Source organism: Clytia hemisphaerica, unplaced genomic scaffold (assembly GCF_902728285.1).
Source record: "Clytia hemisphaerica strain Z4C2 unplaced genomic scaffold, Clytia hemisphaerica genome assembly, whole genome shotgun sequence".
Taxonomy (NCBI): Eukaryota; Metazoa; Cnidaria; class Hydrozoa; order Leptothecata; family Clytiidae; genus Clytia; species Clytia hemisphaerica.
The window spans coordinates 52,219-334,810 of NW_027104189.1; the positions used below are offsets into that span (position 1 = coordinate 52,219).

At 35.8% G+C, this 282,592-nt stretch overlaps 21 protein-coding genes and 1 long non-coding RNA gene across 29 annotated transcripts; 10 read left to right on the forward strand and 12 right to left on the reverse strand.

The window, feature by feature from the left end:
- Positions 1–5,852: 5,852 nt before the first annotated feature.
- LOC136814976 (uncharacterized) lies at positions 5,853–48,679 on the forward strand. Its single transcript, XM_067071400.1, has 11 exons — positions 5,853–6,190; positions 10,692–10,857; positions 11,179–11,414; positions 17,834–17,974; positions 18,412–18,553; positions 18,858–19,016; positions 20,263–20,475; positions 20,773–20,992; positions 45,799–45,930; positions 46,430–46,667; positions 47,063–48,679. Exons 1-11 carry the CDS (start codon positions 5,957–5,959, stop codon positions 48,551–48,553), a joined length of 3,372 nt encoding a protein of 1,123 aa, XP_066927501.1. The 5' UTR covers positions 5,853–5,956; the 3' UTR covers positions 48,554–48,679.
- On the reverse strand, positions 12,988–14,674 carry LOC136814958 (bile salt hydrolase/transferase-like). Its single transcript, XM_067071383.1, has 3 exons — positions 14,515–14,674; positions 13,772–14,188; positions 12,988–13,160 (listed from the first exon to the last, which is right to left on the reverse strand). The coding sequence occupies exons 1-3, from the start codon at positions 14,663–14,665 to the stop codon at positions 12,988–12,990; spliced, it is 741 nt and encodes a 246-aa protein (XP_066927484.1). The 5' UTR covers positions 14,666–14,674.
- LOC136814977 (leucine-rich repeat-containing protein 74A-like) lies at positions 24,378–129,827 on the forward strand. Of its 5 annotated transcripts, XM_067071402.1 has the most exons (15): positions 24,378–24,430; positions 52,167–52,275; positions 52,856–52,933; positions 53,166–53,313; positions 53,978–54,150; positions 54,413–54,520; positions 54,857–55,000; positions 55,281–55,362; positions 55,886–55,971; positions 56,164–56,279; positions 56,904–56,982; positions 57,342–57,437; positions 57,751–57,966; positions 59,007–59,092; positions 59,432–59,577. In XM_067071402.1, exons 3-15 carry the CDS (start codon positions 52,925–52,927, stop codon positions 59,496–59,498), a joined length of 1,410 nt encoding a protein of 469 aa, XP_066927503.1. In that variant the 5' UTR covers positions 24,378–24,430; positions 52,167–52,275; positions 52,856–52,924; the 3' UTR covers positions 59,499–59,577. The 5 variants fall into 5 exon arrangements, with proteins under 5 accessions (XP_066927503.1, XP_066927505.1, XP_066927504.1 ...); XM_067071404.1 differs by lacking the exon at positions 52,856–52,933; XM_067071403.1 differs by lacking the exon at positions 52,167–52,275.
- LOC136815005 (uncharacterized) lies at positions 48,855–49,397 on the reverse strand. Its single transcript, XM_067071440.1, has one exon. It carries the CDS (start codon positions 49,395–49,397, stop codon positions 48,855–48,857), a length of 543 nt encoding a protein of 180 aa, XP_066927541.1.
- Positions 61,167–63,079, forward strand: LOC136815006 (acid-sensing ion channel 2-like). The gene has a single exon (XM_067071441.1). It carries the CDS (start codon positions 61,226–61,228, stop codon positions 63,077–63,079), a length of 1,854 nt encoding a protein of 617 aa, XP_066927542.1. The 5' UTR covers positions 61,167–61,225.
- On the forward strand, positions 71,225–73,680 carry LOC136814983 (uncharacterized). The gene is made up of 3 exons (XM_067071416.1): positions 71,225–72,343; positions 72,533–72,643; positions 73,431–73,680. The coding sequence occupies exons 1-3, from the start codon at positions 71,293–71,295 to the stop codon at positions 73,541–73,543; spliced, it is 1,275 nt and encodes a 424-aa protein (XP_066927517.1). The 5' UTR covers positions 71,225–71,292; the 3' UTR covers positions 73,544–73,680.
- On the forward strand, positions 85,029–86,107 carry LOC136815007 (doublesex and mab-3 related transcription factor 1-like). The gene is made up of 3 exons (XM_067071442.1): positions 85,029–85,090; positions 85,607–85,950; positions 86,085–86,107. The coding sequence occupies exons 1-3, from the start codon at positions 85,029–85,031 to the stop codon at positions 86,105–86,107; spliced, it is 429 nt and encodes a 142-aa protein (XP_066927543.1).
- LOC136814986 (doublesex- and mab-3-related transcription factor A2-like) lies at positions 88,533–90,058 on the forward strand. The gene has a single exon (XM_067071420.1). It carries the CDS (start codon positions 88,802–88,804, stop codon positions 89,471–89,473), a length of 672 nt encoding a protein of 223 aa, XP_066927521.1. The 5' UTR covers positions 88,533–88,801; the 3' UTR covers positions 89,474–90,058.
- LOC136814989 (uncharacterized) lies at positions 88,553–123,856 on the reverse strand. The gene is made up of 5 exons (XR_010847665.1): positions 123,701–123,856; positions 115,750–115,813; positions 114,945–115,158; positions 111,580–111,647; positions 88,553–88,643 (listed from the first exon to the last, which is right to left on the reverse strand). It is a non-coding gene; the product is annotated as an uncharacterized lncRNA (long non-coding RNA).
- Positions 113,494–118,899, forward strand: LOC136814981 (peroxisomal N(1)-acetyl-spermine/spermidine oxidase-like). Its single transcript, XM_067071411.1, has 3 exons — positions 113,494–113,759; positions 114,970–115,110; positions 117,624–118,899. The coding sequence occupies exons 1-3, from the start codon at positions 113,624–113,626 to the stop codon at positions 118,784–118,786; spliced, it is 1,440 nt and encodes a 479-aa protein (XP_066927512.1). The 5' UTR covers positions 113,494–113,623; the 3' UTR covers positions 118,787–118,899.
- A 2,254-nt stretch (positions 129,828–132,081) lies between the features above and the next one.
- Positions 132,082–136,163, reverse strand: LOC136814984 (dynein regulatory complex protein 9-like). Its single transcript, XM_067071417.1, has 3 exons — positions 135,364–136,163; positions 133,994–134,146; positions 132,082–132,542 (listed from the first exon to the last, which is right to left on the reverse strand). Exons 1-3 carry the CDS (start codon positions 136,082–136,084, stop codon positions 132,289–132,291), a joined length of 1,128 nt encoding a protein of 375 aa, XP_066927518.1. The 5' UTR covers positions 136,085–136,163; the 3' UTR covers positions 132,082–132,288.
- A 9,522-nt stretch (positions 136,164–145,685) lies between these two features.
- On the reverse strand, positions 145,686–147,509 carry LOC136814957 (uncharacterized). The gene is made up of 4 exons (XM_067071382.1): positions 147,432–147,509; positions 146,520–146,549; positions 146,144–146,374; positions 145,686–145,995 (listed from the first exon to the last, which is right to left on the reverse strand). Exons 1-4 carry the CDS (start codon positions 147,463–147,465, stop codon positions 145,817–145,819), a joined length of 474 nt encoding a protein of 157 aa, XP_066927483.1. The 5' UTR covers positions 147,466–147,509; the 3' UTR covers positions 145,686–145,816.
- A 2,187-nt stretch (positions 147,510–149,696) lies between these two features.
- LOC136814988 (uncharacterized) lies at positions 149,697–151,411 on the forward strand. Its single transcript, XM_067071421.1, has 4 exons — positions 149,697–149,774; positions 149,959–149,988; positions 150,141–150,371; positions 151,165–151,411. The coding sequence occupies exons 1-4, from the start codon at positions 149,741–149,743 to the stop codon at positions 151,341–151,343; spliced, it is 474 nt and encodes a 157-aa protein (XP_066927522.1). The 5' UTR covers positions 149,697–149,740; the 3' UTR covers positions 151,344–151,411.
- A 3,520-nt stretch (positions 151,412–154,931) lies between these two features.
- On the reverse strand, positions 154,932–156,410 carry LOC136815009 (acid-sensing ion channel 1B-like). The gene has a single exon (XM_067071443.1). The coding sequence runs from the start codon at positions 156,408–156,410 to the stop codon at positions 154,932–154,934; it is 1,479 nt and encodes a 492-aa protein (XP_066927544.1).
- A 632-nt stretch (positions 156,411–157,042) lies between these two features.
- LOC136815010 (acid-sensing ion channel 4-like) lies at positions 157,043–158,524 on the reverse strand. The gene has a single exon (XM_067071444.1). It carries the CDS (start codon positions 158,522–158,524, stop codon positions 157,043–157,045), a length of 1,482 nt encoding a protein of 493 aa, XP_066927545.1.
- Positions 158,525–179,761: 21,237 nt separating this feature from the next.
- On the reverse strand, positions 179,762–181,387 carry LOC136814963 (uncharacterized). The gene is made up of 3 exons (XM_067071387.1): positions 180,979–181,387; positions 180,685–180,795; positions 179,762–180,027 (listed from the first exon to the last, which is right to left on the reverse strand). The coding sequence occupies exons 1-3, from the start codon at positions 181,355–181,357 to the stop codon at positions 179,915–179,917; spliced, it is 603 nt and encodes a 200-aa protein (XP_066927488.1). The 5' UTR covers positions 181,358–181,387; the 3' UTR covers positions 179,762–179,914.
- Positions 181,388–184,723: 3,336 nt separating this feature from the next.
- LOC136814960 (uncharacterized) lies at positions 184,724–187,780 on the reverse strand. The gene is made up of 3 exons (XM_067071385.1): positions 186,677–187,780; positions 186,383–186,493; positions 184,724–185,725 (listed from the first exon to the last, which is right to left on the reverse strand). Exons 1-3 carry the CDS (start codon positions 187,725–187,727, stop codon positions 185,613–185,615), a joined length of 1,275 nt encoding a protein of 424 aa, XP_066927486.1. The 5' UTR covers positions 187,728–187,780; the 3' UTR covers positions 184,724–185,612.
- A 1,023-nt stretch (positions 187,781–188,803) lies between these two features.
- On the reverse strand, positions 188,804–191,709 carry LOC136814962 (uncharacterized). The gene is made up of 3 exons (XM_067071386.1): positions 190,538–191,709; positions 189,882–189,992; positions 188,804–189,683 (listed from the first exon to the last, which is right to left on the reverse strand). The coding sequence occupies exons 1-3, from the start codon at positions 191,565–191,567 to the stop codon at positions 189,571–189,573; spliced, it is 1,254 nt and encodes a 417-aa protein (XP_066927487.1). The 5' UTR covers positions 191,568–191,709; the 3' UTR covers positions 188,804–189,570.
- Positions 191,710–206,069: 14,360 nt separating this feature from the next.
- On the reverse strand, positions 206,070–208,099 carry LOC136815011 (uncharacterized). The gene is made up of 3 exons (XM_067071445.1): positions 206,982–208,099; positions 206,379–206,489; positions 206,070–206,196 (listed from the first exon to the last, which is right to left on the reverse strand). The coding sequence occupies exons 1-3, from the start codon at positions 208,012–208,014 to the stop codon at positions 206,084–206,086; spliced, it is 1,257 nt and encodes a 418-aa protein (XP_066927546.1). The 5' UTR covers positions 208,015–208,099; the 3' UTR covers positions 206,070–206,083.
- A 5,588-nt stretch (positions 208,100–213,687) lies between these two features.
- Positions 213,688–221,884, forward strand: LOC136814979 (RUN and FYVE domain-containing protein 1-like). Of its 4 annotated transcripts, none has more exons than XM_067071408.1 (13): positions 213,688–213,976; positions 214,634–214,707; positions 215,848–215,889; positions 216,481–216,639; positions 216,825–217,058; positions 217,536–217,688; positions 218,501–218,614; positions 218,993–219,117; positions 219,502–219,634; positions 219,868–219,941; positions 220,452–220,559; positions 220,833–220,918; positions 221,323–221,884. In XM_067071408.1, exons 1-13 carry the CDS (start codon positions 213,916–213,918, stop codon positions 221,355–221,357), a joined length of 1,398 nt encoding a protein of 465 aa, XP_066927509.1. In that variant the 5' UTR covers positions 213,688–213,915; the 3' UTR covers positions 221,358–221,884. The 4 variants fall into 4 exon arrangements, with proteins under 4 accessions (XP_066927509.1, XP_066927508.1, XP_066927510.1 ...); XM_067071407.1 differs by having other exon boundaries at positions 213,913–214,169; positions 214,634–214,749; XM_067071409.1 differs by having other exon boundaries at positions 213,918–214,169.
- A 110-nt stretch (positions 221,885–221,994) lies between these two features.
- LOC136815012 (uncharacterized) lies at positions 221,995–223,843 on the reverse strand. The gene is made up of 2 exons (XM_067071447.1): positions 223,838–223,843; positions 221,995–223,271 (listed from the first exon to the last, which is right to left on the reverse strand). Exons 1-2 carry the CDS (start codon positions 223,841–223,843, stop codon positions 222,348–222,350), a joined length of 930 nt encoding a protein of 309 aa, XP_066927548.1. The 3' UTR covers positions 221,995–222,347.
- A 55,533-nt stretch (positions 223,844–279,376) lies between these two features.
- LOC136815013 (splicing regulatory glutamine/lysine-rich protein 1-like) lies at positions 279,377–280,030 on the forward strand. Its single transcript, XM_067071448.1, has one exon. The coding sequence runs from the start codon at positions 279,377–279,379 to the stop codon at positions 280,028–280,030; it is 654 nt and encodes a 217-aa protein (XP_066927549.1).
- Positions 280,031–282,592: the final 2,562 nt, after the last annotated feature.

Sequence of the window (282,592 nt, forward strand, 5' to 3'; positions counted from 1 at the left end):
GGGTCTGCTATTTCTGTCTCTGCGACCCTAATTTGCCCTAAAATTCAGTGAAAATTGTGTCCAAGACTTTGATATTGCAATCTAAGACATTTACCATGGTCTGGAACCACTAGGAAACAGTTTGGAAAATTTTGATAAAGCTGGATGCCTGGTTGCTAGGGAAAACAATGCGTTGCTAAGGGAAAAATTGGCTAAGTCTTGATGACTTAAAAAGATTTTCCAAGATAAATTGTGCAAAAATGGTATTAGACCACATGGGTTTGATTTTAGGATTGGGTAATATGGCCAAAACACTAACTAAAAATGGTTTGTTTCAGTGGTGGAACTTAGGGCCATGGCTTTAAAAGCTCATTGAAAATACTAAAAATTGAGCAAAAAGCTATGTTTAACCGCCATTTTAGGGCGTGGCATTAAGTGTCACATGAAAATTTTAATTGAAAGCTAAAGATGACCATAAAGACTTCAGAAATATACAAAAATATCAATGTGACACTTGTGGCCAAGCCAGCTAATTGCTCTCAAAATCTATTCAAAATTAGAAATGTTGTGATTTCAGGCAATGATTTCTAGCCATAGGGTCAAAAAATTTTTCTCGAAATGCCATTTTTTCAAAGAACCCATGGATTTCTTCCAGGAAAATATGTTTTGAAATGAATCTTAAGCTTGATCATGTCTAAAATTGCTCTTGAAGTCAAAGATTTATCAAAAGAGCACTTTTTTGGGCAAATTGGCCCAAATTTTAAAGGCCCATATCTTGGGAACGAAAAAAGATTTTTCAAAAAAATTTTCACAGGATGTTATTTTCAAGTATTTGAGCAAAATATCCAAAAATTGGCAAAATCTGAGGATATCACTTCCTCAACCTGCCTGATTTTGTCTGATTTTTACAGAAAATGGCTCTTAAGTTTCCATTATTAAAATTCTAGAAAATGGTTATATATTTCACAAAATAAACACTTACAAAAGCTATTACTTACTATTTTTACCCCCGCTTTCTAAACAGCGACTTCTGGGCGTGATATCAGGCGGAGACAAAACACCCTCATCGTAAGATTCTCGGGTCGTCTTATTGTTTGTTCCTTTTGTCGAGTCTGTCGGTCCTATTGTTCATGCTAAATCCATACACGATGACGTCAATGTTTGGCGGCATACCTGAAAATAAAAACAAAAGGATTATCATATTATTTTTGCATGAATTACACGCTACCTTATACGTCATTATAAAATTAAACAAAACGAAAGCGAGTCTAGGCCGCCCACCTAGAGCGCGGGCCCTAATATTTTTTCTCTCGCGGTCTTCAAGGCAAAACGAAAGTGATCGATATTCTTCGAAGGAAGAATTTGCCAAACAAACCCCTAGACAAAAAGATGTATTTTGAGGTTGGGAATGGATCCTGCGAAGATGAAAAAATTTTGACTAGGCGTTTTTTTGGCAAAGCCAAAAACTCTAATTTTCTTCTTCCCTCAAGCTAAAAAGGTTACGGGTTTTGGGCAATCGAGGCAAAAATCAGCAAAAAGCTGGTGTTTCCCGTAAATCTGAGAATCGCGATAATATCCTCACTGTTCAGGCCTCTTGATTAATACTATTAAAAATGGCCCGCACGTGGACCGCGTGGCCCCACGCAGTTTCGGACCATGTTCGGGCCAGATTTTCGAAAACTTGCTACGATCGCGTGTGTAGTTTCAGGACCCAATATTTCTATTTTAAATTCCTTATTGTAGCAAACAAATTTAAAACTCTTCAAATATATATTGTTCAAATATAAAAGTTAATCATCTATTTTCCAATTAGGTTAGGAAAATTATTAAAAAGAATGATTTGAATCTTACATAATATGGTCTTCTTTCAGTTAGTCACACTAGTGTCCCGCCAAAATGGGTAACAAAGATTAATGCTGCGAAAGCGCTATACCGTTTACTTGACTCTCAAGCAAAAAAATGCCGCGCAAAACTTCTAAAGGGATTCATGAAAAAATAACCCGGTGCTTTTTAATGAAATTAACATTTTCAAAAACTTTGAGAAATTGCCTAAAATTTGAGAAATTGCCTAAAATTTGAGCCATAGATGAAAAAATTTGAGCCAAGCCAACCTTGAAAACTAATTTGAAGATCAACTTCCCAAGAAAAAGATCTACGGGGGAGGCGGAACCCACCTAGATCTGCGCACCACCGGATAGGCTGTTTCCCGGAAATTTTGCCGGACCTCAAATAATGACCCATTTACATATGCGGAATTATTTTTCCTTTAGCTTATAAACCAGGCCTTAAAAGTTGAAGCGCTGTCTCGGGAATTGAATGACAAATTTTGGTTGGTTGATTTTGGCTGCTGCACGTTTTTATTTTGTTTCAAACTTTCAAGTTTTGATTAATTGTCTTGCGAACTTGATTCAGGTAACTCTCATCCTTGTTGTGCAAATACATCCTGTAGATGACTGATGTTGTTTTTTCTGAAAGCTAGATTTCCTAGTGTGACTAACTGTCTTTTTATTCTTTATCCCGTTCCCTTTTCTCGTGGTCTTCTCCTATTCGAAGCAGAATTTTTTTTTTTTGTACTGTTATACAACTTTGTGAATCAAACTGGTATTTGGAACTTTGAATTTGTCTAATGAAAATATTTAACAATGGATGATGATAAACCAGGAAAGGTAAATTATATATGGCCCGAACATGGCCCGAGCAAATCCGTATCAATTGTAAATACATGGCCCGAACATGGTCCAAACAAAATGTTCGGGCCGATTCAATAATACTTTTTTGTGGCCCGAGCATGGTCCGAACAGGCCCGAACATGTGTCCCTTCCTTTGGGTAAATATATGTTTTGAATTGAATTGAATCAAAGTACTTAAACGGTTACTGTCAACTGCTCTAATTTTTTTACAGTCAATTAAAGGCACAGTCTGCTTATACATACCATATTTGCTATATCAACTACCGTCAACTGCTCTTATCTGACAAAACATGGGACAGCAATTCGACTTTGGAGGTTCGGTAAATTGGTGGCCAAATCGCCATCCCATGTTTTGTCAGATAGTCCCAAGTTAGAGCAGTTGACAGTAGTTGATATAGCAAATATGGTATGTATAAGCAGACTGTGCCTTTTAATTGGCTGTAAAAAATTCTGCAACAGTATAGAATTTTTTCCAACTTTCAATAATGATACCGGGTGCGCTCCACAAAAAAGATTGAAAAGAATCGTTCCTATTTCATTGGAAGGAAGAAAGATAGACTTAAATTTTGATGGGTCATTTATTAAATTCGATTCATTACTGTAGATCAAAAGTTATGATCAATTGAATAAAAAAGTAGCTTTCGTTAAAAATCGACTGAAAAATTCATATAGAAGATGAGAAATGATAGACCTTTTTCCTACACTACTGTTAATTTCTGAAATCTGAGGCTTTGGATTACTCTTAACTTCTTCTTAGGGTTTGGCCAATTTTAAGTCTTGTTTTCTGATAAAATTAATCTTATAAAATACTTGTAATTTGCTGGATGCTTTCACACTTGTTTTACAGAACACCCGATTGATGGTACATTTGATTGATAAATTGTGAAAGTAGTTGAACAACAAGTAAGGTGATGGTGCCGTCTGTCAAGCTTTGTGTCACTTATCTGAACTATTTTTGGCGTGAACTTAGATTTAGCCCCTAAATGCAATATTAGATTCCCACAAATATATGCTTGGACCCAAATTCTTTCAAACTGGGACCCTCTAAAGCTGTTTAAAGTGTAACTTATGGCTTGTTCCAGAATGCTTCAATTTTGGGGGAAATATTCTCAACTTCAGTTGAGCTATAATCTGAGAATGTCTGTATGTATGTATGTATGTATGTATGTATGTATGTCTGTATGTATGTATGTATGTCCGTCCGAAAACTTTAGGGCAGGCTGGACACTTCAAAAAAGGTCGGATTTGGCTGAAATTTGGCACACTTGTTCCTTGGGTGAATCTCTGGGGGTGTTTTTTTCATTTTTTGAAAATTTTGATTTTTGGGGCCTGGGGACGAGTTTTTCGCCAAAACGAGGCTAAAACTTTGGGGCAGCCTGGACACTTCAAAAAAGGTCGGATTTGGCTGAAATTTGGCACACTTGTTCCTTGGGTGAATATCTGGGGGTGTTTTTTTCATTTTTTGAAAATTTTGATTTTTGGGGCCTGGGGACGAGTTTTTCACCAAAACGAGGCTGGCAGCCTGGACACTTCAAAAAAGGTCGGATTTGGCTGAAATTTGGCACACTTGTTCCTTGGGTGAATATCTGGGGGTGTTGTTTTCATTTTTTGAAAATTTTGATTTTTGGGGCCTGGGACCTTTTTATTAAGATAAAAACACCCCCAGGTATTCACCCAAGGAACAAGTGTACCAAATTTCAGCCAAAACGGACAAAGTATATTTGCTACCTAATACTAAATATTTGAAATGTTACAATTGGGCCTTCTAATAAAGGGAAAATCTGAAGTTGAGCCCAGTGCGGTGCGCACGTTCGACTATTATAAGAACCTTAGGCATAATCTTCCTTATTGCTGACCCAAAAAAATATCAGCGTTTTTATTGGTGGAGAGCATTGACATATTTGCAATATTTCATATTTCTCTAGTATGGAAATTATGACCGCGTTGACTTTTGGGGGACTGGGAAAGCGGTAGGAGAAAAATCAAAACAAAACAGCCGAAAAGAACTGACTTTCGGAGAAACTGACTTGGGAGTCAAAGGGGAGAATGCAACAAAAATATTTTCAGATTAACTTTTACTTTGGAGTTCTTCCATAAAAGACACTAAAATCAAATCGGATGAACTAAGAAATTATAAAACTACTTGAGACCACCCAAATATTTTCAGCTTTTGGTATAAAATTCGTCCGTGTGATAACCAAACAGTTTTTTATCAATGCATACAAAAAAAACTTGAGATTCTTGAATGTTTGCCAATAAGATTTCTCATAACAATAGCAAGGGAAGTGAAATGTCTTGTATTAAACCAAATGACGAGTGATTTTTATAAAAGTTCTCTCCTAATTCGTTCTCGACGAGGTACGTCATTGAATTTTTCAACTCAACAATCATTACATCTTCCTTCTAAAATTCGAAACATTTAAAGCTTGATGATAATCAAGAAAGTATCCAAATTGTTTTGCTCTTGAAAAAATGTTGTTCTTTAACCATTATTACAAGCATACATTTCCATCATGGGACTCCTTTCCTCTTATGCTATTCTTTTCCATGCATCGAAACAAAAACATAGAAAAGAACTGAATGTTATCGATCTATCATTCTGATTAATCCAATGAAAAAGGACTTTCTTCTCTATCGAAACAATACTGTACACCATCTGTATTTTGAATTATCAATCTAGAAACTTTCAAATACATCTCTGAAAAATCTGCAACTCTTCAAAACAAAACTTCTGGATCGAAAATGATCGAAAAATGCTTAACTGTTTTGTTTTTGTTTGAATATTTTCGGCGGGAACAAATCGAATGATTTTTGTTCGAATCTAACGTTCGAATTAGATTTTCGAATAAAAACATTTGAAACTACACAGAAGAAAGAAGCAAGGCGGAAGTAAGATTTAGAACAAAAACAAAAAGAAATTTATATATATCAGGACAATTTTTTTGAGTTGACAATAAATCAGTTATCTCATGACTTCTCGTGCAATACTCGATATTTTACTCGTTCCAAGATCTTACCGATATTTTTCCTCGCCTAAAGGCTTGGAAAAATATTACGGAAAAATCTCAGAACTCGTAAAATATTTCTCGTATTGCACTCGAAGTCATGCGATAACTAGTACATATCCCAAGAGAAGTGTTCCTTAAAATCACATTAACTTTTGTGCCCCTTTTATTTTTTTACAGAAATTGTGAAAAGAAGGATTAAAACTTTAAGATAAAGAGGAAACGATTATGTAAAAATAATTTTGAAAACAAAAAATTAGTTTCCAAAACAATAGAATAGGGATGGATGAGGAAGAAGAGATCAATTTCCAGGATGTGGAGCATGTTTTTCATACTTTCCTCAGACAACATTGTGAGAATGAAGTGATGGAAATCTTGAATGCGGAAAATGAATTGGAACATTATTCACTTCACGTTAATGCATTAGAACTCTTTGATATGAACATGCTGATTTCTACACAACTGCTGAAAGTACCTTTACAATTGTTACCGGTGTTTGAAAGAGCTGCATTCAAGGTAGGCTGTTTTTCTAAGGGTAGATTTTTGGAAAAGATATGGGTTGGTCAGTCCATATTTTCGAAATTTCGGGTTGGCAAAAGTGTTTTTCTCCTGAGACTTTACGCAAATTATGAATGATCTTCTCTTTATGTTTGTTTATTTCCATCTGTTTTCCAAATTGGATCTAAATTTTTCTTCTTTAGTATTTAAGCATGAAATGGAAATTGAACCTGTATTTTTTAAGGAAAATGGCTCAATCATTCTTGTATTTTGTAAGGAAAATTATCGAAAGTTTTTCAAAGCAAATATAATGCCTATATTACATTTTCTAAGGAAAACTCTTGTATTTTTGCAAAGGAGAATCCCCAATCTTACATTTTATTTGGAAGAAAAATTTTTAATTCAAGGAAAAATAGCATACTATCTTTTTTTTTCTAAGGAAAGTTACTCACTCCTTTGAAATTCTCTTCTAGCATGGATAATACTTTTTCCAAAAGAAATAAACCAGCTGAGGCTGGAAGGTCAGCCAATAGAGCTTAGCTAGATAGCTTTAATAAGTGGGTTAACAGATGTAAGAGATTTACTGAAACAGAGTAGACTAAAAATGTTGAATAATGTACAAAATGTGAAACATTTGATAACTTGATTTAAAATTATTTAAAACAAGCCTGAGAGCTCCTCCAACCCACCCCCCCCCCCCGCCACGAGAAGTTCAAAGTATACTTCTCTTTATAGCATTGTAGCACTGTTTCTATGACATCAAACAATTAAGCTATAGTTCATTACTGTAAAATAAAAGAGAAACATAGTGTAATTAAACTTTTTGTTAATTTCATTACCGTCAGTTATGATACATTTTTTCTGTTGGATGTAGACAATATCCATATCTGACCAAAGTGTTATGCTAGAAATAAATAAGAAAATTGCCAAAACGTCAGAACCAAAATAAAGATATCTACTTTGCACTTGAAGCAAAATCACAAAATCTTGAAAAACACAATTTGCATCCAGTCTGCGTAAATAAATTTTGTAGTTTAGTACCGTCAAGTTACACAACATGCACACAAACCATCTTGAAGACTTTGCTGGTCACAAATGATAATGGAAAGCAAAACTTAAAATTCATAACTTTGCGGGGAAGCTCATTTTTCCCCCGTTTTGCTTTAAACTCGCTTTTAATTGGTCTATGAATTTGGGCGATCGCTTTACTGCCTTGGCGGAATAAACACACGAGCATAATAAATAAATTCAACAGGGCAGCGGAGTAGCAATTAATTTCAACTGGGAGTCCTCTCTTCTGTGCCAAGCACTGGCAGTGTTTTTTAAACTTTAAAACAATGTTAAATGAAGACCAGATGGATCTGTTGTTGTGTAACTTGGCGATATAATTCATTAAATTCTAGAAACCATTTTTCATAACTTTCTGCAGTCCGCTTTCTGCAAGTCTGATAAGAGATATGTATAAACTGTTACAGTATCGCCATTCATTCCATTCCATTATTCGGTCAAAACGTGCGCCAAGGTTAGGAAAGGTTAGAAAAACACAATCTGCGTTCGGAACTGCATGAAAAATATTTTGATCAATTTCAATAAGAACTGTATATATTAATATTAACCTTTAGACACCGCTGTTTTTAAAAACAGCGCGCGCTGCTGCCGCTGTTTTTTTCATGAAAATGGAGGTTTCGCGGAAAATGTCATAAAATCTGAACCGCTAAAGCTTAAGTAAAAAGTAAACCCATTTTGAAAAGCTAAGGATCTATTTTTTCAGATAATACCAAAAAGACGCCTCTTCACCCTTTTAAACCTGACTACACAGCCTCAAATCAAAACAGTAAAAATTCCATGTTTACGATTTTTTCACTTTTTTTCTTTTTTTTGACAAATTGAATGAAAAAAGTGGGTACAAGGTAAAGATTGGTCCCAGAAAAATTATTTTGTTTTAGTTTATGTTATAAGCCACCATTGTGTGAAATTTCAGGGCTGAATAAGCTCATTTCATCTCAGAATCTAAGTTTCGGTGAAGCACACTTTTCCACCAAAATCGACACTCTGGCCACAACAGGTAAATTAAGTGGTCCCGTTGCTCTAAAATTGGCCCTGCACTTACCCTAAGCCTGTAAAATTACTACAATAATCATAACAGACTCTCTATCATGTAAATTCAAGCAATAAAACACCAGAATAGTGGAAAAACTGAGGCAAAACAGCCCTGAGTTGTTGGAGCTAGAGATAGGCATGTATGTCAGGAAATACCCCCTAAAACCCCTTCAAACCACATAGAAACTGCCAATAAAGGTTCTCTATCTCATATAATGATATTTATATGCTGAAACCAAGAAAAAACCAGACATAAACATGACTTTTCAGTCCAAAAATCCATCAAACACCCTCTGTCCACCACTAAAACGATGTTTTGTTGACATTTGAAAAATACACCGACATTGAGTTCCGATATCTCGAGATGTATAAAAGCAGGACCCGTAAAATTTTGAATGAATGAACCTTCACCCCTATCCTGTCTGCTAAATTTTACAGAATAGAAAAATTCAAACTGGTCTTTATTTTATTAAACTTTGAAAGGACCCCAGTATCAAAACGTACGTGGTACGTCTCTCGGCCTGTATATATGACGTACGTGGTACGTCTCTCGGCTGCTAAAGGTTAATATAATTGATCAAATTCCAAAGACCATTTGTCATAATTTTGCAAGTCCAATAATAGGAGATGGGATGTCATCATTTGGTTCCCGTCATCTGACCGACCCTGATTTACGGTCATCAGGTAGAGTTGGAGAGTCGGAAAGCTTTTCCGCTGCTTTGCTGGATTTCCACTGTCGACCTCTGCACGCTCTGTGTTTACAAGTTTTCAAATCGAAGTAGCGAGCCACATGCTAATGGAGAGTAAACCGAAAACCAGTTTATCCACGGTTTCTCAATTTCTTAATTCGTATCAGTCCACACGACGGATTCCCTTTCAACAAGATGTAGCTGCTTCTTAAAAGAAAAATATTTTCAACCGAATGACCGAACGACCCCCACTTTTTAAAGTAGAAATGACGGGAACCAAACAATTTTTTGCGATTCGCCTTAGTCCAAAAAAGCACAATTCCATCTAGACTAGTAAACTAGTCGTTGAAAACAGACCCATATACAAAAAATCAGGCTCCAAATAAAAAGAATCGAAGGGGTGAAGTTGCGTCTCTTTTTTGAATTTCAACGACTAGAAGCTACTTCCCTCAAAAAACGTTGTTTAATTTTACAACCTTTTTTAAGTTTTTGAGAATCCATCCAACTTTTTTGACTAAATGATATTTCATAGTAACATTGAACATGGGAACATATAAATAAATGAGCATTTAGAAAAACGCAATAAACAGAAAGAAAAATAAATGCAATTCCGCACGGGTCAGACATACAGAAATCTGTATGTCTCTCCTTACGATTTTAGGTGAAGAAAAAAAGGCGTTGGAAGTAGCTTCTAGTCGGTTATTTTCCTTTTCTCTCACGCGCGCTGAATATTTAATTAGTGTTTACATTATTTTATTGACAGTTTTATTATAAGGTTATAAGTAATAACCGACTAGTTTACTAGTCTAAATTCCATCCAGTCTTTCTTCTCCAGTCAGTCAAATTTAGACAGTAGCTGTACTTTTGTAAACTTTATCAAATTCCAACAACATTATAACACCATCAATCCCACCTAGAGGCAAACAAGAAAAATATGTTTTTATTGCAAAAACTAATAAAAAGCAGCAATAAAAAGTATCAGAAAATTCAACATAAACAAAAACTTGAGCAAACGGCTTTAAACCTTCAAAAGATGTAGAAAAAGAATCCCCTTGATGAAAATCATTTGTTTGATTTGCCGAGTTAAAAAAATAAATGACAGAAATTGAAGCTTGCAACAGATTTACACTGGAAATACTTTGGTACAGCACTGACTTATCACATCTGAATTATCGCTTGAGCCGCCATCTTGAAACACCACATTATGATCTGTAAAAACAACGCACGCTAAAAGTACCCAAAAAGTTAACCCGATCGGAAGAAAGTTTAGAAATCAAAGTGAGATCGGGAAATCGGATTTTTTTTTGTCGTCTTATCATGATGATGATGATGGAAGAACCGAATTTTACGGATTTGAATGCTCAGCTTAGGCTGACCAAATAGCTCTCAAAGTATTGTATTGTTTAAGAGATCACTCATAAATTGTATTTTTGAGGGGAGATGATTAATTTCTTGTATTTTCCATGAGGAAAACCATATCACCAATTTATGTTTTTTCAAAGAGAAGTGCCTCTCCTTTCTGTTTTGAATAAAAATGTTCTCAACTTCAGTTGAGCTAGAATCTGAAAATGTCTGTGTGTCTGTCTGTGTGTATTTCCCAAAACTTTGGGGCAGCCTGGAGACTTCAAAAATTGTCGGATTTGCTTTTTAAAATCTTAACCATAATGAAAACGTTGCCCTTTTCTTGAGAAGAATAATAAAAATTTGATTAGAGGTCATTATTATTACAGGTACAACGTGAATGTTTGAGAGATCTGGTTCCAAATGAGTCACAATATTCAATGAGTGTGAAAACCAATTGTCACGTTCGCCTTTCAAACCTTCCCATTTGTCCAGAATTGACAAGAAACAGGCTCCCTCAAAGCGAAGATGTCGGAACCTTTCTGGCCTTCTCAGGTAAGAAAAATATATTGACCAAGTATGTTGTTACATTTTAATCACTTGCGATCCAGGGGGCCAAATGCGAGAAGTCTACCGGTTCTTATTAAGGGTAAGTCTTCCAGGCTTTTCAAAGTGTAGTGTAAAGGGTCGATATGAGAAAACTGCACCTTAAGGGTGTAAAAAGTGAGATAAAGAACATCTGACCATCAATGCCCTGGAAGGCCGAGAATCATGATAAAAATCTACCATAAAGGTAGTTAGAATGTTTGAAAATTTTTCTTTTTACTTGTTCATCAAATTTCTAAAACTCAAAAAAACTTTTCTCTTTATCAATAGGAACAGTCATACGTTGTTCCATCGCAAAACTCTTGGAATACGAGCGTCAATTCATGTGTAATAAATGTCGCCACGTGTTCACAGTTGAAGTAGAGTTTGAGCAGAATTACAATCTACCAACGCCTACCTCATGTCCTTCTTCTGACGGTTGTAATTCCTACAAATTCACCGAAATGAAGGACGGCAAAGGTCCCTCCAAATGCAAAGATTACCAAGAACTGAAAGTACAAGAACAGGTACAATCTTTCTTCCCTTAAGTCAATTTTTTGAATCTTTTTTGCAGTTTAAGTTCAGAATTTATTCAGAGCTAGCCAACCTCTAAAAGCTCAATGTCTGTTTTCCAATTTTGACTCGAAATGGTAGAAGTAAAGGAAAAAGAAAGATTGCATTCAAAAATAGAACCCCAAAAAGTGAGGTTTTCAATCACAACCACTTTTTAGCCCACAGCGTTGACATTCTTGTGGCTGCTGTGTAGTACAAAATTCCATAAAATAAGGAAATTGATGAACTTTCCAAAAATGTGGCCCTCTTTGAAGTTGAGTGATTCAGTCTTGAAATATAAGATTGCAAAGTGAGGGCAGGTTTTGTGGCTGTATGTCATGTGGCTCACTCAACAGGTTGGCTTATATATGTGCTGTCCTGCTTTAAAACTTCAATATTTTTTAACCGTTTTTCTTGAAATTGGTAATTTAAGGTCTGATAAAGATACTTATGAGTTTAATTTGTGGCTGCAGGGTTTTCAATAGGCTTGAAATGTGGCTTCAATCATACTTCAATCACTAATTTACCAATTTACACATTCCAGGTTGGGTTTTGTTTTCGAAACATGAATATTTGCAAAGCCTAAAGCAAAACAAACACAATCTGACACAATACAGTGTTATTTTAAGAAAGAGTGTACATTTTGTGGCTGCAAATACCAATTTTTGTAACTATAACCTTCTGAGGTGTTACATTAGGTATTAGTTGCCATTTTTAGAGTTGGCTTATGTGCTGTCCTGCTTTAAGACTTGAATATTTTTAACCGTTTTTCTTGAAATTGGTAATTTAAGGTCTTAAGATACTTATGGGTTTAATGGGCTTGAAATGTGGCTTCAATCAAAGCATATATGAAAAAAATCGTCAACTTTGAGCCGCAATTCTAGCCCAATGACCCAATAATTTTGGTTCCATTTTTGATATTTTGTGGATAAACCCTTTTGCTACGAGTTTCATCTAATAAATTGGTGGCTGCTGTTTTATCAACATAGTGTTTTTCTTGATTTGTGCCGCAATTTTGGCCCATTTTACAAAAAAAAATTTTTCAACATACTTCAACCTACTTTAGAACCAATATTGTGAAGTTTCGTTTGAAAAGAGTAATTTTTAAAAAGGATATTCAAATTTCTTTTTTTTTGCTGTTTTTGAAAACCTAACACAATTTTTGAATGCCATCGAAACTCTTTCAAAATATTATACATTAACATGTTATCTTTTGAAATGTAATTTATCAACAAAAGTTATCTTTCAATCCATCAAACAAAACTAAAAGTTCTAAAATGATTACATAGAACTCAGAGTTTCATGTTTCAACATTTATCAAATGTACAACAAGAAATGACTGTAAAATTGAAAATTGACGTCAAGGTAAGGTGAAATGTAATGTAAAAGTATTTTCAAGGTACATGACTGCTAATTTCATACATCAAATGATAAAAAGTTTAAACAGTTAAAATGTTAATAGGTCTAGCTTTGACAATACTAGATAAAGTGCCTGTATAAAAATGTGAAATTTAAAAAGTAGATAAATAATGAAAGGTGACAAATTTTTCAAAGTTCATCTCTTGTTTCATCTGGTGCTTCTCCTGTGATGCTGCTATCATAAGATGTCATCTCTTTGGTAACATCCACTACATCAAATTTGCCAGTCAATGTGACATATTCATCTTCAGTGTTGGATGTTTCATCCAAATCGATTTTGCGGATACCAATGTAATTGACACCTCGAAATACATGATGTTGTTCTTAAGATCTTTGACCACCGACCAGTTGGTGAAGTCATCCACGGCGTGTTTTGGGATGTCTATGGAGTTGATGATATGCCAGGCTTTCAAAACAGCATCTGTCGTGTTTCAAGCTTTTCCTAAAAGAAGAAGAAAAGTTACCTTCAAGGTCGTTTGGTATAAATAGGTGTTTACTAGTAGGGTCATTCCGAGAAATTCTCAACCGCCATTAGAAATTGAACTGCTATAATTTGTGCTATCAAAATGGTGCACGGGTTTTTGTGCTCCTAGGTCCCTACTATCAGTATCCAGTCAAAAATGTAGATCTAGCTTGCAAAAAGCATCAAAAAGCAGTTAACAGACTGAATTAGCCTAGCTCGAAATCTTCACTGGGAGGCAGAGTCGACTCGTTAGTAGCGTTGATGGAACTCCCTTTATCGTCAAGGTAGGTTACAATTAAGACTCTATTGCATATCTTTGGTAATTATATTTTACATTTAACATACATCGACATGTTTTTTATCGACATGATGTTTTGCTCGCTGTTTTTGAGGCGGTATGTTTAAGCTTTCCATAGATGGATCAAGAGGGAATGATGTCGTTAGCTTTACCTGAGGATCTGAGCATTGCTGCGGTTCTGATGAATCTGCTTGGTGATGTGAAATCACCTGGTAATCCAAGGAATTCGCTACCGTGTCCGAATGATTTGATGGTATATTCACTGCCAGCTCGTTTCCATGTTTTGGATTCAAAAGAATCGCTTTGGACATTAATGTAACTGTTTAAGTTGGTTGTGTACCAGTCATACGTTGGGGTGTTGGTGAACACGCCTACTTGGTTCTCATGCACTCGGCGACCGTCTTTTGTGTATTCCAACACAATAGCATCACCCGAGTTGTCAACTATACTCCAATGGAATGGAACTAAGTAGTTTTCTGTTAATTCAATGCGAGTAACTTGTCTACAGATAGCCGGGAATGTTCCATTGTTTAAGGCTTGACGCACTTCATTGGTGCTACCGTAATTGTCTATAAAAAAAGAACGAAAAACAACATTTACTTAGAAATCAAACAGTATGCGCATTTTAAAAGACCAATGTGAAGAATTGTCTTTTTTGAAAAAATGATTAAAGTTTTGTCGTCTCAGCGAAGTATATAAAGAGGCTTTTTCTGTCTCAAAATTCTTCATAATTCACTAAAATTTCAAGAATATGCTAATTTGCTGTGTAAAATTCCTTTTTCCGTCCCAGACGAAAGGCCTTGCGTTGACCACTGTTTAAGATTACACTTTTGTAAATTAGAAGTGTCTCTTCTCATTACTTATTACTCATAGAAAAATAATACGTTTTACTCACTCAAGATATAGTTGACCATTTGAAGATGCGAAATTCCATTGGTGCATTCATGTACACTAAGTGCCGTAGGGTATTGTGCATATCCATCAAATTTTAACGCACCGATAGATAACCCGGCAGAATTTTGTCCATCCAACCAAACTTTATCCATATCTTTAATAAAGCGTTTCTTCTATTCAACAAGATAAGCAGATTTTGTATTTTCCAATCCATGAAAGCGGGATATGACTTTCACAGCCAGGAGAAACTTGTGTGATAGCAGCTTCAACATCTTTATAAAAAATAGAAATATTTTGTTTTGAAAGATCAGGTCGAATGAGATCTTCATTGGGTCTTTTTTGATGACACTTTAAGATTGAAGTTTTTTAAGTTTGTACAGAATACAGTTTAGCACATCCGAATTTCAGATCTATTATGCAAAATTCAATCCTTCATTTTAAGAATTGTTATACTTCGCCTTACCTTTGGTCTTTAAGCAAGAAGTTATTTGCAGTGAGAATCAAGTCAGAATGGTTGTCTATCTATACCAAAAAAGTAGGTGCTAGAAAGAAAGAAAGAAAAACATTCAAACCCCTCCAAACTTTCAAACCTTGTGGCCAAAGAATTTGTAGTTGCGAATTTTGAAGAAAGCAACAAAGACTTATCATAAAGACAAATTGACAGATTACCGCCAATGAAAACAAGTGCAACAGCTTTTTTAAATAAAATTTACTAGTTAAAATTTTAAACTGTCACTTTTCCGGATGTAAAATTTCGTTTACCGCTCGTTAGATAATCTAGAAGAGTCTTCTTCCGTTTAAGGAAGGGTGATCTAGCCGGGGTTTTGAAACGATTCTGTACGAATAGACTAGAGAATTTGATTTTTCTTATTCGCCCGTTCACGAAATCTGGGTAGCAGGAGAACCTAGCCCTACCAAATAAATCCGATTGAAATTATAAAATGATGTAACATTGACACGGAAGCTGTTACGGTAATTTCTGTTGGCAAAATGTTATACTCTTGTTGATCTTGAAAAGCCCAGCAAGGTTCATCCTGTGATACACTCAACACTCTCTAATTCGAACCACTATAATTCGAATCTTTCTGCAATTCGAGCTAGAACTTTGGTCCCTTCAGTGGACAAATGGTATGAAATATTCCCTGTAATTCGAATTTTTCTCTTATTCAAGGAAGTTTCTCTGTCCCTTGAAAATAAAATTAAAGAGAGTCAACTGTAAAAAAGAAGGTGTGAGAGATTGGAAAGGCTGGCTGTGGTGTCAATGTTGACGAGGAAGATTCGGGATTAGACGGAAAGCCTTGTTCGACAGACCATTGAGCGTTCTTTGACGTACTTACCAAGTTGACCTCTAAGCATAACCTAAAAATCACCTTTCGTCATGAAATGTTCTTTAAAACAATTTAAACAGTAATTTTGACACACCTTTTAGGTTGATTGAAGTGAAGAAAGTCAGGGTTTAGCCCTCTGTTTCATAAAAATCTGCCATTCGACATGAAATGTTCTTTAAAACAATTTAAACAGTAATTTTGACACACCTTTTTAGGTTGATTGAAGTGAAGAAAGTCAGGTTTTAACCCTCTGTTTCATAAAAATCTGCCTTTCGTCATGAAATGTTCTTTGAAACAATTTAAACAGTAAGTTTGGCACAACTTTTAGGTTGATTGAAGTGAAGAAGTCAGGTTTTAACCCTCTGTTTCATAAAAATCTACCTTTCGTCATGAAATGTTCTTTAAAACAATTTAAACAGTAAGTTTGACACACCTTTTAGTTTGATTGAAGTGAAGAAGTCAGGTTTTAACCCTCTTTTTCATAAAAATCTGCCTTTCGTCATGAAATGTTCTTTAAAACAATTTAAACAGTAAGTTTGACACACCTTTTAGGTTGATTGAAGTGTAGTGAAGAAAGTCGGGTTTTAACCCTCTATTTCATAAAAATCACCTTTCGTCATGAAATGTTCTTTAAAACAATTTAAACAGTAAGTTTGACACACCTTTTAGTTTGATTGAAGTGAAGAAGTTAGGTTTTAACCCTCTATTTCATAAAAATCTGCCTTTCGTCATGAAATGTTCTTTAAAACAATTTAAACAGTAAGTTTGACACACCTTTTAGTTTGATTGAAGTGAAGAAGTCAGGTTTTAACCCTTTATTTCATAAAAATCTGCCTTTCGTCATGAAATGTTCTTTAAAGCAATTTAAACAGTAAGTTTGACACACCTTTTAGTTTGATTGAAGTGAAGAAGTCAGGTTTTAACCCTCTGTTTCATAAAAATCTACCTTTCGTCATGAAATGTTCTTTAAAACAATTTAAACAGTAAGTTTGGCACACCTTTTAGGTTGATTGAAGTGTAGTGAAGAAAGTCAGGTTTTAACCCTCTGTTTCATAAAAATCTGCCTTTCGTCATGAAATGTTCTTTGAAACAATTTAAACAGTAAGTTTGACACACCTTTTAGGTTGATTGAAGTGAAGAAGTCAGGTTTTAACCCTCTGTTTCATAAAAATCACCTTTCGTCATGAAATGTTCTTTAAAACAATTTAAACAGTAAGTTTGACACACCTTTTAGGTTGATTGAAGTGAAGAAGTCAGGTTTTAACCCTCTGTTTCATAAAAATCTGCCTTTCGACATGAAATGTTCTTTAAAACAATTTAAACAGTAATTTTGACACACCTTTTTAGGTTGATTGAAGTGAAAAAAGTCAGGTTTTTAACCCTCTATTTCATAAAAATCTGCCTTTCGTCATGAAATGTTCTTTAAAGCAATTTAAACAGTAAGTTTGACACACCTTTTAGGTTGATTGAAGTGAAGAAGTCAGGTTTTAACCCTCTGTTTCATAAAAATCTGCCTTTCGACATGAAATGTTCTTTAAAACAATTTAAACAGTAAGTTTGACACACCTTTTAGGTTGAGTGAAGTGAAGAAAGTCAGGTTCTAACCCTCTGTTTCATAAAAATCACCTTTCGTCATGAAATGTTCTTTGAAACAATTTAAACAGTAATTTTGGCACAACTTTTAGGTTGAAGTGAAGTGAAGAAAGTCAGGTTTTTAGCCCTCTGTTTCATAAAAATTAATGAAAAATCTTGGATAAAAACAAAGAGAAGGTAATAAATCGCAACAGTTTTTCTCGCAAATTATTTGAAAAGATGAATTCGTGAAAGGTTATTCTCACGAAATTCAAAAGTTTCACGAATATTCCCGTTCGCGAAAGTTTCTTCCATTAAAGTAAAGAAAGTCTACTAAAAACCAATATCAATAATTTACTGGAATTTTCCATTGTGATGTGATTTACCATTCCAACAGTTTTTCTGTTTATCTTTCCCTAGGTTCAAAGACTGGATGTGGGTACAATTCCACGCTCAATAGTGGTCATCATGGAAGATGATTTAGTGGACAAGTGCAAGCCGGGTGATGACGTCACTGTGTCTGGTGTTGTGCTACGACGGTGGCAAAACGTTTACCAAGATGTGAGTTTTTTGAAGAGAAATGACCTCCTTAAATACTAAATTTCCATTCCTTTGAGCTTGAGTTATTTTTCAGCTTTTCAGTTATAAGACTTTTTAAAAGACAGTTGCCGTTCTTTAATTCGACGTTCTACTTTTCTACGTTTTACTGTTCCATACGCTCTACGCTCGATGATATTGAATGTCGCCATCAACAAAAAACTCTCGTAAACGACGCTCTACTATTTAATACGCTCCCTTATTCGATGAAAATTCAATTCTCCTTGAAAATCGAACGAGAGAGCGTCAACTGCTGTATAGGTTTAAATCAGAGACACTTTTGTTTTGTTCGAATTACTAAGCTACCAAATAAAACAAGGCTACTAGGCTACCACTAAGTTAAAATCATCTTTTAAATCATGGTATTTTCTCAGATTGATTCACTATTTCATCCTCTTTAGACTCGTTGTCAAATAGAGATAGTGATTAAGGCTAGTGACGTCATCATCAGCAACGACCAACGATCTTCCGTCACCATGACTGACCAACATCGACGCGAATTTGAATTTTTCTGGGAAGAGAATCGACATTCTCCACTCAAAGGTTAGAATTGATGAAACAAGAGAAAATAATTCAAAATCCTTTATATGCTGTTTATAGAAGACTAAATGATGCTGGCTGGTAATTTTGATTTCAAGGAAAACTAACAATGAAAATTTATATAATTTCAAAATAATGGACAATCCCAGAAATAAATTTCCCATTTCCCTGGATTTTTTACCCAATTTTAAAATTGATTTTCATTCATACAAGCTTTTTCCGGGTTTTTGAATGACACCAACCCCCTGAGGAGAAGATGGGAGACGGCGTGAATTATTTTCTCAATTTAAATATTTTTGCTTTCCAGGTCGCAACGAGATCTTATCAGGTTTTTGCCCTCAAGTTTACGGCTTGTACGTAGTAAAGCTTGCAGTGACGATTGCATTAATTGGAGGTGTTCAAAGAGTGAAAGAATCTGGCACTCGAATCCGTGGAGAATCTCATTTGCTGCTGGTTGGTGACCCTGGTAAGATTACAATCCGACTCATGATTCTTTTTTTTCAGAAACAGCTCTCTTTTTATGTCTGAAATATTTGCCCATCCCTAATATTATACAATAGCACGCTTATTTGGTCAAGGGCTATCGTCTGTCATGGTTAGACTATCTTAAAAGCTTTTATTCTACGAGAAAGTGAAAAATCGGCTGGTTGCTCATTATTCTTTCGGAAAAACTTTTATCTAAAATGGTGGTGAAAAACTTGAGATGTGAAGAGAAAGAGAGTCACGGAAGAGTTTTATTCTCTAAACAATCAAATTGCAAAATGATATCTCTCTCACGAAACTCGATCACCATAGCGAACCACAATGAGTTTAAATTCGTAGAGAGATAGATGAGAGAAAAAGCTCAAACGATCTTATATATCCCAATTTTTGTGATTAGTGTTTATGTGGTAATTTTTGTACGGGGCCTTTTGGTCCCAAAAAGTTGATAAAAGATGTAGAAGGAATTAGAATTTAAATGTTTAGTTCATGATATATCCATATGATAGAACTTTGAATGCTTGTAGGAGGGTTATTTGGAGAGCGTTTACCCCTTGGCTAAACTAATCTGTAGTAACACTCACACGAGAAGTGGTTGATCATATTCAAAAGAATTTCTTCCTTGTTGTCAGTTCAGAATCATCTAGCTCTATTTATTATTCTTACAAGAAATCCTGGATGGCTAGTTACGTACGTACGTCGATTTTTGACGGCTCGGTTTTGAAAATGCTCCAAACATACTCATTAAAGCATCAATTTAAGGACTGATTAATTTGAGTGCAAGGATGTGCAAGACCTAGATATGGTTTGATGTCTCCATTATAAGTTATCAATATAGGTATATTTTCAGCTCAAACTACGTTCGTTCAACATAAACATGAACTGTTTCAAGGATTTAAGGCTTAAAACGAAACTTTTCTATTTTTAGTTCTTATAACACGTTTTTTATAAGAACATTCCAAAATTTTTTGAGCCTTCGGATTTTTCTTAACTTTTGGAAAACCCTGAAAATAATTTTAAAATGTATTTTCATCAATTTGTGTGTTTTACTAAGAAATTGTTTTTTTAGTCCTTCACTTATACTTTAATATTTTGGACACAGCCTTATGTTCTTGTTTAGTTTGTTCTTAAAAAAACTTATAAAGCATGTTCGATATTGTCATTTTAATCACACTGAGCTGAATTTTATCTCTGTGTTAATCTATCTGTCTTTAATTTTTCTCTATCCTTAGGTACTGGAAAATCTCAATTTTTGAAGTACGCTGCGAAAGTAATGCCGCGCTCGGTTTTAACAACCGGCATTGGGTCGACCAGTGCTGGTCTTACAGTGACGGCTGTTAAAGATTCAGGCGAGTGGCAACTGGAAGCAGGTGCATTAGTGCTGGCTGACGGTGGAATATGTTGTATCGATGAATTTAATAGTATTCGTGAACATGATAGAACAAGTAAGACATTCTACTCTCCTGCCCAGTCCCTATTGTTTGGCATCACCTTCTCGTCATTCGAGAATTTTGAAACTATACACACTCACTTTCATGCTATATTTTCCTTCCATTTTACTGGAATGAGGTTAGCTTACTCAGCTTTCAAGTTTCCTTACGTGATGTTCAAACTGTTTTTACGTTCCCTACAACTAGAATGCCTTGTTAGATAAGAGAACAACTGATTATCTCTCTAAAGCTATCAAAGCTAATTCTTAAGGCTCAGCTCGCATCGCATTATTTCAAATCTACTATGTGTAGGTATCCATGAGGCAATGGAACAACAGACAATCAGTGTCGCAAAGGCTGGTCTGGTCTGTAAACTAAACACGCGGACTACCATCTTAGCTGCTACCAATCCCAAAGGAAAATATGATCGACATGAATCAGTCAGTGTGAATGTAGCCTTAGCAAGTCCACTGTTGAGTCGTTTTGATGTTGTGTTGGTGTTGATTGACAAACAGAACGAAGATTGGGACAGGTAAAAACCATTTTTTATTCTTTCCAAACAAATGTCTGAAATTTGGCAAAATTGACCCTTTTAAATTAAAGAGATATGAAGATACTCAACATTAGCGAATTTCAAATTAGAAAAAAATGGTATTAAAAAAGAGAAAACACAGACTTTGTTTACCCCGGTTAGCCGATTTTAAAGTTTTGATTCGATTTATGTTGGTTACAATGAATACATAAACGTTTGTCACATTAAACTTCTCGCACGTCATTTCTGAAGTTTACTAGTATCTGTAGTCCACAATTTTACTTTTTTGTGTGATAAATTTCCCGTCTCCCATTTACACAGCACTCGGACAGTTCTAATTGCTCACTATCATTCATTTCATTTTAAAAAAATGACCCAACCACCCAATCAAAGGTTCGAGAAATGTCGATGAAAAGTTCGAGTGTAGCATAAGCCTGATACATACCTTATACTCAGTGACTAAATGGAATGAGTATTTTTTTCTGTAAATTGGGTTGGCAAAAGTTAAAAAAAATCTGGTAAGTCTTGCTTAATAACGACGTGTTGTTGAAAGTTACGCATGCAGAATGAAAGCTTCCTATCTTTGACTCGATTATTGCAGAGGAGACCGTTGCAATTTCCTGTGGTTTTGTTTGAATGAGTGAGGAATCTGTTGATTCATGAATTATTGAAATATCTTTTTAAAGTACTGAGCACACTAAGAAATTTTTAGTTTTAATTCATTTCAGTATATTACATTTGTTTTATTCCCTTGATGTCCCTGTGATGGACAATTCTTTTTACAGATACACTTTTTTTTTTTAACATCGTTTTTACAAAATCAAAATTTTGAACACTTAAAACGCCTTTAAGCTTAAAGGCGTCCTGAAATCAGTCCCTCTCATGTAAACTAAGCCTTATTGAAATACGATAACAATCTAGACAATCTTATTCACCCGACTTTTTTAACATAACAACGCTTATGTTTAAGTTGGTAAAGCGAGTAAAGTCCGACGAGGATCTTAATGCGTAGGCCTGAGTAAACCACAATTGATTTTATAGCTTATAGTAATGAGTCGTTAGATTTTTCTCATTTAAGTTACAGAAAAAAATACTCATTCCATTTAGTCACTGAGTATAAGGTATGTATCAGGCTTATGCTACACTCGAACTTTTCATCGGCTTTTCTCGAAACTTTGGTTGGGGGACGGGAAATAATCACACAAAAAGAAATCATAGATTAACATACACTGTAAATAAACTTGTGGCTGGAAATGAGTCCAGATAAAGAAATTACTTGAGTTTTAGCTCGCGATTCTTAGAGTTGTATTAACAGAGATCGTATCATAAGTTCAGTTCAAGAAATCAATCGGCTTAAAGAGAGGTTTCTTGGCTAGTGGTTAACTTTTTCCTCAGCTAAAATCTTCCCATGTAAATCCTCTTTCGCACGATGAGTTTGATTTTTGTAAAGAATGACTTCTCTTTGCCACGAAGCTTGATATTGACTTAAGGGCTCTGACCATAGTGAATTTTTCATAATTGTCGTGTTTAAAATGTGTTTTCTGACTGATGTAATCAACAAAACTATGGCATGATATACATTTTCTGTTAGACAAACTATTCCTGAATCCTGAAATTCAAAAATTGCATTGAAAAAATTTGATGAAGAAGAAAATGAAGACTTTTGCGAGGAAGAGTATTTCAACTTTGAAGAGCTTAGTTTCGGCGAAGAAAAAACATTTTGAAAATTTTTTCGCAGTAGATGGTGTATCTTTTACCAAACAATAAAAATTTTTGCGGAAAATTTTTGTAAATGCTTCTTTGTCTTAAAATCTTCAAAATAGTGGTTTTTCATCAATTTTTCATCTGGATTTTGCTTAAAAAAACAGTCATAACTTTTGACACATCTTTTTAGAAAAATTTTCCGCAAAATTTAAAATAGTTGAATTCTTTGCGGACAGTGTAAAGAAATTTTGAAACAAAAAAGTTAATTACCCATTAAAACTAAGCACTTTTTGTAAAAGAGGGTGATGCAACATATTATTAACATCTTTTTAAAGTTCATAACGTCATTTTTGCAATTATATTCTTAATTACTCTTAAGGGATTCGATTAAAAAGCAAGTTATAAAGGCAATTCTTTGTTAACAGTGTTAAGGAACCTGAAACATAACTTTCATGTACAGATACCAAAATAAATTTTTGGACTATGGTCAGAGCCCTTAAGAAGAAATTATAAAAAATGCAAGTTCTGGATCCTAAGCCAAGTGTTAGCCTATTACACATGCTTCGTGCATCTGTTACATGCTATTTTCTATTCAACTTGTGAAGACAAGAAAAATGCACCAATATGTGCAGATTTCCCTTCAAGAAAGACGTTGAAAAAAATGATTTTTGTCATCATTCAATTGACTTGAGAACTCTTTCCCATTGTGCATGTGCCTTTATTGCTGCAGTTCCGTAGACAAATATCGTGTACAAAAACACGAATTCTATGAGGGTACTTGGAAGAATACGCCTAAAAGCAACGAAGAAATTCAAATAGCCCAAGTTTAAGGGTTTTACAAAACAAACCAAAAGTTCTAACAAGACCGATGAAAGCACAAAGATGAATATGAGGCATGTCGTGAAGATGGTTTAAGCGAGGAACTTTCATTTACACATCACTCGGACAGTTCTAATTTTTCACTATCTTTCATTTTATCTTAAAAGAAATGTCCCGTCCCCCAACCAAAGTTTCGAGAGAAAAGTCGATGAAAAGTTCGAGTGTAGCATAAGCCTGATACATACCTTATACTCAGTGACTAAATGGAATGAGTATTTTTTTCTGTAAATTTGGATGGGAAAAGTTTGAAAATAGATAAGTCTTGCTTAATAACGACGTGTTGTTGAAAGTTAGGCATGCGGAATGAAAGCTTCCTATCTTTGACTCGATTATTTCAGAGGAGACCGTTGCAAATTCCTGTGGTTTTGTTTGAATAAGCGAGAGAAGTTGACGATTCATGAATTATTGAAATATCTTTCTAAAGTACTGAGCACACTAAGAAACTTTTAGTTTTAATTCATTTCAGTATATTACATATGCTTTATTCCCTTAGTGTCCCTGTGATGGACAATTCTTTTTACAGAAAAACTATTTTTTTAAACATCGTTTTTACAAAATCAAAATTTTGAACACTTAAAACGCCTTTAAGCTTAAAGGCGTCCTGAAATCAGTCCCTCTCATGTAAACTGAGCCTTATTGAAATACGATAACAATCTGGACAATCTTACTTACCTTTTTTAACATAACAACGCTAATATTTAAGTTGGTAAAGCGAGTAAAGTCCGACGAGGATCTTAATGCGCAGGCCTGAGTAAACCACAATTGATTTTATAGCTTATAATAATAATTCGTTTGATTTTTTCTCTTTTAAATTACAGAAAAAAATACTCATTCCATTTAGTCACTGAGTATAAGGTATGTATCAGGCTTATGTTACACTCGAACTTTTCATCGGCTTTTCACGAACTTTTGGTTGGGGGACGGGAAATAATCACACACAAAAAAGTCATAGATTAGCATACACTATAAATAAACTTGTGGCTGGAAATGAGTCCGGATAAAAAAATTACCTGAGTTTTAGCTCGCGATTCTCAGAATTGTATTAACAGAAATCGTATCATAAGTTCAGTTCAAGAAATCAATCGGCTTAAAGAGAAGTTTCTTGGCTAGTGGTTAGCTTTTTCCTCAGCTAAAATCTTCCCATTGTAAATCCTTTTTCCACGATGAGTTAGATTTTTTGTAAAGAATGACTTCTCTTTGCCACGAAGCTTGATATTGACTTAAGAAGAAATTAGAAAAAATGCAAGTTCAGGATCCTAAGCCAAGTGTTAGCCTATTACACATGCTTCGTGCATCTGTTACATGCTATCTTCTATTCAACTTGTAAGACAAATGCACCAATATGTGCAGATTTTCCTTCAAGAAAGACGTTGAAAAACATGATTTTTGTTATCATTCAATTGACTTGGGAACTCTTTCCCATTGTCGTGCCTTTATTACTGCAGTTCCGTAGACAAATATCGTGTACAAAAACAAGAATTCTATGAGGGTACTTAGAAGAACACGTCTAAAAGCAACGAAGAAATTCAAATAGCCTAAGTTTAAGGGTTTTACAAAACAAACAAATAGTCTTAACAAGGGCAATGAAAGCACAAAGATGAATATGGAGCATGTCATAAAGATGGTTTCAGCAAGGAACTTTCATTTACACAGCACTCGGACAATTCTAATTGCTTACTATCGTTCATTTTATTTTTAAAAACTATCCCAACCACCCAACCAAAAGTTTCGAGAGAAAAGTCGATGAAAAGTTCGAGTGTAGCGTAAGCCTGATACATACCTTATACTCAGTAACTAAATGGAATGAGTATTTTTTCTGTAAATTTGGATGGGAAAAGTTTGAATTAGATAACTCCTGTTTAATAACGACGTGTTGTTGAAAGTTACGCATGCGGAATAAAAGCTTCCTATCTTTGACTCGATTATTGCAGAGCAGACCGTCGCAAATTCCTGTGGTTTTGTTTGAATAAGCGAGAGAAGTTGGCGATTCATGAATTATTGAAATATCTTTCTAAAGTACTGAGCACACTAAGCTAGAAAAAATTGTGATTTTTCAATATTATATTGTTCACCTTAGATTGACATTGTTGAATTTAAAAAAAGTTATAATTGAATTTTTCAACTAACATACTTTATAGTAACTTGTAACAAACCACATGGAAACTTTTATATAAACGTTATATATCCATTTTCTTCGTGTAAACCGTACCTTAATGAAATATGAGACAATCTCGCTCATCCAACCATCTTCTCTACAACAAATCCTCGTTTTTGACTTGAGTAAGCAAGAAAAATGTATAGAGGTTTTTTACTACGAATGTCAGAATCAATTTTTAAACACAATTGATTTTATAGCTTATAGTAATAACTCGTTAGACTTTCCTCTTCGAGAGTGATTCGCGTGTACCCCAGATGGATATATGAATCACAAGTTCCCTAGTAGGTTGGTTATGTTATGTTTTGTCTGAAATCGCCTTCACGGCTTTAGCACGTAAAAAAATATGGCACATGCTGTACATGTTGTGCGAGTCTTATAACAAGAAAGTTATACAACCATACGCGAACGACTTGCAACATAATCTGTCTGCTATGCTGAAATCTCAAAGACTGTGTCAGATATATATTTCCCTCGCTCATACTCTACTTCTGAAAATACACGTTTTTTTAAGAATACACTTTATAAGAATGTCTATGATGAAAATGGCCAAAAATTAAGAATAATGCTAAAAATATCACCATCATGCAATTTTTCTACTTAAGCTAAGAATGCCATTTTAAGAGCATTTTCAATTATAAATTGTCAATCACCCCTTTCACAAAATGTCATTTTATACTTGAGACGTATGTACTAAATGTTAAATCTAGACTGAATTAGGATCCTAACCTAAGAATGCTGTAACAATATTTTAGGATGATTTTCCCAAAAAAGTTAAGAATATTCATCATGAAATGGACTTACACTATTCTTATAAAAAAAGCGTGTATCATCGCAATTCGTTGAAACATGTTGCATCGCGCAAAGTTATCTTCTCCCTCATTAGTGCTCAGCTCTTGAAAATAAAAAGCGGTGTTAAGTTAAGGTATCAGAAAAGAAACGGTTTAATGCAAAACGTCGGCGAAATGCTAAGTATTGTTAATTAATAAGAGTGGCGAAAGAAAGCGGACTAAATGAATCAAACGATGTCAGAAAAGGATCATGTAATAAGAGTCCGAGGAAGTCCTGGTGTCAAGCTTTATTTTAAGAAAGTATTTTGTAAACGATCGGTTTAAGAGGCCCATGCGCGCCTGAAACCGTATTTCTTTATAATAATAATAAAAAAAAAATCGAACAGTATCGCGAAGAAAATGACCACGCTTTCTTGAGAGGCGATCCGCTACAAAAAAAATTTTCTTTGCACAGCTTTATTATCGATACATAGTAAATATCCTTGTAAATTTGCAAAACATCACACATATTGTGAAAATCGTGGTTCATCGGTAGCGCTACTAAACTAACTACTAGGATTTTGAATGTCAACACCATGTCATAAATTGAATCTCACGATACAGCAAGGTCTCTTTAACTCGATCCTTTATAACTCAGATGGCCCCTTAGCGTGAACCTAGCTCCTTTATTTAACAATGTACAATGATGCCATATAACTCGAATGGCTCCTTAGCGTGGACCTAGCTCCTTTAGTTAACAATGTACAACAATGTCATATAAACTCGAATGGCTCCTTAGCGTGAACCTAGCTCCTTAACAATGTACAATGATGCCATATAAACTCGAATGGCTCCTTAGCGTGGACCTAGCTCCTTCAGTTAACAATGTACAACAATGTCATTTAAACTCGAATGGCTCCTTAGCGTGGACCTAGCTCCTTTAGTTAACAATGTACAACAATGCCATATAAACTCGAATGGCTCCTTAGCGTGGACCTAGCTCCTTAACAATGTACAATGATGCCATATAAATTCGAATGGCTCCTTAGCGTGAACCTAGCTCCTTCAGTTAACAATGTACAACAATGTCATTTAAACTCGAATGGCTCCTTAGCGTGAACCTAGCTCCTTTAGTTAACAATGTACAACAATGCCATATAACTCGAATGGCTCCTTAGCGTGAACCAAGCTCCTTTAGTTAACAATGTACAACAATGCCATATAACTCGAATGGCTCCTTAGCGTGAACCTAGCTCCTTTAGTTAACAATGTACAACAATGCCATATGAACTCGAATGGCTCCTTAGCGTGAACCAAGCTCCTTTAGTTAACAATTTACAACAATGTCATTTAAACTCGAATGGCTCCTTAGCGTGAACCTAGCTCCTTTAGTTAACAATGTACAACAATGCCATATAAACTCGAATGGCTCCTTAGCGTGAACCAAGCTCCTTTAGTTAACAATGTACAACAATGCCATATAAACTCGAATGGCCCCTTAGCGTGAACCTAGCTCCTTTAGTTAACAATGTACAACAATGTCATATAAACTCGAATGGCTCCTTAGCGTGAACCTAGCTCCTTTAGTTAACAATGTACAACAATGCCATATAACTCGAATGGCTCCTTAGCGTGAACCTAGCTCCTTTAGTTAACAATGTACAACAATGCCATATAAACTCGAATGGCTCCTTAGCGTGAACCAAGCTCCTTTAGTTAACAATTTACAACAATGTCATTTAAACTCGAATGGCTCCTTAGCGTGAACCTAGCTCCTTTAGTTAACAATGTACAACAATGCCATATAAACTCGAATGGCTCCTTAGCGTGAACCAAGCTCCTTTAGTTAACAATGTACAACAATGCCATATAAACTCGAATGGCCCCTTAGCGTGAACCTAGCTCCTTTAGTTAACAATGTACAACAATGTCATATAAACTCGAATGGCTCCTTAGCGTGAACCTAGCTCTTTTAGTTAACAATGTACAACAATGCCATATAAACTCGAATGGCTCCTTAGCGTGAACCAAGCTCCTTTAGTTAACAATTTACAACAATGCCATTTAAACTCGAATGGCTCCTTAGCTTGAACCTAGCTCCTTTAGTTAACAATGTACAACAATGCCATATAAACTCGAATGGCTCCTTAGCGTGAACCAAGCTCCTTTAGTTAACAATGTACAACAATGCCATATAAACTCGAATGGCCCCTTAGCGTGAACCTAGCTCCTTTAGTTAACAATGTACAACAATGTCATATAAACTCGAATGGCTCCTTAGCGTGAACCTAGCTCCTTTAGTTAACAATGTACAACAATGCCATATAAACTCGAATGGCTCCTTAGCGTGAACCAAGCTCCTTTAGTTAACAATGTACAACAATGTCATATAAACTCGAATGGCTCCTTAGTGTGAACCTAGCTCCTTTAGTTAACAATGTACAACAATGCCATATAACTCGAATGGCTCCTTAGCGTGAACCTAGCTCCTTTAGTTAACAATGTACAACAATGCCATATAAACGCGAATGGCTCCTTAGCGTGAACCTAGCTCCTTTAGTTAACAATGTACAATGATGCCATATAAACTCGAATGGCTGTTTAGCGTGAACCTAGCTCCTTTAGTTAACAATATACAACAATGTCATTTAAACTCGAATGGCTCCTTAGCGTGAACCTAGCTCCTTTAGTTAACAATGTACAACAATGCCATATAAACTCGAATGGCTCCTTAGCGTGAACCAAGCTCCTTTAGTTAACAATGTACAACAATGTCATATAAACTCGAATGGCTCCTTAGCGTGAACCTAGCTCCTTTAGTTAACAATGTACAACAATGCCATATAAACTCGAATGGCTCCTTAGCGTGAACCTAGCTCCTTTAGTTAACAATGTACAACAATGCCATATAAACTCGAATGGCTCCTTAGCGTGAACCTAGCTCCTTTAGTTAACAATATACAACAATGTCATATAAACTCGAATGGCTCCTTAGCGTGAACCTAGCTCCTTTAGTTAACAATGTACAACAATGCCATATAAACTCGAATGGCTCCTTAGCGTGAACCAAGCTCCTTTAGTTAACAATGTACAACAATGTCATTTAAACTCGAATGGCTCCTTAGCGTGAACCTAGCTCCTTTAGTTAACAATGTACAACAATGCCATATAAACTCGAATGGCTCCTTAGCGTGAACCAAGCTCCTTTAGTTAACAATGTACAACAATGCCATATAAACTCGAATGGCCCTTAGCGTGAACCTAGCTCCTTTAGTTAACAATGTACAACAATGTCATATAAACTCGAATGGCTCCTTAGCGTGAACCTAGCTCCTTTAGTTAACAATGTACGACAATGCCATATAAACTCGAATGGCTCCTTAGCGTGAACCAAGCTCCTTTAGTTAACAATGTACAACAATGTCATATAAACTCGAATGGCTCCTTAGCGTGAACCTAGCTCCTTTAGTTAACAATGTACAACAATGCCATATAACTCGAATGGCTCCTTAGCGTGAACCTAGCTCCTTTAGTTAACAATGTACAACAATGTCATATAAACGCGAATGGCTCCTTAGCGTGAACCTAGCTCCTTTAGTTAACAATGTACAATGATGCCATATAAACTCGAATGGCTGTTTAGCGTGAACCTAGCTCCTTTAGTTAACAATATACAACAATGTCATTTAAACTCGAATGGCTCCTTAGCGTGAACCTAGCTCCTTTAGTTAACAATGTACAACAATGCCATATAAACTCGAATGGCTCCTTAGCGTGAACCAAGCTCCTTTAGTTAACAATGTACAACAATGTCATATAAACTCGAATGGCTCCTTAGCGTGAACCTAGCTCCTTTAGTTAACAATGTACAACAATGCCATATAAACTCGAATGGCTCTTTAGCGTGAACCTAGCTCCTTTAGTTAACAATGTACAACAATGCCATATAAACTCGAATGGCTCCTTAGCGTGAACCTAGCTCCTTTAGTTAACAATATACAACAATGTCATATAAACTCGAATGGCCCCTTAGCGTGAACCTAGCTCCTTTAGTTAACAATGTACAATGATGCCATATAACTCGAATGGCTCCTTAGGGTGAACCAAGCTCCTTTAGTTAACAATGTACAACAATGCCATATAACTCGAATGGCTCCTTAGCGTGAACCTAGCTCCTTTAGTTAACAATATACAACAATGTCATATAAACTCGAATGGCCCATTAGCGTGAACCTAGCTCCTTTAGTTAACAATGTACAATGATGCCATATAACTCGAATGGCTCCTTAGCGTGAACCAAGCTCCTTTAGTTAACAATGTACAACAATGTCATATAAACTCGAATGGCCCCTTAGCGTGAACCTAGCTCCTTTAGTTAACAATGTACAACAATGCCAGATAAACTCGAATGGGTCCTTAGCGTGAACCTAGCTCCTTTAGTTAACAATGTACAACAATACCATATAAACTCGAATGGCTCCTTAGCGTGAACCTAGCTCCTTTAGTTAACAATGTACAACAATGCCATATAAACTCGAATGGCTCCTTAGCGTGAACCTAGCTCCTTTAGTTAACAATGTACAACAATGCCATATAAACTCGAATGGCTCCTTAGCGTGAACCAAGCTCCTTTAGTTAACAATTTACAACAATGTCATTTAAACTCGAATGGCTCCTTAGCGTGAACCTAGCTCCTTTAGTTAACAATGTACAACAATGCCATATAACTCGAATGGCTCCTTAGCGTGAACCTAGCTCCTTTAGTTAACAATGTACAACAATGTCATATAAACTCGAATGGCTCCTTAGCGTGAACCTAGCTCCTTTAGTTAACAATGTACAACAATGCCATATAAACTCAAATGGCTCCTTAGCGTGAACCTAGCTCCTTTAGTTAACAATGTACAACAATGCCATATAAACTCGAATGGCTCCTTAGCGTGAACCAAGCTCCTTTAGTTAACAATGTACAACAATGCCAGATAAATTCGAATGGCTCCTTAGCGTGAACCTAGCTCCTTTAGTTAACAATGTACAATGATGCCATATAACTCGAATGGCTCCTTAGCGTGAACCTAGCTCTTTTAGTTAACAATGTACAATGATGCCATATAACTCGAATGGCTCCTTAGCGTGAACCAAGCTCCTTTAGTTAACAATGTACAACAATGCCATATAAACTCGAATGGCTCCTTAGCGTGAACCTAGCTCCTTTAGTTAACAATGTACAACAATGCCATATAAACTCGAATGGCTCCTTAGCGTGAACCAAGCTCCTTTAGTTAACAATTTACAACAATGTCATTTAAACTCGAATGGCTCCTTAGCGTGAACCTAGCTCCTTTAGTTAACAATGTACAACAATGCCATATAACTCGAATGGCTCCTTAGCGTGAACCTAGCTCCTTTAGTTAACAATGTACAACAATGTCATATAAACTCGAATGGCTCCTTAGCGTGAACCTAGCTCCTTTAGTTAACAATGTACAACAATGCCATATAAACTCGAATGGCTCCTTAGCGTGAACCTAGCTCCTTTTTTTAACAATGGACAACAATGCCATATAAACTCGAATGGCTCCTTAGCGTGAACCTAGCTCCTTTAGTTAACAATGTACAACAATGCCACAATCAAGGTCATAATATTTGAGAAAAAAGGGAAATCCACCGGGAAGTTTTTGAACCACAATCGATTTGTAAGTGCTCTAAAGTAGGTTGGAAGGGTAGAGTTTTAACTCTGAGTTTTAACATGAGACTTAAGACTTAGTACCTTAGGATCTCAGGATCCAAAAGTTCAAAAATAGTCCAATAAGACTCAGAATATAGCCTGGAAGTCTGCCAACCCCTCCCAAATTGAAATATTCGATTAAATAAAAAAGATAGCCAAAAATCGACTTTCTCGCCAGAACTTTAAATCTTGAAAAACGTTAAAATAGCAAAAATTCTCAATATATTATGACCTTGATTGTCTTTGGAAATCAAAAATGCCAAATTCTGCTCTGCTGGGGGTCTAATTTCAAACTTAAGTCATATTTCCCGGTTAAAAATATCCCTTTTTCGGTTTAACAGCCAAAAACTTTCAAAAAATTAAAAATTTTCTCAAATATTGGCATTTTTAGATTTCTGTAAACGGGACCTTATCAAAAAGTGAAATATTTCACCAAAAACTGATTTTGACCTATTGAAAATGCTTCAAAATGGTCGGAAAAGGGTTATTTTTCAAATTTTTGGGGTTTTCTCCTAATTTTAGACCCCCCGCAGAGCAGAAATCGGCATTTTTAATTTTCAAAGACAATCAAGGTCATAATATTTGAGAAAAAAGGGAAATCCACCGGGAAGTTTTTGAACCACAATCGATTTGTAAGTGCTCTAAAGTAGGTTGGAAGGGTAGAGTTTTAACTCTGAGTTTTAACATGAGACTTAAGACTTAGGACCTTAGGATCTCAGGATCCAAAAGTTCAAAAATAGTCCAATAAGACTCAGAATATAGCCTGGAAGTCTGCCAACCCCTCCCAAATTGAAATATTCGATTAAATAAAAAAGATAGCCAAAAATCGACTTTCTCGCCAGAACTTTAAATCTTGAAAAACGTTAAAATAGCAAAAATTCTCAATATATTATGACCTTGATTGCAGATAACTCGAATGGCTCCTTAGCGTGAACCTAGCTGTAAACTGAGAACCTCGTGAAATACAAAATTTCATGTTTGTGTTTTTCTTGGTTTTATTTTATTATATTCAAAATTTACAAAAATATACAAATTTAAGTTTTCCTTGTTTTTCAGTGTCTTTCTGTTTTTGTCACATGTGGACAGAGCTTTCTTTAAGGGTCTAGACACATTTTGGAAGTTTTCTTGCATGTCCACTTTGTTCTGGTCTTTGTCCTTTGTTTTGTTCTGCATTTTACATACAATTCAATTTAGAATAATTTATATAATTTATGCACAAAAAATAATTGATTTATTCATAATTTATTACATATCCACTTTGTTTTTTATAATTTTTGTCCACTTTGCTTTTTGACACAAAACCAGCACTTTGCTTTTTGTCTTCAGTTGTCAACTAGCTTTTGAGGAGTTAACATCACTCTCAACTTTCAACTGAAGTCAATTCAACTCAATTCAAGATGGCTTCCAGTTAACTCTTAAGCTAAGTTGGGAACATCAATCAGTATTCAATTCAAATCAAATCTCAATTCAAGCTCTCAAGCATACTTCATTCAAGCTCTTCATTTTGTCTAGGATTCTCACCACTACATTTCCTGGCATGCTGGTAAATAGACTTATATTTTACATTTTTCTTTCAACTTAGACTTATACTTTCATAGACTTATACTTTCAACTCAGACTTATACTTTCAACTTAGACTTAGACTTTCAATCAATATCAATTTTCTTTGTACATTGCTGCTAGAACTTAGATTTTCACAAAGTAGGCGTGTCAAATTTGACTTTATTTTTTTTGTTCAAGTTTTTTATTAGTTATTTATTTTTTCTTTTGTATTCTTTTTTCAGTTTTGAATTCTTAATGAATTACAAAGAGCTTGCAAAGAAATTGGTGCACACCTTTATAACATTCAAAACAGCCCACCAACAGCTACATGCGTCGAAGCACACGTGCAGCTGCAAACAAACCCATCAATTATAAATCGTTTGGCACTCAAGGCATACGATTGCCACCTGAAACAACCAGTCAAGCATTATCAAGCGATGAATCAGATGCTGATATATCAACATTAGAGCAAACGTTCAACTTATATCAAAGTTTATACGAGAGTGATACCTCTACACAATCAGTTGACGCAAATCTTTCACAACTTGTCCGAGGTTTAACAATCAAAGACCAAATTATGGAAAACGATATTAAAAACATTTCAATTGAACAGAATGTTCTCTCTAGTGAAATTGCTGATATCGGTACAGATTATGACATTGAGTTTATGACGTACAGTGAACTGGAACAACTCTTTAAGGAAGTAAAAACAATGCGCAACCGCCTGAAAGTACTACATAATGAAATACTTCAATCTGTCGGAACAGAAGAATACAAGAAAAACTTTCTTAAATCCTACAATGAAACTATCCATAATGCACAGACAGTCATTCAACGCGTCAATGCTCGTCGAAAAGAAGTCCGCCCTGATGAGAAGAACGCCCAACGCAACAAATCATTATCAGACTTTTTAATGAAAGAGGTAAAATCTACTATTACTTCACTTGAGGCAGTTTTTAAAAATGATCCAAGTGCATTTAGCTATGATGAACTTGTACTTGCTGAACGTAATCTTTCTTCACATCAACAAAGTATCAACAACCTGACAAAGCATATGGAGAAACTCCTTGTAAGTGAACATTTTCAAAAGGATGAAACTGATATTGTTACTAAGTCGTACGATGCACTCGCTAAACTGAAATCTACCTACATCACAAAGCTCGAATCAACACTCAAAGTTCAAGAGATAGCCAAGGAGCAGAAATTCCAATCTTCAAAGTTGAACATTAAGCTAACAAAATTCAAAGGGTATGATTCATCTTCGGATTTTTACTCCTTCAAAAGTGACTTTGAGAAATTGCATTCAAAATCAACACCTTCTGCTCATCTTCCTGACCTCATCAAAAACAATTACCTTGAGGGGCCAGCCCTGACTCTTGTTAAGGGTGTTGACAACATTGAAGAAATATGGCGTAGACTTACGTTATCGTACGGAGACCCAAAACTGCTTTTATCAAAGAAACTGTCTGATATTCAAAACACTACTCGTTTATGGCGTGTCAGAAGTGACCCTGAGAAACAAATTGAGTCACTTAGTAAAATGCTAAACTTCATGAGAGATACAATGAACTTAGCTCAGAAACACCAAATTGAGAACTTTCTTCTTTATGGAAAAACACTTGAGGATGTTTATCAACTTATGGATGACACCCGCCAAACCAAATGGTTTTCCTTTCTTGAAGGGAAAACACTTCATCAATCAACTATCTGGGAGGAATTCATCAAATTCCTAGAGAAAGAAATATCAATCCAACAACTCAAGATGCTACACTGTTCATCACCAACAACAATCAACCCTGGTAAACAAACACCAGGAAATGGAAAGACTTCAGGAAGTGGTAGACAAACATCACCAGGAGGTGGTGGAAGCTCATCACATCTTACAGACAACAAATCTCCAATCATCCAAACAAAGTGCTTCATCTGCGGTGAGAAGGGGCACGTCCAAACCAATGGTCCTAATAATTCCAAGTTGCTACAATACTTCTCCTGTCCAGAGTTTGTTCAAATGAAGCCATCTCAACGATTCAGCACCCTACGCCAAAAGGGTTACTGCACACAGTGTCTGTTTCCAGGCGCTCAACAATCAAAAGGTAAACATCAAGAAGGACGATGTCAACGCGAATTTACCTGTTCACATCCATCCCATGACGACTACGACATCAAAAAGCATGTTCTCATCTGTCAAGACCATGCTACAACTCCAGAATCCCACCAAGTCCTTCAAAACTTCAAAGAAAGATTTATTCTACGACAATCAAGACTTCAACAATTCTCTAAAGACATCAAACTTGCATTTCACATTGATACAAAATCTCTTTCCTTCAACTCTTCATCTAATTCCAAACAACCATCAGCATCAGATGCTGAGGAGGAGGATAATGATGCCATCTACATTCTTCAAACAATTAGAGCAAAGATGGAGTATGGCGGCAACATCCCAATAGGAGGTGTCGGCAATGTAAAAACAATCAGCTCTGGCTCCTACAAAATCAACATTCCACTACATGACGGTCATGACGCACAACTTAAAGGACTCTGTCTTCCAAAGATCACCTCAACCTTCCCTACTTACCAACTCAAACAAGTGGAGGAGGACATCATCAATGCATATCAGCAAACCGGATGCAACCCAGAAGATCTGCCATCACTCCCATCATCTGTTGGTGGGGAAATAGACATCATGCTTGGTATCAAATATCAACGCTATCATCCAAAAGAAGTATTCCAACTCAAGACCGGTTTAACAATCTTCCGCTCTTTGTTCAAGAACAGCGATGGCAGTCGTGGTGTTGTAGGGGGCCCTCATTGTGCCTTCAACGTCATCAACCAACATCACCTTGCAATAAATCAAATGAATGCGTTCCTTGCAACCCATCGTCAACTGTCAAGTCAGCAGCTTACAACCCTACCAGATATCGACCTGATTCACGTCAAGGTAGAGAAAGACCATCAACAAGACCTTATGCTAGAGATCGACCAACATCCAACAGCACATGTCACCAGAAATATCAAGATATTTGAAGAAGCCGAAAATTCTGGTAGTCAAATCACGTATCGTTGTGTTCATTGCAGAGACTGCAAAGAGTGCAAAATAAGTGAATCAATTGAATCAATCAGCTTGAAGGAAGAAGTGGAACAACACTTGATCAACCAATCCGTCTCAGTCGATTTGAAGAATTGCGTATCACATGCAAACTTACCACTCCTTCACAACCCAGAGACCAAGCTGGCCAACAACAAACATAAAGCACTGAAAGTCTACTTCCAACAATTGAGAAAGTTAGACAAAGAACCAACCGACAAAGCAGATGTCATCGCATCAGAAGCCAAACTCCAAGCAATGGGATACGTTGACTACGTAGAGAACCTCACACCACAACAACAACATATGCTATCCAACACTAAAGTACTCAATTTCATTCCGTGGAGAGCGGTATGGAAGCCAAACTCCATATCAACACCCTGCAGAATTGTATTTGATGCATCGCAACCAACTGATTCAGGATACAGTCTGAACGACATCCTTGCGAAGGGAACAAACAACATGAACCGACTGGTTGAGATTCTCATACGATGGTCGCTACATCATACAGCTTTCCACACCGACATTAGGAAGATGTATAATTCAGTCCGTCTTCGCGAACATCATTGGTGCTTACAACGTTATATATGGGGAGAAAACCTTGACCAGAAAAAGATCCCAAAAGAGAAGGTAATTAAAACACTTATTTATGGCGTCAAATCTTCAGGAAACCAATCCGAGCGAGCCCTGAGGGAAACCGGACAACTGTCCTCACAAGATTACCCAGAAGTTGCTTCAATCATCATGAAAGACATCTATGTGGACGACTGTCTATCAGGAGAAAAATCAATGCAAATGGCTACTCAACGTGCCGACGAGTTAGAAATAGTTGTCAATCGTGGTGGTTTCTCACTTAAAGGAATCACTTTCTCACACCAAAAACCCAAACCAGACCTGACATCAGATGGAGAAAGCATTGGTGTTGCAGGCATGAAATGGTACCCAGAGGAAGATGTTGTCTCTCTTGATGTCAGCGAGCTCAATTTTGCCAAGAAGGTCAGAGGCAAAAACCAGTCAAGATCAACAATGTACCAACCAAATTGACTCGAAGACATTGTGTCTCAAAAGTAGCTGAACTCTATGACATATCAGGAAAGATTACACCACTGACAGCCGCAATGAAACTTGATCTCCACCAACTTGTCGATCTTGGTATTGGATGGGACGATCGCATTCCAGACAATTTGAGACCAATATGGGATTCACATTTCAAAATGATGGAAGAAATCTCCTCAATTAAGTACAACCGTGCAATTGTACCAGAAGATGCTATTAACCTAGAAATCAATTCAATCGACACAGCAGATGCTTCAAAGAACATTGCTTGTGTAGCAATTTATGCACGTTTCAAGCGAAGATGTGGAAAGTTTTCATGCCAACTTGTTTTCGCACGTTCAAGACTCATTCCTGATGGAACCACTCAACCAAGAGGTGAACTCCTTGCAGCAACTCTTAACGCGCATACCGGAGAAGTTGTCAGACGAGCTTTTGGCACACACCTCAAATCCAGTTTAAAATTAACAGACAGTCAAATCACTCTCTTTTGGATCAACGGCATCGAAAAGCAACTCAAGCCATGGGTCCGAACTCGAGTTACTGAAATCCATCGATTCACAGAACTATCATCTTGGAAATTTGTCACATCAGAAAACATGATCGCAGACATAGGCACAAGACGTGGCACAACCATCTCTGACGTATCTGCAAACTCAACTTGGTTCAAAGGGTTTGAATGGATGTCCGATCCAGAAGATACCTTTCCAACGAAATCTGTCGATCAAGTCAAGCTCACAAATGAAGAACTCAAATCTGCAAAGAAAGAGCAGATACTCACAATCATCGATCCAATCAACATCCAACCATCCATTCACTTGTCATCAATCAGTCAACGGTCAGAATTTTCAGAATACCGTATCAATCCAATAAAGTATGGTTGGATGAGATCACTTAAAATCATGAGCACAGCCTATCAATTCATCTCTCACTTCAAATGTCGAAAGAAAAGATTGTCACGTTTCGCTTCACAGCCAATTGAAGAATCAGCACATAAATACTTCTTTACAAAGGCTACAGAAGAAGTACAAGCCTTCTCACCAAAAAGGAAGTATGAAAGAATTTCAACCATGAAGAATGGCATTCTATACTATACTGGCAGAATTCTACCCACAAACAATATAACAGCAACCGGAAAACTCACTAGCATTATGCTCGATCTCACCACAACTTCATTTGTTGTCCCATTGGTGGATAGGCACTCTCCAATAGCCTTCAGCATTATCAATCATATCCAATGGGAAACCGTCGCCAGCCAGCTGTCTAACACTATCAATGATGCACCATTGGCTCTCCGTGGACATACAGAATTTGAAGTATCTGACATCTTGACCCCTAATAGACTTTTGTTTGGACGCAACAATGACAGAAGTCCAACTTTTCCAGTCGAAGTCACGACTAAACCCGACAAATTTCTCAAGCAAAATCAGGAGCTTTTCAATGCCTGGTTTGAAGTATGGTTAACAGTTCACGTACCAAAACTCATGCATCAACCCAAATGGTTTGACAATTCATTCAATCTGAAAGTTGGTGATATCGTTTTATTCAAGAAACAAGAAAACCTGCTTTGCAATACCTACCAATACGGGAAAATAAAGAACGTTGAGACAAGCAAGGATGGTCGCATTCGCAGAGTTGAAGTCCAATACCGGAACGAAACCGAAAACTTCGATCGTACCACCTACAGAGCAGCGCGTGGCTTGGTAATGATTCATCCTGTAGATGAGTTGGATTTGTACAATGAGTTGATCTTAAATGATATTGACGACAATTGAAATTTTGCATATGCCGGCCGGGCAGTGTAAACTGAGAAACTCGTGAAATACAAAATTTCATGTTTGTGTTCTTCTTGGTTTATTTTATTATATTCAAAATTTACAAAAATATACAATTTAAGTTTTCCTTGTTTTTCAGTGTCTTTCTGTTTTTGTCACATGTGGACAGAGCTTTCTTTAAGGGTCTAGACACATTTTGGAAGTTTTCTTGCATGTCCACTTTGTTCTGGTCTTTGTCCTTTGTTTTGTTCTGCATTTTACATACAATTCAATTTTAGAATAATTTATATAATTTATGCACAAAAATAATTGATTTATTCATAATTTATTACATATCCACTTTGTTTTTTATAATTTTTGTCCACTTTGCTTTTTGACACAAACCAGCACTTGCTTTTTGTCTTCAGTTGTCAACTAGCTTTTTGAGGAGTTAACATCACTCTCAACTTTCAACTGAAGTCAATTCAACTCAATTCAAGATGGCTTCCAGTTAACTCTTAAGCTAAGTTGGGAACATCAATCAGTATTCAATTCAAATCAAATCTCAATTCAAGCTCTCAAGCATACTTCATTCAAGCTCTTCATTTTGTCTAGGATTCTCACCACTACATTTCCTGGCATGCTGGTAAATAGACTTATATTTTACATTTTTCTTTCAACTTAGACTTATACTTTCATAGACTTATACTTTCAACTCAGACTTATACTTTCAACTTAGACTTAGACTTTCAATCAATATCAATTTTCTTTGTACATTGCTGCTAGAACTTAGATTTTCACAAAGTAGGCGTGTCAAATTTGACTTTATTTTTTTTGTTCAAGTTATTTATTAGTTATTTATTTTTTCTTTTGTATTCTTTTTTCAGTTTTGAATTCTTAATGAATTACAAAGAGCTTGCAAAGAAATTGGTGCACACCTTTATAACGCTAGCTCCTTTAGTTAACAATGTACAACAATGCCATATAAACTCGAATGGGTCCTTAGCGTGAACCTAGCTCCTTTAGTTAACAATGTACAACAATGTCATTTAAACTCGAATGGCTCCTTAGCGTGAACCAAGCTTCTTTAGTTAACAATGTACAACAATGTCATATAAACTCGAATGGCCCCTTAGCGTGAACCTAGCTCCTTTAGTTAACAATGTACAACAATGCCAGATAAATTCGAATGGCTCCTTAGCGTGAACCTAGCTCCTTTAGTTAACAATGTACAACAATTCCATATAAACTCGAATGGCTCGATAGCGTGGACCTAGCTCCTTAACAATGTACAACAATGCCAGATAAATTCGAATGGCTCCTTAGCGTGAACCTAGCTCCTTTAGTTAACAATATACAACAATGTCATATAAACTCGAATGGCTCCTTAGCGTGAACCTAGCTCCTTTAGTTAACAATGTACAATGATGCCATATAACTCGAATGGCTCCTTAGCGTGAACCTAGCTCCTTTAGTTAACAATGTACAACAATGTCATATAAACTCGAATGGCTCCTTAGCGTGAACCTAGCTCCTTTAGTTAACAATATACAACAATGTCATATAAACTCGAATGGCTCCTTAGCGTGAACCTAGCTCCTTTAGTTAACAATGTACAATGATGCCATATAACTCGAATGGCTCCTTAGCGTGAACCAAGCTCCTTTAGTTAACAATGTACAACAATGCCATATAAACTCGAATGGCTCCTTAGCGTGAACCTAGCTCCTTTAGTTAACAATGTACAACAATGCCTGATAACTCGAATGGCTCCTTAGCGTGAACCTAGCTCCTTTAGTTAACAATGTACAACAATGCCATATAAACTCGAATGGGTCCTTAGCGTGAACCTAGCTCCTTTAGTTAACAATGTACAACAATGTCATTTAAACTCGAATGGCTCCTTAGCGTGAACCAAGCTTCTTTAGTTAACAATGTACAACAATGTCATATAACTCGAATGGCTCCTTAGAGTGAACCTAGCTCCTTTAGTTAACAATGTACAACAATGCCATATAAACTCGAATGGCTCCTTAGCGTGAACCAAGCTCCTTTAGTTAACAATGTACAACAATGCCATATAAACTCGAATGGCTCCTTAGCGTGAACCTAGCTCCTTTAGTTAACAATGTACAATGATGCCATATAAATTCGAATGGCTCCTTAGCGTGAACCAAGCTCCTTTAGTTAACAATGTACAACAATGCCATATAACTCGAATGGCTCCTTAGCGTGAACCTAGCTCCTTTAGTTAACAATGTACAATGATGCCATATAAACTCGAATGGCTCCTTAGCGTGAACCAAGCTCCTTTAGTTAACAATGTACAACAATGCCATATAAACTCGAATGGCTCCTTAGCGTGAACCTAGCTCCTTTAGTTAACAATGTACAACAATGCCATATAAACTCGAATGGCTCCTTAGCGTGAACCTAGCTCCTTTAGTTAACAATGTACAACAATGCCATATAACTCGAATGGCTCCTTAGCGTGAACCAAGCTCCTTTAGTTAACAATGTACAACAATGCCATATAAACTCGAATGGCTCCTTAGCGTGAACCTAGCTCCTTTAGTTAACAATGTACAACAATGCCATATAAACTCGAATGGCTGTTTAGCGTGAACCTAGCTCCTTTAGTTAACAATGTACAACAATGCCATATAAACTCGAATGGCTCCTTAGCGTGAACCTAGCTCCTTTAGTTAACAATGTACAACAATGCCATATAAACTCGAATGGCTCCTTAGCGTGAACCTAGCTCCTTTAGTTAACAATGTACAACAATGCCATATAAACTCGAATGGCTCCTTAGCGTGAACCTAGCTCCTTTAGTTAACAATGTACAATGATGCCATATAAACTCGAATGGCTGTTTAGCGTGAACCTAGCTCCTTTAGTTAACAATGTACAATGATGCCATATAAACTCGAATGGCTGTTTAGCGTGAACCTAGCTCCTTTAGTTAACAATGTACAACAATGTCATTTAAACTCGAATGACTCCTTAGAGTGAACCTAGCTCCTTTAGTTAACAATGTACAATGATGCCATATAAACTCGAATGGCTGTTTAGCGTGAACCTAGCTCCTTTAGTTAACAATGTACAACAATGCCATATAAACTCGAATGGCTCCTTAGCGTGAACCTAGCTCCTTTAGTTAACAATGTACAACAATGCCATATAAACTCGAATGGCTCCTTAGCGTGAACCTAGCTCCTTTAGTTAACAATGTACAATGATGCCATATAAACTCGAATGGCTGTTTAGCGTGAACCTAGCTCCTTTAGTTAACAATGTACAACAATGCCATATAAACTCGAATGGCTCCTTAGCGTGAACCTAGCTCCTTTAGTTAACAATGTACAACAATGCCATATAAACTCGAATGGCTCCTTAGCGTGAACCTAGCTCCTTTAGTTAACAATGTACAACAATGCGATATAAACTCGAATGGCTCCTTAGCGTGAACCTAGCTCCTTTAGTTAACAATGTACAACAATGCCATATAACTCGAATGGCTCTTTAGCGTGAACCAAGCTCCTTTAGTTAACAATGTACAACAATGCCATATAAACTCGAATGGCTCCTTAGCGTGAACCTAGCTCCTTTAGTTAACAATGTACAACAATGCCATATAAACTCGAATGGCTGTTTAGCGTGAACCTAGCTCCTTTAGTTAACAATGTACAACAATGCCATATAAACTCGAATGGCTCCTTAGCGTGAACCTAGCTCCTTTAGTTAACAATGTACAACAATGCCATATAAACTCGAATGGCTCCTTAGCGTGAACCTAGCTCCTTTAGTTAACAATGTACAACAATGCCATATAAACTCGAATGGCTCCTTAGCGTGAACCTAGCTCCTTTAGTTAACAATGTACAATGATGCCATATAAAATCGAATGGCTGTTTAGCGTGAACCTAGCTCCTTTAGTTAACAATGTACAACAATGCCATATAAACTCGAATGGCTCCTTAGCGTGAACCTAGCTCCTTTAGTTAACAATGTACAATGATGCCATATAAACTCGAATGGCTGTTTAGCGTGAACCTAGCTCCTTTAGTTAACAATGTACAATGATGCCATATAAACTCGAATGGCTGTTTAGCGTGAACCTAGCTCCTTTAGTTAACAATGTACAATGATGCCATATAAACTCGAATGGCTGTTTAGCGTGAACCTAGCTCCTTTAGTTAACAATGTACAACAATGCCATATAAACTCGAATGGCTCCTTAGCGTGAACCTAGCTCCTTTAGTTAACAATGTACAACAATGCCATATAAACTCGAATGGCTCCTTAGCGTGAACCTAGCTCCTTTAGTTAACAATGTACAACAATGCCATATAAACTCGAATGACTCCTTAGCGTGAACCTAGCTCCTTTAGTTAACAATGTACAACAATGCCATATAACTCGAATGGCTGTTTAGCGTGAACCTAGCTCCTTTAGTTAACAATGTACAACAATGCCATTTAAACTCGAATGACTCCTTAGAGTGAACCTAGCTCCTTTAGTTAACAATGTACAACAATGTCATATAAACTCGAATGGGTCCTTAGCGTGAACCTAGCTCCTTTAGTTAACAATGTACAATGATGCCATATAAACTCGAATGGCTGTTTAGCGTGAACCTAGCTCCTTTAGTTAACAATGTACAACAATGCCATATAAACTCGAATGGCTCCTTAGCGTGAACCTAGCTCCTTTAGTTAACAATGTACAACAATGTCATATAAACGCGAATGACTCCTTAGAGTGAACCTAGCTCCTTTAGTTAACAATGTACAACAATGTCATATAAACTCGAATGGCTGTTTATCGTGAACCTAGCTCCTTTAGTTAACAATGTACAATGATGCCATATAAACTCGAATGGCTGTTTAGCGTGAACCTAGCTCCTTTAGTTAACAATGTACAATGATGCCATATAAACTCGAATGGCTGTTTAGCGTGAACCTAGCTCCTTTAGTTAACAATTTACAATGATGCCATATAAACTCGAATGGCTGTTTAGCGTGAACCTAGCTCCTTTAGTTAACAATGTACAACAATGCCATATAAACTCGAATGACTCCTTAGAGTGAACCTAGCTCCTTTAGTTAACAATGTACAACAATGCCATATAACTCGAATGGCTCCTTAGCGTGAACCTAGCTCCTTTAGTTAACAATGTACAATGATGCCATATAAACTCGAATGGCTGTTTAGCGTGAACCTAGCTCCTTTAGTTAACAATGTACAATGATGCCATATAAACTCGAATGGCTGTTTAGCGTGAACCTAGCTCCTTTAGTTAACAATGTACAATGATGCCATATAAACTCGAATGGCTGTTTAGCGTGAACCTAGCTCCTTTAGTTAACAATGTACAACAATGCCATATAAACTCGAATGACTCCTTAGAGTGAACCTAGCTCCTTTAGTTAACAATGTACAACAATGCCATATAACTCGAATGGCTCCTTAGCGTGAACCTAGCTCCTTTAGTTAACAATGTACAATGATGCCATATAAACTCGAATGGCTGTTTAGCGTGAACCTAGCTCCTTTAGTTAACAATGTACAATGATGCCATATAAACTCGAATGGCTGTTTAGCGTGAACCTAGCTCCTTTAGTTAACAATGTACAACAATGCCATATAAACTCGAATGACTCCTTAGCGTGAACCTAGCTCCTTTAGTTAACAATGTACAACAATGCCATATAAACTCGAATGGCTCCTTAGCGTGAACCTAGCTCCTTTAGTTAACAATGTACAACAATGTCATTTAAACCACTCGAAGTTTGCTCAACTCGAACAACTTTGTGTTCCCTGTGCGGGCTACTAGCGAGTTTATGTATTTGCACTTTTGAGGACGGTAAAGTGACTGTATCGATTTGGAATAGCCCGCAGTTCTGCCCCGCAAAATCGAGGACGGTAAAAGTGCTGATTTACCGTCGTCCTCAGTTGGCCATGATCTAGTCAAATTAGAACCTTACCGTCTCCGTCGCTGAAAAACACACATACATAAACTCGGTAGTGTTATGGAGACTCCACTGTAATTATAGCTGTCCCGTTCACCATTATGATCATTTTAACGTCATTGGTTTTACCACGGATATTTTGCTTCTTCTTCTTTGACCAGGATTATATCAAACTTCATTTTGCGAAGACGTCGACCAAGTGCAAGCATCGATTTCTGGTCTTTGGATCGCATGCAAGCTTATTTCAGTTTCGTCAAAAGGAAAGCTCCAACACTAAGTGAGGATAGCATGAGGTAGAACTTTCATATGAACTTTACATTCTGAAAAACGCTCAAAAAATGCCAGTGTATTTAGACCATGATTGTAAACGTAATCTTTTGAACCATGAAAGAAGTGATATGTGCTGTTGGTTAGAAAGATTGCGTGCTTCCCTTCATTTCACGAATCATTTTCAAGTAGCAATTATTTTGCATATGGATTCCTTGTGTGGTCCTGAGAAAACCTTCTAACATTCCGGGATAACTTTTTTTTATAGTCGAGATAATAAGTTACAAATTTTTGACTTTTAGCAACAAAAAAAAAGAAAATCATTTTGACGTAAGAACCGTTTAAGAACCCAAGTTTTGATAACTTGACAATGCAAAAAAGCTATTCGAAAATATGTTGAGCTTTTTTCAGGATCACAGAAGCTTTCTACAGGCCAAATATCTCAAACCATCATCATATCTCATCAACCATGATTACTACCTCTTTCAATTTAACGAGTAACCTTCTTCGGTTTTATTTTTGAAGGATTTTGAGAGCATACTACCAAGGACAACGATCAGCTGATCTTCGTAACGCCGCACGGACGACCATCAGGCTGTTGGAAAGCATGATTCGTATTTCTGAAGCTCATGCACGCCTCATGTTCCGCGAAGAAGTCACCATACAGGATGCTGTGATGGCTGTTTGTATCATGGAGTGCTCCATGCAAAACACTGCTTTGTTGCAAGGATTGATGAACCCACTTCATACCTCATTTCCAAAGGTCCATGATATTTTATCTTGTTTCTCTGTTGTTTGTTGTTGTTTTTGCAACCTAAAAAGTTCTTACACTTCCCTTTTTTCATGTTCTTTTGACCTACTCGGAAACTATGTAAGACCGTTGGTGGAGTCTGCAGCTACGGTGTGCAAGGTTCAATCCCAAACCGGATCATACCAAAGATTTCAAAAATAGGACTTGGTGCGATCTGAAGAGATGGATCAAGAGGAGTAAGCAACGATAACGGATCTTATTTTGTGTATCGGAAACCTCCCTTAAACTCTCCGGGTTTTTATTGATCTGATTATTATGAAACGACTTCGCATATAGATTTCGAATAGGAAAGCGTATATTTTCAACCTAAAAATTCACTTTCGTTTCGTTTCGTTTCGTTTCCACAGGACGCAGATGCGGAATACATTGACCAAGCAACCGTTATTCTGAACAAACTCAAACTTAACGATATCCTCGAGAAAGTTTTGGAATACGAACGCGAACGAAAGATAGCTTTACTGCGCAGTCGCAGAAATAACTCTAGTGATCATGATGGTAGTCATAATAGTTCGACCAATGAATCGCATCAAAAGTCCTTCAGATCAGTATCGAATGACAGTCAAATTAAAACAAATAATCGGCCTCTTGGTTCTCAAAGAGGGAACTGTGATGGTGAAAGTATGGATACTGCAAATAATCAAAGACTCCATTCAACAGTTAACGCGTTCCAAAAGTCTTTCACAGCGGCCATTAGTGATTCCTTAACCCCATTGACAAATCAGGAGCAAGAACACGAAAGGATTACGACACCGCCAGCCAATCAGAAATCGTTGTTGGACATGTTTCAACTTGAGGAAGAAGACAAAGAGGATGATCCAATATGGCAGCATTTCATTAGTACCCAAACTTCCTCGTCTTCAACGAAAACAAAAGCGGACAAAAAGACAACTTCGGCTGAAAAAGGTGAATTAGTTGTACCGAAGAAAAAAAAACCATTCTTCAGGAATACTCAAAGTGCTTCTGCTTCTGGGAAATCAAAATCAGGCGATAATAACAACAATGAGAAACGTTTAATGGATGAACATGGTACAGATTCTTTAAAACAGAACACTTCATTCAAAATGACCAATCCAGCAAAGACTAAAAATGTACTCAAAACGAAAAACACTTTTTTCACAGGCGAGAATCTTGATGATGAAGCGATTGATGATTTTTTTAGGCTCGAAGAAGACATTTCGAAACAAACAAAAATGACTGAAACGAAAAATAGAAGCCACACAACGGAAAGTAGAAATCTTACCACTGAGGCTGGAAATCTTGGGAAAACTTCTTCGTTTGAAACAAATACTAAAATTCAAAAAACCTTTCGAGCACCTTTCCAAATAAGAGCACCGAACAAAAGACCTTCTGATAAATGTAACGATGATGAAATTGATGGAAACAACGATAAATCTGATCTACATCAAAGGCCTTCGAAAAGCAATGTAAAATGTGTTGAGAACAAAGCTAGCCCCATCGTTGATTCACCTCCTGATTTAGCGGATTTCGATAAAGATTCTCTATGGGACGATGATATTCTAAATAGCAGTTTATCAAGTACAAAGACCAACAAAAATAAAAATAATTTGAACTCGACTTCTCAGAAAGACGACGCGTACGCCGACACGCTTCTAATAACGACTCAGGAACGTATCACGCCTGACTTTACGGCATTCCCACCACGGAAACGCAATAAACCGTTTGAACTTAAAGAATTTGATATTGTGAATACAACCACGGAATCTCAGTTAGCGGCACGTGTTATGGACGTTCAAACACCGACAACTAGAAATAACAATGAACTCGAAAACACAGGGCCTAAAGGGAAACTGAAACGCTTCAAATTCCGTAAGAAATGAAAAAGGTATGAAGTTGCTACTTTTCATATTTTTAAACATATTGTTTTTTAGAGAAATTCTTGTCATTATTCTGTAAGAATGAAATATTCTGTTCTGGAATACTCCAGTTTGTCCAAACAAATCGAATTTCCAAAAGTTCTCTTTTCAGTTTGTTTATTGGTACAAAATATTTGTCAATAATCAAAAATCTACCTTTCGATATAATCCAGTCAGGCAATTGATCTGAAATTTTAATGTGTAGTTAACAAACCACCGTGTTTGAATGAATCTAATCTATCTTGTTTTGATATCCTCATGTCAATCAAAAAGCTTTGGAAGTTTGTTGACATCCATCACATTGCTCATCTTTAAACCAATGTAAATCAGGCATCGTGGGTTTCTTAATGTTCGTTAACCCACGCTCTATCTCCTCTTTCGTAAACACTCCAGCTACGTCCATTTGCGCAACGTAAAACGGTAGTCCTTTCACGTAACTGACACCGCACCCGATCTTTGAAGCGCCTGCCCATACTACTTGTTGAAAGCAACCAACTTTGTTATTACCAACCGCCTTATATTGTTCCCAGTCAAAGTTTCTCTCCTGGTCATGCCATGTTTTCACCACCGTTTTCCACGAGGGGAAGATATTTCCCCATGCCCAGCACTCCCCACCTTCGCCGGTCTTCCCCCATATTGAGGTATCGAGGACCCCATTATCGGCCCAATGTTGTGCTTGTACGGCCAACATGGGATCAAAGGTCAACATACTGACATTATGGTTCATTCGATATTTGTTGTGATAAATGAGGCATTCTTCCTGACATTCGAAATCACATTCGCATATAACGTTTCTTATTAACAACATCATTGATAACAATAAATAATACAAAACCTTGCTTTTGGTTATTCCTTCCATGTTTGAATGGTCAGTGCAACACCTTTGTGTTTGCTCGATGTTAAAGGTTTCGATGACCCACTGAAGTGTGTGATACGGTTCTGTGTAAATTGAGAGAAAATTATCGCAATAAAAGTTGACATTGAAAGAAGAATAACCGTACTTTTAACTTGAACATAAGATTAAGTCTTAAAAAGCTAAATTTGAATATTCTTTTAAGCTACGTAAGATAGGACCGATAATCGCTAGCGCCTTCTGAGAACTTGATACTCTTAACATGGCCCCCGGCATGCTAATCGAATTGAGGGGGCCAAAAAAATATGTCGCCCACCATGGTTGGGCGACGAAGAAAATTTTCAACTTTTCACCCTTATTTCACCCCTCTTAACGGTATATATATAAGATTTTTTAAAGTAAAAACATTACTTTGTAAAATATTGGGGGTCCATGGCCCCCTGGCCCCCCGGTGACGGGGGCCATGCTTAATTACACCAAAGAAATAGAAGTAGAGTCTACTTCTATTTCTTTGATTACACATAACGCGCCCTCTATTCGACTTTCAATAAGAGAGCCTCAACCGTAGCTATACATATCTACAATACTAAGCGGACTAGATAAAATATGAATTTCATGAACTTCCTACCTCTTGTTCTGAGTTGTTCCAGAACGTCAATTTTAAACCAGAACAAATGAATAAAAGTCTCCCACACAACGTGTTTCTTCTCTTGAAATCCGCTTTCGAATCTAGCAAATCTGTGCAGTCAAGAAAAATGAACTGATTTCAAATCTATTTTGATTGCAGCTGCAAAAATATGGTTTAACTTGCATCAACTTTTGTTCAGGTCTTTTGGAAACATTTTGCACGGCTCGCTGATTCACGAACAGTGTTTAGCCATCTAGTGCCCAGCCTCTTTGTTGGATCCTAAACAAATTTAATTTACAGAAAGAATGAGTACGAAATTTTTTGTCTGCTCATGTTGTGGATAACGAATGAACCGTGCAGAAATTCATTTCTTTTTTATTTGTTTTAATTTTTTGCATAATAGAGCTTGTGCATTCATGCGTGCAAATTTAAAAGCAATTCGAACTTGTGCATTTTTTGCATGTTCGAAAATCTAATATTTTTTGCAAACGTTAGCATTTTTTATGTGAACCTCCGGTTTTTTTCTACAGTTTTTTACGGCGGTGAATATTCACGATGTTGTATTTCCGCTCCGTTGCCGAAACCGTCATAAAAGAAAACAAATTTTTATTATTTTCCTAAGTTTTTTATAAGTTCGTCGTTAATATTCTTATAGAGTACATTGTTATAAAAAAGCTTGTTTAAGCGCCAATTTATTCAATATTTCCCAGAGCTGTGGGGTTATACACGAGCATTTGAGAGGTTTACTTTCAAACTCTAAACAGAGGATGAACAAAAGTTCATGATAAAAAAAAGGTCATTTTCACTACAATTTATAACAGTCTCCTCACAGGAACGAATCAGGGTTTAAACTACACCTTTTTTTATAAGAACAAACTTTAAAAGAACATTGGGCTTCGATGGCCACAATATTTAATTAAGAACAAGCTATTTGAACATTTTGAGGCTTCGCGGACTTAGGATATCGTGTACTCTTAGGTTCCAAATAAACGGGGGGGGGGGTTCGAAAATTTAAATTACAAAAAGTGTTTAACATATGTTTTTACTTGAAGGGTTATTTAAGATGATTATGTAATTCGAATTATAGAAAGTGGAGAATAATAGAAGTTCGAATTAGCGAGAGTCGACTGTAAGAACATTTTTGGAACAATTTTAGACTTAAAACTCAAAGTTAAGAACAAGGCTTCAAAAGTTTCAAAATTTTCTTATTAAAAACGTATATCTGAGGTCTACAGGCGAGTGGTAAATCACTTATGTTAAACATGATAATTTTTCATGTTTTTATATTCACATCAAGAGAAAAGTATTAAAATTTTCAATATTAAAAATCACAGGACTTGTAAAAAGGTCTCAAAATCATGAAACATTAATGAGAAAACCATTCTTAATTTTTTTCATAGTAAAGTTTTGTTATTTTGAACTAAAATGGAAGCGAGGCTGACGGAAGATAAATGAGGTGTCGTGGTGACCTTCTTTTCTATTTTTATACAACATTGGTGCAGATTTATTGTATCGTATTCAACCAGAATAGCTGATTTTGTTTTGTAGTAAAATTTAACCGTATAGTCATGCCTTGACCGTCATCAAAACCACTCCTTATTTTCAATACTTGGTGCTCCGATGAATATCTGGAGATGTTTTTTATCCCTTTTTCAAGTCTTCAAGGCCTTATTCAAGGTCTTTCTCGTTTGTTTTCTGAGGCTTTTAGCTGTCTGATTCCAGTGCTTTGCATACGTTCGATTATTTTGATTTTCTGGTAGTGACAACCTTTCAAGTTTCTCTTATTTAGGATAAATTTGAAACCGTGCAAATACAAACAGAAAGCGATTAAGAATTTTGCCAATGGGTCACTGGTCAATGGCTCCGACTTAAGGACCTATTTTTGTATAGTAAATGATGAGATGGGGTTGAAAGAGGGTTTTAATTTCATTATATCTTTACTCTTTCCTGGGTGGTGTTTCATGAATTGAATATTTCTAACATTTAACAGAGACGTGGTGAGAAGTTTCTCCTCCCACCTCTGAAGATCAAACTCTTTTGCTGTGAAGCCAGAATCGATCACTAAAGAAAGTGAGAACTTCTTCTTACGTTGAAAGTCTACTTAAATATTTTTGTATGTGGAAAAAGAAGAAGATGAAGAAGAAGCTGTCACGAAACGAAAATTGAAGTAAAAAGAATTATGGAAGTATAATAATCTGAATGATGGTAAGATCATTTTTTATAATTTCAGCCTCATTCTCCAATTGTCGTTAACTCTAGATTTAAACATTTTTTATTGAGTCTGACTGACTGTATCCACCAAGTTAATTTTGGTAAGGGACACCCTTTTATCTTTATTTTTGAATTTTCAACTTCTTCTTTCAAAGTAAATCTTTCTGTGATGTTAATTGGGCAGCCCTTTTATTCACAACCTTTTTACATAAAATATTATCATTATATAGCATACTTTATGTAATAGTTACTCTTGGATATGGTTCTCGTTTGCTTTTTCTATTTCTTTCTCTTGATTTTTAGCACCTTTTGTGATCAGCCCCTATATTTTCTTCATTTGAAAAAAACCGAAAATGAAAAAAAGAAGGGGAGAAATCAGACAACTTTGTAGGAAAGATTTGCAACATTGGTCTTTTCATGGTGATTTTTCCTGGTTTTTAAATAGGGAAATAAAACATGGAGGAATTTTAATAAGGTTTCTTTTCACGTCAAAATTGAATTTTCTACGTCGGTTTAGCAGGTTCAAAGGAGCACCAGATAGTTTTTTAACTGACGTCAAATATTTTATATTTAGGATAGAAATGTCAATTTTGAAGATTTGATGTTTTGTTTTTATTTGTGTTTGGGCTGAGTTCGTGTGAAGATGTCGACGGTAATTTTATATGTCATTTAACAGTTTTTTAATTTAAATACATAGTTAATTCTAACTCTAATACAATAAGTCATTAATCGGTTTGTAAGGGCTCTACTGAGAAATTGCCCGATGTGCATTGACCGAGATTCGCCCTATTCTTTTGTTTATTCTGCTTTGCGCTTCCTTCCTAAGCTCATGAACATTCCTATGAATAATTTCAAGTTTCACAATTTTTCTCTTCAATATTCAGGTCAGTATAATCCTTGAAGCGGATGACGAATTCAACGAAGAAGAAAGCAATGTGACCTTGGGTTCATCACAAAATAATCTGTCCGTACAAAATGCATTGAAAGTTGTCACCAGTGATGAGGAGTTTGATACGGACATCGAAATCGAAGGTGAGTGAGCTAAACCTCTTATAAAAGGATTTCTAGGTACATGAATCAAATGATGGAAATAGCTCAAAACAAATACTCGAATACTGCCACTATCCGTGCCTAGTGTAAAAACTGCCACTTAGTACACATCCATCGTCCCAATGCCACACACCTTGATAATTATTTCCATCCGACATACAAAGTGTGGAAGAGTAAACGCGAACCTGGCGCAAAGCTTTTTATCCAAAAGAGCAAATTCATCCGCGTTTATTCCAGTCTTTTATTCAGTAACCGCACCCCTATCCTTGGGAAAAGTTTTATTATTTCAGTGTGAAAAGTCCGTCCATTAAAACGCGACAAAAAATATCGAATGATACACGCTTGTTTTGTAATAACAATTTTATAAGAAATAAAGAACAAAGTGGAAAATTGGCCAAAACCAAGAACAAAAGAACAATCCTAAGCCTCAGATTTCAGAAATTACTTCGAAAGTGTAATAAAAAAATTGATTGTAACAGATTTTAAACCCATTTTCAGTTTTTAAGTAAAGAAACTAGACGTATTAAGAACATCGTAAGAACATCTAAGCCTGGAAATTAAGAGCAACCTAGCCTGAGTTAAAATTATTTATTCTTATAATAAAAAGTGTGTACCTTCAAATGATATCCTTTAACTCTTTTTTCAGACACGAAAGAAGAATATGATGCAACAGGAAAGAAAACATATTTCGAACTTTGTAAACGTCTCGATTCCACCCCTGTATCTTATTTCCTTAAACACATGAGTGATCCCGAAATTAATCTTGCTTACCACGGTATTGGCACCAAAGGGGCCAAAGCTGTCGCTGGAGCCCTTGTTGTGAGTTTTACTTTTACATGTTCGCCGATATTATTACAGTGATACCCTTTTTAATGGGATTCTAAGTAAGAATTATAAGTAGAATGAAATGTTTTAATAAACATCAGTGGTCAAAGTTGGACGGAGTTCTATATCAGGGAAGTATAATAAGAGACTTTTCCGCTAATATTACAGAATTTGCGCTGATTAGTTATTCATAATCTTTTTACCGTGTGAAGCGAGGATGTCCACTGAGTGAGCCGAACTGAAATTTCTTCCATAGGTTAATACGGTGACACTGACTGTAAACTTAACAGAAAATTCGATTGGATTTGAAGGTACAAGAGCTATCTCGGATATGTTGAGAGAGAATTGTTACATCACTGACCTTGTAAGTGTTCTCAATTCAAACTGTCTAAATGTAGTCAACTCGCTACTATAGTTATTGTATCTCACAACATTTAAAACTAATCTATACTCCCTTATATTAAGCTGCTTACTGATCTTGCAGAAGCAGTGCAAAATATTTACTTGATCCATCAAAAATGTAGTCCAGTCTTAATTTATATAACATTTTCAACGTCTAAATTGATGGTCTACATTATATAGCTTTAGAAAGAAGACATTCCATTAGCTTTAAGCACGTACCAAACTAAAAAACATAAATTCCGTCTTTTCGGACAAAAAAATCCATATTAAAATCATTTTTGTTTGTTCTTCATTATAGAACCTTTCATCGAATTACCTTGGTCCAGAAGGCTGCAACAATGTGTGTGATATGCTCCAACAAAATCTCAACCTCAGGAAATTGGATTTATCTAAAAATCGTTTCGGAGATTCTGTTGGAAATATTCTCGCTGAAGCATTCAAGGTACCTCTCTAATTCGAATATTTCTGTAATTGAACTGAAACATTGGTCTCCTCAGCTGAAAAGTGGTAAAAATTACTCTCCGTAATTCGAATCTTTCTTTAACTCGAGAAAAGTCTTTGGTTCCCAGAAGATCGAACTAGACACAGTCGGTTGATCAAGCTTGGTCCATGTATATAAAGATCAGTGATTCTGAACACCATTGATGGGCTATCTACGTCGATTTTTCTTATTATGGAAGAAAACGTTTGAGTTTTAAATGGTAATTCTCTTTCTTATTTAGAATAATTTCAAACTGTCTCATTTGGATTTGAGTTCAAATGACCTCGGAGAGAAAGCCGGTATTGCTCTTGGACCTGGAGTTAGTAAGTTCTATATCCTTTTGCAACACGAATGAATGAATCTACCTTTAAAGGAAGAAATTTTGGCGGAAAGAAAATAATGTTTTTTCGGTCATCTGCCAAATTAAATTTTCTCAGAATAAACTTTCGACCATCCACCAAATTAGATTCTCGCCAAGATTTCTGCCTCGAGTATTTGATATTCGTATACTTTAAGAGAGATTTAAAAGTCTACCTTTTGCTTTCTCAGTCCCTCGCTTGGTGTTTTAAAACACAACTGTGGGAAAAATCACAAGTAAAGCACTCCACAACATACGTATCAGTTGAAACAACTATTATTGACTATGTTTATCTATCGACCCTTGAAGCGTGGTTTTCCAAGTCAGATTGACGTCAAAGTCAATCTTAATCAACGTCACATCACATGTTTTTGACGTCATTGAGTTCATTCCTTCATGGTAAGCTCGACCCACGCCCTTTTGTGGGGTGGAGGGTTCACAGGTGTCTTATGTGCGAACACTTTCATTTTGAAACATTCTCATTACAGATGCGAACGATGCTATGGAATATTTGAATTTGAGTTGGAATCAATTGAACAGAAAAGCCACAGTTGAAATTGCACATGGTTTAAGAGTAAGAATATAATGACTTTCATTTTAGTATGATGTTAGAATCTTGCCCTATAAAAAGCTACGATTAATCGATCTTGCCCAGAGGGGAGGGAAGGGTCAAACACGAATTATCTCGTGAATATTTTTCTCTAGAAAGAATAGCGGATTTTTCTTATTCACAGTTTTTCTAATTATGACATTTTTCCGATTTCAGGCTAATTGTACGTTAAAAGTCTTGGATCTATCGTGGAACGGTTTTTCAGACTTCGGTGCCGTTGCTTTAGCAGATGCTTTAAAAGCAAACAACACATTAACCGAACTCAATATCTGGTAAGGTGATTACTAGTGATTACTAATCTAAAGCTCGTCTACATTAATGAACTTTGTTTTCAAATGAACCCAGCAGAGATTTTCATCACTTTGCTAAACAAGAAATATGGCGAATTTGTTGTGACTACGAGATTGTACATACTAGCATGTCTAAAGTCATATGATTTGTCGTGGAAATCAATTATTCTCAACTTCAGTTGAACTACAATCTGAGAATGTATGTGTCTGTGTGTCTGTGTGTATGTCCCAAAACTTTGGGGCAGCCTGGAGACTTCAAAAATTGATCGATTTGGCTGAAATTTTGCACACTTGTTCCTTGGGTGAATATCTGGGGGTGCTTTTTGCATTTTTCAAAAATTTTGATTTTTGTGGCCTGGGGACGAGTTTTTTGCCAAAACGAGGCTAAAGCTTTGGAGCAGCCTACAGGCCTCCAAAATGGTCGGATTTGATTGAAATTTGGCACACTTGTTCATGGGGTGAATATCAGGGGGTCTACAATTGGGCCTATGAATAATTTAAAGCCACTGAAGTTGAGCCCAGTGCGTTGCGCACGTTCGACTATTTGACATTCAAAATCATTTAAAACTCCATTGACATTTGTTTTTCATTATTATTCTTCCTTAGCAACAACCGTATCCATGACGACGGAGCAGTTGCGCTCGCCAAAGCTCTTGACTTCAATAATACTCTTGAGATATTGAAGGTACTTTCTAATAAAAGCTTTGTTAGAAATAGTTGGAGTCGTCGGATTCAGTACACTACATCGCCACCAATATAAAACATTTGAATCAGATAGCAACCATAATATATATTAGAAACACAAAATGGAAAGTCCGGGGGAGCCCGCGAAAAAAACTCTATTTCAAAAAGATCATTGTAAAAAGTACGAGCGGTTTATAGAGGCCCATGTGTCTTCACGGTGGCCTGCAAACCTGTAAAGCTTTATTATTATTATATTTGAATCCATTATATCCAACAGGCTTAGAAAATATCCTTTCTTTCAATATCAGAACCACTTCTATTCACATTAATACGTTTGTTACTTTACATTTTTTGTTGCAGCTGAACGGCAATCCACTGACGGAAAAAGGAGCTTTGTTGCTCCTGAACAGTATCAACAATAAGAGTGACAGTGCGATCCACGAACTCCATATCATGGTATGAAAAGTTGTTATCTTGGAGGAAGTGTAGATAAAGTTTCAAAGGTTTTTGATGAGTGGCACAAATATGGTCGATGATCATACTTTTCAAATCGTTATAAACTAGATTTTTTCTGGTTGCATTTGAGGTTGAAAAAGCGTCTGAAATTACAATAGTGAATGGATCTTTATTTGTGAATTATAGAACTGAATTGTATTACTTTTAGTCGAGCTTTTCTTTTGAGGAACCCTCACCTATGGACATTATTTTGTTAAAGACCTGCCAGAATTCACTTTATATTTTTGTCAACACAATATTCGTACGATTACAGGGTGTTTTCATTCAAGATGAGTTCTTGAAATTATACAAACAGCTTCGAGAAAACAAAGAAGTGATTGTATTGGCTGATTTCCGTGATTTGACGCCGCTTGAAAAAGTTCAGAGATTCATCAAAGAAAACAAGGATACATGGCTAGAAGGTTTCCATTCTATCGATGAGGGGCTAGTCTATCGTGTACCCATCCCAGATTTCTTTGATATCTTACAGGTAAGGAACCTCTTGTTGCTACAATCAGTACCATAGCATGTTGGCAATTTTGGCTATTTTACCATTTTTCGAAAATTGAAGTTCGAGCGAGAATGTCAATTTCGGGCCTTCAACTTGATTTCATCGAATGTTTCGATCTGGGAGGGATTTATTGGTTTCTAGGCTATATTTCAAGCCCTACCTGACCACTTTTGAACTTTTGGATCCTCAGATCCTAAGGTCCTCAGATTATAAGGTCCAAACATGCTTTTCGATTGAAATTGGTCCCCCAGCAGAGCAGAATTTAGCATTTTTCGAAATTTGGAGTTCGGGCGAGAAAGTCGCTTTTGGGCTAAATTGATAAATTCATTCGAGTATTTCAATTCGAGAGGAGTTTCTAGACTTCCAGGCTATATTCAGAGCCCTATTGGACCATTCTTGAACTTTTTGCTCCTCAGAAGTCCTAAGTCTAGCGTAAAAACTCAGAGTTAAAACTCTACCCCTCCGACCTGATTTAGAGCGCTTCCAAATTGTTTGTGGCTATAAGATTTTGTGGGGAATTTCTCTTTTGTGTTAAGTATTTTGGAATTGATTGTAGAATTTACAGGCCATTTCACAGTCGCAAAGCGGACCACTGTGCACTATTGAAGACTTACTATTGCTCCAAAGTTTGGAAATTTTTTGAAGATTTTTGCGTCTAGCCAACCAGAAGTCGTTACTAGAGCGCAACCAGTCTTGATTACCCATGATTCATTTCGACTTTGAAATGGCCTATTCAAAATAGAAACCAATGTTTTGGTGTTTTTTATTTCTTTAATGAACAATTATGATCTAGTTTGTACCTAATCTTTTCTTCGATTAGATTTTTTTAGTTAATGATCATGTCTCGACTGATGCCCTAGGCTTTGGCCTCATTTACAAATATTTTTATGAATGACATGGCTAGATAGTATCATTTATTTCAAAAGTTCATTTGATTGCATGAGATTTTCTCGGATGATTTATACCCCACTTATTTACTGTTTTCAATTCCAACATTCATCATTTTTTACATTCCATAGAATCTTGGTCTTGATTTTTCGTTCGAAGATCAGATCGCTTTGCTGGGAAAAATGAAGAAAGATTCACGAGGACGCATCAAATATCGGTATAAATTTATAGCCTGGTAAAGCCACTTAGGCCCGTCTCTTAGGCAGGCAGATCAATATCAACGATAGCTTTCTCAAATTTTGTGCTCGCTCAGCATCGCGAAGAGAGAAAGTCGTTCTTTCGTTTGTTTAAAAATGCTATATAAGAAAAAGGTTGAAAATACGTCAAATGATGTCCCTTTGTTTCTGGAGCAAGCTTTTGAATCATGAGGTGCTCTTTTTATTACGAGTTTGGTAAAGCTGGCTGTGAAACCCTCAGTTGCTTTCAAGCCGTCCCACAAAGCTAAAAAATTGGATAATTCATTTGAGATTTTAACTTTTAAATTTGCTATTTCTAGTGACCCACTTCTTGGATTTCAAAAGGAGCCACCAGCCGCACCACCAGCGGAGACCGTCAGCGCATAACTTCATCCACTTTATACATTTATCTATTTATCCATATTTTCCATGAAAAAAGAAACGTTTTATAAAGATACACCGAAAATTCAGACCGTGTGTTTTTCATTCAGTCCCTTTATTTCAGAGAAACACCAAGAAAAATAGATATAACTTAATCTTTTTCAGATTATTTTAGTATTTAAAGTCGCTTTGCCGAAATAATTGGATCTATTTATTCAATTTTACAGTATTTCAGTATAAAGCATACCCGGCATCATGTCAGTACCTTTCCATGCATATATAATTTCTTAGGATTCTAGGTATCGAAAAAATCACAAACATTCTTTCCGTTATTTTTGGTGAAATTCTGCGAAAACAATGTTTTTTAAATCCTTTTTTATTTCATTTTCGAAGAAAATTTATTCATCATCCTCCATAAGGATGCCGAAAGAAATTTGATTTGTTTGGAAACGGCCCCATTTCAGACTGATCTAGCCCTGGAAGTAGAAAAGGTGGTAAATTATTCAGTGTAGATACTATACACATAAATACATTTCTTTAAAGATCATCCACATTTTTCAAGCATTCGTATATTCTTAGCTTTTTGAAATTCAAGCCTGAAAATGTTCAAATGTTCTTATTTTCACCATTTTGTGAGACTCTTTGTTCGATTTCCTAAGAAACTTGGTATTTTAATATCTGCGAAGCATGAAAATGTTCTTAATATCTGGGCCATCGATGCCTTATGTACTTGCAGTAGATGCTATCTGATGCTATCCCTTATATTTTTATAAAATAGAGTCATTCTTCTATGGGTTGTAAATGAGTAAATGATGCCACTCTCGAAATTGACCAATAATTCCAAGTTTAACGTTATTTCACTGTTTTCAAATTATTTTAGGAAATCAAGTGAAAACTTTTTCAATCGTGACTTAATTCGGCAAAAGGACATCACCGCTTGAATTTTGACAGGTATGTTTTATTTTTCATTCATCGTGTCAATTATTATACTAACTGTGGTTTTGTAGAGGTCTGTCATTGAAACTAATTAATGACGTAATTTTTTGCTACTGAAACAACCAGGTTTTTGCCAGTAGTGGCAAATTTAAGAAACTTAAGCTAAAGAAAAATAGTTTAAAATTCGCCACTACTGCATAAATACCGGGAAGTTTCCGTAAAAAACATTACGTAATAAATATCATTAATTTTACTATTTTTCTACTTTATTTTCCTTATCACTAGTGGCAACTAAACAAAATGTTGACTTGTTTATCCGAAGATTTTATCAAATGTTCGTATCGTGACAGGAGTACTAAGAAATCATCTATGAACAATGAATTATTTATTTAGCTATTCCTAAAACTAAATCTAAAGAATGCTCAATACCATGACCGCTTACTACGACTCCGAGTTATTTTTGAGTCTGATTATTACTATTGAATATTCAAAACTTAATGGAAATTGAGATTTAAGTAGTCACGAGTCAGAGTGTTGTTTACTTCAAAGTGTAGCGAATTTGTTTGATTAAAACAATTTGTTTTTAATATCCTTAAAATCGTCAAGAGGAATCGCTTTTCATTAATCTATTCATTTCGTTATTCCCATCGCTACATTACAATTTATAATACTGTCAATAAATGAATGCTAAATAAGCAGGAAAAAAAATTTTGTATTTTTTTCAAAATAGTCTTATTTTCGTAAAACATTTTTCGTGTCATCCATATTCACTGAGCACCAGTAAGAAGCAACACACTATGGACGCTAAACTATTGGAAAAGAAATTAAATCACTTAGCCAAGAAATTGGCTGCCATCCAAGCAGATGTAAAAGAGAATAGAAAGAACATTCAAAAGCTGAACGAGACAAACCCAAAAGAATCGAAAACTGGTGAAGAAAAGAAGAAGTCTGGACCCAACAGCTCTGATAAACCAAACAAATCACCCAACAGCTCTGATAAACCAAACAAATCACACAACAGCTCTGATAAACCAATCAAATTACACAACAGCTCTGATAAACCAATCAAATCACACACTAACAAAGCTTTCACCGATAAACCGACCATCACCAAAGTTCTTCCTTTCAACGCTGACGAAGATGTCAAACCGCCTCCTCCCAAGCCGAAAGCCACTTTCAAGAAACTGGGCGCTAATGTGATCACTGATAACGCCAAAAAGAAGGATAATTCTGCTCCAACTCCAAGAATCATACAAGTGGCTTCGAAAGATTCCGATTCTGATGATACATCACCAAGACGCCGATCACATTCGCATGTTCAAATCGAGAGAGATTCACCAGACATCAATCAGAAGCTCTCCAAGATGACCGACGTTGTCGACAAAGCAATGAAAGATTCCAATGAAGAAATGGAGGAAAAGATTGCGGAGGAGCGTCAGAGTTATGCTGAAGGGCTCTCCATCCATGGGTTGAGTCGCATCGCTACCGGAGGGCCAGCCAGCCGCGTTCTCTGGATTATTCTGGTGGTTGGTTCTCTCACCACAGCTATTTTAATCACCAAGGAACATTGGGATGCGTACTTAAGTCACAACAGTGTGACCAACACGCGCATCGAAGCAGCTCATGATATTGAATTCCCTTCCATCACAATTTGCAACTACGCTGGTATTAACGTGGAGAGGCGACACTTCAGCGGTAATCCACCTACCTATATTCGACCTCGCGTCGTTGAGGAGAGCAGCATGCGAAATTGTGGTCACAACCTTACAAGTTGCAACTACCAGCAAGCCGCTTTATTGAAAGTTCAGAATTATTCCGCTGATTATGCACATTCAGCTTTACAAAACGATCTCGTGAAATTTGATGACACAACAAATTGTTTCACAGTCGGTGGTTACTTGCAAGCGGCCCCTTCCGACATCTTTTCCGTCCAACTCGTTGCTAACCGAACTGGTGACCTTTGGAGTGAACTTTATATTAACCCCACTTCAGAGACCTTCCACGAAGCTTCACCGACCATTTATTGGGCAAGTGAGGGTTTTTACCACGTCAATGTCGTAAAGAAAATCATCACTCGTCTTGGTCTTCCGTACACTGAATGCATCAAAGGTAGCGGAACTTACGCGCAAAACAAATTCACAGGAATCTACACTGTCACAAAATGTAAGAAAGGATGTTTCTGGGAGGTTGTGTTTGAAAAATGTGGAGCTATTCCGCCAATGTATAAGAAACATATGCGAGAACCATATCGTTTTGACAACACATCTTTCGTCAGTGATGCGGATGGGCAGGCTTGTTTAAGAGAGGTCGAAAACGATGACAGTGTCACAGAAAAATGTAATGGACAGTGCAAATTACAACCGTGTTACGAAGAAGACATTAAAATGTCGTTAGATTTTCATCGATCACCAAATCCAAACTTTCTCGAATTCGCTTTCACATTCAAATCGTTCCTCGTTGAAGTCGTCGAAGAAGCTCCAGCGTACACTTGGCAAGATTTGTTCGCCAATTTCGGTGGTTGTGTTGGCTTGATGACAGGAGCTTCCATTTTGTCTTTTGTGGAACTTTTCATTTTCTTGGGATTGATTTTAATGGATAAATTTGACCTTTATTCAAAAGTATCAACCAAGGTTGTGCCAACTTCAGATTGAACACTCGGGTTACTTATTAAAGACTTTGTCTTTGTAAATATGGAATCCAAGCTTATTTCGTATTGAAATTTTGTGAGATGTAAATAATGTAAATATTGTAAAATATATGAAGACGTTTTAAAATGCAAAAAAGTTTATTTTCTCAGCGTTACCTCGATAAAAATAGTTGAGGCTCTTACTTTCGAGAGGTTTAGAATTCAGCTCTGGTCATTGTTTTGTTTAATATAAAGTGCTTACCCTTTGATTCGGTGGGTAATGATGAGGTGCAATGAAAAAGGTTGATGTTCTTAACCATTTAAACTGCCCGTCGCTTTTTTTAGGTTTGATTTATTTGCCGAGGTAAAAAATAAAGGTTCGACCTATTTGCCGATGTCGGCAAACGCCAAGGACTATAATCTTGAGTTGAACATTGTAGAATAGTTATTTTTCAACATAGAAAAGTTTGTAATTATTCATTTTTTTCATTTCAAACGACCTAATACGAAAATCTTGTAAAAAATGATAAATTTCGGGCAAATAGGTCGAAATTTCGCATGTCAGCAAATCCCGACAATGGCAAGGAAATCAAAAATGCTCATGTCGGCATATGCCGACACATACCCTGAGTATCAGAAGTTAAGTTTTCATAGAATATATTAACCTCTGAAGACCAATAATAGAAATTTTATCGCGCATGTGTCAATCTAATCACTGTAGAAAGAATCAAAGATGAAGAGCAAATATTACCTTATTAACCTGGGGGGGGCACTCGATCTGAAAACGACCATACGTTCGGCCCAAAATTTGGCTTCAAAAATCGGACCCTTACAGTGCAGTGAATTACCATGAAAAATCATACCCTTACAGTGCACTTTTTCAAAATTTGTCGCCCGTAAGGGCGAAAATTTTTGCAATTTTCCAAGAAAATGTGGAATTTTTCCTCCAAAATTGACCAATTTTGTGCCAACTTTACCAAAAAATTGGCCTTTTATCACAATTTCCTACCCTTACAGTGCAGTTCAGTGCAGTTTTGTAATTTCCTACCCTTACAGTGCACTAGCTGAACTATGAAAAACTTACCCTTAAGGGCCGAACGTCTGGTAGGTCATTTACCTTGAGTGCCCCCCCCGGGTGCAATGATAACATCTTATTTCAGTTTGTTTGCTTTTTCTAGAAAAAGTTTTTCAGCGTCTTTGAAGAAAGAAAGGTGATAACGTAGTAAATAAGTACTTATGATATGTAATGGAAGCTAGACTTTCTAAGCAACCGAATAGAAATACTTTAAAGAAATAGAGTGTTGCTTGCGTTGAAACTATTGCATTTTATTGATAAGTAAAAACAAGATCCGCGTGCCAAGAGAATCACACTTTAGTTTTTACTTGAAATACAAGAAAAATTCGTCTAAAATGACTTCTATTTAAATTCTTAAAAGACAAAATATATTTTATACATTTCATGCACTTTGATACTCACATTACCTACATGGAATGTATTGCCACGATTTGTCGTCGAGTCGACCTCCATTCACTTGTTTAAACAAAACCTTAATGAAGCGTGGAAAAGACTAGGCTGCATGCATCCCCAAATTAGTTTTGATATAGGGGATGCGAATCAGGCTCTGATATCGCTTCCGAGAAAATTACCGAATAGCTATGTATTTTGCAGAATTTTGGCGACTTGTATTTTTGAAAAAACTCGATGTGTATTGTTTGAGTTATTTGATGACGTAAATAGAAATCAAATAAAGATTCAAATAAAAAGAACATATGGCTAGAAATCTCTTTCTCCTCTCTTTCTTTTTGTTTATCGAAATTAATTGAATTAGCAAACAAAACTCTCAAGATAACAAAAGACGACAAACTGTCAATCAAAGTTCTCTATCATTCAACTCTTTTTTTGGTTAGCAGATTTTTTGCTAAGTTCGGAACGGTTTTGTGAGCCTGATTCGCATCCCCTATATCAAAACTTATCAGAGGGGATGTGTGCAGCCTAGGAAAAGACACAAACTTAGATATTTAACAAATTAGAATTGTAATCAAACCGGTTCGTAGAGGCCCACCTCAGGCCTGTGAACTTGTATACTGTATAATAATAATAATTACCATCAGCGGGCAAACGCACCCGGCCTACTACGGTACAGGGTTGTGGGTAAGTAGAGAAATCGAGGGAAAAGAACGGCTTCCTTATCATCAAGAAGATTTAGGAAAAGGAAAACGTCAGGTCACCGTCAGGTTGACGGCGGTTGGAAGCTTATAAATTTACTGTAACTTTTATCTTTATAGAAAGACAGAAAACAATATTTACCGAAAAACTCAAAAAAAGCGTAAAAATGGATAGTTCAAAAGAGATATCGAATGACAGTCGGTATATTGATCTTGGATTGCCAGCGGATAAAAAATCAATGTCTTTGTTGGACTACAAAGCAGGCAAGAGATGGGGTTGGGTGAAGCAATGTAGAATGTTTGAAGTTGATTATGATATAGATATCAAGGAACGAGAAAGAGATATTGGGGATCAACCGGAAAACTGTCCCAAAAGTGCATCAAGCTGGATGGAAGAGTATGCAGCAATTGCTGAAAAGAAGGAATCCAACAAAGGACCATCGTTTGGTGCTAATCCAAAGAAAAGTGTTTTCGAAAAAGAGAAAAAGGAGCCAATTGTAGGGGATAAAACTGTCGCTTTGGGAACAAAAGATGAAGTATATGCGACTGGTGATGCAGGGTTGCTTGGAGCTGTTTTGGAAGCATATAATCATCATTGGAATCTCAAAATTTCTCCTGATGATTTTTGGATCCCTGTTGCAATTCGTGTTGGTAGGAAAATCAATGATAATGCTAAGGAGGACAAAGTTAGAGATTTCTTTGTTGATTTCGAAGGCAAAAAAGAAATTGTCATTGAATCAGGGGCAGAGACAATTTATCAAGTTGATTATATCTGGTTATTTGAAGAATTTTCACAAAACATAAAAAATCTTATCAAAAAGCCAGAGTACAACGACCTGATGACTGCTAGTTTTTCAACATCAACTCCGATCACAAAAATCGCCTCCCAAATCAATATAATGTCTTCACTTCAAGAATATTTTGAATTCACTTGTGTGCTGGGGTGCGGTATCAAAGGAGTGGAGATGACTGGCAATAAAGAGGACTGGAAATCCCTTATAACAAAAATTGACAAACTTACGGAATTGCTAAGCCCACTAGAAGACGTCTTGAAGCTTTCAGGTTGGTTGAAAGTTGTTCGTGGTGTGTATGAGAAGCTACTGGTAACTTTCGAAGGAACGCCAGACAAGAATTGGTGGAGCAAAATCATTTCCAAAGTTCCATTTGGATCAGGTAGTCAAAAGCAATATGAAGGTTGGATCGTACAGTTTCTAGAAGGTAATACAGAAGAAAAGGAGGGAAGATAAGATGTATGTATCCCCTTTTGGGATTTTGCTGGCCAGAGTATCAGGCGTGATACAAAAGCCTCTGTTTAACCTTGGTTAATGGCTCTAATGTGATATATTAACTCTTATACATTTCATTTAGATGAGGCACAGGATTTTATTTGTACATCTTTCTTTGCAGGTAAACCCAGTGTCCAAACATTATCAGCTATGCAAAGTTCCATAACAAGCGTACCGATGAAAATAACGTACGACCAAAATTGTGAAGGAGAACAAAGTGCTCTTGTTGCAGGTAAGTTTAGGAACAATGGCAGCCTAAATATGTATATCTGTAGAGTTAAGTGAATTTTCGCCATGTTAAGTTGTATGATAACTGATGATGGCGCAAGCCGAAAAGCTTTTTATCCAATTTTCAAATATATTTTATATTTCACAAATTATATCTGTAGACATTTTGATGTTTCTGGTTTAGCGTCTAAATCTTCCTAAAGCGATTTGCATTCCATTATAAGAAGGCAGCACATGTATAATTTGAATCTACTAACCCCGGGTTTACAAGAATGGCGAAGCTGTAAAAATACAATGTTCGAATTAACTCCAATAAATTTTTAGGTTTTTCATACGTTACTTCGTCAAAATAGCAAATTACAGATTGAATATCCGGTGTAGAGCAGTGGATATCAAAGTCTCACTCGATAAATTGCTGTTCGTAAATTTTGAAGCAAGATTTTCTCAGTATTAAATTACGTTATTTTGTTATTTTGACTGATTCTAATATTGTTTTAATCAGTTTTGGAATTTCGTGCAAACGAACTTCGATCGAAGGACGGATCTTAAAAATAATTTCCGCGGAAACTGAGCTTACATATCGGGCTAATGAAAAACTTGATAGAGTTTAACAAAAGATTTTTGTTAATATTATATTATTTAAATATTATCCAGCTTTCGATACAATAGGCCTCAGAAAACCCTTTTTGCTACCAACTACCCAAAGAAGTAATTCTGGCCAATATGTCCCTTAATCGCGGGATAAGTTGATGATAGAATTTTCTTGAAGAAAATATAAAAAGTGTTAATCTATTTCCAGGACCAGTTGGATTTACAATCGAAGAAGGGAATAAAGATTCGAAAAATGTTCCAACAATTCGACCGTACATTGGATGGGCTTTGTTGTTACCAAAGAATTCAGGATTTAGATGAAAAACTAACTGAATTAATTAGCTTGACAGTTTTTGAGCTAACAAACACATACAGAACTTTATTGGAAAACCTATTTTAGTGAGGCAAAGTGTAACCTTTTTATGATAACTCCAAATACAATATCTCCATTAAACCTGCACTTAAAGGAAAGAACAATGACTTTCTGCGAATAAAACCCTCTTTTTCTGTTGACAATTCGTTCAAATTTATTCTTTCTTCGCTTAACTGAGCCACAATGCCTCAATTACTTCAGAAAAGTCCATCTTAAAATGCTTCATATTGGGTTTTAGAATGAAAGTTAATTAAACTTGAGAAACTTAGGTAAGCCCGGAGCGAAGTAAACAGTGTGTTTAAGTTTGTTCGAAACTTTACGATATTTTCCGTTTACCGTCAATAATGGTTAAGCTCCGCGTATATATTTCCCCGTGTTTACGATGGCATTTTCTAGTTATTACTAATTATGTTTTTAAGTATTCAATATCTATATTCTTTTGTAAACATAAATTTTATATTGATATCCAAATAACCATCGGACTTTCTTTTCGAAAACTTATGCACTCTTCATCGTTTTTCTAGATTTGAGCACATTAATGCCTAAAATTCACAAAAGAAAATCAGCCTAGCCTTATTTACAATTTACTTTTTCTCATAAAAAGACGTGTTTACCCTATGCTTAAAGGTAGAGAGGCTAAAATTGTGGATAAATCATGGAAGTGTTAGTGTACGAGTGCAGGATGGAAATTGAGAGATGATATCTCCAAGAGTATTCTGAGCACGTGGTCACATTCCACAGGCACGTGGTATACTGTTTCTCCTCGCGTAATTATAGAAAGAAAGATAATGTTCCACGGTTTGCACACATGTTTCACTTCCTTGATAAGGCTACGTCGGTCACTCCTTCCTTCATTTTGAGCGTGAAACTAAAAGCCTGGAGCTGCCTATTACTGCTAGACTATTTTCTTGGTAATTCGTATGAACAATATCTCCGAGCAGATTGTATCAGAGAATCCCGTTTACATCGCATCTCTATTTATTTTTGACGGTATTTGATCACTTGACGGTGTGACGGTATCTATAAACCAGTCTCTTTTCAAAATTTAGATTGATTACCGTTTTCATAGCACAAAACGTTTTTCTCTATTCTCAAGAAATCAAAGTATCTTGAAATGGATCTACTTTGTGAAAATTTTAACGGCATGAAGAGATAAAAGTTAATTGACGTTAAAAAATATATAATGCAGAATCATTGCTTTCTCAATGCTTTTATTTACGCAAAAGATAAATATCTATCTCCATGCGTTTTCTCTAATGATGTGTTATTCATTTCATTTTGACATACTTCTAGGAAAATCTTCCAATCCGTTATAATTATCCAACCAAATAATAACACCAATTATATTTTAATTGGATAACAGCACGAAGCGAAACTAATTCTTTATTGCCACGTTTTAATATATTTTCTTTCTCCACGTTTTCTTTTTTTGGCATATCCACCCTCTATTGTTTCTGAGTTTCTAACCATGGGTATAAAAGGAATGATGTTTCAATTGAAAATATCATCAAACAACAAACAGTTGATTTGAAGAGTAAAAAAACAGAACAGAAGATAATCATTTGGCTGTTTTTATAAATCAAAAAACAAAGAAGAGAATTTTAACAGAATTTCAGATAACTAATTTAAAAAGTTTTATTTTCAATAAAAGGTGTCTACTGAAAATCTTGTATCGAATCATGCAATTAACACAAAACAAAAGCAATAATATTCTATAAAACTTTAATTTACTGTGGTGTTAAAGATAAGAGTTAAGTATTGAGAGAATTTATTAATGAGAAATTTTGATTTAGTGGAAATATATTAATCATATTTTCTAACCTTGAATGAACCTTCTAAAGAATGAAGTTACACCATTTATCATTAGTTTTGGTATTCGGTTGTTTATTACAAGTTGAATCACAAAGTAAGAATTTACAAAAAATTCATTATTTTGTCCAAGTAATGTCCATATATCTACTCAACAGGAATTTATTTTTACATCAAAAAAATCAATACAAGAATTGATATATTTGCATTTTGTTCTCTTCTAGGCCCCCCCCCAGCGGTTTGCGTGAATGCGTGAATGCGTGAATGGGCATTTTCACTTGCGTGATTGCGTGAAAATTGAAAAATAATTGCGTGAATGCGTGAATTGAAAAAACTTGCGTGAACGTGAAAATCCACTTTTTGATTGCGTGAATACGTGAATCTGGGCTATTTTGTGCGTGAATACGTGAATTTCCCCTTATTTCCACCAATAATGGGTACTTTTCCCGATTTTCCAATGTTTCCCCGATTTTTCCCAAAAATTTCCCGATTTTCTGAAAAATCGGATTATTGCGTGAAACTCGAGGAAAATTTGCGTGAATGCGTGAATTTTGAAAAAAAATTGCGTGATTGCGTGAATTGAGGGTCCACTGGGGGGGCCTCTTTTATGATTTGGTTTTAAGGAAAGATACAAAATTTGTTATTTATGATATTAAAGCTTTTGTATCTATAAATTAATCATGGTAGTTATTTGAGACAACACAATCTGGTCAAAAGTAGACTCGAACCAAAGACAACCGTAACCATACCTCGACCTTATTATTCACGCTAACGCTTTGCATGTTTTTTTTATGAGAACATTTATGACAAAAATTTTGAAGCCTACAGAAGTACTTAACTTTTCGAGTTGTTGTTTTCACCAATTTTTGAGTATTTTTGTCCATTTTCCTAAGAAATTGGATGTTCCAGGGTCTACAGAAGTGTTCTTAACTTGCTCTTAACAATTTGGTCCTCGAAGCCTTATGTTCTTATAAAAAAACGCGTTCTCATCATAAATAAATGCTGCCATCGGCTGTTTCTTAAAATAGAAATTCCCCTTCCAATGCTGATGATGCAATGATAACATTATAGAAAAGATTTTCAGCGTCTTTGAAGATAAAAATGTGATAACGTAGTAAGTACTTTTGAAATGTAATGGAAGCTAGACTTTCTAAGCAACCGAATATAAATACTTTAAAGAAATAGAGTGCTGCTTGCGTTGAAACTATTGCATTTTTTTGATAAGTAAAAACAAGATCCGTGTGCCATGAGAATCACACTTTAGTCTTTCTTTGAAATATAAGAAAAATTCGTCTAAAATGACTTCTATTTAAATTCTTAAAAGACAATATATATTTTATACATTTCATGCACTTTGATACTCACATTACCTACATGGAATGTATTGCCACGATTTGTCGTCGAGTCGACCTCCATTCACTTGTTTAAACAAAACCTTAATGAAGCGTGGAAAAGACACAAACTTAGATATTTAACAAATTAGAATTGTAATCAAACCGTTTCGTAGAGGCCCACCTCAGGCCTGTGAACTTGTATACTGTATAATAATAATAATTACCATCAGCGGGCAAACGCACCCGGCCTACTACGGTACATGGTTGTGGGTAAGTAGAGAAATCGAGGGAAAAGAACGGCTTCCTTATCATCAAGAAGATTTAGGAAAAGGAAAACGTCAGGTCACCGTCAGGTTGACGGCGGTTGGAAGCTTACAAATTTACTGTAACTTTTATCTTTATAGAAAGACAGAAAACAATATTTACCGAAAAACTCAAAAAAAGCGTAAAAATGGATAGTTCAAAAGAGATATCGAATGACAGTCGGTATATTGATCTTGGATTGCCAGCGGATAAAAAATCAATGTCTTTGTTGGACTACAAAGCAGGCAAGAGATGGGGTTGGGTGAAGCAATGTAGAATGTTTGAAGTTGATTATGATATAGATATCAAGGAACGAGAAAGAGATATTGGGGATCAACCGGAAAACTGTCCCAAAAGTGCATCAAGCTGGATGGAAGAGTATGCAGCAATTGCTGAAAAGAAGGAATCCAACAAAGGACCATCATTTGGTGCTAATCCAAAGAAAAGTGTTTTCGAAAAAGAGAAAAAGGAGCCAATTGTAGGGGATAAAACTGTCGCTTTGGGAACAAAAGATGAAGTATATGCGACTGGTGATGCAGGGTTGCTTGGAGCTGTTTTGGAAGCATATAATCATCATTGGAATCTCAAAATTTCTCCTGATGATTTTTGGATCCCTGTTGCAATTCGTGTTGGTAGGAAAATCAATGATAATGCTAAGGAGGACAAAGTTAGAGATTTCTTTGTTGATTTCGAAGGCAAAAAAGAAATTGTCATTGAATCAGGGGCCTCGACAATTTATCAAGTTGATTATATCTGGTTATTTGAAGAATTTTCACAAAACATAAAAAATCTTATCAAAAAGCCAGAGTACAACGACCTGATGACTGCTAGTTTTTCAACATCAACTCCGATCACAAAAATCGCCTCCCAAATCAATATAATGTCTTCACTTCAAGAATATTTTGAATTCACTTGTGTGCTGGGGTGCGGTATCAAAGGAGTGGAGATGACTGGCAATAAAGAGGACTGGAAATCCCTTATAACAAAAATTGACAAACTTACGGAATTGCTAAGCCCACTAGAAGACGTCTTGAAGCTTTCAGGTTGGTTGAAAGTTGTTCGTGGTGTGTATGAGAAGCTACTGGCAACTTTCGAAGGAACGCCAGACAAGAATTGGTGGAGCAAAATCATTTCCAAAGTTCCATTTGGATCAGGTAGTCAAAAGCAATATGAAGGTTGGATCGTACAGTTTCTAGAAGGTAAGACAGAACAAAAGGAGTGAAGATAAGATGTATGTATCCCCTTTTGGGATTTTGCTGGCCAGAGTATCAGGCGTGATACAAAAGCCTCTGTTTAACCTTGGTTAATGGCTCTAATGTGATATATTAACTCTTATACATTTCATTTAGATGAGGCACAGGATTTTATTTGTACATCTTTCTTTGCAGGTAAACCCAGTGTCCAAACATTATCAGCTATGCAAAGTTCCATAACAAGCGTACCGATGAAAATAACGTACGACCAAAATTGTGAAGGAGAACAAAGTGCTCTTGTTGCAGGTAAGTTTAGGAACAATGGCAGCCTAAATATGTATATCTGTAGAGTTAAGTGAATTTTCGCCATGTTAAGTTGTATGATAACTGATGATGGCACAAGCCGAAAAGCTTTTTATCCAATTTTCAAATATATTTTATATTTCACAAATTATATCTGTAGACATTTTGATGTTTCTGGTTTAGCGTCTAAATCTTCCTAAAGCGATTTGCATTCCATTATAAGAAGGCAGCATATGTATAATTTGAATCTACTAACCCCGGGTTTACAAGAATGGCGAAGCTGTAAAAATACAACGTTCGAATTAACTCCAATAAATTTTTAGGTTTTTCATATGTTAGTTCGTCAAAATAGCAAATTACAGATTGGATATCCGGTGTAGAGCAGTGGATATCAAAGTCTCACTCGATAAATTGCTGTTCGTAAATTTTGAAGCAAGATTTTCTCAGTATTAAATTACGTTATTTTGTTATTTTGACTGATTCTAATATTGTTTTAATCAGTTTTGGAATTTCGTGCAAACGAACTTCGATCGAAGGACGGATCTTAAAAATAATTTCCGCGGAAACTGAGCTTACATATCGGGCTAATGAAAAACTTGATAGAGTTTAACAAAAGATTTTTGTTAATATTATATTATTTAAATATTATCCAGCTTTCGATACAATAGGCCTCAGAAAACCCTTTTTGCTACCAGCTACCCAAAGAAGTAATTCTGGCCAATATGTCCCTTAATCGCGGGATAAGTTGATGATAGAATTTTCTTGAAGAAAATATAAAAAGTGTTTCCAGGACCAGTTGGATTTACAATCGAAGAAGGAAATGAAGATTCGAAAAATGTTCCAACAATTCGACCGTACATTGGATGGGCTTTGTTGTTACCAAAGAATTCAGGATTTAGATGAAACTAACTGAATTAATTAGCTTGACAGTTTTTGAGCTAACACTCACATACAGAACTTTATTGGAAAACCTATTTTAGTGAGGCAAAGTGTAACCTTTTTATGATAACTCCAAATACAATATCTCCATTAAACCTGCACTTAAAGGAAAGAACAATGACTTTCTGCGAATAAAACCCTCTTTTTCTGTTGACAATTCGTTCAAATTTATTCTTTCTTCGCTTAACTGAGCCACAATGCCTCAATTACTTCAGAAAAGTCCATCTTAAAATGCTTCATATTGGGTTTTAGAATGAAAGTTAATTAAACTTGAGAAACTTAGGTAAGCCCGGTGTAGCAGATTATTTTAACTCCCTGTAAATGTTGACCCCCCCAGTTAATATAAACTAGGAAATAATGACTCCCCTAGAGTAGAAATTTCCTAGGAAATATTGACTCCCTTAGTAAATAATGACTCCCCTTAAAAAAGCTGAAGGAGTCAAGATAAACTAGTTTATCATGACCCCCCCAAAGTAGTCATTGTTTGTTCACACTACTTTACTATATATATCCATACATAAGGGCCCTTTAGCATTCGTAATTGAATGTCTTTGCAAGATATTCTTCCTTTGCCTTTCTAATAGATCTTCCAAGTATCATTTTAAGGTCCTTAAAGAAAAACTTTTGTACGTTCCTTTGTTTTAAAGCCGTGTGATCTGTTTGTTACAGTTTTTACCAAAGTTGTCTTTTTATTTATACAGTACGTCCGGGAGAAATTAGTCCTCTGTTTTAAAAGTGCCATAGCCTTCGATAGAAAAATTAATTTTTCATAAATTTTATACCGTTGGAAAGGAAATCTTCCCCTCCATTCAAAAGTACAAAGACTTTGCTCAATAAAGATTTCTAAAACTTAAAAATCAAGTTCACTGCGACAAGCGCATTCTTGATTTCTATTGTCCCCTGATTTTCAGATTTTAAACCTTTTAAGAATTGCTTTAAGATGCTAAATTTTGCTAATTCGTTACTTTTCTCGTTCAAGGCTATGAAATAAGAATTTTTTGCAGAGCTGATTTTCGTCGTTGACACCCACCTTTTGTCGAAATTCTTTCATTTTTCAAGGGACTTTAAGAATTTTCAGAATGTATGGTATTCCGCAGAACAGATTTTTCACGTAATTGTCGGTAGACACGAAGTTTAAACGTTTATTCCTCATTCGGTTTCTCGCCAGTATTTTGTAACATGATCAGTATACAGTATACAAATTTTGAGCCAAATCTAAAAATTCTTGAAGGAAATGCTTCCCTCAGATGGAGTATTTCTCTTACGGGGGTCTGTAGAGTTAGCCCTGGATAGCCAAATGAATTTTTAAATAATTTTGTCATATCATAGATAATAGAGGGGAGTCATTTTAAACCAAAGGGGGTCAAGATTTCCTAGGAAATAGCAACTCTAGGGAGTCTTCATTTACTAGTTTATTTTGAGGTGTGGAGTCACTATTTACTAGTTTATTATGACTGGGGAGTCATTATTTAGGGGAGTTGATTTTTTTTGTCACACCGGAGCGAAGTAAACAGTGTGTTTAAGTTTGTTCGAAACTTTACGATATTTTCCGTTTACCGTCAATAATGGTTAAGCTCCGCGTATATATTTCCCCGTGTTTACGATGGCATTTTCTAGTTATTACTAATTATGTTTTTAAGTATTCAATATCTAAATTCTTTTGTAAACATAAATTTTATATTGATATCCAAATAACCATCGGACTTTCTTTTCGAAAACTTATGCACTCTTCATCGTTTTTCTAGATTTGAGCACATTAAAGCCTAAAATTCACAAAAGGAAATCAGCCTAGCTTTATTACAATTTACTTTTTCTCATAAAAAGACGTGCTTACCCTATATGCTTATAGGTAGAGAGGCTAATTGTGGATAAATCATGGAAGTGTTAGTGTACGAGTGCAGGATGGAAATTGAGAGATGATACCTCCAAGAGTATTCTGAGCACGTGGTCACATTCCACAGGCACGTGGTATACTGTTTCTCCTCGCGTAATTATAGAAAGAAAGATAATGTTCCACGGTCTGCACACATGTTTCACTTTCTTGATAAGGCTACGTCACTCCTTCCTTCGTTTTGAGCGTGAAACTAAAAGCCTGGAGCTGCCTATTACTGCTAGACTATTTTCTTGGTAATTTGTATGAACAATATCTCCAAGCAGATTCTGATACTCCGCGCATGACACGTATCAGAACGAACAACAACCATGTCTCCTGAAATCAGTTGATTGGTTCCTTTCTATATCAATCTTGTAAGGACCTCCTATCGATACGAGTGGACTTGAAAAGTTCAAAAAAGTTTGTTTTTTTGTAAAAGTCAACAAAGTTGCGATAATTCATGATGGTTATTTATTTAATCAGATGGTAAATTTTTAAGCGCCTTCAGAAGTTTAATACGTGCGCGCATAACAATTATGATCAGTATGAAGATGAGACTATTTAGATTAAGTCATTGAGATATCGAATCGTCAATTCCAAAAACTAAACTAGCCATAACTTTCATTAAGGTGCCACCGCAGCAAAACGAACACATAGAGTTGAATTTTCGTTCAAAAGGAATGATCTTAGCCCTACAAACTGTTCGAATACTTTGAGTAGAGTAAAATTTTCAACCTATGAAGAACGCTTAATAACTACTTGTGGTATAAAAAGGGAATTTCTCAGAAAAGGGAATTTCCTTAGATTCATTTAACTCTCCAGGGATAGGAAAAAGACAAACTGACATTTCAAAATGATTAATCAGATCAAAATAACTCCGGAAAAGTCTTTTTGACGATGATAAAACAATAGAGAGACCGTAAGATAAGAATGCTACCGTTAACCACAATTACAATTTTATAACGTAAAGAATACACCGTCTTACAGCCCCGGTGGAATTCTTTCTACCAGCGGGTATAATAGTTCTATTGTTTCAAAAAATCCAATGGGGATTATTTTGGAGTGCAAATGTTTTCATTGAATTTCGAATTGGGATAAAAGGTAGGAAGGTAAGAAGGTAACACGCTAATACAAAGGGGGTTGTCACTTTTCAGGGTGAAAATGGGAAAATTCTTCTTCTTACGGTTCCGGGTATGTGCGAGCCATAAGGATCCCGTTTTCATACCTTGAGTCTCTGTAAGGGTTCCTTAATTACGAGAATCAAAAATCGACTCTTTCAAAGGGTCATAAATTCTTGAAATTTGGACTAAAATTTTGGTTAAATTTTTGGTTAAAATTTTGGGAAAAAAGTCAAAAATATAAAATCACTCTAAGGGTCAATCTTCGAGCTTTGGCTCGGACATACTCGTCATCTCGCAAACTTAGTAACCCCCAGCCGGATAATTTTAATAAAATGTGACGGAAAAATGTACTGTTAAGTTAAAAATGATGAATAAATGAACAGGAAAAGTGTATGACGAGTTTTAAAATGCAATCTTTTGAATACCTTTTTAATGAGAATCAAACAGCATGATTTTAATGAAGTCATTTTGAAAGAAAAATGTCACAATCATAAGATAGGAACAGAAAGACACATAGATAAACAAGTAAAGCTAATTAAGGGTCAGGAGACAGAGTATTGGACTTATTGTTCTTACGGTAATCAGATAAAAACAATCCTTAGGATAGAAAGAATGTCTTTTTGATTAAAAAGCTGCGTATATCTACTGATATCTTTAATTCGATATACTTCTTATTCTATCATAAGCTACATGCATATCGCATTTGATAATTATAAAAAAACACAATCTCGATAAAAACAGAATGTTTAATTATGAAAAATGACGAACATTAAGTGAGCTATTCATCTGCGCTGCTTGACGCCTTTGGCAAGTGTATTAAATGATATGTTTACTAACCAGACTACGTTTCTACTTCATTTATCTCTCTTTTTATCAATACATTTATTAAATCTTTAATTCTTGCATCAAGACATCAAAAATGCGATTTTAAGTTTCCTACTTTCACATGATTTCGCATTATGGTCCTATTATTGTAAAAAGTTGTTGGATTAAATGGGGATTAAATGAGTGTTTTCAAGAAAATAGATTTCGTGCGAGATGTGGTGTGTGAAATGTATCTATCCATTTTTAACTTTAAAACTGAATGATCTAGCTTTTCCAACAGGTTATCTAAATTTAGAACAACTAAAAAAATTGTAAAAATTCGTATTTCTTGAAATCGCAAATATGTATTCTTAAAGTCTCATAAAATCAACAAAAAAGGGACCAAAAGGGACCAAAACCAGAATAATAACAATGAACCATATTTTTGAAATAAAAAAGAAATTATTTTTTCAAAAAAAATAAAACGATTCTAATGTTCCGATATAATCAAATTTTGTCACAATCTGTTTAAGTTTTTTTTTTCGAAATTCGTTTTTGTTGTAGTAAGAGGCGTCACCTTTGCAAAATCGAATCTGTTATCTTTCATCCTTCTATCTTCTTTACCTTAAAAACCTTTATCCCAATAAGAAATTGATAAATAAAAATAAATAAATAAAAATAATAGAAAGAAAAACTCTCTCTTTATCCCAAATGTTACTGAATATTCTCAAAAACTTATTCAAAAACTGAGTGATTTCAAAGATAATCTGTTTATCGTGCTCCAATTGGTCGTTCTGTTTTATGCAACTTCCCAGGAAAAGAAAACCCCATAACTTGCCCTCACTTTCCAGGAACCATTATGAAAAAATTACAAATTTTAAAAAGACTCAAAAATTTACACATGAGACAGGGGGGGACACGCAGTTACTACACGTTTTTTCTTTTATTAGAACCTAGTTTATAAGAACATATAGGCTGAAATTCGTCGAAAAATTAAGAACATTTTAAGAACATGCCCAGCCTCAGTTTGGAAAAAAATGACAAGAAACTACAATTTTTTCCTCTTTTTAAGCAGTTTTAACCGAATTTAGCGGTGGATCTTCAAAAGTCGAGAGTCAAATATTGTCCAAGTGCTCTTTATTTTGTATCATATTGTCGATTTAGAGTAATCTGAAAAATTAAGAACGCATTTAAGAACATTTTAGGCTGAAAATTGCTAAAAAAATAAGCACATCCAGGCTCAGCCAAATTTTAGGTGTTCTAATAAAAAAAAAACGTGTACAAGACATGATGTGTAGTAAGTGCTTTTTCAACACTTTTTTTCAGAACCACCACCCTTTGCAGTTACTACACCTTGGTAGTAACTGTTTTCAGAAAAGATTTCCAGGTACCACCCCTGTTTTTGAGTGATATAATGAAAAACATGCTCGAAATTACCCTAAATTGCGATTATTTTTCAACCTAGAGCCATTTTTGTGCTAGATTTTCTTTTAATTTACTTGGTTAACAGCTGTTGAGAACATTTTAATGATAATTAGGGAAAGCATAATTTCAAAGTTGGGTCTGAGACAAATTTTTTTTCGGCCATTTATAACAAATATATTTTTTTTAACAAAGAATTTTTTCACAAAAAAATTCATTTTTTGTGAAAATTTTTGAAAGTTCTTTAAATAGAATTAAAATATAAGCACTTACTACACCAAAAGTGCTAGTTTTAGTGTTTGGCACCACCCCCAAACAGCAGTTACTACACTGTGTAGTAACTGTTTTCATAACTTCTGAAGACAGTACCACCATGGTAGTAAGTGTCATACTGTCTTGTAGTAACTGCGTGCCCCCCCCCTGCATGAGATTGAAGAACAAGCCTTTTAGTAGCATTTGTACAAACATACACCCCTGTCTCAGTGCAGTGTTTCTCTGAGTGGGAATAAAAAATCCCTAAAATCCCAATGGGGGGGTAGAAACTCTATTGTTTCAGCTAATAAAAGCCAGTGGGGAGAGTTTTAGAGGGTAATTTTTCATCAGTGAATTTCTCTACAGTATTCAACTTCCGATGGGGATAAAATCACAAGGTATTCGATTGTTTGGCCAATTTTTTCCAGCGGGGAGGGGCTCCACTGAAACAAAACACGATATAATATGGTACACCCCTGTCTCACAGCCCATGTGAAACTCTTTTCCTCAGTTGGGATAAAAATTCCTATTGAAATCCCAATGGGAATAGAAATTCTATTGTTCCAATGTTAAAAAATCCAGTGGGGATGGTTTTGGAGATTGCAATTTTTAAACATTGAATTTCGATTGGGGGTGGAATCAAAGTCAAAATCCCAGTGGGGCTAAAATTCTAAGGTTTTTCCCCACCGGGGACAAAATTTTCCAGTGGGGCTGGGGTCTGTGACACAGGGGTGTTATGGTTATAATCTGTTAAAATGTGAGGTGCATCAACTACTTATTAAAGTTCCTTGCTTCACAGTGGTAACATGTCTATTGACGAGGTATTTTGACTTCCATAAAGCATTTATTTTATATTAAAAAAAGACTTGCTCTCTAAATTGAAATTAAAATTACTTGGGAGATAGTTAGACGTGTGTCAATATTTTCCAATTTCATTTTGATTTATTTTAAAATTTCCTTAAAAATGGCCATCTTGTAGAGATGTATTTTCAAATGAATCACAAGTTATAAAAAAATCACACATTAAAACTCTAATAAAAATAGATAAAAGAGCGTACAAATTCCTATAAAATTATAAGGAAAAAATTCAGCGGAATTTTCAAAAAGAAAATATGGAAAAAATAGGAATAAAATTGAATTGGTAAGATTTTATGATTATTTCATTCTATTTTATCGCGTCAATTATTTTTGGGAAATCAGTAAAAGAATTCTTCGATTCCCTACTGTGACAAAATATTGTACATTTCTTTCATTTTATTTACTTTACTTTCATTCCATTAACTTAGATGAAGAGAAAATTTATACGAGCACTTGATGGAGAACTTATGTCGTTTGTAATCATCATTTCAGACATGGACAATAAAATGACCTACGATGAACAATTTCAGAACAAAGACCTAGTCTCATAATATTAAATTTCCCGCAAACAACCCAATTTAAGCATACAGTGTATCCGGCAAAAATCGGGAATCAAAGATTCTAGGAATACGGTGATGAAGATGTTTAGACAAAACTCCAATACTTACGCACGTCTCAGTGTCAAAGACACCGCGACATTTTGCTCCATGACATCATTCCCATTTGAAATTGAATTGAAAACTTTCTCTCACAATGCTCAATGGCTGTTTCGGGCTGGTAACCCTATGCTAATTAGAATTCTTCCCTGGCACCGAGGTAAAAGGTTCCGCCGGGGCACTGAGACAGGGGTATAATTGAGGGACCATTTTTCAAATTTCATATAAGTGGATTGATTGGAAGGTCTTTCGTTATTCGAAATAGGCGAGAACACCCCTGTGTGAAGGATCCACTATGGACTATGGCACATCAGTTAAGCACTAAAAATCAAGGAAGATTAAGGCTCAAAAACGAAGAAATAAAGATTTTATTGAAAAATCACACATTAAACTTTGATCTTCGTTTTGGGTTTTGAATAGAAAATAACAAGGCTTGGCTTTTAAAAGCACTCATTGGTTTGTTTGGCAGAATCTAATCAATGAAGGAGTTGACAGTAAATTGCAAAAGCTTTTGGATTAGAAATGGGGTAATCGTTGAAAGTTGACATTTATTGATAAAAATCAGTCAGAATAATTAATGAAGATAAAAAATTAAGCAAATGTAATCAAACATTCCTTAACGAAACGGTCAACTTGTTTTGAAATAATAAAGTTAAGTTTAATAAGGACATTGACAATAGAAACTTCATCAAATGAGCAAACAGAAGTCAAGCTAATTTGCTCATTTATTCAAAAAATCGAGATTTTTGATGTTTTTTATATTGTATTAAAATCTCTCTTCGTCATTTTCTAGAGTCATTAATGACAATAGCTTTCTTTTGAATATATCCCAGGGGGACAAATAGAATTAATAACAAAGGCTGGCTGGTTAGTAATGATCTCCTTACAATTTTGAGATGTAGTTTTTTTTCTCTATTTCAATTGTCCTTGATAGAGATGGATTAGTACTAGGTTTTTATTTATTTATTTATTTATTTAGTTTAATTCGTTTGTGACATAATATGAAAGAAGGAAACATAAAGAAATATGTATAATTAATTAGAAAAAATCTCTTTTCTTTTGTACTTACAAAGATTTCTCATTACATAAATTACTTCTTTTCTTTAAGTTCTTATTGTGTTTAGGAGGGAGTTTTTTTTATAATTCTTAACAAAAAATTGTTGTTTTGTTTAACAAAATAGATAAGATAGCATCGACAAGAAGCGAAACAATCAAAAAGAATAGCTAGTTAATTTTTTTATCGCCTCTTTAAGCTCATCAAAAAATTATTTCACATTTCTACAGTGGCCAGCGAATGAGGTACACTTCAGACTTAATTAGAAAAATTACATTTGGCGTTTTATTCTAGTTCTGTGTGTTATCACAATGTTACATTTTGTAACATTCTATAATATAATAATATAATTATATGTTATGACACGGTACTGATAGTAGGATTCAATTATTGTTAAAACTTGTATCAGATTGTAATATATAATAGTCTCTATATTAATTTACTTAGTCTTTAAATGAGTGCCTCGGTACAAAATGAAAACATAAAAAAATTCATGTTACGATGTTATGCGAGCATTCTGATATTTTAATAACATTTAAACATTATACATTTATTTGAAATGTGGCAACGGTGCAGTAAGGTCAGAACGTCGAAACCAACGTTTTTTTTACAGTAAATAAGTAGAATGTGTATGTTACAAGTGTATTATGGTATTACGAGGAAGTTATATCATTATTTGAAGAAGAAGGCTTGTAGAATAGCGTGCTTAATTTCAAGCCAAACAACATCTGTGATGTAGAAGAGGACAAATGTAATAAAAATGAAAATATTTGCCAACTCGTTGAGTTTCTTATTCTTTTTCTTGGGTAAATGTTGTCTTAAACGGCAAGGTTGATAAAATGATGGTTGCCAAGATACCAGTTGAATTTTTTTGAGAGATTACTTTGGTAGCATCACCTCTGTAACTGTGTTGTATGTTTGCACAAAGAAAATAATATTTGTTGAAGTTGCATTATTAGTTCTTCTTCAATTTTAATGTGTTCTTTTGTTTTTTGAAACCTTGGAGCTAATTTCAATTTCATTGTCTACCTATTGTTCAAAGGTACATATGTATTGTTATTAATTAATAGCTTTGCAAATAGACTTGAACTGTTGAAACTTCTTTAATTCGCCCTTTTGACAAATTTTCAGCATTTTCATTTTAACCTTCATTCTTGAATGTGAAATTTTCGAAGAACACAAGATTTTAAAATCTTATTCTTAGTAAGTATACTTTTCCTGAACACTAAATAATGGTTCTTAACATACTTTTTTTATAAGAACCAGTATAATTTTGCTGAGGCTCGGCTGTTCTTATTATTTTGTCACTTTGAGCCTCAAATTGTTCTTATCCTGTTCTTATATATAGGATGTAATTTAGGTTTTTTAGACGTTATATCCAATTTTTATACTACTTTGACCCTATATACTAAATTGATTGAAATTGAGTAATTCAGACTCAGCATTGTTCTTAAACTGTTCTCATTATTTGGATATTCTGAGTCTCATTGTTCTTATAAAAAATGTATGCTAATAAACCCCGGGGGGGCAGTGGGTTTACCAACTGACGGTATGTGCAGCGAAAATATAGGCTTTTAGAATCGCACCCTTACAGTGCAGAAAAAAATCGGCGAAATTCATACCCTTACAGTGCATTTTTTCAAATTTTAAACTCTTTTAGAGCAAAAAAAATCAACATTTTCGAGCAAAAATTTGCAATTTTTCCCATATTTGCTGAAATTTCCACCCATACAGTGCATTTATCAAAAGTCCACCCTTACAGTGCATTTCTGATATTTTGAAAAACATACCCTTAACCGCCGCACATACCCGTCGGTCAATTTGACTGACTGCCCCCCCCCCCCGGGTAATAAACTTGAAAGACAGTGTTCTTGCATTTCTGAGCAGTGTTCTTTTAAAAACGCTTAGGGATCATAGGTGAAAAAAGGGATCTAATGCATATTGTATACACCCCTGTCTCACAGCCCCAGTGGAATTCTTCCCCCAACGGGGTCAAAATCCAAATAAGGATGGGAGGAAACTTTGACCTAATTTTCCGGTGGGTTGGGTGGGTCTGTGACACAGGGGTGTTTGTACGCGGTTAAGCACTTTGACATTAACTTTTCATTCGTGACAGAAGCCCTCGTCTTCTTTTTCTGATAAATACAAAAATATTTACTCACAGTTGGAAATTGGAAAAGGTTTCTTTTAAGGAGCGACCATCGTCTGTACTCCATGTTGCGTTTTTGATTTCTTTTTGGTTTGATTTATTTATTTCAAAATATTATATGTTTTATTGTTAAATTTTTTAGTTTTTCTTCGTGTATTTTATTTAGAACAAATCAAAAAACCTCCCTTGGTGAAAGTTAATATTTTTTGGTCCTCTTTTTAATGTTGGGTCAAAATTTAACAATTAATTTTCCTTAAAATTGTAATAAAAGAAGGAAAAAGAATGAGTTAGAGCCTATTTGGTCCATCTTTAAAAAGAACCATAGGCTACCTACTTTCCCATCTGTCACCAGTGATCTGAAATTATAATACTTTTCTCTTGTGTATTTTCATTTGCTTCAAAATTTCGTTATTCACAATGTAGCTTTTTCATTGGCTATTCAAAAAATCTCCAGTTAAAATAAATAGCGCATTGAAATAAATTGGGATTTTGAACTGATTTGAAAGCAAGATGGAATTAACAATAGTAGCAATTTTATGCGAAATCAATGGGAATCCCTACGTAAACACTAAGGAATCCTTTCTGCCATTTATTAAATTGCATATTTTCTTTCTTATACTTTTTTATATCCATCATAATAATAAAAAATCAGAACAATAGAATAAGAATTTGTTAAGAACCAATGAAAATGATTGTTTGTTTTGTACTTTTATTGTTCTCATTGATTTTTGTTCCTAAGCATTGTTTTTATTGATATTGATAATAAGGGGGGAATGTTTTTTGTGATACAATGTAGGACAAATTGAACAAAATTTCAAAAACATTCTTTAGTCACTCGGAGAAAGAGTTACATGATAGAAACATGTTTCTTCTGGGTCGGTCGAAGTTTTTATACAAACAGTATTATCGTCAACTTGTGAGGGATGAGGTCATTACTCATCAAAACATGCTGCAATTTTATGCAATAAAAACTATTTCAAGCTCCTTTGTGGCAACTGTATAAAGTTTTAGTATATTTTTAACAATTTATTATTTCAAAATCTATTTAGTTGGGTGATCAAAAATAGTTTAAGGGAGTTGAAACTTTGCCATTTCTGATGCATGTGATGGTTTGATCAGCAAATTAGGTGAGACCAGGGCCTAACATGGTTGATATAGGTCATAACTTTATTTTTGGATTCTTTTTTCAGCAAATAAAACAAAAAACACGCAAATACACCATTCACATACACCTTACAAAACATACACACGAAAATCATCATGAGCGTTACAGCAGTTAGCGGACATAGTAAAGTTCCTCCAAGGCTTCCAAAATGCGCCAGGTTAGTCCATCTTATACATACACAACACCATTGACCCCGTATTGACCCAGTTGTCACACAGTGTTGTTTCAACGTCTATTTTCTAACGCTATATGGACGTTGTGAACGTTCGATAAATGTTGAAACAACGTTGTATGCCAACTGCGGATCACATCAGTGCAAAAGTTACTTAGGAACTCCAGTTAGAATCTTATATAGACGGGTTCCAATCAAAAACATTTGATATGTTGCAGAAAATAGACTATCTCGTGTAATTGAGGAACAATCATCTAATTTCCGATGTCAAACACTTGACTTGTCAACCTTCTGCTTTTTTATAAGAACACTAACAGTTTATTTTGGAAGACGTCTGCAATCAGATTTTAACATTGTCTTGCCTAGTGCACTTTTCGCAATAGAGTTAGAGCAATTTTCGGTTACAGTGCTATCATCTTAAAATAATCCTCGTAAACTCTTTGATAGAGCAAAGAATACATTTACATTTCTTAAACTATAAAACCTTGTTTTACTTTCTAGATGTCGTAACCATGGAGTGGTATCCATTTTGAAAGGTCACAAACGGTTTTGCCGGTGGAGAGATTGTAATTGTCCTGACTGCAATCTCATCGCTGAACGTCAACGAGTGATGGCCGCACAAGTGGCTCTACGACGCCAACAAGATCAAGAAGAATATATGAAGGCCGTACAACTGACCCAAATACCGCCACCAACATCGATGGCCAAACCACCCAGTGATGAGCTTCCGAATTCCATGGCAACAGGGCCACAATCTCACACTATGATCCCAATTCAAACTTCATGGAGTAATGGACACCACCCATCTGACGCCCAGGCCGCCCCTCTTACGCCACCCGGCTCAGGTAAGAATCCAAAACATCCCTCATTTTTATTTCTTTGAATTTTTCGTCTTTAGGACCCTCTTTTTCGATATGGCAACATGTGTCTATTATGAAATTTTTAAATTATTTCTTTTTGGTCTTTACCATCTTTTTAGAAAAGATGGAGAATTTTCTGTAACATTTGTTCAGAGGGATTTGAAACTATTACAATAAAAAATGTGGTCTTTAGAAACAAATTTCGTATATAAAATAAATAGTGTTTTTCGAGTCGTGACATCTGAACCCAGAAGGAAATTGCTTTGTTTATATAACTGTCCATGAGGTTATTTTGATGACGAAATTTATAACAATCTCAGTGCTGCCTCTGTTCAAACAACAAAAAACCGTTTATCCCAAATAAAATTGGGACATGAAAAAAAAGAATTTTCTTTCTGGCTGATTTTCACTGTTAAAAGTTTCGTGAAATCGCATTAAACTGTTACAAAAGTAGATTTATTGAATAAATCGGTGAAAAAAGCAACACTTATAATTCAAGATGAAACGTGTTTCGGACCCATAATCATTTTGTGTGAACAATGACTGTGTACAAAATATTTCTAAAATCATAAGATAGAATACATCTACTGTAATCTTAAAAAATGTCAATGCTATTGTTACCTGTGCTAAGACGGACTTGGGTTTTTCTCGAAGCCACGATGGGAATAGGTTAAAGTTTTATTTTCGTGGCGTAAAAATCGCATAAAAGATATTTCTGGGGCTGATGCTTAGGGGCAATGTGTGCCGGGTGTGTTATAGCCATAAGAATCCCTTTTTCACACCCTGGGAAGTCCATCAATTTGGTATATAAACCGAGGAACCGACAATTTTGAAATCGAAAATTAAATTTTTCAAAGGGTCGTAATTTTTTTATGAATACATCATTGTGGACCATGCGCCGTAATGTCGTAAAATTTCATATGACACAAAATATAAAGGTTCAAATAATGATGTTCTTATAAAAACCTTGTCAAAAATTTAATCAGAAGATAAGCACAAGCATCATCCTTAGACTTCATGTTGCGCTATTTCGTTATTCAATTACTGAAATTACTCCTCCTGATCTGTAATTGAATTAATTAACATAATTATCTTTTGACATTTTTGCATCAAATATCAACAATAAGTGCGACAGAGAGATAATCAACAGATTTGTTGAAACGTTACTTTGCTTAAAATTACCTCATTAATTAAAAGAGGGTATTGTAATAGGATATTAGAGGAGGGGTCAACAAAATGTAACATCAATGTTTCACTTTATAACATCTGATTATATAATACCTATTACACTGTAGTGTACATAATTGGATATTACCTTACTATGAAAAGGATGTTATCTCATAATGAAATAAAGGGTGTAACTTCATGATTAGAATCGTAATGAAGTTTGAGTGCTACAAATTGAATTTTGTAACAAATTATACATCGCATTAACAAAGGAAATATGATAAAAATGTTTGATAACTTTTCTTTTGAAATTCACAAAGTAACTAATGAAAATTTTTCATTGAAAAAAATACATTGAATAAAACTTTTAGTTCCAAGATAACACATAGTTGTTACCTTATGAAAAATGAAATGTAACAAATGATTTTGTAACATACGTTTGAGATTCAGAAATGGGACTAATAACAAATCTTTTGCAATTTCTCTCCTTTGAAAGAATGAAAGTGTCGTATTTGCTAAAAACTTTTCATACATCTTAAGGACTTCAAAAGATAGTCGGCCTTTGTGTTGTCTAATAACCAATATGATGAATCCATCTGTACATAGGGGTTTTGGCAGCAATTAAAAAGGCTACAATTTGTAATAAACTCTACCTACACAAAAGGAACCTTTTCATAAATTTCATATTGAAGGTCTGTGTTTGTTTCAAATTTAGCAAGTTCACTGTATTATTTTCTAAAACATTATGACAAGTCTGTTTTTTTATTATTATTACTATTTCATCCTTTTGTTCCCCAGAAGCCTTTGCGCTTTTGAGTTCACGCAAAAAAATAAGCTGGTTAGGTTAGTGATATGGGAATTTTCCTTCTGGTCAAATTTTTTGAAACAATAAAAAAAATAGAAATTATGGACTTTTTGCTACTTAGATGCAAATTCTGACATGTTTCTGATTTTTAATACGTCTTTGTTTATGTTTGGGATACAGTGAATGAGGGTTCAGTTTAAAAAAATACAGTATTTCAAAGAAAATCCGATACGACAAACATTGAACAAGGAAAAGGTTGAAAAGTAACAGATGAGAAAATTCCATGAAAAACCAGTAAAAGTCGAATTCAAAAGGCGATTTCGAATGACCAAAAACATGAAAGCCTAAATACTAAGATTGACTTTAGTTTTCATCATTATATTTTACATGTGAAAACCATCAAATTTCAAATTGAACGCTAGTGGCTCATCTGAGAGTGTCGCAAATTAAAGGCATATAGTGCTTCAAGGTCAATCCAAAACTTTACAATCAGTTTCTTACACTCAAAGATTAAACGACCAAAAACAGATATTAATCGATAACCTATATATTCCTACCACTTGCACAACTCACGTGGCCACACATCTCACATCAAGAGCACCAACATCTGGATCATCAGTATTGGTCAAACAAGAACTGGAGGCTGGTGAAGATTTGTCTGATGAAGAGGCGGATCCAAACGCCGTCATCGATTCTCCAAAGAATACTGAAAATATCGAAAGAGAAGAAGAGATCATTAAAGTCAATCGCGCCCCATCTCCGCCCATTTCCCCTCACAATACATCAATCAATGGCGTTGAAAGTCACTCTAAAAAACGTAAATCTCCAAGTCCTGCTCGTCTTTTAACAACAGTCCCACCTAGTATGCCATCGCAATTAACACCACCACTCTCGGCTGAGGCGCCACCCACTAAAATGCCCCGTATGGAAGACTCAGCCATGCAACGCAAGCAATCCCATCATTCTTTGGAACTTTTATGTCGACTCTATCCTGAACAGAAACGTAGTGTACTGGAACTCATCTTGAAGGGTTGTAATTATGATTTAGTGCAAGCCATCGAATGTATTTTACCAAGTCACGAGCGAGCCATCCAACAATTATCCACAATGCCCAGTCAAAGTTTCTCCTTAGCTAACAGCAAACAAACACCCAGTGAACCATCAATCCGTACTTTCTCACAGATGCCACCGCACCACGGAAATGAAAATTCAAAACATCAGGTAAACAGTTCTGCTTTTGTTCCATTCCCGGGAGCAGTGGCTCCCCACTCATACGGTGCACCATGCGATTGTGCCGACTGCATCAAACATCCCGGATCAAAAAGTCTTCATATTTCACCTCGTTCACCCAAAGCTCATATGACTCATATGTTAGCATCAAAACCACCTCAACCATCACATCGTATGGTTCCGTACGTTCCCGTCTCTTCGCATACACCGCACGCAGAACCCGTCAAAATTTGCGCCGGATGCGGTGGAAAAATGAAGCTGGAAGACCACCGTTGCCCAACCTGCGAACCTGAAGCTAAACCATGAACAGATTTAAGAAACGATGTGATTGGGTAGTAGAAATTCGTAGGAGAATCAGTGTTTTGCTTGGACAATGAAGAAAATTTCAGAAAACAAATCTTACGTTTTGATAATGTTTAAAAGCAACCATTTTTGTTATTGTTCAAACACCGAAACTCTGAAAAACGAAATGTTTGGCTCATTAGCGAGACACCTTTTTTGTAAAAAAACATTGTACAGAATTTTCCGGCATAAACGGAACATGCATGGATAATACACACTTAGAAATATAAACATTCTTCTGATATCTTAAAAAAGTATTATTTCTGAAGCAATCTTTTGTATAATGACATGCATTTACATACACTTCATTGTAAATTTATTTCAATTGAACGAAGACTGACAAACGTATATAAAGGGCCTGGGACTTATCCAGTTGGCTGGTCAGTATTTTATCTAACTGTTTTTGAGAAGCACTTCACTATATATATTTCTTGTAACATACATGGATGCAATTATTTCTTACCGTTTATTTGAAAGTATATTAAAAAGTTTTTAAAGAGAAAAGTAAATACGGAAAATATGAAGCTCATTTTATCAATTACACGTTTTTTTATAAAAATGGTGTAAATCCATTTCGTCATGGATATTTTTAACTTTTTTGGGAAAATCATCCTAAAATATTCTTACGGGGTTCTTAAGTTAGGATCCTAATTCAGACTAGATTTAACATTTAGTACATACGTCTCAAGCATAAAATGGCATTTTTGTGAAAGGAATGAGCTTTACTTGGGGTAATTGCCAATTTATAATTGAGAAAGCTCTAAAAAGGGCATTCTTAGCTTGAGTAGCAAAAATTCCATGATGATGATATTCGTAGCATTATTCTTAATTTTTTAGCCATTTTCATCATGGACATTCTTATAAAGTGTATTCTTATAAAAAAAAGCGTGTATTATTCTTAATCAAAATTCACAGTATATTTCAAAAATATTTGAGAAAAACCACTTATCTTTACGGATGGGAGGAGAAAAACTCATTCAAGCTGAGAGAAAAGTGTGGGAAACTTCAAATCAGTTTACTAAACTTTTCACTTTGAAAGTGAAGAAGAAAAAAACGACGAGGAAAAAAAAGAATTAACTCCTGTATAAAAATAACTCTAAAAACCGTTTTTTTTTCTTTGAAAAATTTAATAAGATTCAGAAATAATTCAGCTCCTAAATATCAGTAAAGGTGGATGAAACGAGAGAAATATTGAACACTGAAAATCTTAGGTTCTCACAACATGTCACAGTGGTGTACAAACAACATTTATTTGGAGAAATCTGACAATGAAGAGGTCCTCCATAAAACCACAATGTATCAAGATGAAGATACCTAGAGTGTTCTGAAGAGATTTTGAAGTATCTTCTGAAGTGGACTACTGTATTAACTGTAAATTGAAAATATTTTTCTTAAAAAATATCATTTTGGCATTTGTTGTGTTGCGTCTGGTTAGGTTGTATGTTAAAGTATGTTGGAGAGAAAATTTAAATATAATAAACTAGTCACTCTTTTTTTATAAGAACTGCTAAACTTTTGTTAATTCTTACTTGTTCTAATAATTAATTACTTTTGTTGAGGCTTGGCTGTTCTAATATTTTAGGCCTCACCTAACGTTAAGCCTGAAATTGTTCTTATCCTGTTCAGGGTTGTTTTTAATTTTCGGTGCTGTTGAGCCTAATTATTCTCATAAAACTGTTCAAATAACAAACACACCCCTATCACAGACCCACTAAAAACAAAACCCCTCCAAATTGACAAAAATAGCCAAAATATCTTTCCCAGTGTAAAATTATGCTCTTATTTTGCCCCCCCCCCCACTGAAAATAATCAAATTAGTAAACTACAGAATTATCTGGCTCGAGAACGCAATGGAATTGAAATCCCCAGCCATAAAAACATTGGAATACCAATCCCCATCGACTTTTAACTCCGCTTGCTAAAAAACTCCTACCGGATCTGTGAGAAGGGGCTGTTAAAAAGAATGTATCTAGTATCCTGTGTCCATGATGATTTAGATGTTGATTTTGTATTGATTTAGTGAAAAGGAAAATTCTAGTTACCATTTGTCATTTTTTATTGAAGGAGATATGTAACTTTTGAAGAACAAAGAAGAAATTATGCTGATTCGAATATTAACAAGTAAAGAAATTATTCATTTGAGATTATCAAGATCTCGTAACAAAATGACTACTCCCGGTGATCTCACTCGTCAAGTTTTTCATTTTTTTCTACCACCAGATCCTTTTCCAACACCGCTTCTGATACTGAAATTTTGAAAGTTCTAAAAAATTATATTATATTAAAAAGAAATCGTTGAGTAATGTTTGAGGTAGCCCATCCCGTGACATACAACCCCCCATACAACCTTTGCAGATAAACATTCCCAAGAAATACCTTCAAATCTTCGTTTCCATTTCTCCCACCTACGCATCATACCCGAAGACGAATTTTACGACCCTTACCGGGACCAATTTGACCAATTTTGACCAAATTTCGATAATTCTGGGGGGGGGAGTTGAAATTTTCCCATTTCTTCTACCCTTAGTGGGACTGAAATTTGATTTTCTGATTTTTCCAACCCTTAGCGGGACTTTGGAAATCCAAAAAAGATAACCTTAAGAGCGGCACATACCGTACCCTCCATTTGCCTAAGTAACCCCCGGGACATCGTATTATATTTTCACATCATCATCCTTCTCGTATACCCCTGTCTCACAGCACCGGTCGGTTGAACCTCTTCCCACATCGAGGACGAGTGTATTTTTCTCTTTTTGAATCTTAATTGGGGATGAAATCAAAGTCAATTTTCCAGTGGGGATCAAAATATAGGGTATTTTTCCCACCGGGGACGAAATTCTAGTCAAATTCTTAAGTGGGGCTTGGTTCCTAGTTGGTTTGTGACACAGGGGTGCTCATACTGTATCTGATCGTGTTTCTTTTTTTGTATTCAAATCAGGCACAGAAGAACTGATCAATGTAGATTGTTGTATCATCCATATTCTTTCCAGTCTAAAGAAGAAATGTAGCCTCACTTCAGCAGGTACTGGTAAAATATGGTAGATCAGTTAATTTAAAAGTTCCGCCCAAAAGTTTTTTGACTTCACTTGATAAACTCCTGGCAACAAACATGTACATTTAAACATAGTTTTTATTTAGATGTAAATTTTTGGATGTAAGTATTATACCAAGTCTAATGGTAATAAAAGAGATTTAAATAAAAAAATAAGGTCAGCACTTTCCTCTAAAAGTTCTTGAAATGTAGTCAATCTATTGTAAATTGTAAAGCTCCTACAATAGGCTCTCTGAAATGATCCGAAAGTCCTCAAAACTGCCATTTTTGTTCCAATAATATGATAATCCAGTATCATCAGATAATGGGACCAGTATCAACCAAGTATTTGGTACCATCCACAAAAAAAATATATTTGGAGCCCTACAAACATCTCTCCAAAACAATAGATCCAAATCGCTAAAGCAGAATTTTTTATGATACTGCCTTTGGTATGAAAATGTTTGACCAATTCATAGAAATCATCGATTTATGCGAGGAGAACGGCACATTGATGGACGTGCGACAAAAACCACAAGAAAGAGGAACCCATCTTTTGACGGATAATTATTATGTCGTCGTCAAAATGCTAAGTAAGTGAATCAGTTGGCGAAAATCTAAGTTCTATACAAATTTCGTAGCAGAATTCAAAGCTTTAGCTGATGGTTGAATTAATTTTGATCTATCATTTGATGAAGTATCGATTTTTGTTTTGTTATCATGACATCCCCTTCTCACAGACCCGCCGGGATTTGTTCAGCCATTTGGGTACATTTGGGGGTTAAAGGATGAAAACTAGATTGGGATTGATATCCAATGTTTTTATCGTTGTTTGTTTTTGAGTCACAAAATTCAGTGGGGATAGGAAAAAATAGCACAAGCTTGTAAGTGAGGATTTGCTTATCTGGTTATTTTCAGCGGGGACAAAAATTAGAGTGTGATTTTCCCCTGGTGACAATATTTTGGCCAATTTTTCCAGTGAGACGGGGCCCCAGTGGGTCTGTAAGCAGGGGTGTATTATACGATAACCCGACCTATCTGATGAATCAACACATTTTCGATCTTTAGAGAACGACAGCCAATCCCTGAACTGGATTCCTATCAACCAAGAATACGCGAACGACGAAGAATTCATGACGTCTTTACGAGAATCCTCGGTAACGAACACTCGTCGAAAATCTTCGTGTAGATCACGTGATCGCTACATACGCCGAGCGCATGGCGAGTCGATGAATAAACAACGAAAGCAAGGTGTTCATCAATTTTCGTTGGCATGTGACAGTCTGGCTGTATCTAAAAATCAGTCAAGAGGCGGATCACGGAAATTGTCGTCAATAAGGTATTGAGAGTGATAACAAAACAGTTAAAGTAAGAAACAATGAGAAATCTTTCAAAGCAAAACGATACCATTTACTGACTATAGACAGAAATAGGCCATCGTCCCAGATGGGAAAACTACCGCGTGTGCAGCCAAAATTTTCGTCTTAAAACTGCATCACAGCATCAGTTAGACTGGCGTCGTTAATGATATAAGTATAAAACAATACACCTCACCGATACAGAGAGGCCATGAAAAAGAAAATGAAAACTGTATATTAAGGAAATCATCTTGCACAGATTGTCCGGAAATAAAAAATTCTCATATTCTTTTGGACCAGTTTGTTAATTTCAAGGTAATGCTTTTAGCATAATATGCTTACGTAAATTTTTGCCATATCTGAGCCCAGATATGCATATCTGAGCCCAGATATGCATATCTGAGACCAGATATGCTTACAAGTGCAATGCTTATAAAGAACATGTAATGCATTATGACAAAAATGCATAATTTTGTATTTGCTTTGATCTTCTCCTTTTTTACGGACACCCGATGTAATCGACATTACAACATCTTCAAGTCATTTTTTAAAACGTTATACACTATTTTTCAGGAGATAAATAATCTTGCAACCAATAAAATGAATTGCTACACTTAGGACATAAATTCTTAAATCCTCGTAATTTTAGGGTAATTTTCTTCATAAAAACAACATAACCTTTTGAAGCCTCTTTGAAGCCTTCGGGTGTTCTCAACTTATTACTTAAGATTTAAAGCTTTAAAATATTTTCTTTAAATTTTTATTTTTTAGGATTTTAAGAGTATTTTAGAGTATTTTTTATAATTGCACATTTAGAGCCTAAAAAAGCTTAAAATATTCTTAAGACTACAGCAGGGTACTTCAGTGTGAATGCAAGATGACGCGTTCTTTAGAAAAAGTACCGTCGGTTTGCATAACATTACACTTTCTGCACTAAGATTCCACTACCACTTTGCTATCGGAAAAAAATCAGGACTCAGAGGGCACTGCCATCCCCCCCCCCTTGCGACCTCGCTAATGTTCTTAATACTACTTGCATGTATTACGAGGGGGAATTAAAATTTGTTGCAGTTCCGTTTTTAGTTAGTCTTATTTATAACACATTGAGGTTGAAACTTTGCAAAAAACTAAGCATTATCCTTTAAACCTAACAATGTGTTCGTTAGCTCTCAAGAAACTTTCAACTTTTCTTCAAGAGGAATTTCCATAAAAATAACCAATTCGAAGTCTAGACACACAGATGTAGGTATTATTTTAATGCTAGAATGGGAAAACTGTTTTAGCTTTTTAGGTGGTCTTTAATATTCTTCCGTACGATAATAGAAAGGAGAGGTTTTCGAGCTCCAAAGCACTGAAGAATTTTGTCGTGGTTTCTGAAAGTCAGTATAAAATAGTTTTAGTTTCAAGACCATTTTTTCTTGTGTTTTTGAGCCAATTCCGAAATTCCCATGTTAAAATAGTAAATGTCGACAAAACCGTAATCTCGTACACCCTCTCCACGTTAGAAAAGAGAGTTAAGTATATCCCGCCAACACAAGCCATTGCACAATGCTTGAATCATGCATTTAAGAGGTGCTTTTTATTGTTCGTTCGTTTGTGTTTAAATGCGTTCACCTTTCATTTTGTAAGATAAACAATTCGCATTTTGTCAAACTCCACCCATTATGTGCAGACTCACACGAACGGAAGCATGGGCTGGAAAACGAAAACTTTGATTTTCCTGCTGCCAATAATATTGTATTATGTTTACAAATTTGTTAAAGAAAACTTCTTGATCTTTGTTTTAATCACGAGTCAGATTTACCCAAGACTTCCCATTGAGAATTTTGCAAATTTGAATCCTGACATTGCAGATTGAAAAAGTGAAAATAAAACATGGAAAATTCTTCTGTTAGAAGCTGTGCGGGGATGAGCTGGAAATATGGCGTCAGTAATCCCAGCTACAACGCACGAACCAAGTTGGTTTAGTGTTACTTCAACCAGCCAATGATGGAAAAACTATCAACTATTTTAACAAAAGGGCAAGTCGAGGACCCACGTGGTGCAGCCCTTGGAGGGTCACCATCAATATGATGGGTTACACACGTGGTAATAAACGAGATAATGATTTGTGAAAAGAGCAAGGTAACCCAGGATGGAGTTACCAGGATGGAGTTATAAAGATGTTTTAATGATTAAACGGAGTTCTTTACCTACCGTTTCTCTGCTTGGTTTCCTTATGAGAACTGGATTTTTACTTACCGTTTTTACGCTCTCCCCCGTACTTTCACGCGGTCGCTAAAATCAAAACAATGGAAATTGTTTGGATGTGTACGCAGTCAACACTACTAAACGGTGTATTGAACGGTATTCTTCGATCAAAGGATAAATTTTGATGGATTTTGATTTAGTTTCAAAATAGTACGTCTCTTTAAAAAATCGACAACATCACATATTGCTTTACGCCTTACAGGCAACAGATGCGTGATTCACACAGCAGTGTAGGATATTAAACCTAATACATGTGCATGGGATGACAGTGTAGGTCTTCGGTCGTTGAAGAAAAAAAATTTGCGGTAGCGACGAAGCTAGCAGTACTTTCTGCAAAAATACAAAGGAGATGGATTTCCAGTCGTTTATATGTTCATGGATTTGTCTCCAAGAGAAAGTGTTCATGTTCAATGTTTGGAATCTTGTGTACTGATAAGGAGAAAAAGTTAAGATGTAGATTATTAACCACATCCCCCCGGACACTTTATTTTGCTAATGTTACATAATTGATCAGCCCTGGTGACCCTTTAAATCCCTTCCGCGATTTTTTTTTCTCGCTTCAGACCTATCTTTTAATTCCGATCTTTTCTTGATTTGACTTTAAATCCCGAACGGGTTTCCAAAACCGAACATCGCTGATGGCTAGCCCTAAGCAGTATTATTTATTATCATTCCGATCGGAATACACTTGTGATTTCATATTCCATCATTATGTAGTAAGGCAAAGTTAGTACTCTTAGGTGCCAAATAAACGCCCCCCCCTGCTTGTTAATTTTTCGATTTTTTTCCAACCCTCCCGGACCTATTAGACCCCCCCCCCCCGTTTATTAATTTTTGAAAAAATTCCCATCTTCCAAAAGGAAAGTTTCTTGTTTTACTCTAAAAAGCCTAAATTTAGTCTATTTTGACCCTTTTTAGGGTTTTTAAAAGTCCATTTTCCACCCCCCCCGGTAATTAGGTCCCCCCCGTTTATTTGATTTGAAAAAACTTTCCAACCCTCCCGTTTATTCGAACCCCCCGTTTATTTGGCACCTAAGAGTACCCATAATGCCTCGCTTTTTAAAACGATTCATGAATGAGGATAAAGGGGAATGTTTTGAAGCTCTCAGCGTCCAAATAAGTTAAGCATCGTGTAAGCGCTCGCTTCTCTTTGAGCTGTTCTAAAGGTTTCCAGCTGGAAATCAGGGAGATGTTCTAACATAGAAAATAGATTATGTGATGAGAGGTCAAAAGGTGATCGTGATTTGAAAGATTTTTGAGCCATGATGCGTGATTTGGACTTTTTCAAAGAGATTGCATTTTTTTTGCTGATGTGCGTGATCGTGATTAAAGACAAAAGATTCCATGATATCGTGATCAGAGTTACCGCTGGAGGGGGGGCTCCTTTAAGCTGGATTGAGAAATCCGTTCCCTTTGCTCATTGATGAGACTCCCTTCAGAGCCAATGGTTGTTTTTCCTCGCAATACTTGACAAATTCTACATGTCTTTTCTCATACCCATGATTCGAATTTTGGTTTGACATTTGTCACTGGTCTTACAGTAAATTGAACATGAGAATATAAATCGTTGTTGCCAGACGTGGTTGAAAATCCCACCTCCAAAACGTAGCCAGAGAAATCTGAAAAAAAAAATAAATACCCTACTAAAGTTTGATAACTTTTTCTGAAAATTTTCACCGATAAAATCAGAATTTCTGTTTATCTTTTTTTTTTTCACTTTTTGGCTATTATTCTATCCTTGTTTTTCTCGTAATATAACCTACTCTCCTCTTTTCGGACTTTTTTCACAGTACTCTCTTTACACTTTTCTTTTTGCGATGCTTTATTTTTCACCTAATATTCCTTGCGTTTATTTTTCACTGAAGACATTTTGTAATAATATTTTCTGTTAAGGCTGATCTTTTTCTTTATTTTGAGCATAATATATTTTATTATGAATCTCCGTTTTATCCAATTTGCTTCTTAGTTGATAATCCTTGTAGGTCTCTCTTTCTTTAATTCTGTGGTTATCAAAAAAATCTCTATGTCATTATTACAATTCACCTGCAATACAGAAATTGTCACAGTGTTTTTTCCTGTACAAAAAAAACCGTTGTCTATCTCTTCAATTAGTTCATGAAGAGTGTCAAATGACAAAACGTGTTCGCATAAATCGTCAATGTAAAAATTTAGTTAAGACGTGTTTTGCAGGGCTCTTCAAAAAACGGTTGGCACTCAAGAAGAATCAAAATTCGCTAAAATATGAACAAAAATCGCGACAAAAACACCCAAGATCTACCGATTGAGGCAGCAAACACAACTGAAACATGCATCCTTGTTACGTGTATTGATGATGAACATCAAAATCGACTCAAATGCCGTAGCTGTCAACGTATGGTACATTACGAGTGCACACAATTGCCACTTTATGCAAATTTTCGTTAACACTTATAACTAGCCATAACTTTCATTAAGGTGCCACCGCAGCAAAACGAACATATAAAGTTGAATCAGCGTTCAAAAGAAATGATCTTAGCCCTACAGTAATTTTTGTTAAGAGTGACCTCTCATCTGAGACAAAATTCTTTCAAATGCTAACAAATGTGTCAAGGGAGTGATTTACAGTCTACTTAGAGTGACATCCGTGCCTTGTCTTACACGTTTTTATAAGAACAATTTCATAAGAATACATTTGGCCAAAACCTAAGAACAAATTAAGAAGAATCTGAACCTCAGATTTAAGAAATTACTGAGAAAGTAGGAGAAATTTGTAAAATCGCTCGATTTTTTTAGTCAAAGCACTTGTTATACATTTTTGGAAAGCTAAGGGGTAGGGGAATCAAAATAACTTGGGTGCCAATTTTTTTACGGACACTTTGGTGTGATTTTCGGACAAATACGACCGTCTCAGGCAAAAATCATCAGATGAGATGGAGTTTTTACAAGTCACTTTAACAATTGGTCATTTGAGGTAATAAAAATGACGCGTTCTTTAGAAAAAATAACAAAATTGTTTTATTATTGGTTAACGACCAACTAAATCAAATAAGAGCTTATAAAAACTCCATCTCGTCCCAAAATCATAGGATGAAAAATTAATGAAAATTTTAGCTTGAGAAAACGGAGACCTGTTGTGTATTTTTGAAAAGCTTTCAAAAAATTAAGATTAGTGATATATTGCGAGTATAGCTGATTTCAGTACCTAACTCGAGATATTGAGCTTCCGAAAACGCAAAAACTGGACAAAACAGCTGTTTCTGGCTGAAAAACACTGAAAAACACTGTTTTTAAGGATTGATATCTCGAGTTAGGTAAAGAAATCACCTATACTCGCAACATATCACTAATCTTAATTTTTCGAGAGCTTTCCAAAAATATACAACAGGTCTCCGTTTTCTCAAGCTAAAATGTTCATTAATTTTTCACCCTATGATTTTTGCCCGAGACCGTACAATTGTGTGCGAATAACGAGATCCTTAAAAACTAAAATCGGAGAAAGCACGTAACATAGGATGCAAAAGGAGATTGCTAAGAAAGATGACGAAACCAAAAAACTCAACAACTCAAAAATAGTATACTATAGTATAGTCTAGTGTGGTTGTGTTACAAAAGTACAGGCTGTTTGTAGGAAAAAATAAGATCTAGCTGAAACTTTCTCCAGACCTTCTCTATAGGATGATTTTACCTCAGGAAAAGATCCCCTAAAATACCACTGGTGGAACATCCCTTTTTTGGGCAATTTCTATTTTCCTTCTATAGAGAAGGTCTGGAGAAAGTTTCAGCTAGATCTTATTTTTTCCCGTAAATTATGCTAAACGCTTCGTTAGGACGCGGTTATTTTATACAAAAACAGTCTTTTTTTATAATTGGTCGGTTCCCGACTTATTCAATAAAACATAAAAAAATCAATTTTCTCTTTTTTTCTACTAAATCACAAATTAAACAATAATGTGGCTATTTGAAGGAAAATCCTAAGACGGCTTTTTAGACCAATTTTCTGGGAATACATTAAAAAAGAATGAAGATTTTCTTGAAAGTTGCTTGCTACGGGAATAAAGAATTTTACGATATAGATGGGTTTCACTTTGAAGAAAACATTGATCGAAAAATCTTGTCATTTGATGAAAGATTTAAATGATATTTTCTTTCACCAATCTAAGAAACAATGACAACAATAGATCTCGTCTCATCTAATTTCTAACACTTAAATGAGCCAATAAGATTTCACCAATGAACAAAAGAGCTCATTAAAAATTTATACAATATATGACATAATAAACATGCAAACCTCTTAACTTTTTTAATCGTGGGGCGAGGGTGGTTGCAATAACATACATCTCCTGTTTTTCTTATCTCCATGGTCCAACCTACGCCAAAGTAACAAAGGCAATTATAACTTTTGCTTGAACGTTTCACGTAAATAAGCAAGATAGCAGTACAGATTCTTTTCTTTTCTAGACTTTCATCCTTCTAATTATTTTTATCATTTAGACGCGTAGGTTGGAAGCAGCTTGAAATGTTGCATCAAGAAAACAATATTATCATTTAGACACGTTAAGGTCATTAGCTTGAAACTTTCAGTGTGAATACTTAAGTGTTTGGCAGGGGGGCTTTTTTGAAGGGGCGCTGAAGAGCAAGGGGCGCCTAAAGAGATTTTTTTTAACGCCCCAATCTTAAAAATTATACTTTATGCGCCTTAAATTGGGTCCCAGGACCAATTTTACTTTTTACTGAGTTTTAAATTACTTGCATTTTTGGATGGATAAAATATTGCGGAGACACTGGGAGACATTGATTTTAAAAAGATGCGAAAAGAAATAATTATGTTCCTCTATTTCAAAGAGAAAATTCTAACTTTATTAAAGCGAACAAATTAAACATTAGCAAAGCGAGGATTCGAGGATCTTTTCAAAGTGAAATTCCCATCTTTATCAAAGCGAGATATTCATCTTTATCAAAGCGAGATTTCCATTTTTATCAAAGCGAAATTTCTAATTCTAAGGGATTTTGAAAAGCGAAAGTATGCATAGTAGCTTTGCAACATAGCTTGCTAATTTCTCATTTCTCAAAGTACTGCATGCACGTATAGACAGCTGTTAACAACTTGAGCTCTGGTCAAAAATAAGATATGGTCAAAACCGTCAGGAATTAAAAAATCATCAAGAATTACACAATGAAGCGCCATATTTATGTGATAATATTTTGTTGAAATGAATAATACAGAAAGAATACCTTAAAAGTACGAAACACCTAAACCTATACCTAATTACGGTAAATAATATTTGATCAGGAAAATAAACAGATGTTGTCTAATAAATGTCAATGAAAACCTTTGCACAAAAAATACTTACAAATACCAATTACCTTACCTGAAATACAAGTTTTTCTTATAAGAATAGTGTACTTTGGATGAGGGTCAAGTATTCTTAAGAAATTGCCAAAATTGAGGGTGATAAATTCTTAGCGCATTCTTACTTTTTTAGACTTGACTTGATTTCTGCCTCAAATTAATTTGTTAAGCGTAAAATGGCTGTTTTCTTATCAAAATCTGTAAAACTCACCCTATAGGCTATTCTTAGGGCATTCTTACGATTTGTCCAATTGTCACCCTGATATTCTTATAGAAGATAATCCAAATACCACATTTAAGAAACTTTCTGTTCCTTGATTCTTTTCACAGTCAGAAAATTTTATTGTCTAATGGGAAATATTGCCGTCTGTCCCATTACTGATTACCATTCGCAAAGCCAACTCTTGTATTGAAGGGAGAAGTTAAGAATTGTTTGATCCTTTTAGCATAAATGCTGGCTGATGGGTTTATCATGACAAAGGTTATCGCATTGACCGATCCGAAGAGTGTTGGGAGCAGACCAATCACATTTTGGAGTATCAAATGCTGATTCTCGGTCAACTGGGTCCGATTAAGGACAATTTGATAAATGACAGTGAATCCGATTACAATGATGAAGAGATAGAGATAAACCAAGGTCACCTTTAAAGCTGCTTTGGTAGCATCCGATAAACTTTGGTTCATGCGTCGGTAATATCTTAACTTAACAATGGAAAGGATGTAGAAAACGATGACCAGAATGGTTACAATGACGTTTGCCGGCGTGGTATATTTCCCGGCGTATCCGATATAATTGTTGAAGTTGAGATGAGCACCAACACCAGCTTGAATGAACACCATTGCCACGTATGACACCATCAGAATGAAGAATCGAGACGTGGTGAATTTGTTGCTGTACTCTTCTAGATAAAAGACACGAAGGAAACGATCGAAGCCAGTCAACGCGAAGAGATAATTTGTACAATAGATGGATACCAAATATAAGAAATATGTCCATCCAAGAACATTGCATTCCACTTCTTTGCCAATGTAAACCAGGGCTAATCTAATAAAAGTAGCTATACTACTAAATAAATCAGCAAATGACAAAAACATCAATAACTTGATGGATTGATTTTGAACCTGATTGGTGACTTTGATGACAAAGATGACAAAAATGTTACAAATGGCGCCCGATACACCACACACGATGTACAAAGCCACAAAGATTCCTTTGATGGTTTCATCTTCAATTGAAATGTTTTTTCGTTCTTGCTGACAGAATTTAGATTCCATCTCTGCACCGCTGTCGATGACTTTTGCTGTTTTACTAAAGAGGGGAAAAGCTAAATCCCTTTTTATATCGTTATGTTCAAAATTCACCTGCGTCAGTATATGCAGGTATAAAGAAAAACAAAAAGAGGTATCTATTATATAAAAGGAGTGTAAAGAGATGAAACAACGCCCTCAGTAATCCATTATACTTTACTATCATTCATTCCATTCCATGTGGTAACATGTTTCAAAGCCCTGTGTGCAAAATAGTTTTCAACTTCACCTCATTGAGATGTACATCAAAGAAAACAAGCTAGATGCTAAATAGACCTACCTGATGATGAAAATTAGATAGCAACAAGGAGAAAAATGAAACCAATCAGCCAGAAAATATAGCGTTTACGGAAAATGCATAACGCATTAAATTTCATCATTGATCGTTGATGGGGGGGATGGGGAGTAGGGAAAAAAATAAATAGAAAGTTCCGGCATCAAAAATCAGTTTTATTGACAATTGAATCATGCTTGGTGGTGGGCATTGTTATCAATAATGTTTTTGTGTGAAAAAACAAAGAAATATTAGGAAAAAGTCCAATGAAATCTGCAAAAACGGCGATTTCAGGCATATTCCCGGCTGAAAAAAACTTTTTCTCAAACATCCAACTCGGCCATAATACGCATCTTTTCAATTTAATTATGTTGTTATCAATGAAACAAATTTTTTTGGAGGCCGAAAATGCCGAAAAATGCCGGAAATCGCCGTTTTTGCAGATTTTCATTGGACTTTTTCCTAGTATTTCTTTGTTTTCTTTTCGCACAAAAACATTTGATATTGCAATAATGTCAAAATTACATAAAATAAAATAATTACTAAAATCAGGCTCCGTCACATTTTAGGTATTGTCATTTTTCATCAGTGTTAAATTACTTGAAAAAATATAATTTAAGAGAAGCCGTTTTTCCGGCGATTTTTCTGATGATTCCTTGGTGTGGTTGACCCTTTTAAATGACTTCTTCGTAGGCAATCTAAGCCACTTATTAGCAATTAGAGTCCTTTAAGAGGGGACAACCAGTCAATGAGGTCATGTTATTAAGTCCGCTGCTCGTTGTGCTCTCGGATAAATTAACTGACGTGTCAAGGAAAAAGGGGCGTTTTGAATTTTATGGCTTAATATTTTGGCTGGCTAATATTCTTGTGGTTTTTTTATTGTTACTTGGCTTGTTGTATTGATTGGTTTTGGTAATATGAGTCAAGCAAAGACAAGGAGTTCTACTGAAGTCACAAAATTGTTTGAAGCCATTGACAAAAGACTTGAAACTGTTGCTACGAAGGATCATTTAGCCGAAATCAGACATATATTTCAAACTTTAAATGAGAAAATTGTATACCAGGATGCAAAGATTGTCTCTTTAGAAAAGGAATCTACCAACCACGAAGAGAGAACTCTATACTTAGAGGAAAATTTGCAGATCCTTCAGGATAACAACGCAGTACTAAACAGTTCAATAATCTTTTTAACAAAGCAATATGATGCTCAGTGTATTTATTTACGTTTTCGTAGAAAATCAAAGGCGGTCAGGGTCGTTTAAAGTGTTCAGTTTTTTATATCAACCGGGGCGTAAGGCCGGATTATTACCGTTCTGTAAATTAGAGTTATTGAGAGTTTCGCGTGTTCATAAAAATGGTAGATTTTGTTATTTGCATCACACGTCGTTCAAAACCTGTACAAGTCGTATTCTCGAAACTTCTCTTCCTCCCTTTTTTTGTTTTTGGAGAATTAGAATTTACACTAAAGGCAAAATATTTTATGATACGTTAGATTGTTGTTAAACGAATACGATTCTCAATTTCGGATTTTAGGTATTCTAACATATAATTGCCCAATCAGATTAAAGAATTCGATTGTCGATTAATTTCATTCGTTTTCAGGTTGCAAACATTTCAAGTTGCAAACGTTTTCATGTTGTATACGTTTTCAAGTTGTATACCTTTTCAGGCTACATACGTTTTCAAGTTGTATACGTTTTTAAGTTGCATACGTTTTTAAGTTGTATATGTTTTTAGGTGGTATGCATTTTCAGGTTGCATGCGTTTTCAGGTTGTATGCGTTTTCAGGTTGTATGCGTTTTCGGGTTACATACGTTTCAGGTTGTATACGTTTTCAGGTTGTATACGTTTTCAGGTTGTATACGTTTTCAGGTTGTATGTTTTTTCAGGTTGTATGCGTTTTCATATTACAAACGTTTTCGGGTTGTATACGTTTTCAGATTATATACGTTTTCAAGTTGTATACGTTTTCAGATTATATACGTTTTCAAGTTGTATACGTTTTCGGGTTACATACGTTTTCAAGTTTAATACGTTTTCAGGTTGTATGTGTTTTCAAGTTGTATACGTTTTCGGGTTACATACGTTTTCAAGTTGTATACGTTTTTAGGTGGTATGCGTTTTCAGGTTGTATGCATTTTCAGGTTGTTGCATACGTTTTCGGGTTACATACGTTTTCAAGTTGTATACGTTTTTAGGTGGTATGCGTTTTCAGGTTGTATGCGTTTTCAGGTTGTATGCGTTTTCAGGTTGTATGCGTTTTCAGGTTGTATACGTTTTCAGATTATATACGTTTTCAAGTTGTATACGTTTTCGGGTTACATACGTTTTCAAGTTGTATACGTTTTTAGGTGGTATGCGTTTTCAGGTTGTTTGCGTTTTCAGGTTGTATGCGTTTTCAGGTTGTATACGTTTTCAGATTATATACGTTTTCAAGTTGCATACGTTTTCGGGTTACATACGTTTTCAAGTTGTATACGTTTTTATGTGGTATGCGTTTTCAGGTTGTATGCATTTTCAGGTTGTATGCGTTTTCAAGTTGTTGCATACGTTTTCGGGTTACATACGTTTTCAAGTTGTATATGTTTTTAGGTGGTATGCGTTTTCAGGTTGTATGCGTTTTCAGGTTGTATGCGTTTTCAAGTTGTATACGTTTTCGGGTTACATACGTTTTCAAGTTGTATACGTTTTCAGGTTGTATGCGTTTTCAGGTTGTATGCGTTTTCAGGTTACAAACGTTTTCAAGTTGTATACGTTTTCAGATTATATACGTTTTCAAGTTGTATACGTTTTCGGGTTACATACGTTTTCAAGTTGTATACGTTTTTAGGTGGTATGCGTTTTCAGGTTGTATGCGTTTTCAGGTTGTATGCGTTTTCAAGTTGCATACGTTTTCGGGTTACATACGTTTTCAAGTTGTATACGTTTTCAGGTTGTATGCGTTTTCAGGTTACAAACGTTTTCAAGTTGTATACGTTTTCAGATTATATACGTTTTTTAAAAAAATTTTCCAATTTCGTTCCCAATAAAATAATTACAATCAGGGATAAGGATGCGTTATGGATGACTCCTGGGCTTAAACAAATGCTCCTCGACAAAGCTAAAATTTATCACCGGTGGAAAAAGCGGGGGGATCCCTTGGATGAACAGGCACTTGATGATAATTCCAGCAGATCTAGACAGACTATCAAAGAAGCCAAGGAACTATTTTACTCGTCTTGGCAATTCACTCAGAACCTAACATTGAAAGTAAGAAATACTGGTCTATCCTTAAACAATTCTTGGGCATGCGCAAAACACTAGAAATCCCATCCATACGTGATAACAGAGACATCCTCGTATCTGATGTTGCTGAGAAAGCCAGCATTCTTAATTCTTTTTTCGCCAAACAATGCTCTCATTGAAACTGGCAGTGTTCTGCCAGCTGAACAATTCCTTACCGACTTGAGGTTGGAAAACTTAGAATTTGATGAAGATAAGATTGAGGCTCTAATAAATTCTTTAAACATGAACAAGGCTCATGGATGGTTAGGATTTGCGGCAAATCTCTAGTTAAACCTTTGCGTGGTATTTTCAAACTTTCACTCCATTCAGGTAAAATAAATTTAAAATAAGACAATCAGTCAAAAAAGCAATTTAAATGACTCTTGTTTCATTTTAAATGACTCTTGTGACTGGTTGTCAATGGACAATGCAAATTTTATGTGATTTCCGCTATATTTTGAAGAAATATCCGGAAGTCCGAATATCTTATACGATTTCGGACGAAAGTATCGGCATGCAAATTCTTGAGCATACGCTATAAAAGGGAGGAACGGAGTAGACTTAAGATCTCATTTGCAACACAAGGTCGTGTACTTAAACTTTATTAATCGATTATATTTCTTTTCATTCGTATAAACTTACGGCATGATTGCGGACAGCATAGGGACCGAATAACCAATCACGCGATGGTGGAGTACCGAACAGAGCAGAAGATAACAGATTTATTATTTTCATTAACGAACCAAGGTTTTTTGTCCTACCAAAAGATCAGTCAGATTGGCGAACCAGACTGACCCCTGTAGCCTCGAGGGAGGTAGGTTTTTAGTCCAGGGAAGGGGCTCAATAGATTACGGAGTCCCTTAGGTTTAGGAAAAGGAAAATTCTGATATAAAACCACCCCTGCACAAGTTTGCGTCTTGCAGGGTTCTGTTATGCCTCGTGGGGTGATTAACCTCTTTAGACACTTGTTACTGTCATTCTTTCTAGGGTGTATCCAGTGGCGTGGAGCATTCAAAACAAATAGCTATCGAAAGAAATAATCATGACTTCTCTAAACCAGGGTTCAAGCCCCTGCTTTTCCGGTTCCACAACCTAACCTTGTTTCTTCAGAGACTGATGAACCTCCTCTTCCAAACTCATCTGAGCGAAAAGGCGGTGATAGGATAGAGTTGGGAACCAAAAATAATAACCGCAAACTTATTACATGTAAACACTCTACAGTTTTCAGCACTTTAAACGCGCGTACTCTTACTTTAACTAGTCGCAAACAGGAATTACTCTCCTGTTTTTCCAAATGCAATATTGATATACTTAGTCTCCAAGAACACAGAACATTTCTAGGGTACTAGGGCAAGATGGGTTACAGGGATGCTCCGCTGGTCAGGGTACCTTTTTAACCTTTACGAGTCCCAGGTGGGTCGCAAAAACACCAAAATAGAAAAATCAGTTCCTCGTAGGGTGCCTATTTTTGGAAAATTTGGGGAAAAAGTAGAAAATTTGAGAACATTTTGGACTTTCAGTCCCATTCAGGGTCACTTTTTTCGCAAATTTCGAGTCCCACGTAGGGTCCATTTTTCGAACCTCAGCGGAGCACCCCGTCGGTCGACAAGGGTAGTACCCCCCCCCCCCCGGGGATTGGGTAGCTCTAGAAAACTTTGGAATGATATTTTTGCCTTAAAATTTTGCATACCTACCCTCAGTTATCTATCTTGACGAATCCTGAGAATATTTCCTAAAGTAAATTCGTTATTTCGTAAATAATTGTTTCGACCATGACCGTAAAAAAAGGGGAAATAGAGACAGGCTAGAGCTCATTCATAAATCGTGTAATTCAATTGAAATTACCTCGAGAAATTGGTATTCTTGATCCAAGAACAGTTTTGAAGCCTTTCAGAGTCGAAATTCATGTAAAAGTTTCAATTTTCCGCTTTCAGATCCCTTTTTACGTCTTCTGAACTTCACTGAGGTAGTGATAAATTAAGGAAAGTGTTTTTATCACATAGAGCAAATTGTCGGCAGTTCTACGAGAATTTACATTATTTCAGATATAAAAGAAGTGCTTACAATTCACAAAAATAAATTTTGATGGGATTTCTGTTGTTCAAGATCATAGAAATAAAAGGTTGTCAAGTTTTCATATATTTAGGACGAGAAGTCACTCCCTCTAGGTAGGAAAAATAAAATTTTTAAGATTTCACAATTTACACTGACAAATCTTCACCTGAAGAGATAATGTGCCAAATTTAAGCAGGAAAGAATGTTTTCTCGCCTTTATAGTCAAGCCTTCCTCTTTTTTGCCTGCATAAAGCCTTTGGGCTACGCCCAAAATGTCCAAAATTATATTTCTCGAATAAATGTTTTGATATACTTTATTTCTGTCCCTGAGGAGTGAATATGCCAAATTTGAGCGGAATTCAATCACTGTGTGTCTCATTTCCAACATAATTTGGGTAGTTGGGTAGATGGAAAAAGATTGATTTGAGGGCACAAACCGTAGTCTACAAAAAGGCTTCCCACATTTTTTTTCTTCATTTTTGTTCAAAAATTCTATTTGATCCTGTCTACACTTACAATTTAGACCTCAAAAAAATTTAGTTTGACATTTTTTGAAAAATCACCCTGTATAGCCCACTCCTATTTGAAAACAACCTTGTTTCTGAAGCACGGAAAGCACTTGTAGAGGCCGAACTAAAACATCAACAACGCCCTACAAGAAGAAAATCAAAAATCCTCTCTGATGCTCAAAAAGCTCTGGATGATGCCTACCTCGCCGCTGAATCAATGTTTATTCAGGGTAAGATAAACTCCATTTCAAATCTTCATGTTAGCCATCAACACTCGGCCGCTTGGAAAACGATCAATGATCTAACAGGTCGAAAAGACCACCCTTCTATTCAGCTCAAAGGTGGCTCACCAAATAAAAGAAGAGAAAACTGGCTCAACCACTTTAAAACTTTACTTGGAAACCTACCTATTTTAAATACTAATGCGCTCCCTTTAACTCAAATTTTTGATGAGCTTGACATATCAACTTCTCCTTTTACTATTGATGAACTTTCAAACTGTGTTAAACTTTTTTCAAATGATAAATTTTCAGGCCTTGATAATATTCCAACTCTGCTTTGGAAAGATCCCGTCTTTATGGAAATGCTTCTTGATTTTTGTAATCACACATTTGAGTTTCTAACTCCCCCTTATGCTTGGTTAACTGGCGGTATCATTCCAGTTCCAAAAAAGGGTGATTTGACCTTAGCATCCAACTACAGAGGCATCACTCTTATGCCTATCGCCGCCAAAATCTACAATAAACTTCTTTTAAAACGTATCGTTCCGGTCCTTGATCCTCTTCTAAGGAAAAACCAAAATGGTTTTCGGAAGGAAAGAAGTACTCTTACACAGATTTTAGCCATCAGGCGTATTTTAGAAGAAATGCAAAAACTTAACAAAGATGCTTTTATTTGCTTTGTGGACTTTAAGAAAGCCTTTGATTCCATATCTCGTGTGAAAATGTTTGAAATTCTTAAATTGTACGGCATTCCAGAAAAAATTATTTCAACCATCAGGGCACTCTACGTCTCCACCAAAGCAAAGGTCGTTACAGCCGACGGAGACACTGATATTTTTAATATTCATGCTGGAGTTCTACAAGGTGACACCTTGGCTCCCTTTCTTTTTATCATTGTTTTAGGAATGTTTTAAGAATTTCTGTTGACTTATCTAATGACAAGGGGATCAAAATCAAAGCTCCACTGCGCAGGCGTAACCGCGGCCTTTTTCTGACCGATCTTGACTTTGCTGACGATCTTGCCGACGATCTAGTTTCTGAGACTATTCAAAATCTTGAAAGTCTTCTTCACTCACTTGAAACTTCGGCCCGTCAAGTCGGTCTTTATTAATGCTGGAAAAACTGAACTTATTAGCTCCTCAGGAAATGTTCTCTCTTTAACTCCCAAGAATGGTGTCAATATCAAACTTGTGAAGGATTTCAAATATCTTGGCTCTCATATTAACAGCTCTGAAAACAATTTTAAAATTAGGAAAGGTCTTGCTTGGAAAGCTTGTAATAAATTAAACAAGATATGGCACTCTAATTCGTCAAATTTTAAAAGTCTTGTCGAGCCCATTCTTTTATATGGCTCGGAGACTTGGATCATGACAAAAACCATGCTAAAGAGCCTTGATGGCTGTTATACAAAACTTTTGAAGAGAGTCCAGAATCTTGATTGGCGCAACCACCCAACCTTCAAGAGATCTATCATTGACTCCCAAGAATTTCCTCTGTTTTGACCAGCAGGATGCTCTCTTTTTCAGGTCACTGCTTCCGTGCAAAAACGAAATCGTGTTAGAAATTTTACTTTGGTGTCCTGCGGGCCCTAGCGCTCGAGAAAGCGCACATTTCTTGATATTTTGAAACGGGAAACAGGGCTAGAGGTTGAGGAACTGGGTACTGCAATGGCTGATCGAGTGCTGTGGTTATTGTTTATTTCCGACCTAGGTCCATTCCACACCACTGCTCCTCAACAGAGTCTATTTGATTTGTTTATATTTCACCACAAGCGATTAAACAGCCAGTGTTATTACAATTTTTGTTGTTTAAAAGAAAAGTAGTAAAGCTATATATTGTTTTGACCTTCATCTCATCACTAAGAAGTCTCGCAAGATAAATGTTCAGCAAAATTTAGACTAATTTTTCACAATTTCAATAATTTTCTAGTATGCTTTAGTTTTAAGGTGTAACAGATTATCTAAAAGCAAAACAACTCACACCATTTCTCTATCTAAATTCATTATCTTGAGAAAACACGTATCACTCCATCTACTATATATTTTATTACAGTGTAGATAGACCTTAAATTGTTAAAATTTTCCTATTTATTAGTATTGGTTCTTATTTTACGTGTTCATTTGTTAATAAAGTTTCTTTTCTGTTGTTAAAATTGATATCAGTTTAAAAAAAATTATGTCTTCAAATTACCCCCCCCCCCTCTTATTCCACTTCCATCCCACTTATTAGAATTTAGAAAATTTGCCTACCCCCTGATTATTCGGAAGCCCCCCCCCCCCGACAAGAGTAGCGAATTTAATACCATCTATAGTTAATCTTCTAAACTTTCTTAGCATTTTCAGCTGACCTTCCAGCGCAGTTGGTTTATTCTTTTTATCGGAGATGAATTTTCTCCATGCTTAGAAATGATTCGATGATTGGTGCGTTGATTAAACTTTTGAATCACAGTTAATTAAAAGTCAATCACTTACAGTTACGTTCGCTTCTTGTTATTCATATCTGCCATTCGGTGAAAGTGGTTATTTAGTTGATTCCAAAGCTGAAACGAGATACAACAAACTATATAAGAACATAAGGCTTCCATGAGCAAAATGCTAAGAACAAGTAAAGAACATTTTAAGGCTTCATGGGCTCTAAAACACCCAATTTCTTAAGAAATTGCAAAAAAAAATACTCACAAAATGGCAAAATTAAGAACAATCTAAGAACATTTTAGGCTTAAAACTCAAAAAGGCTTAAAATTTTTTGGATGTTCTTATAAAAGACGTGTAAAAGCTTCGTTTTTTTATTAGAAACAGTAAATTTTGCCTCAGGCTGGGCTGTTCTTAATTTTTTGAAATTTTGAGGCGCAAATGTTGTTCTCAATACGCTTATATATTTTCTTTACTTAAAAACTTTGAAATGGTTTGAAATCTGTTAAAATCAGAACTGTCTTAGTAGTTTCTGAAATCTGAGGCTCAAAATTGTTGTCAATTTATTCTTAGGTTTTTGAACAAATTTCAGCCTAGTGTTCTTATAAAATTATTCTTAGAGAGAAGAAAGCGTGTAGTACAGTCATAATATAGTAAAAAGCTTTAGATCTTTGAAAAGATAACTTCATTCGGTTTAATATAACACACTTCTTTTCTATCAAATAAAACTTTGCCTGGCCGGAGATTTTTTATCCTACAATCTTTATTTCTAAACCTCGAAAAGGTTTCAAGGCTTGTTCATCTGGAATTACCTTTCCAACAAGGAAGAAGACCTGTTTACTAAACCATGCTTCTGGCTGTTTGAAAGATTACTAAACATATAAGTTTCCACAAAACTCATGACTAAAAACTCGACACAAACTCAGCGAGTGCACAAAAAACTCTGAAAAGTCATTTATAAACGTACTTTGAACGTTTTTTCTCGATATTGACTAAAATTTGGCTGAGCCTGGAGGTGCTTATTTTCTTAGGAATTTTCAGCCTAAAATATTCTTAATGCGTTCTTAATTTTTCAGACTACTTTAAATCGACAATATCATGCAAAATAAAGAGCACTTAAAATTGGTTAAATTTGGACAATATTTGACTCTCGATTTTATCAAATCCATCCCTAAGTTCGGTTAAAACTGCTTGAAAAGAGGAAAAAATTGTAGTTTCTTGTCATTTTTTTCAAAACTGAGGCTTGGCATGTTCTTACGATGTTCTTAATTTTTCGACTAATTTTCAGTTTTTTTGCAATGAAATATTGATAATGACTGAAGCAGAGTTTTTTTTCTCACATAGACACTGATGTAAATTGATTGAATGAAGAATACAAAAAAAAAACACTTTTCATCAGAATCTTTCTGTTTTTTACTACCTACGCCATAATTCCCCGTTTTAAAGGCCAGAATGTTAGTTTTCTCCGAAACGCCATAGATTAAATTTGATTAGTTCGAAAAGATCGATTAGTCATCATACAAACTTTGTCATCAATCCAATTTGCACCACAACCTACATGTTTATGTTCGCACAGGACAAAACCCTTAACTCTATGAAAAATAAACAGCAGCATGATCAGTTATCCCCCCCCCCCCTATCGCTGTGGTAAATCGGGAGAGCAATTGAGGTAAATAATACAAGAGTCCATTTTACGGTGGGAAAATTGTTTTAGAGCATTTTTGTGTGCGAATGCTGTTTTCCTTAAATTCACCAACTTGATTTTTATTTGGCTTTAAGTAACGTCAGCTATTTACAGTTTTACAGGAATTCATAAAACAAGAAAAATTGACATTATCTATTATATATCTACTATCAAAGATTGAAAGGCGGGTTTCATCACATCCTTGACGATGTAAAAGCCGACGACTTAAATAATTGAATCAGATTAAAGAAATGGTATCATTTTTATGATTGTTTATTTCTTCCGATTATGTAGATTCATATTGATTGATAGAAGTATGTATGAAACGTGTTAAATGAACAGTAGATATTTTTACAAGAGTAGAGGACACACAGTAAAAAGATACTGTATATATATTTGATACATAAACTTTTTAAGAAAATGGAAAATTGCACTTCTGCAAAGAAAAGCGTTGTTATAATTGGAGCTGGGATTTGTGGTTTAGCATGTGCAAGAGAATTGTCAAAGTTTGAAGAAACCATCGATCTGTCTGTGTTGGAGGCTTCGGATAGAATTGGTATAATATCAATCCATCTTTTTCTTATTTTTCGGAGAAAGCTGGAGATGGTGGAGTGACAAAATTCATGACTTTAAAGTGACTTTAAAGGGGATAAAAAAGCGCCTGTCTCATATCCACTGACAAAGGCCAATCTCCGAAAGCAGAACAAAACTCTGGAGTACAGAGAGAAAAAACTGCACTTATGTGAGTGTTCTGAAATGCTGTTTTCCCTCTGGAGAACCAGTATTTAAATAAGACAGAGGGTAAAGGTATGTGCCGCCTTTAAGAAAGCCTGTTTCGCATCCTTTTCCTCCCCTTAGCATTAGGGAGTCAGCCATTCCTCTAACAAGAGATTGAAGTAGAGTCTCACGGGGAAGCCTACGGGGGACACAAATTTGTTCGAGTAATGTAGGGGGGGGGTACAGAGGCAGGGTACTAACCCATACAGTAGGGTACTAACTTGATTTTTTACTAAAATTTTGTTTAGTACCATCCACCCATATTTAGTACCGAGTACTACTTCATTTTTGCTGTAAAAAAACCTAACCCTAACCCTAACCCTATTTTTGCTGTGAAAAATAGGGACACCACCCCTAAAATCTTAAATTTTACAGATTAGACCAAAAGAGGGGTACTATTGTTAGTTTTTCAGACTGAAAATTGACAGATAATTCAAGCAAACTATCAATGATGGAGTCAGAAGCTTTTGTCCTTTGATTTTCATCACACACTTCTTGACCATTTTGGAAGTTTTTTCTTCAAAAAAATCAAAAAATTTCTCAAAAGAGTAAAAAGTTTGTCGATTAAAAAAATTTCAAATCAAAAAAATTTATATTTGAAAAAAGTCAAAATATTACAACAACCTACTTTTTTTATTGAAAAACAGCAAAATTCTGTGAAAAAGTACCCAAATAGTATCCTGTACTTGCTTGAAGAGTGAGAAATACACACTCCCACCCCCAAAGTAGTACCGGGTACTAACTTTTTTGAAATGCAAAAATAGACACCACCACATGGCTAAGGGTTAGTACCCTGTATCTGTACCCCCCCCCCTGAGTAATGATGAACGATGAAGTTAAGTGAAAATTGCAATCTTAACAGTTTGCCTTTAACTAGGGCTCAGAACTGATTGAAGATCTAGTTCTTTCTAAAAGTAAAAAAAGAAAAAAAAGAAAGTGATGCTGATGTGGCAAAAAGTCTTACTCATAATTCATTGATATTTGTTTAGGCGGCAGAATACGTTCTGTAGTCACACAAGATGGAGTTTCATTGGAGTTGGGAGCACATTACATTCACGGCACTGTTGGCAATCCGGTCTTTGATTTCGCTGTTGAAAAGGGAATCGTCGGAGAAGCAGAAGATCCATTGGGTAAGTTGCTGTCAGGGGTATCTCCTTTTGTTGTCCTTCCATCAGATTCTATGTTTGAAATAGTCATTTGATAAAAGTTAGATTACTATGTAACTTCCCTATGCCATGGACCTACTGGAACCTTGACCAAGTTTCGTCCGCGATAGGAAAAATACCCTACAATCTCAGCTTCACTAAAAAATTGACCTTGCTTTCATCCTTATTTAAAATTCAATGAAAAAATTGTACTTCAAAACCACCCCACTGCGTTTTTTTACCTGGGAAAAACAGACTTTCTATCCTGATAGGGATTTCTGTGGGAAAAAAGAAGGAAACTTTTTGACCAAAATATGAAATTTGCTTTTGAGGGAAATAATACCTATCGAGTTAGGAGATTAATTATAATAATCTGTTGTCTAACATACTCCCAACATAATAGGTCACTAATTTAGAAATAGTAGAAAGTAAGACGAAAATGAAAAAATGTAATAACTTGATTTTCTTTATGATGAACTTTATAGATGAACCCATAGCCTGCGGCCGGGTCAGAAAAAAATCTTTTTTCATCCGGCCGGTTTCCGTAAACACTACATTTTTTTATTTTCGCCTAATAAAAAAATAATGGAAAAATAAGTTGTGGTTTATACAAACTGATCATACCCCGTCACATTTTTTGTATCACTATATAAAAGCCACAATATAAACGACTTCATGTCTTTCAAATCTACAAAATAGAAAAGTTACAAATAAAGTGGGTAAAATCACATCGCTGTTATTAAAATTATACTCCAGGGGCGATGCGACACCCCTGCATAACATGCGCCTGCATGGTAAGCTAACCATAGAATGATTTGTCGCAAATAAAAATCGAGGGCGGAAGATATATTCGAAGCCTTATTGATTTTTGTTTACTGTAGATAAAGCCTTAAATAATATGTTCCGGTCCGGAGTCAAACTTTACACAGTATTTGATCATCATTCCTTAGCGTCTTGAGATTTATTTTACTGAATTTTTATTTTACTGAAGTTTTGGCCGAAAAGTCCGAAAATAATGAGGCCGTAAGAGACGTCATGTTAGTAAGTAGGTCCGTGAATTCGAGTCTTTGTTTTTAATTTTGTGGTACTACTGTACTTTTGCAAAAGTGAACTCATCGAGGTCTATTTGCATGTTTCCCGGGATTTTTGAAGAAATGGTTAGGCACGAGACTCAAAAAAATACCCTTGTTCTGTTTCACAACGTTTTCAGTTTTAGCGAGTCCTGATTTTAGATTTTCATGTCATAAGAAACTTGTCAGTTCGACCGGTTGATTTGGCTTGCTTGTTGTAAACAAGCATAAACAAGCAAAAGAAGTCACAGATTTAGATATTTTTTCTTTAGATTTTATATTTTCATAGTTATTCATGTCCTTAAAAGAAATGCATTGAAAATTACTCAGAAAGTCGACCAACATCAATTAAAATAACTTAATGCATGCCAAAATGCCCCGGTGGACTGTTTTAGGGGGTGGTATACAAAGATTGTGACTGAAAAACAGTAAATCCAGTGTGGATTAAGTGTCAGAATGGGTGGGTGGTCCTAAATATCATCCAAAATCAGTTACTACGGATGATGTTCTGGATTAACTGCTTGACCCCCCCCCCGGTCTATGTACTGATCAAATTACAACATGGGATTTACAGTTAAATTATATTTTTGTTGAATGGAATTCAAGGTTACAATTTATATTTCAAAACAGAAATTTTTTAGGTACCAACAAAAATTTCTATTTAATTTGGGATTTATAATATATTTGTAGGTATATGGGAATTTCTTTAAAATGTAATTCATGGAAAAAAATTTATAATTTCAAATATCAAAAAACAAATCTTATAAAAGATCTTTCTCACCAAGAGAAATATACCAAGTCTTATGGTGAAGAGATTTAAAAAAACAACTTTTTTGTTATGAGCGGTAATAGATAAAACTCTCAAAAAATTGGCTTTGTTAAATTATTTAAATGTGGTTTCTCTATGATTCTGTCTTGTTTTTATTATTCAAAGAAAAGAACGATTTTTAAACTACAAACTACTAACTAGCTGTGAGAATTTAGCAGTACCAAAATTTTACCAATTTTTATTATTTTTTTATAAGATCAATTCGAGGCCTAAAAAGATTTTAAACTACAAGAGAACGAGGCCCCAATGAAAATGAATGGTTAATATAAAAAAAAGGATACACTTTTCATACTAATTTCGACTGAAATTTTGATAAAAAGGTCATGCCGTTTTAGCCAATCTAGAAGAGTCAATTTTCAATAATTTTCTGGCCCGTCCGCCCCAACCATGGTCAGGCCTCCTTAGATACTATATAGAGCAAATTTAGTTTTTGCAATCCTAAATCCGCCCCTGATACTCGGTAAACCACTTTCGCAATATTGTAGATTTAAGTCACAGCCAATAATATTGAAAGAACTATACAGTTTGAAAGAACTACAGACCCATAAAACTCGTTACATTTAGTATTCTTTTTAAAAGGTCAAATCTTTTCACTTCAGATTGGAATTCACCACAAATATTCCGTTGTTTCGACAAAGAGCTGGAAACGAGTGCCCAAATCAAACAAAAAGCAACGGAAAAAGCAACGACATTCAGAGAGACTATGATGGAGAGGCTGGTTGAGGGTCAAGATGCTGAAGCAAAGCATTTCAATAATGTTGGTGAATTCTGGGAAAGCAAAATCAATACATTTAAGAGCTCACAACCTATCGAGGAAGTGAACGCTTTAGAATGCGTCTTCAATAATTTGGCCATAGAAGAATGTTCTTATAACGGCTGTGAACGTTTGGAACAACTCGATCTTCAAACTTTTGTCGTGTATGACGAGTTACCTGGTAATAGATCGTTCAAACCAGTTACTGGTTACTCAAAAGTTATAGAGGCTTTGAATGATGAGTTAGAGAACGATGTTGTTAAACTTCAGCATAGAGTTTGCAACGTGGTGAAAAACATGAGAAACAGATATGAAGTCGTGTGTGAAAATGGAGCTCGATTTGAAGCTGATATCGTTGTTGTGACTGTATCAGTAAACGTTTTGAAGTCCATATTACAGAACGAAAATTTCTTCAAACCTCCTTTGCCAGTTCAAAAGACAAAAGCACTTGAAAAAATCAAGTTATCAAACGTCGTGAAAATATATTTTAAGTTTAAGGATCCTTTTCCAAAGAAGGAGACGAACTTGATGTTGTTTTGTCCAACGGGTGGAACAATGAGAGAGTCGGCTTTCGGGTGGATTCATGAGATCGAAAGGATTGGTGACTCTAATTGGTGGATGTTATGGGTTGTTGGCGAATTGATCGAAACATTAAAAAAATCGGATTCAATACAGACTTTTCTATTGGATGTCTTGCGAAATATTAAAAACCAATATCCTGAATTTCCACAGCAAGTTAAAATTGACACTAACAATGTGTTGACGTATGATTGGGCATCAGATCCTTATTATCAAGGTGGATATTCTTATTTTGAAACAGGTGGCAGAATTGAGGAAATTGTACCAATATTGAGAAAGCATGTCATTCATGGAGATGAGGGTCAGAATCAATGTAGGTTGATCATCTCTGGTGAAATTACTCATCAACAGTTTTATTCTACAACACATGCAGGATTTACAGCTGGTATAAGGGATGGGAAAGAGATCGCAAAAATATTCAATATATAATTAGTTTTGTCTAGTTCGTTTCTACGAAACTTCTGAGAATAATTTGGAGCATTGTATACATTTTTATCATATCTGAACAAACTTACTTAAAATCAGAACTTCGATAAATTGAATTCAATCTGAATCTATGATGCATGCAGTACAAAATAACAGCTTAAATTCGCCTACTCAAATAACAAAAGTTTGGTAGGTGAAATTTTGAAAGAAAAAGTTTCGACGTAAAAATAACAAGCAACACGCTGAATGGACCTACCTGATATAGGTAGTCAAAAACATGCTGAATAAAATAAAAATGTTCGAACGAAAAAGAAAAGATAACAGCATAGCATAGAGATGCGTAAGCTTGAAAACATTATGCAACTTGTTTCACGTTCCGATGTTTTAGAGCTAAGGAGCCCCAAGGAGTTTTGGGCATAAACAAAAACTATCCTTTCTTTTCTGTAAAGATGACTCTATCTCATTAAAGATAAAATTGAATGAAACAACTTCCACAAATCCGAAATTTGGCCCAAATTTGCCTAAAAAATTTTTGTCCGTTCGTCTGTTACCCACTTTTCTCGAGATTAGCTCATTAGTTTTTTCTGATTTTTTACACAAAGATGTGTGTTAGTAATGCCCAAAATGTGACCGATTCGCATTTTTGGGAAAATTTTTTTTCCAACCAAAAATGCCGGAAATATGCCGGAAATCACCATTTTTGCAGATTTTCATTGGACTTCCTAATATTTCCCAATGCCCAATATCAAGCAGGATTCAATTGTCAATAAAACTGATTTTTGTAACCGGAACTTTCTATTTTTTTCCCTACTACCATTCTCTCTCCCCTATCAACAATCAATGATGAAATTTAATGCGTTATGCATTTTCACTAAACGCTATATTTTCTGACTGATTGTTTTCATTTTTCTCCTTATTGCTATCTAACTTTCATCATCAGGTAGGTCCATTCAGCATCTAGCTTGTTTTTTCCTGTATTGCCCATTTAATTTGAAAATTTTGGAACCTGATAAAAAACACTTAAACCTGAGAGAACAAAATGGAGAAATTGCATTTTGTCTTAAAAACATATTTTTCAAAATATGAAACATACACGGGTTTTTTATAAGAACAAACTACATAAGAACATAAGACCTTGATGGCCAAAATATTAAAAACAAGTAAAGAACATTTTTTAAGGCTTTAAAGACTACACACTTTTTTATAAGCAACCGAGTTGCTAAGGCTCGAGCCTTCGAGCCTTAAAATTGGCCATTTTTTTTTCGTAACGTAAAAGCTTCTTAGATAATCTAAAAATAATAATAATAATAATGCTATACAAGTTCGCAGGCCACCGTGCGAGCACATGGGCCTCTATGAACCGCTCTTTGTTCGGTTTACAATTTTCTTAAAATAGAGTTTTTTCCTAGGGCTCCCCCTGACTTTGAATTTATAGTTTGCATCCTTTAGTGACGTGTTCATTTCTTTGGCTTTCATACACCACTCTTTGATTGTCTTCCTTTCACTTTTCGTAAGATCTTCTGTCACACGGAAGGGCAATCTTTCTCCTTTAGTGATTGCTCTTAACACTGTATTTTTGTCTTCTTCGTTTGCAAATCGGACTCTTATTGGTCGATAGCGTTTTTCATCTTCCTTTTCCTTCGAAAATTTTCCGATTCTTTGAGTTTCTTCAATCTTTATATTCCTTAAGCTTAGTTTCTTAGGTAAGACTGTTTCATTTAGATATTCTTCGTCGTAGATTTTGGTTGACTCCTCTGAATCTTCAGTGGATTCGCCAACACCATGAAGAATTAGATTGCACGCCGTGGATTGAATCTGTCGTTCCTCCTGTTTTTCCCTTCGAAGTACGTTTTCTATGTTTTTCTCGATTTGCCTCGACGCGACTGCTGCGTAGCTTTGTGATCTATTTTATCTAAAAATGGCAAACGATACCCCTTGACCCAAAAAGCATAAATATGGTATAATATCAGGGGTGGTCAAAGCAAATTTTTCAGAACATGAGCTAGAATGCTAAGCAACCCCAGCCCTGACCCAGAATATGGAGTTGCTTTTAAAAAAAGTGTAAAGGAAATTGCACAACACTCACAAAATGACAAAATTAAGAACAGTTTTAAGAACAATACAACTCAAAGTTAAGAACATCCGGAGGCTTCTAAAATTTTGGATGTTCTATTAAGAAAAACGTACAGAAACTTATATAGTGTTTTCACATTTGTAATGAAACTCAATGCACTTTTCGCCATATGGATATTTTACATTTCTTCAGTTTGAAGAAAATAAGTTTTTCAGATTATTTTTTTTAGAGTTAATATATTCTCGGGAAAATTGGGAACAAGTTTAGTATAACAATGAAATATACAAAATTTAACGAATGAAAGGCTAGGTAATTAACATTATCAAAGGATAAAACCACTCAAGTGTTAAGGGCTCTGACCATAGTAAATTTTCAATATTCGCCACGTACAAAATATAAATTCTGCTTGATGTAGCACACAAAACTGTGGCATGTTATACATTTTCTGTTAGGCTAATTATCCTTGAGTCTGAAAATTTAAGAATCGCAATGAAAAAATTTGATGAAGAAGAAAATGAAGACTTTTGCGAAGAGCAGTATTTCAACTTTGATGAGCTTATTTTCGGTGAAGAAAAAATATTTTTAAATTTTTTTTTTGCGGTAGATCGTGTATCTTTTACCGAAATAAAAATAGATGTTCGGGAAATTTTTTTAAAACCTTATTTGTCTCAAAATCTTGAAAATAGTGCTTTTTGACCAATTTTTCATCCCAATTGTTATAGAAAAACAGTCGATGATGCATTAATACAGAAAATTTTTCCGAACAATTTAAAACAGCTAAATTCTTCGCGGACAGTTTGAAAAAACTTCGAAACAAAAAGGTTAATTACTCATTAAAACTTAGCACTTTTTATAAAAGAAGGTAATGCAACATTATTAACGTCTTTTTAAAGTTCATAACGTCATTTTTGCAATTAAGTTCTTAATTACTCTTAAGAGATTTGATTAAAAAGCAATTTATAAAGGCAATTCTTTGTTAAAAGTGTTAAAGAACCAAAAAAATAACTTTTATGTTCAAATACTAAAATCAATTATTCGACTCTGGTCAGAGCCCTTAAGATGTATGTATCCGACTAGCAATTTCATTGATATTAATCCACATCTTGAAAACGATACTGATAGAACGAGAAAAAAACGCCCGTCTGGGAAAAAAACTAGATTTTACTAGTTCTTAAATAAAATTTCGATTTAAAAAACAGCAAAAGGAATAATGGCATAGTGCCTTAGGGGGGGACTTTCGCGAACGGGCCAATTCGCGCAACTTTTGCATTTCGCGAGAATTCCGCTTTTCAGAATATTTTGGAAGAAAAAAACTATCGCGATTTATTACCTTCTCTTTGTTTTTATCCGAGATTTTCATTAATTTTTATGAAACAGAGGGTTAAAACCTGACTTTCTTCACTTCAATCAAACTAAAAGGTGTGTCAAACTTACTGTTTAAATTGTTTCAAAGAATATTTCATGACGAAAGGCAGATTTTTATGAAACATCGTCGATCAAAAAAATATCTGCAATCTGATTGGTTAAAAAGAGTACAATATATCTTGTATTTTACATGTAAAAGATTTTTAAAATTTCTAAAAATTCTTTTTCAAAAATCAAATACCTTTTGGTCTTGTAATTAACGACGAATTCAATTATCACTAATTAGCCTACGTCCCACCATTAAAAAGGATCGATTTCTTGGAAAAAATGTCTTACAGTTGGCAGGTTACATTCGTATCAATTGATATATCTCATCGAGATAATTACCTATAATCAGCTATTCCCCAGCCAATTTTGTTCATAACTTAACAGGTTAATCTTCACCAAACTATCGATAATTTGATCAACAAAAAACAAAAATCGAAATCACAGCTCATCAAAACTTGGCTAATCTTGATAAAGGTAAAAACAAAAGAAGGAAGATACAAAAATGATGAGTTTGATGATGTAATGAGAAAGAATATCATTTCTCAGAACAGTTTGGGGAAAGTTCAAAAAGGGCAGCAATTGTGAAAACATTGTGAAAACATCGACTGTACCGTTGTTTAGCGCAACATTCGACTTCCCGCACTGAGATTTCACTGCTACTTTTCTATCGGAAAAAGACCAGGACTCCGGGTAATTGAGAAAAAAGCTTCGGAATATTATTAGGCATTCTACTAAGTCAAAACAAGATTTTCCTTCCCTTTAAAAGTAAGCCCTTTCTAATCTCATACCGGTTATCCCGGTAAAAATCCCGAAAAAGTCAGGAGAGTCTCAGTGCTGGAATCTATGCAAGACGACGGTAACACATCCGTGTCAATCCAATATCGAAAAGCTTGTAAATCAAAATTGATGAGTAAGCAAACGATATCGCCCTTATTTAAAAAACAAAACCATTTAAAAGGTATAGCACCTTTTCATTTTCAAATTAGCTGTTTTGCTCCCAAATAAATTCACAAGTATAATACACGTTTTTTTTTATTAGAATACAATTTGGCTGAGCCTGGATGTGCTTATTTTTTTTGAAATTTTCAGCCTAAAATGTTCTTAAATGCGTTCTTAATTTTTCCGACTACTCTAAATCGAGAATATCATGCAAAATAAAGAGCACTTAAATTGGTAAAATTTGGACAATATTTAACTCTCGAGTTTCGTTAAAACTGCTTGAAAAGAGGAAAAAAATTTTCTAAACTAAGGCTGGGCATATTCTTACAATGTTCTTAATTTTTCGACGAATTTTAGCCTGAATGTTCTTATAAACTGGGTTCTAATAAAAAAAAAAACATGTACAACAAAACAATCCGCGAATTTAACACTTCACACGTAAACTAAGTTAAAATATGTTAAGATGAATGAAGAAAAATTAAGATTCTTACCACCAATATATCTTTCATCTTCCATTATGTTTACTATCAATCAAAAGCAGGAATCCAACGACACCACCAACTTGGATGTAAACAACTTATAATCACCACGCAACATACCAACTTTTTATTATTGTTATTTTAGTTTTATTCTTTTAATAATTAATATCAGCTGAAAAATAAAAGGTAAACATGTTTTTAAATCAAAACTTTTTATCAACCACATCTAAGCCAAGCCGTTTAAATCACAGTGTTTTGACTCGCTTACTTTGATCACGTGGTCGATGGAGAATAATTTATCTAGAAAGAAAGAACAGCAATCGGAAATCTTGCAATTATTAAGGACATTTGCCCAAGATTAATAAAAACAGGCTAAAAAGGGCTGTTAAAAGCGAATCTTCAAACTTTTCAAAACAAGACAAGACGCTGTATTGACATGAAGGCCAAGCGAAATAGAAATTGATTATTGAATATCCGTACTAATTGTTGCAATGGCAGTTTCTTCCAAAATGCATTTTTTATGGCGATTGAATCCCTTCCCCGAGTACTCGACATCTGCTGAAAAATTCAGATTTCAATCTGGCGTTTGGGGAAAAACCATGCGCAGAGTGCGTAATTTGCGTAGAAAAAACAAATTTGATTCTACTTTCTTGAAAGATAAAAACCAAGAAAGGGACTACGAAAAAGGGAACTTTTTCGGGAAAAAAATGTTCTGTCATCACTTTTTGAGATAATTACAAGAGCGAAACCCACCCACGGGTGAATTACAAGAAAGAAACCCGCCCACGGGCCTATTACAAGAGAAAAAAACCCGCCCGCGGGTCTATTACAAGAGAGAAACCCGCCCACGGGTGCATTAAACAAGTTGTGGAGTTTGTTCGTTACAAAGTCGCACTACGCTTTCGCCAATCTTCCTTCTTTCGGTAATTATTTCTTTTTCCACCACAAGAAACCTTTCCAGGGAACAACAACACTTAAACTGAAAACGATTATTAAGCTTCCGTATAAAAGATTACGTCATGTGAACATCATGAACAACACACACTAAACAACAAATAAACTGTGGTGGAAGTTTGACACAGTATCCACGCGATGACAATTTGGGTCTGGTATGAAATTCGCGGGGGGGAGGGGTTTGCAGACGCCAATTAGCGGTTATGAGGGCGTTAGTCCTTAGCTTTCGGTACATTAGGATACTTTATACCCCACATTTTTTTGGTAAAGACCTTCTCTGGTTGTGACAGACAGGTAATTCACACGACATATTCTGATGCATAGCGGCCTAATAACGTCATCACAACACCAACCTCGCAGAAAAGATAAATGTGATATCAAAGTCCATTTCTCATTAATATTATCTCCTTAATTACAATGAAATGTTTAAAAGAACAAAGCTCGTTAATTGGTTCTCGTTAAAGTTAAGCAATCAATCTCATTTACCACATAAGATGAGATGAGAAGAGATTCGTTTCGTATAAATTATATGTAGAACGAAACTGTAAATTCATTTAGAGTATGCATTGGACATTATTTTGGCGGTATGTTCGCATGTTTCGGTCAATGACGTTCACTGTAATAAAACACAAGTTTAACGGAAAATGCTGGTAAAGTTGTTTCAATTGTTAAATAAAGTGGAAGACAAAGGTTTGGATCATCAAACAATTGGTTGAATCAGAGTGTTGTAGTGTTGTTGATGAAATATTATAGTTGTAGGTAGAGTGAACAGTACATAAGTCATTGCATTGCAAAGTACACTACCAGGTCAGCAATACAAACATAATGAGTCTGCAAGTTTTGATGATAACCTCAAGCTTTAGCAGGCCTAGCAGAAGCAGAGAACTGTTCTCCCGACTTTTGTGTAAATGAGATTTTTTTCGCAAATTCCTAGCGAATTTTATCTCATTTTGGGCCTTCAGCCTCTCCACTTTTACGGTTGTTCCGCCGGGCCAGTGTAGCGATTTGAGTTTTTGAAGGAGAAGCTTGAAGGAGAAACTTAAAGGGTGAATCAACTAACTAAAGATTTGATGATGTGACAAAAAACGAGAATTTTCTTCGTGCTGAGATACCAAGGGCTATCAATCAATGCTTAATTATCTACTGTGGATAGTACATAATTTGTAAACAAAGTTCTTATATGAATTTTAGTCGTGTTGCGAATCATTTTAAAGGCCTAAAAATGAACTCAAAATTCGACTAGACCAATCTACCAATCCAAAAGCATTAGGTATGGCATCATTGCCAATCATTTATACTATTGATTAACTTTTTGTATTCATTCTAGTAAAAAAGGTAAAAGAATATAAAGACGAGACTCAAAGAATATGTATACAACGATAAGAGCACTTTTGTTGCTTGTGGCAATGAACAAGCTTATGGCAGGTGAGGGGATTTGCCAACGACGTCATCAAGTGGAGACGATCGCCGTCTGCGATGAAGAATATTCAAAGTACTGCTGCCCAAACATTCATCTACATGATGGTGCTTTATCGAATAGACATTTCCAAAAATGTAAAGATGGTAACATGAGCTGTAAAGGAGGATTTTATTCAAGGGATGGATCTACCTCTTCGTGTCCTCTCGGCTATTTTTGTCCACACGGACGTCGATGCATGGTACCTTGTTTTTCTGGAGACTACTGTCCTGGATATCAAATGATCGACAACACAACTTGCACACATCCAGTAGAACCTAGTTTACAACCGCTTGTTATAAACAATACAACAGTGTGTCCCGGAGATTACCGAAACCGGAGATGTCAGAAAGGATTTTATTGTCCGAAACCATGGGAGAAAGTCGAATGTCCTCCTGGGAAAAAATGTTTAGAAGGATTTTCATATCCCTTAAGATGTAATATGTTTGGGAAATGTGATTTTGGTGGTGGTGAAAATACTGTTGGATTTCTGGTATTGTTTGCTTTAGCTTTGGTTATTGCTATCATTTTAGTGTTGAAGTATAGACTTCGTCGACGAAGTATGTTACTAAGGGAAGAGGTAGCTTGCTTTCTGAAGCAGGCTGATGACCAGGAGGATTCCAGAGACAGTCCTGTATCAAGAAGTCCTTCACTATCAAGTCTAAAGATGATGAGAAGTAGCCGAAAAAAGTCGAGATCACATTTCAATATCCCTGCAGCGTTATGGAGTTCATTGAAAGTTGATATCACTGGATACCGAGAAAGTCTACCAAAGATCAATAATGCTTTTACAATACAACTTGAAGATTTTGCTTATACTTTAAAGTCCGGTCGGAAACTTCTTCGAGGGATTGATGTTACTTTCCAACATAGCAAGATCAATGTCATCATGGGCCCAAGTGGTTGCGGAAAATCAACCTTAATCAATTCCATCATGGGTTACAATAAAGACAATGGTCACACCTCTGGAAACCTTTACCTCAATGGAGTCCATATCAAAACGTTGAGCAAGATAAAGAATTATGTTGGCTATCTCACTCAACACGACATCATGCACGATAATCTGACCGTGAAAGAGATTCTCACTTACCAAGCTCAACTGAAGCTACCAGAAGAAGATAAAGACAATGCGTACATTACGTCATCGGTGACTGAAGTCATCAACCTGTTGGCTTTGAATCAGATCGGAGATCGAGTTGTCGGCAATTTGGATGACAATCTCATTTCAGGGGGACAACGTAGAAGATTGAGCATAGGTAGGTTGAGAAAAATTAACTTCCTTCCTGGACTTTTTTGGTCCAGACTGTATATACTTAAGGACTCAACAAGTTTCGGATGAAATATAATCATTAAGTAGAATGACCCTAAAGGACCCTCTTTTACGAAACCTTTTTAATAAATTTGGTCAAGTTTCTTTTAGTTGAGGTTTTCATATGACTGAAGCCTACTCGCTTTAACGTGTGCTCTGATCTTTTTTTGTTATGTGGAAACCAACCTCAAGGAAAAAAGTCTAAGAGTAGACACACTTAAAGCGAATAAACTTTAGTTGAAACCACTGGTCTACGACAGATAATATGACAAATCTGCAATTCAGTTCTACTAAATGGTGTCGAAAGTAAAACCTATTATTTTTCCTGGTGTGGTCATTTCACAAAAATGACAAAGACAATTAACTTCACAACTTTCGCGGTTAAAAGTTTGCTGACAAGGTTTAATGAGTAAGGCAGAGAACGACCTCAAATATTTTTATTGCAGCGATTTACTGAGCTAATGACGTGATAGGATAAGAGTGGAGAAAAAGCCAAAATCTAATCTACTCAGGTTTCAGTGAATAAAACCCACACTGAAGAAGTGGAAAGTTGAGGATAGGCTGAACGAAAAGCTGACATGAACTTTCCTCAAGATACGACATAAACATTACAGACAACTTCCTCATAAGATCTAATCAATATTTTAAATCATTACTGCAACAGGAAACTATTATTAGCCAGCAAAGCCATTCAATTCTTCAGAAAAGGGAGTGGCAAGATTTGCTGTCTCTTGCAAAACACACAGAAGAAATTTATATTCAATTTTACTACATAACTGATACAAACATTAATGAATATTTTCACCATTCTAGCTATGGAACTGATCACCAACCCGAGTATCCTGATTTTGGACGAACCGACGAGTGGTTTGGACAGTGCAACAGCCCTCATCATCATGCAGTTATTGCGCAATCTCTCGCACCAGATGCGGATCAACATCATTTGTATCATCCATCAACCCAGGGTCGAGTTATTCTCCTTATTCGATAACCTGACCTTATTGACGACCACGGGTCGCGTAGCTTACAACGCACAAGCCTCACTCATCAAAGATTACTTCAGAAACCTCGGGTTCACCTTCCCCGATCATGCAAACCCAGCCGACATCATAATCGATATCCTATCGGGTTTCATCGTATCAGAAGAATACGAGGTCCGCCATCTTTACAAAGTTTGGAAAAAAGAACAAAACAAACGTGAAGTGTTATCAGCAAGTGTTATCGATCTGTTGGACGGTGTCGAAGGTTCAACACACTCAGTAGAAACCCTCCTAAGTCGAGATAATCCGCAACAATTGGATAAAAGGAAGATGACATCAAGAGGATATTTCGATCAGTGGTTAGTGATGATGCATCGGGAATGTGTTTCCGACATCCGATTCTTCCATCACCGACTCGCTGAGATCGTCATCGCATTTGTGTTAGGGCTTGGAATGGCTTTCTTATTCCGTGATTTAGTAAGAGGAATGGAGACGACCAAAGTGAACTTGGAAATCGTCACCGTAGGATTGTTAGTGTCAGTTAGTTCATTGCGCACTTTCGGTAGAGATCGGTTAATCTTTCTACGAGAAGCGAAGTCTGGTGTTCATACATTCAGTTACTTCTTCGCCAAGACCATTGTCCATTTACCGACCATCTGTTTCTTCATCCCAGCACCCTTTGTTGGAATCTACTGGACAGGTGGCGATTTTAAAGGATCCTTTGGATTCACGTATTTACTGGTAACTTTAGCAGCATTTGCAGCTTCAGGAATCTCATATCTTATTTCAGTGGTCTGTAAACCTAACCTGGCAAATCTGATGAGTATTGGTGTTACTTTGATTTCTTCCATGTTCGCTGGATGCACTCTAACATTATGTGACTTGGATTCATTATCAGGCCTGGGACCTTTGTTGTATTCCATCTCTTATTCACGATGGTTCGTACAATCGCAACTCATCTCTGAATGGTCGACTTATGACCAGACATACAAAATGTACTTTGACCGACGCTTCTGGATGAACAAATACACAGACGCTGGAGCTACCGAGGGAATGATTATTCTCTTCATCTTTGGTGTTTTGTTTCGATTCTTAACTCTCATGGTGCTGTTTTACCAGAAAGCTAATATTTCGATTCTCCACGAGATTCGTTTGTTTTTGAGAGAACGAAAGGAACGGAAACGAGAACGACGCCCTGAAAGTAATGTCACAATGTCCGATTTCAAAGCGAGGTTGAAAACATACGACAGACAGCAAAAGCAAACACTGATTTGAAAACTTGGTAATGACAACATTGATAGACATTGCAGCGAGCGCAATATATCATATACAATAAACGTGATGTACATACATAGAATAGGCGATTAGGAATATTGACAAATAATGCTTGTAAAATATATTATCTCTAATACTAAAAAACATTTTTCTCATTTAAACTGATACTTACCAACCTACTGTATCTTATGTTTTTATACCAAGAGAGGAAGAATGTAATATGAAAATAGCTTGAAGTCTGTCTCAATAATATTTGGACACTATGTATACTTTGTTGACAATTTCTTTACAACCATTTATGAGAAAATCTTTCCTATAACTTTTGGATTTGAGTAGATATTGTATCAACTCTTTATTATAACTTTTTGATTCTACCAAGGATTTATTATACACTGGATATACAAGTACCAGATTTTTGCCGATTTCTCGTGTACTAGCTATGTCCGCAGTAATGATGTTATTGTTCACTCTCCTTCCATCATTAAATGATTTTTCGAAGCATTTTTGTCGAAAATCACTCATCCAATTCCCAAATGAGACTTAAAACTTTCCTGTGAGGGTCAGATTCTTCCACTTAATTGCTAATAATAAGTCGTTATGACATTTCAAGCTGTGAGAAAGATGCAAAAGACGTGTTGTGTATAAGAAATTTAATGTTGACACCGGAAATTTTCAAACTTCAACCTCAAAAAACCACCTTACCACCACGTGCCTCCAAAGGATTTTCATATCACAGTGGAGCCAAGACACTCAAGTCTTATGTATATTAATTTCAGCTCTTCTGGGGACAGTCTCGGAAAGATATTTCCAATTGAAAATTCCGTGTCAATATAAGCATTTTGTCTGTATTTCTTATCTAATGATGTTTTTCTCACATTAGATTTCACAAATGTATCCAGCTCGGAATGCTAGTCTTACTTTCAAACTTTTTTTTCTGTAAATGTACAAAAAGAGAGAGCTAGAGAACTTTTTAAAAATAAGACTGATAAACATTTTTAAAAATCAGACATCTTCGAGCCGCCATGACAGTTGTCCTTTGCGGACAAAGCTAGAACATCAAATGTTTTCTGAAACAATGAAAATACAATGATCGCTCTCCATCGTTTTATGAGTCGTTTATCCAGTGTATAATAAATCAATCTTTGATTCTACAGAAATGGTTGTCGAGAAATCGTCAATAAAGTAAAGTGTCCACATACTAGTAGGGGGAAATTTGTTCGTTTTTTTGAGGTCACTCGACTTTTTTAGTCAAAGCACTTGTTATACATTTTTGGAAAGCTAAGGGGTAGGGGAATCAAAATAATTTGGGTGCCAATTTTTTTTCGGACACTTTGGTGTGATTTTCGGACAAATACGACGGTCTCAGGCAAAAATCATAGGGTGAAAAATTAATGAAAATTTTAGCTTGAGAAAACGGAGACCTGTTGTATATTTTTGGAAAGCGCTCAAAAAATCAAGATTAGTGATATATTGCGAGTATAGGTGATTTCTTTACCTAACTCGAGATATTAATCCTTAAAAACAGTGTTTTTCAGTGTTTTTCAGCCAGAAACAGCTGTTTTGTCCAGTTTTTGCGCTTTCGGAAGCTCAATATCTCGAGTTAGGTACTGAAATCACTTATACTCGCAATATATCACTAATCTTAATTTTTTGAGAGCTTTCCAAAAATATACAACAAGTCTCCGTTTTCTCAAGCTAAAATTTTCATTAATTTTTCACCCTATGATTTTTGCCTGACACCGTCGTATTTGTCCGAAAATCACACCAAAGTGTCCGAAAAAAAATTGGCACCCAAGTTATTTTGATTCCCCTACCCCTTAGCTTTCCAAAAATGTATAACAAGTGCTTTGACTAAAAAAATCGAGCGATTTTACAAATTTCCCCCTACTATACTGACAAACTTCAGATTTCTTAATTTATTTCTTTTGTTTTCCTGAAACACTGTATATAAGAATTTCTTCAAATAAACATTGGTGCAAATCAAAACATTCATCTTCCTTTCGGCCAGAAAATTACTTAAAAATATGAGCAACTTGCCATCCACAAAGTGTCTTTGGAAAAACGCATGTTTACCACTTTTGATAAAAAAATATTTTTCAAAAGAACTCATTTAAACAATAGATTTGAACAAATGATTCTTTTGTTTAACATGTCCACTACCAGTATACTCGTAGTAAGGAGTTCAAAATCCCGGTTGTACTTCAAAAGGTCATGACTTTTGATACAGAGCAAAACTCAGGCCATATATGACCCTCTGTCTGAAAGTCAAAGTCAATCATTCGATTTCTGAAAAGTGTTTGGCAGTAAACGTGTGTAACAAAGAACTATTTATGGGACACTAAGTCTGAATAAAATTTCAGTAATTTCATAATTGTCCCATAATTTTTTGTTAATTTTTTTTTTGGAAAACCCTCTGAAATTACATTTCCATTCTTTATTCACAATAAATCAGTTAATTATGAAATATTAAGCTTATAAATTAAAATGATTATTTTGCTAAAAAAATAAAATTTGAGAGTTTAAAAATATATACTGAAGTTAGTTCACATATTTGAATTTTTACAGCTTGAAACATTATTAAAATTTGTAAATATACAGAAAAAATAACGCAAATATAAAAGAGATTTCACTTCTTTTTACCCTTCTTACCTTTCCCTTTGCCCTTTCCTTTTCCTTTGCCCTTTTTCTTGGGTTTATAGGGACCCAGCTGACGGCGAACCATCACACCGCGCCACCACGATTGGATGCCAACACATGCTTTCTGCTCTTCTAGCTCCCTCTCTGCTTCTTTACGTATGCGTTCTTTTTCATCTTTGTCCTCTTGAACAACTTTACTGTATTCATGATAGCGCTGCGTCAACTCTTGTAAACGTGTCAAATCTATGAAAAGCGATATTGAGAATTTTTATAGAGCTTAATTTTGCACGTTGACTTTTTAACAATTTTTGACAAAACTTCAGCAGATTTTAAAGAGTTTTTAACCGCCTATACCGAAGGCACATGAAAGACTAGTTCGCAGATTTTCTATACAACAAAGGTGATAAAATTATTGTGAACAAAGAAAAAAACAAAAATTAAAAGACATAAACAAACAAACTGCAGTGGCGATTCAAGTTGAAACAATAGGAACATGCATTCAAATTCAGCGTTCTTTAATGGTATTAAAGATTGTCAACATATTTAAACTTTCAATGACTTTAAGGTTTCAAAGATACCCTATTCATGATATGCACCACTGCAATGTCTTCTGACATTACGTCACGGAACCAATAGCTCATTGGTTGGAAGTGACGTAAAATCAGTCAATACGTCACTTTCAACCAATCAGCTATTGGGTGGAACGGAAGACATTGCAATGGTGCATATCATGAATTTCACTGGGAAGGTTTTCAAGTGGACAGTGGGTCTGACAGGTTCTGCTACCATGAGGATGTCCAATCATAGTATAAGAAAGCCGCGGCTGGAATGATAACATCTGAATTTCTGTTGTTCTATCTCTGTCGTATTTGATGACTATTTGTTGATCAAGAAATAAGTAATGTAGCATCTTTAATGGTAAATTTTATTGGTTTCTCGCTGATACTTACTTCTCAGTGCGTTTTAGATATTAATGATATGCCCTTGATAATACACTTGCATTATAAAACCATTGTAAAGGAAAGATCAACAAAAAGAAATTTAAACAAGCACAAAATGGCTTAGCTGAAAGAACTCAAAAATTAATAAAGTGCCTCGAAATGCCTTCACAATATTTCAGTGAAATCTTTTTAGAAATCAATGAAATAGTACATCAAGATAATTCTGTGAAAATTTCAAGCCAGCACCTTCAAAATGTATCATTTAAACTGACAGGAAAGTTGTCATCTTGAACATAGTTCTTATGATTTTAATTTTGGCGAAAAACTATCGTTACCACAAAATACCCCTGAAATATGTCCAAAATCAGTTCAAGTGTTATATTGGATACAGATTCAAAGATATCTAGCAATAAAAAAACTTTTTGTGAAGGAAAATAAGAGAAAAATTTCAAAAACTATCTACCAAAAATAAACTAAAAATCTTGATGTTCTTATAAATCTCGGAGACAGAGATAGAACAGCAATTAACTGAAAAGACAATGCGGTACATATTCCAGCCGCGGCTTTCTTATACTATGGTCCAATTCATAAACATTATCGATCTTACCCTCTAGAAACGGGAATGTGACCATATTAACAGAGAATCTGGGAGGATGAATATTTTTTCCTCTGAAATAGAACCCATCGATATTTAAATAATTTATATAAAGTTTATAAGTGATAAAAAAACGCAAATTCCAAGCAAAATCTCACCTGAAGCTTTAGAAGCTTTCAAAGCATCCAACTCAGCTTGTTTCGCTTCCACATCATTGTCATATTTTTCCATCCAGTGTTCAACTTTTTCTTCCAAGAGCGAGTGATGTGTTCGCAGGTAAGATTCGATCTCTGAATTGCACCTGGCCTCGCCTAAAAAACAGCAAAGTGTGAATTTTCATTGCTGGAAAAATAACAATAAATCGGCGAAGATACAAAAAGATTTGGGGACAAAACACCATTGAACATTTTGATACTTTAGCCTCCGTGTACCAATTTCCTGGTCAATGATAAGACAATTATTACAGCTCTGAAAGACGCAACATACCTTAAGTGGATCAACGGATTAGAATAGGTGGATTAAGAACTCATAGAAAACACTCCTCGTTAGGTTATCAAACTTTTTTACGAGTTTGCTAGCAATTAAAACTTGATAAGTTGTAAAAAAGTTGTAAAAAATCATTACTTTCAACATTTTCATTGGTCATTACGTATCACGTGGTACATTTTAAATAAGAAAATGCACTTTTTTAGCCCTTTCTATCCAATGCAGAAATTAGCCAAATAATTTGAAATTTATTTTCCTAATTCTAAATACAGTCTTCTTTCACCAGTGTGCAACCCATTCGTGACCCATCGATAGTTTCTTAGTTATAGACCATACGTTAATTTTCACTTATCTGAAGATTGCCATTGACAAAAGATTAAAAATTTACATTAAAACTGGTCTAGCGTTTGTTGATGCTAAAACTTAAGTGCAGGATTTAAAATATTTGCAAAATCAGCAAAATTGATCGAATCATAGGACAAATTCGTTTTCGAAACTGTATAAATTGGAAAATTGTTCTTATAAAAACAATGAAAAAACTAAACGAGGAGTGCGCAGAGTCATTTACAGATTTTTCTTGTAACAATGAGAAGACAATGGATCTCTCTTGGGAGCAACGAGAGAAGTTAATCCACCTATTCTAATCCGTTGAGTGGATAAATTTTGGCGGGGATTAAATTAGGCGAATTTGGCGAATTTTGACTAAATTCGCCAAATTAAATCCTCGCCAAAATTTCAAAAATCGGCCATTCGCCAAATTAAATCCCCGCCAAATTTAAAAAATAGAGTATTATGTGAAAAATCACACCTTTTTAGTATATTTTATAGTAATTTTCATCCATTAAGGGTCTCTAAATTCCCAATTCGCCAAATTAAATCCCCACCAAATTTTAAAAGATTGATCAATCGTCAAATTAAATCCCCGCCAAAAATCGTATTTTGGCCAATCGCCAAATTAAATCCACGCCAAAATTAATCCACTTAAGGTAATAGCTCGTATATCACTCAAAAGCGAAAAAAAAATCTACAAATTTTGACTTACTTTCGATTTGTTTGTTGAGGTCTACAATTTCTTGTTTCAAGGCATCTTCTGCTTGCACGCATTTCTTTTGAGAACAGGTTACTCTCAATTCTGCGTCTTTCTTGATATATTTTCCCTCCATACTGGTCTTAGCCTTCATTTCTTGAAGCTGGTCTTTCAGGTAGGCGATGAGTTCATTACGTTTTTGAACCTCCGTCTCCTGTTCCTTCTTATTCTCTATGATGGAGCGCTGTAATTGCCGCACTGTTTTTCGGCTCTCCTCCTCACGGGTGACAATACTTTGTATCTCTTGTTTCTTATCGCGTTCTTTTTTAACAGCATCCACAAGAGTATTAAAAGATTGTTTCTCTTTGATTTCTTCTAGCGTGTCTTCAAGAATGTGATGCAGAAATCGGCGGTCGATTTGCACTTTCTGACTTGCGTCTTGTGCGAATTTATTTCGACGGAATATCTTGTTTATGGCTTGTGTGTTTGTATGTATTTTTGTGGTCAGTTCTGACAAACTCTCTTCGTCGTTATCTCGACTCTGTGTATTCATGATCCGTTCGTACTCTTTCTCTAAAAACTTTTGATTCTCGATCAATTCAACAACCTCGACATTTCCATCATTTCTAGAGTCTTTTGAGTCGGGCATGATTCGACCGAGAATGGCCAACTGGTCAATGGAATCCTCCAAAACAGTTGACACATGGATAGCGTCCAACGATGAAAGCTTATACATCTTGGAAAGTTTTTTAACAGCTTGTTCAGGTCATTGCGATTCTTCAGTTTATAAATATTCTTTTTAATTATGTGAATATCTTTGAAAGAAAAAAGATCGCTTTATTAAACGAGATTCTATTCAAACAAGCTAAACTTCGATAATATCAAAATAAATCTACAGGCATAAAATTTTATAAAATCGACAATTATGATTAAAAATACCAAACTGAATTGGATAAAAAAAAACACCTTTTCAAAAAAATCCGTAAAAACATCAGCGCTTAAAAATCACTGAAAGAGGAAACTTGAGCATTTTAAATGACTTCACCAACTCTTAACTGTATTTGAGTACACTTGTCTTGAAAATTTGAGCAAATCTTGTGTAACTTTTCCCAGTACAAAAGCAGTTTACTCCCTTAAGGTGTTTCAACCTCTGATTGGTTGACACATTTTTCAGCGTCAATCCCTTATAATCATTCCATCGCTTATATTACTTGAGCTATAAAAGAGCACAAGGGTATTTCTTATATGAAACATTTTAAACATTTCAAAGTTAGATATTTTCAAATTATGGGCTTAAGAGCCTTTTTTTTTTAATCTTCAGAATAAAGAAAGTCTGATACCTCACCCTCTTATATTGGACAGTCTAAAAGTTAATCACGACACTTGGACTTAGAAATTTTGCGGTAAAGCGCAAATTATTGTAAAAAAGTAGGATTTCTGAATGAGTCTAAAAAGTTTTTGAATAGGAATTGATTGAGTACTGTTAAACCCATTTAGTTGAAGTAACCTGCTTATATTTAAGATTAATATTCACCAAACTGTGAAAGGTTGAGGTTTTTCCTGGAAATATAGGGTCTGGAATGGTAGGAAAGGCCAGATATCAGTCTCATTTTTTTACATATTCTGTACTTAAAAATAAAGAAACTGTCATAAAATGTCATATGTTGATGGAAATGACCTGAAATCTTTTTCAGTTGTTCCCCTAACGCCAATGATTAGTTGGCTAGAGAAGATCAACCAATATTTGACAAAAATTAACCTTTAAAGCCCTTAAGTGGGCCTGATTTAACATTTTAAGAGGGAGAAAACAACGAAGTTAAGCAAATTCAATCGATCATATCTTTAAGAGACTTCAAAAGCCCACTGAGATTTTTTGAGGCTATAAACTAGACCTACTAAGGAAGCCTTGCTGAAAGTTTCAAAAAAATTTGTTGTTGCCTTAAAGATACGCCATCTTGAATTTTGCTCCAAATCTGCCAAAATAGCAATTTTTTCGGTCATTTTTGACGGTTACGCAAAGATGGAAATGCTGAAAATGTTATTTTTGTGGCCAAAACCCACCATTAAACCACTCCAGGTCAAAAGTTTGCTTCAATTCAAAAAAGTCAGAAGGACCATCAGCAGACTGCTAAAAGTGCTTCCAAACCCAGTACGCAAAGTTGGGTGGTGCTAGAGATTTTCGGGGAAAGTTTTGGAAACTCAATTTGATTTTTTCTGATTCCCTACAAAAAGTTCTTGAAATCCACTGTAAATCAGCTTTCTAATGTACTTGAATAAAAATTCATTGGCTTTCAAAATCTGCTCCCCACCAGAGTTCATGATTTTTAGGGGTCAATTTTTGCTTAGTAGCCTATCTTTGAGACACTATATCTGCAAAACTACTTGAGATATCAAGGTGAAATTTTCAGAGTCTTATTTTCTTGTGTCAAAATTTCATCAAAATCAAAGAGGGTGAGGTATCACACCCTGGAGACTCTTTTAAAAAATGGCTCTTAATCTTTATATGGATTAAAAAAATAAGATCAAGCCTAAAAAGAATAGAAAGAATTCTTGAAATCGTGTTGATAAAAATGGAAAATGCCAAATTTGCAAAAAAATCTCTGGAAAAAAGATTATATGCCATGATAAAAATTCTACTTTATACCATTAAGTTAGATCAAAAATCCCTTGAAAATTTAAATTACGTCCTTGGAAATTCAAAGTTGAATTGAATAGAAACGAACTTATCATTTCGCCATACTTGGTCATCCAACTCCTTTGAAAAAAGAATGAGCAACTCAAATCAAACTCCCAGGAAAAATGCAAAAAAGTTTACTTAATCCTTGTGAAATTTCTTCTTGTAGAACCCCCTATCTACCTATATGATCTAACTTCATATGTAGATAAATGGAATGGTCCAATGTATATGCAATATACAACTAAGATGTTATACTTCATCAAACAATCAACTTCAGTACGAATGAGAACACATAAAAAAACTCCAGTATTTAGACTATTTATAACCTTTTTAGTCATATGAGGCTTTATTAGCCTAAATAAGTCTTTATGGCAAAAACCCATATTAAGAATTATTGTCCATGTATATGCAAAACCGACTGTCAAAAGATTTTAGATAGTAGGGTTGTTAAAGAGGGAAGCTAACTTTTTACTTAGCCATCTCCTAAGTGATTCCGCTCTCCCTATCTTTCTTATTTTTGTAAAGAAAAAGAAAAGCTAGAAGATTCATCATCATACCAGAAAAGGTATGAGCTTGAAATTTGACATGGATCTTTCAATCCCAAAAAATTATAGCCTTAAACTTAGTAGAATTCCCAGCGGGGGCGGGGGGGGTGCGGGGTTAGGGTATAATTATGGAAGATTTCACCAGTTTCCCTTCCTTCCTTCTTAATCTCAGTCTTGTATTTTTAAAGGAAAATAACTACCATCTGATTTCTGTATTTTTAAAGGAAAATTACTTAAGACATTATATGGCAGACTTTCTGACTTTTTTTCTTAGACAACCACACAACCTTGAAACTTACACTAAAATTGTAAGTTTTTAAAGGTGAAATAAATTATTGGGGAAATTCTAATTGCAATTTCACAGTTAATCATCAAGTTATTGAATAGTAAATATCACTGGTTAAAGTCCATTCGCACATTATGTAATGTTTTTTGCTAATAGTTTTGGAATTGGAGTCAAAATGGTGTCACGTCCTACTTTAAAAGGTCTATTCAATAGACTCTTGTGATTGCCTAAAATACTATTAAATCTAGAATCTGAAAAATGCTGTGTAGGTATTTTAAATAACATGATAACAGATGGCCATAATTTTCTTACATAAACGATAAACCTCTACGAAAGATGCTTGAAAATTAAAACCATCTGAGGAAAATAGACACTATCATAATCTTAGAAAGAATTTTGTTACAAGCAGTGATTTAATTAACTTTTTGCTGATAAGCGCCTTAATATCATTCCCAGTATTCTACTGTTGCGACAGACTTTTCCCTGACAGACGTTTCCCCGACAGACATTTCCCCGACAGACAATTCCCGACGGACACGTTTCACCGATTGGACATTTCCATGATGGACAATTCGTATACATACCCATTTCTTTATAGTTTCCTGCTACCTCTCTTTGACCGGATGAACTCCATTCTGTTGACACTTGAGTTGCTGCTGAAGATAAGGATATCACATATATACCTCATAGTCCCTTTTTATAAGTTGGAAAAGTGTCAAAATTTCACTTCACCAGTTTACTGTAATTATTGATATTCTCTTTGTAACACAAAATAGCCCCAAAAGTATTTAAAAATTAGGTTACCACAGTTTTCGAAAGAGAATTCCGACTTTGCAAATTCCAAAACGAGAATATTGGCACCTACAAAGCAATACTGTAGTTCGTATTGAGTAAAAAGAGATATTTTTCACAATTTAATTTCTGTTCTGAAAGTGTTTAAGTAGTTTTCATCGCAGCAAAACGTCAAATGCTCCATTCCAATTAATTAATGAAGCTTAGACACATACATAATTTAATTATGACTGTACAGTATAAGGGGTCTTCGACAAAAAACTTTCGAATTTTTTATCGGCATTGGGCTGATAAGCTTCAGACCCCCTCCCCCCCTTGCTCTTATCGGCCGAAATTTTTCAAATCCAACTTTCACATCTTCGAAAACACAATTTCCTCCAATCTTGTCCGCCATCGCCTTCCCACCCGTCATTGTTGAATTTTTGTCTATTTGTGCACCAACATTGAGTTTGTTCATTACCCGCACTGATATTGTTAATCAAAACGAAAGTTAAAATGACAAGATGAAGTCGCAACATTTCGAAGGAAAAGGCAGCGCGCTGGCCAATGAAAAAAGAGTTTTTTATCAAAGCTAGTTCAAAACTGTTCTTTTAAAGCTGCGAATTTGCGCGCAAAGGTGAAAGCAAGTGAAATCATATTCTTTCAGTGGAGTTTGTGGACGAAATCAGAAAGAAATTGGCTGAAAGGATTTTCGTCTCAATACTTGTTTTTTTATCGGTATGTAGTTGGACCCCCCCACCCCCTTATCGGCCCAATGCCGATAAAAAATTGGAAAGTTTTTTGTCAAAGATCCCTAATATGATATCAACTTTTACTTTTTGAATTGAAAAATCTTTTGATTTTTCCGGTTGGGGAAACATCCGTCGGGAAAACGTCTGTTCAGGGAAAAGTCTGGTCATAGTTGGGGAAACATCTGTTTGGGGAAACATCCGCCGGGGAAATGTCCATCGGGGAAGCGGAAACGTACGGTCACCTTTCTTTTCATCTCTTTAGAGCTTCAACGCAGTGTGTGCAGCAAAAAATGATGATGATCTGATCTCAGGTTAGCCTTTGATTGATATTCCATTGCATTCTTTTCGAGAAAGAAAAAGGGGCTTTGAAAACCTCACAAAAGGCACAGGACTCATTGAAACACCAGACTTTACAGAAGCACTGGTTGCATTTTGGTGTCAAATTTTTACCACGAGACAATCTAAACACCAGACCGGACGCAAATTGTATGGCATATGGTGGAGCACCCAGCCAAAAGTAAGTCCACTAAACTGTAATTAAGTAAAAGTCTGTTGTTTGTCTGGTGTCAAGAATTTCCTCTCAATGCAACACCAGACAGTTCTGCCTAGTATAATAGACCTTTTTTCAAAGAGGCCACCCCGTTGAATAATTATGTAGTCCAGCAGAAAAACAATGATACACCCATGCATAATTATTACAATATGCATGAAACAGTAATTTATTATGCTTTGCTGTATCATTGTTTGTATGGCTGGACTACATAATTATTCAACAGGGTTGCCTCTTTGAAAAAAGGTCTATTCAATAATACTTTATGGCACCGTATAAAAACACTTTCGTAGCTCATGTTTTGTCAGATAGTCCCTAGGGTTAGAGCAGTTAACGGTGGTATATGTTGGCATTATAGTCTATAAAAAGTCAAAGTTACAGTAGACATTACTGTATATATGGTGCGTCATGTCAATTATTTAAAAAAATGATATGTAATTTTTGGAATCAATCAGGTAATTCTATCATTCTATCATTTGAAAGAAAGCAACAAAACAACAAACAAGCTGCATGTTGTTGTAATTTCTTCATTAAAAAAAAAAATGGAATGGTCTCTGTGTGTCACGATTGCCTAAAAAGTTCTACTCATGGTAGAAAATTAAACAGCACCTAGGCATATCTGTACTGTCACAGTATTTACAAAGCAAACAAGTTAAAAAAAAACGAAGAAAAAACAAGTGAACAACCGACATACAACCAAGCAAAACTATAATGTAGTATGGACTGCTAAAAAGTTGACCATTGGTAAAATCGGGACCACCATTTTGACCATGTTGTTTATACTTTTCAAAGTAACCATAGCGATGTGTTAATCTTTCATAGCTTATAAATCAACTGAGATAATGTTCTACTAGTTCTGCAATTATTCGATTCAAGCTACATGTCCAGAGCAGAGCCTTCGACATTCGCTTTTAAGTGAATGTCCGTTTGTTTACCTATTTTTTGCTGCCATTTTGTTTTTACAAAACATTCGAATCATCACCGAACTCAAACCAATCTCTTGGCTCTAAAATTCGAACTGATCCAAAATTTTCCTCGTTCGCGCGCGCAGCAGAAGCGTGCACGCCCTAAATTTATTTCCCTTATCGGGAAAACTTCGTCGGGGGGGGAAAGTGACGAAATTTTGGCCAAGTGACGAATATTTTTTCCCGACGAAAATTTTTCCCAGCCTTAATGCGTTTACCAACTACCAGCAAGTGACGAATATTTTTCCCTGACGAAAATTTTCCCCGACGAAGTTTTCCCCGGCGATAAGGTATTCTGATGGCGGTTTGACGGCCCGACGGCCGCCCACGCTAAAAGCTCTGAAGGAGCGGGCCAAACTTAACTTCTGTTTAAATTTTCCCGACACCTTCAGAGCTTTAGCGTGTCGGGAAAAAATTTTGGGTTGTTATAGGTAAGTATACCGTGAATAGCACAGGTCAAAATTATATATTGACGCTGTGCCGACGAATCGAGATTCTATTGTTGCGCAATCAACGAAGACAAAAGTAACCATGACGACCATCCAAGATCTTGGATGAAGTTCAAAGTTGATATTTTTATTCCCGTCGTTGAAAACACAATTTAAAAAAGTCATCAATGCTTTGTAAAAAGAGTCAGTGATAGAGAATCATAACATAAAGTCTGTCTATTATTTCGATTCAATTAAAGTGACATTTCCATAATTAAAAGTTTAGTAATTACTGTTATACATTTGGGGATCATGTAAAAGATTTCTTTCGGAATAACACTACTAACCCGATCACCATTCCTCACGGACATCTCCATTCCTCACTATTCCTCTTCTATTCCTCATCATTCCTCAGCGTTCCTCAAACGTTCCTCAGGAATGGACATTTCTGACGTTATTTTTAAGCGTTCCTCACTCGTTCCCCGAACGTTCCTCAGGAATAGAGATATTTCAACTTTGTTTCAGCATTCCTCATCTATTCCTCGAACGTTCCTCAGGAATGGACATTTCTGACGTAATTTTTAGGTGTTCCTCACTCGTTCCTCAAACGTTCCTCAGGAATGGACATTTCTGACGTTATTTTTAAGCGTTCCTCACTCGTTCCTCGAACGTTCCTCAGGAATGGACTTTCATGACGTTATTTTCAAGCGTTCCTCAGGAATGGACATTTCTGACGTTATTTTTAAGCGTTCCTCACTCGTTTCTCAGGAATGGACATTTCTGACGTTATTTTTAAGCGTTCCTCACTACTTCATCGAACGTTCCTCAGGAATAGATGACGTTATTTTTAAGCGCTCCTCACTCGTTTCTCGAGCGTTCCTCAGGAATGGAGATATTTCTTCTTCACTTTATCGTTTATCATCTTTTCCTCGCACGTTCCTGAAGAATGGGCTTTCATGACGTTATTTAAAAGTGTTCCTCATTTGTTCCTCAGGAAAAAAAATTTTGGAGCTGTTAATACATTTTCATGATTAAGATATTCACCCGGGGGGGGTACTAGGTTTGCGAGGTGACGGGTATGTCCGAGCCGAAAATCGAAAATCGACCCTTTGAGAGACAAAATTTTGGTTATTTTGGGACCCTTTGAGAGACTTTTTCCTAAATTTTGGTCCATTTTTTCCAAATTTTGGTTTGATTTTCACCAAATTTTGCTCAAAATTTTTGGAAATCGTGACCCTTTGAGAGAGAAATTTTTGATTTTCGTGATTTTGGGACCCTTTCAGAGACTAACTTTTGAATTTGTACCCCTTTGAGAGACTTTTGAGGAATGAAAAAAGGTACCCTTATGGCTCACACATACCCGGCACCCATTTTGCCTAAGTAACCCCCCGGGGATATTCAATATCAAAAACTTTCATGTTGCTTAAAATTTTAGGCTCTGCCTCCAGAGAAAGAGAGGGCTAGAGAAATACTTTTTTCCTTTAGAACACATTAGTAACGGAAGCTCACAAACAACTAGGGCTTTTTTTAACCCTGTGTTTTAAATTCATCGGAAATCCCTACAGGCTTTTTGGACTTAACCCGATGGAGGTCCTATAAATTAACCCATGTCCGTGCGTTAGTTACCAGCTTTTCTCAAGATTGACTCATTCAAAGTTTCTGATTTGGGCACAAGGTGCATGACTATAAACCCTCGAATGTGACAGAGCCCGATTGGATCATGATTTTTTGCACGAAAGTAGGGTATTATCGTAGGTAAAAGATGGCTGAAGCAGAATTTTGCAAAAAAGATGGCTCATGAGGAACAATAAAGTGAAAAGGAAATACTTCCATTCCTGAGAAACGTTCGAGGAACGAGTGAGGAACGCTTAAAAATAACGTCAGAAATGTCCATTCCTGAGGAACGTTTGAGGAACGAGTGAGGAACACCTAAAAATTACGTCAGAAATGTCCATTCCTGAGGAACGTTCGAGGAATAGATGAGGAATGCTGAAACAAAGTTGAAATATCTCTATTCCTGAGGAACGTTCGAGGAACGAGTGAGGAACGCTTGAAAATAACGTCATAAATGTCCATTCGGAACGTTCGAGGAATTGATGAGGAATGCTAAATCAAAGTTTTGAAATCTCCATTCCTGAGGAACGTTCGAGGAACGCTGAGGAATGATGAGGAATAGAAGAGGAATAGTGAGGAATGGAGATGTCCGTGAGGAATGGTGATCGGGTTAGTAGTGTAAACTCATTTCAATTACACTTGGAGGTTTCTGGGGAATTCGTAAATAAATAGTAAACGGCATACTGATACAGTCTGCTAGACATTAGTATGGTAATATTTGCTCTTCATCTTTGATTTTTTCTACAGTGATTAGATTGACACATGCGCGATAAAATTTCTATTATTGCATTGGTCTTCAGAGGTTAATATATTCTTTGAAAACTTAACCTCTGAAACTCAGGGTAAGGTAAGTACGGTACTAAGGTTTGCGAGATGACGAGCCAAAGTTCGAAAATCGAAACCTTCTAAGAAGAGAGACTGAATTTTGAAAATTTTATCCTTTTTGCACTCCTTACAGAGACTTTTCGCACTTTTCTCCCAAAATTTCTGTTCAAATTTCTCGAATTTATGACCCTTTGAGCGAGGGAGTTTATTTGAGACTCAATTGCATTTTGATTCAATTTCAATTCTATTACAGCTGATGGATTGTATCAACATGAAACTTGATAAAATACTGTAAAGCAACAGCATAATTTTGGGCTTACGCTAATTAGCTAATTAGGGTCGTTAATAACGCAAAAATTTGTAAAAATGGCTACTTATGCTTCAAATCAGTAAGTATTGACTAAAGTTTACATTAAAATGTCATTTTTCAGTAGAAAACTGTTGAAAATTCCATCGAAAATCACTGATTTTTAAATATATTAAATATTTCACTGAAGTTTTGAATATTGAGTATAAAACAATGGATAATTTTTGTCTTTGAATCATACCTAAAATCCTTTTAATTGAAAAATAATGATGAAAATTAACGCCGCTTTTAGGTTAAAATTGCAAAATCCACGAGACCAATTAAATCGCCAATAAGGGCCGCTGTAAAAAGGGCCGCTAAGGTATAGAATCTGAAAACTCTCTAAACAATATGTAAACAACTTTTAAGCGAGTATGACCGATCTTAGTACTGAAGAGGAGCTATTTGTGGTGTCCATTTTTCCGATGTTTACACTTATTTTGCATAAAAAACTCCCATTCAGCTCCCCCAGTACAGAAATCGTGTTACTCAAGTTGAATGCTGTAACATGCTAAAAGAGTATGACTTTCTACATTAAAATCAAACACATATGTGATTTAAAGAACTTACAACAAGCATTTTATGACTGAGGATTTGGAAATTTATTTGTTAAAAAGCAAGTATTACATTTTTGCATAAAAAAAAATTCAATAGTATTGAAAAAATGAAAACATGTTAAACATTTAGCATACATTTCAAGTATAAAATCTTAGTGTTTCTTTGGTGGGAAAACGCAGACTTTGACTTTGTTGTCAAAGATCAATCCATGTGGACATTTTCTGCAGAATGGTTTTCCAGCAACACATTGAACGTAATAAGTTGGTTTGTGTGGGTATCGGAAGACAACGTAGTCACTGTGTGGGTAATCAGCGCATAAGGATTTTGGGCCTGAAATAGAAGGTAGGTAGAATAATCATTTTCGAAGAAGATTACTTCATTGCAGAGGGTTTTCTTGTATATGTGTAAAACTATGAAAATCTAAAAAAGAAATAGAGCTCATTTCATAAAAATATAAAATTCAGAGAATTGCTCTTACAGTCATCTTTCTTGTGTGGTTTGTGTGGGTGTGGTTTGCAGTGATGACCTTTACATACTGGCTTCACTGTACGTCGAACGCAAACGTTGAATTTTTCGTTAAATTCTTGGTGAGCAGGGCATCGTTGGCAGACTGGTTTTCCATTGCTGCATTGGACGAAAACATCAGGTTGGTGTTTGCTTAATCCAAAGATGGCTCCGTTTTCTTTATGGTCACACAAACTGTGTGCACCTAAAATTGAGAATTAGAAAATCTTATTTCGGATACAGTATGAATATTGGCACCTTGACTTGTTAAACAAATCACTCAAGCTTCTTGACTTGTATCTCATCAAAACATCGATTCGGAATGGATTCGTCAAAGTAAAGTTACTTACATGGGCTGTAGAAGTGACTTGCGCTGGCAACTAAAAATGAGAAGAAAAGAAATTTCATTAAAGTGATGGGTTAAAGGTAAATCTTTGAAGAAAAATTTTACCGTCACCGTACGTTGAATTCTTTTTGTTGTCTCTTATGCTCGGGTGAAACAAGGCATTTCCAAAATAAATTTTGCGTGACGCACATCGCTTCCCATTATCCCTTAACTTTCATATAAAGATCAAACGAATTGTATCAACAAGAGGATATCGAAAAGTGCTGGGTCAAAAATTGTTACTAAGCCAATCTCAAGATATCGGCCAAAAACGGATTTTGACGTTATGAAGTAAAAACACGTCAAAAAGACAATTTAAATGACGTCATTATTGAAAAAAGGCGATAATTCCGATTAACTTACTACTATCAAAGCAAAATTTTGACTGGAGATGTTGATTATTTACGATGTTTTTATTCTGAAATATGTTATGAAAAAAAATTGAAAATTCATTATGGCGTCAGCAATTTTTGACGTATTTTAATTTTTCCCGACAACAAATGACGTCATCTAAATATTCTGAAATTTTTATTAACAAATATTTCAGAATCGTTAATTTACAACTCCAGTCAAAATTTGGTGTTGATTGCATTAATAAAATTAAAGTTATCGCCGTTTTTCAATAATGATGTCATTTGAATCTTACTCATGACGTGTTTGTTCGATGTATTTTATAACGTCAAAATCAGTTTTTGACCGATATCTTCAGATTGACTCAATGTAAATTTTGACCCAGCACTTTTCGAAATCCTCTCGTTGGTACGATTGTTTTGAGCTATATATGAGAGCTAATATATAATATGCCTTGTTTCACCTGAGTGTTTTGAAAATCGAAGAGTTAAAAATCTTGAGGGGATTCAGAATAAAAGAAACTTACCAGCGATGATGGCGATCAAGATGATGGTCTTCATTTTTGTTTTTTGTTGAGATCTTCTTAAACTCGATTGAAAGTAGAAGTGATGATTTGAAATGAAAAAATCTCCTCTATTTATACCGAACCAGTTTCCGGTGGAAAATTTGTTGGGATTAAAAAATGGTCACTATATGTGCCAGCAAATTTTCTGATAAAATCAAATTGTTTGTTACATAGCATAGGCTAATTAAGCTTCAAATAGCTTACAATATAATTTGAACCGATCTAATTAAAAGTTAAGTCACTCCAGTTTTCATTCTACATATCACCGGATTTCCGTTGAATAAACCATCGAGGAATTAACTATCATCAACCTGGGTTTTTTACAAATTACCTAAAGCTCTTGAAATCTTTTTAATCTTCGCAAATTTTGCATTTAGGTGGGTGTGTTGGTGGCGTTTTGTTATTTTCAGGAAACATTGTGTTGGGTTCATCTTTAAACACGATGCAATTCTGCAATGTTAATCTGGTGCACCAACGATGAAAGTTTAAAACATATTGCTCGATTTATATTACGTAGGAATGTAGTCTGCTCTAAAGAATAAACTGGCTGGTATAGTTAAGTGTCAACCAGGAGGAAACTATTTGGGCTTTATGAATACAATAAAGTCTCTTTAACTCGAACAAGTTTTCCCGTCCCTCCAGTTACCATTGCCTTAAAAAAAACTTTACTCCATAACTCGAAACTTCCTTAACTTAAACTAATTTGTGTTCCCTGTGAGCTTTCGAGTTGGAGAATCCGCTGTATCTATGGTCTTACCAGTTTTGTCTAACTGACCTCTTATTCTTCAAGTGAACATCCCTATTTCATTGAATTAATGACAATTGGTGTGATTGCTGCCCGGGGGTACTGGCCTTGACGGCCGACGGGGACGTGTCGCTGGAGTTTAAAAAGTGGACACCTTGTTTACAAAACTTGGGAACCTGTCTGAATGAAAAATCGAAAAATTGACGTAAGTTGGCAATATTCCGAATTTCCACCCTGAAAATTGTCCAAAATAACCAAAAAGTTGACCCTGTCAAGAACACCATCTTGAAAATTAGTAAATTTAGGACCCTGTCAGATATCTTCATAGAGCCTAGAAAAGGTACCCTGACCAGCGGCACGTCCCCATACCGCGTTTGAAGGGGGGGTTTCATGGTTGGCGGAGGAGCGGAATCGGCCCTTTTTTCGGACGGAGTGGCGGAATTTGGCGAAAATTTTGACGGAATGTGGGTTCTCTGACGGAGACGGAAAATTAGACAATTTTAGTGCAGAAAAACGGAATTTAGCAAAAAAATTTGCGGAATTTCGGAATTGGTAAAAGATATTCAAAATTTTCGACAAAAATATTGAATTTCAAACGAATTTTCGGTGACGGAACTTTGGTTCAATTTAAGACGGTTTGACGGAAATTGGAGAAAAAATTGACGGAATTGCGGAATCGGGTACCCCCTGAAACCCCCCCCCCCTTTGAAAGGTAACTCCAAAAGCCCTTCCCCCCAAAACAGGAATGGTATAATTCAAAGCATTCTAAACTTTTGTAAATTGTGCATTTTTCGGGAAATCTTTTGATAAAAATGGACTATTCAAATTTTGATCGATTTGTAGCCTGGTTACACTGTGCATTGATTTCAATGGAATGATTAAAAAAATTCAATTTTTTTTCAACGTCTTTCTGGAATCGAAATCTGCACATATTTGTGCATTTTCACCCTTTAAATTGAATAGAAAATAACATGTAACAAATGCACGAAGATACACGAATAGGCTAACCAAGTGCTATATGGATCCGTGTGTGGTTTAGACGAGTGCATTCTCTTTTAAACGTCCGGCAGAAAAGCCACCACAAACATGTAGCCATGTCTTTTAAACATTCTGCCAGATGTTTTGTGATTCCCGGTCTGAACATTTTTATCATATGAGTTTCTACAGGTTTATGATCTCATAACTTTGACAACATAGGCTAAAGGAAACAATGCAATCTGATAGCTCGAAATCTTATGTAACAACCATTGCATTAAGTACACCCATTGTTTACCTTTTCGAATTTTATTACAAAAAATCAATTAAACAGGTTGATATTGTAATTGCTCCTCTAAAGATTCTAAGATTAAGGGCTTATTTTAGGCTCATTAGCGTTTTATCTCACTAATATTGCTGGATGATCTTTTAATATCGTTGAAATGTTCCCACCGAAAACTGGTTCGGTATAAATAGAGGAGGGTTTTCCATTTCAAATCATCACTTCAACTTCCAATCGAGTTTAAGAAGATCTCAACAAATAACAAAAATGAAGACCATCATCTTGATCGCCATCATCGCTGGTAAATATATTGATATTGAATCTTTTTGAGCTTATCATTTTTGTTAGAAGCTGTATTCCGAAACAGTCTAACATTTCTTTCTACAATTTGAATCTAAAATTATGTTTTTGCTACTTTGAGGCTTTTTTGGCTAGTTTTTCTTCAAATTCACCTTAATGAAATATGTTCTTTTGATCATTTTTAGTTTGCAGCGCAAGTCAACTCTACAGCCCGTGTAAGTAACTGTTAAAAAAATTATTTTAAATTTGTTTGAAAAGTGATTGAAAAACCTAGACACTCGAACTTCGAAACCGTTTCTGATAAATAAAAGCACCAACTTATCTTCATACTGTATTCGAAATACGATTTTGGAACTTTCAATTTTAGGTGCACACAGTTTGTGTGATCATAAAGAAAATGGAGCCATCTTCGGATTAAGCAAACACCAACCTGATGTTTTCGTCCAATGCAGCAATGGAAAACCAATTTGCCAACGATGCCCAGCTCACCAAGAATTTAACGAAAAATTCAACGTTTGCGTTCGACGTACAGTGAAGCCAGCATGTAAAGGTCATCACTGCAAACCACACCCACACAAACCACACAAGAAAAATGACTGTAAGAAAAATTCTTTGTGATTTTTAAGTAATTTGATTTAAGGGGTGTTTTTATGAGGATTTCATCGCATTATTATTTTTCTCTGAGCGAACGGCATTAAAACTAGGCTTCTGCTCTGCTCTACCGAAAAGAGTTTCTATATAGGAAGTATTGAAAACAGCCCTGGCCGAAACATGTTGGAAATTTCTAGCATCTAATGGTATTTTCGTCTCAACCCTCTGTCCAATATATATAGTATGAAAAAATAAACTGTTTTCTCCTGTCAGACCTACAAACTACAAAAAAAAGATTGGCCGACCTGTTTTCCTCTTAGAGAGACGATGTTACAATGAAAGGATAATCAGTCCTCTCTGGGTCCCTCTGTCTTTATCCTGGCTTGGGACAGGTTGAGTGTCTATCCCGGGGGGTACTAGGTTTGCGAGGTGACGGGTATTTTGGTAATTTTGGTAATTTTGGGACCCTTTGAGAGACTTTTTCCTAAATTTTGGTCAATTTTTTCCAAATTTTGGTTTGATTTTCACCAAATTTTGGTCAAAATCTTTGGAAATCGTGAGCCTTTGAGAGAGAAATTTTTGATTTTCGTGATTTTGGGACCCTTTCAGAGACTAACTTTTGAATTTGTACCCCTTTGAGAGACTTTTGAGGAATGAGAAAAGGCACCCTTATGGCTCGCACATACCCGGCACCCATTTTGCCTAAGTCCCCCCCCCCCCCGGGTGTCTATATAGGAAGTATATCTATAGAGATCTTCGATTCAGACTACGTTAAAACATAATTTGTTTTTCTATTTTAGGCCCAAAATCCTTATGCGCTGATTACCCACACAGTGACTACGTTGTCTTCCGATACCCCCACAAACCAACCTATTACGTTCAATGTGTTGCTGGAAAACCATTCTGCAGAAAATGTCCACATGGATTGATCTTTGATAACAAAGTCAAAGTCTGCGTTTTCCCATCAAAGAAACACTAAACTCCATTTTTATCTTTTTTATTATAATGTAATTTTTGTCTTTTTAACCGAAAAATCTTTACATTCTCAATTGAAAATATTTTTGTAATTGTTGAAAAAATTGATCAAGGGGGACTTATTAGGGATTTTTGATAAAGGGAAAACACAAAGACTTTATTTGTCGCTTCTCCAATGGGCTCTTCCAGAAAAAAATTGTACATTGGGGGTGGAGGATATAACAATTTTTAGTGATTTACCCCCCGAACAGGGTGACTTTTGGCCCCCCGGACAATAGGTTTTACCCCCGGACAAGCATCTGCTGACCCCCCGGACACCCCAAATTACCCCCGGACAGAGCAAATTTTGATGATTTTTTGCTACCCCCCAGACAAAATATCTCCGACCCCCCATGTACAATTTCTTTCTGGAAGAGCCCAATCCTGTTTATTTAGACAAGTTCTTTAGAATCTGTTACTAAGAAATTCGTGTATCGAAGACCCCTACAAAACCACAAATCCGTTCCGCTAGAAAAATTCTAACAACGTTCATTGCCATAGTATCGCCACCTCTACATTAGACTTCCGATTAACCAAATTTAAAGATAGATTTCGTACATTTAGAAATACGCTAATATACACATATACAAATCAAATCATCTATAAATTGCAGATTAACCAAAATTTTGAATACCGTTATACTCTTTCAAAATATTAAATCAGACATAAAAAGCCAAAGATTGTGTGGATCAAAAAATCAAACCATAAAAACACACTTTGTTCGAACGATATCTCGATCTTTACAGATCTTTATCAAATTCAAAATATTATAATACATTCAAGTTCTATTTACAACAGCGTTAGTTAGCTTTTATCTTATGATTTAGGAGAGATTTTGTTCGTGCAGTTTGTGTACAAATCGAAGAAATCTATTACAACAAGTCCAAAGAAAATAGAAAGTTCGAAAAGGGAGAGAATAGATGCTCCTGTCATCAAGCCAACACAACCACCGAAATTGGCGAACAAATCATGCCAATCATACGACGGTACTTCTTCCAACACTTCAACCAAGAATGAATCAAAAGTGAACGCCAGTTCAAATAAATTGGGATAGTTTGTAGATTTATGAGACTCCAATGCAATGTTGATTTTCTCCTCATAACACGGTGGTAGATCACATTCATCACTACAAATGTCATCTACATGATGCTCTTCTTCAAAATTGGCCAAACATTCGTGTCCAGTGACGTCATCAACAAAAGTCTTGTTCTCAAACCGATGTGGTTCTCGCATGTGTTTCTTATACATTTGTGGAATAGCTCCACATTTTTCGAATTCTTTCTCCCAAAAACAACCTTTCTTGCATTTATTAACAGTATAGTTCCCTTTGAATTTGTTTTGTGTATAAGTACCTTGACCTTCAATGCAATCAGTATAAGGAAGGCCAAGACGTTGAATGACCTTCTTCTCGACATTGACATGGTAAAAACCTTCACTTGCCCAATAAATATTCGGGTTAGCCTCAAAGAATGTTTCACCTGCCGGATTGATGAAGATTTCAGTCCAAAAGTTATCCGTTCTATCGGCGACAGATCCGATGGAGAAGATATCGGATGGAGACATTTGTGAAAATTCGCTTACGGTAAAGCAATTTGTGGTGTCATCAAATTCTACCAGGTTGTTCAGCAGATGATTATGTTGGAAGTCTGAAGTGATGTTTTTCACTTGTAGCAGCGTTGCTTTCTGGTACCCACATTTTGTTAAGTTACGTCCACACTCTCTCAGACTGGAGACATTCACCAATTGCGGTCGAGTATAGATAGGTGAACCTCCAGCAAAGTGTTTTCGTTCTCTTACGATACCCAAGTAGTTGCAGACAGTAATAGTAGGATATTCCATCTCCTTCACTGGTATGAGCTGCGTCTTGATTAAACTATGATCCATCAAAAAAGCTTCCAAATGCTCCTTGGAGATGACGAATGCTGCGAGGAAAGATCCAATAACCAGAATGGACCATATAACCTTACTCAACGGGCCTCCTGTCGCAATACGGTTTGCTCCATGAATGGTTAGCCCTGCAGCATAACTTTGTTTCTCATTTGCTATTGTTCTCTTCATCTCCTCCGCGTCCACCAAGAATCGCGGTAGATTTTGCACGCGTTTTTCAGTCTTCTTTCTTTCCCTTCTTTGTGGTTCCTCATCTGCATCAGCTATTACAAAGGATTTGGATGACCCAGGACTCTCGAAACTGATATTAGTGCTTCCTTCCTTGCGAAATGGTTTTTCAATTTCGTAGTGTAAAGACATACCATCCAGTTGATCTGGCGTTGAAGAAGCACTCCTATTAATCTCTTTTTCAGAACTGTCTATTGACTTCAGGCTCAAAGCTTTGGTGATCTCATCTGGAGGATTGTTGGTAGGTTGTGATTGATGCTTTTCGCCATTCAATGCCTGGATATCACTTCTATTTTGATTGATTTTAGATTCCAAAGATGAAAACAACAATGACAACTTATCAATCTTCTTTTCTAAACCTTTTACTTCCATTTTGTGTAATTCTGAATTTGTTTTTTCTGATAGCTCTTAGAAAAGAAATTCTTCTGTCAAATAAAAAACTTTTCGCCGAAGAAATCAGACATTCGCTCTACCGTTCACTTCATAAATTGAAAAGAAAAATGTTTTCAAAGGGTAAAATTTTCCATTCTTTTGTATTTCAGATTGACTGAATATAATGAAATTGATAATTCCTTTTGTTCGCAATTTCAAATAAATGATTGATAGTTAACTACTGTTAAAAACTAATTAAAAATTTGAAAAGACTAGATTCTAAGCACAGTTTGTATCCTATGAGCAGCTGAACTTTATTAAGGAAGATTGAAAAAGACCTTGAATTGTTTTTAAAATGACAGCACAGCGCGAAATGTTGAAGCTCCTCTTCGGTCATGTAAATAATGGACATCGAAAAGAGGTCCATTTACAATTGTCATAACGCAGTGTGTTAGTTCCGACTCAGATCCATTAAACAGACAAGACTAAATTAGTTGACTGCGGAAAAATCTTTTTAATCATAGATATCAACAAACTTCGTAAAAATGAAAATGTTACGAATCACAGCGTTGTTTAAAGTAACCAAAACAAACAGCTTCATCCTATTTCAAAAGTCTTGTTGAGTTTCAGCACCTGGTCTTTCTACATCAATTTTGTACGCATGCGCTATTTGTTAACTCAATATTAATCCCCCCATATTCATTTTTTTTTCTGGGAGAGCCCATTGTTAGACTCTTAATTAAAACAACATCAAGGAATTCTTAGACAGTCAGCCTATGCCTTTTCCCTATAATAACTAATTCCCAAAAATACTAAAGAACTTTTCATACATTTATATACTATTTACAATCTCAGTGAAATAAGCAGAATCACAATGTGATGAAGAAAATTCGAACTAAAAATTGCTACGTGGTGTTTCATGCTGGCGCGATCTTGAAGCAATGCAGTTAGTTCTTTATTTCTCGATATTTACAATCTCAGATAAATTATTTACAAATTAATAGCAAATTCTTAATTACTTTAATCTTTTTAAGGTATTAATAATCAGCATACAATCTCAAACTTCCTAATGACCATCATCCTTCATCTTTGAGTGATTCTTAAAATAATCGAAGAGGACGAGTCCAAAAAAGATGAACAGTTCAAAGACTGAAAGAATGGAGAGACCATTCATGAGACCAACGCAACCACCAAAATTCGCAAACAAATCCACCCATTTTTCTCTTGGTGTTTCTTCGTACACTTTCACCAAAAAGTATTCGTATCCAAAAGCTAATGAAAGAAGATTGTTCTGATTCTTTGTGGTGTGATATTTTAAAGACATTTTGATGTCTTCTTCGTAGCATGGTTGTAACCTACAAAAAGCGTTGCACTTATTGTATACCTCGTGGTCTTCTTCCACTCCTTTTAAGCAAGTCTCTGCCTCAGTATCATTCAAACGAAGCTTGTTCTCAAACTTGTGTGGTTCTCGCATGTGTTTCTTATACATGTGTGGAATAGCTCCACATTTTTCAAAAACTTTCTCCCAAAAACAACCTTTCTTGCATTTATTAACAGTATAATTCCCTTTGAATTTGTTTTGTGTATAAGTACCTTGACCTTCAACACAATCAGTATAAGGAAGACCCAGTCTGGTGATTATCCGTTTGCGGATGTCGACACGATAATCTCCTTCACTGGCCCAATAAATACGTGATGACGCTTCTTGGAAGCCTTCAGATGTTGGGTTGATGTAAAGCTCACTCCACGTGTCAACAGATCGATCCGCAACAGCATTCAAGTAAAGACGTTTGGCTGTTGATCTCTGTGTGTATCCACTTAATGTCAAACAGTTTGTTGTATTGTCGAATTCAATGAATTGGTTTTGTAGAACATGATTTGAGTAATCTCCCTCAGCACTGTAAGCTTTCATCAACGTTGTTCCGTTATAACCACACTTTGTTAAGTTGAAACTGCATGCACCCAAGTCAAAGCTGTCATCAACCAGTATTGGACGCTTAAACGCTGGCTTACCACTACCGAAAGATCGTCTTTCTCTGTTGATACCATAATAATTACATATAGTGATGGCTGGATATTCCATCGTTTTTTCTCTGACAACTTTCAATGTGATGATACTTTGGTCGTCTAAGTATTCAACCCAATGATGTCTGGAAATGTAGCCAGCAAGAATTACAGAAGCAACCACGAGGATGGACCAGATGATCTTGCTTTTGATTCCACCAGTTGCAATTCGACTTGCCCCATGAATGGTAAGTCCTTCAGCATAACTTTGTTTCTCACTTTTGATACTTTTCATTGCGTTCTCAATAATATTGATAGCTTCAACATTTGAACATTCACTTACAACAGAGTTTCGTTTCCTACAGCCTTCTTCATTTTCAACAGATCTTTCGTTAAACTCGGCCATGTTGATGAGAGAAGTTTCTTCATCCTTAGTACCGATTTTGCGAAGCTCGTTTTTGTTTTCATCAATTTCATTTTCAAGATGTGCGATTTTGTGCGTAAGATATCGAATCTTTTGCTGCAACTTTTTAGCATCCATTCTTCAGGTATCTGGTGTAACTGGACCTCAACTTCTGATAGTTGTTATTAACTTCAAAATTGAAGTTAGGGGACAGATAAATAGTTAAAATTTAATAGAAGAAAATTCTAATTAGCTTAAACCATCTGATGTATTGCACAGTGTGTGGTGAAATTCAAATTAGTTTTTTGTTTTGAATACTTCCCGCAGGCTCAACTTTCCAATCTGGTCATGACATATCCTTTATTTCTTGAAATCAACAAAGTCAAAAAAAGCATTGTTCAAATTTACCTTCTATTTTTCAGACATTCTTGTCTGACATGATTAATTGACAGACTACTTTGCTAGTCTAGATTTAAGGGTGTAGAAAGGAAATCATCCTTGGGTGGGCGGGTATAAACGAAACGGTATCTGAGTTGGCATAGGCGGCGGTGGTAACGGTAGGCGAGAAAAATCATTGGGTTATTAGATTCAGGAATGTTACTATCCTTCAGATATGAACGCCGACGATTGATATTGCTATTAATCTCTGGTTTAGAATTAAGAATTCTGCACAAATTATATTTTTGAAAACATCCTGAAATATCATAGTATACAAATTTTAAAGAGTAAATTATACAACTGATTAAAGTTAAGAACGCGTGCAATTTTTTTCATTTACTCTTGGGAGTAATTTTGGATCCAATTTTACTATAAATATCAAAGAAATCAAAACAAACAAGTCCAAAGAATATAAAAAGTTCGCAAATCGAGAGAATAGATGCTCCTGTCATCAAGCCAACACAACCACCGAAATTGGCGAACAAATCTTGCCAAGTGTACGCTGGTACTTCTTCAATGGTTTCCACCATGAAAGATTGATAAGTGAAAGCGAATTCGAGAAAGTTCAAATCTGGCGATCGATGAAAGTCTAAGGAGATTTTAATATCTTCTTCATAACAGGGCTGTATGGTGCATTGCGTATTGCATTTCGATGTCACTTTATCATCAAGCTCAACTTCTCGTAAACAGGCGTCCCCTGTGACGTCATCAACAAATGTTTTGTTGTTAAATCGATATGGTTCTCGCATATGCTTCTTATACATTGGCGGAATGGCGCCACATTTTTCGAACACAGCCTCCCAGAAGCATCCTTTCTTACATTTTGTGACAGTGTATACTCCTGTGAATTTGTTTTGCGTGTAAGTACCACTGCCTTTTATACATTCAGTATAAGGAAGCCCCAGTCTTGTAACTTTTTTCTTCACGACATTGACGTGGTAAAATCCTTCACTTGCCCAATAGATGGTCGGTGAGGCTTCGTGGAAGGTCTCATAATCAGGGTTGACGTAGAGCTCGCTCCAAAGGTCACCTGTCCGGTTCGCAACGAGTTGGACGGAAAAGATGTCAGAGGGAAAAGTCTGAGTGAAACCACTGACCGTGAAACAATTTGTTGTGTCGTCAAATTTCACAAGATGGTTCAACTTCTTTGATTTGACATAATCACTGGAGTAGAATAAAACCTCGACCATAGTTCTTCCAGCGTAGCCACACTTTGTCAAGTTATTACCACACTCACGCATGTCGATGCTCACAAGTTGAGGTCTCGTGTAAAAAGGGGGAGTTCCACTAAAATGTCGGCGTTCTCTGTTAATCCCATCGTAATTGCAGATTGTGATTGAGGGCACTGCGATTTCATTTTCAGCAGTTATGGCGGTATGTGTGACGCTGTGGTCACCTAAATAAGCTTCGAAATGTTCTTTAGAAATGAGGAGAGCTGTGAGTAAGGAGGCCATCACTAGTAAGGTCCATATGACTTTGCTGAACGGTCGACCGGTAGCGATGCGACTTAACCCATGAATAGTGAGACCTTCAGCATAGCTTTGACGCTCGTCGGCAATTTTCTCTTCCATCACATCGAAATTGCTTAGAGCTGCGGATGTTTTGGGTTTGCGTACATTGTTTTGTTCCAAGTCCACATCTCGCGTCTTCTTTTCCAAACTTTCCGTTTTGTCCAGGGATTCTAAATCTTCATGCGATTTCCCGGAGGAAAGTTTCCGAATATCACTTTTACTTTTCTTGACTTCATGATCGATGTTAGCAACCTGTTTCGTCAAAAGTTCAATCTTTTTCAATAACTGCGCTGCATCCGACATTTTCGCTCAGACCTTTCCAGCTGTTCTTTCCTGCTCTTCTGGGTAGGATCTCACGAATAAATTTCCTTTTTTTAAATAAACCCCATGATAAATTATAGTTATAGATATACTTGATAAAAATTTTAAAGTTTACTAATCTATTAATAATTCAAGAGTGTTTGGTCAATCCTCACTTATCAATTATGCAGCAAAATATTCACCTATAAATAAATTCCTATTCATGATTCAAAAAGTAGCAAACAGTTACCACATTGATATATTGACATCGATTCATGTTTGAAAATGGCGGCAAAAAATCGTATCGTATTTATTCTGCGTTTTTCTGATTGAATGCGAAATTTCAATTCAATCCACCTGTTTAAGAACTTGTCAACGAATGAATAAATTATCAACTTGATTTACTTTGTATTGAGTAACTTGCTTAAAATATTTCTAAAAGAATCACGCTATTTTGTTTGTTCATACTCGCCTGTTCTCCTCACCTCCAGTGAATCCAGGCAAATTTATCTTTGTTGGTTATACTCGGCTGGAATCCTTAGTTTTTAGTGAACTTACGCAAATTTATCTTAGAAACATTTATTGAAGCCCTAAAGAAAAATGCTTGAACATCAAATTCATTTAAGGATTTAAAAATAAATTTCATTCTCGATTATTAGCAAATTTTCTGCGATACTGCACTTCCGATAATACCCGACCACAATTTTTTGAATATGACGACTTCGTGTAAACAAACATCAACAAAACAAGGACACGAAATTGACATGTGGTAACGGAGGTGGTTTGATATGAGGTCTAAACCACCTGTTACCCATGAAGCACGTTGGTATTGAAAAGTTGGTAACGGAACTTTCTATTGAAATGATTAAAGGAGAAAGAGACTTTCGAGATTTTTCACGAATTTTAACAAAGTCGAGCCCAGTACCTTTGCTCGCTTTTTATGATTGACAGCCCTAACGAAAGGTTGCATCACGTTTATCATAATCGAAAATGGTGCAAAGCGGCTCGGGCCACTATATTGAAATTTAGCTCTCACGAAAAAAATAGTTGTCCTGAAAATTTGCCAACGGTGACTAAAATTTCAACAAAGTAGTCAACAAATCAAACTCTTCCCCAAAATCAAATGTTTTCATTTCATTAGAACTCTAAACTGGAGAAAAGATTAAGAAGTATCTCAGCCTCATATTTCAGACGTGGCTAAGAAAATAGAAACAATTTTTTAAAGAAAAAAATAAGCATATACAAGAACAACTCAAAGAGCATTCAAGTCCTCAACATTTATTCAGTGGTTCTTATAAACAACGCGTGTAAGTTGTTTGTATGTTTTTGATGTGTTTTTTTTTTCTACTCGAGACATGTTTCATTCTTATCGCACACTTAAGATCTTGATAGATAAGAGGCACATTGCTATACATTGTATTATACATTGTAGATATTTTATATACACAAACTTTTCTACTCAATCGCATATTCAAACTCGATACTTTAATTAGGGACACCCTGTAGTTTAATAATTACTGTTATTCATTTGGGGATCATGTAAAAGATTTCTTTCGAAAGAAACTCACTTCGATTACACTTGGAGGTTTCTGGGGAATACGTAAATAGTAAACTGCATACTGATACAGTCTGCTAGACATTAATAAGCCCGGGGGGGGGCACTCAAGGTAAATGACCTACCAGACGTTCGGCCCTTAAGGGTAAGTTTTTCATAGTTCAGCTAGTGCACTGTAAGGGTAGGAAATTACAAAACTGCACTGAACTGCACTGTAAGGGTAGGAAATTGTGATAAAAGGCCAATTTTTTGGTAAAGTTGGCACAAAATTGGTCAATTTTGGAGGAAAAATTCCACATTTTCTTGGAAAATTGCAAAAATTTTCGCCCTTACGGGCGACAAATTTTGAAAAAGTGCACTGTAAGGGTATGATTTTTCATGGTAATTCACTGCACTGTAAGGGTCCGATTTTTGAAGCCAAATTTTGGGCCGAACGTATGGTCGTTTTCAGATCGAGTGCCCCCCCCAGGTCATTGCATCGTCAGCATTGGAAGGGGAATTTCTATTTTAAGAAACAGTCGATGGCAGCATTTATTTATGATGAGAACGCGTTTTTTTATAAGAACATAAGGCTTCGAGGACCAAATTGTTAAGAGCAAGTTAAGAACACTTTTGTAGACCCTGGAACATCCAATTTCTTAGGAAAATGGACAAAAATACTCAAAAATTGGTGAAAACAACAACTCGAAAAGTTAAGTACTTCCGTAGGCTTCAAAATTTTTGGATTTTCTCATAAAAAAAAACATGCAAAGCGTTAGCGTGAATAATAAGGTCGAGGCATGGCTACGGTTGTCTTGGGTTCGAGTCTACTTTTGACCAGATTGTGTTGTCTCAAATAACTACCATGATTAATTTATAGATACAAAAGCTTTAATATCATAAATAACAAATTTTGTATCTTTTCTTAAAACAAAATCATAAAAGAGCCCCCCCCCCAGCGGACCCTCAATTCACGCAATCACGCAATTATTTTTCAATTTTCACGCAATCACGCAAGTGAAAATGCCCATTCACGCATTCACGCATTCACGCAAACCGCTGGGGGGCCTAGAAGAGAACAAAATGCAAATATATCAATTCTTGTATTGATTTTTTTTGATGTAAAACTAAATTCCTGTTGAGTAGATATATGGACATTACTTGGACTAAATAATGAATTTTTTGTAAATTCTTACTTTGTGATTCAACTTGTAATAAACAACCGAATACCAAAACTAATGATAAATGGTGTAACTTCATTCTAAAAAGGTTAGAAAATATGATTAATATATTTCCACTAAATCAAAATTTCTCATTAATAAATTCTCTCAATACTTAACTCTTATCTTTAACACCACAGTAAATTAAAGTTTTATAGAATATTATTGCTTTTGTTTTGTGTTAATTGCATGATTCGATACAAGATTTTCAGTAGACTCATTTTATTGAAAATAAAACTTCAAATCAACTGTTTGTTGTTTGATGATATTTTCAATTGAAACATCATTCCTTTTATACCCATGGTTAGAAACTCAGAAACAATAGAGGGTGGATATGCCAAAAAAAGAAAACGTGGAGAAAGAAAATATATTTAAACGTGGCAATAAAGAATAAGTTTCGCTTCGTGCTGTTATCCAATTAAAATATAACTAGCCGGTACCCGGCGTCGCACGCCCGTTTAGCTGTTTGCTGAACGCATTTAAAGTCATTTGGATGTTGGGAAGGTGGCTTAAACACGATGAAATCAAAATTAAATGGGAAGAATTCTCTTCAAAGTTTGACTCTATCCCTCCCATATTTTGAAAAAGATTTTTGTGGCAAAAATGATCAGTAAGTAGGAAGGGCGTCATTCCCAAATTACACCATACCGGCGACCAGCGATGTCCGAGACGGCTCTGCAATTAGATTTTTTTCTCGCTTCGTTCGCGTTACATTTGCCGTAGTTCTTGATGTTTAGGAAAACTTTGATGTCAAGATGAGCGGTGTGAAATAATAGACATGACACGAGATTCGTCGAAAAAAGGCAGCCCGGGGGGGGGGGTACTTAGGCAAGAGAAGAGTATGGGTATGTGCCGGCTTTTAGGGTGCCTTTTTTGAAACATGGCAGTTTGAAAAATCAGAAAATCAAACTTCAGTCCCCCTAAGAATCGGAAAAATAGGAAAATTTCATTTTTTGCCCCCAGAAAGATAGAAATTTGGTCAAATTAGTCCCAAAAAGTGAATTAATATTCACACAATTTCCCTTGCTTCTTATCCTCTTTATTCTGCTAAGGGTCCGATGGGCAGGGCCGAAAGTCAGCTCGCAACCATAGTCCCCTCGGAAGGCTAGGTTGCAATATATGGTGTCTTGAATATGACGGACTTTTAATACTGAAACTGTCGGGGTTTTGTGACGGAAATAAGTATCGACGATATATATGTTAAAACGTCAATATGAAATCTCTACTAAGTGAGTTATTCCATGTAATCCATAAAACTTGTCACATCATAACATGCATAGTATATATTATAATACTATAATACATAACGTCTCATACACATGCTATAATATGATGATTGCCACCACAGAGTCTATAAAGATGGCCCACACAGAGACACCCTGCTATTGGAACAGCTGGAACACTAGAACAGTTAATAAAACGCCCTTAATAAGCGCCAATCCACGCCTTTCACACCCACCACCACAGAATTTATACAGATGGCCCACACAGAGACACCCTGCTATTGGAACAGCTGGAACACTAGAACAGTTAATAAAACGCCCTTGACAAGCGCCAATCCACGCCTTTCACGCCCACCACCACAGAGTCTATACAGATGGCCCCCACAGAGACACCCTGCTATTGGAACAGCTGGAACACTAGAACAGTTTATAAAACGCCCTTAACAAGCGCCAATCCACGCCTTTCACACCCACCACCACAGAGTCTATACAGATGGCCCCCACAGAGACACCCTGCTATTGGAACAGCTGGAACACTAGAACAGTTAATAAAACGCCCTTAATAAACACCCATTCACGCCTTTCACACCCACCACCACAGAGTCTATACAAATGGCCCACACAGAGACACCCTGCTATTGGAACAGCTGGAACACTAGAACAGTTAATAAAACGCCCTTAATAAACACCCATTCACGCCTTTCACACCCACCAGCACAGAGTCTATACAGATGGCCCACACAGAGACACCCTGCTATTGGAACAGCTGGAACACTAGAACAGTTAATAAAACGCCCTTAATAAGCGCCAATCCACGCCTTTCACACCCACCACCACAGAGTCTATACAGATGGCCCACACAGAGACACCCTGCTATTGGAACAGCTGGAACACTAGAACAGTTAATAAAACGCCCTTAACAAGCGCCAATCCACGCCTTTCACACCCACCACCACAGAGTCTATACAGATGGCCCACACAGAGACACCCTGCTATTGGAACAGCTGGAACACTAGAACAGTTAATAAACCGCCCTTAATAAGCGCCAATCCACGCCTTTCACACCCACCACCACAGAGTCTATACAGATGGCCCACACAGAGACACCCTGCTATTGGAACAGCTGGAACACTAGAACAGTTAATAAAACGCCCTTAATAAGCGCCAATCCACGCCTTTCACACCCACCACCACAGAGTCTATACAGATGGCCCACACAGAGACACCCTGCTATTGGAACAGCTGGAACACTAGAACAGTTAATAAAACGCCCTTAATAAGGGCCAATCCACGCCTTTCACACCCACCACCACAGAGTCTATACAGATGGCCCACACAGAGACACCCTGCTATTGGAACAGCTGGAACACTAGAACAGTTGATAAAACGCCCTTAATAAACGCCAATCCACACCTTTCACACCCACCACCACAGAGTCTATACAGATGGCCCACACAGAGACACCCTGCTATTGGAACAGCTGGAACACTAGAACAGTTAATAAAACGCCCTTAATAAGCGCCAATCCACGCCTTTCACACCCACCACCACAGAGTCTATACAGATGGCCCACACAGAGACACCCTGCTATTGGAACAGCTGGAACACTAGAACAGTTAATAAACGCCCTTAATAAGCGCCAATCCACGCCTTTCACACCCACCACCACAGAGTCTATACAGATGGCCCACACAGAGACACCCTGCTATTGGAACAGCTGGAACACTAGAACAGTTAATAAAACGCCCTTAATAAACGCCAATCCACGCCTTTCACACCCACCACCACAGAGTCTATACAGATGGCCCACACAGAGACACCCTGCTATTGGAACAGCTGGAACACTAGAACAGTTAATAAAACGCCCTTAATAAACACCCATTCACGCCTTTCACACCCACCACCACAGAGTCTATACAGATGGCCCACACAGAGACACCCTGCTATTGGAACAGCTGGAACACTAGAACAGTTAATAAAACGCCCTTAATAAACACCATTCACGCCTTTCACACCCACCACCACAGAGTCTATACAGATGGCCCACACAGAGACACCCTGCTATTGGAACAGCTGGAACACTAGAACAGTTAATAAAACGCCCTTAATAAGCGCCAATCCACGCCTTTCACACCCACCACCACAGAGTCTATAATGGCCCACACAGAGACACCCTACTATTTGAACAGTTGGAACACTAGAACAGTTAATAAAACGCCCTTAATAAGCGCCAATCCACGCCTTTCACACCCACCACCACAGAGTCTATACAGATGGCCCCCACAGAGACACCCTGCTATTGGAACAGCTGGAACACTAGAACAGTTAATAAAACGCCCTTAATAAACACCCATTCACGCCTTTCACACCCACCACCACAGAGTCTATACAGATGGCCCACACAGAGACACCCTGCTATTGGAACAGCTGGAACACTAGAACAGTTAATAAAACGCCCTTAATAAGCGCCAATCCACGCCTTTCACACCCACCACCACAGAGTCTATACAGATGGCCCACACAGAGACACCCTGCTATTGGAACAGCTGGAACACTAGAACAGTTAATAAAACGCCCTTAATAAGCGCCAATCCACGCCTTTCACACCCACCACCACAGAGTCTATACAGATGGCCCACACAGAGACACCCTGCTATTGGAACAGCTGGAACACTAGAACAGTTAATAAAACGCCCTTAATAAGCGCCAATCCACGCCTTTCACACCCACCACCACAGAGTCTATACAGATGGCCCACACAGAGACACCCTGCTATTGGAACAGCTGGAACACTAGAACAGTTAATAAAACGCCCTTAATAAGCGCCAATCCACGCCTTTCACACCCACCACCACAGAGTCTATACAGATGGCCCACACAGAGACACCCTGCTATTGGAACAGCTGGAACACTAGAACAGTTAATAAAACGCCCTTAATAAACGCCAATCCACGCCTTTCACACCCACCACCACAGAGTCTATACAGATGGCCCACACAGAGACACCCTGCTATTGGAACAGCTGGAACACTAGAACAGTTAATAAAACGCCCTTAATAAACACCCATTCACGCCTTTCACACCCACCACCACAGAGTCTATACAGATGGCCCACACAGAGACACCCTGCTATTGGAACAGCTGGAACACTAGAACAGTTAATAAAACGCCCTTAATAAGCGCCAATCCACGCCTTTCACACCCACCACCACAGAGTCTATACAGATGGCCCACACAGAGACACCCTGCTATTGGAACAGCTGGAACACTAGAACAGTTAATAAAACGCCCTTAATAAACGCCAATCCACGCCTTTCACACCCACCACCACAGAGTCTATACAGATGGCCCCACAGAGACACCCTGCTATTGGAACAGCTGGAACACTAGAACAGTTAATAAAACGCCCTTAATAAACACCCATTCACGCCTTTCACACCCACCACCACAGAGTCTATACAGATGGCCCACACAGAGACACCCTGCTATTGGAACAGCTGGAACACTAGAACAGTTAATAAAACGCCCTTAATAAGCGCCAATCCACGCCTTTCACACCCACCACCACAGAGTCTATACAGATGGCCCACACAGAGACACCCTGCTATTGGAACAGCTGGAACACTAGAACAGTTAATAAAACGCCCTTAATAAGCGCCAATCCACGCCTTTCACACCCACCACCACAGAGTCTATACAGATGGCCCACACAGAGACACCCTGCTATTGGAACAGCTGGAACACTAGAACAGTTAATAAAACGCCCTTAATAAGCGCCAATCCACGCCTTTCACACCCACCACCACAGAGTCTATACAGATGGCCCACACAGAGACACCCTGCTATTGGAACAGCTGGAACACTAGAACAGTTAATAAAACGCCCTTAATAAGCGCCAATCCACGCCTTTCACACCCACCACCACAGAGTCTATACAGATGGCCCACACAGAGACACCCTGCTATTGGAACAGCTGGAACACTAGAACAGTTAATAAAACGCCCTTAATAAACGCCAATCCACGCCTTTCACACCCACCACCACAGAGTCTATACAGATGGCCCACACAGAGACACCCTGCTATTGGAACAGCTGGAACACTAGAACAGTTAATAAAACGCCCTTAATAAGCGCCAATCCACGCCTTTCACACCCACCACCACAGAGTCTATACAGATGGCCCACACAGAGACACCCTGCTATTGGAACAGCTGGAACACTAGAACAGTTAATAAAACGCCCTTAATAAGCGCCAATCCACGCCTTTCACACCCACCACCACAGAGTCTATACAGATGGCCCACACAGAGACACCCTGCTATTGGAACAGCTGGAACACTAGAACAGTTAATAAAACGCCCTTAATAAACGCCAATCCACGCCTTTCACACCCACCACCACAGAGTCTATACAGATGGCCCACACAGAGACACCCTGCTATTGGAACAGCTGGAACACTAGAACAGTTAATAAAACGCCCTTAATAAACGCCAATCCACGCCTTTCACACCCACCACCACAGAGTCTATACAGATGGCCCACACAGAGACACCCTGCTATTGGAACAGCTGGAACACTAGAACAGTTAATAAAACGCCCTTAATAAGCGCCAATCCACGCCTTTCACACCCACCACCACAGAGTCTATACAGATGGCCCACACAGAGACACCCTGCTATTGGAACAGCTGGAACACTAGAACAGTTAATAAAACGCCCTTAATAAACGCCCATCCACGCCTTTCACACCCACCACCACAGAGTCTATACAGATGGCCCACACAGAGACACCCTGCTATTGGAACAGCTGGAACACTAGAACAGTTAATAAAACGCCCTTAATAAGCGCCAATCCACGCCTTTCACACCCACCACCACAGAGTCTATACAGATGGCCCACACAGAGACACCCTGCTATTGGAACAGCTGGAACACTAGAACAGTTAATAAAACGCCCTTAATAAGCGCCAATCCACGCCTTTCACACCCACCACCACAGAGTCTATACAGATGGCCCACACAGAGACACCCTGCTATTGGAACAGCTGGAACACTAGAACAGTTAATAAAACGCCCTTAATAAGCGCCAATCCACGCCTTTCACACCCACCACCACAGAGTCTATACAGATGGCCCACACAGAGACACCCTGCTATTGGAACAGCTGGAACACTAGAACAGTTAATAAAACGCCCTTAATAAGCGCCAATCCACGCCTTTCACACCCACCACCACAGAGTCTATACAGATGGCCCACACAGAGACACCCTGCTATTGGAACAGCTGGAACACTAGAACAGTTAATAAAACGCCCTTAATAAGCGCCAATCCACGCCTTTCACACCCACCACCACAGAGTCTATACAGATGGCCCACACAGAGACACCCTGCTATTGGAACAGCTGGAACACTAGAACAGTTAATAAAACGCCCTTAATAAACGCCAATCCACGCCTTTCACACCCACCACCACAGAGTCTATACAGATGGCCCACACAGAGACACCCTGCTATTGGAACAGCTGGAACACTAGAACAGTTAATAAAACGCCCTTAATAAGCGCCAATCCACGCCTTTCACACCCACCACCACAGAGTCTATACAGATGGCCCACACAGAGACACCCTGCTATTGGAACAGCTGGAACACTAGAACAGTTAATAAACGCCCTTAATAAGCGCCAATCCACGCCTTTCACACCCACCACCACAGAGTCTATACAGATGGCCCACACAGAGACACCCTGCTATTGGAACAGCTGGAACACTAGAACAGTTAATAAAACGCCCTTAATAAGCGCCAATCCACGCCTTTCACACCCACCACCACAGAGTCTATACAGATGGCCCACACAGAGACACCCTGCTATTGGAACAGCTGGAACACTAGAACAGTTAATAAAACGCCCTTAATAAGCGCCAATCCACGCCTTTCACACCCACCACCACAGAGTCTATACAGATGGCCCACACAGAGACACCCTGCTATTGGAACAGCTGGAACACTAGAACAGTTAATAAAACGCCCTTAATAAGCGCCAATCCACGCCTTTCACACCCACCACCACAGAGTCTATACAGATGGCCCACACAGAGACACCCTGCTATTGGAACAGCTGGAACACTAGAACAGTTAATAAAACGCCCTTAATAAGCGCCAATCCACGCCTTTCACACCCACCACCACAGAGTCTATACAGATGGCCCACACAGAGACACCCTGCTATTGGAACAGCTGGAACACTAGAACAGTTAATAAAACGCCCTTAATAAGCGCCAATCCACGCCTTTCACACCCACCACCACAGAGTCTATACAGATGGCCCACACAGAGACACCCTGCTATTGGAACAGCTGGAACACTAGAACAGTTAATAAAACGCCCTTAATAAGCGCCAATCCACGCCTTTCACACCCACCACCACAGAGTCTATACAGATGGCCCACACAGAGACACCCTGCTATTGGAACAGCTGGAACACTAGAACAGTTAATAAAACGCCCTTAATAAGCGCCAATCCACGCCTTTCACACCCACCACCACAGAGTCTATACAGATGGCCCACACAGAGACACCCTGCTATTGGAACAGCTGGAACACTAGAACAGTTAATAAAACGCCCTTAATAAACGCCAATCCACGCCTTTCACACCCACCACCACAGAGTCTATACAGATGGCCCACACAGAGACACCCTGCTATTGGAACAGCTGGAACACTAGAACAGTTAATAAAACGCCCTTAATAAGCGCCAATCCACGCCTTTCACACCCACCACCACAGAGTCTATACAGATGGCCCACACAGAGACACCCTGCTATTGGAACAGCTGGAACACTAGAACAGTTAATAAACGCCCTTAATAAGGGCCAATCCACGCCTTTCACACCCACCACCACAGAGTCTATACAGATGGCCCACACAGAGACACCCTGCTATTGGAACAGCTGGAACACTAGAACAGTTAATAAAACGCCCTTAATAAGCGCCAATCCACGCCTTTCACACCCACCACCACAGAGTCTATACAGATGGCCCACACAGAGACACCCTGCTATTGGAACAGCTGGAACACTAGAACAGTTAATAAAACGCCCTTAATAAGCGCCAATCCACGCCTTTCACACCCACCATCACAGAGGACAGAGTCTATTGTACAGAGAGTTAGCCCACACAGTGCATTTTTGTTTACTCTGTACCAGAGTGTATCGTACCACGCCAATGAATTGTTCTCGGGGTCTATGTCTATGTTGGTTTTTAAGCAACGATTTTGTAAAAGTAACCAAGTCGTGAAATTGGATAGTCATCTACAATGGTAATAATTGGCAATGGTAATAATTGGATGAATATATATATTATAGCAGAAAAGTTTTTTAAATACCAATACACCTTTCCTGTAAAGCCAGAATTCCGGATTTGTTCCGGCTTTTTGCTCCTTTTCGCTCTCCACCTTTTCTCGCACGGGGGGTAAACAGACCCACTTTTATTTGTGTTGTTTAGGGATAGGTGGTTTTTTGGTTTTTTCTCGACTTCCATCGTATTGAATTTCTTCAAACTTTAGTATATTTCTGCTATATATAATAGAATACAATTCTCCTAATTTCTTTCCAAAAAATTTGGGCATCGAAAAAAAGAAGCCAAAAACTGACTTTCCCTAAGCAAACGCAGGCAAAAAAGGGTCTGATTACCACCCATATTTATTTAACACAGCGGTGGGAAAGGTGTATTCAGTAGAAATACAAAAGTACGAAATAAAAAAATGTAAACAATCTCAAGAAATAGTTCATTTTTTTATGTAGTGATACAAATAGCGTTAAACTTTCTCGATATTTTGATTTCACCTTAAGGGGATTAATTTTCACGGGACTTATTTTCTTGAGGACGGGAATTATAAATTTTCGCGAAGATTGAGTTTCGCGGGTTTCGTGAGAAGTGGGTTTGTTTCGTCTAAAAAACCCTTAATATTACGTATCTTTAATAAACTCAATTTTCGCGAATTTGCGGAAAAACCCGCAAAACTCGCGAAAATTAATCCCCTCACTGAAATCCGGGATTTTTAATCTCGTTTCTTAGTGAGTTCCACTTTGACGAATTTTGAAAAATAGAAGCCTTTCAAGTGTTTTGACGCAAATTCGATTCTATTGTTACTGCAAGGACTTCAAATGTTTAAAGTGACGTCATAAAATCGAATATTTAGAGCCCGAAAACCTGGGCTCAAAAAATTCGAAAAAGTGGAATAGACGTTAATTGGGTAGAAAAAACGCGGTGACGTCTAGTATAGGCTAATAGACGACTTGCTGATTATACAGTACACCCGGGGGCAATGACCTTGATGACCGACGGGGACGTGCTACTAGAGTCTGAAAAGTGGAACCTGCCAGATATGAATACCTTGTTAAATTTGGGACCCTGTCAGAAGGAAAAATCGGAACATTTTATAATTTTGACCCATAAAAGTGGAAAAAATAGCTACAAGTAGACGAGAGATTGAAAAAATTTGGGACCCTGCCAGATATCTTCAGGGCCTAACAAAGGAATCATGACCAGTGGCAATTCTCCGTACCTTATTTTACCTAAGTGCCTCCTTTTGTTGCTCATCATGTCCCGTGACAGATAAAATGATTTTTCTTTAAAGAATGGAAAGTAGTTTTAGTAAAATCCGCCGTTAATCACCATGACAATAATTTCTAATCGAGGCAAGTGATGTTTGAAACGTAATTCATGAAAAGTTCTATTCTATTTACAAAATTTAAAAGCATATAAAATTTTCCGAATTACAAAAAAGTATGCATAATGTGTAAATTACACCACAAAAGTAATAAGATCGGAAAACTCAGTACAAATTTCCTTTGTTTTTTTTGTTTGCTTTTTTTCGGAAAAGGCAGTGTAACTCTGAAATTATATCTAAGATCGAAATAATTGTCTTAAGAAGTAAGGTGATTAATAGTTGTGTTTCATTTTTTTACATTCTACTACGTATATTTTAAACATGTACATTTTACTATTTAAAAAACGAACGAAACTTTTATATTTTAGTTTAATTTTAACTAACAAATGTTGAGCTAATTCTATGATCTGAAATTTTGAGATTGTTTGTGGAACTCAATTTTCCGAATTTTCGAATTCTCAAAAGGATTTTGACCGTTGCGTCAATACATTGCTTGAATATTTCTCATCTGAAAACTTAATTTTGCTTAAAACTTAATGGTTCGCCAAAATTTGTCTCAAAATTTGTCTCAAAAGTAATTAATTGTACACTAACTTTTCTCAGCGCGCAAAGAAGGGCCAAAAAAGTAGAGTTTCTATTATACTGTTAAGACAAGGCTTATAGAGTTATTTTTTTGTTTCATATTTCCATTTACCAAAAAACGAAAACTATTTTGATATTTATTTTGAATATTCAGATCTTTGGAAAATATTTCATAGATAAGATTTTTACAAAAAAAGACATGTAACCAATAACATTCCCTTTATTCCCTAATAATTCGTTTTCTCCTTCACTGTATGACTTAATCTCTGTATAGACTCTGGGTGGGTCTGAAAGGCGTGAATGGATGTTTATTAAGGGCTGTTTATTAACTGTTCTAGTGTTCCAGCTGTTCCAATAGCAGGGTGTCTCTGTGTGGGCCATCTGTATAGACTCTGTGGTGGTGGGTGTGAAAGGCGTGGATTGGCGCTTATTAAGGGCGTTTTATTAACTGTTCTAGTGTTCCAGCTGTTCCAATAGCAGGGTGTCTCTGTTGGGGCCATCTGTATAGACTCTGTGGTGGTGGGTGTGAAAGGCGTGGATTGGCGCTTATTAAGGGCGTTTTATTAACTGTTCTAGTGTTCCAACTGTTCCAATAGCAGGGTGTCTCTGTGTGGGCCATCTGTATAGACTCTGTGGTGGTGGGTGTGAAAGGCGTGGATTGGCCCTTATTAAGGGCGTTTTATTAACTGTTCTAGTGTTCCAGCTGTTCCAATAGCAGGGTGTCTCTGTGTGGGCCATCTGTATAGACTCTGTGGTCGTGGGTGTGAAAGGCGTGGATTGGCGCTTATTAAGGGCGGTTTATTAACTGTTCTAGTGTTCCAGCTGTTCCAATAGCAGGGTGTCTCTGTGTGGGCCATCTGTATAGACTCTGTGGTGGTGGGTGTGAAAGGCGTGGATTGGCCCTTATTAAGGGCGTTTTATTAACTGTTCTAGTGTTCCAGCTGTTCCAATAGCAGGGTGTCTCTGTGTGGGCCATCTGTATAGACTCTGTGGTGGTGGGTGTGAAAGGCGTGGATTGGCGCTTATTAAGGGCGTTTTATTAACTGTTCTAGTGTTCCAGCTGTTCCAATAGCAGGGTGTCTCTGTGTGGGCCATCTGTATAGACTCTGTGGTGGTGGGTGTGTAAGGCGTGGATTGGCGCTTATTAAGGGCGGTTTATTAACTGTTCTAGTGTTCTAGCTGTTCCAATAGCAGGGTGTCTCTGTGTGGGCCATCTGTATAGACTCTGTGGTGGTGGGTGTGAAAGGCGTGGATTGGCCCTTATTAAGGGCGTTTTATTAACTGTTCTAGTGTTCCAGCTGTTCCAATAGCAGGGTGTCTCTGTGTGGGCCATCTGTATAGACTCTGTGGTGGTGGGTGTGAAAGGCGTGGATTGGCGCTTATTAAGGGCGTTTTATTAACTGTTCTAGTGTTCCAGCTGTTCCAAAAGCAGGGTGTCTCTGTGTGGGCCATCTGTATAGACTCTGTGGTGGTGGGTGTGAAAGGCGTGGATTGGCGCTTATTAAGGGCGTTTTATTAACTGTTCTAGTGTTCTAGCTGTTCCAATAGCAGGGTGTCTCTGTGTGGGCCATCTGTATAGACTCTGTGGTCGTGGGTGTGAAAGGCGTGGATTGGCGCTTATTAAGGGCGGTTTATTAACTGTTCTAGTGTTCCAGCTGTTCCAATAGCAGGGTGTCTCTGTGTGGGCCATCTGTATAGACTCTGTGGTGGTGGGTGTGAAAGGCGTGGATTGGCCCTTATTAAGGGCGTTTTATTAACTGTTCTAGTGTTCCAGCTGTTCCAATAGCAGGGTGTCTCTGTGTGGGCCATCTGTATAGACTCTGTGGTGGTGGGTGTGAAAGGCGTGGATTGGCGCTTATTAAGGGCGTTTTATTAACTGTTCTAGTGTTCCAGCTGTTCCAATAGCAGGGTGTCTCTGTGTGGGCCATCTGTATAGACTCTGTGGTGGTGGGTGTGTAAGGCGTGGATTGGCGCTTATTAAGGGCGGTTTATTAACTGTTCTAGTGTTCCAGCTGTTCCAATAGCAGGGTGTCTCTGTGTGGGCCATCTGTATAGACTCTGTGGTGGTGGGTGTGAAAGGCGTGGATTGGCGCTTATTAAGGGCGTTTTATTAACTGTTCTAGTGTTCCAGCTGTTCCAATAGCAGGGTGTCTCTGTGTGGGCCATCTGTATAGACTCTGTGGTGGTGGGTGTGAAAGGCGTGGATTGGCCTTATTAAGGGCGTTTTATTAACTGTTCTAGTGTTCCAGCTGTTCCAATAGCAGGGTGTCTCTGTGTGGGCCATCTGTATAGACTCTGTGGTGGTGGGTGTGAAAGGCGTGAATGGGTGTTTATTAAGGGCGTTTTATTAACTGTTCTAGTGTTCCAGCTGTTCCAATAGCAGGGTGTCTCTGTGTGGGCCATCTGTATAGACTCTGTGGTGGTGGGTGTGAAAGGCGTGAATGGGTGTTTATTAAGGGCGTTTTATTAACTGTTCTAGTGTTCCAGCTGTTCCAATAGCAGGGTGTCTCTGTGTGGGCCATCTGTATAGACTCTGTGGTCGTGGGTGTGAAAGGCGTGGATTGGCGCTTATTAAGGGCGTTTTATTAACTGTTCTAGTGTTCCAGCTGTTCCAAAAGCAGGGTGTCTCTGTGTGGGCCATCTGTATAGACTCTGTGGTGGTGGGTGTGAAAGGCGTGGATTGGCCCTTATTAAGGGCGTTTTATTAACTGTTCTAGTGTTCCAGCTGTTCCAATAGCAGGGTGTCTCTGTGTGGGCCATCTGTATAGACTCTGTGGTCGGGGGTGTGAAAGGCGTGGATTGGCGCTTATTAAGGGCGGTTTATTAACTGTTCTAGTGTTCCAGCTGTTCCAATAGCAGGGTGTCTCTGTGTGGGCCATCTGTATAGACTCTGTGGTGGTGGGTGTGAAAGGCGTGGATTGGCGCTTATTAAGGGCGTTTTATTAACTGTTCTAGTGTTCCAGCTGTTCCAATAGCAGGGTGTCTCTGTGTGGGCCATCTGTATAGACTCTGTGGTGGTGGGTGTGTAAGGCGTGGATTGGCGCTTATTAAGGGCGGTTTATTAACTGTTCTAGTGTTCCAGCTGTTCCAATAGCAGGGTGTCTCTGTGTGGGCCATCTGTATAGACTCTGTGGTGGTGGGTGTGAAAGGCGTGGATTGGCGCTTATTAAGGGCGTTTTATTAACTGTTCTAGTGTTCCAGCTGTTCCAATAGCAGGGTGTCTCTGTGTGGGCCATCTGTATAGACTCTGTGGTGGTGGGTGTGAAAGGCGTGGATTGGCCCTTATTAAGGGCGTTTTATTAACTGTTCTAGTGTTCCAGCTGTTCCAATAGCAGGGTGTCTCTGTGTGGGCCATCTGTATAGACTCTGTGGTGGTGGGTGTGAAAGGCATGAATGGGTGTTTATTAAGGGCGTTTTATTAACTGTTCTAGTGTTCCAGCTGTTCCAATAGCAGGGTGTCTCTGTGTGGGCCATCTGTATAGACTCTGTGGTGGTGGGTGTGAAAGGCGTGAATGGGTGTTTATTAAGGGCGTTTTATTAACTGTTCTAGTGTTCCAGCTGTTCCAATAGCAGGGTGTCTCTGTGTGGGCCATCTGTATAGACTCTGTGGTCGTGGGTGTGAAAGGCGTGGATTGGCGCTTATTAAGGGCGTTTTATTAACTGTTCTAGTGTTCCAGCTGTTCCAAAAGCAGGGTGTCTCTGTGTGGGCCATCTGTATAGACTCTGTGGTGGTGGGTGTGAAAGGCGTGGATTGGCCCTTATTAAGGGCGTTTTATTAACTGTTCTAGTGTTCCAGCTGTTCCAATAGCAGGGTGTCTCTGTGTGGGCCATCTGTATAGACTCTGTGGTCGTGGGTGTGAAAGGCGTGGATTGGCGCTTATTAAGGGCGGTTTATTAACTGTTCTAGTGTTCCAGCTGTTCCAATAGCAGGGTGTCTCTGTGTGGGCCATCTGTATAGACTCTGTGGTGGTGGGTGTGAAAGGCGTGGATTGGCCCTTATTAAGGGCGTTTTATTAACTGTTCTAGTGTTCCAGCTGTTCCAATAGCAGGGTGTCTCTGTGTGGGCCATCTGTATAGACTCTGTGGTGGTGGGTGTGAAAGGCGTGGATTGGCGCTTATTAAGGGCGTTTTATTAACTGTTCTAGTGTTCCAGCTGTTCCAATAGCAGGGTGTCTCTGTGTGGGCCATCTGTATAGACTCTGTGGTGGTGGGTGTGTAAGGCGTGGATTGGCGCTTATTAAGGGCGGTTTATTAACTGTTCTAGTGTTCCAGCTGTTCCAATAGCAGGGTGTCTCTGTGTGGGCCATCTGTATAGACTCTGTGGTGGTGGGTGTGAAAGGCGTGGATTGGCCCTTATTAAGGGCGTTTTATTAACTGTTCTAGTGTTCCAGCTGTTCCAATAGCAGGGTGTCTCTGTGTGGGCCATCTGTATAGACTCTGTGGTGGTGGGTGTGAAAGGCGTGGATTGGCGCTTATTAAGGGCGTTTTATTAACTGTTCTAGTGTTCCAGCTGTTCCAAAAGCAGGGTGTCTCTGTGTGGGCCATCTGTATAGACTCTGTGGTGGTGGGTGTGAAAGGCGTGGATTGGCGCTTATTAAGGGCGTTTTATTAACTGTTCTAGTGTTCTAGCTGTTCCAATAGCAGGGTGTCTCTGTGTGGGCCATCTGTATAGACTCTGTGGTCGGGGTGTGAAAGGCGTGGATTGGCGCTTATTAAGGGCGTTTTATTAACTGTTCTAGTGTTCCAGCTGTTCCAATAGCAGGGTGTCTCTGTGTGGGCCATCTGTATAGACTCTGTGGTGGTGGGTGTGAAAGGCGTGGATTGGCCCTTATTAAGGGCGTTTTATTAACTGTTCTAGTGTTCCAGCTGTTCCAATAGCAGGGTGTCTCTGTGTGGGCCATCTGTATAGACTCTGTGGTGGTGGGTGTGAAAGGCGTGGATTGGCGCTTATTAGGGCGTTTTATTAACTGTTCTAGTGTTCCAGCTGTTCCAATAGCAGGGTGTCTCTGTGTGGGCCATCTGTATAGACTCTGTGGTGGTGGGTGTGAAAGGCGTGGATTGGCGCTTATTAAGGGCGGTTTATTAACTGTTCTAGTGTTCCAGCTGTTCCAATAGCAGGGTGTCTCTGTGTGGGCCATCTGTATAGACTCTGTGGTGGTGGGTGTGAAAGGCGTGGATTGGCGCTTATTAAGGGCGTTTTATTAACTGTTCTAGTGTTCCAGCTGTTCCAAAGCAGGGTGTCTCTGTGTGGGCCATCTGTATAGACTCTGTGGTGGTGGGTGTGAAAGGCGTGGATTGGCGCTTATTAAGGGCGTTTTATTAACTGTTCTAGTGTTCCAGCTGTTCCAATAGCAGAGTGTCTCTGTGTGGGCCATCTGTATAGACTCTGTGGTGGTGGGTGTGAAAGGCGTGGATTGGCCCTTATTAAGGGCGTTTTATTAACTGTTCTAGTGTTCCAGCTGTTCCAATAGCAGGGTGTCTCTGTGTGGGCCATCTGTATAGACTCTGTGAAAGACTCTGTGGCAATCATCATATTATAGCATGTGTATGAGACGTTATGTATTATAGTATTATAATATTTACTATGCATGTTATAATGTGACCAGATACTTATTTCCGTCACAAAACCCCGACAGTTTCAGTTTTAAAAGTCCGTCATATTCAAGACACCATATATTGCAACCTAGCCCCTCGGAAGGCAGCTTGGACACGCAGACAAAAAAGCGTGATAGCGCAATTTTATGTTGCTTTTTATAAAATAACTTCGTCATAACTTTTCAAATTCAACAATGACTTAGATTTACAGCAAAATAATTATCGACATGCATGTTTAAAGGTCCCTTTTTACGAAGAAAGAACTCTAGTTTTTACCGCCTTTTGAATGTATTTTTAATGTTGCTGTTGTTCTAACAAATATATGTTTTCTTATGTTTTATTTTAAATTTGTTCTTTTCTTTAACAGATTCTGTTTAAAAGATTTTCTTTTGTTTTGAAAAGAATTCGAATGTCTCAAATCAAATAGGGTCGTTAATTACATTCGAAAACATAAAACTAAACAAAAGAAAGAAAAAAAGAAAAAGTCTAATCTATCAATCAAAACAAACTTATCGAACAACTCAAAGTCTTTATAAAACGGCGCGAATCTGATTTAACACATTTGTGGAGCAAGAAGCAAAAGTCATCTTTTAAAAGAACAAAACATTGCTTGCGAAAACGAAAGTGACACACAAAAAACAAACCAACAAAAAACAAACTGACATACAGACTACGGCTATTAATATATAGATAAGCAGATATTCAATAGGTAAAAGTTGGTTATTGAGATTTATTAACCCGAGGTGATGTAATATTCAACGAGGCGAAGCCGAGTTGAATATACATCACCGAGGGTTAATAAATCCAATAACCAACGAAAACCTATTGAATATATGTTTTATTATATACCTAAGGCAAAAACAAAACATTAATTATGTTAATAGTCGAACGTTTCACTTAAAACACTCCCATAATCGAACGTTCGAATGTTATTTTATTTTTAATGATTTTATTAATTACTTTGAATCATAAAATTTGTTCCTGAAATTGACGATCGATTTATTTTAATGAATTTCTTTGATGCAACAAAAGCGATAAAAAAACTCAAACTTTGAAAGGTTGAAAAAAAAATTCTACAGTGGTAAAATAGCCATGGTATATCAGGAATTATTCAATGGCTGTTTTTGCCTACAGGTATATATATAATAATTGGTGTTATAATTTGGTTGGATAATTATAACGGATTGGAAGATTTTCCTAGAAGTATGTCAAAATGAAATGAATAACACATCATTAGAGAAAACGCATGGAGATAGATATTTATCTTTTGCGTAAATAAAAGCATTGAGAAAGCAATGATTCTGCATTTTATATTTTTTAACGTCAATTAACTTTTATCTCTTCATGCCGTTAAAATTTTCACAAAGTAGATCCATTTCAAGATACTTTGATTTCTTGAGAATAGAGAAAAACGTTTTGTGCTATGAAAACGGTAATCAATCTAAATTTTGAAAAGAGACTGGTTTATAGATACCGTCACACCGTCAAGTGATCAAATACCGTCAAAAATAAATAGAGGTGCGATGTAAACGGGATTCTCTGATACAATCTGCTCGGAGATATTGTTCATACGAATTACCAAGAAAACAGTCTAGCAGTAATAGGCAGCTCCAGGCTTTTAGTTTTTCACGCTCAAAACGAAGGAAGGAGTGACGTAGCCTTATCAAGGAAGTGAAACATGTGTGCAAACCGTGGAACATTATCTTTCTTTCTATAATTACGCGAGGAGAAACAGTATACCACGTGCCTGTGGAATGTGACCACGTGCTCAGAATACTCTTGGAAGTATCATCTCTCAATTTCCATCCTGCACTTGTACACTAACACTTCCATGATTTATCCACAATTAGCCTCTCTACCTATAAGCATATAGGGTAAGCACGTCTTTTTATGAGAAAAAGTAAATTGTAATTAAGCTAGGCTGATTTCCTTTTGTGAATTTTAGGCTTTAATGTGCTCAAATCTAGAAAAACGATGAAGAGTGCATGAGTTTTCGAAAAGAAAGTCCGATGGTTATTTGGATATCAGTATAAAATTTATGTTTACAAAAGAATTTAGATATTGAATACTTAAAAACATAATTAGAAATAACTAGAAAATGCTATCGTAAACACGGGGAAATATATACGCGGAGCTTAACCATTATTGACGGTAAACGGAAAATATCGTAAAGTTTCGAACAAACTTAAACACACTGTTCACTTCGCTCCGGGCTTACCTAAGTTTCTCAAATTCAATTAACTTTCATTCTAAAACTCAATATGAAGCATTTTAAGATGGACTTTTCTGAAGTAATTGAGGCATTGTGGCTCAGGTAGGCGAAGAAGGAATAAATTTGAACGAATTGTCAACAGAAAAAGAGTGTTTTAATCGCAGAAAGTCATTGTTCTTCCCTCGAAAACCGAATTATTCGATTAAGTGCAGGTTTAATGGAGATATTGTATTTGGAGTTATCATAAAAAGGTTACACTTTTTTTAAGCCTTAATTTGCCTCACTAAAATAGGTTTTCCAATAAAGTTCTGTATGTGTTTGTTAGCTCAAAAACTGTCAAGCTAATTAATTCAGTTAGTTTCATCTAAATCCTGAATTCTTTGGTAACAACAAAGCCCATTCAATGTACGGTCGAATTGTTGGAACATTTTTCGAATCTTTATTCCCTTCTTCGATTGTAAATCCAACTGGTCCTGGAAATAGATTAACACTTTTTATATTTTCTTCAAGAAAATTCTATCATCAACTTATCCCGCGATTAAGGGACATATTGGCCAGAATTACTTCTTTGTGTAGTTGCTAGCAAAAAGGGTAATCTGAGTCCTAGTATCGAAAACTGGATAATATTTTAATAAAAATCTTTTGTTAAACTAGCTATGAAGTTTGTCATTAGCCCGATACGTAAGTTCAGTTTCCACAGAAATTATTTTTGATCAAAGTTCGTTCGCACGAAATTCCCAAACTGATTAAAACAATATTAGAATCAGTCAAAATAACTTAATAGTACTTTAATACTGAGAATATCTTGCTTCAAAATTTGCGAATAGCAATTTATCGAGTGAGACTTTGATATCCACTGCTCTACACCGGATATCCAATCTGTAATTTGCTATGTTGACGAACTAACATATGAAAAACCTACAAATTTATAGGAGTTTATTCGAACGTTGTATTTTTACAGCTTTGCCTACTTAGATTCTTGTAAACCCGGGGTTGGTAGATTCAAAGTATGCATGTGCTGCCTTCTTATTTTGGAATGCAAATCGCTTTAGGAAGATTTAGACGCTAAACCAGAAACATCAAAAGGTCTACAGCCTATATATCTAGGCTGCCGTTGTTCCTAAACTTACCTGCAACAAGAGCACTTTGTTCTCCTTCACAATTTCGGTCGTACGTTATTTTCATCGGTGCGCTCGTTATGGAACTTTGCATTTTCGATAATGTTTGGATACTGGGTTTACCTGCAAAGAAAGATGTACAAATAAAATCCTCTGCTTCTTCTAAATGAAATGCATAAGAGTCATTACCCAAGGTTAAATGGAGGCTATTTATCACGCATGACACGCTCTTTGGCTACAGCTGACTAGCAAAATCCTAAAAGGGGATAAATGCATCTTATCTTCCCTACTTTTCGTCTGTCTTACCTTCTAGGAACTGTACGATCCAACCTTCGTATCGCTCTTGACCACCTGATCCATATGGAACTTTGGAAATGATTTTGCTCCACCAATTCTTGTCTGGCGTTGCTTCGAAAGTTACCAGTAGCTTCTCATACACACCACGAACATCTTTCAACCAACCTGAAAGCTTCAAGACGTCTTCTAGTGGGCTTAGCAATTCCGTAAGTTTGTCAATTTTTGTTATAAGGGATTTCCATTCCTCTTTATTGCCAGTCATCTCGACTCCTTTGATACCGCACATCAGCTCACAAGTGAATTCAAAATATTCTTGAAGTGAAGACATTATATTGATTTGGGAGGCGATTTTTGTGACCGGAGTTGATGTTGAAAAACTAGCAGTCATCAGGTCGTTGTACTCTGGCTTTTTGATAAGATTTTTATGTTTTGGAAAATTGTTCAAATAACCAGATATCAACTTGATAAATTGTCGAGGCCCCTGATTCAATGACAATTTCGTTTTTTTGCCTTCGAAATCAACAAAGAAATCTCTAACTTTGTCCTTCTTAGCATTATCATTGATTTTCCTACCAACACGAATTGCAACAGGGATCCAAAAATCATCAGGAGAAACTTTGAGATTCCAATGATGATTATATGCTTCCAAAACAGCTCCAAGCAACCCTGCATCACCAGTCGCATAAACTTCATCTTTAGTTCCCAAAGCGACAGTTTTATCGCCTACAATTGGCTCCTTTTTCTCTTTTTCGAAAACACTTTTCTTTGGATTAGCACCAAATGATGGTCCTTTGTTGGATTCCTTCTTTTCAGCAATTGCTGCATACTCTTCCATCCACCTTGATGCACTTTTGGGACAGTTTTCCGGTTGATCCCCAATATCTCTTTCTCCTTCCTTGATATCTATATCATAATCAACTTCAAACATTGTACATTGCTTCACCCAACCCCATCTCTTGCCTGCTTTGTAGTCCAACAAAGACATTGATTTTTTATCCGCTGGCAATCCAAGATCAATATACCGACTGTCATTCGATATCTCTTTTGAACTATCCATTTTTACGCTTTTTTTTGAGTTTTTCGGTAAATATTGTTTTCTGTCTTTCTATAAAGATAAAAGTTACAGTAAATTTGTAAGCTTCCAACCGCCGTCAACCTGACGGTGACCTGACATTTTCCTTTTCCTAAATCTTCTTGATGATAAGGAAGCCGTTCTTTTCCCTCGATTTCTCTACTTACCCACAACCCTGTACCGTAGTAGGCCGGGTGCGTTTGCCCGCTGATGGTAATTATTATTATTATACAGTATACAAGTTCACAGGCCTGAGGTGGGCCTCTACGAACCGGTTTGATTACAATTCTAATTTGTTAAATATCTAAGTTTGTGTCTTTTCCACGCTTCATTAAGGTTTTGTTTAAACAAGTGAATGGAGGTCGACTCGACGACAAATCGTGGCAATACATTCCATGTAGGTAATGTGAGTATCAAAGTGCATGAAATGTATAAAATATATTTTGTCTTTTAAGAATTTAAATAGAAGTCATTTTAGACGAATTTTTCTTGTATTTCAAGTAAAAACTAAAGTGTGATTCTCTTGGCACGCGGATCTTGTTTTTACTTATCAATAAAATGCAATAGTTTCAACGCAAGCAACACTCTATTTCTTTCAAGTATTTCTATTCGGTTGCTTAGAAAGTCTAGCTTCCATTACATTTCAAAAGTACTTACTACGTTATTACCTTTCTTTCTTCAAAGACACTGAAAAACTTTTTCTAGAAAAAGCAAACAAACTGAAATAAGATGTTATCATTGCATCGTCAGCATTGGAAGGGGAATTTCTATTTTAAGAAACAGTCGATGGCAGCATTTATTTATGATGAGAACGCGTTTTTTTATAAGAACATAAGGCTTCGAGGACCAAATTGTTAAGAGCAAGTTAAGAACACTTTTGTAGACCCTGGAACATCCAATTTCTTAGGAAAATGGACAAAAATACTCAAAAATTGGTGAAAACAACAACTCGAAAAGTTAAGTACTTCCGTAGGCTTCAAAATTTTTGGATGTTCTCATAAAAAAAAACATGCAAAGCGTTAGCGTGAATAATAAGGTCGAGGCATGGCTACGGTTGTCTTGGGTTCGAGTCTACTTTTGACCAGATTGTGTTGTCTCAAATAACTACCATGATTAATTTATAGATACAAAAGCTTTAATATCATAAATAACAAATTTTGTATCTTTTCTTAAACAAAATCATAAAAGGCCCCCCCCCCAGCGGACCCTCAATTCACGCAATCACGCAATTATTTTTCAATTTTCACGCAATCACGCAAGTGAAAATGCCCATTCACGCATTCACGCATTCACGCAAACCGCTGGGGGGGGGGCCTAGAAGAGAACAAAATGCAAATATATCAATTCTTGTATTGATTTTTTTGATGTAAAACTAAATTCCTGTTGAGTAGATATATGGACATTACTTGGACTAAATAATGAATTTTTTGTAAATTCTTACTTTGTGATTCAACTTGTAATAAACAACCGAATACCAAAACTAATGATAAATGGTGTAACTTCATTCTAAAAAGGTTAGAAAATATGATTAATATATTTCCACTAAATCAAAATTTCTCATTAATAAATTCTCTCAATACTTAACTCTTATCTTTAACACCACAGTAAATTAAAGTTTTATAGAATATTATTGCTTTTGTTTTGTGTTAATTGCATGATTCGATACAAGATTTTCAGTAGACACCTTTTATTGAAAATAAAACTTTTTAAATAAGTTATCTGAAATTCTGTTAAAATTCTCTTCTTTGTTTTTTGATTCAGGGCCGGCGAATCAATTTTGAAAGTGGAGGGGCCAAATAGTAAGTGTCTAAGGAGGCGCCACCATGGTTGGTTGATTTTTTTTTCTTAGCAAAAAAGTGGGGGGGCCATGGCCCCCCCGGCCCCCCCAGTTTCGCCGGCCCTGTGATTTATAAAAACAGCCAAATGATTATCTTCTGTTCTGTTTTTTTACTCTTCAAATCAACTGTTTGTTGTTTGATGATATTTTCAATTGAAACATCATTCCTTTTATACCCATGGTTAGAAACTCAGAAACAATAGAGGGTGGATATGCCAAAAAAAGAAAACGTGGAGAAAGAAAATATATTAAAACGTGGCAATAAAGAATAAGTTTCGCTTCGTGCTGTTATCCAATTAAAATATAATTGGTGTTATAATTTGGTTGGATAATTATAACGGATTGGAAGATTTTCCTAGAAGTATGTCAAAATGAAATGAATAACACATCATTAGAGAAAACGCATGGAGATAGATATTTATCTTTTGCGTAAATAAAAGCATTGAGAAAGCAATGATTCTGCATTTTATATTTTTTAACGTCAATTAACTTTTATCTCTTCATGCCGTTAAAATTTTCACAAAGTAGATCCATTTCAAGATACTTTGATTTCTTGAGAATAGAGAAAAACGTTTTGTGCTATGAAAACGGTAATCAATCTAAATTTTGAAAAGAGACTGGTTTATAGATACCGTCACACCGTCAAGTGATCAAATACCGTCAAAAATAAATAGAGGTGCGATGTAAACGGGATTCTCTGATACAATCTGCTCGGAGATATTGTTCATACGAATTACCAAGAAAACAGTCTAGCAGTAATAGGCAGCTCCAGGCTTTTAGTTTTTCACGCTCAAAACGAAGGAGGGAGTGACGTAGCCTTATCAAGGAAGTGAAACATGTGTGCAAACCGTGGAACATTATCTTTCTTTCTATAATTACGCGAGGAGAAACAGTATACCACGTGCCTGTGGAATGTGACCACGTGCTCAGAATACTCTTGGAAGTATCATCTCTCAATTTCCATCCTGCACTCGTACACTAACACTTCCATGATTTATCCACAATTAGCCTCTCTACCTATAAGCATATAGGGTAAGCACGTCTTTTTATGAGAAAAAGTAAATTGTAATTAAGCTAGGCTGATTTCCTTTTGTGAATTTTAGGCTTTAATGTGCTCAAATCTAGAAAAACGATGAAGAGTGCATGAGTTTTCGAAAAGAAAGTCCGATGGTTATTTGGATATCAGTATAAAATTTATGTTTACAAAAGAATTTAGATATTGAATACTTAAAAACATAATTAGTAATAACTAGAAAATGCCATCGTAAACACGGGGAAATATATACGCGGAGCTTAACCATTATTGACGGTAAACGGAAAATATCGTAAATTTTCGAGCAAATTTAAACACACTGTTCACTTCGCTCCGGGCTTACCTAAGTTTCTCAAATTCAATTAACTTTCATTCTAAAACTCAATATGAAGCATTTTAAGATGGGCTTTTCTGAAGTAATTGAGGCATTGTGGCTCAGTTAAGCGAAAAAAGAATAAATTTGAACGAATTGTCAACAGAAAAAGAGTGTTTTAATCGCAGAAAATCATTGTTCTTTCCTCGAATAACCGAATTATTCGATTAAGTGCAGGTTTAATGGAGATATTGTATTTGGAGTTATCATAAAAAGGTTACACTTTTTTTAGCCTTGATTTGCCTCACTAAAATAGGTTTTCCAAAAAAGTTCTGTATGTGAGTGTTTGTTAGCTCAAAAAATGTCAAGCTAATTAATTCAGTTAGTTTCATCTAAATCCTGAATTCTTTGGTAACAACAAAGCCCATCCAATGTACGGTCGAATTGTTGGAACATTTTTCGAATCTTTATTTCCTTCTTCGATTGTAAAACCAACTGGTCCTGAAAAAAATTAACACTTTTATATTTTCTTCAAGAATAAAGTCCGTCATCAACTTATCCCGCGATTAAGGGACATATTGGCCAAAATCACTTCTTTGTGTAGTTGCTAGCAAAAAGGGTAATCTGAGTCCTAGTATCGAAAACTGGATAATATTTTAATAAAAATCTTTTGTTAAACTAGCTATGAAGTTTGTCATTAGCCCGATACGTAAGTTCAGTTTCCACAGAAATTATTTTTGATCAAAGTTCGTTCGCACGAAATTCCCAAACTGATTAAAACAATATTAGAATCAGTCAAAATAACTTAATAGTACTTCAATACTGAGAATATCTTGCTTCAAAATTTGCGAATAGCAATTTATCGAGTGAGACTTTGATATCCACTGCTCTACACCGGATATCCAATCTGTAATTTGCTATGTTGACGAACTAACATATGAAAAACCTACAAATTTATAGGAGTTTATTCGAACGTTGTATTTTTACAGCTTTGCCTACTTAGATTCTTTTAAACCCGGGGTTGGTAGATTCAAAGTATGCATGTGCTGCCTTCTTATTTTGGAATGCAATACGCTTTAGGAAGATTTAGACGCAAAACCAGAAACATCAAAAGGTCTACAGCCTATATATCTAGGCTGCCGTTGTTCCTAAACTTACCTGCAACAAGAGCACTTTGTTCTCCTTCACAATTTCGGTCGTACGTTATTTTCATCGGTACGCTCGTTATGGAACTTTGCATTTTCGATAATGTTTGGATACTGGGTTTACCTGCAAAGAAAGACGTAAAAATAAAATCCTCTGCTTCTTCTAAATGAAATGCATAAGAGTCATTACCCAAGGTTAAATGGAGGCTATTTATCACAACTGACACTCTCTTTGGCTACAGCTGACTAGCAAAATCCTAAAAGGGGATACATGCATCTTATCTTCCCTACTTTTCGTCTGTCTTACCTTCTAGGAACTGTACGATCCAACCTTCGTATCGCTCTTGACCACCTGATCCATATGGAACTTTGGAAATGATTTTGCTCCACCAATTCTTGTCTGGCGTTCCTTCGAAAGTTACCAGTAGCTTCTCATACACACCACGAACAACTTTCAACCAACCTGAAAGCTTCAAGACGTCTTCTAGTGGGCTTAGCAATGCCGTAAGTTTGTCAATTTTTGTTATAAGGGATTTCCAATCCTCTTTATTGCCAGTCATCTCGACTCCTTTGATACCGCACATCAGCTCACAAGTGAATTCAAAATATTCTTGAAGTGAAGACATTATATTGATTTGGGAGGCGATTTTTGTGACCGGAGTTGATGTTGAAAAACTAGCAGTCATCAGGTCGTTGTACTCTGGCTTTTTGATAAGATTTTTTATGTTTTGTGAAAATTGTTCAAATAACCAGATATAATCAACTTGATAAATTGTCGAGGCCCCTGATTCAATGACAATTTCTTTTTTGCCTTCGAAATCAACAAAGAAATCTCTAACTTTGTCCTTCTTAGCATTATCATTGATTTTCCTACCAACACGAATTGCAACAGGGATCCAAAAATCATCAGGAGAAATTTTGAGATTCCAATGATGATTATATGCTTCCAAAACAGCTCCAAGCAACCCTGCATCACCAGTCGCATAAACTTCATCTTTTGTTCCCAAAGCGACAGTTTTATCGCCTACAATTGGCTCCTTTTTCTCTTTTTCGAAAACACTTTTCTTTGGATTAGCACCAAATGATGGTCCTTTGTTGGATTCCTTCTTTTCAGCAATTGCTGCATACTCTTCCATCCAGCTTGATGCACTTTTGGGACAGTTTTCGGGTTGATCTCCAATGTCTCTTTCTCCTTCTTTGATATCTATATCATAATCAACTTCAAACATTGTACATTGCTTCACCCAACCCCATCTCTTGCCTGCTTTGTAGTCCAACAAAGACATTGATTTTTTATCCGCTGGCAATCCAAGATCAATATACCGACTGTCATTCGATATCTCTTTTGAACTATCCATTTTTACGCTTTTTTTTGAGTTTTTTCGGTAATTATTGTTTTCTGCTTTTCTATAAAGATAAAAGTTACAGTAAATTGGTAAGCTTCCAACCGCCGTCAACCTGACGGTGACCTGACGTTTTCCTTTTCCTTATCTGTCTTCTCGATGATAAGGAAGCCGTTCTTTTCCCTCGATTTCTCTACTTACCCACAACCCTGTACCGTAGTAGGCCGGATGCGTTAGCCCGCTGATGGTAACGTAAGTATCAAAGTGCATGAAATGTATAAAATATATTTTGTCTTTTAAGTATTTAAATAGAAGTCATTTTAGACGAATACAATTTTTCTTGTATTTCAAAGAAAGACTAAAGTGTGATTCTCATGGCACGCTGATCTTGTTTTTACTTATCAATAAAATGCAATAGTTTCAACGCATGCAACACTCTATTTCTTTAAAGTATTTCTATTCGGTTGCTTAGAAAGTCTGGCTTCCATTACATTTCAAAAGTACTTACTACGTTATTACCTTTCTTTCTTCAAAGACACTGAAAAAAAAATTCTAGAAAAAACAAACAAACCGAAATAAGATATTATCATTGCATCATCAGCATTGGAAGGGGAACTTCTATTTTAAGAAACAGTCGATGGCAGCATTTATTTATGATGAGAACACGTTTTTTTTTATAAGAACAAACTATATAAGAACATAAGGCTTCGAGGATCAAATTGTTAAGACAAGTTAAGAACATTATTGTAGACCCTAGATCATCCAATTTCTTAGGAAAATGGACGAAGATACTAAAAAATTTTAAGAACATTAAATGTTAAGAATATTTTTAGACTTAAAACTCGAAAGGTTAAGTACTTCCGAACGCTTCAAAAATTTTGGATGTTCTTATTAAAAAAACGTGTAAAGCGTTAGCGTGAATAATAAGGTCGAGGCATGTTTACGGTTGCCTTGGGTTTGAGTCTACTTTTGACCAGATTGTGTTATGAGATGATTCTTATGAAAGAGGCTGAGTCTAGTGAAGTAGACTGAGTCACCTTTTTGGAAAAAAGTTACCAACACGATTTATAGATATAAAAGCTTTAATATCATAAATAACAAATTTTGAATCTTTTCTTAAAACAAAATCATTACTCGATGTAAAAAACAACTTGAATCTAGTTTTCAATGCATAACATATGTGGGTTTCAAGGCGGTCAAAATAATAAATGGTTACAATCAGTTAGTTATCTATATAATGATAGCCATACGTGTCTGAAGCCTTTTTCTGCAGCGTTTTTGTTTTCGCTAGCGATTTTAGCATGACTTTTATTAGGAGGTATTGTTTTGTTAAAAAGCAACAGTTCTCTGCCTGCTTTATTCAAAATACGAATACAGTCAAATCCCCATGGTGAAAATCATTAACATGTCACAAAATTAATTGTAAAATAAAGAAAAAATAGCATTTTAAAATAGCACATTTAACAGATATCTCATCAAATTTTACGATATGAGACAATTGACGAGACCCCCCCCCCCCCCCTAGTCAACTTTCAAATCACGCAATCACGCCAAAGAAATTTCCTAATCACTTTATCACGAGTCAAAGTTCCTTTCTATCACGATCACTTTGATCACGTTGGTTCATCCGATCATGCAATCACGTACTTTAAAACCTTAAATCACGAAATCATCAACTTGAAAAAAACGCCAATTACGCCATCACGAAAACCGCTTTTGGGAATTGAATCACCGCGCAGTAGGGATAAAGGCTATTTTCGAGGTGGCTATCGAAATATATTATAAGAAGTGTTGCCTTCAATCGAGCTAATGAAATTTAGTGAAAAGCCGTCTTTGACGACGTCTGGCACCGCTAGTTTCATCTAAATCCGGAATTCTTTGGTAGCAACAAAGCCCATCCAATGTACGGTCGAATTGTTGGAACATTTTTCGAATCTTCATTTCCTTCTTCGATTGTAAATCCAACTGGTCCTGAAAAAAGATGTGTTTTTAATGCAATTGTATTGTTGTGTTATCTTGTTCTTTGACTATTTTTCCATATTTCACGTTTAATTCTTCTTGATGTTATTGAAATCAGAATTTTCTTGTCCCTTTTTGACATCACATTGCTCTTAGCTTGTTGAACCTGGTTCTTAACAGTTTTTGATATAGAAATCTGTGATAGCTTACCTGACACAAGAGCACTTTGTTCTCCTTCGGATTGTGGATCGTACGTTATTTTCATTGGCACGCTCGTTATCGAACTTTGCATTTTTGATAAATTATGGAAGCCACGTTTACCTAGATTAAAAAAAGTTTACTTACGTTCTTGCTGTCAGTGCAATATATCGCAGAAAAAATTCATTTCCAAAAGTTTTGTACTTTCGTGAGAGTGAGAGTTAACTTAGAAAACATGTTCAAAGCTTGTTGATCGGGCCAAAGAAACTTCAAAAATTTAAGATTTAAAGGTTTTTAAATAAGAGTAATACCGTTTGCTTACTCATGAATCTTGATTCAGAAGCTTTTTCAAAAGTAAAACCTTTAATAAAATCTGTTCTATGTAAACTTTTTAAATCTGAGTTCTGAAACACTATCCAACGTCCAATTCTAACCAACTTCAGCCAAATCGGATCATTTTTGAAGTCTCTAGCCTGCTCCAAAGTTTCAGCCTCATTTTAGAGCTCACACTCGTGACCATGCCCTTAAAAATCTAAATTTTGCAAAAATGAAGAAGAATTGCTCCAGGGATTCGCCCAAGGATTAAGTGTGCCAAATTTCAGCCGAATATGACCAGTTTTGAAGTCCCCAGCCTGGCACAAAGGAAGTTAAGAATTTCTTTTACATACCTTGTAGAAATTGAAAGATCCAACCCATGTAATTACATTCGCCAGAGCCATGGTTGTCTGTCGAAATAATTCTGCTCCACCAACCAATATCTTGATTGCCTTCAAATGTTGCCAACAGATTCACATACACTTCCCTTACGATCTTAAACCAATAAGAAAGCTTCAAGACATCTTCAAGAGGTTTGAGCAATTCAGCAAGTTGATCAATTTTTGTAATGAGTGATTTCCAGTCTTCTAATGTTCCCAGCATTTCGACGCCTTTGATCCCACACTGAGTCACCACCGTATATGCAAAATATTCTTGTAACGAGGACATTATATTGATTTGGGAGGCGATTTTTGTGACTGGAGTCGAAGTGGAAAAACTAGCAGTCATCAGGTCGTTGTACTCTGGCTTTTTGATGAGATTTTCTATGTTTTGTGAAAATTCTTCAAATAACCAGACATAATCGACTTCATGAATTGTCTCTGCGTTAGGAAAAATGACAATTTCTTTTTTGCCTTCGAAATCAACAAAGAAATCTCTAACTTTGTCCTCCTTAGCATTATCATTGATTTTCCAGCCAACACGAATTGCAACAGGGATCCAAAAATCATCAGGAGAGATTTTGAGATTCCAATGATGATTATATGCTTCCAAAACAGCTCCAAGCAACCCTACATCACCAGTCGCATAAACTTCATCTTTTGTTCCCAAAGCGACAGTTTTATCTCCTACAATGTTAGGTTTTTCTGACGTCTGTGTTTTTTCCTTCGGGACGAGCGGAGAAATTCTTCGACCTCGTCTTGGTGTAGGCATTTCCTTTTGTTCAGCTTCCTTTGAATACTTTTCGAGGTATTCTGAAGCTTGTCCTTTAGGTTGTTTACCTGACAATTCGTGGTTTCGTTTTTCCATTTCACTATGATATGTCTTCGTCCTTTTCCATTCCCATCGATTGCCTGCCTTGTAATCAGATAACAACATGGGTGTTTTATCCTCCGGCAAACCAAGATCAATGTACCTACCTTTCTTCAACGTAGTTGCTTCCATGTTTTGTATGTTTTAAAGCTCTTTTTTGAAACAAGATAGTGCTGTCAATAGTCTTCAAAGAAGTATAATTTTCTGAGCATATTTCCAAATTCTTTTAAAGTACTTTGACAACAACAAATACGTCAGTACGTTTCGTAGAAAAATGAGAGAAACAAGATTGAACTGCAAAATTTACTTCCTTTTGAGTTAATGAGCTTTCAATAACAACGTTATATTACACGTCAGTGAAACATCAAAAAAAGTCAAAGTCAATACCAATACCTCTTCTACTTTATTAGAACAATTCTTATAAAAAATAAGGCTTTCCTTTTAATCAGGAATAATTGATTGATTTAATTATTTAATTTAACAATGACGTCATCTACATATCGTTTATAAAACTTCTTTTTCCATTTTAGTAAGAAAGATATTGTAAAAAGAAGTTGTAAAAGCCGTCCATAAACCCACATTTTATAAACGATATGTAGATGAGTAGATGACGTCATAGTTCGTAGAAAAATTTCCGAGCCAAATAACTTGTTCCAAGTATCACAAAAATATCCGTTTCACAATAGAGAGACATCCGACAAAATTTCTTGACACCAATATGGAAACAGTCATTGATACCAAAGTCAACACATCGGTTTATCGTAAACCTAAGAAATTTCCAACTCACTGGTCATCTAAAGTACCCAAACTATATAAACGCAATGCAATCAATGGAGATCTCAATCGATCATATCGTATTAAGGGAGGGGGGTAGAATCTACCACGCTGGAGTTCTTTTGTTTATATCTCGGAGAAAAATTTTTCAAACGACTTGAAACTTTCTGACTTTTAATAAAATCTTATTAAGAGTACTTGTACACAATTTTAGGGTCATAGGTTGTCCAGATCAGGTTTTATGACTTTAATGTGAAACATGACAAGTAGAAGAATTATGATAGTTCTGGCACAGCATGCTCAAAGTGAGGGTGTGAAAAACGACTCAAGGTGTGAAAAACGACTCAATGTGTGAAAAACGACTCAATGTCTGAAAAACGACTCAATGTGTGAAAAATGACTCAATGTGTGAAAAATGATTCAATGTGTGAAAAATGATGCTGAAAATGTGCTCCCACAAACCTAATTTAAGCTATGGGTAAATATTCTGTCTTTTTCATTAACGAGAAAAATGAGCTTCGTTCGAGTTTGCTCTGAGATCTGGAATACTTGGTTCACTACTAGAGGATTTCTTTACTCCCTTGGATTCATATTTTTTACGCTATCTCTCTGTTAAACAATGGCAACACCAAATCAAAAAAGAAGTTTATCCTGTTCAGATGCTCCAAAGAAGAAACGGTGTTTCAAGAGCAGAATTTCAAGGTGGAAGAATGACCGAACCTTAAATTTCAATATCGAAAACTACTTTGATCAAGAAGAGGAATTCTTTATCATAATTCAAAAACTTAGTGGGCAACATATCAACTCGATCATTTTCTCTCCTGACAAAGCTGATCTTCTCATCGCTAATGTCACTGGTTATCTTTTGGAATGGAAACGAAAGAAGTTCAAAAATGAAATGCAGAACGTGTTTTTTAAGATCATGCGAGAAAAAGTCTTGCAAGTGCGGCGAGAAATATGCGAAGGATGTTTGGAGGACTACCCAAGTCAACTTCATCACTACTGTCTCACAACGGAGACTAAGCAATTTGTAGAAGATGCATTTTCGAAATCCTTAAAGTGGTCGATGAAGAGGAAGCCAACGAAATTTGCAACAAGACTCTACAGATGAATGGTGAAATCAAATATTCCAAACAAGAACTCTTAGTTGATGAACAATGGGTCAGAAATTTGAAACAATTATTTTAAAATATTTAAATTGTTAAATTATTTTATTAACTCATAATATACCGTTACATCAAATTAGAAAATAAATAAATAAAAGCTATAATGAAATAATCAAATTGTTGTCTTTACATCTGTATTGATCTCTTATAGAAAAATGAATGTCATATCATATAATAAATCAGCGTGTTAATATAATCCACGTGTTCGATTTTCTTTTGTTGGGTACAGTTCTTTACACCTTTTGCTTTCTTTAATTGAATTGAGACCAGTCTCTTTTTATCTTTGTAGTGAGCGTGATGGTACATTGAGTACATCTTCGCTTTTAACTTGATAATACTCTCATTCAGCAAAGCCTTAAAAGTAACTCACTTTTTTTAGTCTTACTTACATTAAGGCAGTTGAGCTTGACGAAAGCCTCAATAACTTCAATAAAATACCTTGAAGACTTTCAAAAAGCGAACGTTCCCAAATTCATTCTTTACAATTAAAATAAGACGTCATTGTTTTCTTTAATCACAATTACTGATGCCTTGGTCATTTTGTTATTACAATACTCCATTTCATTTATACATTTCTTCTAGCTTTTGTTAGTGCTAACATAACATCCTTGACCTGTTACTTTTATTCTTAAACAACGTAGCTGAAACTTAAAGCATCATATATATTATCATGATGTTTCAGTAACCCTACCTTACGCTAAATGCTTGACCTCGGGTGAAATGATTGACCCAAAGAATAAAAGAAATAAAATACAAGTATAATCTAACCAGAGAGCAATATATTCAGAGCTTTAATGAAAATACAAGTGTCCATTACAGAGATCGATTCGTTTCATTCTTTCATTTCATCATTTGAAAATTGAATTATTTGTCGATGAATCAAAAACCGACGTTTTTCAATGGCAAAATCCAATCCTTCCTCAAAGTCCATATCTTCTTCGTCTCTAACTCTTTGCAAAGTTTGCATGATGGCTTTATGAGTTATATTCTTTTTCATTGCCCGGAGAAAAAGGATCTTGTATTTATAAATTTCATTAATTGATAAACCAGTCTCTTCGCATTCGTTGAACATAGTCTCCCAGATATTTATCGTTTCTTCATCACCTTGAGATTGTTCACTGTCATCAGAATCTTCATCATTGGACATTGTAGTTGCTTTTTGTGGAAAAGGTGGATTAGTTGGTCCCAAAGAGGGATTAGGTAATCTAGTAATAAAGGGATTGGGTGATCTCTAAAAGATTTACTTGAATCAGGTTATTACAAAGAGGGATTAGAAAATCTTATAATAGGGGTTAGGTGATCTGAGATAAGGATTAGCTTGAATTAGGTAAACCCAAACAGAGATTAGGTAATCCCAAAGAGAGATTAAGTGAAGGATTAGGTAATCTTAAACAGGGATTAGGTGATCTCCAAAACATATTAACATGGATTCAGTATAATCCCAATTAAAGATTAGGTAATCTTAAACATGGATTAGGTGATCTCAAAAAGGATTGCCTTAGATTAGGTAATCTTAAAGAGGGATTAGGTAATCTTTAATAGGGATTAGGTAATCCCAAACAAAAATTAGGTAATAGTCCCAAAATAATTAATAAAATAGACTAGGAAATGTAGAATACGATCGAGCTAGCTTAGTCCCAAAATCGATTGTAAAGAAAATAAAGAAAAAAAGACACGAGCGTATCCAATTGAAGAAGAAGAATTCAAGATCCTAAAGAGAAACCCTTTATCGGATTCCTCTTGCATTTGACCTATAAATTGGCAAGAAAAGATTCTATTTCTTCATAATGTTTAAAACCAAGGGCGACGATGTATGAATGTGACGATTGCGAAAAGACCTTTTCCACAAAAAGCAACTACAATCGCCATGTTGCAAAAGCCCACCCTGAAGAATCTGAAGAGGAAGAAGATGAGGATTATCCAGACAGTGAGTCAATATCCAATGATGAAGATTCTGATGACAGTGAACAATCTCAAGGTGATGAAGAAACGATGAATATCTGGGAGACTATGTTCAACGAATGCGAAGAGACTGGTTTATCAATTAATGAAATTTATAAATACAAGATCCTTTTTCTCCGGGCAATGAAAAAGAATATAACTCATAAAGCCATCATGCAAACTTTGCAAAGAGTTAGAGACGAAGAAGATATGGACTTTGAGGAAGGATTGGATTTTGCCATTGAAAAACGTCGGTTTTTGATTCATCGGCAAATTATTCAATTTTCAAATGATGAAATGAAAGAATGAAACGAATCGATCTCTGTAATGGACACTTGTATTTTTATTAAAGCTCTGAAAATATTGCTCTCTGATTAGATTATACTTGTATTTTATTTCTTTTATTCTTTGGGTCAATCATTTCACCCGAGGTCAAGCATTTAGCGTAAGGTAGGGTTACTGAAACATCATGATAATATATATGATGCTTTAAGTTTCAGCTACGTTGTTTAAGAATAAAAGTAACAGGTCAAGGATGTTATGTTAGCACTAACAAAAGCTAGAAGAAATGTATAAATGAAATGGAGTATTGTAATAACAAAATGACCAAGGCATCAGTAATTGTGATTAAAGAAAACAATGACGTCTTATTTTTAATTGTAAAGAATGAATTTGGGAACGTTCGCTTTTTGAAAGTCTTCAAGGTATTTTATTGAAGTTATTTGAGGCTTTCGTCAAGCTCAACTGCCTTAATGTAAGTAAGACTAAAAAAAGTGAGTTACTTTTAAGGCTTTGCTGAATGAGAGTATTATCAAGTTAAAAGCGAAGATGTACTCAATGTACCATCACGCTCACTACAAAGATAAAAAGAGACTGGTCTCAATTCAATCAAAGAAAGCAAAAGGTGTAAAGAACTGTACCCAACAAAAGAAAATCGAACACGTGGATTATATTAACACGCTGATTTATTATATTGATGACATTCATTTTTCTATAAGAGATCAATACAGATGTAAAGACAACAATTTGATTATTTCATTTATAGCTTTATTTATTTATTTTCTAATTTGATGTAACGGTATATTATGAGTAATAAAATAATGTAACAATTTAAATATTTTAAAATTAATTGTTTCAAATTTCTGACCCATTGTTCATCAACTAAGAGTTCTTGTTTGGAATATTTGATTTCATCATTCATCTGTAGCGTCTTGTTGCAAATTTCGTTGGCTTCCTCTTCATCGACCACTTTAAGGAGATTCGAAAATGCATCTTCTACAAATTGCTTAGTCTCCGTTGTGAGACAGTAGTGATGAAGTTGACTTGGGTATTCCTCCAAACATCCTTCGCACATTTCTCGCCGCACTTGCAAGACTTTTTCTCGCATGATCTTAAAAACACGTTTTGCATTTCATTTTTGAACTTCTTTCGTTTCCATTCCAAAAGATAACCAGTGACATTAGCGATGAGAAGATCAGCTTTGTCAGGAGAGAAAATGATCGAGTTGGTATGTTGCCCACTAAGTTTTTGAGTTATGATAAAAAATTCCTCTTCTTGATCAAAGTAGTTTTCGATATTGAAATTTAAGGTTCGGTCATTCTTCCACCTTGAAATTCTGCTCAAACACCGTTTCTTCTTTGGAGCATCTGAACAGGATAAACTTCTTTTTTGATTTGGTGTTGCCATTGTTTAACAGAGAGATAAAAAATATAAATCCAAGGGAGTAAAGAAATCCTCTAGTAGTGAACCAAGTATTCCAGATCTTATAGCAAACTCGAACGAAGCTCATTTTTCTCGTTAATGAAAAAGACAGAATATTTACCCATAGCTTAAATTAGGTTTGTGGGAGCACATTTTCAGCACTATTTTTCACACATTGAATCATTTTTCACACATTGAGTTGTTTTTCACACATTGAGTCGTTTTTCAGACATTGAGTCGTTTTTCACACATTGAGTCATTTTTCACACCTTGAGTCGTTTTTCACACCCTCACTTTGAGCATGCTGTGCCAGAACTATCATAATTCTTCTACTATGACATAAAACCAAGCTAAAATCCTTAAAACTCAAAATTTTAAAGTGCTGATAACTTCTAAACTATTTATTCAATCATTTTCAAATTTTGACACGTGATAGGCATTGATAATACAAATTTAAAAAATCTAAAGAAAATTTTTGAAAACGATGACGTCATCATTTATGATGTCATCAAATTTTGAATATTTTACTCATCTTCAGCATAGATTTTAAGAAAAAATCTTCATGGAAATTGCAAAACCGGCAATTATGTTAAAGAACAGTCTTTTACCTTTCAGAATCTTCAAACAGAATCGAAATATCTTTATTGGTTCGACTGTAATAGACATTTTTGTAAACCATACATTCGGGCTTTTTTCCGACAGGTGGAAATTTTGTGATGACGTTATCAGTTTTTGAATAACGTCATCAAATTTTATTTTCTTCCTGGAAAATTATATCATGATGGAGAACATCTTTACCAAATTTCATGGCCATAGCTCTTTTAGATCGAAAATAATCGAGGGTGGTAGATTCTACCCCCCCCCCCCTGGGGATACAAAAGTCAAAAAAGCTTGGGGCTAATAGGGTTAAAGTCCATTCACGATAAGTGTGCACTCTTTTTTCTTTTACCTATAACTTTCGAAGGAATTCATCAATCTTCATAAATTTGGTATCGTTTTGTTGGAGAGATATTTATGAGTGGAACTATTTAAAATCAAAAAATCTTTAAAAATTAAAAAAATTCTAAAAAAGAAGTTGAAAATGAAGAAGAAAAAAATGAAGATCTTGTAGAAAAGTGCTATAACTATCATTTTCACTGAAGTGAATCCTTAATCATCGAACGTCATCACTGTGAAAAAATTTCTCAAAAATAATCATTCAGTCAAAAGATATCAAACAAAGTTATAAGCTGATTGACGTCTAAAAACGCTGTTTTTCTGCTGTTTTCTGCTGTTTTCTGCTGTTTTTTTTGGGTCAATCACTTATTAACTTTGTATCATAACTTTATATTGAATAAATATTTGAGTGAAATTTCTTCACAGTGATGACCTCCTAAGATCAAAGAATCTCTCACGTGAAAATGAAAGTTATAGCTCTTTTCTACAAGATCTTCATTTTCTTCTTCTTCATTTTCATCTTCGTTTTTAGAATTTTTTTTTTAACTTTTTTATTTCAAATTTTTTCACTCACAAATATCTCTCCAACGATACCAAATTTATAAAGATTGAAGATTTCCTTCAAAAGTTATAAGTAAAAGAAAAAAGAGTGCACACGTATCGTGAACAGACTTTAGTATGAACTTCGTTTTGAGAAACAGATCATTCGGGAAAAATTTTCAAATGCTGGTTTTCCTATACGTTTCACAGAAAGTGTAATAAATCAGTTTGAGGAAAAATTGAATGACGAAAGGATCATACCAGAATTTTTATTTAAAGAACCAAAGAAATTTATTTTGATTGAAATCCCATTTTGTGAATTAAATGAATCTTTGACTAAACGATTCCTCCAAAAACTCAGAAATTTCACGAAAGATAAAGTCGACTTTGCTATAAAATGGTCGACAAAATAGGTCAAGCAGTTCTTTAACTGTAAAGATAAAAACCCACATCCTGCCTGTAAGATATATGAGGGTGCATGTACTTGCGGTAAAAATTATGTTGGTGAGATACAAAGAAATGTAGTGACCAGGTGGGCCGAACACGAGAACATTAAAAAGAACTCTGAACCAGCAAAACATTTAAAGAAATTCCCTATCCATAAATTTACTTGGACTATTATTTCCAATGCCCCAGAGAAAACTCATTTAAGAAAGAATTTAGAAGCTTTGATTATTGCTATCAAGAGACCCTCACTTAACCCTTTGAGTGCCAGGGTCCTTTTTTCTAAGTTTTTTTTAAAAAATCGCTAGTTCAAACTTTAAGGGCTTATATCTCCTGATCTAGAAGGAATTAGAAGCTCGTATATAGCTCGTTGGATAGCTTAGAGTCTCTTCTTTCTTTTGGGCGCCTTCGGCGCCGCCCGATTTAGGAAGGGCGTGGTGGGCGGCGGCCAAGGGGGGGGGGGGTAGGTTAGGGAATTAAAGCAGTCAGGCCCGCTGCGCGGACCTGACTGAACTGATGAAAAGGTGCCCAGTGGTAAAATTTCAAATCAATTCACTAGAAGACAGAATAAAGTAAAACAGGGCCAAATTTGGAGGTTCTTGGATCACTCGTTGACCAAAAATAGTCAAAAAACGGTCAGAATCTCAAAAAAGTGAATTTTTGTCAATTTTTTGCATTTTTTTGACTTTTTTGCTTAAAATTTCGCTGGAAAGACTCACTTTTGAATTTTTTTTTGCTTGACCATAAAGGACAATCTAATTCCTACGAGTTCGACCAAAAATAACGATTTCTAACTCAAACTGGGCATTACAGGAGGGCTTCGCCCTCCTATATAGCCCATGTCGTATATATACGACATCGGCACTTAAAGGGTTAACGACCAATTAGACTCCAATAGATTAATTTTATTCAAAAACGGTGTTACATAGATTTTACGATAGACATTTTATTCCCATAACATATGCATTTCCTTTATTTTAATCATTTTATTGTTTTTAAAAAAATTGAATAAATTTGTACTTTTTTGTTAAAAATTTTTTAAATAAAATACTTGTTGTTTTTTCTGGTTTACCACAATTTGGAATGGCAAATATAATTGACATTCAACACATTCAACCACTTTTGGATTCAACTTTACTTATATGTGTACATTCCACTTTTTTGTACTTTCCCGGGATCTTGTTTTACCAAGTTAAGACGCACGGACTTTCTCGAGTTACGACCATATGATGGTCTTTAAAGCTCAAGAAGCTCTATAAACAATAAAGCTAGTTATTAATATAATAGCAGACAAAGATAAATTACAGTTTGAACAAAAATATCAAATGTACATTTGAAAACTTGAGCAAATTTCTTTAAAGATTCCAGAAAAATAATTAAAATCATTACTACTGAAATGAACTTCTGACTAAATTACTACTTAGTATTCAGTTTCAAAGACAAGAAACAAAATTTGACATACAAAACACTTTTTCCAGTCAATGAATCAGCTCATCATCATAACCAGTCTGCCATTTTGTTTGTTTTGATTTGCACAAGTCGCTGCGCTCCTGCAGGGCAAATATCATTTTGACAAGTTTGGATCTGTGTTTTTTATTAAAAGCTTAATATCTTTATTTTTTGTTTTTTGATATTCTTCACTTATTCTACATTCTTTTATACCTTTAGAAATACGAGGCATTATTCTGACTGGAACTAAAAAGATAAGTAAATATAAAAAGAAACGTAAAGGTTTTTCGGGTCTCGAAAACAAGATTTTGACTGCACAACAGACTCAACTGTTACTCCACCTACAACCCTTTCACCTGACAAATTCAACAGGTCCTTTGATAAGATTGAGAAAAATCGTCTATTGAAGACAAAAGAGAGAAACAGTGTTTTTACTCGAAAAAGGGCAATCATCCTCACCGTCAGCATCGCATCGTCAACATCATCAAAACGTCCTTGCTAAGGGAAAAAAATCTTTGACAGCTCCCTTTGAACTCTTTGAAAGACTATCATGCCCTAAACTTTTAGAGAGATGCTTGAAAGAGTATACACAAAATCAAAATGAAGTAATCGACAACATCATTGGGCTAAATGTCCAAAGCGCGTATTTTGTGGAAAGTTAAAACTTGAAACAGCTGCAGCGTAAACAATAGTTTCTTGAAACATGGGAGCAGCAGGACAAGGATTGATTCTGAATAAATTCAGATATTGTGGTCCTAATACGCTTGCTGGTTACCAACAGGAAAACAAGAAATTTATCATGCAAGTAGAAAGGTTACGTCACTTTACCGCAGACGGCGTCAAAAACTTCGTTTCTTGAGAAAGAAGGGGAAAAGTTCTGCAAAATCATACCAATCGGGTGGATTTACAGTTAACAATCTACCAGAAACTGAAAAAAACTGCTAAAAAAGGTTCAAAGGAACCAAAAACTCTTCCTGCAACTGAAACCCATACAAGCGATGAACCTAAGGAACCTGCAATAATATTTGTTTCGGACGATGACATTTTACAGTATATTAGATGATTATTTACTGAAATTTTAGAGTTTTTATGTTATATTTGGTGTCCATATGGTTTCTAATCATTTGTAGAAGTTCATTTAATAGATGTCCACCCTTTTTTCCTGAAAATTCTGGCCAGATGCTATGGAACTTCATGGATTTTCATGGGAAAAAAATCTTTTTTGTCGAATTCTGAGAAACAAGTATTTTGAGCTTTGAGAAAGGATTGTGACTGATCTAGCCAGGTATTGAGCTGAAATTTCAGGAAATGTTCAGTGGATACAAAACTGTGTTTTAAGCAGAGAAATTTTTAATTTAATAATTTTTTGACCCCGTATCCAAGAAAAACTGTTTTTCGGTTGTTGCCTAGCAACCGTTGCTAAGGAAAAATTTTCCCCTGCTGAGAACATGGAACTTTTCATTTCCTATCCATAGATATATAACACTTTATGAAAATCTTTGTATAACATGAGAAATCTTTTTTTATTGACTTGACTTTCTTGACTCAAATCTATTGTCATCTCCCTATTGTGAATGCTAATTTTCTAAATTGCCCGTCTCAGACAAATTAATCGTCTCAGTATAAATAGAACTAATGAATAAAAAAAAGGAATAGAAACATGTCCTGGTTATTATTGACGTCAGCAGTTTACTTTAGCTTCAATTTCACAAAAACTCAGAGATTGGAAAATACCCAAAAGTCATCACTTATTAGGCGAATAAACAAAATATACATGATTGTCACTTAGCCTGGGAATCCAAGCTCATAATCTTAGAAAAAACAAAAAATACCTCACCTCACAAACTTCTAAAATTATAGAGTTTGGTGCAGGTAGATTAGTCTGACACAGAATGTTATAAACAGCAGGCACGACGCAACGGGTACGGCAGGTACGGCGGCCGCCGTACCAGATTTTCACAAAAATACCCGAAGTTTTCCTCTTCGTCGGTCAAATCGCTATAAAACCGCTTAAATTTCCTCATTCGCCGTACCAGATATAAAAAGCTTCCGTCGTGCCTGAAACAGTCTGTGTGTGAACCCTTGTTGACAGACTTTCTGAACTTTGGAAACCCAGGCAATAATTAACTTACCATAAAAACTCTTTTACAAGCTCTAAAAGACTTTCAAAACTACTAAAAACTACATCAAAACATCAGCCACATGTATTTAGACTTCCAGCCAACAGCCATTTTGTTTTGAAATGAATCTATGTTTTCCTTTTTTCTGCAGAGTCAGCTTTTTCCGTAAATTATGCGCGCGCATCGAAATAATCAAAATGCGCGCGAAAGTACTGCTAAGTAATACGCCGAAAGCTGGCCAATCAGACCGAACCTGCATTGCAGGGAAAAATCTCCCTGCAGGCGAGTTACCTGCGCCAAGCGTTAAACCAGCAGCAAAAATATCATAAACTAGACTGTGAAAAAAGTTTAACGCTTGGATTCTCAGGCTAGATTGTCACTGTGTACTTGAATTAACTTGAAATTTATTGCCCGTTTAGGAATAATATGCAAACAGTGAACTGTTATCAGATAGAATAATATCACACTTTGGCTACTTCATCATCTATTCAGATTCCCTTTGTAAAGTGATTATTGGTCGTAAAAACAGTTTCTCAAAATCTGATGCGTGGATAGAAATCTCTTTATAAGGGTATGTTTGCACGGTATTTTTCTCAGTTACGAAGTTTTTAGTTTTGGAAAACCATTGATATTTACTAATCTATTTTAGCTTACAATCTGAAATTTTAGGAGCTGAAATTTAGTGATTTCATCGATTTTAACTCCTAAAATTAATTTTAGTCTATACGGAAAGAATAACTAATTTAGGTGAAAACTTGACACCCAAATTTCTTTTCTTAGAAGTGCTTTTTCAAATAGTTTTCAACACTGGTGAATCTATAAAATGAGCTGATTTCAAATATGTAATTCTTATTTGCATTGAGGGGACCGAAGTGCCCGAAATTTCCAGTTGAAAATAATCAAATTATGTGCATAATATTTTAAAAATTCAAAAGAATATCCAACCAAGCATGAGAAAATATGCAATTAAAATACGATAAGAACAAAGAAATGAAATTATTATTACACGCGTATAATAGAATTCCCATTGCAACTAAGGGACCCCTTACAAACACGCTTCATTTTGAGGAGAAAAGCATGAATTCATTCTATCTGATAATAATTCTGTGATGCAAATCATCGTTTTTTACCTGTTTAAAGTTAAAGTTTTTGAAAATCTTTGCTTCGGTGAGTGAAACACAAAATTAATGCATTTTTTGCAGGTATTCAATGACCTAACCTCCAAGCAGCTCTTCGTGCTCCACGCATTCCACGCATGCGCTCTAAAGGGAATGGTTCTGCAAGAAGACCTGCGAAGGTTCTCGGGTTTTCTTTGATGGCCGACACTCTGAAATTTCAGAGTACTTTTCACGATTCAATCGCGGGCATTCGCATTAATTTTATCGATTTTCTCGGGCCGTCTTTGGATGCGTGGGATAAAGAAAACCGATTCTACTGCGACCGTGGCTTTTTTGCTCCGAACCAAATCCAAGATGGCGCCTGAAATTCACGTTTTGGCTCTTGGTCAATGTTTTGATTATTTTTATGGATTTTGAGACTTATAAAGGAAAGTTCAATGTTTCAAATGTTGTTTATTTAGTTTAGTGTAGCTCTGACATACACCCACAGAAGTGGCTGCTCATACTTATTGACCTAAAAGCTTTGAAAGACTGTTTTGAGAGTTGTATTTTGTACACTGATTTTGCTTTGATGTTTTCTCATTTTTGTTCAAAATGAAGGCTCAAACACCAACCAAATTATTACAGGTATGTTCTCTTATGTAATGATTACTTCTCTCCTGCTATCTGCTTGATCATTAGGAGGAATGAAGCATTTTATCAGAATAATTATAACTTGACGTGTGCGAAATATCTATCAGGCATTCAACCGACAAAAAAATTGATTCAAACGCCAAGCCAAGAGGTTGACTAGTTTGACTCTAATTATATTGTTGGATATTTGTATACTCTTCTTGGATAAAATATTGGTGAAAATTTATGTTTGTTGAGCTTTTTCAAGCGGTTTTGATGATCAGTTTTTTGGGTTGCATACTTTTTGCAATCAGACTTCAAAAACCTTTCATGAGAACTTTTTAATAGATTTGGAAGATAAACAAATACCAACTCTAAGTTCTGGAAAGTATTTTCTTAGCTTGAAAAGGTCTAAAAACTCCAAATTAAATGATACTGTTTACGGTTTCGTAGCCATGATATTTTCAGGTGCTCAAAGGGCATTCCAGCAGCAAAAAAAATTAGTATTTTTGGCAGGTGAAGATTCAGATTGTTCCATGTACAATTACCTGTTATCATCTAAAAAAATTCTTGGAAAATTGTCAATACTTCAAAAGATATAGAGGTTTTTGCTACTTTAGTTCTTACAAAAAGTTGTTTCCTATAAAATGATAAATAAATTTTGAAAACTGCGGGCCAATCGGATACCGGTATCTGGTCACGTGTCATAGCTTTTTCCCAGACCCCGAACGCGGTTTTGTAAAATTTCGCTGGAGAAACTTTTCAGATCATCATATGCCTTAGCAATGGTGATCGGTTATGAGATTATTCAATGACCATATATTCTTTAATTTCGGAAGACTCAATCAAAATTATCAAAAATTTGTTTTATACAGACAAATTGACTTTGTGAACCTTTTGTATCTTTTCTTAAAACAAAATCATTACATGTTTTTTTTTATAAGAACAAACTATATAAGAACATAAGGCTTCGAGGCCCAAAAATTTAAGAACATTCTAAGAACATTCTTAAAAACATGCATTTTATGAAGAAATTACATTAAAATGCTCAAAAAATCCAAAAAACTAAGAACATCCGAAGGCTTCGAAAATTTTTGACGTTCTTATAAAAAAAACGTGTACTCGATGTAAAAAAACAACTTGAATCTAGTTTCCAATGTATAACATATGTGGGTTTCAATTGGTCAACATAAGAAATGGTTACAATCAGTTAGTTATCTATATAATAATAGCCGTATGTGTCTGAAGCCTTTCTCTGCAGCGTTTTTGTTTTCGCTAGCGATTTTAGCACTCGCGGGCCTTTTATTATGAGGTATTGTTTCATTCAAAAGCAACAGTTCTCTGCCTGCTTTATTCAAAATACGAATACAGTCAAATCCCCTTGTTAAAAATCATTAACACATTACAAAATTAATTGCAAAATAGAGAAAAAATAGCATTACTCAAAGCACATTTAACAGTCATCATCTAAATTTTAAGATACGAGACAATTGACGAGACCCCCACAGTCACCTTTCAATTAACGCAATCACGCTAAAAAAATTTTCAAATCATGTTATCACGAGTTATATTTCCTTTTTATCACCATCACGTTGATCACGTTGGTTCCTCCGATCACACAATCAATCACGCACTTTAAAATCTTAAATCACGAAATCACGAACTTGAAAAAAACGCCAATTACGCCATCACGAAAACCGCTTTTGGGAATTGAATCACCGCGCAGTAGGGATAAAGGCTTATTTTCGAGATGGCTATCGAAATATATTATAAGAAAGTGTTGTTTTCAATTAAGCTAATTAAATTTAGTGAAAAGCCGTCTTTGATGACGGCTGCGACCTCTAGTTTCATCTAAATGCTGAATTCTTTGGTAGCAACAAAGCCCATCCAATGTACGGTCGAATTGTTGGAACATTTTTCGAATCTTTATTTCCTTCTTCGATTGTAAATCCAACTGGCCCTGAAAAAGATGTTTTTTTATGTAATTTTACTGTTTATCTTGATCTTTGACTTTTTTCCCTGATTTCAAGTATGATTCTTTTTGATTTCATTGAAATCAGAATTTTCTTATCCCTTTATGACATCTCATTGTTCTTAGCTTGTTGAGGCTGGTTCTTAGCAGTTATTGTTACGATAGCTTACCTGCAACAAGTGCACTTTGTTCTCCTTTGGCTCGTGGATCGTATGTTATTTTCATCGGCACGCTCGTTATCGAACTTTGCATTTTTGATAAATTATCGAAGCCACGTTCATCTAGATTTAAAGAAAAGCTTACTTACGTACTTGCTGAGGGTGCAATATATCGCAGAAATAATTCATTTCCAAAAGTTTTGTACTTTTGTGAGAGTGAGAGTTAACTCAAAGAAACTTCAAAAATTTAAGATTTAAAGGTTTTTAAATAAGATTGATATCGTTTGCTTACTCATAAATTTTGATTCACAATCTTTTTTCAAAAAGTAAAACCTTTAATAAAAAATCTGATTCTGAAACACTGTCGAACGTCCAATTCTAACCAACTTCAACCAAATCGTATCATTCTGAAGTCTCTAGCCTGCTCCAAACTTTCAGTCTCATTTTGGGGCTAACACTCGTGACCGCGCTCTTAAAAATCAAAATTTTGAAAAAATGAAAAAAAATTACCCCAGGGATTCGCCCAAAGATTAATAAGCTAAATTTCAGCCGAATACGACCAGTTTTGAAGTCCCCAGCCTGTCACAAAGGAAGTTAACAATTTTTTTTACATACCTTGTAGAAATTGAAAGATCCAACCCATGTATTTACATGCGCCAGAGCCATGGTTGTCCGTCGAAATAATTCTGCTCCACCAACCAATATCTAGATTGCCTTCAAATGTTGCCAACAAATTCACATACACTTCCCTTACGATCTTAAACCAATAAGAAAGCTTCAAGACATCTTCAAGAGGTTTGAGCAATTCAGCAAGTTGATCAATTTTTGTAATGAGTGATTTCCAGTCTTCTAATGTTCCCAGCATTTCGACCCCTTTGATCCCACACCGAGTTACCATGGTATATTCAAAATATTCTTGTAACGAGGACATTATATTGATTTGGGAGGCGATTTTTGTTATCTGAGTCGAAGTGGAAAAACTAGCAGTCATCAGGTCGTTGTACTCTGGTTTTTTGATGAGATTTTTTATGTTTTGTGAAAATTCTTTAAATAACCAGACATAATCGACTTCATGAATTGTCTCTGCGTTAGTAAAAATAACAATTTCTTTTTTGCCTTCGAAATCAACAAAGAAATCTCTAACTTTGTCCTCCTTAGCATTATCATTGATTTTCCTACCAACACGAATTGCAACAGGGATCCAAAAATCATCAGGAGAAATTTTGAGATTCCAATGATGATTATATGCTTCCAAAACAGCTCCAAGCAACCCTGCATCACCAGTCGCATAAACTTCATCTTTTGTTCCCAAAGTGACAGTTTTATCGCCTACAACGTTAGGTTTTTCTGACTTCTGTGTTTTTACCTTTGGGACGAGCGGAGAAATTCTTCGACCTCGAATTCTTGGTGTTGGCATTTCCTTTTGTTCAGCTTTCTTTGAATACTTTTCGAGGTATTTTGAAGCTTCTCTTTTAAGTTGTTTACTTGACAATTCGTTATTTCGTTTTTCCATTTCATCATTATATTTTCTCGTCCTTTTCCATTCCCATCGACTGCCTGCCTTGTAATCAGATAACAACATGGGTGTTTTATCCTCCGGCAAACCAAGATCAATGTACTTACCTTTCTCCAATGTAGTTGCTTCCATTTTTCAGTGTTATAAAGCTCTATTTTGAAACAAGATAATGCGTTCAATAGTCTTCAAAGAAGTTTACTTTCCTTAAAATATTTTCAAAGTACTTTGACAACAAGAAATACGTCATACGTCATTTCTTTGAAATGAGAGAAAGAAAATCCAAATGTAAAATCTATTTCCTTTTGAGTTAATTAGGAAACGGTAATGATCTTTCAATGTTCTTACACGTCAGTGAAGTAATTAAGCAAAAGTACCGTAAGTTGGTCTAATGTCGACACCCCTCCTCTAATTCTGTGGCGTTACAGGAAATGACACTGTTTAGTACCGTAAGTTGGTCTAATGTCGACACCCCTCCTCTAATTCTGTGGTGTTACAAGAAATGACACTGTTTGTAACAATCTTTGGGATTGATTTTTTTTTTGAAGATTTACAGTCCAGGCACACCAGGGCCTCTAAACCGATCTATCGTCTACAATTACAAAGATCTTGATTCGTAGCGCAATGGATGTTCCATCCATGCCTTGGTTAGTTCTTCTTTGAACGCTTTGATGCTAGTAGCGTTAACAGTCTCTTTTGGTAGCTGATTCCTTGCTGTCACACATCGATAGTAAAACGACTTTGTCACCTCTAAATCCATCGTCTGCAAAGTTTGGTATCAGTTCGTAATCGTGAATTCGAGTTGGACGCATACTGCGAATAAACTTTCCAACTGTGGTGTCCTTATCGTAGAAGTACAAGTGTTTGTAGATCTGAACCATGTCTCCGAAGTGTCTTCTGAATTCGAGAGAAGGCAAGTCAAGTTTTCGTAGGCGCTGCTCGTATGGTAGATTACTTCTGACCATCCTAGTGGCACGTCGTTGAACGCCCTCAATTAAGTTGATGTCCTTACGTAGTTTTGATGACCATACAGATTGGGCATACTCGAGATGAGGCCGGACAAAGGTTGTGTACAAAGTGAAGAAAGTTTTAATGCTAAGGTCTTCGAAACCTCTTCTGATGACTCCTAGAATGGAATTTGCTTTTTTCACTTGTTTTGATATGTGTTCTTCAAAGGATAAGTCAGAGTCTATCAGAACACCGAGATCTTTTTCAACGAAAACATGTTCAAGTTGTTCACCTCTAAGTGAATAAGGGTGCGCGTGGACAATATTCCAATATTTACCGAGAGTGAGAACGTGGCACTTATCTGGGTGAAATCTTAATAGCCAATCATTTGACCACTTTTCAAGTTTGTGTATGTCTTGTTGGATAGCCAATGAGTCCTCAATCGAGTTGACTTCTCTGAAAGTCTTCGTGTCGTCAGCAAATAGGAGAATCGAAGACAGCACATCGTCAGGGAGGTCGTTGATGTAGATCGCAAGGTTTTGGGCACCCTTGTTTTTATAAATTGGAGTCACATGTGCCATCTTCCATCAACTAACATTTTCTGGTGTATATCATCCGGACCGAAGGATTTACTCACGTCCAGCAATTTTATCCGTTTTCTCATTATATCTTCTGTTATGATGATGTTCTCAACTTGAATCTCCGTTCGTGTAGGAAAATCGGGAATCGTTCCTGGGGGCTCATTGGTAAAGACGCTGCAAAACTGTTTTTGTAGGATGTTAGCCTTGTCGAGATCGTCGTGTTTAATCGATGATTTGTCATCAGGGTTTTCAAGTAGTGGTGAGACTCCGCTTGATGACTTAAGTTTAGATCTTACATGAGACCAAAATATCTTTGGCTTTTCCTTGGATTTATCACAAATGCTTTTTTCATAAGTCCTGTGGGCCTTTGACATCAAACGATTAAAACGATTTCTTACAATAGTGTAATTGGCACGATGACGACCTCTGTCGAGAGGTGCAGATCTTAACCACCTTCTATGGAGCGTTTTTTTAACTTGATTTCATCTTGAAGATTCTTATTAATTGGAACTTTACCTTTTTTCCTCCAAAAATCGTTTCCAACTTCTTTCAAAGGGACAAATCGATTTCTGAAATCAATGAAAACTTTCTTCAACGATTCCCAAAGATCTTCCACTGATTTGTTTACAAATGCATTTTTGAAACCTTCTTTCCATTCCCTCAACGTCGGGTCATTTTTCATTGATTTGAAACTGGCCGAAGCATAGATGAACCTTGTTTGCGTAGGTTTGGAGTATGCGTAGCAAACGACATTGAAAGCCAACGAACTATGGTCACTATTTCCTAGTGGTCTTAGGTAGTCGAGATTCCTAATTTGGTTTTCTTCGCCTGTTAAGATCAAGTCGATGAGGGATGGGTAATCAGTTCCTCTACATCGAGTTGGTTCATTAACATGTTGATGGAGATATGCGTCTCTCAAAGCATTTAAGAATTTCTCTTCTTTGCTATCCTCCAGATGCGGGGTGGTCCAGTTTTCCCAATTGATTGTTGGAAAGTTGAAATCACCTAACAAACATTTGTGCGAATATTTCTTGTTTAATGCAATGGACTTGATCAATAAGTTTAGGTTGTTCTTGTTTTCGTTGGAGGACGTAAATCTAGTTGGGCTTAGATAAATGCATGCAACAGCGAGCAAATCTTTTCCTGATAGTTGTACTTCAATCATGCAAACTTCATTGAAAGTCACTGGAGGCTTGGCATCGATTACCAAGTGTTTAATGGATATATGAACAAATATGACAATGCCACGCCACTTGATGATCTGTATCTAGTTTAACTTGGCTAGCGATTTTGTAGTCATCGAATTCATATTCATGTAGCTCCTTCAAGGCACCTGCTTTTGTCTTAGCTTCGCAGATTGCAATTATATGGGGCTTTTTTCCCGGGCCATGGACTGTAATTCTTTTTTCTTAAACGATGTTAACTGATCTGGATTTGTATAAAGGATCTTCATTTCTTGTTTTGGAGCGGTTTTTTCCCCTATATTTTGATGATGTTTGTCTATGTTAGGTTTTCGGAGAAGGAAACATTCTTCTCTGTTGGTGATTACGCCATTGATGATTTTTTCTTGAGTGGCACCATCTTGATACTGAACCCGTTTTTTGAATTACCACGGACGCGATATATTCCTGATGTTGGAGATTTTGTTGCATTCAATTCTTTAGCTTCGATAGACAATTGGTGCACTTTCTTACGCAAATCAGGCATAAGGTCTATGAGTATTGTGTTTATAAAAAAATAAGTCTAAGTTCAAAAATGAAAATGTCTGAATTCAATGAAAAAAGTATAAGTCTGATTGAAAAAGTTCTTAAATGAAAATAAAGGCTTGAAATGAAATACTGAACCTATTAATCATGTCAAGGCAAGGCCCTAATCTATCAGTGTGTACTGAGAGAACAAAACAAAATGGCTGCCTGAAAGTAAAAAGAAGATGGTTGCCAAAGAACAAGAACAAAAATGAAACCTACCAGGTAGCCAATATAAGAATTCTGTCAATGAATTGACTATTGATTGACTTGAGTTGAAGTTGGCATAAAAATTGAATTTACTTTTTAAAGCTTGTCTTGATGCCATTATGGTCAGTCAGCATGACATGACACAAAATGGTAGCTCTGAGGTGTGACTGAAGTGAGGTCTTAAGTAGACTGAGTTCACACTGTGACATGATACTGAAAATGAGGCCATGGAAACCAGGTGTGCCTAACATACTAAAATAAAATAAATGAATAAATATAGCCTAGTCTAGCTAGCCTAGCCTAATGGCACACAAATGAGATAAGTTACAGTAAGTATATAATGAATAAAGACTATTTCCAAGGTGCAAAAAATTTTGTTTCATGATTTATAAATCAAATTTTGTACTTTTTATTTTTGTTTTTGAAATATATTTTGATAAAAGTCACTTTACAAATTCCAACACCCTTTTTATTAGCTGAAATCGATATAAAGGTCAAAGCAGTTTTTCTTTGCTTAGTGGTCAGAGAGGAATAATCTTTTTTCAATCAGTGATTCAAGCTTTCATATTAGTGAGGTTAAGTATACCGGGATAATCACGACGACGGACGAAAAATGTAATAGGCTAGTGGAAATACGAAATTTGATTGGTTGAAACTCACTAGCCTGTTAAATTTTCGTTCGTCGTCGTGATTTTACCGATTTACTTAACCTCACTATTATTCATGTCTCTAAAGAAGGGTGTGGGAATTAGACGAGGGATGACGATATTAGACCAACTTTCTTTTTTAAAAAGATTCCTGTAATTAAAAGGACACTTCAAGGTTTTATTTTAACATAAATGTCCCGTTTCATATCAGACAAATGTTTCGTATCATGACATAGTATCCGCCTATTGTTATATTATGCTTATTTAATCATAATACATTTTCCTCTTTCTGACCAATCTTGCTCCACATTCGTGTTAATTCAATGTGAAAAAGCTTGTGGATTAAAATTGATAAGTAAGCAAACGACATCACTCTTTTTTAAAAACCTTTAAAATGATAAAAATAAGAACAATATTGATCCCCAGAATTCTAAAAAGAATCTCCAAACAAATTTTTAGTAGGATTGGGTATGAATCCTGCTGTAACACCTCTGTATGTGCTAAAATAACATGTTAAGAACAAATTGATACTAAAAAAACCAAAGGAAATAAGAAAAGCCTCAACAGAAAAATTATGACCTCAAAATTTGGTATTTTCTCAAATTTTACACCAGTGCACTTTTTCACACTCACAAATCAGTGAACTTTCCAAAGTCCAAAAAATCTACCCTTAAGGGCCGCACGTCCGGTAGGTCAATTACCTGGGGGCCCCCTCCCGGGCTGAATATCCAAGCTGTAAACATATAATTTCTGACTCCTGATGTTTCTGACAGATACAGCTTGTTCTACGTTCTACCTAGATGGTTGGAAACCCATGTTTGGCAAATTCTTAGCTGAACAACATCCGACTTTTGAATGTAATTCGATACAGAAACACCAGGGTAAGAAAAAATACTTTACCGAATGGATATCTAGGTAGGTATACTAGATCTTTCATTCTGCGCATGTCACACTCTTCTCTAAAGGAATTTGCGAATATGTTATTCAGTCAAAACAATCAAAACCGCGTTGCATTTTGCTTGAAAACGAAAGTGAAAGTGATTAGGCTCTAATGTATTGCTTCCAGTTGATCCTGGTGCAATTTTTTTGCTTTATGAAAAAGATCAAAGTGGTGCCTGGTCAGATCCTCTTACGAAGCCATGATCTTTAAAGTGAATAGACCTTTTCATAAATTACGTCATGAACATCACTTGCCTCCTTTTGAAATAGACGATATCGCGTTTAGATAAATGCAATGCATTCTGGTTTCTCGGGGACTCTCAAAGGAATTATAATGTCGATTATATAATGATCTGGAATAGATTATAATTCCCTTGAGGGTCCCCGAGAAACCAGAATGCATTGCATTTATCTAAAGGCGATATCGTCTATTATTCCCTGCAAAAGTATGACATACATTTTGTTCTATTTGATCTTGGCTTATGTTTAAAGTACGTTGCACTCAAAATAATTAATGACAATGGCAATGTATAATGTACGTTGTGAAACTCTATTTTGTATTTAACACAACAAATTGTCAGAGAATATTGTTGGCTTGTCACTTGATATTTGCTACAAATTGCGTCAATTCGAAATGTTACAAAGGAAGGGATTACGATTTCACGTGCAAAACATTACCTCATCATGGAACAAATACAAAACAGATAAAACTACAAGTCGAAACTTAAAGAATGCCAAACAATACTATTGTGTCAATGTTGACAAATATCAAAATAAAACATGTCTGTACAAATTTACGTATGAAACACAAGCGAAATCAGATGACTGAAAAAAAAACAAGATATTTTTATAGTTATTGAGATCATATTTATGTCATCATTAGTATTGCGGTAGTTCAGTGTTGTTATTTGTCGAGAGCAGCTTCGATACAAAATTTTACAGAGGGGAACATTTTTTCTGATCACTATGGACGCTGACAAAAAAGCACCACCACCTAAAGAAATTTTTGAGAATGGTGGAGAAGAAGGTATTTTACGAACCAGTTCTTTGATATAAAGTGTATTCACTTAAAATTCCAGATTATTCCTTATAGTTAGTTTATACAAATTGTCCCTGTCACCAGATAAATCTTGATGTTTAAGCGTTTTAGGAATCTCTGCAACAGAAATTCTTATGTGATGTCATGTTGTTGTTTTTCTTCTTTCTTCTACTTTCGTTCTGTAAGTAAACTCTATTCCTTCTTAGATTTCAAATATACTTCCAAGAAAAAGTCTTTGCATTTAACGACTACAATGGGCTCTTCAAAAAAAAATTTTACATGGGGGGTGGAGGATATATTGTCCGGGGGGGGTAGCAAAAAATCATCAAAATTTGCCTTGTCCGGGGTGTAAATTTGCTCCGTCCGGGGGTAATTTGGTGTGTCCGGAGGGTCAGCAGATGCTTTTTCGGGAGGTAAAACCTATTTTCCGGGGGGCCAAAAGTCACCCTGTCCGGGGGGTAAATCACTAAAAATTGTTATATCCTCCACCCCCATGTAAAATTTTTTTCTGGAAGAGCCCAATTTACATTTTGCTGAAAAAACTGAAGACACGACTAGCTAGCATCACAAATAAAGCACCTTAACTCTTCTTAAAGTCTCTTCTTTAAGAACTTCGTTACATTTTCACAATTTCTTACATTTTAGTGTTCGATGATCCGGATGGCATTTTGAAGAAGAAGAAGAAGAGCAAGAATAAAGCGGTTCCTTCTTCACAAACTGTAAGATCGTCTGCCACAATCAACATTATACGAACTCTCAAGGTTCGTCTGTCTCTGTCTCGTCGTCCGTACGATGATCGCAATAAACCAGGGGTTTCCGATTCGAGATGCCTTGGAGTTTTTACAAGATACTTCACTGATTTGTCATTTAAAGTGAAAGAGATGACGCGTTCTTTAGAAAAAGTAATAAGATTCTTTTATTACATCTTAACGACCAACCAAATCAAATAAGAGCTTGTAAAAACTCCAGCTCGTCCCTTCAATTCAGACCTCTGCTCCTGTGTTCTCTTCAAGAATGCTTTTTTATAAGAACAACCCAATTTTTTGAAGCCTTATGACGTTCTAAATTTTTTTAGTTTTAAGCCAAAAAATGTTTTAACCTCTTCTTATTTTCACTATTTTGTGGGTATTTTTATATGCCATTTCCTTAGAAATCAGGTGTTTTAGAGTCAGCTACTTAATCCTTAGAATATTCTTAAAATTTTGGCCATCGAAGCCTTAGTTCTTATATACTTTGTTCTTATAACAGAAAACGTGTATACACGTAAACAATCGCCCTTACTGCCATATACTAAACATTATCTTTAAAAATTTGTCCAAATTTGACCATCTTTTATAATAAATTTTATCTCTACTCTAAGAGTCGTTTTTAAGTCATATCCAATGCAAAAAGGGCTCAACATTTACATTTTTAATCTAGATAAAAAAGGAGCAGAAAAATGTCCTGGTTATTATTGACGTCAGCAACATTGTTTACTTTAGCTTTAAATTCACAAAAACTCAGAGATCAGTCTTTTTTGAAAAATGCTGATCTAGAAAATACTTTAAAAGTCATCACTTATTAGGCGAATAAACACATGATTGTCACTGTGTACTTGAATTGACTTGAAATTTCTTGTCCGGAGAAGTATATGCAAATCATCTGTTTTTACCTTTAAAGTTTTAAAAATTTTGCCTGGATGAGTGAAATGCAAAATTAATGTATTTTTTGCAGGTATATTCAATAACCATATGATCTTTTGTTAAAGATTGACTTTGTGATTATCAAACTGCCTCAAAAGTTTAATCCATAAAAGCCTTTGCTTTTATAGCGTCTAGCTAAGGAATTTAATGTATTTCTTTTTATCTCTTTATGAACAGGATGTTGTGACAAGTGAAGATGAAAAGGGAATGGCAATGAAGGTAATCTTACCATCTTCTTCTGCTTTGTGCATCTAAACATTTTCATCCAAGAAAAAAAGAAGATTTTGTTTTCATTGAAAGTTTTTCTTAATCTAGGATTGGTTTCTTACTTACTTTCTCACTTATACACTCCCTTCTCACAGAACCGATGGGATTTTTCATGACACTGGGAAAAATCTCTATAGAGATCGATACTATAAATTCTTTCATGATTTGGCATTTGAATTCCATTGTTTTCAAGTCAGAAATATGTATGGAACAAATAGCACAATATTTTGCAGTGAGGATTTGTTTATTTGATTGTTTTCAGCAAGGACAAAAATATTATGGTAAATTTTTCCAGTGGGAAGAGGTTCCACTGGGCCAGTGAAAAAGGGGTGTATTATACACCCCTGTCTCACAGCTGGTGGAAATTCTTCCAGCATTGGGGATGGAAATAATACACTTCTTTTCATTGAATTTCAAATGGGGGATGAAGACAAAGTCGATTTCTTAGTAGGGCTGAAGTTTTGGGGTATTTTTCCAACGGGCACAAAATTTTGGTCAAATTTTTCTGTGACTGGTTTTCATATCTGAAGACTTTATTTCTAGAGAGTATTGGAGTTAGAGAAAGAGCTTTTGGACATGCGCAGTTCGAAGAATGAAAGTGAAGAAGAAGTGAAAGGGTTGAAATATGAATTGGGTGGTCTTCAAAAGAATTTCAAAGAGTTAAAAGATTCATCAGCAGCATCTCTGGAAGAATTGGAAAAAGTAGGTTTGTCTCAGGGGCCTCGGTTCCACTTTGAATATGATAGGGCCATATATACTGATTAATCAGTAATTTTTGCATTTCAGTCCTATTAGTTCGCCTAAAGCACGTCTGTTTTAAGGTTATCAAACAATAGATTTTTTTGTTTTAAAAAAGTGACTCCTTGCTCCCCTCTTTGTTATTACAGTTCGAAGTGACGCGACTTTCAGATAAAAACGATGCTCTAAAGAAAGAAAATACTGACCTAATGAAACAAGTGGAGAACTCCATGACGCAACAAATTGCAGACCAGAAAGAATGCGAGCTCTTGAAAACTGATCTAAAAAACAAAACTGAAGAAATGAAAGTGTTGAAATTACAAGTTGATGAAATCAAAAGTCAACTTCTCAATTCTATATCCAGTAATAATGAGTCGCTTCAGGTGAGTATTTGACTGCAGTGTATCCAGAAAAAACAACCTTTAGAATGCCTGTTTTTAAAAACTGCTGTATGGCATAATGTCTCCATTTTATGTTTTTTTTGTATTAAAACTGCAATACTGTTTTCTTCAAATCACATTGAAACTTCTTGACCAATTAAGTGCCATTGGCAAAGACTGGTATTTGATTAATTAATAGTAGGAAAGATTCTATAAAATAGCACATTTTTTCTTTATAAACAACCAAGTCCCGAGTCTTCATATTAGCCGAACTTCTTTCACTCCCTCGCAAAGTAAAAGATTTTTGGATAGTCTTACCATGACAGGCAATGGCCCTTGACCCAAAATATATAATATCAGGTGTGATGTCAAAGCAATTTCAAAATTAGCTAAAATAATAAGCAGTCCAGGGCTGACCTAAAGATTGAATTTGTTTAAAAAGAATGTGTACCTCAGATACAAATTCTGCTTCGAAACTAGGTCATTGAGGAAGCGAAGAAAGAAATGAAAGAAATGACCGAGAGCATGAAACAGAAAGAAGAAACGCTCAAACAACAAATCACTCAACTTGAAAATGATTGCAAAGCAAAAGAAGACAAAATTAACAACGAAAAAGATTCCCTTCTAAAAGAGGTAGTGGTTGTTTTTATCGTTGCTGCTGTTCTAGCATGGAAATTTTTCAAACATTGATTAACGAAATTAAAACTGATTTTTTTAAGTTATTTATTTTTTTGTAGATAGGTATGGGTTTTTGGATTGTAAGTAGTTTCAAGCACATTGAAATATTTTCAAGATTCAATCACTGAGCCAATTATTACGAAACCTATTAAGAAACTGAACCTATTCTGAGGTCTCTTCCAAAATCTCTTAAAAACTTACCTTATGCATGAAACCTTTGGAGAGATTACGTTTTGACTTTTTTAACCCTCAGAGGACTTTGGAAGGTTAAAAAACAACCATCATCGTTCGCAAATACCCAGAACCCATTTTTGCCTAAGTCACACCCCCAGGGTTGGTCCCTTCAGAAGACTCTTCAAATATTCTACGTTACCACAATTGGATGCACCCCATAAAAATCATGCTTCGCCTCTCTTTCTCCTGTTAATATTGTGCAGAATTCGGGTACTGGGACAGGGTTGTATGCTTTGAAATATTTTTTCTAAACCATTTAGAAATCGAAAGTGAAAAAAATTCTTGTAGAACTGTGCTTGCCAGGATGACTGTTTTAATATCAAATAATTTCCAATCTTAGAACACTATTACTTTGAAAAAATTCATAAAATATTTCTTTCACTCCAAACACATAACTTTAGTGACTATGAACGGTGATTTTTCAGATTACATTAAGACAAAAATTTACATGAAACACGCTTAGCTAGATACCACAATCCAATACATACACACGCACGCCCTCCTAACTTTCATTTTCTTCATTTTCACCACAGCTAAATGAAGAACGAGAGAAAGTGAAAGTGAATAACAGTGAAATCAAAGTGTTAAAGAACGGAATCGAAAAATTGATCAAAGAGAAGACTGACGAAAAATCTTTCAGAATCAAAGTATGTTTTCAAAGAGCTGACAACAAAGAAGTGATAATTCTTGTCATTCGTGCCTTTTAGTTGACTCTCGCTTATTCGAGCACGTTAGCGAAAATAATTTTTTCGAATTGCAGAGGGATTCGAATTATAGAAAGTACTCAACGAACTTTCTCTTGGTCAGGACTGCAACTCAGTTCAAATTATATGAAGATTCAAATAATAGGAAGTTGGGATTGGTGAGGATACGGATACGCTGTGTGTCTGACTTGACACGTAAGGGTTTTGAATATTTATGAAACTTTTTCATCTAATGGATGGTGTATATATTGAACCAACTTTCTCTGGCCATGACGACTAAAAGACATATCTCAGAACCATTCCATTTTACTCTTTCTACAGATAGCAGAGCGTTTAAAAATGATTATTGAAGAGAAAAATGCTATGGAAGCTGCTTACAAACTCGACCTACAACAAGTGTCATGCGATTTTGAAGACCTCAAAAAACACTTCGTTCACGTTACAAGGTGACTAGCAAGCGGTCTTATTATTTAAAGATTGTATTCACATGCCCGGCGTGGCGCTTGAAGTAAGGCAGGCAAAACTTAAGGGGGAAATTTAAAGAAGATTTTTTTTCACTAGTTTGCGGAAATGTGCGGTGGTCATGCCTCCTTCTCCTCCCTCATCGACGGGACCCACGATTCCAACAAATTATAATAAGTGCAACTTAAGCCCTTCTTCAAAGAGGCAGGACTAATTTTTCGTCACCTTCAATCTTCTCAAATGTAAATGATTAAACAACAACTCAACATTCGAATGCTAACCCACGTATTTAGATTAAATTCTACTTCTGCATTTGAGCGACTGGAAATGATCCGAACTCATTCAAAATCATTTCATTAATTACTTAGCGACAAAGCAGAAATGTTTCAAAAATTGAGCGACGCTGTGTTCGAGAAATGCAAGAAACAACGCTGGGTACCTGACATTGAATCAGAAAATTGTACAAATTGTTGTGAAAAATTCTCTTTCACTCTCAGGAGGGTATGTTTCTCAATTGGAAGTTAAGGTGACATTATCGAATAATAGAATATCGAAAAGAAATTTGACTTTGGCTTTTAACTTGATCAAAAATGAAGCTTTGTCTAACATAACATCAAATGAGAGTGTCATATACATTATCTCCCAGTAGAAGGCTTAGATCTCGTCAATCTCCTTTTAACCACTCTTTTTACAACACATTGTTTGTAAAATTGTGTCTAAACATTTTTTTCCAGCACCACTGTCGAATGTGTGGTCATATCTTTTGTTTCAAATGCTCCGATCGATGGTTGCTTACTCCACACAATAGGTAAGTCGAAAAGTAATGTTTTCTGACCCCCTACCCTGTCCTCCAGTGGAGTCCCTGATCATGCCATCATGCCAAAAAAAGTTCTAATCCACAGGATTACGCTGAGAATATTCTTTTTTTCCCGGCATCACTCTTAAAGTCTCAATCGCATATCACGCTTTTTAAACTCATAAACTACGCCATCATGCCAAAAAAAGTTCTAATCCACAGGATTACGCTGAGAATATTATTTTTTTCCCGGCATCACTCTTAAAGTCTCAATCGCATATCACGCTTTTTAAACTCATAAACTACGCCATCGCGCCAAAAGAAATGCCCAAATCACATCGCTATGCAAACAACCGGGGTTGGGTTTGAACCTCTTCTGCAATCTAAGTAAAAAAGTGTGAGTAAATAAAAGGTATTCCTTTTCACCGATGGCTGTCTATTTGCTCTTTTTACTTTTTGTCGATTGCTCCGCGCTACTACAAGGAGTATGTTGCAAACTTAATCATTTTCTCTCCTGTTTAGCAAGAGAGTTCGTGCTTGTGATGTCTGTGCGGACACGTACACAGAACAACATTTGGATGCTGAACCAGGGCGTGATATAGATATGACTGACGCCCCTCCACAACAAATGTATGTATTCTTCATTACTCTGCTACAAACAAGCTTATTATGCCTAGATATAATGACATAGGAATAATTAGATGGTTTGATGAAACAAAATGATTTTGGTGTTAAGAAATTTCATATATTTCAAATTGCTTTACAGTATCTTGATTTACTGATGGGGAATTTATGAAGGTGAAATTTGTCTAAATTCATAAAGGATTGCTTAAAAAATCTCTTAACCTTTCGCCTTTTGGCCTAAAAACCAACTAACTTTCCCCCTATCTATTGTGATTGTAGGTATAGAGAATTGACAGGTGAAGAAATCGCCAAGTATGAAAAGGAGTACCAAGAGGACGAAGATGCAGAAGACGATGGTGGACCTGGTAATTCTTTTTTTCGATATTTCTACACCCCTAGCCACCAGGGGCGTTCACTCTAAGAGTCTGAAAAGTGGGGATCAATCGAATTTCTTTTGGCAAAACTTTGGAAAATCTGAAAATCTTTTGCCTTTTCTTTCCCGTTTTGACATAGGAGGATATGAAAATGTTTTGCCTTAAAATGGACAAAGATTTTTAAGAAAAGGGACCTAAATTAAAAGGCCTAAATTTTCCGCCTTCCTCATGACAATGCCTGTGGCATCACCAAAGAGCCAAACTTCACCTCCTGGCCAAAGATGTTATGTCACGCAAGTTTTGGTAATTTTCACAAATCGAAAGTGATATTTATCACATTGATCTAGACTCGATTGTAAAATTATATTATGCTCATGTTTTTTTTCATGCTATAGGTGAAACTTCTCGTTTGCTGGAGAAAGGAAAATGAGAATAAATCAAACAGAAACGAATTAGATCAGATCTACGTAACCTTCCTTCATCATCGTCCTCCAAAAAGAAGATGATTTCGTAATAACTCTGTCCCATATTACACCCCCTTCTCACAGACCCGGTAGGATTTTTTTCAACCAGTGGGGATAAAAATAACGGACTGAAACTTGATGGGGGTCGATATTCTCATATTTTTCATGGCTGGGAATTTCAATTCTTTTCATTTCAAGTCAATAAAATTCAGCGGGGATGGGAAAAAATAGTAAATATTTTGCAGTGAGGATTGGTTTAATGTATTATTTTCAGTGGGGACAAAGGTTGGAGGATGATTTTCCACTGGGGACCATATTTTGGCCAATCTTTCCATTGGGAAGGATTTCCAGTGGGGCTGTGAGAAGGGATACATATAGGGATATTACACATAAAAATGCATACAATTTTATTCCACATATTATATTAAAACGAAAAATATATTCTGGTAACGTATACCATGTTTTTAACGAATTAAAATTTTTTGATTGCTGTAAATAAGAATTTCCAATTTATTCTTAGAATTCATTTCTTTATTTTCTATCAGAATTTATACTTTTTATAACACACATTAATTTCTTTAATAAAGAAACAAGCTAAGGCTAACGCAACATAAATTATATCATTCCTTTTTCCCAGCGGTGTGTAAGCGAGCATGTTACCCCAATGACAATGTCTATACTTTGAGACAACAAGTTTATAAATAACAAAAACATTCAAACCCAACAAAAATTTATAAAAATACGAAATAAAAATTATTGTTCATTTAACCTATATTTCTTGTCTCTTTCGTTGCCATTTTAGAAATAGAACTTTAGTCATCAATTCCGACTACTCTTTCCAATTGTATAACCTTCAAGTTGGAAAATCAATTTTGGGTTCTTTTGTCTAATGGAAGTCTTGATACTTCTCCGCCATTTAATTTCAATTCTTTATCCATATTCCAGAATACAACAGTTCATTTCATAGACTTGCTTCTTCTGAATTGTTCGAAGATCTGTCTTTTCTTTCTCTTCCCATCCTCCCAGACTTCTTGGTGAGATTTCTGAGCAAACAGAACTTCAAATTCATCATCTCGACTACCAGTGGCTGTAGTGGTTACGATTGCTTTATGGTGATCAAAACCATTGGTGAACTGGTAATCTCTGGAAGATTGATGGCCACCAGAGACTGCTCCTCCATAACTTACCACAGCATTTGATCCAGGGTATGTATTATAGGATGACTGGTACATCGAATTCCCTGCATATGCACCGTTTCGATGATTCTGGTTGTTCCCAAATTGCCAGGGTTCAATATTGACCACATCTGAGGTTGTACCAACGCACCTGTTAGCATACTGCTTTACCATTCGTTTCGCTTCCTCCTTCTTCAACTCGATAAACTTAGACAACTCTTGAGACATTGTCCAATGGATCTGTTCAGTATCGGTAGATATTGGATATACATGCCGTTTCTTCAGAATAGGTTCTTCGAAGATGCATCGGTTCATATCATGCCAGAGTTGTTCAAATTCGATTCCTGTTTTACATCTCACCATTCGCATCATGAGGTTTTGGAACTCTTTGGCAGATCTGATATGTTTGTGTTTTCTCTCAGCTGGTTGTAACACAGCGTACAGACAAACTAGGAATGTTAGCGTTGCCACTAACCCAGCAATGATGAATATAGTCACCGTTTGTAGTAATGCCAACAGAGTTGCAACAGCTCCAAAGATTGCCATAGCTGACAGAAGGATTTTATTGATTTTATTCCAGTAGCGTGATGCCCACATATGACTTTTGTATTTGGCTTCGGTCTTCTGGATGAAGGTTTTCCATTTCTTGGTCATCTCCTTGAGGACTTCTTGTCCGATCTTCTTGAGCTCAATATCTTTATCCGTCTAAAACAAGTTAAGAATGAAATAATTGAGACATTTGAAGGATATTACGATTGAGTTGTTACCGAAGATTTAAGAATATCATCCATTTTTTTAATGATGGACTCAGACAAATCCCATCTATCATATATTCAATAGGATTAGAAATACCAAGATACAGTAAATTTATTCAAGGTTACGAAGGCGGAAATTTCCAGACAAATAATCCTCAAACTTTTATCGGCCTCTATCAGGGGGATCATTTTTCAACTTCTGGCTATGACCTGGGACAGAAGGTTACTTATTTAATCAGTCACAACAATGATCGCACGATCAAAACCAGTATATGAATCAAACTAGCTAGAATTCCTGATCCATCTTTCTTAGTTGAGGAGAGTTTTTTTGTCAAATTAGTCATTCTAAGGGTCGGAAAATTCACGATGTTTAGAAAATTTTTCAAAAAAGTCTCTCTAAGGGTCACCTTTTCAGCAAAAATCAGTCTCTCCAAGGGTCGGTTTTTTGAGGTCCCATCCGCCAACGTAAGTAGTTCCCCCTGGGTTTTTTGTCCACCTTGAAGTAACAAATCTCACCTCCATCTTTTCCTTTTTTTGTTATTTCTTCTCTCTCTCCAATGATACTGATACACTGATACAACAAAATATAAACGAAGAAAGATGTTGCAAAAAGTTTGAGCTAACAAAACTTCTAAAACAGAAAATATTAGCAAAGATTTTTTGAAACTCCTTTGAATCGAGCTCCCCCACCTCATGCAGTATTGATGCTTTTTCAATTTGATTTTATAGTATTTAATCAATATTAAGTCAAAATTTCTCAATGTGAAATAATATGTTATTCAGGATTTCCAGCAAACATGATTATTTAATTCAACTTATTAAATCTCACTTCATAGGAAGAAAGACATATTCAGCATGGCTAAACATTTTCCCTTTCACGGTAAGAGTTATTTTCTCTACTCGTTTCTTATAAGAATATCGAAAGTTTTTGAAGCATTCAGTTGTTCTTAGCTCTTTGATATTCAAGCTTTTTTCACATGTACGTAAAATTTTACTTTAGACCTTACGGAAAATTGTTCGCAAGGTTGTCTTTTGGGAATCTCCCCGACATTATATAGAGTTTTTGTTGATTAAGAGGGTCTTGCGTGACTTTTCCTTCCGTTCAAAAATTTTTGAACGTAAGCAAACTCTACTTAAGGCCTTAAAACACTACGTAAGCCCAGGGAAATTTCCCACCCTTCAAGGTCTTTAAGTAAAATTCTACGTACATGTGAAAAAAGCTTTAGACTTAAAAATGTTCTTAATCTTGCCAATTTGTGATATTTCGGTCCATTTTACTAAGAAATTTGGTATTTTAGAGTCCACAAAGCCTTCTGGTTTTAACTTGTTGCGGAACGAGCGTTGAGCGCGCGAAGCGCGCGAAGCGAGTGGAGCATCCTTTCTCTAGATCTGCGCATGCGAGATGAGGGAATTTTGTTGTATATGCTTGAAAAATCAAAAAGTCAATCAGGTTACCACGTGAAATATCTCCTTTGCTAAACGAAAGCCAAAAAGATCTCTTTTGCTACTAAACGATAGCCAAAAGCTGAAAGTATCAACCAAATCGTAGTAGTAGTAGTAGTTATTTTCTTATCGACTCATGATTTTATGCTGTAAAAATGATCTATTTTGGACTTTTGGTCATTTTTCATGATGATATAATTGGTGGTTGTCCCTTTTGGATTTTCAAACTTGACAATGAAACTTTCAAACACACAGCCATTGATACACAGTATTTTTTGTGGTGTTATGCATGGCTGAAATTGATCCTGTTTTGGACTTTGTTATTGTCGTATTCATCATCGGCTGGCGACCGTTCCTTTTCACTTTTCAAACCCGACACAGATTTTTTACAAACATATCACTATGAGAATTCAATATAGGATACTGAAACACAGTTCCTGTGTAAATTTTAACAAGATTGGAGAAATTTTCACAGTCACAGACAGTGTTATGGCTGAAAATAATCATTTTTGGTGACCATTCCTTTTGATTTTTCAAACCCGACACAGATTTTTTACAAACATATCACTATGAGAATTCAGTAAAGGATACTAAAACACAATTCCTGTGTAAATTTGAACAAGATCGGAGAAATTTTCACAGTATTATGGCTGAAAATGATCGTTTTGGACTTTGTCGTAATTTCGTCGCGGCTGGCGACCATTCCTTTTGATTTTTCAAACCCGACACAGATTTTTTACAAACATATCACTATGAGAATTCAGTAAAGGATACTAAAACCACATTCCTGTGTAAATTTAAACAAGATTGGAGAAATTTTCACAGTAATTATGGCTGAAAATGATCGTTTTTGGACTTTGTCGTAATTTCGTCGCGGCTAGCGACCATTCCTTTTGATTTTTCAAACCCGACACGGATTTTTTACAAACATATCACTATGAGAATTCAGTAAAGGATACTAAATCACAATTCCTGCGTAAATTTGAACAAGATCGGAGAAATTTTCACAGTGTTATAACTGAAAATAATATTTTTTGGACTTTGTCGTAATTTCATTGGCTGGGGCGACCGTTCCTTTTGAACATTTTTCAAACGCGAAACAGGTTTTTTCCAAATATAACAATATTTATTACATACACACTATTGAACCATTTTATTTGGTTTATCCTACTCTTCTCTAAGTATTATCCCAGCAGAAAAAATAATGCTTAGCTAAAAACCCGTGGCTTAATGGAATAAACTTTTGCGGGATTTAATTTTGCTGATTTCGTGGATTTGGGTGTCATCCGCGAAATTAAGTCTCAATGGAAATTTGGAAAGGCCTCATCCGCGAAATATTTTCTAAACAAAACTCAAAATTTGTCAAACAAATACTTTTTGAATGTTTACTGGCATCAAAGAAGTGCTAATAATGTGTATTTCAACAACAAAAATGCACGATTTGACAGTTAAGTCACAAAATCGTGAAAATATTGCCACCCGCGAAAGTAAGTCCCTGCAAAATTTTTTAAATTTCGCGGGTAGGCCCCAATCGTGAAATTAAATCCTCGCGAAAGTTTATCCCATTAACGAAATTTTATCCGGACAATCAAATCAACGGCGCATCATTGCTTCGCTATTGGCAAGTTTAGAAATAAATAAATTAATAAGAACTTGGAAATATTGACTTCTAAATGTTTATCTCCTTTAGCTCCAATTTTGAACTTTTTAGTTGAGGATGAGTGGGCGGGGGATGGGCTTGGTTGTTTAAGCAAGAAAGTGCATGTGTAATCACTTAGAAGAGCTAAACTTCCAGCTGGTTTATTCATTCGTTAAGATTATTTCTCATACTCGCTCTGCAATAGATTTATTGCTTTGCTTTCTGATCTGTTCTGATTAGTAGTTTGTGGGCAACGTTCGAACACAACTAATTCGTTTGTTTGATACTAGATTTTAAAGTTGTCAAGTTCTTTCCTCACAATCCATGATTGTCTTAATTGGTTCTGGATTGATAAATAGTTTAAACATTGCAAATTCTTTCAGGGCTCAGACTTAAGCCCAGCAACCTAAATCTCTTGTGTCCTGAATTAGATTCATCTACAAACTTTCAACTTTTCAACAGGAATTGTGAGGGAGCTATTTTGTGTGATATCTATGATATCGATATTTAGTAAAATGAGTTGTGTTTTATACAACTACTCTCGAGTGAAAAATTCCGAGAGTAAAGGTAGATTGTTGATTTTTATCTTTTATTATATATTATTTATTATATATTTTTATTATATTTATTATGCACAGTAAAAAAAGAAATTTGTAGTTTTTAAATTATTATACTAGATAATATTCTATTAAAAAGTGTAAACAATATCATAACAGAAAATTTTGATATCAAGAATAATTCAATACATCTCATGCCCATTGCTAAGACCTAGCCGTTTAAAACTCTGTCAAGCTTAACATAAGGGGTATAACTAATGAAGTATAAGCCCGGAGGGATAGAATTAGGCTTATACTTCATTGGGTATAACGTATTTTTTAAATGGTCCAATTTGTTACGTTGTCGAATTTGAGGACTTCTTTTTGCAAAATTGATTTGAAGAAAAGCTACCCTATTTCTATTAACCTATACTAAACATCACCCACGGTACGAGATAAAAATCCCGCTTTTTAGTGAAGTGCTCGATACCTTAGTACACTCATTTTTTTATAAGCATAACGTTTATAAGCATACTGAAGCTCAAATTTCCAGAAAAATTAAGCATATAACAAAACTTCGCTTTGCGAAAACGGAACGCTCGTTCCGCAACCCCTTTCATGTTGATTCTCCTTTTTATTCACATCAAAGCCGTATGTTTTTACATAATCGTTTTGAAGTTTAAGGGCTCTGACCATAGTCCAAAAATTGATTTTGGTATTTGAACATAAAAGTTATATTTCAGGTTCCTTAACACTTTTTAACAAAGAATTGCCTTTATAAATTGCTTTTTAATCGAATCCCTTAAGAGTAATTAAGAATTTAATAGCAAAAATGACGTTATGAACTTTAAAAAGATGTTGATAATATGTTGCATCACCCTCTTTTACAAAAAGTGCTTAGTTTTAATGGGTAATTAACTTTTTTGTTTCAAAATTTCTTTACACTGTCCGCAAAGAATTGAACTATTTTAAATTTTGCAGAAAATTTTTCTAAAAAGATGTGTCAAAAGTTATGACTGTTTTTTTAAGCCAAATCCAGATGAAAAATTGATGAAAAACCACTATTTTGAAGATTTCGAGACAAAGAAGCATTTACAAAAATTTTCCGCAAAGATTTTTATTGTTCGGTAAAAGATCTACCATCTACTGCGAAAATTTTTTCAAAATGTTTTTTCTTCGCCGAAACTAAGCTCTTCAAAGTTGAAATACTCTTCCTCGCAAAAGTCTTCATTTTCTTCCTCATCAAAAATTTTCAATGCAATTTTTGAATTTTCAGATTCAGGAATAGTTTGTCTAAAGCCGTGGTTACACTACATTAATACCTTTAAAACTTTTGAAGTTTTTTAATCAAAAATACATTAAAGAAATTAACTATTTTCTTTAAAGTCTTTTTGAAATTTTTGTGTTGTATCAAATCTTCAATCGTTTTTTCTCAACTCATTTGCTCACTCAACAAACGACATGAGTGGAAGACATGAGTGGAAGGAGGAAGGCAGCTGCACGTATTGTGTTAATTCTTATCATAGTGCGGAAAGGGGTCTGATACCCCCTTCTTAAATGATCCCCCCCCTTCTTGGCATCCCCCCAACCTTTAAAAATGTCTATCCCCCAAGGGTTTTGGGCTAAATTTTCGTTACCTTACCCTAACCCTTAAACGATCCCCCCTCCTTGCTATCCCCCTTTTTAATGAAAATTTCTGATCCCCCCTTCTTCACTTTTTTGGAAGGTGTCACCCCCCCCCCCCCCCCACCCCCTTAAGAAAGGGAAAAGGCGTCCGAACTATACTTATGAAACGGAAATTTCAGAGGAAATATTCTAAAAAGAAAAGTCGAGCTAAAAGATCTTGCTGGGTACGCCCAGTGGTTAAAGTTGAGGAACGAAAAAAGCACCTACAACAACATATTTGCTGAACTTCGTCTAAGTGACCAAGAAGAATTTATATCTTATTTAGAACTTATCCTATCTTTCATTCCTATCTCTTCCAAACGCTAGAAAATCCATTCATCGAAAAAAATGTACAGAACTATCATGTCGGTGGCTTTGATCTCGAGAGAAGTGAAGAAAAAACTTTAAACTCTTTACCAAAAAAATGGTAAAGAATCGCAAGAAATAATTTGTTTTTCAAGAATTTATACGTCTTTATTTTCTTTAAAAGAGGGCTGTTACACTTGTAAATTTTTTAATCATAAAGACTTGATTAAAAAATTTCAGAAATTTAGAAATAAATTAATGTAATGTAACCACGCCTTAACAGAAAATGTATAACATGCTATAGTTTTGTTGGTTACATCAGTCAGAAAACATAATTTAAACACGGCAATTATGAAAAATTCACTATGGTCAGAGCCCTTAAATGGTTTCCATAGCACTGGTTACATTACCATCAAAACTTAATATTAGTTTACTGTAAGGAGTTTCAAAGTAAGTTTATACTTGAGCTACCATTTAGATGCTGCTCAGTGAGAGTATATCAATGTATATGTCTCAGTGACCTGTGGTGGATTTTACCGGGTTTGAATTTGAGATATCAAAAGCTCTCAAGGTGAGAGCTTTGAACTCGATTTTTACTGGGGTAGGATTCATTAAGATGTGTTTTTCCTAATTGATACAATTGTTGATCCGGGTAAGACCATAAATTTTCCAGTTTTGATCGAGGTAGAGAATTTCAAGTCATTTTGACCAGGTTTACCCATACGCTATTTTTGGCAATTATTTGTACCAAGTTATCTACCGGAGCAGATCTGACCAGGTCACTGATACAGGGGTGTATTAATGTTCAAGTTTGAATTTCGTGCCCGAAAACCATTTAGCCAATCAAATATTCGTGGATTTCCGCTCAAATCGATCAAAACAATACAATCAGGTACTGTGGTAGGTCATTTTTTGACCTGGGAAACTCAACGCATGGCTGGATGAATTTTCTTCTGGAGGGGCCTGATAAAGTTTATAAAAACATTACCTCATCTTTTATAATCTTTAACACTTCGGTATTCTATTCATCATATTCATCGTAAATCTCTCCATGCATATTCATTTAAATTTGCATTTCCCAGAAATCAACGTGAGAATTTAAGCTTTTCCAGCAATCATATCTAATATCTCTTTGTACATTGTAATCCCTGAAATCGAAATGAAAATGTTAATTTATTTACTTGTCTCCCGAATAGACGGGGGTGGTCCAAATACGCAGGAGGTAGGAAAATTTTTTAAATTCTAATAAGCTGGGGGGGATGGAATAAGAGGGGGGGGTAATTTGAAGACAGAATTTTTTAAACTGATGTCAATTTTAACAACAAAAAAGAACCTTTATTAACAAATGAACACGTAAAATAAGAACCAATACTAATAAAAAGGAAGAATCTAAAGCCCCAATGGGGCGCCAAAATCTCCAAAATTAATTTTCTAATTTTGGCGCACCATTTTGAAATTATAACATCATTAGAAATATTTTGTTCTTGAAATGGATTGTCTTGTCTATACAAAACTACTGTCGAAATTTCAAGTTCATATAGCATTACTATATAAAAAGACATCTTAGTTTGAAATTTGCAATAAAATACAGGATTTAGTACAGGATTTGCTCACGTAAGCATAATTGGATGTTTGACAAAAAATGTTTTTGTGAGAAAATGAGCAAAAATAAAAGTTAGGAATTGTTCTTAAATTATAAGGCCATATCATAATCCCTTAAAAAGCTATTGAAAAAAAAGTTTTAGGGGGGGAGGGGGGATTTTTAGCCCCCCCCCCCCCCCCCCCCCCGGCGCAAATAGGGATAATCAGATGGTCTAAGATTTTAGGGGTACTTGTTCTTATACATGAGAAAATGTGATTCCCAAAGTAGTTTTGTCAACTGACGAGTGTGTCAGGATATTCCACTTTACCATGTCAAATTCTGAGCTCTTTCCAACGTGAGAGGTCCGCGAGAGGTACCACTGTCTATTTAGTTCCTGAGAAGTCCGTCTGACTTGTCGAGGGTGAGATATATTTAAAGGGAGCGGTCTTGTAGAATTTTCTCAGACATAATCGACGATGTGTATTGGACATGCTTGACTCAAAATAGAAATCATCATGGTTATATGTTCACATCACAAAAGGAAAATGAAATAAAGCATAAAAGTGGTGATAATACTAAAAATTGGCTCCTCAATGGTCCGCATAAACAAATAAACGAAAGTGAAAACAAATGTCTCTCGGAATTTTATAAGTTTGTAAGCCAACTCGGTCTACAATAACAAACTGGAAAGCTCGATGCAAGACCAAAAAAAAAAAAATGGTGACTGCTTTTTAAGATCTTTTTTTTTTTGAGATTAAGAATCACCATTAAAGTTTTGGGTGAGGAAAAATGCAGTCTTTTATTCCCTGTAGGTTCAGCAATGAAATATTTTAATTTTGTCAACCACATGGATAATTATGATAATCATAATTTTAACTTTCTCAAAATCATCGAAAGAAAATATAGCTTTTAGCATTCCTAGGGGATTATTAACGATTTACAGGGAAATTACCCTGGAAATGGCATTCTTAGGTTGCCCAATTCTATTATGGTAGTATTCTTACGATATTCTCAATTTCTTGGCCATTTCTCATACTAGATATTCTAGCACTTAGAAAAGGCAGCGCAGAAATTCAGTCGCTCAAACTAGAGCTAATTCTTAAAATTATACCTGCCTTTCGTGTCATGGAGGTTGACATAAAAATAGAACAAATAAAAACCATTTGTGTCACTTGATGGGAAATAAACGTGCCCCACAATGCGTACCCACAATATCCTCCCCTAATTAAAACGGGTGCTATTAAACCTGTCAAAAAAGGAAAGTGGCTAACCTTCACAATATTGATGACCGAGGATGGCGCAATATATAATTTTTAATTTTGTAAGCCTCATTGTTCCAACCACTTACCCATAACCCTGATTTCTTGTATTCAGGCTTTATTTCAAAATGTTGTCAGAAAAGTTTTAATATTACAAAGACGAGCAGTTTAGAGTTCCACCGTGCACCTACAATTGTAAATCTCTTTAATAAAATCAAACTAGTTTTAATGTTATATTGCATGTGTCATTAAAGGTCACGGTTCAATTCACTATCGTGTTGGTTAATATAATAATAGAGAACAATTTCTTCTCGTTGATAATAACAATTTCTTCTCGTGGATAAGGACTACCATATAGTCCGACTATAGTTATGTTTCGGAAGTATGTAAATTCAAAACTTTTGGTTCATATCTTTATTCTTTCTTTTTTAACGGTAAAGCTTTAATTCATCCACTTGAAATTGTCTTTGCAACAAGGCATTGAATTAATTTTTTCCTTCAAGAGTATTATTTTGTGTGGACACTGTATTTTTGTAACTTAAAATGAATCAAGTCAAAACATTTAATCAACTTTAAGTCTTCCCTTTTTTTTGAGCAATTCTTATTTTCAACAAGGAATCCACCATTTTGTTTCTGTGACTTCTCAGTAAATTATGCAACTCAATATCAAAAGACCCTGACACCTCTTTGTCACAGACCCTGTTGAACCCTAACCCCACTTTAAAATTTGGCTAGAATTTCGTATTAGGCGGGAAAAATACCCTAAAATTTTAACCCCATTGAGAGCAAATTGACTTTCACATTCCATCCGGGTTTAGAATTCAATGTGAAAAATTACACTCCAAAACAATCCCTATTGGATTTTTTATCTTGGAACAATAGAATTTCTATCCCCATTGTGATTTTCATAGATATCTTTTATTCCCACTGTGGGATAAAGTTGCACCAAGAATGTGGGACAAGGGTGTACCCTGAATGTGAAACAGGGGTGTACCCTGGAACTTAACAAAGACCATCATTGGTGAGCTCTAAAATATTATCGATACCTCTCTACCTCTACCGGAAAAACACTGAAATTTGGCAAAAGTGAATAAATTTTCGAACAATAGAATTGCAATTATTAAACCATTACAAACAAGACATCTTGTAGATCTCCGTATGTTTTTAGCTCACGTTATCCCCACGGACAAAAGATGATACCGGGGTGGGTGCATTGACCAACAAAAGGTTGTATTTTCTCTAATGGATACTTTAATGGGATAAACTTTCGCGGGGATTAAATTTCGCGGATTTCGCAGATTTGGGTGTCATCCGCGAAAATCCGCGAAATTAAATCCCAATGGAAATTTGGAAGGGCCTCATCCGCGAAATATTTCTAGTCAAGACTCAAAATATGTCAAATAAATACTTTTTGAATGGTTACTTGCATCAAGAAAGCGCAAATAAGGTGTATTTCAACAACCAATATGCATAATTTTACAGTATAAAATCGTGAAAATATTGTCACCCAATAGTGCCACCCGCGAAATTAAGTCCCCGCGAAATTTTTGAATTTCGCGGATAGTCCCAACTGCGAAATTTAATCCCCGCGAAATTTTATCCCATTAAAGTAGTTTGAAGTACTGTAGAACATTATAAAAAAGGACCAAAAAGTCAAAAACTGAATTAAAAGAAAGAAGAAACTTTTTCATTAAATATCATTGCTGAAACTTTAGCAAAGGGGACTAAAGAATACTCTAAGGTCCCGAATAGTAGGGGGGTCTGAATAAAAGGGGGGGTCCGAAATTTTTGCAAAATATAATAAACGGGGAGGTCTGAATAAACGGGGGGGGGGGTCTGAAAATATTTAGGTAAATAAAGGCTAAAATCAGGCTATTTAGAGCAAAATAAGGGTCCTTCTCTTTGACAGCTGAAAATATTCTTAAAAACTAATAAACGGGGGGGGGTCCTAATAAGAACGGGGGGGTCCGAAATATTTTCGAAAATTAATAAGCGGGGGGGACGTCTATTCGGGACCTTAGAGTAAAGCATTAGTGAAAGAAAAGAGGATACAATAAATTCTACCATGGAGGAAAGCTTAATTTTATGACCCTGGTGTTATAAAATCTAAATCATTTTTATGGATATTAATCAGGGGGACTGGGAAGAAAGTCGATGGTTTAGACAATTAAAATTGAAAATCAAACGAAATAAAAAAGGAGAAAGAGAATGTAAAGTTATTAGCAAAAACTTTGCTGTTTTTTTCTCGAATCTTTCCTCGCCGCATTTTAAGAAAACCGCTAATTTTGTTGATTTTAGGTTTTCCTTCTCGGAGGACAAAAGGAGGTGAGTTTGTTTAACATACCACGTTCTCTTCACCGCACATTTATTTATTTTTTCTTCATTTTTCGCATCTCTTTATTGGCGTGTTAATGATGTTTTCTGTGGCATTCTTGCATCTAGTTAAAATCTCATCAAACTTAATCCGATTCCTTAGACTAGTCTTCCGGCCGGCTAAGTCTCCGTTAGAACGTACACAAAACGTTCTCCGAACTTTACAAGCTATTTGAAGAGCGTCATTCTTCGTTCCGTTGGAAATTGCGTTTCTATTTTGGTTTTGCATTTTAATTTTAGTACATGGCCATAAATTTTTCTCCCTTGTCAGTTAACACCGTCACACCCGAAAGTTATAGAACTATCACGTGTTAAAGATGGTAGATCCAAAATGTGTTCGAATTTATATGGATGGTTAGCGGAGTATGTTCAATGAAAGCGAAGTTTGGAACTTGAAGATCTGTTCATACACATCGAGTTCAGGTTAGTAACTTATTTTTTTTAATAATCTTAAAGACTCGAAAAATTTTGAATCAAGCCTATGACACGGTTGATTAGATTTAGGACTTCAGATTTTGGTTTGAAAGGGTATTTTCAATATCAAAATACGTTCTTACCGGTTGGTTTATTTTAATGTTTCGAAGGACAGAGGCTAGACAGTTTCGTAGTTTCGTTTACTTTTAAGAGATTTGATTCAGTTTACTTACTCTCATATTCTCAAAGCTAAGCAGTGGGTGGTCACCAAAGACTACTCGGAATATTTTTGACAAAGAAAACTTATTGATTTTTGAAGAAAATGGAGATCTGGAAACTTGAAAAAGGTTTAAGGATTAAAAAAACGTATGTGCAGCGTCGCACTCTGCGAGTTCCAATCACTATACACAAAGTCAGTTAGAAATTTTGTTTTTTAAAGTCTGTCTCAATATAATCTGCAGAGGAGACAAGAAAGGTTGTTAGCTTTTGATAGAATTCGAATCAATTTCGATTTCGTGCTTGTTGAAAGGATACTCAAGAGTAGAAAATAAGAAAATAAAGAAGAAACTGATCAACTATGTGAAAAACTGTGCTGTTATTACCATTTTCATACCAATTCCCTAAACTTCGAACATTGTCACTGTGAAGAATTATTCAAAAATGATAATAATACAATCGATAAGAAAAAGCTAAATGTTTATCGCACTGATTGACTTCAAAAATTATCAAAAACAACGAAAAGAGGTCAATTTTTATAGTCAACGAGAGAGTAGTTGTATTTTTTGACTGAGTAAGTTTATATTATTTTTTGAAAATTTTTTCACAACCCTCTAAGTCTAAAATTGAACTATTATGAAAATAACAATTATAGCGAAATTTCACGAGAAGTTGATTTTTTCTTCTTTATTTTTTATCGTCATTTCCAAAAATTTTCTATTTTATAAGGCGGGACCAATTTGATTTGTTGTTTGGGCCAAGCTACCCAAAAAAAGGGTTGGTCGGTCGGTGAAAAAATAAAAATAAAAGTAGAATTTCACCTACAAAATCTTCTAAATAGGCAGCAAAAACATATCTTGACAAAGATGCGAAGTAGAAAATAAAAAGAAGGAAGAAGCTCGACTTCATGGATAAAATAAAAAAATTGAACATAAAATTCTCAAAACCTTAGAAAAACTACCAAAATTTGGCAGTCTGTAAAGCCATGAAAATAAAAATGTACTAACAAAATCAATTCTATTTTTATTTTGAATTTTGAAATTTCAGGGTTGGTAATTTTTTTTCAATTAATTTTTCTGTGAAAAGATTTTAGTAATTGTCTCATATTGAAATACCATATTTCAGCATCATCTTTTTTTTTAAATCATACCAAATAGTACAAACAATTAACTTATTATCAGCAAAAAAAAATTACTCAAATTTCCTTTCTACGAAATAAAGTGCTGATTTGCACAAAATTTGACTCTCAGACGAAGGAATGACACGATTTTGAGTCACCAAAAATAAATTATATTAAACTGGCTTTAGAAAAAAATGTTACGAAAATTCTGAGTCAAATTTGAAAGAAGAATAACAATTTTACGTGTTTTAATCATTGATTGTTGTAATCTATTGTTGAAATAAGTTCTTCTTCATTAGGCCCTATTAGGCCTCGCCTTACTGACAATATAAAGACACCAAATAAACAAATAAATAATATTATTGTTGTGATAAAAACCTACTAATATCGTGCTAATAATATATAAATATCACAGCAATTATACTACAAGCAGAGAACTTTTGCAATGCTTTGAAAACTTCTGCGATACTTAATGCCTTAATGATAAATTAGCTCCATAGAGGCCAAAACTCTCAGACTAAAGAAATTTGCATTCATTTGTGTATTTTACACAACAGAACAGTTCTCCAATCTAAAAAAAGAAATATATAACTTCTGTACATTTCATTGAGAGCATTGTTCAAGCTTGTCCAGAAAAATATCACAGTCCTTGCCAGGAAACGACAGTCATAATCAAAGTTGCATTGGAGAGAAGTGGCCTGAAAAATGACGTTACTGACGTCAGCAAAAACTTCAAGACTACTGAAACAAATTTATTACAACGAAATATAATAGAAAGTTGTGTTCTTCCACGAAGGAAACTTCGTGTACGTCTTTGTGTCCAAACCAGACCGTTCAATAAAACAAACAAATCGACATCTTCAAATATGATTTCGCCATCCTTTGCCAATGTCTAATAATATAATTGGAAAGGAATGCAGACAAATATGAGATGATTTAGGGTTCCTAAAAAGGGAAAAAATTCTTGCATAGGCATTGAAATTGTGAGTATAAACGCATTTGTCATAGTTGTGGTGAGATTTAAGATCTTCAACTCCCTTTACGATATAGTTCAGCGGTTACTTCAGTCGTTCGTAAAATGTCACTCAAATATTACAGTAGTTCTATGGTTCAAATTAATCACATCAAAAAGAGTACTCCACATGATTTATAGGCAGCCACAAACCTAGACAGTCCAATGTCTTTCAAATGGCACTTTCAATGAATTATGAGTATCTTGAGCGGTTAATTTTATATACCATTGGTATTAATCAGAAATGGTTGATTTTTCATAAACGAGAGTGCTTTTCGTCCCATATGCAATAAATCATATTTTCAAAAGCATTATATTTAAAAATCAACCAAGTATTATTTATGATTTGGACAAGAGAGGACTTAAATTGGTCGATTTGTTGTTTAATTCTAAATTCTCAGCAATCTGTTCAATTCATTGAATGCAATTTGAATTCTAGTTTTCAGACAAACATGTCAGACCAACATTAAATAAATCGGAAAATAAAGAATAAATAAATATTTTCATACTGTAATATGCAAGGTACGAGCTCGAACTTCCCTCATAGACGGCCATTCAATAGGAGAAAGTACATTACATCACGCTAATTTTTGACTGGATAACACCATTGAGAACCTAGGAGCACTACAACCCATGCACCATTTGGTAGCACCCATAGAGATGGTTTAACTGCGCATAGATCTCTCAGAATGGTTATGAACCAACCAAAGCTTCTACCCTAAAGTTCCTGTTTACTGATTAAAACTGATGATTAATGCTTTCCCTTAACTTTAGTTAATGCCCTTTCGTCAATGCAATGACTTCTTTCAATCTTTTTCAAGAAAAGATTTCAGCTGCAAGCTTCTATTTACTCCTGTCAAGTAGACATTCAGCTGTGTAACTTGAGCTGAGTCATATGTTAAAACTGCCTACCATTTAAAATATGATCTAATAAAACGTGGAAAATTGTTGAATTTATGCGGCGGGGGTGTTGTTTTTGCATCATAGAGATTACCTGTATTTTAACACCATTATGAGTGATAATGGGGACAGGAAACTCCCACCTAAAATTCCTTTAAACCTGTCTGCTATAGCAAACAAAGATGTGCATACGAAATTAGAAAGTCGTAAAATGACTATTAACTTTGGATTAGCTGAAACTAAATATTTAGAAACGCTTAAGTTTTAAATTGAGACAACTGCACCATTGATGATTCAGAATCAGTTTAGGTAGTTTAGATATGGTTTCGATATCACCCTAACTTCTAAGGGCCCTAGCGGTTTGCATGAATGCTTGAAAATTGAAAAAAATGCGTAAATTGAAAAAAGTTGCGTGAACGTGAAATACCACCTTTGGATTGCGTGTGAGTCTACGCCATTTTTTGCATGAATACGTGAATTTTTCCTTTTCCAACAATTATGTGCGAATATTCCCGATTTCAACATGTTTCTCCAATTTTTCCCAAAAAACCTTCCGATTTTCTGAATTATCAGGTTGTCGTGAAAACTCGAGAAAAGTTTCCGTGGATGCGTGAAATATCGAAAGAAAGCCGAATGTGTGAAATTCCGGTCCGCATAAGGGCACGCCTAATAAAATCATTATTTGAGGACGTCTTTTCCTCAAAAATCCGAACTTCCAAATTAAGAATAGTTGAACTTGAAGATAACGCAACAAAAGATTTTACCCAAATAATTTGATCATCTTTTCCATACTCACAAAATGTAAAGTCAACAAAAGAAATTATTTTCATCATTTCATTTTCAAATCTAAATTTACCAAGATCGATCACTTTATGCCCATTTGTGAGAATTTATCAGATGTTAGAGTACATTATAAGGGACACACCCGTCGAGGAAAACCTTTAATGGCTTCCATTATCATTTCTTTTGATTCCAATGGTTGTGCTACTAGCAATGATTAATTTTGATATTATTTCATGAAGGTGAAAAAAAAACGGATAAGGTCAAAATGATTCTTGTTGTCGTGGTTACCACACCATAAACAAAATACCGCCAAAATTATGCAATGTAACGCTTTTATAAATTCCAAAAATCTATAAATAAGCAGCCTATAAATCACATTGATGACGTTGTTCACGATCAATTTTGTTAATTCCTCCAGGATAATCATCAAACAATTTAAGGTGTACGTGCTACGTGACTTTAAACGGAGATCAAGCACGAAAGTACTAAATTGCAAATGCATTTAATGTCAATATGTGTAGGTTTTCATATTCTTCAGAAATTCAGAGTAGTTGATCAATCCAAAGTATTTGCTGACTTTAAGCGCTGGAGAGCACTAGACTTGACGAATGACAATACTAGATTTGCGGAATAGCACAATTGTGACGGTCGAGCTTCGATAATCGAAAATTTTATGTAATTCAAACTAAAAAATGTAGAGAGCCCGATTTGGAAAACGACCGTACGTTCGGCAAAAATCAGGTCTCTAAAATCGGACCCTTACAGTGCAGGAAAAATTTGGCTGAAAATCTCCCCTTATAGTGCAATTTTTCGAAATCTTTTGGCCTTTGCAGGGCAAAATTTACCTGGAATGCCCCCCCCCCGGGGTAGAGAGTCAGCCATTTGAGAAGTTTAGCACCCTAGACTGGACGTTTCCGACAAAACTTTAGCCTTTTAATATGTAAACATTAGAATTGACTGTTTTTTATGATTCTTACGGGGGACTGGAACATCTAAGTGTCACAAAAATTGACGCTTTTCCAAATACAAATTTATTTTATATGTGAAATATATCGTTTAAACCGTAATTTATTGAGTACACGCTTTTTTTTTATAAGAATACACTTTATAAGAATGTCCATGATGAAAATGGCCAAAAAACTAAGAATATGCTAAGAATATCACCATCATGGAACTATCCTAATAAAGCTAAGAATGCTATTTTTAAAGCATTTTCAATTATAAATTATCAATTATCCCCAAGTTAGGCTCACTCCTTTTATAAAAGTGCCATTTTATACTTTAGACGTATCTACTAAATGTTAAATCTAGTATGAATTAGGTTCCTAACCTAAGAATGTGCTGTAAGAATATTTTTGGATGATTCTCCCAAAAAAGTTAAGAATATCCATGATGAAATGGATTTACACCATTCTTATAAAAAAAAAGCGTGTATTTATGATTAAATAAGCATTTTAGACTCATTGAACTGTTTTCTTTGAAAGCTTTTGTTAGAATACAATAGCTATTTATAAAAACAAAGGAAATTTTCGGTTTTTGCTCACTTTGAGCATGATGAGTGACGTCATCAAAAATTTTTTGTCAAAAGTTACCTCATATGACAAGGATGTTGTGTGCCGAATTTCATCTAAATTAGATCAAAAGTTAAGAGTCCCCAGTTTTGAACTTTTGATTGTAAAATCAAAAATTGATGCAAGTGGCTCGGGTTGGTCTAAAAAGCAGGGTAGCCAATTGGGGTAGCCAATTGGGCTAGGTTGTGGGGTACCTAAATATTTTACAGACCAGAATAGAAATACCGAAAATGAATGTATAGAACCACATTTTACTGACCAGGGAGCATGAATCTGATTGATACTTAGATTGATCATGTATGATTCAAAAGATAAACAAAGATATAAATTACCACGTGTTAATGCACGAGGAGTAAGAAATAGAGCTTCATTATAATAGAGCTATTTCAAAAGACTTTTTGTACCTATTATAAGCTGCCATATTTAAAAATTTTGGAAGGAATTAATTGTTTGAAACATCTAAACATGATTTAAATTAAACAATAGATTCAATAACAAAGGATTGTTAAGATATGAAAAGATTAGAGATCATATGGCCCAGAGGCGATTCCAAAGCTATTATCATCGAATTACAGCTTCACGGAAATAACAATTAAAAACATAAATAAAATCTAAATCTAAATTATTAAAAACTGTTTTGTATATATTTCTTATTCGGGTCTGTAAAGTTTCAAACGAAGCCAAGAAGGAAGACAAAATGGCGCCAGGTCTCTTGAGAAGTAACAAAGTTCGGTACCTTTGGAAAAAAAGGCTATTGTGTCTGAAGTTTGAAAGGAATCTTAAATTTTATTACATGGAATCATTAACAAGATGTTGTGATAGTTATTTTCACATAAAAACAGGTTTCAGATTTCAAAAGTTTAGGCAAAAAGAGGTACCCCATAACCTAGCCCAATTGGCTACCCCATTGGCTACCCTGCTTTTTAGACCAACCCAAGTGGCTCTTAGTACGAAATTAATTTGACTATATCTCCACTCTCCAATCGAACTCCACTTTTATTTTATTCCCCAAGTATTATTTCTAACTGAACCAAGTTGGAGAATGACTTTGCAAAAATATTTTGATAAATATGATTAAGCGTGGGAGTGCTTGATTACTACGAAGGATAAAGTTATGCAACTTGAGAATAAATGATAAAAATTGGCTTTCGTGAAAGAAAAGGTTGCATTGTTCATCTCATCACGCAAAATATTATTAATCGTAATTGAGTGGTAGTCGATGTTAATAAAGTTTTGAATATCACAATTATCTATTCGATGTTATATGTTGTATTGGCAATTCCAAACACCATTGAAGTGCGAATGTAAGGTTTGTGGAATTTGAGGTCTATTATTTTCGATTATTTTTCAAGTTCCATATTTTTGACAAGATTTGTTGTTCTAATTAATGATCTGTTTATCATGGATAATCATTACTATTATCGAACTGGGATCGAACCATGTAGTAAAATGGAAATGTAATGTTTTTAAATCATTGTCTCCATTTGGTGCTGACTGAATACAAAGATATCTTATAATAGTACTTGAAATCTAAGGTCATACACTTTTTTTATAAGAACCAGTAAAATCTTTCTGAGGCTCGGCTGCTCTTATTTTATTGGCACTTTGAGCCTCAAATTGTTCTCATCTCTTAATTATAGGGTGTAATTGAGGTATTTTAGGTGCTATACCCAATTTTTACTACTTTAACCCCTAATTTGTTTTAATTTGAGTCATTTCAGGCTCAGCATTATTCTTAAATTGTTCTTATTTTTGGTGATTTTGAGCCTTATTGTTCTTATAAAATTGTTCTTATATAAAACAAAAAGTGTATCGACGGCAAAGAAGGATTTTCATTTCTCTTTTGCAGTTTTTATATTTTGATGTCGTTTTCAAATCAAGTCTTCAAAAAATTGTATTCAGCAATTTATTTATTTTTGGTCTTTCGAATATATTTAGAAAAAAAACAAACACTAAATAAGCACGTTTTGGACTCGACTGATTTTATGAAATCTAAAGAAATGCCAGGCTTTTTTCTATTGAGAAAAGAAGAAGTAATTGATATTTGCGAAATGATAATATCAAAATATTAACAAACGATGAGTAAAAATAATCAGCTGAAGTTTTTTTCTACAAAATTTCTTTCAAATTTGCCAAAATTCCACCAAGATTTAGAAAAATCGGAACATTCGGACTAAAATATTTTTTATGGAAAAAGGTATTGAAGTATATTGAAGTAAAGAAATTAAAACATTCCAATTGCAATATAAAGATGCAATTGCAATGTCGGAATGTTGGATTGGATAAAAACAAACACTGAATATAACACATCATCATCAACATCATCAGGAAGTATTACATTTTTCAAAAATAGAAACAATTTACTGGAAGTGTATGGTGCTTTCTTAAAAAATGTATCATATGAAAGGAAATGCATATTACCTACGAAGGATGTCTGCACATTGCGTGGGCAATACCTTTAATGTTTATTTTTCAAATAAAAAATAACAAAATAAGAAGCAAAATTCCTTTTGATTCGCACAACCAAGTAAACAGGCAGGCATTTCAGCGGATGTAATTTTCAGATCTGTACCAAACCAACTTATTTGTTTTGATTTGCAACAAATTGAGAGGTAATGTTTTAGCAATTGCAACATGTTTGCACAATAATTGTTTGATAATTGGTAAACAAACAGCACATGTATTGCTTGACCTTAATCAGAGCTTGTAAGTAAGTTAAAACTTTTCAAATTAAACAAATAGCTCCTACAATCGTCACTTGGTAGTTTTACCATTTTGGCTTTTCTCCAGTGGAAGCTTTCTTTCCGAACAATAGACTGTGACACTGTTTTTTGAAAAAAAAATGACTCTAAAAGTAAAACTCATTGAATTATAAATTCCTAAACCTTCATACTTTTCCTAAATCAATTTATTAATTTTGTCTTCTTATTGCAACTTCGACCTGGTGGAAGTCAGAAAAGGGAACCCGAATCCTCTTTTTCTCTTGGTGAACTTTAATCCATAGTTCTTTATATCGGATAATTTTTCCATTTTATCTTGATTATCAAAAAAATTTCAGTTGCCGTACCATCGTAAATTCCGATTCATTAATTTTTATCTGTTACCCCCCCCCCCCCCAATGGACGACATGGAATTTCTGTAGCAAATTGCTTTCAAGAAAGTCCTGAATTTCCGTAACAAATTTACAAAATACCTATCAAAACCGTGGAATTCTGTCACTGTAACCTAAAAAATCATGAAATTCCAATACTTTCTCTTTAAAGTTTGCCTGGAATTCCGTGCCAAAATTTATTTTTGAAATGTATGTCGTCCATTAGGGGGTAATGTTTTTTTTCTGGAATGGCCCAATGACACCTCGTATGACCTCAGTCAAGCAAAGTTTCGTCATTACTTTCTAAAAATAACCAAAAGTAATTTTATTGTCTACTTTTCCACGTTGTTTTTTTCACTTTTGTGTATTTATTGGCTCTTTCGAAATTCAAAGTGTCGGGACTCTTCCAACTTGATAGGGTGTGCTTGATGGCTTTATTTGAGTTTAACTAGTCAAGACTATTCGTTCAATTATTTCCATTCTCTTTTACGAAAAGAAAGTTTATTCTTAGCGTCATGTTCTGAAGGTTGAGTCGTTTTGAAATGTAAGAGGATAACGATTGGAAGATGCCAGCAAATTTGAAGGTAGGTAGGATATTTCAAATTTTAGTTTTCATTTTCCTTATGTTTTCGTCGGCACGGTTTTATTTTTGAAACCTTCTGAGGTTCTTATCTTTTTTTATAGTAAAGTGTTGTTATTTTCAGCATTTTTGAAGCAAGAACTGACCTTCCATTGCTACACGGTGTCCCATGCTGCCGCAATCTTCGGTAATGCAGTGTATTGTGTTTGATTTAAAGTATTTTATTTGAGCATTTGGATACAATTCCTGAGAGACTACAAAGCCTTAAAAATTCTTGATTAAGTTGTTCTTATTTTTTATTCAAAGCCTCATGTTCTTAGAAACTTTATCATTTATCATGTAAATTTTTCTTCTCTGAAACTTTTGTAACAAGTAGACAGAAAAACAAACATAAAACTGTCACTCAAAAGATGACACATCGAAACAAAGAATTCTTTAGAAAGTGAGGTATATTATGGCACAATCTTTTTCTACACCATCATCATCCAGTCAACAGAGTAGGCACCTAACCCACTAATAATATCCGGCCATCGAGTCGGAAACGAAAAGATACATTTCGTGAAATTGCATTCAACCATATTTTATTGCAAAAAATGTCAACGTACATCAAATTTATTATACGTAACACTGGTCAGAAATATTTGAGTGATGCCTCCATATGTCAATTAGTGAAAGCTATTAATTCAAATAAATCGATACCACTCCTTTATAACTCTCAAATCTCTCAAAATTACTTTTCAATCAGCGCAAAGTTTTTCTATAAGAATAATGTTAAGGAGAAAATCTCTTGATGAATCAGTTTGTTGTTTTGTTGAAAATATATTTACAAGAAGAATGTCGTAAATAAAAGGAAACCAAGAAATGACTAAAGCCTATCTTTATAAACTTGCACTACAATTATCGCTCCCTCATAAAAAATACACTGTCACATTTCAAAAGCCAAAAGCTCCAGTAGCTCAACTGTTCCAAAAAAGAGAGCGTGTATTTTACAAACCGGTCTGTAAAATACCAAATATCACCCTTAAGCTGCTTTCTTGCTAGTAAGTCCGTAAGCAAGTCCAAAGCCAATCATTCTGGTCCGTAAAATACCAACCTAAGGGATGGCTGACCTGAACTTGCAATCTTCTATCAGCAACCAGTTGTTTAATTTTAATAGCAATTAAGAACGGAAGGTGGGAGGCAAAAACTTTTCGAAAATTAATAACCAGGTGATGAGGACGTTTTTTTCGTTTATATATGGTGCACTAATTCTTGTTTTTCTTGCTATTTTGAAACAATATTCAAATGTCAACAAATTATCTTTTAAACGCAAGGAAAATGAAAATGAAGATGAAGAAAAATTCATTCTCTTTTGCTAGAAACTGGTACCGAGTTACATTTAAACCTCAAACTATCAGTATCCCCGTAGTTTAGCTTTTTCTGTCAAAATATATGGAGAATTTCAGTTATTTCATCGTTTTTGTAAATTTGAAGTTTGGGTGAGAAAATCACTTTTGAGCTATTTGTTAAATGTAATCAAATATTTCAATTTGGGAGGGGTTTGATTTGGAAGCTATATTCTGAGCCTTAGGCCTAAGACCGCTTCAAAATTGTTTGCGGCTACACTTCTTTTTATAAGAAGCAGTATGTTTTTATGTTTTTTGTCACTTTGAGCCTCAAATTGTTCTCATTCTGTTCTTATTTATAGGATGTAATTGAGGTAATTTAGGCGTTATATCCAATTTGTAACTCCTTTGACCCATTGCTTAGAATTGAGTAATTCCAGGCTTAGCATTGTTCTTAAATTGTTCTTATTTTTTGGAGATTTTGAGCCTCATTGTTCTTATAAAATTGTTCTTATAAAAAAAGTGTATGAGGCTATAAGATTTCGTGGGAATTCCCTCTTTTTCTCTAATGACCTTCATTGTCGATCGCTGGAGCGGCAAAAGTCAATGTTTTTCGCTTCACCTGCCCAACCTTTAACTTTTAGCGACCGTAGCACAAAGGTAGAGCATCCAGCTGCGGTGCGCAAGGTTGTGGGTTCGATCCCCAGCCGGGTCATACCAAAGATTCCCAAAATGGTACTTGATGCCTCTCTGCTTGATGCTCAGCAACTAAAGAGACGGATCAAGGGTAAGTGGAGAAATCCAGGGAAAGGAGTGGCGCCCTCCCCTACCTTCGGGTAGACAGCTATACGAAAAGGGAGCCTTCGGGTCGCCCTCGACTGCGGTCGCAAACTTGCTTGCTTGCTTGCTTAACTTTTAAAGACTTTCGATGCAATACTTGTGAGTATTAACTGACGAAAAAAAATTCAATTTTTTTTCTTCATATTTAATCTGGAAGATGTAAGATTGGTTCATAGACCTGTGAAATACACTTCTATGAATCAAATTAAAAATTAAATTTAATCTTTATTTTCTAAAAATGTTGGGAATTATTTTTCTCAGATACTGTAGTGCTCTGAAATATCTTTTCAACGGTATATATCATACTATAGCACAACCCTGTGTCACAGATCCACTGGGACCCAACCCCACTGGAAAATTTGGCAAAAATTTCATCCCCGGTGGGAAAATACCCTGGAATTTCAGCCCTGTTGGGAAATTGACTTTGATTTTATCCCCATTCAAAATTAAACGATTAAAAATTGCACTCCAAAACCATCCCCTCTGGATTTTTTAACCTTGGAACGATAGAATTTCTACAATCATTGTGCTTTCAATAAGAATTTTTATCCCCAATGAGGGAAAAATTCCACCGGGGCTGTGAGACAGGGTTATAGCTGATGACAAGCGAAACCTGAATCAGCGCACACTTGAGTCAGTGGCGTTGTGGGAAAATTTTTCTGGAGGGGCCAAAGTCAATTTTTTTTTAAATTCCGCCCCCCCCCCCTATTTTCCAAAGTGGTGCCCCCACTCACCAGTTTCTAAACTTTTACTAATTCATTTGCCTAGGCATAATGAGGAAGGAAATATTTAGTGAGGAAGAGTAGATATATCTTTGATGAATAAAAAAGGGAAAAACAGGCTCCACCATGGTTAGGGCCGACTAGAAAAATTTGAAAATCGACTGCTAAGATACCCTAAATCACTAAATAAAAATAGACAAATTTGACACTTGCTAGAGTGAAAAGAAATTTAAAGAAACAATGTGTAAGCGTGCAAGCGGGCGAAAAAATTTATGTTTTATGATTTCAATATTGTTGTCAGCAAATTGGTCTTGGGGCGCAGCTAGATTTTCATTTAATAATGCTTTATTGTACACAAAAAAAACTTGTAAATTAGCTAGATTGCAAAGAAGTTACCAATCAACTGTATTGTGAGCGAAGTGAGCGAAAAATTTGCAATTATCTCAGTAAAATTGGTCCTGGGGCACAATATAAGGCGCATAAAGTATGATTTTTAAGATTGGGGCGTTTAAAAAAATCTCTTTTGGCGCCCCTTGCTCTTCAGCGCCCCTTCAAAAAAGCTCCGCTGGGGGCATGGCAAATTTAAGAAGTTAAAGCTAAAATATTTAAAGTAAAGTCTGTCCCAATAAAAGCTGCATTTGAGACAAAAAATGCTATAACTTTTGATATACCGAGTTAGATGGAAGTTTCGTGCTAGTTAAAATGATAATCTGGAGTGGAATCTTTTCAAACAAAAATCAATAAAAAGAAAAATTAAGATGAAAAATGAAGAAGAAACTCAACTTCTTGTAGAATAATGCTATTTTCTTTGATTTTCTTTTTTAAAAAAACTCTTCAAGCTTAGAAGGTCATAAACTTTCAAAAAATATTTACTCAGTCAAAAAATACAGCTTTAAGGTGGTAGTCATATGGATTTTTGAGAAAGAATCTCAAAATTATCAAAATTGAGATTTTTTGATATTTAAGAAGCATAACCCTTTCTGAGCAATCTCTGAAAATTCTAGATCAATATCTTTAATATTCACCTCACAACGAGCATTTGAATAGACCATGGTATTTTTCAATGTCCCTAGCAACCGATAACGTGTCCGTTGCTAAGGCCTCAATTGCTAACCCTTTGTCGTAGCATAGAAAAGTGGACCCACCATTCGAACGTATTTCTTACGCCCTTTCCGAGCGTCTAAGTCAATATCCACTTTGCTCCACGGCAAATTCTAATATTTTGAATTTTACAGTTCAAGATGTTACTTTTTCATAAACGCAAGAAGCAGCTCAATGCTGACCTGACGGAAACTTTAAATTTTCTGGTTTCCGCCCTTTTCGGGCGGGATACAAATGCGTCAATACCAACACGGGTTTGTAAATTTTAAAGTGGGCGTTGTAGTCTGCTAGAAATATCAAATCATATCAAAATTTCTAGTTTTTTAATCAATTTCTCAAAAAGTCGTTTTTTAGGTTCCAGACCCCCTGGTGAGAAATTAAAAAAAAAATTTTCATATATCCTCTAGCTTTTTTAATTACAAACCTGTATGCCAAATTTTATTTGTCAATTATTTCTGGATCTTAAGAAAAATCTGATACCATATTTTTACCATACCTTACCACCTGGACCGTAAAACCCCTTTAAAACTTTGATATTTTTTTTAAAAAATTTTATATTTTTATTTCTTGATAGTTGTTTTACCATTGTGGAAAATTTTGAACTGAAATAATAAAAACTTCTCAAGTTATTGCAAAAAGTGTAAAAAAATGACATCCTCGAAAATCCATATGACTACCACCTAAACTTTCCCTGGTTCGCGAGAGAACTAGGGCTCTTTTTGTTGTTTTTGATGGTTTTGGAAGTCAATCAGTGATAAACTTTGTACTATATTTATATCTTTTGAATATTTTTTTAATACCTTGATAATGTTCTAAGATCAAAGCATCACTCATGTGAAAAATGAAAATTATAGCGCAATTATTGAAGAAGATGATTTTTCTCTTTTTCATTTTTCATCTTCATTTTTTCAACTTTTTATTCAACTTTTTCTTTTCGTAATATTATTCCGCTCCTATTTATCTTTTCAACGAGCACAAAACACCTATTTATTTTGATTTCTGTCAAATTTACATCAGCCTTTTTTGTCTCCGCAACAGATTATATTGAATAGTAAAGTAATTTTCTTATTCTTAAAACAAGTTTTTTAGAACGGTTTGTTCAGCCGAAAGATGTCTAATCGAACATTTTGTTGGGCTTCAGGTATTGTTCAGGCTTTCCCTCCTAAAACTCAGCTCCAATAATGCAGTAAATTCCATTGAAACTTGATCAATTTTTTACATAAGATAAACAAATATCGAAAAAAGTTGTTCACGGACTTTACTGACTGGTCTGTAAAATACACACCCTAGTTTTGGAGAAGAATTGAGATCAGAAGAATTTTTGGGGCTTTTGAGTTGAAATTTGGAAAATTAGTTTTTCTTTGAAGCAATTTACAAAGTCTTCAGTCAGTCACCTGGTTGGTACGTATTTTACAGACCGGTCAGTATTTTAAACGAAATGATTAAACTTTTTAAATAACCACCAACCTAAATTCGTTGAAATAGTAATTGGTCCAGCGCGCAGCAGAATGGACCTTTAAAAAGCAACTGATCGAAAAGATTTTGTCTTTGTCGGGGCCTGTGCGCGCCATAAACTAACAAGTCCAGGCTAAACCAACCGCCGATCTAGAATTTTTGCCCCGCCTACCCGCGCGATGTTTGACCTATGTTTTGGATTGAATTGGTAGTAGAGTCAAATTTCCCGGTTAGATTAAAGGGTTGTTTCAGGTAGGGTCAGGTAGGGTTAGGGCTAGGGTTGGGGATGGGGATGGGAGTTAACCCCTGGTTAGGGTTTTAGCCCCCGGGTAGAGTTTGGAGTAAATACCATGTTTATAAGGAACTTTGAACTCCTTCATGCAATTGTGACTCGATGGCCGAGTGGTTAAGGCGATGGCGTTCCTAGCATAGGTTCCTTGTATATAGTGGGTTCGAATCCCATCAGCAGCAAAAGTTTCGAAATTTCGGGAAATGCATCAAAAACTATCAAAAATTAGCAATACAAAGTAAGTGTCAAAGAATAGAAGCTCAGAGTGGAGGATGGGAAGGAAATTTTTTTGCGTCACTTGAGAAACCCGGTACGAACGACATTTGGTTATTGCCACGTCAGCTGGACCTTCACGCCGCTCCGGCTTCTTGTTTGTATTCAACGATATTTCAACGAACCTTGGTCTTAGACCATTTTCTCGTTGATAAAAACTCATTCCTACAGAAAGTTGATCATTAAAATTTATTAAATTGATAAATTTCGCCAATTTCCAACCGAATCAGATGGCAAACTTTCAAATTTCTACAATTGTAATGTTTCCATTATTCGAAAGATTTCTACTACTCCGCTGTTCGAGTAATAGTGACTTTTTGAAGTGAAGCGACTAGAGTGAAAACTTATAACTATTTAAAACATCATGAAATTTACTAATGAGCAGTTGCTTAAGCCAGCTGAAAGTAAATCAAGTTGCTAATTCGAGGTAATTGCAATATTTTTTCTACGGAAGCCAATTGAACCATTTTTAGAAATGGTCACGTGTTTTATATGTCCGCTTTTGTTATCATAAACGATATTTCCAATATTTTATGGATGGGATATTTTTGACGTTTCTGGATGGAAAGACCTTAGTATGTTATTGCTTTTACGATTTGTTAAATCATGCTTTTTGATGTTTTGTTTGCATTTCTGGAGCGATGTTTTTTTCCCCAAATTTTTCGATTTTAACGGGTTAGACCACGGCAACACAGTGAAATTTTGGTAGTTCATGTTTTTTTTCTCAATCACTTCAATCAGCGCCAATCGCGCCTATTTTTTCGGTTTTTTAAGAAATACAGTTTTACTTATTTATTTCATAAATAATTGGGTGAACCAAATTAGATTTGTTGATATACAGGTCTGACCAATTGACTGATCCTCATTTACAGCTTTGATCTAGACACCCCCTTCTCACAGACCCAATGGGACCCCTTCCCATTGTAAAATTTGGCCAAAATATTGTTCCCAGTGGAAAATTATCCTCCAATTTTTGTCCCCACTGAAAATAATCAAATAAACCAATCCTCACTGCAAAATATCATGCTATTTTTCCCATCCGTACTGAATTTTCTGACTTGAAAACAATGGAATTTAAAATTCCCAGCCATAAAAGATAAGAGAATTTCAACCCCCCTCGAGTTTCAGTCCGTTATTTTCATCCCTACTGGTTGAAAAAATCCTAATTGATCTGTGATGAGGGGGTGTATCTAGAAAAACTCCAAAAGAGATGTTACATGAAAAGCCATTTCTTCCTACAATCTGCCCGTGAAGTACAAATCTAATTTGTTTCACTCAAATAGTAAACAAGCAATGAACAAATTATATATATTAATTAATTAAATATATAATTCTGTCGTAGGATTGCTTAAAAATTCAATGAAGGTTCAACAACAAAACAAAAACAGGTCCTTATTATTGTCCATCATGGTATTATGGATTGAATAAAATTTCAATTCAAAATTCATTATTCATTTAAGGAAAATTATCAGGCTATAAACATTTCGTGGTTAAAAAGATCACAGCCTTGAAAATAAGAAGTAATATTATTCAAATTGTGAAAATAAAATAAATATTCGTTTTAATTTTAAAACTCTATTGTCATGCAGCCTCATTTGAAATTTCAAATTGAATAAAAAAAAACCCAAGTTTTAAACCAAATAAATATAATATTTGATTTGTTATTCGAACATATGATTCTTACAGTGACCTCCAACAGGTACAAACAAAAATACAACCATTCTAATAACCTCCAAGATAGGGCGTTGCACTCAGTGATTACAGTATGTGGAAATGTCATTCAAAGGCAGCCACTTCAAAAAGCAAGTTTCTGACAGTAAAATATATAATGTAGGAATATTTCTTCCCAGAAATTAAAAAATGTGAATTCATTTTGAGGATAAAAAAGTAGAGCATAAAAATATATTTTAGATATAATTCAAAAGCTGGTTGCTTTTTTTTTTTAATTCATTTATTTTCCAAAATCTTATTTTTGTGTACCTTGAAAATAAAATTAATTTTTAATTTTTAGAGGAGTAGATTTCTATATTGATGAATTGATAACGAGGAAAATTGAAAAATTATTTGATTCAAAATATCAAGCACAACTGAAATAAAAACCTATTTCAAACTTCGAAACGGTTACACGTGCGACGTATTATGATGCTGGTTAAATCCTTACGCTGATTAGATTTGAAAATAAAGTCTTAACAAAATATCTGTAAAAAAAAAACTAAGATAACCAAAAAGGCTCGACATAAAAGCAGTATGAAGACATTACATTTTGTTTTCTAACAAGAGCAATTTCTGATTGATAACATCAAAATCAAAATTATATTTATCCCAACATACATGATCCTTCAATTTGACTCAAAAAAATCTATACCATCACAATCGCGTCCTAATGTAATATCTCTCTTGTTTTGTTTACCTCAGCAATGTTTATTTGATCACACCCAAATTCCAGAAAAAAAAGCCATTAATTGCATTGTAACCATGACATAAGGACTTTTTTCATTGTTCCTAAAAGAATTCATCTCGTTTACTAGTTTTACCAATCATTACGGTTCAAGAGGTAGTTCGTGGTTTAAGACAGGCTTTCTCATCTGACTGGAAACCCACTGAAAATTGAAATGATATTGGACTATTCCAGGTAAACTGTTTTTCTTATACAGTTTTTGTTATCTGTAAACATTTGCAGTGACCAAAAAATCACTTGATAACGACATTTTTTAACGAGGGATTTATTTTTTTTTCGTAGGAGTTTTTTATCAGATATTTTTGATGAGATGGATAATTTTTTGATTAGAATTGAGGCGAGTTTCGCGTTTATTATGATAAAAACGAAAGAAAATACAACGATTGATCTGTTATTTTATTTCCAGCCTTAAATTCCTTTGAAAACTCGACCTATCCTCCGGTAAAGAAATTCGTTAACAAATTCGGAAAGTGACAAAATTAATCCCCAAAGAATTCTTTTTCATTCCACGATGATACATTTACTTTCGCAGAAGATCGAAAAGATTTTTAGAGGCAATCTAATTTGGCGGTTGCAAAAGTTGTCTCGAAGCATGAAATAGCCCGGTTTTGGGGAATACAAACAATTTTGACGGGAAATTGATTTGGCTAAATCCGTCAAAATTTATTCCTTTGATATATAAAGGATTAAAATATCAAACAAATTAGTATATGGAATGATTGGTGGTTTCCAACTAAAAGTATATTGCATTTAAATTAATTTAAAGTAGAGTCTCTTTAACCCTTTAAGTGCCAATGTCGAGCATATTGGACATGGTCTATATATGAGGACGAATCCCTCCTGCAATTCCCAGTTTCAATTAGAAATCGTCATTTTTCGTCTAACTCGTAGGAATCGGATTATGCTTCATGCTCAAGCTAAAAAAAATCAAAAGTGATTCAAAAAGTTTAAAAAAATGTAAAGATTTGACAAAAATCTTTTTTGAGATTTTGACCGTTTTTTGATCATTTTTGACCAACAAGTGATCCAAAAATCTCCAAATTTGGCTATGTTTTACTTCATTTTGTCATCCAACGAATTGATTTGAAGTTTTACCACTGGGTACCTTTTCGTCATTCAGTCAGGTCCACGCAGCTGGCCTAACTGCTTTCGTTCCCTAATCTAGCCCCTTAGCTGCTGCCCACTACGCCCTTCCTAAATCAGACGACGTCAGAGAAGAAGAATAAACTCTAAGCTATCCAAAGAGCTTCTAATTCCTTATGGTTCCTGAAATATAAGCTTTTAAGTCTTTTAAGTTTGATCTATAGTGATTTTCTTAAAAAAATTAGAAAAAAGGACCGTAGCACTGAAAGGGTTAACTCGAAAAATTTTTATGACCCTGTCAATTAACAAGGCCTTATGACCTTTTTCCATAACACAAAATTTCCTTAACTCGAACAAATTTGTGTTCCCATGCATGTTTGAGTTATGGAGACTCTACAATTGTATATTTAGAAAAATTGTAATTGTAAAAATTGTCTGAAAAAATCTTTTTAGTTCGTAAATATTTGGAGGAAGAAAATATGTTTTTGTTATATTGTAAAAGCTTCAGAGCCCACCTCGTCCTTATACACCTCTTACATAATCGCAAAATGCTCAAGAAATGAAATTTATATTTGTTTTAAGAGGTAACCCCTGCTAGGTATTCTTGATTTTACCCTGAAACACTGTTTCAAAAGATAGGGTTTAGTGGTTCATTTCTGACCCTAATTCGAAGGGCTGTAACTTTTTAGAAAGAAAGATATGTGATATCTGGCCCAAATATTGTACAAATGGGCTTTTCCAGAAATAGTCCGTGCCCCGCCCCCCCTGTTGAGGATATTGGATATCTAGGAGGTTAACGATTTTTGTTCAAAAATGGATATTCAGGGGGTTAAATATCTACAAGCGAGCGGATATCCAGGGGGTAAGTGTCTTTTCAAGTAAAAACTACGATATCCAGGGGTAAGCATCTTAATAAGAGAGAATATCTAGGGGGTTGAGCATATTTTTAACAGTGGATATCCAGGGGATCTTTACTAATAAAGTAGGATATCCAGGGGGTTCGATACTTCGAAAACCAATATCCTCAACAGTGGGGGTAAAATTTTTTTTCTGGAAAAGCTCAAGTCTGATGTCATGATTTTTGAAACGGAGGGAAATCTTCATTTTTCATCATTCGTTCAAAAACCTTTAATTTATTAGATTATTCTCCTTGTAAATATGTTTCCAAGGGTGTCATCAATATAATTATAGCCGCATGTGTCTGAAGCCTTTCTCTGCAGCGTTTTGATTTCGGAAAAGAATAATAAAGGATTAAAATCAATAGCATTTCTCTTAGACCAGCCTTTGAGTAATTTTTATTTTTTCACAAGTATGAATCATTTAATTTTTACTGGGTTAAAACAACTCTATTTATACAGGGTGTCCGGAAAAAAGTATCGAGTTCGAACATGATGTAGAAGGGAATGCACGTGTTTAACAAAATGTAATGCCTCGCCACCTTTTTCATCAAATTGTAACACTTTTGCGTGTTTCATTTTTCAAATGTTTGATGAAAAATTTTTCAAGTGGCAGCAGACATTAACTTTCAGTTAACGTGATCAAAAATCTACTATTTGAAATTACAGGTTATATTTTAACGCAAACCCGGCCGGCATGAGGTACCCGCATTCTAGACTTTTATCACTTTCGAGTCAGATTTAGCCTACGGCATTTTTTCTACGCAGTAACGAAACAGAAAATCCCGGTTTTTGGTGAGGTAGTCACTAATTCAGATTAAATAGGCACTCAAGAGATTATCGAATAATGAATTATTGCAATTATTATCAACTGAAACAGGAAATCGAAACCAAAAAAAAAGGTAATCAACGTTACAATTAGTACAAAGCTCACTTCCCCATTAGTACCTATTAATATTTCTCACTAATTAACTTTTTCCTTAATATATTATTCTGTATATTTTTTTCAGATAGCAGATGATCGTTCTTTAAGTACATTTTATTTTCATTTTCCGTTTCATTTGTCAATACTCGGAATTTGACTTTTTCACCTCTCGAATATCATCAAAAAATAATTTAAACATAAAGATCCTTAATAAATTTATTTAAGCAACTAAGCCGCTTGAAACAGACCAAAGTAAAAAAAATCTCGGAATTATAAATCTTCTCTGTAATATGTAAACTACAGCGTTAGGCAGTTAGAGTTTTTTGAAAGGCGAGTCGATTTGTTTCGGAAATCGATTTGTTTGTGGTTTCTTTTCGTAAATTTCCATAATAGGAACCATAATAAAACCTTTTCTGTAGACGGTAGAACAATCTGAAGTGGTCAAAAATATTATTTTAATGTTCTGAAAGAAGTAACTTTAGATAATCAAAAACTTATAAATGACTGGGTATTTACTGCTACTTTAATCGTAGAAATTTTAGCGAGACTAATTTTAGAGTATATTAGCGAGCCAGAAAAATCTTGATTTTTTTTGGATTTATTTCTAGCGAATCACGATTTGAAAAGATTTCGCGTGGATAAATTTTAGCGAATACTCGTATTTCATTATTGACTGAATTCGTTTTCTAGCATTTTTTTGCACTGAAACCATTCCTATTGATAAAAATGTATCAAGGCAATATAACCAGAAATTTCGCGTGGATAAATTTTAGCGATCTGTCGATTCGGCGTGTTTTAGCGAGATTTATTTTAGCGAAAATAGGGAAAACTCGCTAAACGCTAAAATTAGTCTCGCTAAAATTTCTACGATTAAAGTACACACTTTGGAGTCAGACCAAAAATTATTCAGTTATTCCTGAAGAAAACTCGTTTCGCTGATTTCCTGTCACTTCAGAAGAGTTTTAAATATCTTGGAATGTTAAAATTATATAAACTGCTCGAAATTAACATTTCTCCATTTCTCCATCTTCAATAAAATTCTTTGGGTAATAATGTCATTGATACATGCGCAATAAAATTCTGGTTTTCCGTCCCCACAGGTTAAATTTCGAAGAAAGCTAAACTGTGGAGCTCACGTTACGATTTGGATGTTATTTGCTTACACTGATTGGTTCTCAGGCTAAACCTTTTGTTTTTAACAATAGAATGCATTCAAAAGTTTTCCTTCAAAAGTCATATGGTATTGAAGGCAGGATAGCAGGATGATTGTCTTTAAAGTAAAATGTTCGAAGGAAATAATTTTGTTAACTTGAAGATCTTCTTATATATTCGAGGAAATTCTGTATGTGTACTTTTTTGGAAATCAGTTAATACACTTTTGTAGGTAGTGGGCTGTAAGAAACTCTTTCTCTGTTTCTGTTATAAAAACCTTCTGTGTATTTTGTAAGGAAAACCTATCAATTTTTATGTTATATACTTCTAATTATTGTGTTTGTTGTAAATCTTTCTGTGTACTTCTGAAGGAAAAATATTTCTATGTTTTTTAACATTTTAATCCTTTGGATTAAACAGAACTCAAAAAAGGTCCATATGGCTGATAAATTGCTGAACATGATCGACATGGACCTATTGCAATTGCAAGGGGCTATGACTTTTAATAAAAAATGGATGTGAAAAATCAGAAAACATGTTTGGAATCAGCGATATTGAAAGTTTCAGATAAGTATGCAATAAATCTTTTTAATCAATGAGAAAAAAATTTTATTTTTCATCTTCATTTCTAAATTTTTAGAGAATCTTTCAAAGCTCATAACAAACTACTTAAAATTATAATTCCAACGAATTGTTACTTTAATTAATATCTTATTTCTCTCATGGACCATGCTTAAAAGAAATATGGCCTGCCAATTTTTTTACGTATATACGTATACTCGATTCCTTTAGTGGAGTCTGGGAAATTAGATATCCATATCACTCTGATAAATGAGGGGAGTATGGGGAGATTTGTCGTGTTCTATGGTGTAGCTCTCTCTTTTTTACTCTCTCTCTCTCTCCCTTTCTGCAACGTTGGTAACATTGGCATTTATGAAATACTCCCACATGTGTATACGTATGTGTAACGCCCACAATTTGGAAGATAGGAATACTCTGATATCCGTAATGTACCTTGTGTCAAAGCCGCACACCAACTATATTTATTTGATGTACAAATAGATTCGAATTTCCTTTCGATATTCTGGTAGTCTTGTAATAAAACGTGTAGGTAGAAGCCATTATCATGTAATTTAAATGGGAAACATTTCATCGTCATATTTCCGAAATAGATAGCGAAGTGTTAATTTTGAAGATTCCAGTTATTTCCAAAGAATGAAACATCTCATTTGTCGCCGCAATGATTTTGATAATACTTCTATTCCCGATGTGGGGCTGTGAGGCTTACAGGTCCTAATAAGGTACAATTAACAAGCGGGGGGGGGCGTTTATTTGGAACCTAAGAGTACTTTTATCCCGATGTGGAGCTGCGAGGCACGGGTGTTAGAATACAGGCATCTTTATTCACTCCACAAAGCCTAGGGCGTAAAACTTTGAGAGCAATTTAGAAGGAATTTTGTCTCATTCATGGTTCCCTTTTCTCAAGTTTTATCAAATGATTTGTTAAAAATAGGTTCTATGTAGGGTCCATTTTTTGAATCCTGCCTCAGACACACTCCTGTCAGTCGGCAAATTCTTTTTCTAATAACAAAACCAATTGAACAAAAAACAGAAAGAGATTGATTGCCTTCATCACCCTCACGCCACCCTCATCTCTCAGTCACCCGCACTGGAAGCTCTTAACTAATGCAGAAATTACGATCTTTGCATTCCATTGGACAATTATGTTTTAATTTACAGGCTATTTATGGCTTTCCCGTTCTGTTTAGCCTGCTTTTTCCCTCAACTAACACTATAAATACCACAGCTATTTGATCAGACATATCATTTTCAAAGTTTGTTTGTTTTTCGGCTTGTTACTATAGTGACAACCATACCATCATTTCGTCCCATTTTGTTATTTAATTGATTCAAATGAGACACAGTTGGTGGTATATCTCAAATACCGTTTCAAAAATACGGAAACAGCTCCTCTCAAAGAAGTCTGCCTACGCAATTTACTTTATATGTTGTCAGAAAATACATACTAAAAGATAATGCTAAAAAGTCAAAATTTGTGTTCTTTTATACAAACAACTGAATTCAACATGCAGTAACATCACAATCTAAGCTTTTTTCCAGCGGTATACTTAAGAGGTAAAGAATCTGTATATTTTTAGAGGTGACAATATATTTAGAAGATGATTGTACTTGGTAAAAGCTACATACGTTAGATAGTGGTGTGTGGTCATTCACATAATCGCCTCTGATGAAAAATCCTCTAATACCATTGTAAAGCCACAAAATTCTTCAGAATGAATCTCTATCCAATTTGTATGGAATTCTGGATGTTTTTGATCAAACTGTATTAAGTCCACAACCATTAACACCAAGAAATGACAGAACTTGCAAGTAACATCAACATCTCTTTTAAAAGTATAGCATTTCTTTCTTTTTTTAGACAGACAATTGACAACAAAAGAATCATCCAATAAATTCCTGGTATATATCTTGACGAGTAACAGAACTTCACCACAGACAAAATTAAGTAGTTGGCAGCACTTGGAGACGAAAGTGACGGAATAAACATATTCTTTGATTGACGAATCTCGATTATCTGGTAACTCTTGGTGTTCCAGACGTAATCGAAGAGAGAACATTGAAGACATGCCACGTCCACGAAAGACGAGTTATGGCGATGATAAACCACCCTATAGTTACGTCGCTCTATGCGTCATGGCGATCGATAGCTCGCCTACCAAAATGATGACTTTGAGTGAAATCTATAAATTTATTACCGATAATTTTCCATTCTATAGAAAGTCGAGTAACAAATGGCAGAACTCTCATTACGTCATAATTTATCATTTAACGATTGTTTTGTGAAAATTTCGAAATCGAATGATCAGTCCGGTGGAAAGGGAAGCTACTGGACGTTACATCAAAGCAGTACTCAAATGTTTGAAGAGGGGAGTTTCCTCCGGAGGAAAAGACGTTTTCACGATAAAAACACGCATTCAAAAAGTGTCGAATTGGAGGAAAGACTTATAGATAATACTGACTCCTCACACAAAACCAACCACAGACGATCCCCTTCTGCAGAGAAATTGTCAACTAACCAACGAAGACACTCTGATCCTCAACCCAGCTTAAACAATACAAGTCCGACTAGACGTGAAATAAGAACATCCTCTGCTCCTTATATACCTCATTCACGATAGACTCTATACTCAGTGATAATAAGAAAGACGAGACAAACTTTTCACGGTCTTCTCCTCATATCACATCTTTGGAGGGGAATGTTTTGAGTAGGACTGACAGCTCCCGTGTGGCTTGGAACATGCCACAACTCATGAATTATAAGTATAGACATTCGTTTGACAGTTTTCAAAACATGCACGATATTTAAAAGTGTTTTATGGGATGATATTCTCTTGACTATTTTGTTGTTGTGACTTTAGGAGATCTACATTTTGATAAGGAGACCCCTCTATGCATGAATAAATTTGATTCGAAAACAAAAGCAAAATTAACCTTTGAATATATGGGATTTGGTTAAATTTTTATCGTATTTTAGCAAAAGATCTGCCCGGACTTCCCGAGGATGCATCTTCAGTAGATCATCACAGATAAAATCTTATTGTAATTTGTAGAACTTTTTTCAACCCGCAGCCAAAGTAGTAAAGCCATTATTCTAAATTTTCAGTTAAATTTTGAAATTACTATGTGTAATTTTTTCGAATGTAAACTTTTGACTCCTCAAAGCACAAACGTTTTGTGTTTTAGTATATTTTTAAAATCATAAATGGCTTCTTATTATCTTCATAGGGCTTTTCCTGAAAAAAAAATTTACCCCATACGAAGGGGTACCCCATTTTTGGAAGAAAATCTAGTCCTGGATTTTAAGACATACCTGGATTTTTCAAGAAATTTGATTTACCCTCTGGATTTTCTTGATCTCCTGGACATGCAGAGTAAATTCTTTTTTATGTGGTAGCCAATTATTTTCAATAAATTGACAATGAATTGACAATGAATTTGCAGTATTTCCAAAAATGTATTTTTATGTGGGATTGTTATTTTGAATATGATAGAATTATTTATTTAGAAAAATTATAGAAGTTTATGACAGAAAAAAACAATTATATAGGTATATGGTATTGTTGGTATTCTTTAATGTATCTCCTAAAAATGCAAGCCTTTCTTAAAAGATGTGGTTACCTAACTTCTACATCAAAATCCATTGTAGACATCTTCGCCAGTAAAGCTTTTCTTTTGGTCAACCTTTCATTATGACATACGTAAATCAAAAAATAATTCATAAATGAGTCCATTTGGCATGTTTTTTGACCACATTTTGATGGAGGATTGACGTTTCGCTTGGAAATTGCCGCTCATTTCATGGAATGCTCTATCCAAAAGTAGCTACCAAAAGAATATCTCTTTTTTCCAGCTGCAAAATTTTTTTAGAATATTAGAAGAGATCCCCGATTTCCAGAGCACAAATTTTATCAGCAGCTCGAATCATAACTAGAACAGATCGTGTGTTTTTCACTCAGAACAGAGTAGCCTCAAAGTCAAATTTATAAACAAATCTAAATTTCCGGGTAGAGGGTTTCCGCCTAAGAACATATCAGCATTGTACAGGTCATCAAATTTCCAAATTGCCTAAGCACAGATCCTTATCTCAAGCTAAAGCGTACAGAACAGACATATATATCGAGAATCCGGCTAAGAGGTTTATTTAGAAGTTTATGAAGAAGTCATGAGCTTCCCCTTTATTCATCGGTTATTTCGAACTGGGAGGGTGAAGTGGCTTCCAATATACATTCTCAGCCTTATTTGAATATTTCCGAGCTTTTTTCTAAAGCAAAAACTCTACATTCTCAGAAAATAAATTCAACTTCAAAAGAATCATTTGTGGCTTTTTAAAAATATTATAACTTGTCTATGAAAATGAGAAATACAATTTTCTGCTCAACGAGCTGAAAATTTACAATGAATCTCCTAAATTTAGATTTGTATGCGACTTTAACCATTTTCAAGCATTTTCTTCGACTTACAATCGACCGGTTAGTAATGACATATTTGACTTTTTCGGAGGTTTACAAGGAAGGCTCCGTCAAGTTTCCCATGAATAAAGGAGAATGAATTCCACCATGGCTTTGAAAAGATAAATCTTGGTTTTTGATGACGTATATATCCAGATATCCAGATATCTAGACTTTATCAAGCGAATTTAATGCAAACCACGCTTGAGCAAGTCTTGTATCAATGTCGTAACAAGTGTTTGCGTAGGCTACAAAATTTTTGAAATCATCAACCTTTTCAATAGAACTACAGTAGACTCCTTAGAAGCTCCAAGGGGGATAAAAATTTATTTCGAATAACTGGGAGCCTACTGTAATTCACGAAAATTAGGAAGATTTTAAATTTGACCTGTATTCTGGGGGCCAATTACTGTAATTCACGTAAATTAAAAAATGGTAATATTTCAAGAAATTTTGCTTTGTCTTTGTTTCAAGTTTTGGCGAGTTGAATCCATATAAAGGGGCATTTTTTACCAGAAAATTTGCTCTAAAGTTGATATTAGACCCCCCTCAAATAGAGCAGAATATAAGGCGTGTTTCACTTTTGGAAACAATCAGGTTTCAAAAGATATTGACAATTTTTGCTATTTTCCTAAGAATTTAAAGTTCGGACGAGAATTGCGATTCCAATGCTTACCCTTTATTTCATTAGATTTTTCGAATTTGGAGAACTTTAGTGGCTTCCACAATCATGGTCGAAATATATTGAGATTTTAGTGTTTATTCACGTTTTTCAGAATTTAAAGTTCGGGCGAGAATTGCGATTTTAGTACTTTCACTATATTTCATTAAATATTTCGATTTTGGAGGGGTTCAGTGGCTTCTAGGCTATACTCCCAGCCTTATTGGAATAATATTGAGCTTTTGAATCGTGAGATCCTAAGCTCCTAAGTCTTAAATCTAATGTTTAAAACTCTACTTTCCAAGTGTAGTTTCACGCGCTTTAAAATCATCTGTGGTGTTTAAAATTTCGCAGGGAAATCCCCTTTGTCTCAAATATTTTGTCCATGATTGTAGACCGTCTACTCAACCTCGTTGCTCCGTCGCACAGCCCCGGTGGAACTTTTCCCACAACGGGAATAAAACTTTTTTATCGAAAATCCAATGGGAAATTCTAATGTTCCAAGTTTGATAACCAGTGGGGGATGGTTTTGGAATTTCTAAGATTGAACTTCCAGTGGGGATGAGATCAAAGAAAATTTTCCGATGGGGTTGAATGTAGGGTACTTTCCTCCACTGAGAACGCTAAGAATCTCAGAGTACATTCCAGAATTAAAAATAGACCACTTTTTTTGTCGGAGGGAATTCCCAGCAATCATTTTATGACCTTTACATATGTCACAATATAGTTGAAAGTAAAATGATACTACTTTCATTTTTAACATAATGGTAATTTGATATGTGATTCGCATGTTGTGATATACTTCATTCTTACACTAAACTTTAACGTACGGTATTGGATTATTGGTATCGAAGTTGCTTTCTCAAAGTTTTGAGAGTCCTTTATAGATAAATAGAGTTTACAAACTTGTTTTTAAATCCTATTTCACATACAAATTTTTGCTACGTAGCTTGCATGGTGATGAATAGATTAGTATTTATAACTTTCACATAATTACATTTACTCGTCTCCTAACCTTATCAAAATGTCGATACGTCGACAGTGTTGAGGTTTTCGTACAGTATGGTAAATATATTAAAAATGTAAAAATCTTTCTCATTTTAATCGCTCTTGAATTCATCAAGAAAATTGAAAGGTTAAAGATGGTATTTCTGTTTTGGCTTACATAACACATCTTTTCGACCGTAGTCATCACGCCGTCAGGCGCATGTCACTTTATTATTTATTTCAGAACCCTAAACTCGGTCCGATTTTTTTTTCTATTGTCTTAGGTGCTAAAAAAAGACTGGGATGGTTTTAGGGTGTTAAACGGACAAAAAATGCCCGCGCGGCAATTGCTGGCTACTGTCGAAAAGGTGTATATCATAATCTTCAATTTTTAGATAAAGTTACAAAAGTAGACATGGCAGCTTCATCGAATATCTTGGACGATCTTCTCATGCTTGATGGAATTTCCGATTACATTGGGAGTCTGGTGAAGAACAATCAATTGGAAATCCAACTTCTCATTTTATTGATAACCACGTGGTTCATGGTTTATTATTTTCAATACAATATTCATTTCGTTTACGCATGCGCGTTGGTAGCAACCGTTGTTCTCTCCAGGTACCTTGCTCTCTTTTCATGAGATAACTTAGGAACACAAGAGCAAAATTTTGTCAAAACCTACGAACATCTTTAAGAACAATACACTTTCTTTTTTATAAGAACCAGTTAAATTTTTCTGAGGCTCGGCTGCTCTTATTTTTTGGCACCTTCAGCCTCAAATTGTTCTTATCCTGTTCTTATTTATACACGTTTTTATCGTAACCTTATCTTAGCCCTGAGCCTGGAGTTCCTTATTTTTCAAGAGAATCTCGGGCTCCGCATTGTTCTTAAATTGTTCTTTTTTGTTGGCGATTTTGAGCCTCGTTGTTTTTTTTAAATTGTTCTCTTATATAAAAAAAATTGCATGGTTCAAAAGAGATTCTATACTGGATGAGATAACTCAGAACTTTATGAGCTTGTGAACATTTGTGAGCAGTAGAGGCTCAGCCAAATAAATTTACGCTTCTTCACAAAGAAAATTGTGAAAGTAAAATTAAAATTTGAGAATATATCGAAAGATTTGGTCTGACTGGCTCACTTTACCTTGAGAGAGATGTATATCCGACAAGGAAGTTAAAAAAGAATATCCAGTGAAAATTTGAGATCTCTAGCCCTTCTCAATCGAGAATTAATTCGATTCCAATTTTGAGGAATCTAAAGCGGGATTTTGAGGGATCCAAAATCAAACTTTTCAAAAATTTCCCGATTTTCAATAGTTTTAATCAATTTTTTTTTTCAAATAAAACACATATGGGCTTTATTGACGCAAAAAATTGGGCCGTTTAAAAAAACAGTACTGCACTTATTAAGAAAATAAACTTTTGGTTTCCCGATTTTTAAACATGATCGCCGATCTCGAATTTCTTGAAATAGTGTAAAATATCTTTAATATTTCCTCAGGCATTATGCATCACAGTTAGCCGCAAAAGAACAAGTCATACAAAAGTTGGATTTGTGGAAAGAAGACCTTGTCAAAATGTCCAAGAATTTCAATCCGACTCCAACGAAAAAAGATATGCAAGAACTTACAAAGGATCTCAAAATCCTTGCTGCAGAATCAACTTGCAAAGATGAGATCACCAAGGTTAAAACTAAACTAACCAAGGATTTGGAACAATGTCAAAAGGACCTTTCTAATGATGATAAACTGAAATTGCAGATCGAAGCAAATATCAATATGACATTGGAATGTTTGAGACAAAGAGGATCCAAAAAGGTTGAAGAAGAGCCCATCAAAGATGGTAGCTCATGGACCACTGGTGGAAACAAAGGTGGAACAAAAACCACCACCAGTTACCAAGACTTAACCAGTGAATTTTGCAAAGACATTCTTCACCAATATAGAGCGTATAACTTGGTGCCTCATGTTTTTCCAGAAACTACAGAAAAACAAATGAAGTATATTGCTGAGGAACAACAAAGACGAAAAGAAAAAGATCAGGGAGATGACTCCAGTAAATTATAAATCATATTACTTTTAAGAGACTCTAACGGATGGATGATGCCTAAACTGAAGTTTTCAAAAACTGTACGGTATGGCAAAGTGAAGGAAAATTCTTTATGCGTAAAATGGATTCTTCAATCAGCCTCTCATTTCCTTGGCTTAAGATCTGAGAACGTTAGTATCTCTGGGTTGCGGAATGAGTTACTTAACTTATAATCTATAGCCAGACAACCCAGGGTTTTTTTTTAACCTTTTCAAGCCTCTCTAAGTGTTACAAAAACAAGAAATATGCTGTTAGGGTTAGGAAATTCCGTTTTTCTTGGCCCTTGGGGGATACGAGAATAATGAAAAGCAAACAATCTCTCTAACGTTCGGAAATCTAAAGGTCACTATTTTGACAATTTTGTCTCTTTAAGGATATTATATTTTCACAAAAATTTAAAGTCTCTCAAGAGTCGGTATTTCTAGTAGGGGGCTTTCTATTTGGAGGTCTGGTCTGCATATACACGAATTTCCTCAAACCTAATAAACTCTTCCCCTGGGTGTAGACAACAACATTTAATATGCTTTTCGACCTTCAAAAGTATTAAAGGATATTTTTTTCCATCTTTCATTTTGAGGTTTTATTGATTGAATATGGCAGTAGATGATTTTTGTAAGAAGTATTTCAAAATAGTTATAGTTACTGTAAATTTATACTATGCAAGTGTATTAAGGAAACGGAAACTTCCTTGTCTTCTCGGTGTTATAAATCTAAAATTTAGAAGTAAAAATCTAGAATTGTGTAACTTACTCCCTTCCCACAAGTACGATAAAAGTACTTGGATTTCAACTGTAAGGCTTTTTAGCCCAATTTCCCGGTGGGGGGGACTCGATTTCCAAACGACAACTTGTGTCGCCAAAAAATAGCTTTCAAAATCGGAACCTTACAGTGCAGCCTTTGAGCAGTGAAAAGGTACCCTTACAGTGCATTTTACCGAAAGTTTCTGGCCCTTACAGTTTAGTTTGATTCCATATCTTATTTTGCTGAAGCCACCTGAAAATGAGCCTGAGATGTCGACACATAATGATGTGCGAGTCAAAACTATAAAGATACATCAGAGTTTTACTGTCAGCCTTGTAATTTAGCAGTCCCCAAACATTACTCGGGTAATTGGTCCAAATTTCATAAAGTTTTGAGTATTATTTCTTGAGATATTCAACTTTTTAAAATTATGACGTCATAGATAATGACGTCATAATCACGTTTTCTTAACCCTTTAAGTGCCGATGTCGTATATATACGACATGGGCTATATAGGAGGGCGAAGCCCTCCTGTAATGCCCAGTTTGAGTTAGAAATCGTTATTTTTGGTCGAACTCGTAGGAATTAGATTGTCCTTTATGGTCAAGCAAAAAAAAATTCAAAAGTGAGTCTTTCCAGCGAAATTTTAAGCAAAAAAGTCAAAAAAATGCAAAAAATTGACAAAAATTCACTTTTTTGAGATTCTGACCGTTTTTTGACTATTTTTGGTCAACGAGTGATCCAAGAACCTCCAAATTTGGCCCTGTTTTACTTTATTCTGTCTCTAGTGAATTGATTTTGAATTTTACCACTGGGCACCTTTTCATCAGTTCAGTCAGGTCCGCGCAGCGGGCCTGACTGCTTTAATTCCCTAACCTACCCCCCCTTGGCCGCCGCCCACCACGCCCTCCTAAACGGCGGCGCCGGAAGGCGCCCAAAAGAAGAAGAGATCTACATCCAACGAGCTATATACGAGCTCTAATTCTTCTAGATCAGGAGATTAAGCCCAAAGTTTGAAATAGCGATTTTTTAAAAAACTTAGAAAAAAGGACCCTGGCACTCAAAGGGTTTTAAGAAAAATTGCAAAAATTATTTTTTTTAATTTCTCATTTTGGCCTAAAATCACTCAAAATCTGAAAAACACCAAAAATACATTTTCAAATTTTTTTTTCACTTTGTTTTAACCTTTAGTGCCGAGTCTATATAACGACAGGGCTATAAGAGGGGCGAAGCCCTCCGTATCCCAGTTTGAGTTAGAAATCGTATTTTTGGTCGAACTCTAGGAAGAGTCCTTAATGTAAGCAAAAAAAAAAAAAAAAGTAGACTCCAGCGAAATTAAGCAAAACAGTCAAAATGCAAAAATTGACAAAATTCCTTTTTTGAGATTCTGACGTTTTTTGACTATTTTGGTCAACGAGTGATCCACAACCTCCAAAATGGCCCTTTTTACTTATTTCTGTCTTCTAGTGAATTATGAATTTCCCCTGGGCCCCTTTCTCAGTTCAGTCCGGCCGCCAGCGGGCCTGACTGTTAATTCCCTAACCTACCCCCCCCCCCTGCCGCCGCCCACCACGCCCTTCCCTCGGGCGGCGCCGAAGGCGCCCAAACGAAAGAAGAGACTAAAGCTACCAAGAGCTAATACGAGTTCTAATTCCTTCTAGATCAGGAGATATAAGCCCTTAAAGTTTGAACTAGCGATTTTTTAAAAAAAACTTAGAAAAAAGGACCCTGGCACTCAAAGGGTTAAAAAAGCTCAAATCCTGCTGAGAAAAAAATTAAGTTACACCAAATACGGTAATCTACATCCAAATATGCTTCCAGAAATGTATAGTTTGTTTGTTATGGTTCAGGGACTGGAACTGGGGCGGAAAAATTAATGCAATTCTGGAATGCAATAAGTTACCCGAGCTACCTTACATGCAGTGTATCCAGCTAAAAGAAGACCCTTGTAGTGCACTCTATCAACAGTGCACCCTTACAGTGCATTTTGAGGGTCTTAAAAATCCTACCCTTAAGACCTCTTAAGGGTGGCACATACCGTGGGTCGGACCATATGAGTGCCCCCCCCCGGCACAATTTAGAATAATTTGCATGGAAGAAAACTAAATATGGATAGCCCATTCCCCACCCAAATGTGTGTTAAAGCAGATGATTCTGAAATATATACAGCTTCCTCTCGCTAATTCGATCTTTGACGAGCGGGAACTAAATCACGCCCCCTGCCCTCTCTTCGTTTCGTTCCCCGCCGATCAAGATGATGAAGACATTCTATTGCATTTTCGAAATTACCATTGCATTGCAAAAATGATTTGTTTACATATTTTTTGTGGGTGGCAAAAAAGTTGAAACACAGATCAAAACAAAAGAAAAAACTTCACCGACGGATCGAAAAAATCTTGGGGAAATGTCTGCAACTGAAAATTCGGTATTTTCTTTCGTTTATAATGGCTTTCATATTTGTTTTATCAGTGATATCCTTCAGCTTTCGTTCTTTCCTTGTCATGATCTCGATCCTTCGTAAACAGGCCAACCCCTTTTCCACAGCTGTGAATCCTATGCCTAGATGCTATGATATATACTGTAATGGGTACATATGTTTGATATGTTGTCACATAAGGTAGTCTTGGAATCCAAGCTCAAAGTCTTCGAAGAAAATATAAATTACTTTATTCACAAGGTTCTAAAACTTTCTTATATTATTAGCTTATGTTTTCATTTATTTCTTTTAGCGAAATCGAAAGTGGTTTTGCTTAGTCAGCATGTTCCATAAATTATGCGTGCGCACTGCTTAGCACACCTTTTTTTTATAAGAACATCCAAAATATTTGAAGCCTTCGGATGTTCTTTCACTTTTTGAGTTTTAAGCCTAAAACGTTCTTAACTTGTTCTTAATTTGGTAGATTCGCTGGATTGTAGGATTGGGATTCAAGGATTCGGATTCGGATTCAGGATTCGTAAAAAGCTTTGTAAAAGAGAATTGAAAAAAGATATTGACTTCAAACCAAAAGATCTTGAAAGATTACATAACATAGAGCAGTTCTTGACAAAAATTGATGTAAAAATGGGCGTGGCCTTGACGCTAATTAGGGAAATTCCCCTTTTTAGGATTCAAATTTCCAGCCCATTGCATACTTTGGCTAGTTCTCAGTCCCTTCGTTGTATTTGGATCAATTTCTAAACACCTGATCTTATGACCAAAAATGTCAATGATTCATCGTGGACAAAATTTATTGACAACAAGGGCGTGGCCTCGATGCTAATTAGGGAAATTCCCTTATTTTGGACTCAAAACACGAAAATTGCAAAGTTTGGCTAGTTCTCAGTTCCCTCGTTGAATTTGGATCAATTTCTAAACACCTGATCTTATGACCGGACATGTCAATGATTAATTGTGGACAAAATTTATTGATAAAAAGGGCGTGGCCTCGATGCTAATTAGGGAAATTCCCTTATTTTGGACTCAAAACACGAAAATTGCAAAGTTTGGCAAAGTTTGGCTAGTTCTCAGTCCCTTCGTTGTACTTGGATCAATTTCTAAACACCTGATCTTATGACCGGAAATGTCAATGATTAATCGTGGACAAAATTTATTGACAACAAGGGCGTGGCCTCGATGCTAATTAGGGAAATTCCCCTATTTAGGATTCAAAACACGAAAATTGCAAAGTTTGGCTAGTTCTCAGTTCCCTCGTTGAATTTGGATCAATTTCTAAACACCTGATCTTATGACCGGACATGTCAAGGATTAATTGTGGACAAAATTTATTGATAAAAAGGGCGTGGCCTCGATGCTAATTAGGGAAATTCCCTTATTTTGGACTCAAAACACGAAAATTGCAAAGTTTGGCAAAGTTTGGCTAGTTCTCAGTCCCTTCGTTGTACTTGGATCAATTTCTAAACACCTGATCTTATGACCGGAAATGTCAATGATTAATCGTGGACAAAATTTATTGACAACAAGGGCGTGGCCTCGATGCTAATTAGGGAAATTCCCCTATTTAGGATTCAAAACACGAAAATTGCAAAGTTTGGCAAAGTTTGGCTAGTTCTCAGTCCCTTCGTTGTATTTGGATCAATTTCTAAACACCTGATCTTATGACCGGAAATGTCAATGATTAATCGTGGACAAAATTTATTGACAACAAGGGCGTGGCCTCGATGCTAATTAGGGAAATTCCCCTATTTAGGATTCAAAACACGAAAATTGCAAAGTTTGGCTAGTTCTCAGTTCCCTCGTTGAATTTGGATCAATTTCTAAACACCTGATCTTATGACCGGACATGTCAATGATTAATTGTGGACAAAATTTATTGATAAAAAGGGCGTGGCCTCGATGCTAATTAGGGAAATTCCCTTATTTTGGACTCAAAACACGAAAATTGCAAAGTTTGGCAAAGTTTGGCTAGTTCTCAGTCCCTTCGTTGTATTTGGATCAATTTCTAAACACCTGATCTTATGACCGGACATGTCAATGATTAATTGTGGACAAAATTTATTGACAACAAGGGCGTGGCCTCGATGCTAATTAGGGAAATTCCCCTATTTAGGATTCAAAACACGAAAATTGCAAAGTTTGGCTAGTTCTCAGTTCCCTCGTTGAATTTGGATCAATTTCTAAACACCTGATCTTATGACCTGGACATGTCAATAATTAATTGTGGACAAAATTTATTGATAAAAAGGGCGTGGCCTCGATGCTAATTAGGGAAATTCCCTTATTTTGGACTCAAAACACGAAAATTGCAAAGTTTGGCAAAGTTTGGCTAGTTCTCAGTCCCTTCGTTGTATTTGGATCAATTTCTAAACACCTGATCTTATGACTGGAAATGTCAATGATTAATCGTGGACAAAATTTATTGACAACAAGGGCGTGGCCTCGATGCTAATTAGGGAAATTCCCCTATTTAGGATTCAAAACACGAAAATTGCAAAGTTTGGCAAAGTTTGGCTAGTTCTCAGTCCCTTCGTTGTATTTGGATCAATTTCTAAACACCTGATCTTATGACCGGACATGTCAATGATTAATTGTGGACAAAATTTATTGACAACAAGGGCGTGGCCTCGATGCTAATTAGGGAAATTCCCCTATTTAGGATTCAAAACACGAAAATTGCAAAGTTTGGCTAGTTCTCAGTTCCCTCGTTGAATTTGGATCAATTTCTAAACACCTGATCTTATGACCGGACATGTCAATGATTAATTGTGGACAAAATTTATTGATAAAATGGGATGGAATTGAACAATGTAAAGAAAAATAGAAAGGAAAAGAGGCTTGTTTTTTTCATGTTTATTTTTTCAAGTTTAGTAATTCAATCCTTGAAGAGGTTTTTCATGAATCTCAATGAACCCAAGTGCTCCTCTGGGCAGCTAAATCGAATTAATTTTAGATACTTTTGTTTTTATAATTGCAAAATTGTTTTTAACATAGTGCGTGCTTCAGTTTTGTTTAAATTTGGCAGATAGTCGGTGAATCCTACAGTAACTGAACGGCATTTCGATTCTTCCAGCTTCGCCAATATAGAAACTAAAACTGTTCGTAGGTCATCGAATTTACCTGAAATTTAATTGCAAAAATTATGAACTCGTCTAATCTTTTACTTCTAACTTGATAATTACTCAAAGGTTTGAATAAGTGGTGGGAGGGAGTCTGAAAGTTATGTAAAATATTATGTACTGAATAAAAAAGGGTATCCGTTATTTATTCGTGAGGAAACCTTGTATGAGGATTGACGTGACTTCGAAGTCGTTCATTTTTTGTAAGGTATGAAAAAGGGTACCCTTATTGGCTTGCACATACCTCTCACCTGTTTTTCCAAAGTGCAATCCCTTCGGAGTATAATCTAGCTCGTACTAGACGATTATGGCTTGTTCTCCTGTACCGTTGTGTTTGTGAATTTTTACCTTTTTCCCCACCGGAAACCTTATAGGAGGATTGACTTGACTTTGAAATCATTATAGTATGAATAGGAAAGTGACGTAATTTCCATGAAAATACCATCCCGTAAAATATCATAGACCAAAAAATAGCTTTTCAATTTTCTTTTAATGGTTGATGAAAACATACCGCCTTGTTTTGAAATGAGGAATATCCTTTGATGGGTATTTGCATGATAAACGTTGACATTGTCTAATTTCTCCGTCTGTTCAAGTGTGAAGCCAAAATCATTTTCCCAAGAGGTAAATCCATCCTGATTTAATATTGAAATAAATATTACGAATTAAATCAAAAATGCCTAAGAAGATAGAGAATTCTTTGTCATTAGAATTAAGTATTTATAACAGGTACTTTATCGTCTCTATTTACTCTTCTAGCAACCTCTAAAATCGAAAACACATATACATGTACATGTATATAACGGAGTTGAACTTTATCCACAAGCTTATACCTTGTGATTTTACAAAGCCATTCACAGAGACACTTCACTGGGTTCTGATTTATGGTGGTTGGCCTTCGTTCTGAAAGATATATTTAGTACTTTTTTGTTAAGAAAAAGGATCTCGTAACTAAAGAACTCTTACAACATTCATCGGGATAAAGTTTTTGTTCGTCTTGAAAACTAGAGCATCTGTTCGTTTTTCCAACAGGATATCTGCCGCTCTACATATTGGATGAATATGCCATTGAAGGATGCCCCATCCGTTTTTCGTTACTGTAAAAGATACCCGCACTTGTCACTTAGGATTGTTATCATTCAAATCGTTTTAAGAAAAATATACTTAACTGGTTCATGTGGTCTTACTGGATAATTTAGTTTTTCATGCTGATTCTACTAGATATTAGTGCACATTGAATTCTTGTTGCATTACCTGTCTCGGAAAATAAAAGCCAATTTCATATGTATCTGAAATTCTTGAGCAAAAAATAGTGGAAGTCTCCTTACGCATAAAAGTAAATTCACATGGTGGGTGGTCATTCTGCGGTTTCCATAAAGTTTTTCTGTAGCTTGCTGATACGTCAGATGGAAGTTTTCCATTTGAAAGTGTATCAGCAGCTCGGGAAGAACACAATACTGGACCGTCTCGAGATAGTTTTGTCTGTTGAAGACGATGGGCAGTCGCTGTTTCCCACCAAAACTAGTGAGATCATCAGGGTCAACTTNAATTTAATTGCAAAAATTATGAACTCGTCTAATCTTTTAATTCTAACTTGATAATTACTCAAAGGTTTGAATAAGTGGTGGGAGGGAGTCTGAAAGTTATGTAAAATATTATGTACGAATAAAAAAGGGTCCGTTATTTCGTGGAGGAAACCTTGTATGAGGATTTACGTGACTTCGAAGTCGTTCTTTTTTTTTTGTAAGAAAAAAGGGTACCCTTATGGCGTTGCACGAACTCGCACCTGTTTTCCAAAGTGCAATCCCTTCGGAGTATAATCGCTCGTACTAACGATTTGGCTTGTTCTCCTGTACGGTGTTTTTGTGTTTTTCCTTTTTCCCCCACCGGAACCTATAGGAGGATTGACTTGACTTTGAAATCATTATAGTATGAATAGGAAAGTGACGTAATTTCCATGAAAATACCATCCCGTAAAATATCATAGACCAAAAAATAGCTTTTCAATTTTCTTTTAATGGTTGATGAAAACATACCGCCTTGTTTGAAATGAGGAATATCCTTTGATGGGTATTTGCATGATAAACGTTGACATTGTCTAATTTCTCCGTCTGTTCAAGTGTGAAGCCAAAATCATTTTCCCAAGAGGTAAACCCATCCTGATTTAATATTGAAATAAATATTACGAATTAAATCAAAAATGCCTAAGAAGATAGAGAATTCTTTGTCATTAGAATTTAGTATTTATAACAGGTACTTTATCGTCTCTATTTACTCTTCTAGCAACCTCTAAAATCGAAAACACATATATACATGTACATGTATATAACGGAGTTGAACTTTATCCACAAGCTTATACCTTGTGATTTTACAAAGCCATTCACAGAGACACTTCATTGGGCTCTGATTTATGGTGGTTGGCCTTCGTTCTGAAAGATATATTTAGTACTTTTTTGTTAAGAAAAAGGATCTCGTAACTAAAGAACTCTTACAACTTTCATCGGGATAAAGTTTTTGTTCGTCTTGAAAACTAGAGCATCTGTTCGTTTTTCCAACAGGATATCTGCCGCTCTACATTGGATGAATATGCCATTGATGCCCCATCCGTTTTTCGTTGCTGTAAAAGATACCCGCACTTGTCACTTAGGATTATTATCATTCAAATCGTTTTAAGAAAAATATACTTACTCTCGGGTACCTAATAGCCGGGGGGTTTGGAATAAGCGGGGGGGTTGGAAAAAATATCAAAACTTAAATAAGGGGGGGGGGGTTGGAATAAAAATGTCCTGGGTGAAAAATTTTTGAAAAGGAGGCTAATACAGCAGAATTAGGACAAAAGAGGGAACTTTCAAAAACCATTTCCCAAAAATAATAAAGGGGGGGTTGGAATAAGGATGTCCTGGGTGGGACAATTTTCGAAAAATTCATTAGCGGGGGGGCGCTATGGTACCCCGAGTAAGGGCTCTGACCATAGTGAATTTTTCATAATTGCCGTGTTTAAATGTGTTTTCTGGACTGATGTAACCAACAAAACTATGACATGTTTACATTTTCTGTTAGACAAACTATTCCTGAATCTGAAACTTGAAAAATTGCATTGACAAAATTTGATGAAGAAGAAAATGCAGACTTTTGCGAGGAAGAGTATTTCAACTTGAGAGCTTAGTTTCGGCGAAGAAAAAACATTTTGAAAAATTTTCGCAGTAGATGGTGTATCTTTTACTCGAAAAATAAAAATTTTTGCGGAAAATTTTGTAATGTTCTTTGTCTCGAAATCTTCAAAATAGTGGTTTTTCATCATTTTTCATCTGGATTTTTGCTTAAAAAAACAGTCATAACTTTTGACACATCTTTTAGAAAAACTTTTCCGCAAAATTTAAAATAGTTCAATTCTTTGCGGACAGTGTAAAGAAATTTTGCAACAAAAAAGTTAATTACCCATTAAAACTAAGCACTTTTTGTAAAAGAGGGTGATGCAACATATTATTAACATCTTTTTAAAGTTCATAACGTCATTTTTACGATTAAATTCTTAATTACTCTTAAGGGATTCGATTAAAAAGCAATTTATAAAGGCAATTCTTTGTTAAAAGTGTTAAGGAACCTGAAATATAACTTTTATGTTCAAATACCAAAATCAATTTTTGGACTATGGTCAGAGCCCTTAACTGGTTCGTGTGGTCTTACTGGATAATTTAGTTTTTCATGCCGATTCTACTAGATATTAGTGCACATTGAATTCTTGTTGCATTACCTGTCTCGGAAAATAAAAGCCAATTTCGTATGTATCTGAAATTCTTGAGCAAAAAATAGTGGAAGTCTCCTTACGCATAAAAGTAAATTCACATGGTGGGTGGTCATTCTGCGGTTTCCATAAAGTTTTTCTGTAGCTTGCTGATACGTCAGATGGAAGTTTTCCATTTGAAAGTGTATCAGCAGCTCGGGAAGAACACAATACTGGACCGTCTCGAGATAGTTTTGTCTGTTGAAGACGATGGGCAGTCGCTGTTTCCCACCAAAACTAGTGAGATCATCAGGGTCAACTTTCTCTCTATAGGTTAGGCCTTCAATGATGCGTAAGGTGTAAGATTGGCTCTGTTTATACGACAGACCAAAAATGTCCAACTCCTCTTCTGCATCTTTAACAAATCTCTTGTAGGATGCATGCATAATGGCCTGTATTCTTTCCGACCTTGTAGTGGTAGACTTTATCAATGTCTTTAGAGGCTCGTCTCTCACAATGAAATTAGCATCGAGGCCACGCCCTTGTTGTCAATAAATTTTGTCCACAATTAATCATTGACATGTCCGGTCATAAGATCAGGTGTTTAGAAATTGATCCAAATTCAACGAGGGAACTGAGAACTAGCCAAACTTTGCAATTTTCGTGTTTTGAATCCTAAATAGGGGAATTTCCCTAATTAGCATCGAGGCCACGCCCTTGTTGTCAATAAATTTTGTCCACAATTAATCATTGACATGTCCGGTCATAAGATCAGGTGTTTAGAAATTGATCCAAATACAACGAAGGGACTGAGAACTAGCCAAACTTTGCCAAACTTTGCAATTTTCGTGTTTTGAGTCCAAAATAAGGGAATTTCCCTAATTAGCATCGAGGCCACGCCCTTGTTGTCAATAAATTTTGTCCACAATTAATCATTGACATGTCCGGTCATAAGATCAGGTGTTTAGAAATTGATCCAAATACAACGAAGGGACTGAGAACTAGCCAAACTTTGCCAAACTTTGCAATTTTCGTGTTTTGAGTCCAAAATAAGGGAATTTCCCTCCTAATTAGCATCGAGGCCACGCCCTTTTTTGTCAATAAATTTTGTCCACAATTAATCATTGACATGTCCGGTCATAAGATCAGGTGTTTAGAAATTGATCCAAATACAACGAAGGGACTGAGAACTAGCCAAACTTTGCCAAACTTTGCAATTTTCGTGTTTTGAGTTCAAAATAAGGGAATTTTCCCTAATTAGCATCGAGGCCACGCCCTTTTTTATCAATAAATTTTGTCCACAATTAAATTATTGACATGTCCGGTCATAAGATCAGGTGTTTAGAAATTGATCCAAATTCAACGAGGGAACTGAGAACTAGCCAAACTTTGCAATTTTCGTGTTTTGAATCCTAAATAGGGGAATTTCCCTAATTAGCATCGAGGCCACGCCCTTGTTGTCAATAAATTTTGTCCACAATTAATCATTGACATTTCCGGTCATAAGATCAGGTGTTTAGAAATTGATCCAAATACAACGAAGGGACTGAGAACTAGCCAAAACTTTGCCAAAACTTTGCAATTTTTTCGTGTTTTGAGTCCAAAATAAGGGAATTTCCCTAATTAGCATCGAGGCCACGCCCTTTTTATCAATAAATTTTGTCCACAATTAATCATTGACATGTCCGGTCATAAGATCAGGTGTTTAGAAATTGATCCAAATTCAACGAGGGAACTGAGAACTAGCCAAACTTTGCAATTTTCGTGTTTTGAATCCTAAATAGGGGAATTTCCCTAATTAGCATCGAGGCCACGCCCTTTTTGTCAATAAATTTTGTCCACAATTAATCATTGACATGTCCGGTCATAAGATCAGGTGTTTAGAAATTGATCCAAATTCAACGAAGGGACTGAGAACTAGCCAAACTTTGCAATTTTCGTGTTTTGAATCCTAAATAGGGGAATTTCCCTAATTAGCATCGAGGCCACGCCCTTGTTGTCAATAAATTTTGTCCACAATTAATCATTGACATGTCTGGTCATAAGATCAGGTGTTTAAAAATTGATCCAAATACAACAAAGGGAACTGAGAACTAGCCAAACTTTGCAATTTTCGTGTTTTGAGTCCAAAATAAGGGAATTTCCCTAATTAGCATCGAGGCCACGCCCTTTTTATCAATAAATTTTGTCCACAATTAATCATTGACATGTCCGGTCATAAGATCAGGTGTTTAGAAATTGATCCAAATTCAACGAGGGAACTGAGAACTAGCCAAACTTTGCAATTTTCGTGTTTTGAATCCTAAATAGGGGAATTTCCCTAATTAGCATCGAGGCCACGCCCTTGTTGTCAATAAATTTTGTCCACGATTAATCATTGACATTTCCGGTCATAAGATCAGGTGTTTAGAAATTGATCCAAATACAACGAAGGGACTGAGAACTAGCCAAACTTTGCCAAACTTTGCAATTTTCGTGTTTTGAATCCTAAATAGGGGAATTTCCCTAATTAGCATCGAGGCCACGCCTTTGTTGTCAATAAATTTTGTCCACAATTAATCATTGACATGTCCGGTCATAAGATCAGGTGTTTAGAAATTGATCCAAATACAACGAAGGGACTGAGAACTAGCCAAACTTTGCTAAACTTTGCAATTTTCGTGTTTTGAAACCTAAATAGGGGAATTTCCCTAATTAGCATCGAGGCCACGCCCTTGTTGTCAATAAATTTTGTCCACAATTAATCATTGACATGTCCGGTCATAAGATCAGGTGTTTAGAAATTGATCCAAATACAACGTAGGGACTGAGAACTAGCCAAACTTTGCCAAACTTTGCAATTTTCGTGTTTTGAGTCCAAAATAAGGGAATTTCCCTAATTAGCATCGAGGCCACGCCCTTTTTATCAATAAATTTTGTCCACAATTAATTATTGACATGTCCGGTCATAAGATCAGGTGTTTAGAAATTGATCCAAATTCAACGAGGGAACTGAGAACTAGCCAAACTTTGCAATTTTCGTGTTTTGAATCCTAAATAGGGGAATTTCCCTAATTAGCATCGAGGCCACGCCCTTGTTGTCAATAAATTTTGTCCACGATTAATCATTGACATTTCCGGTCATAAGATCAGGTGTTTAGAAATTGATCCAAATTCAACGAGGGAACTGAGAACTAGCCAAACTTTGCAATTTTCGTGTTTTGAATCCTAAATAGGGGAATTTCCCTAATTAGCATCGAGGCCACGCCCTTGTTGTCAATAAATTTTGTCCACGATTAATCATTGACATTTCCGGTCATAAGATCAGGTGTTTAGAAATTGATCCAAGTACAACGAAGGGACTGAGAACTAGCCAAACTTTGCCAAACTTTGCAATTTTCGTGTTTTGAGTCCAAAATAAGGGAATTTCCCTAATTAGCATCGAGGCCACGCCCTTTTTATCAATAAATTTTGTCCACAATTAATCATTGACATGTCCGGTCATAAGATCAGGTGTTTAGAAATTGATCCAAATTCAACGAGGGAACTGAGAACTAGCCAAACTTTGCAATTTTCGTGTTTTGAATCCTAAATAGGGGAATTTCCCTAATTAGCATCGAGGCCACGCCCTTGTTGTCAATAAATTTTGTCCACGATGAATCATTGACATTTCCGGTCATAAGATCAGGTGTTTAGAAATTGATCCAAATACAACGAAGGGACTGAGAACTAGCCAAAGTATGCAATGGGCTGGAAATTTGAATCCTAAAAAGGGGAATTTCCCTATTTAGCGTCAAGGCCACGCCCATTTTTACATCAATTTTTGTCAAGAACTGCTCTATGTTATGTAATCTTTCAAGATCTTTTGGTTTGAAGTCAATATCTTTTTTCAATTTTTTTTTACAAAGCTTTTTACGAATCCTGAATCCGAATCCCAATCCTTGAATCCCAATCCTACAATCCAGCGAATCTACCGATAAAATCGTCTAGGGCCATCCGCGAAAATGTAAAAGGGATCAAATTAAGAAAGGGATCAAATTAAGAAAGGGATCACAGGAGAATAGGATCAAGGATCAAAAGAAGAATAGGATCAAGGATCAAAAGAAGAATAGGATCAAGGATCAAAAGAAGAATAGGATCACGGATCAAAAGAAGAATAGGATCACGGATCAAAAGAAGAATAGGATCACGGATCAAAAGGAGAATAGGATCAAGGATCAAAAGAAGAATAGGATCACGGATCAAAAGAAGAATAGGATCACGGATCAAAAGAAGAATAGGACCATGGATCAAAAGAAGAATAGGATCAAGGATCAGAAGAAGAATAGGACCAAGGATCAAAAGGAGAATAGGATCAAGGATCAGAAGAAGAATAGGACCAAGGATCAGAAGAAGAATAGGATCAAGGATCAGAAGAAGAATAGGAAAGGATCAAGAAGATCAGGATCAAAGAAAGAAAGGATCAAGGATCAGAAGAAGAATAGGATCACGGATCAAAAGAAGAATAGGATCACGGATCAAAAGAAGAATAGGATCACGGATCAGAAGAAGAATAGGACCATGGATCAGAAGAAGAATAGGACCAAGGATCAAAAGGAGAATAGGATCAAGGATCAGAAGAAGAATAGGATCACGGATCAGAAGAAGAATAGGATCAAGGATCAGAAGAAGAATAGGACCAAGGATCAAAAGGAGAATAGGATCAAGGATCAAAAGAAGAATAGGATCAAGGATCAGAAGAAGAATAGGATCACGGATCAAAAGAAGAATAGGATCACGGATCAAAAGAAGAATAGGATCACGGATCAGAAGAAGAATAGGATCAACGATCAGAAGAGGAATAGGATCAACGATCAGAAGAGGAATAGGATCAGAAGAAGAAAAGGATCAAGGATCAGAAGAGGAATAGGATCATGGATCAAGAGGAGAAAAGGATAACTGACATATAACTCGATAACATCTTTCATGTACTATATGACTGACTTCATGAAGTATTTNCTAATCAAACACCTAACCATTCGATGAAATTTGATGGTTCGATAACGAAAATCGGCTTGACAGGGTTCGGTTGACATCGCCTGGGCTGGCATCGAGGAAGAAAAGCTGAAAATTTTTCTTAAACCAAACTCATTGAACACCAATCAAACTTCATCTTATAATCAAACTAATCAAAAAAAATTCTTACCAAATCAGGCACCGTAATCGAACAGCTATCGTTTGATTTCGTTGCACGTCGGATAGTTTGACAGTTCGATTATAAAAAAATGATTACTAAATGATTTCTAGGAAACATGGGGAAATACTCTTGCTAAAACTGACTGTTTGTCACAACTGGTTAACATTTAACACATATCTATCTGGTGAAAACAGGAAGAAAAAAAAGATCATACCTGTGTTGTTTGTAGTTTTAGTGAAGAAGAGGGCTATGTGTTGCTGTTGTTTGTGTTGTTGTTGTGGAAAATTAATTCTTTTTGTACTACTTACTGAGCATTATCAATTTATTGGTGCATTCACTAACTACACAAACATAAAATACTTAGTAGTAAACGAATAATAAACCTCTTTAAATACTCTACAAAAGACCAGAAAACATGATAAAAATTTATACAGCAGCTGCAAGTTTCAAAAGCATGTCATGTGCAATCAAGCAGCCATTAAAAAGTTCTCACGATGAATGTTTACAAAGGCTTGGTTACACTTCTTACACTAGCGTATTTTAATTATTAAGAAAAGCTCTGTTTTTTATCTTTAGAATATTGGCCGTAGTACGCCCGCAGCCAAACACCCACGCCATAATTTGCGCCCCGAAAGTATTACCCGGATAAACTACGGAATGCTAAACATACGGAAAAAAAGGCGACAAAAAAAACAAACAAAAATTTTTACTAGCCTCTCACTCATCGCGAAACTATTACGCCACCTATGCTCCGCTGCGCTCCGCTCGGTTGCAAAAAAATTATCTCTGGCATACCTAGCCTGGAGATCAATGCTATGATTTCTTGTTCTATATACCAATGCCGAAATATATATACCGTTCTCCTGCCTATGTCATTCCAGACCCCTTACGCCGAACACCGTCTCATATTTTACTGTACAATATGAAATACAGCATTTGTGTACACGTTTTAAGGGGTCCGGTCATAAGATCAGGTGTTTAGAAATTGATCCAAATTCAACGAGGGAACTGAGAACTAGCCAAACTTTGCAATTTTCGTGTTTTGAATCCTAAATAGGGGAATTTCCCTAATTAGCATCGAGGCCACGCCCTTGTTGTCAATAAATTTTGTCCACGATTAATCATTGACATTTCCGGTCATAAGATCAGGTGTTTAGAAATTGATCCAAATACAACGAAGGGACTGAGAACTAGCCAAACTTTGCCAAACTTTGCAATTTTCGTGTTTTGAGTCCAAAATAAGGGAATTTCCCTAATTAGCATCGAGGCCACGCCCTTTTTATCAATAAATTTTGTCCACAATTAATCATTGACACACAATTAATCATTGACATTTCCGGTCATAAGATCAGGTGTTTAGAAATTGATCCAAATACAACGAAGGGACTGAGAACTAGCCAAACTTTGCCAAACTTTGCAATTTTCGAGTTTTGAGTCCAAAATAAGGGAATTTCCCTAATTAGCATCGAGGCCACGCCCTTTTTATCAATAAATTTTGTCCACAATTAATCATTGACATGTCCGGTCATAAGATCAGGTGTTTAGAAATTGATCCAAATTCAACGAGGGAACTGAGAAACTAGCCAAAACTTTGCAATTTTCGTGTTTTGAATCCTAAATAGGGGAATTTCCCTAATTAGCATCGAGGCCACGCCCTTTTTATCAATAAATTTTGTCCACAATTAATCATTGACATGTCCGGTCATAAGATCAGCTGTTTAGAAATTGATCCAAATTCAACGAGGGAACTGAGAACTAGCCAAACTTTACAATTTTCGTGTTTTGAATCCTAAATAGGGGAATTTCCCTAATTAGCATCGAGGCCACGCCCTTGTTGTCAATAAATTTTGTCCACGATTAATCATTGACATTTCCGGTCATAAGATCAGGTGTTTAGAAATTGATCCAAATACAGCGAAGGGACTGAGAACTAGCCAAACTTTGCCAAACTTTGCAATTTTCGTGTTTTGAGTCCAAAGTAAGGGAATTTCCCTAATTAGCATCGAGGCCACGCCCTTTTTATCAATAAATTTTGTCCACGATTAATCATTGACATGTCCGGTCATAAGATCAGCTGTTTAGAAATTGATCCAAATTCAACGAGGGAACTGAGAACTAGCCAAACTTTGCAATTTTCGTGTTTTGAATCCTAAATAGGGGAATTTCCCTAATTAGCATCGAGGCCACGCCCTTGTTGTCAATAAATTTTGTCCACGATTAATCATTGACATTTCCGGTCATAAGATCAGGTGTTTAGAAATTGATCCAAATACAGCGAAGGGACTGAGAACTAGCCAAACTTTGCCAAACTTTGCAATTTTCGT

Bases quoted from the DNA above. Each gene is read 5' to 3' on its own strand.
- LOC136814976 (XM_067071400.1), top strand. From the start codon at position 5,957: ATGGATGAGGAAGAAGAGATCAATTTCCAGGATGTGGAGCATGTTTTT. The intron at 11,415-17,833 runs GTACAATCTTTC...ATCTTTCCCTAG, and splicing joins AACTGAAAGTACAAGAACAG to GTTCAAAGACTGGATGTGGG. The intron at 17,975-18,411 runs GTGAGTTTTTTG...CATCCTCTTTAG, and splicing joins GGCAAAACGTTTACCAAGAT to ACTCGTTGTCAAATAGAGAT.
- LOC136814958 (XM_067071383.1), bottom strand. From the start codon at position 14,665: ATGGATAAAGTTTGGTTGGATGGACAAAATTCTGCCGGGTTATCTATC. The intron at 14,189-14,514 runs GTGAGTAAAACG...CTTTTTTTATAG, and splicing joins AATGGTCAACTATATCTTGA to ACAATTACGGTAGCACCAAT. The intron at 13,161-13,771 runs GTAAAGCTAACG...ATGTATTTCGAG, and splicing joins AGCAATGCTCAGATCCTCAG to GTGTCAATTACATTGGTATC.
- LOC136815005 (XM_067071440.1), bottom strand. From the start codon at position 49,397: ATGTTGTTAATAAGAAACGTTATATGCGAATGTGATTTCGAATGTCAG.
- LOC136815006 (XM_067071441.1), top strand. From the start codon at position 61,226: ATGGACGCTAAACTATTGGAAAAGAAATTAAATCACTTAGCCAAGAAA.
- LOC136814983 (XM_067071416.1), top strand. From the start codon at position 71,293: ATGGATAGTTCAAAAGAGATATCGAATGACAGTCGGTATATTGATCTT. The intron at 72,344-72,532 runs GTAAGACAGAAC...CTTTCTTTGCAG, and splicing joins GATCGTACAGTTTCTAGAAG to GTAAACCCAGTGTCCAAACA. The intron at 72,644-73,430 runs GTAAGTTTAGGA...AAGTGTTTCCAG, and splicing joins ACAAAGTGCTCTTGTTGCAG to GACCAGTTGGATTTACAATC.
- LOC136815007 (XM_067071442.1), top strand. From the start codon at position 85,029: ATGAGCGTTACAGCAGTTAGCGGACATAGTAAAGTTCCTCCAAGGCTT. The intron at 85,091-85,606 runs GTTAGTCCATCT...TTTACTTTCTAG, and splicing joins AGGCTTCCAAAATGCGCCAG to ATGTCGTAACCATGGAGTGG. The intron at 85,951-86,084 runs GTAAGAATCCAA...CCATCTTTTTAG, and splicing joins TCTTACGCCACCCGGCTCAG to AAAAGATGGAGAATTTTCTG.
- LOC136814986 (XM_067071420.1), top strand. From the start codon at position 88,802: ATGCCATCGCAATTAACACCACCACTCTCGGCTGAGGCGCCACCCACT.
- LOC136814981 (XM_067071411.1), top strand. From the start codon at position 113,624: ATGGAAAATTGCACTTCTGCAAAGAAAAGCGTTGTTATAATTGGAGCT. The intron at 113,760-114,969 runs GTATAATATCAA...ATATTTGTTTAG, and splicing joins GGAGGCTTCGGATAGAATTG to GCGGCAGAATACGTTCTGTA. The intron at 115,111-117,623 runs GTAAGTTGCTGT...TTTTCACTTCAG, and splicing joins AGAAGCAGAAGATCCATTGG to ATTGGAATTCACCACAAATA.
- LOC136814977 (XM_067071401.1), top strand. From the start codon at position 126,010: ATGTATACAACGATAAGAGCACTTTTGTTGCTTGTGGCAATGAACAAG. The intron at 127,355-128,220 runs GTAGGTTGAGAA...TCACCATTCTAG, and splicing joins ACGTAGAAGATTGAGCATAG to CTATGGAACTGATCACCAAC.
- LOC136814984 (XM_067071417.1), bottom strand. From the start codon at position 136,084: ATGTATAAGCTTTCATCGTTGGACGCTATCCATGTGTCAACTGTTTTG. The intron at 134,147-135,363 runs GTAAGTCAAAAT...GCTGTTTTTTAG, and splicing joins CCTCAACAAACAAATCGAAA to GCGAGGCCAGGTGCAATTCA. The intron at 132,543-133,993 runs GTGAGATTTTGC...CGCTTTTCATAG, and splicing joins GAAAGCTTCTAAAGCTTCAG to ATTTGACACGTTTACAAGAG.
- LOC136814957 (XM_067071382.1), bottom strand. From the start codon at position 147,465: ATGAAGACCATCATCTTGATCGCCATCATCGCTG. The intron at 146,375-146,519 runs GTAAGTAACTTT...TCTCAATTTTAG, and splicing joins AAGTCACTTCTACAGCCCAT to GTGCACACAGTTTGTGTGAC. The intron at 145,996-146,143 runs GTAAGAGCAATT...CTTCTATTTCAG, and splicing joins ACCACACAAGAAAGATGACT to GCCCAAAATCCTTATGCGCT.
- LOC136814988 (XM_067071421.1), top strand. From the start codon at position 149,741: ATGAAGACCATCATCTTGATCGCCATCATCGCTG. The intron at 149,989-150,140 runs GTAAGTAACTGT...TTTCAATTTTAG, and splicing joins AAGTCAACTCTACAGCCCGT to GTGCACACAGTTTGTGTGAT. The intron at 150,372-151,164 runs GTAAGAAAAATT...TTTCTATTTTAG, and splicing joins ACCACACAAGAAAAATGACT to GCCCAAAATCCTTATGCGCT.
- LOC136815009 (XM_067071443.1), bottom strand. From the start codon at position 156,410: ATGGATGCTAAAAAGTTGCAGCAAAAGATTCGATATCTTACGCACAAA.
- LOC136815010 (XM_067071444.1), bottom strand. From the start codon at position 158,524: ATGTCGGATGCAGCGCAGTTATTGAAAAAGATTGAACTTTTGACGAAA.
- LOC136814963 (XM_067071387.1), bottom strand. From the start codon at position 181,357: ATGACTGCTAGTTTTTCAACATCAACTCCGGTCACAAAAATCGCCTCC. The intron at 180,796-180,978 runs GTAAGACAGACG...CTTTCTTTGCAG, and splicing joins GATCGTACAGTTCCTAGAAG to GTAAACCCAGTATCCAAACA. The intron at 180,028-180,684 runs GTAAGTTTAGGA...ATCTATTTCCAG, and splicing joins ACAAAGTGCTCTTGTTGCAG to GACCAGTTGGATTTACAATC.
- LOC136814960 (XM_067071385.1), bottom strand. From the start codon at position 187,727: ATGGATAGTTCAAAAGAGATATCGAATGACAGTCGGTATATTGATCTT. The intron at 186,494-186,676 runs GTAAGACAGACG...CTTTCTTTGCAG, and splicing joins GATCGTACAGTTCCTAGAAG to GTAAACCCAGTATCCAAACA. The intron at 185,726-186,382 runs GTAAGTTTAGGA...AATTTTTTTCAG, and splicing joins ACAAAGTGCTCTTGTTGCAG to GACCAGTTGGTTTTACAATC.
- LOC136814962 (XM_067071386.1), bottom strand. From the start codon at position 191,567: ATGGAAGCAACTACGTTGAAGAAAGGTAGGTACATTGATCTTGGTTTG. The intron at 189,993-190,537 runs GTATGTAAAAGA...TTTTTAATCTAG, and splicing joins GATCTTTCAATTTCTACAAG to GTAAACGTGGCTTCCATAAT. The intron at 189,684-189,881 runs GTAAGCTATCAC...ATCTTTTTTCAG, and splicing joins ACAAAGTGCTCTTGTGTCAG to GACCAGTTGGATTTACAATC.
- LOC136815011 (XM_067071445.1), bottom strand. From the start codon at position 208,014: ATGGAAGCAACTACATTGGAGAAAGGTAAGTACATTGATCTTGGTTTG. The intron at 206,490-206,981 runs GTATGTAAAAAA...CTTTAAATCTAG, and splicing joins GATCTTTCAATTTCTACAAG to ATGAACGTGGCTTCGATAAT. The intron at 206,197-206,378 runs GTAAGCTATCGT...CATCTTTTTCAG, and splicing joins ACAAAGTGCACTTGTTGCAG to GGCCAGTTGGATTTACAATC.
- LOC136814979 (XM_067071407.1), top strand. From the start codon at position 214,133: ATGTTGTTGTTTTTCTTCTTTCTTCTACTTTCGTTCT. The intron at 218,615-218,992 runs GTATGTTTTCAA...CTCTTTCTACAG, and splicing joins AAAAATCTTTCAGAATCAAA to ATAGCAGAGCGTTTAAAAAT. The intron at 219,635-219,867 runs GTATGTTTCTCA...ATTTTTTTCCAG, and splicing joins TCTCTTTCACTCTCAGGAGG to CACCACTGTCGAATGTGTGG.
- LOC136815013 (XM_067071448.1), top strand. From the start codon at position 279,377: ATGGATCAAAAGAAGAATAGGATCAAGGATCAGAAGAAGAATAGGACC.